We start from the raw sequence: 271,075 nt of genomic DNA, 5'->3' as shown, positions 1-271,075 counted from the left end.
CTAAGTTAGAGAGCCTAAGAGATATAAGTGGCCTAGGAGATTTACATTTTTATTCAGTATAATTGTGGCCCTCTTTTCCCAGTGGGTGGTCCACAAGAACCTGAAAAGTGGTCCCTGAGGACTCACCCCCTTCCCCCAAAAAGCACTTAATTTTTGTAAGTGCTTCCATGACCTTTCCCTCCTGTGTCTTTCTAGCCTTCTTCCTGCTGTATGGGGGAAAACCTTGGGTACTTTGGAGGAAGAGGTGGAACCTATAGGAGAGGCTCAGAGGAGAGAGAGAGTTCTGCAAGAGGAAGGTGGACCTGAGATGGGTATATCAGCCAATGAGGGGGCAAGGACATGCAATGGCTGAAGAGTGAGGGAGACATGTCTGCAGAGCAGTAGTGACAAAGTGAGTTGGGGGATGGGTGAGCCAGGGCAAGAACCTAACCCTCCTAGATGTGGGGGGGGGGGCAGGAAAGAATGAAAGGGAGAGCAGTGAATGGGACTAGGAGCCAGGTGTGACCTGGCGCTGAGGGGGGGGTAGAATGATGGGCTTGTCCACTTCAGACTGTAGGGGGGCAGTCATATGTTGAATGCACTGCTGTTCAAGGAAACCTCACTATGTAGTAAGTGACCCCTCAGACTGAAATGGAAGAGGCCAGGATTCCATCCCCTGAGCTGATTACCTCCTATGTGATATATTGGGGGGGGGAGAATCCAAGAATGAGGAGTGAGGGGAAAAGTGAATGAAATTGCAGGGAGGGGAAGAAGATGGGGAGGTAGAGGAAATTGGGAAGGTGGATGACGTGAGGGGAGAGAAATAAAGATGAGGTGAGGGAGGGAATGAAGGGAGGAGAGAATGTTGGTGGGGAAAATGAAGGGGGAAGCAGGAATTGAGGGATGGAGAAATGTGAGTACAGGATCTAATAATTAGAAACTTACTACAAACTTAATTGTATACTTTGTCTGCAAGGGTTGGATGTGGTCTACAACTATTCCAATTTTTGCCTCTGGTCTGCAGCCTCCTAAAGATTGGGAACCACTGCTTTAGCAGCTGTGAGCAGGGGCGGAACCTGAAGGGCATGTGTCCAAGGCAATATACCAAAGGGGATCGGAGGACTGCCCCTCAGGCTCTGCCCTAGTTATGGAGGAGGTGCTGTTGCCTGTACCCCCCTTTCTCCTTTAGCCTCCATAGGGGAAGGATCGGGTGCAAAGCCACTTCAGCAAGCGATTCCTCCCCTGGGGAGAATATCGCAACAGGAACATAACCCCTGTGGATATAGAGGGACACCTGTACAATTTACTGATAAAATTGGCTGTTGGCAACCATAATGATACATTCCTGGACCTCCCTGTAGATACCGATATCCATGGACAGGGCCTGAAAGACTTCCTAGATAAAGGCCTGGGAAGATCTGTTTTCCCTAGGGCAGTGGTTCTCAAAGGACTCTCCCTTAAGGGATGGGGGAAGTCAGCAATGTGTGTCACTAAGGGGGGGCGCAGGGGCTGGCATACACTTACCAGTCTCTACAGCAGTCTCCCAGGGGCGTGAGGAGCCCTATGCGACTACACAGGGCTCCCCAACCTTCACAAGACAAAAGTGAAGTGATTGCACCCCCCAGCCTGTTTGCAATTCCCCCTGGCCCCAGTTCTCAAGCTCTCTGAGTTTTGAGAACTGCTGCTCTGAGGTATATCCTAGAATTGTGTCTGTGGTGCTCTTGTTTGGTGTTATGTGGAAAACAGCCACAACTGTGGAGGGGGAGGACACTAAGCTGCTTTTACTTCAGAGAAAACTTTCTAGCTACTCCAAGTACATCAGCTTTCAGCAAAGTCTCTTACAGCCCAATCCTATGTAACTTTCCTGAGCCAATGCAGGTCGTCTCCCCCCCCACACAAAATATGCAGAGTGTAGTGCATGTCCTGTTGGAATTGTTGCTTCAGTGTTTGAAAACTACATAGGATTGGACCCTTTGACTGGGCTTACACATACAGCAGACTCTGATCTGACTGAGCAGGAAGAGTAGATTGTAGTAATATAAGATGATTTTAAGTGCTCTTCCATGTGAAAAATGTACTGCAAAGTAAAACTACATATAATACTGCAGAAAAAGCTGTTGATGACCATTTGTCTTCTGAGCTAGCTTTCTGTTCACATGGAAGCCTTTAATGTGATTTTTCCTCCCCCCTTCCCCACAGTTTAAATAGATGCAGTTAAATTCTACCACCTCATTCTTCTGTGGGTGCAGACCAGGCCCTTGTTAAGAAAAGTAGCTTGTGATTGTTTCCAATGGCATAAAATAAGGGGATTGCAAATACTTCACTGTGGTGCCTTTCCTAAATTTAGCTCAATACAACATTTATTTGGGAAAAATCTATCTTGGGTATTTGAGAGGATTTTTTCTGCACATCATGGAATCTGAACTGCGTAGATTATAAAACCCTGAGCTGTGAGCGCAAGAATAGTTGTCCAAACATACCCCCAAAGCTGTTCTTTGTCCCTCTCTGCTAGCCAAGGCTATATTTAGCACAACAGTAACCTATGAGAATGGAAACTTCCCTGGCTAACACTGTCCTCTTTCCAAAGGGCTTGATAAAACTGGAAACAGTAGGTAGTGTTGACTAGGTTTGATTTGACTACTGTGATCAGGGACAACTTCTTGTTCTTCCTAACTTGTTGCATATATGCAACGTTTTTCTCTGCACCCTTTTATTGGCTATTTCACATTACAGGACAAAGATCCACCTGATGTGTTTATATTTCTTGGATTTTACTCTATTTTTGAATGTTTCTATACTAATTCTGACAATTGGGAAGAGAAGGTAGAGATGCCTCTCACAAGAGTTGTTGCATGTGCGTAACTGTTGCTTAAGTGGACCAAAATGTACAAAAGAAATCACAGCCAATGTAGATTTTACATTCTACCAAGATGCTTTGGTGAAAGGCAGGCAATGGACCTGTCCAAAGAAAATGGAGCATTAAAATTATTACACTGGGGATCAAAGCATTAATAGTCTCAAACATCTTGGACATGTTGGACAAACTGATTTAGTATTAGAGTACAGTTGTCTTAATATGCACAATATAGAATATAGGATTCTAGGAACAAACAAATTATGCAATTTCATATCCTATTTTACGTACACTTTAGTGTTCGTAGCTAACTTAAAGTGGCAAAAACGATCTCACTCCTCTGATTTTTTTCTTGACTCCTTGGCAAGCAAGGGTGAGTCCAGCATGGTGGTGTTTCAGGTGCTCTAGCCTTGTGTTCAGTATCTCAGCAGCATCCACTTTGTCCTCAAAGTCCCTCAATAATAGCCTATTTCCAAGTAAGCCACATCTCTGCTGAAGCTTCTCATTGTCCATTCGCAACCTGTCCCGAGCCTGTTTTGTTCTGGTTAGAAGATCTCTCCTTTGGGCTACTAGAGCTTCCACTGCCAGTAGCTGAGCCTTTTGGCTTTGATTCTTTGCTTCTACAAACTGCAATTTTTCTTTTACTTGAGTCAAAACTTGCACAGTGTTGGTGATCTTCCTTCGGAGCTTCTGAAGCTCCTCATTGCGCTCTTCAATCTTCTCATTATATGTTTGGTTCTCTATCTTCAGCTGCTCAAAGTCTATTAAGTGTAGACCTTCTGCTAGCTCCTCCTGGGCTTTTAAGCTTGCTTCAAGCCTTTGGATCCTGTGTTTCAACTTTATATTTTCCAGACGAACCTAGGATGATAAAAACTTAGCTATTGGTATAGTTAGGAGCAAAGAATTTGCTGAAGCAGTACAGACAAACTGAAGGAACTCAGTCACAGTAAGTAAATAGTATGTGGAACAATTTGTAGGGACGTTATTCCAGGTAAACAGTGGTTCCATGGAATGCAAAAGGAGGGGGTGGGAGAGGGAACAGGGAGGTAGATGGGATATCCATTGGTTAAAAGTGCCTTTGAATTGAAAGCTAGGTACTGAAGCTAGAGCATTTGCAAGAAGTCATGGGAGACTGTTTTATGATCAAGATGCATATTAGTCCAAATCTGCATGTATTTCCCTTGCTATCTAAATTTCTGTGCGCATTGAGGAAACTGGCAAGATCCAACCCAGAAGCATATCTTTGCTGTCATCTTCCTCCACTGTAGTTCACCTCTTCCTGCTGACTAACAGATTCAATTCACATCATAATGGACACAGGGATGGTGAGAGAAGAACCTGTGGTGATCTGGTGGAGTTGACTGCGTGGATGGGAAAAGAAGCAAGGCACAAAGTCTGTGTACCTAACCTGTCCATGCACCTCTGCAGTGACGAACACACACCCTAGCAGAGCAATCCTAGAAAGGAGTATAGTTGCTGCCATCAGAAAGGGAACACCAAAAAAGGGGATGTGCATGCCATTTCTCCCAGCTTGAATAAGCCCAATTACCTGAGTTCCTTCAGCATGGAAGCCAATGGCTAAAGCAACAGCTGGACAGCTAACTGAGCTGGTCAATCTCAGCTCCTCTGCACTTATACACACATACAACACCGTGTAGCATTGCCATGAGCAATCTATAAAAGATCTAGCAACAACAGCACCCTGCTTTGGTTTGACTTGAAACAGGATGGTGAGTTTTCAAGAACAGATATCGTTTAGTAAAAGGAAAATGGAAACAGACAAGATTCAAATAGTCAAAAGCAGGCATCTGCCAGACAAAATTAGGTTTTGAAATCTACAGTCAAAAGGAAATAAAATACAAAGACTGAGTACGAGCTGGACTAGATTAGCCCTTGGTCTCTCTCTACACAACATTTTGTAAATGTGTATACCCTTAAACTACACAGTGCTTTAGAAAGAATACCTTACAGGTACCCCAATTCAAATATGGAGAACATTAATCACTACTGCAGGAGTCTAGGCTGCAGGAGGTTTCTAGGGGGGATTGGGATTAATGGATTCCAAGAAACAGATTAAACTGGCTCTGATTTTTCAAGGTAAACTGGCAGAATATGGATTATGGTGCTGTCTTAACACATTGTTTGCAAGCATTCTGGCACCAACCATGTAACCTCATGCATTTTCCCTAAACTCATGGAATTTCTTCCCTTCTCTTTACTGCCACTGGCCATTAAAAATAAGTCTGGTGATAGATTGAGGAATCACAATGGAATTAATACTACCCAAGTCTTCAAAAGGTGTGTCACAGTTAGTTCTATGCTTGTCTACTGAAATGTCTCACTGCCTTAAAAAGTGAAGGTTCCCCCATCCTGGTGTTAAGCCTAGTCATGTCCAACTCTAGGGGTGGCGCTCATCTCCCTTTCTAAGCAGAAGAGCTGACATTTGGCTGTAGACAGTTTCTATGGTCATGTGACTGGCATGACTAGATGCCTAAGCACATGGAATTCACCTTCCCACCAAAGTGGTCCCTATTTATCTACTCCCATCTTTACATGTTTTCCAACTGCTAGGTTGGCAGGAGCTGGGACAAGCAACTGTCTTAAAGGGGGCTTATTCTTGGATAAGTGGGCATAGGATTGCAGCCTAGGTAGGCAGTTAAAAGTAGAAAAGTAGCTGGCCTGCAATGATTTCACAAATAACCCACCATTTTGCACATTGATAGTTGTGTGTGTGGGTTGAATTTTGTGTGTACCTGTGTGTGTGATATGTGTGTGCCCAGTAACTGAAGGACACTGCTGCCCTCCAGATAAGACTCACCTCTGTCACCTCTCTTTCCTTGCTCAGCTCCTTCTTCTGGATCTGCTCTACCTGCTTGACAGCGGCCTGCTTGCCCCCCAGCCGCCTCCCCATGGTGAACACGGCCACTTCTTTCTTGATGGCCTGGTGGGCCTTCCACTGGCCGTCGACCTTGGCCAGCTTCTCATCGCAAGACTTGCGGAGGGTGGTGATCTGCTGCTGGTACCAGGCCATCTCCTGCTCCTGCTGGCCCCGTAGGTCCTGCAGCATGGCCAGGTAGCGGCTGTAGCGCTGCTCTTTGTCCGAGATGTGCTGCTCCAGCTCGGCCCGGGCGCGCTCCTTGCCCTTGGCCTTATTCAGCAGCTCGGCCAGCTTGCACTGCAGCTTCGAGTTGTAGCGGCGGAGGCGGCCCCGCTCCGACACCAGCTGCCGGTACTGCTCCACCAGCTCGGCCCGCTGCCGCTGCTCCTCGGCCCGGCGCGCCTCGATCTCCTCCTCGGTCTCTTCCTCCAAGGACTCCGCGCTCTCGGGGCTGAGGCCGGGCGACAGCGACAACCTACTGTGGCGCTCCAGCTCCAGCTCCCGCAGGCTCTGGCTGATCCTGCGGCCCAGCGGCACGCCCACCTGCAGCGGCGGCGGCTCCTCCGGCTCCCCCACGGAGAAGGTCCGGCTGGTGGGCATCTGCAGCTCGGGCAGGCTCGAGGAAGCCTCCGCCTCGGGAGCAGCCTCTGCCGCGGGAGCGGCGTCGGCTTCGCCCTCGGGGAAAGCTCCATCCTCCGCCGCCGGAGCCTCCTCGCCGCCGCCCTCCTCTTCCTCCGCCGCCTCCTCTTCCAGCGGCGGCTCCTCGCTCGCGGCTGCTCCCTCCTCAGGTGGCGGTGACGGCGGCGGCTGCTCCTCCGCCGGCCGCTCACCCGCTTCCTCCCCTGCCGGGGACTCTCCGGCGACCTCTCCTCCGCTCACCGCCGCCTCTTCCTTCGTCTCCTCCGCTTCCCCCTCGGCCGTCGGCTGCGGCTCCTCAGCAGCGGCCTCGGAAGAGGAGGCCGGAAGGATCTCCCCGGCCCCCGTCCCCGGCCCGTCCTCGGCCGCCTCCATGTCCGAGCCGTGCCGCAGGCCTCCCGTTTGGCCCCGTCGCTATGGCAACAGGACTCCACTCGCCGGACCAATAAAGAGCACAGAGAGGGGCGGTTGGAGGTTGCGAGGGGAAACGCTTCCCGCCGCTCGAAGCGGATTGGCCGCCGCTGCGCGGGCCACGCCCCCGAGGCCCGGAGACGGCCAATCAGGACCCGGGCCGCCCCCGTCGCAGCCGCAGGTGTCAGCGCGGCGCCGGCCCTCTGCGGAGGGAGAGGCAAGATGGCGGAGCTGGGGAAAAAGTACTGCGTGTACTGCCTGGCCGAGGTGAGCTCGCTGCGTTTCCGCTGCACCGACTGCGCCGACATCGAGCTCTGCCCCGAGTGCTTCTCGGCGGGCGCCGAGATCGGCCCGCACAGGCGCTGGCACGGCTACCAGCTGGTGGACGGCGGCCGCTTCACGCTCTGGGGCGCCGAGGCCGAGGGCGGCTGGAGCAGCCGCGAGGAGCAGCTCCTGCTGGACGCCATCGAGCAGTTCGGCTTCGGCAACTGGGTGAGCAGCGCGCCGGGCAGCCTCCCGGGCGGGTCGTCCTTCAAGCCCGAGCCTGCAGTGATGTCCACGCCGGCCCAGGAGGAAGCCCCGTTGGCGAGAGCGGGACTGACTTCTGAGCAGACAGGCAGAGGAAGGGCTCTGAGGCTGCAGTCCTGTCCACGCTTAGCTGGGAGGAAGCCCTACTGACTCTAATGGGACTGACTTCTGAGGAGGCATGCATAGGATTGAGCTCTCAGGCTGCACTCCTATCCACACTTACCTGGGAGTAAGCCCCATTGGCTAGAGTGGGTCTGACTTCTGAGGAGGCATGCCTAGGCTTGGGCTTGAGGCTCCAATTCTATCCACACTTTCCTGGGAGTAAGCCCCAGGGACTTTTATGGAACTTACTTCTGAGTAGGCTTCGGCTCTTAGTTGGCAGTTCTTGTTCAGGGCAGTGGGCTTTTGTTCATTGAAGTGGAACAAGTGAATGTTCCCTTTGGGGGATCACAGATATTGAACAGCAACTTCTTTCTCTGTCTCTTTCCTCTCCCCTTAAATGTATCTACCAAAATGTAGATATTATTGGAAAAAGCTGATGAGAACTATCGAAAAATATTTGCCAATTGCTGAGGCGAACTTTGCTGTTGCCTCAGCTACTTGCTTTCTGGATATGTGGGAGTTTAATTCTGGGAAAACTTTAGTCCAGTCACAATTTTCTTGAAGTTGAATAGCCAACTCATAGCCCAAGCCTATGTATAGTCAGAAGTAAGTCCCATTAAAGTCAATGGGGGCTTACTCCCAAGTAAGCGTGGATAGGATTGCAGCTTCCATCCCACAATCTCAACTGTTGTCTTGTCTCTTCATCAAGATGATTGTGAATAGCTGAAATAGAAATGGGCTTCTATTGGGATTCTGCTTGTGTTCATGCCTAGAAATCTTTTGTAGACTTCAGTTGTATTTTGTAGGTTTTAGATGAGCTTGCTTCCGTGCAAATTAATGCAGACCTTAATATAACTGTATTTTTAAAACATGCCAAAGAACATGAAATTTACCAAAACCTAATACATCACTGTGAAACTAGAACATCTTATAAAACTTATTTTACTGGCTGATGACTATATACTAAAAGTTTAAATATGCAGATGAGTGAAGAAGTGAAACAGAGGTTCTTACCAGATTAAAGGCAACTTGGGAACAATTCACCAAAAAAATGTATAATAATTCTATTGGCTTGTAAACTAGCTTTCCTGAAAAAGCAAAAATCTAACTGTTCTGAAAAGAGTCTAAAATTACCCTAGAGTAGTCAGACTGATATGGATAAGTTTTTCAAGGTTAGAAGCTAATAAAAAACTTTTCAGCTTCAAGTCAATTGTACAAACGTTTTGTTTTCTTAAATAAATTGTTTCATATTTCTATGTTAAAACAAATATTATTTATTATTATTTACTATATTTATATCCTGCCTTTGTCTCTGAAGGCAGGGTCTTCCCAAGGGAGTCCCTTTGCAAAGGGAGTATTTGTGGTAAGAAGAATCAATACAACTGTCTTGAGTTCGGGACATAGTCTTTGTGTAATAGTAAACTAGACTTCCTACTCTGGGCTGGTTCCCTGGAATGTACAAGCTTTGGCAATTTGAAGTCTGCATTAATCAACTATAAAAATATATTGTGCTCCAACTTTGAGGAAATGTTTGATAATTTTAAACGTAAGTACATATATGTAATGTTCTTGTAAATAATTGAGACTTCATATATTATGAATTTTCTTTATTCTAGGAAGATATGGCTGCTCATGTTGGAGCATCACGAACTCCTCAAGAAGTGATGGAACACTATGTAAGCATGTATATACATGGCAACCTTGGGAAAGCCTGTATTCCTGACATTATCCCGAACAGAGTGACCGATCACACCTGCCCAAGTGGTGGTCCGCTTTCTCCTAGTCTAACCATGCCTCTGCCACCTCTAGACATATCAGTGGCTGAACAGCAGCAGCTGGGATACATGCCACTTCGTGATGATTATGAAATTGAGTATGACCAAGATGCTGAGACTCTAATCAGTGGCCTGTCGGTGAACTATGATGATGATGATGTGGAAATAGAATTAAAAAGAGCTCATGTGGACATGTATGTAAGAAAACTGAAAGAGAGGCAGCGACGAAAAAACATTGCCCGTGACTACAACTTGGTTCCTGCTTTTTTAGGGAAGGATAAGAGGGACAAAGAGAAACCTTCCAAACGCAAGATCACAAAAGAAGAAAAAGAGCTGAGGTTAAAACTGCGGTCTCTCTATCAGTTTATGTCATGCAAAGAGTTTGATGATTTTTTTGAAAATCTGCACAAGGAGAAGGTACTTCGAACCAAGATTAGGGAACTACAGAGGTATCGACGGAATGGAATAACAAAAATGGAGGAGTCTGCAGAATATGAAGCAGCTAGACACAAACGAGAAAAAAGAAAAGAGAATAAAAATATTACTACTTCTAAGAGGGGAAAGGAAGATGGTAAAGATGGTGAGTTTGCTGCAATTGAAAATCTGCCTGGCTTTGAACTGTTATCTGACCGAGAGAAAGTACTTTGTAGCTCTATTAATCTGAGTCCTGCACGATATGTGACTGTTAAAACTATTATCATTAAAGATCATCTTCAAAAAAGGCAAGGCATTCCATCAAAAAGTCGTCTTCCTAGTTACTTGGATAAGGTACTAAAGAAAAGAATTTTGAATTTCTTAACCGAAAGTGGTTGGATATCCAGGGATGCTTCTTGAAACTTGTCTAACTGCTTTGAAACATCATCAGTATGAACAAAGGGTCCATCATTGGCCAAAGTAGTCTGTTACTTTTGTCCCTTTTTTAAAATCTAAGATTTCTCTTGAAAAAGCTTAAGATCCTCAATTTTCTGTAATCATGCAAATATTAGATTTGTCCTTTGTGAGGAAGGACATGTGAGGACACGTGAAGGACATGTGAGGAAGCTGCCATAATACCCATTGTGGATGAGGTGGTTTGCTAATCTGTTGACTAATATATCAAAGGTGAGATGTGGAACCTTCACACTAGTTGGTACAAGTTGTTTGTGAAGGGAAAAGACCTTCAGCTTGCATTTTGGACACTGCTGGCTGGAGCTGGAGTCTTCTGCACACTTACTTGAGAGTAAATCCCATTAGCCTCAATGAACCTTACCCAGTGAACCTAGGAGTGGGCTGAATGTGTCTTTTTCTAAATCCTGAATATTGAAAGTCAGGCACTGTGAAACTAGGATTATGGGGTTAATATCCTTTGTAAGGTGCCTGCTTTATTCATTGGCACATACATGTACTTTGCTAAACTGGTAGTACAGACTACAAGGCAAGAAGGCGTAAAAAGGTGGTCAATGTATCTGCTTGAATGTGCAATAAACTGTCAGTGTTTAGGGCAAACAGGCTGTACCAGCTAGCTGAGAGCAGGCCTTTTGGCAAATGGTTATCAGGAAGCTCTGGTGCACGTATTTATGTAGCTCCATTCTTTCTGTGACTAGAGTAATGTAGTGAGGAGTTTGGGTAAGCACAGTATGTTTCACTTAAAGCAGAAACCTTTAGCATAGGAATAGTTTGAATTTCACCTGTTTGTGGAAGTTATGCCTATGGATTTCAGGTGAATGCGGTGTGACTTACTGTAATGTGCTGAAGACAAACTTGTACAACTGGTGATCAAACAAGCCAAATACAGCCCATCAGCCCCCTTGGTGTTTATCTCAGCCTGGCAGCAAAAATGGGAGGGTTTTTGAGCTCCTGGAGAGCTGCTTGGCTCAGTGGGTTTTTGTTCTAAATCAAGCCTGCACACTCAAAGTGCCTCATATGTGCTGTAACAGGCAGCAAGAGTGGTTGGCACAAATCAAAAGATGGGGGCCATGCCAAATCTTCATTGCCTTTTGTCTGCAATTGGAACCAACAATGGATTGTGGCTACCTCACTGCAGCCACAATCCAGGTATCTGGACCTATTGTCCATTGTCACAAGAAAAGCTGTTCCTGTGCCATGCTACAAGCTGCTCTCTCAATTTCAGAGGCTCTAAAAGCAGCTTTGCTGTGATAAAGACAGTGGAAAGCACCCTGGGTGCAGAATTGTGATGGTTAAACTTGGTGCTAGAGAGATGCTTTTGTTCTACTTGCTTCACTGGAGACTGAGCCTTACTTGTTGTTGAGCTAATTGTCTACAAATAAACAGTCTCGCTGGGCCTTCAACCCGTTTTCATGTACCATCTTCAGTACAGCCATAAGTATGCTTACACAGTCTCATTGATTAATGGGACTTACATCCTAGTAAATGTGTTTTAAAATGACAGCCTTAAAGTTTTCTATGTTCTCAAACTCTTTATTTGTCCAGAGTTGGTCCACCCCTTATGTAGAATTCTAGATTCTCCTACTTCAGATTTCTGGTGCTGGATTGTTTTTGAAACCTCATGTAATGGACTGGTACACTAGATGGTTATGCATACAGTAGTCTCCTCTTTGATGTGAATTTGGGAGGCTTTTGTGGAGGGCAGGGAATAATTAAAAAATGACCTGAGCAAGCCCCTCTACTGCATATATAGCTCCAGCCTTTAATTCACCAGGGAATATCTGTTTGCATACATCTATAATCATGTTGGTAACCATACAACTAATGGGTAGTAAGACCTTTTAGTTCCTGCTGTTTTGAACTACACAGTGATGATGACAATGGCAATTCTACTTCCTCTCCAGCAACTAAAAAACTAGGAAATCGTTGGTTTTTTTCTCACATACCTGTGCATTATTTTAAAATGAGACTGAAGCACAGCACAAGTCAACGCACACTCTGCAATGGAACTATTAACCTATTTTCCCTGGAAACCCTGAGAAGCTGGATAAGAAATGCCATTATTTTCTTAAGCTTTAAACTAGTGGCACAGCACTCATTAAAATTACTTTGTTCTATATCCCTAAATTAACTGCTTAGTCTCCTTTACTGGCATATACTGCTGATGAAATATATTGCAAAAAAATCTTACCAGTAGGTGAGACTGTGTGTCTCATTCTGCTAGTCCTTTGCTGCTTGAAAAGTAACTTTGGTGCTAAATATGAGCTGAACAAAATGTCTTTTACAGTGAGCACTTTCACACGAAAGCAGGTATTTTGGCAAAGCCCAGAAAAAGCATAAAATGTAACTTAGTGTACATGATACAGTAATTCACACTACAGTTTAACTTGAAAGCTCTTTGAGCTACCCGGGGTATATGACAAATGCACTAGAGGCAAATAACTTTTCAAGCAAGCTGCACAAATGCTGTTACTGTTCTGTTACACCTTTCTCAGCTCCACTGAAGTTGTGTTTTGACTATTCTATTTTACTTTCAGGGGATAAAGGATGTGAAGAGCACCCATAAAAGTTTGATAAAATCCTGTTTAGTAGGGTAGTAAAAATGACCTGCAGAATTGCAGCTCTGTAAATACTATAAGCCATTGTTTCCCAAACCTTTTAGCACTGGGACCCACTTCTTCAGGCAACAAGCTGGTGTGACCCACTAGACAAAAAAGGGCTCTAGAAAGAATTTTATTAATAATTATCAGGGTCCTGTGCTCCCAAGGCAGCTTGAGTCCCTAGAGTATATATGTAGACATTTGCTATTCTCCCTAGAAATAGAGTTCAAGGACTGTTTTCCCAAACGTTTACAGTCATTCAAGGGTACCCAGAAGGCTGAACTGGAGAGCAAAGATGTGCAGTTTGGGACTTCCATGCCAGAGAAAAGGCTGAAAGTGGGTTCACATGAGATCTACGGCATGCCAATTACTACGCAGAATGTGTCACTTTTCATTTGGGGTATGAAGATCATACCACAGGTTAGCGTTCCATGTAATAATTTTCTTTTGCAAACCAGACAAGGGTGCTTGCAAAGTTCTTTTTAATGCTTCAAAAACTTTTCACGACCCACCAAAAATTGGCTTGCGACTCACTGGTGGGTCCTGTTCCACAGTTTGGTAAACACTCCTGTAGGCTATATGACTATTTAGAGTCATGGGCCCTTTTCCACTCTAATTGTAGACAATTAGTTGCATCTAAGTGGGTGCTGACAGCAAAACAATCCAGTAAATTTGGCTAATTATATATAGCTGGCTACAGCCTGCAAAAGGCTGTTTACATATACCTATCTCTTATAGGATTGCAGTATACTTCTAAAATTGATGCAAAACACAACAGTGGCTTGGAGAACTACAGGATATACAGGTCCAGCCTTGTAATACAAAGATTTGACTCAACAGGATTAGCCCTGTTGAGAAGGAATGAGAAGGAATGTGCTGATCCTTGGAGAAGGGAAAAAATGTTCCTCTTTAAAATCACCGTTTAAAAAACCCTCTTCAGTCCTAAAGAAAGTCAAGTGAGAGAATACTACTTTAGCTATACTTTGGAACATTTCTGCATGAGTTTATACTTCAAAGAAGCTACAGAAGGAAAAAACCAGGGCTACATTTGAATTGCTAGCATCCCTCCTATGCTTTGATCTTGACCACAAAAAAATTTTCTTCCAACTCAGAAGACTTCTTCCAGGAAAATACTAGCATAGCAATACAGAGATGCTACAAGCGCATCATGGGATATACTGAGCCTCAAAAGTGATTACTTGTACTGCAAGTCGAAGATCCTATAACCACTAATCTCCTTATTTAGGCACCTTTAATTAATTCCTTGTCAACACAGTGTAGGTTACCTATGAAAGTATTCACTTTGGATCTGTCTCAAAAAGACTTCTCAGCCATTTTGGATATTTCCACCTTGTTTGATACCTGATAATACAGTGGCCTGTAATTCAGCTAGGGAGGCAGAATGGGCTATTCCATCTACATCAGTGCTTCCTCAAGCACCAAATTAGAGGTTGGTTGTCACATATTTAGTGGAATATCTAACTTGGCCTTTAAAATGCACCAACATGAAAGTTTCTGCTAAAACACAAAACAGCAAGTGAATTTAACAAACCATTTAACAAAAATAAGCCACTATTACCTGGTACTCATGCTTCTCAGTTTGCCAGTGTCTAAACTACATCACTAAATTAGATAATAAAAGCACATTGCACACCCACATTCAATAAAACAGCCCTAGAGTGTTCTGGTACAAAATGTGCTGCCCATTTTAGGTGTAGTTTTGTAAATATTCTCAAGTTAGCAATATAATACTTGCTGCTACAAATGAGTTAATGTTTTTACTCACTAGCTAGTTTTGGAAAAAAAAAATCACTGTCACTAGGATAGTAGAATGTAAAGTATGTACTATGGTAACCTAGCCATACTATAATTCTAGTGGCTAATATTGCAAATCAAACTGAAATAGCAAGTTCAGTGGCATTCCTGGCCACTGTGCTGTCTAGTGGCACTCCTCCAGGTGCTGCCCCCCTCCCCACGGTCGTCAGAAGGCCTTACAAGGTACGCATCTGGGGGGAGGCCCTCAGGGGGTGGTTCTCAGATTGGTACATCAATACTATTTGCTGAGTGCCCCAGGGGAAGGCGCTGCTGGGGGAAGTGGATAGTGGTGCAGCCTAGTGGCATTTGCCCCCCCCCTTGGTATACCTCTAAGTAAACGTCTTTTCATTGGTAGATTTAACATTAGCTGCACTAACTGAAGTTTCCCAATTGCCAAAGCTGTCTGGAAGCCCCAGATGCTATACTGTTATTCAAAACAAGCAGCTATGGACCCAAACAAGGCCTATATAGAAGAACACTAGGAGTAGGATTTTGACTTTAAAATGTGTAGGCCTGCATTTTGTGTTGGCATATAAAGAATAGCCCCTGCTAATATTACTGGGTCAAATTTCAGGCCTGGTTCAGACATCACAGCAAACCATTGCAGCTTGTTTAAGCCATTTCCGCCCAACGTTGCATATACACAACAGGGATCAAATGTGTACACCTGTGGGCTGGGCAGAAATGAGTTGAGATGCTCAGTGTATATAAGCTTCTCTAACCAGTGTGAATGAGAAGGCACAGTGTCCTGTTCTTATGTACAACCCTCTCCCTCCACTTGTGTAATAAAACTTTCATTTCCTATGTATAACAGATTGCAGTTTCCCATCCTGTTCAAATATGGGAATTTGTGGTTTGATTGAACTGGGGTCAAACCTGGATCTGATCAGGTCCCACACAAAACAGTTGTAACACACAAAGGAAACCTTCCAGTGCAAGGCTCACATCACAACCAACAGCTGACTCAATGTTTAACGTTACAGCATGATCCTAACCTTTGATTTCATTCCAGTTTAAATCAATAGATGAAGGAATTTTACAAGAAACAGTTAAATGGAAGTATTCTAAATTCCATTTTACTTACCTGCTGCTTACAGACAACACATGTCAACATTCCACAAATGTGGTTCATTAGAAGTAACTGGGAAACTCCCTGACAACTCCATTGATGGACAAACAGAGAAGAGTGGCAAGATCTCTCCCCAAGTATCGCAGATAACAAAAGCATGATTTTTCTTTATGTCAGGAAGGGTCTGCCCCTTCTTCACTATGCATCTGATGGCTTTGGTAGTGGGGGGGAAGAGGACATATGCTGGCATCTGTCAAGGCTAGCCAAAGCTTGTGGACTTCTTTTAACTGCAGATACCTGCTAGCAGTTGACTAGATCATATAGACGTTCAATACATTGCCTTACTTTGCTGCATTAACTTGGTAGAACAATTCACAGTTGTATAGTGTTACTCAATACTAAACTAAATCTGAAAAATGTTGACAGTAGATATACCATGTACTTGTGTTATTGGATGCTTTCCATGAGAAGTAAAGACCACAAAGCAAAGCAAAACAATTTTGTTACCAGAGAGGTATAAAAACAAACATGACACTGGAAGATAAAAGACTTTCATTCTGAATAATCTACAGAGCATTATTGAATTGCTAATTACAATGCAGAACACCTTCTAGTAATCATACCATTATATACAGATGACTTGCATTTGTAATTCATACTTCTCACTTTGGTGGCCCTCCACATTATCTATATTTCATTTGGAAACAAATTTTTAATGTTGCTTCATTTCCATTGTGCCCCACCCACTATTTAGTTTGAGCTCCCACTTCTTCTGTTGAATTATGATGTTATCCAGGTATCTAACAGATGTAGCACTGTCTTAATTCTTCTGGATCACATTGCTAAGGTTCTTTCACAACACCTACTAAGGCAGGCCTCAATGTACGGCCATGCAACTTATAGCCAACCTTAGATACTAAAGCAACAGTCCCAGGTTCTTTCCCTTCCATGGGAACATGGAACAATGCTTCATGTTCATAAGGATCAAACTTGGCTCCAAGTGGATTTAGTTTCACCAGGCCATGTTTTCCAAACACTTTTTGTATCTGAACTTCTGTCATGGCAAGGCCTTCAAAGAGGTTCTTCAGATGAGGGTTTTCATCTTTAAGTTCTTCTTTGGGAACACTCTCAGTTGCTTTTTCCAGGACATCAGCAACTTCTAATAAGTCCTTGCAGAAGCTTTGAACTCCTAAAACAGAAAATGAAAACCACAGTAAGAATTGAGTCAATCCTTTTAGTGTGTTATCACATTAAATAATCAGAAAACTATCATTTTAGATTTGCTTGCAGAATTCAAAATTCAGGGAGGTTATCACATAGTTGGTGTCAACTACATTTGGAATTCTCCCTGCAAAAAACTGAAGCTAATGGGAATGTATGCAGATGGGTACAGAGAAGGAGGCATAAAACTGATAGCTGGAACATTACCAGCTGCCTTCAGTCTCTTCAGATTCAGGATCTACCCTTAAGTCATTTCTGCCCAACACTGCAGATATGCAACAGGGATCAAATGTGTATACCTGTATGCTGGGCAGAAATGGGTCAAGCCAGTGGTTCTCACACATTTAGCACGGGACCCACATTTTAGAATAAGAATCTGTCAAGACCCACCAGAAGTGATGTCATGACCAGAAGTGACACCATCAAGCAGGAAAATTTTCAACAATCCTAGGCTGCAATCGTACCCACACTTACCCAGGAGTAAGTCCCATTGACTATCATTGTTAAAAGAATATACATAGTAGCTTGTTAAAGTACAGGTCACATACCATGGTAACATCAAGTTTAATATATTAAAAATAAAATATTGAAATGAATGGGGACCCACCTGAAATTGGCTCGCAGCCCACCTAGTGGTTCCTGACCCACGGTTTGAGAAACGCTGGGTTAAGCAACTTGCAATATGAAACCCACTTAATATTTTACCATACACATGTTTCTTTTTCCTTCTCTCTGTAGGAAGGCAAAAGGGGAATAGCAGGGCTTCTCTACATTTATACAGGAGGGGGACATTAAGGCAAGTATATGTTTTCATGAAGGAACAAGAACATTAGCACCTGCTAAAATTCCTTCTTCTAGTTATGAGAAGATAAAGGAACACAGTTCTCCTTTGCATCTTTTTCTTTTCACCTCAACATTTCTCCTGGACTCAAAAAAACCTAAACAAAAGAAAGTTATGGCTTTGTTCACAGATTGAGTCCACCTACAAGTAAACCAACACCTACCATATAATTTTGCTTCTTCTACTAGTTTTTGAGTCCTTTGCCGCAGATTTTCAGCATCTGCCAGGGCACGTTTATACTTATCCTGAAAAACAAAACAATTTACTTCAGAAATTTGCTGGCTCTGTTAAGTCACTCAAGTGTGGTAAGTAGTTGAACAACCTGCTTTACTCAAGTCTTTCAACAGCTTGGAGCTTTCTTCCATATTTTCTGGTCCGCCCTCTTAGGTCATCTGAGAGGGCTTTCCTGTGAGGGAAAGGTAGGGAGATCTCCAAGGTAGGGAGATGGCGTCACAGGGGCGAGCCTTCTCAGTAGTGGCACCACAATTATGGAAGTCCCTACCGAGGGAATTAAGATCTACCCCCTCCCTCATGGTGTTTCAGCAGGGGCTCAAATCTTTTGTTTCATTTGGCATTTGTGTTGTCTGCCTCCTGTGCCTCTACAGTAGTTCCTTGAATGTTAATAATTTTGCCCTTCTCCAATTGTTTTTTATAAGCCACCCAGTTTTCATTGCGAAACTAGAATTGGCCCTTTTAAAGCATTTTACAGCTGTTTGGAGGCATGGGGAAGTCTGCAGAAGGACTCATAGGCTTCCTGGACCCTCCAGAGAGCCATAACAACTGCCAGGTAAGTTTTAAAAAACTCTTTCCTCCCCAGTGGCAGGTCGATTGTGGTGATTGTGTCACTGCTGTTGCCCCACCCCTTAAGGAGGCAGCAACAGAGCTTCCCTGGCTGGGGCACTGCAACACCCCAATTTGGGAACCTCTGGTTTAATTGGTTACACAATGAAAACATATCTCCCTTGTAGACAAAAGAGAAATCTGGCTTCACTTCAGGGGAAGAGGGAAGATTGAGCGCCCAAGGTCTCAAATCATTTAAGTTGATTTATACAATACATCATTTTACATTCCCTTTCAAACACTAGCATTTTCAACTTCCAGTTTCTGAATCAATTACTGAAAGTTATTTGGATGTCATATTTGCCCCCTATATTGTCAGAGGGATATAAAAATAAAAAGCAAGGATCCTTACAGTAATTTCTTTCAGTTGCTCTTCCAGTTTGGTCTTTTCCTCTGTTAATATTTTCCTTGCAAGGTCAGAATCAGGTTTGTGCTCACTGTGGTTTTGATTAGGATCCTCTTCCAAGGTTGGCCCAGTGCTTTTCTCCTGCGTCACTGTATAAAGCAGCTGAGAAGTCCTGGGGGGAAAAAGATCATGTTCAGTAAAACTCAAGTCACTATAAGTGAAGGACAGACCAACAGACAACCACCATCTTTAGTTAGGCATCATTCAACACACTGCTTCTTAAGCATTTGCTCTAGAAGTGCAGCTGATGCTGTATACACACACAGCTAGTTCCTGACTGCAAGACAAACTTTGGAAAGAACTCATTGGCAGGAAATTTATTTGTATACCAATGATCAAGGATTAAGTTCTGATAGCACCAATAACTAGAAATTGCATGCAGGAGGTGCTCTGATGGCCTCCACAGATTTGAATATCCACAGAATTCAGTATCTGTGGGCAGTGGGGGGGAGGTCCTAAAATGGATCGCCTGTGGATACCAAGGGCCCACTATACATATATTTTGAAAATCACATAAGAAAAAACAACATTCCTGCACCAGGTATAAGGAGTAGCTCAATTTTTTTTTTTAAAGAGGCTCCACTTCTTCTTTAACAATAAGATATTCTTTAAGTTCACTAAATAGAATACATTTTCTTACAATTGTTAATGGTTGGTCAGCTATCTGACTGTTTGTTCCCTCCAACTCTTATTGTGCAACCTTTCAGAAAAGACCCAAAACATAACTTATTTAAATTGGAAGTTTAAGCCAAGTTTCCTTCCCATCAATGTGAATTACAAATAACTGATTATTACAGTATTTGTGCACAACTGGGCCACACACATCCAGAAGTCTGATTTGTTGTCAGCGTCTCTGAAGAACACCTTTGGGCTCATTAACATTAACCATGACAGATCAAATCTATACATAGGACTTTCAAATCACTTCATGTGATTTTTTTCAGCAGGGTCAGTTAACAGATTCAGCAGCAAGGCCCAATGTTTACGCACATAACTTGCACATTTGAACCAGCCACAAAAGTATCTGAGAGATTGGCAGTTCCTGCAGAAAAGTGCCATGCAGATTGATGGTGCTATACACTGTACTGTGACTGCCTCCCCATCACAGGATGTAGCGCATGACCCCTTGGCACAGCTGCACCGGCGCTGGAAAATTGGATAGGCTTGAACCCTAAGGCTGCAAACCTACACATGACAAGTGGTCAACTTTTCACCTTTAGGGGTCCTGGACTTTAACATTTGTGTAGATGAGAGAATTTCAGCAGAGGATGCTTGTCAGCAAAGGTTGGCCACCCCTGCTATACACACTTACCTGGGAGTAAGTCCCATTGGACTCAATGGAGTCCTAAACCACTCCTGCTCTGGAAGCAGAATTTTGTCATTTTCACTGCCAAAGTATCAATGCTGTGCATTTTGAAGGTCCCCTCTCCATAGAAGTTGGCATTTTCTTCCCTGCTGGAAACCTCAAGCTATCTATTTTGCAAGGCTATTCCCAAGGTCAGGAGGTCCTTTGCTCTGGGAGCCACACTCACCCTTGGAGAAGATTCCTTCTTTGCTCAAATAGAGCACCTCTTTGCTGTCTTTTCTTTTCCCTTCCCTGAAACCTGATGTCAGGCGGCCCAGTCCCAATGGACAACATATGTTCACCCAGTAGATTAGAACTGGTAATCGATTCTCCCCCTTACCTTTGATCCTCATAACAACCCTCTCTCCTTTCTAAAAGCCTGTAGTAGGACTGTGCTGGTAGCACTATAGCAAGCATTTTACAGTTGTAACCTACTGGGTCACATCCAGTACAACTGTCCTAAAGGTATTTTGGACACCACCACCATCACCACTGGAAAAAGGAGGGCTAGAAAGTTCTCTGCTAAGGACTAAGAGCCCAACCCTCTGCCTGCCTACTCAGAAGTCAGTCCCATTCTAGTCAATGGGGCTTATTCCCAAGTAAGTGCGGACAGGACTGCAGGCTCCAACAGTGATGGCGGGGGGGCACCCCTCCTTTCCAACTCCGAAGGTTCCAGCCTGGGAGGCGCCACACCGCGGTGCAGCCCGCGAAACCAGCGTCAGCGGCGGGGCACATGGGCCGCGTTCCCGTGCCCCGGACGCTGAGGCGGAGCGTTCACGCGAGCAGCTCGCTGGCCCGGGCTGGGGGAGGGGTTCGCCCTGCCGCTCGGCTCGGCCACGCCCGCCCCACGCGACGCGTGGGCCGCTTCTCCTCGGCTGCCTTACCGCCGCGGGAGCCGGGGGTGGAGGAGGAGGGCGGCTCGCCCCGCCGCCCCCACCAACTGCCGCACGCCCCGGACGGCCGCCGCCATGCCTCCGCCACCGAAGACCGTCGCCTCCAACGAAAACCGCCTCGGACCAATTGGCGAGTAGGTCTAGGTGACGCGAGCGCCGCCGATCCAATCAGCAAAGCCTTCTTGGGCCACGTGCTCCCGAGGAGGCTGGATCTGGAGCAGGCTTGGCCGAGAGAGGCAGTTGGGCTCGCTTTCGCATCGCCGGAAGCAGCTGCCTGCAGAGCGCCCTTCCTAGAGCGCTCAAGTGGAAGTGCTTCCGGTAGGGGGAGAGCCGCTCTGGCTGCCCTTCGTTTGAATGGGGAGCCCGACCTGATGCCCCCCCCCAGTGATAGCCCCAAGTTTGCACCCCCGGAGAGGAGAGCTGGTGGTGGTGCCCCTGCAGCTGGAGCAGGGCTTCCTCTGTTGGCAAGCCTCAGCCAAGGCTGCTGCCTCCCCGCCTCTCCAGAGCTCTGCACAGAGACTGCCATGACAGCCCAATCCCATCCCCCCTTGCCTGGGAGGAAGGCCCATTGACGCTAATGGGACTTACTTCTGAGTAGACATGCATAGGATTGGGCTGTTAGTCTAATCTATCTCACAGGGCTATTTATTATGGGGGAAAAAAGAGCCATGAAAACCACCCCTGAGTTGTGTGGAGAGTGGACTAAAAATATAATAAATTAACTTGAACGTTTATGTTCTCTGACATTTATTAATGTATTTGAGACATACAGACTTATGTAGGAGATGGACAGAGTGGATAGAGAGGTGCTCTTTTCCCTCTCACACAGCACCAGAACCAGGGGGCACCCACTAAAATTGAATGTTGGGGGAGTTAGGACAGAAAAAAAGAAAATACTTCTTTATCCAGCTTGTAGTTAGTCTGTGGAACTCCTTGCCACAGGATGTGGGGATGGCATCTGGCCTAGATGCCCTTAAAAGGGATTGGACAGATTTCTGGAGGAAAACTCCATCACAGGTTACAAGCCATGATTGGTATGTACAGTCTAAGCTGGTCATTCATTATGAGGGTCAGGTAGAAATTTTTCTCTGTCATCCAAATTGGCCATGGATGGCAGTTTTTTCACCTACCCCAGACTGGCGAGGGAGGGAAGGTATATTCAGTAGGTTTCATGCATTAAAAATTGGTCACTGTGTTTAATAAAGTAGCACAAGTTAAACTCAATTGCAATCTAGTGTCTTTGCTGAGGGGTGTGAGCGTAAATAGAATGCTAGATGCAGGGAGGTGGCAGCAAGATGCAAATATCTTGTGGTTTTGTGTGTGCTTCCTGAGGCATCTGGTGGGCCACTGTGAGATACAGGAAACTAGACTAGATAGGCCCTGGGCCTAATCTAGCAGGGCTCTACTTACGTTTTTATGTTCTTATGTGTTGAGAGCATTTTTAAGAGACAGATTATTTGCATACATGATGGAATAAAATTGCACTTAATTCTAAGGAATGTGTAACACTGTCACTCCTGACATGATGTGGGAACAAACAATACAAGGCATCCTAGAAAATCATTAGGGATGTAATTGAACAAACAAGACAGTTCCAGTTTGTTTCTCAATGGGAACTTGGTCAGGATGAGGTATAGGCTATTGTTAACACATTTGAAGAGGCCACAGTTCTGAAAAGTGCTACATGACACACATCAGATAGCTGGAAATGCAAATCAAGGATTGAATGCACATGAAAGGCTGCAATCTTAAACACACTTATAAGGAAGTAACCCTATTGAACACAACGGGACTTTTCTGAGTAAACTTGTTTAGGATGGTGCTGTTAGTTGAGCTACATGAACATCTTGTACAAAGAAGGAATCCTTACACTGCATGCTGGTGTAACAGAGCTACACAATTTCATCATAAACAACATGGCCATTCCAAGGCAGCTTTGAGAATATTGCACTCCAAGAAAAATGGTACTGCAGGTTACACTGAATTCTGAAATGACAGGCTGGTCAACAGAACAAAAGCCCTCAATGACGATAAATGAAAATCAAGAAAGCAAAGTTGCCCACTCTCACTTCTTACATTTCATTAGTCAGTAAGCTTGCTCAGAAAATTTCAGCCAAAATGGATATGAAAATTCACAAGTTCTCAGAAAATAATATTGTAACTGGATGTGAACTACTAAATTGAAACTTAATCCAGGCAAGACAGATGTGCTATTAGTAAAAGAGCTAATTTGGGGTGGATTTAAATCCATTTCCCAGTCCACAGGTGTGCACATTTGGCCCTTGTTGTGTATATGCAAGCTTGGGCAGAAATGGGTTAAAGCCTATTCTGGATATAGTTGCACTTCCCATGAAAGAGCAGTTTCATAGTTTGGTGGTGCTCTTGGATACTGACTTGATCCTGGTACCTGTGGCCAGGAACATTTGCCCAGCTTCTGCCCTTTCTAGAAAGCTGAAAAGTAGATCTGGCTACAACAATCTATGCCAAAATCACTTCCCCAACTACTGTAATACACTCTGCTTGGAGCTACCTTTGAAGACTATCTGAAAACTTCAATTGATACAGAATGCAAAGGCCAGGGCACTTTCTGTTGATTTGAATACATTACAGTGGTTCTCTACGACCTGCAGTGCTTCCAGACGGTTCTCAGGTGATTGTGACCTTTATGTCTCTGGATCAGGAGACCTCAAGGACCTGTCTCTCACTGCATGAACCTGTCCAAACCCTGCATTAGTCATCAGGGATTCTGCTTTATGTTCCATTATCTAAGGAGGCATGGCTGGTGGAGATGCATGACTGGTTGCCTTGATTACCCCTGCCCAGTGCTCACCACTGCCACCAACATATCTCCTCCAGCAGTGGCTGGGCACTCCAATGACATGTGTACACAGTCTCAGTCATTCATACTGGCTGTTGCTTTGTGCATGTCGACACGGCATCTACAGCACTGACAGATAGGTTTTTCCACTGACAGAACTCTAGTTCCAACAGCGGAAGGAGCCCATAGGATTGGGACCAAAGTCAGGTCAGATTTTCTGTTTTTCATCTGCTTGCATTGTAAGAACTAGGCCTAGGCTCTTCATTGCCTAACCACCCAATCTTAACCAACTTTCCAGCTCCAAGGCAGCCATGTCAATAGGGTATATACTGTGGGGGGAGCAGTCATGGAGGGCTCCTCATGGGAACATTTGTTCTCTTGGGGCTGCGTTGCAGTTGTATTGGCACAGGAAAGTTGGTTAAGATTGGGATGTAATTCTTTTTGCATACACTTACAACTTTCCATTCACTGCCTTATCCCTTCTACTCTTGTTTTAATAAACTATCCTCATATGTGGATTTTTAACTTGCCTGATCTGATCTGTTTGATTCAGTGGAACGTGTATGTAGTCTTGTCCCCATTACCATTAGCCCGAAGCTACTCTTGTCTGTTTCTGGAAGCCCTCTGAGCATCTGAGGCTGGGAGGGTGAAATTCAAAGGTTTTAGCCTTGGCAGTGACAACTACCTTTTAATTCCAGAATAAGGGTAGGTTGGATGATGGAAGGGGGGTTCCCCTCCCAACAACCATCACAATTTGCAGTTTCTAGAAGAATATAGTCATTCAGTCTCCACTGACACAAGTTTCCTTTGATCCTTTTTAATTGACTTGCAGTGCAATTCTATGCACACCCGCTGAATAGGAAGTCCTACCAAATTCAATTGAACTTTTCCCCATGATTTTCTGCGCACAATATTGCAGCCTCAAGCACTTATAGTCTGCATATATTGCTAGTTCAGTTATAGATTGTACGTTTCTTACGCTAACAGAAAACATCGATTCTCGTATATGTGTTATATGGAAGGGAACAGAAAGTAATTTTTGTTCTTGCATTTAGGTGACTCCAAATCTCACTTAGCATCAAGACCTTCAAATTTCTATAGGTTTAGCCCTAGGTACCCACAGCCCTAGCTAAGATAGTTTCCTCTTTCTTTTTTTTTCTGGGAACTAACCATTATTGCTTCAATTTTCACAATAAACGAGGGGTGAATTGGGCCTGGGAGGGGGTAGGATTGGCAGAGGCCTCCTCCACCATATCCTAACCCCCTTCCCGGGCCAGGCAGCCCTACATGGGGCTGCCTGGATTTGTGCCAGCAACATAGCTGGTGCTGATCCAATAACCCCCATTGAGATGGCTGGGGCATTATTGAGGGTACATATCTCCTTACCTAAGGAAGCCTCCAGCCACCTCCTAACCTGTGCTGGATGTATTGCAGGCCATGTGTCCTGGCTGCACATGTTAGGACTGGGCTGTTAGTAGCCTCCAGGTAGCACATATGTATATAGTATATGGTGCTTACCTCCATGCCACAACAATTTCACCTGCGAAACTGGTGTCAGACTCCCTTCCAAGGCATAGGATCAGGGCTATTGCAAAAGGTGGCAGCCCTAATGGACACACAAATCAATTGAATCATGCCAGAGTGAGGTGTAACACACAGTGGCTAATTTCTTCAGTTCTTTTAGGAAGAAGAGAAGCTGACACATGCCAGATGCTGTTGAGAAATCTGCAATGACGTATTTATAGAGCCTAAAAAAGAATTAAAAATAGATGTTTGCGAGAGAAAGACCTGCCCCCATGCCCTAAATTTTGATGTGATATTACTTGCCGAGGGAGTTCAGATCTAAATGGAAGAAAATTAACAGTCCAATAATAACCCCTGTGCCGCTGCCAGGCACGGTGGCACAAAAACCGCTATTGTTGCATCCAGCAGCCTCATGGAGGCTGCCAGAGGTCTCCTTGGGGGAAGGGAGAGTAAGGGTCCCCTCCTTCCCCAGCCCCTCCCCCATTCCAAACTTCCCTGTCCACTTCCCTGTCCCCGGAACACCTCCCCCCATCCCAAAAAACCAAACTGCTGCCCAGCAGTTTTCCTTACTCCTACAGCTGCGTTTCATTCTCCTGCTGGCACCAAGCCCCAGTGCTGGAACTCCCTCCTCCCATGGTGCCATAAACGTGCTTTACAGCACATTTACAATACCTAGCACAGGCATGCAGCGACAGCACTACAGGCTCATAAGATTGGGCTCTAAGATGCTTCTTCAATATCATGTTAGGTGTACTGGAAAGCACAGCAGTAGAATTTTGCTTGAGATTTGATACTACTGTATTTGATTCTTTGGACATCTACCACAAGGTGGCACTGCAGGAAAGTAGTTCAGAAGTAATTTCCCATTGATGAGCTTATGAAGCTTATATGGCTGCAATATATTGTTTATAGTACCAGTCTTCCAGCAGTTTGGATCTGTTTTTATGATGATATGCCTTCTCTGTTTTGTACAAACAGGCTGATCACTTGTCTTCAGTGATTTCTTGAATGGAGACAAAAAAAATTATGTTAAGTCCCAGGAAAAGATACAAAACAGATGTGGTTAGTAGCCCCACAGGACCAACAGCTTTCCACTTGTTGGGCATATCTTGAGACTGGGCAAAAACATTGACTGCATTGGTAATGTGCATTAACATTTCAACTGAGTAGTTCACTGGAAAAATAGACTTGCCTTTGTTGACAATCCAAACCTCCCTTTTGTTATTTACTGGGCAGGAGAGACATGTTGCTGAATCCAGAAGCTACAAAGAGACCTTAACCTTCTGTGTTTATAGATGAGCCATGGGGGAAACTAAAGTTAATACAGCTCAGAGCTACAGTAATTCCCTGGCTTCAACCATTTCATTTACTGTAAGCACTGTAACCCCTTTTCAGGAGCATGAAGTACAAAATGTCAGCCCTCTGTCAGGCTTTCTCTAACTCTTCTTCTGCTTCATCTCTCTCAACAACTGGCATCTGCCAATACCTGCCCATACAGAGCTGGGTTGGGTGTTTCTATCTCTTTGCCATTGTCAATGAGCAGTATATGCCATTTCCTGGGTCTAACACCGTTCCCTAAGCCGTTTGCAAAAACCCAGAGCAAGCCTCACTTTTGCATCCAATTTTGCATCCTCCTGTAAGAGAGCCAAATTCTTAAAACAGGAGAAGTTTCATTGCCCCTTTCTCTTCTAGTCTTTTTTCTACATTATGTCTTCGGAGGGACTTCTTAGGGCAAATGTGGAAGATTTTCTGAATTTTTTTTGAGAAATTTACCTAGACCAGGGGCAGCCAAAGGGTGCAATCCTAACCAACTTTCCAGCACTGGCATAGCTGTGCCAGTGGGGCATGTGCTGCATCCTGCAGTTGGGGGAAAGTCATGGAGGCCTCCCCAAGATAGGGCAATGTTGGTTCCCTTACCTCGGAGTTGCATTGCCCTGATGTCAGTGCTGGAAAGTTGGTTAGGATTGCAGCCCAACTTGCTTAACATAAGAGCAACATATGATAAAATTCAGATGTTGAGAGCCATAGGAGAGATATTTGAGAGCTGCAATTTCTAAGAAGCATTTAAATTCTTAAATATAGGGTGCAATCCTAACCCACTTTCCAGCACCGACATAAGGGCAATGCAGCTCCTAGGTAAGGAAACAAACATTCCCTTACTTTAAGGAGGCCTCTGTGAGTGCCTCCAAACTGCAGGATGCAGCACAAGTTCCATTGGCACAGCTACGCCAGTGCTGGAAAGTGGGTTAGGATTTGGGTCATATTTACTCACCATGAGCATTAAGCCCTTTCTGTCCAACATTGCATATACCCAACAGGGACCAAATGTGTACATCTGTGGGCCAGGCAAAAATAGGTTAAACTGGTATTTTAATCCAGTGGACTCTCAGTTTACACCAAGTAGATAATTATAAAGTTTGAACATTTCTTATTTACCTTTTATATTAATTGCAAAAGGGAGTTCAGCCAACATATTTCCAAAAACTGCACATTATATGTCAAAGAGACGAATGTGGCTTATGAGTCACAATTTGACCACCCCTGACTAAGACTACGGCCAGGGCTGGCCCATCCATGAGGCCAACTGAAGTGGTCACCTCAGGCAGCAGATTGGTCGGAGGCACCTATCCCTCTGTCCACTCATTGCCTCATCTGCTCCTCCTGCGACTTCCACTCCTTGGTTTGGAAAAGGAAGAGGTTGCCAGACAGAAAGATGATATGTGGAAGGGAGGGGAGTGCTGAGTTAGAACACTGGAGAGTGAAGGCCGAATCCTATCCAACTTTCCAGCACAGGTGCAGCTGCAATGCAACCCGAGGTAAGAGAACAAATGTTCCCTTATCTTGAGGAGCCTTCTGTGACTGCCTCCCCACCACAGGATGCAGTCATGTCTCCTATGGTTGCACTGGAAAACTGGGTAGGATTGGGCCCTGAGGCAGCAGAGTATGGCACTTCATAGGGTAAAGGGAAGCAGTATTTGGTATGCAGCCTCAGGCATTAGGAGATCTTGGGCAGGCCATTTGCTGCTCCACATTTCCTTTAATTAAGTGTGTTGACACCGAATCTCTTTGACTCAGCCAAGTCAAAAATATTCTTAGTAAGTCATGATCATTACTGTAATAAGAAAATGAGAATTTAATTGCAGAACATGAGGTGAGTTCCCAGACTCATCACAGTTGACAATGAGCATGAATAATGCCAGGAAAGGCTGTAATGGAAAACAAAAGTATCCTGAGAGATCCGGGGAATAGATTTGTTCTGGTTCCTGGGATGTGCCTAGGCACAGGGAGGCAAATATGCCACAATCTTCCTGAATTTGCCCACAATCTTCCTGAATTTGTATTTTGGGGAGATTTTGGAGTTGCCTGTTCAAAATGTTGTTGGTGTAAGTTGCTGCACTAAAAGAGACACGCCACAGAAGAGACTGCCCTCCTCTTTACGATTTGCTGCTCTGCCTCCATCCTATCAGCCTTTGCCAGGGTCAGCCCATCCAGGAAGCAAACTTAGGGCACAGTTATAACCGCTGACATAAGCACTGACATAAGGGCAATGCAGCTCTGAGGTAAGGGAACAAACTTTCCCTTACTTTGATAAGGCCTCTGTGAGTGACACCCAACTGCAGGATGCAGCACATTGGTACTGCTATGCCAGTGCTGGAAAGCACTGACATAAGGGGTTAGGATTGCGCCCTTAAGTGGTCACCTCAGGCAGCAGGTTAGTGGATCTGTCTGTTTGCTCCACCTCCTATCCTCTGGTTTGGAAGAGGGGGACAAAGAGGAAGAGGAAATATGGAGGTGAGTGCTGAGCTAGAACATTGGAGAATGGGAGAGGCAGAGACTGGCACTTCATAGGGTAAGGGGGTATGCAGCATCAGTTATCAGGAGGTCTTGGGCTGGCCCTGGCCTTTGCTAAGTGTATGTGGTTCTGCTGTATCAAACATGTTGTTTGAGTTGTCTGAGTGACATGTTGTTTGAGTACATACTCTCACTGGCGCCCCTGAGAGGGGAGGGGCAAAACGCTATGTTTTTTCAGGCACAGGGATACCTGTGTAAAATGCCCCTCCACCTTGCCTTCAGAACCAGTCATGGCTGTGAAAGCAAAGGCAACAGGTACCCCTGTGCCTGAAAAAACAGCATTTTGCCCCCCCTTCAGGAACACCACTGCATACTCCTGAGGCAGGCATGCAACATAATTGCCCACCCTCATTAGAAGCTGTCCGTTGCATCTCTGTAAGAGTCATACAGTATGACTCCTTGTTCTGGGCAGGGACGAAAGGTGAGGCAGCGATGCTCCACTGGGGTTCTTCGAAAAGCGGTACCACCACTGCTGAAGTTTTGAATGGCAAACACGACTCTGGGAGTGCCTGGGTTGTGTTTGTGTGATCACAGCTGCCATGGCAGTGGTGGCAGTGCTTGTCAAAGAACCCCAGCAGGGTGTCACTGCCTCACCTTTTGCCCCCCACACAGCTCATCCCTGGTTCTGGGCTTGCTTGCCTTCCTCAGGCCTAGACATGCATGCCAAAACAGAGGTAGGCTTCTTCCTCAGCCAAGTCCTGCATCTTGGTTAAGGGAGACTCCTCCATTATGAATGTGAAACTGTGGACAAGTTTTAAAAAATGCAATTAAGCAGCCTTGTATTAGAAGTTACTGCATTAACAAAAGTGTCCATCCCCCATCCACCACCCACCCCACCTCCCATTTCTGTGCTGTCTCTCAGGCGACAGGGAAGGAGGGAGAAGGGATTAAACTGTATGGTCATTCTACTAACCCAGCCATTTTCAACCACTGTGCCATGGCACATTGGTGTGCTGCGAGTGGTCCACAGGTGTGCCACAAGAATTTGGGGGAAGGTCATTTATTAGTAGGGCCAAAGAAGGATGTGAGCCCCCCACTAGCAGCATGGTATGCCTTGTCAGTTGTAAAAAACCGGATCATGTGCTTTGACAATTTCAGTTGTTAGTGTGCCTTGAGAAAAAAAGGTTGAAAATAGCTGTACTAACCAATTGTGGTGTTTTCATTGCTGCCCGTCTCAGGCTTGAGCAAGGAAAGGTGATGGGAGGAAGGGAATCTTCAGAGAGACTCATGGGACAAGACTTCTTACCTCCTCTAGGCAGTTTCACCCTTCTGCAAGTCCTATTCTCTTCAAGTTCCAGGCTCTGAAAGGTTCACCCAATAGCTCATCACATTCATTGAGCAGTGTCAATGAATACTGGGGCTGAGAGAGAATAAAACTCAGTGCCCAAACCTATCTAATTTTTCAGTGCTGGTTCCGCTGTGCCAGTGGGGTGTGCACTGCATCCTGTATTGGAGGGATAGTCATTGGGGCCTTCTCAAGGTATGGGAACATGTGTTCCCTTACCATAGGGCTGCATTGTGGCTACACCAGAGATGGTAAGTTAGATAGGATTGGGCCCTCACTCACCAATGTGCTTTGCTATGCCTCACCTCCCAGTGTGTCAGTTGTGTTAAATTTCAAAAAGAAAAAGGGTGGGGTTGAACACGCTTTGCTATGCAAAAGGGTCTTGACAAAACAAAACCTGCTTGCTAGTAGCCTCTGGATATTTTGTCCCTGTTCTCAGACAACTGTCTTTAGATGACTTTTCTGTTTGAAGGATCTGGAATTATGAAAGTTTGTTCTTTATAATTATATAATGTTTCTAGTAATAGTATGTAATAGCATATTAATAGATCCAATAATTTAGAACTTAAGTACAATTGAGTATTGTACTGTTTAATCATTGTGTTCTCCAGTTATTGATTGATGCCTTATTATGGAAACAGTTTTGGAGAGGTGCCTTGACACAATAATGTATAGACATGTTTTAAATAAACACGTGACCTTTTTTGATTAGTCTGCAAGGACTTTTTCTACTGTTGCCTTAAGACTGAAACATGCTGAAGATGGTGAACAGCTATGAGCACCTGTTTCCCTCTTTTTTAACTGTATCCAGTATGAGAAAAGAGTTCTATGTAACTTGAATACATACAGTGCAAGCATAGGCATGTTGTCTACTCAGAAGTAAGCCCTATTGTGTTCAATGATATTTACTCCCAGGTGAGGATGGGATTGTATAGAACTGAGCTTTGGCTAATGGTGACTTTTCATCTTGAGAAAATGGTTGGTTTCCCATCCTTGTTCTTTAAGCAGGAACTCTCATGTGCTCCCTTTTGATGCTGGCTGTCTGTATTTGCCACATAATCCTATTCAACTGATAGCTGGGCTCTATTGAATGTTCCAAGAGTGGGTTATTATTACTCATTCAGAACAGCAGCTATTATTCTGTTGGTATGATTGCCAAAGTGCTGCGCCAGACCGAGTTAGAGCTCAAGCCTTTGCATATCTACTCAGGACTAAGTCTCATTATAGTCAATGGAGCTTACTCCCAGATATATGCCTTGAAGCCCAATCCTATGCATGTCAGCTCAGAATAAGTCCCATTATAGTCAATGGGGCTTACTCGCAGGTAAGGATTGTGGCCTTAGAACCCATGCCTATGCATATCTACTCAAACGTAAATCCCATTATAGTCAATGGGGCTTACTCCCAGGCAAGTGTGAATAGGACTGTGGCCTTAGACCCCAATCCTATGCATGTCTACTCAAAAGTCAATCCCATTATAGCCAATGGGGCTTAGTCCCAGGTAAATGCGGCTACCCGTACTTTCCTGGGAGTAAGCCCCCTTGGCACTAATGGGACTTGCTTCTGAGTAGACACGCATAGGACTGGGCTGTTATTCAGTAGGGCAGGCAAATGCAGCCTGGCCGGACCTGGTGCAAGGCATTTTCCTGCTTGCAAAGCCTCCGCCGGGTCCGCAGTTGCCACTGCTGGGCAGCCCCGAGGAGTTTGTGAGGCTGCTGGAGTGGAGCCGGGGTGGTGACAGCAGGGAGCGTCTGCGGGGCGGGGACTTCTGCCTGTCGCCTGCACAAGGCGAGCAGCGCCTAGATCCGGCCGCGTCTCGAAAGCTCCGCGAGGCACCCGCCGCCGCCGCCTCCCCCCCTCCCCCGAGAAGGGAAGGTCTCCGGTTCGCAGCCGGCAGAGGGTGGCGCTGCTCCTCTGCTGGGCGTGGAAGTCCGCGCACGTTGGTTCCCACGCAGCGCTACAACGCGACGCGCCCCCACCGCGGACTCAGCCTGTCTCCCTCCTCCTCCTCCTCCTGCCAGACCCGCATCCCTGCCTCGGCTGTCGGCGGGCGGACCGGAGCGGCACCAGCAGAGGCCGAGCATGGCGCCGGCGGCTGCCGGGAGGGCGAGCAGGGGCTTCAGCCCCGTCGCCTCGCTGCTGCTGCTGCTGGGGCTGGCGGCGGGGGTCTGCTGCGCGGCGCGCCCCCAAGACTGGGTGAGCCGCCGGAGAAGGAGCAGCCCGCGGGAGGAGGAGGCGGCGGGCCTGCGGGAGCGCGCCGCGGGAGCTCCGGCAGCGGCGGCCTCGCTGCTCAGCACTTCCTTCGTGCTCAAGGGGGACGCGGCGCACAACCAGGCGATGGTGCACTGGACGGGCGAGAACAGCAGCGTAAGTGCCCCGCAGCTCAGCCTCCCCCCCCCGTGGCGTGGGCTTCCGCAGAACCCGATCCTAGGCATGTCTACTCGGAAGTAAGGCCCGTTATAGTCAATGGAGCTTACTCCCAGGAATGTGTGGCTAGGATTGCAGCCTTGGAGCCACCCCCATGCATGTCTACTCAGAAGTAAGTCCCATTATAGTCAAGGGGGCTTACTACTGGGAAAGTGTGGCTAGGAGTGCAGCCTTAGAGCCCAATCCTATGCCTGTCTACTCAGAAGTAAGTCCCATTATAGTCAAGGGGGCTTACTCCTGGGAAAGTGTGGCTAGGAGTGCAGCCTTAGAGCCCAATCCTATGCCTGTCTACTCAGAAGTAAGTCCCATTCTAGTTTAGAATCTAGTCTCACTGATTCTAGTCAGTGAGACTTACTCCCAGAAAAGTGTGGACAGGATTGCAGCTGTAATGTGGGTTGGGGGAAGGGGCGACCCTCTCAAAAGGATGACTTGGGAATGCCCTGATTCTCTCTGAACGGCCTTGGAAGACAGGAGTTAACACTGAGCACTGCTTGCTCTAGTGCTGCTCTTCTAGAGGGATCCCTTCCAGTTACTAGAGGTGTGTGTTTCCGGTGAGTAGGGTAGGAGTGCAGCCTAAGCCTTACCAAACACAATGGGCTTACTCCTGAGTAAGGTGAATGACACCAGTTTCAAAACACCTATCCATAGGCCCTGGTGATGTGTTGGTAGCAGACTCCTCCGCTTGTCTAGCGAGGTGGCACAACAAATGAGTCAGTCCTGAAGGTGCCCACGGATTCTGAGGATGGTGTCAAGCCAGAGGAATGAATGCCTTTTATTGGAATAAATTGGGTTCTGGCCCATTGCTCCCATAAGAAAACATCATGAGCCCCACAGTTGGTTATGGGACTCAAATGGAAGACTCTCTTCTCTTCTCCCTTCTCCCCATCCACATTGGGATGCTTTAGGACAGTGTTTCTCAACCAGTGGTATGGGCACCACCAGTGGTACAGAGTTGGTGTCTGGTGATACTTGATGGACCCCTGCTGCCTGGCAGAGAGACCAGGAATGTGACACAACAAACAGTGGTAGGAGGCTCCAAAGCATGCTTTTCCATGTTTTCGAAAAAGGCTTCTCATCCACCCTGAGCCTACCTGGTGTTTGTTGTGTTGCATCTGGCCTCCCAACCCAGAAGTAACTAGCAATTATCTCATCACCAGTTACTTCTGGTTTTAGTTCAAAGAGGTGGACCATGTGAAGTGGTATAGTAGAGGACAGATGTTGAGAGACACTGCTTTAGGGCTTGCAGCTGTAGAAATACATTGGTTCCCTCTGTCAGTGGTTGAAATGCTTGCCACACTGCCTTACAAATGCCTTCTTCCTAGCTCACTTTGAGAAGTATTCTGCTTTTTAGGTAGGAGGCATGAGGTCACTTTGCGAGCTCCCACAGGCTAAAGAAATGCCTTGCTGGTTTGTTGGCATCCTTCAGTCTTGGAAGACTATGGTGTCACGCTCTGAATGGTGGTTCTGGAACAGAGTGTCCTCTCCAGTGCGCGAAGCCTGGGTAAAGTAGGTATGGAGGATAGGCTGTTACCCATGCAGCAAATCCCCTCTCTCCATGTCACTGAAATGGTCCAGTGGAAAGGCAGAGGCCAATACGGTTGGTTCCAGCGGCGTCGCAGGAGTTGCCAGAATGTGACTGTGTTCAGCCATGAACTGCCTCAGGGACTCCAGCTCCGGATTTTGCCTCGAGGTTGACTCCTGAAGCCTTTTCCATCACTGGATGTAGCCACAAGGCAGTAGAGGTTTGGGATCAGAGTTTTCCTTCTCTCAGATGAGCTGCCTTCCCAGGCTGACAAGTCCCATCTACCTGGTGGCTGTTTAGTAGCCACCTCTTAGAACAAGTACAGCCAAACTGAGGGCCTATTCTTATCCCCAGCCCCCAGGGGCTGGTTTCTTTGCTGGTTAGAAATTCACATTTTAGAGAAATAAATGGCAATGCTTGAGGGACTGGGATGGGGGAGAGAAGGATCTGGTGTTTCCTGTAGTTTGGACGAGCAGCTTGCTTCTGTAGGCAGGCACCAAAGCATCTGCGAGATGTTTGGACAATGAGAGACATCAAATCCGACTTTAAGGAAGGATCCCACCCTGCTCCAATGCATTGTTCTTATTGTTGGATGTGGACTTGAACACCTAGCTGAAGCTGCTCTGAACTCTCTGAGAAAGCACAGAGTAGATGTAATTTAACCAAGAGGTCTCCTTTTGGAAGAATTGGTGCATTTACATGGAAATCAACTGTGTTTAAACACTGATGCATATTCATTATCTTTGGGGGACTCCCACTGGGTCATATTACTTGAATGAATGAATGAATGAATGAATGAATTTGAATGTATGCCACTGTTTCTGGGGGGCATTGGGAAGATGGTGCTCTTAGTGAGTTGGCTCTCTAAGCTTGTCTGAAGAGGGCCTGATGTTGCCCTTGTTATCCGACTAGCTTTTTAGCATGTATGTGAAATTACTGGGTGAAATCATCTGGAGTTTTGGTCTGTGGGTGTCATTAGTATGCTGAGAATATCCAACTCTCGCTTTCGTTTCTGTCTTCTTATCTTGGGGAGGCTAAGAAATTACTGAACTGCTGTTTGGGGGCAGTTTTGGAATATATGTGGGAGCAAGCTTCATACAATGTAGAAACGGTGTTGGTTTGGGGATCTGATGACATTAGAGGAGGCACACTGTGTGTTCTCAATGCAGTCCCCCTGAAACAGCAGGTTGGCACTTGAAGGGTACTTGAAGGATGATGTGAATCAAAGTGCTGATTTTATCTTGGTCCCAAGGCCTTCAGGTCTTTGAAAGTAATCTCAGGAACTGTGTTCTCCTGTAAAAACTTGTCCATGAGCTTTGCTTCTCTATGGAGCTTCTCTTTCTTCAATTCCCCTACCATCTGTGGTGTGTGGGAGGTGTCCCATGAGGGACAGGACCTTCTCTGATGTGGTGCTCAAGCTATTGAGTGGCCTCCCTAGAGAAATATGCCTGTTCCCTCTGCTGCCTCTATTCTGAAGAACAGTTAAGACTACAGTGGGCCCCCCCCCCCATTTTATAGTGAGTTCACTTTCCAATCAAAACATGTTACAGTGGTATTTTGGGAGCAAAATAAGGGTCATTATACAATAAGTGATTCACTTTCCGATGGGCTGACCATTGCTGCCAACAGGACCTCATGAGTGATAGATAAGCCAATCAGCTATGTAAATACAAGTGTTTGGTAGCGTTTCAGCCAACTGCAGTGTTTTTAACATCTTGGCTGTGCATGTGGAAGGACACTGCAAATGCTGATGCAAATGCCGGACTTCTAGGTAGTGTCTCAGCCAACAGCAGCATTTTTTAAAGTTGTGGTTGTGTGTATTGAGGAAAGGATAGAACCTTGTAATTTGTGTTGTATAATTGGAACATTGTGTAAACAGATAGCCACAGCCCCTAAAGATAGTAGTAGACACCCTTTTAAAATCTCCTTTTAGAAAGGGAAATAGCTTGTTCTGTGGCAGAAACTTCAACTTATGAGGGAATGAATGGCCAAAATACAGTGCGTTATTGGGTTCACATTACAATATTTTCTTAATACAGTGGTGTCTCTGGAATGGATTGGCATCATAAGGCAGGGTGTACCATATATTGTTTAGTGAGCTTTTAGATTCTTAAGATGGTCTGTCTGGAGCTTGTTTTATTCTGCAGTGTGTGTGTCTGTTGCTGTCCGTTCATCTTAATTATCGTCTGCTTTGGATGTATGCTGCCTCAAGTGTGCTTTGGGGCAAAGGTGATGTATAAATTAACAAACTAAGAGCCCAATCCTATGCCTGTCTACTCAGAAGTAAATCCCATTAGGCAATGGGGCTTACTCCCAGGTAAGTGTGAATTGAATTGCCTAAACCAAATTGTGGGCCACTGGTTCTGGAACTCTGGATATGTTTGCAGTATTGGTACACACTGTTTGTTTGTTGTTCATTTTTTTAGTATAATTTGCCATTCTTTGTTTCTCTTCGGTTCAGGTAGATTGATTTTTTTTTTTAAAGTGAGGCAGCTAAATCACTGACAGCCCAATCCTATGCATGTCTACTCAGAAGTCTCATTATAACCAGTAGGGATACTGCCAGGTAAATGTAGATAGAATTGCAATCTTAGAAATAAAATTCAGGCTGTGATCCTAAATGGACTTATCAGGGAGTAAGATCCCTTGAATTCAGTTGAACTTACTTCCGAGTAAACCTGCCTTTGAGTCATTGCAGATAATTGATTCAAATGCAGTTCTCTGTTTTGTGAACCATGTATTACCCTGGAGACAGACCAGGGACAGACTGCACTTGCTCCCGGTGTGGAAGGGATTGTCACTCCCGGATTGGCCTTTTCAGCCACACTAGACGCTGTGCCAGAACCACCTTTCAGAGCGCGATACCATAGTCTTTCGAGACTGAAGGTTGCCAATACAATACTATTACCTGAACAAATTTGAATCTAAAACGAAACGTGAATATCAATTCAAGTATATTGGTTTGCAGCTAATTACAGCCTGTTATACCATGTGGGGGAGCAGTCCAACATTTCTGTACACCCAGGGACAAAGAGAATCAAATGCTATGTGCCTGCTGCTGCAGATTTGTGCTTTGTCAAATGCAAATCTAATCAAATAGCTGGTATGGTGGGGTACAATTTAAAGCATGAAAGGGGTAAAAGCAAGAGATGCTGAACCAAGTCTCTTCACCCCATTCCTGGACTGTGATACCAGAAGGAGCCCAGCTGGAAAAAAAGCAGCCCGAGGTGAGGTGGCTGTGGAGCAGAGCCTTAGGTGGGAAGAGTTCAGCACTCCTACATGCGTGGCATCTCCTGCATTCAAATCATACCCTCAACTTGCTTGGTGTCTCCATCAGGGTCAGGGAACCCTCCAGAGTAGGATTCTGTGGGACTCTGTATCAAAAATAAAATCCAAGAATTGCATGCTGGGACTTATAAGTATATCTCTTCCCAGACAGGCATGCCAGACAGCTATTCCAAGCAGCCTACGCTGGAGTAGATCTGCTTGTGAGTAACCACTGTATTCGTCTGAATTCCTCTTTAATGAAAGACTGCCTACCCAGAGGAAAACTTGAAAGTGGTGTCCTAATCTGTGACTCTTTACCTGGAATAGACATGGAAGATATGGCTCTTTCCATATATTCATGGATATATTTTGGAAAAACAGCTGATGTAGTCTCAAGGGGCAAGTTTCAATACTGGGTTGTTCTTGCCAGCCTTTTCTTGAATAACAAGTGGTGGTAGTTGTTTTAAGGCTAATTTGTCTAATTGTCCTGTTGTGTGATCTCTGCCTGTGCCGTTAGCTTCCTAAAATGCTTGAGAAGAATCCTTTGGTGGTGTCTAGTCTTGCATAACCTTTGCTCCTAAAATTAAGTTCTATACCAGCCCTTGGTTCACCTCTAAATGTTGATTGAAAGGCCTTTCAGAAGTGTTGCAATAAAACCTTTATCTAATACACATAGGTTAATTAACCTTTTCACCCCTATAATTGTTATCTGATAACATGCGTGTGTTTAAGGGATAGACACTCTGATTCCAAACCCCACACTTAGGACTTCCTTTTCTCGCTTCTCACTTGCACTGAAAGCAAAGAGAAAAAGTCATTTAAATTATAGTACCTGTACAATAATTAAAATGTTGAAGGGTAAGGATCAGAAAGAAACATCTGAATGTTGTGATTCTTGGAAGATAGAACCTTCTTTCAATTGTAAAAATCCCTACAGGGATTTAAATAACCTGCCTATGTAAACCGCCTTGAATAAAGTCTTGAATAAAGACCAAGAAAGGCGGTATATAAATACCTGTATTATTATTATTATTATTATTATTATTATTATTATTATTAAAAATGTTGAAGGAAGACGGGCATAAATATTTATACCTTTAACTTATTAATTGTATTAGACCAGTGATTCCCAATCTTTAGAAGCCTGTGGACTACTGAACCAAAAATTGGAATTGTTGTGAACCACATGCAACCCCACCCTGTACAATAGAATTAAATTTGTAATTAGCAAAGATTTTATTAGATATTTATTATTTATAGAGAATATTTCTGGGTTGCTGCTTTTGCTGCTGGCTGTGGATGGTCCATTCTCCACTCTTTGGTAGTCTGTGGGGGAGCGGTCACTTAGTGATAGGCTGGAAGTGTTTGAAGGTGATGTTTTTTTTTTTTTCTGAGACCTTTTGAACCACTTCTCAAAGTCTCCCAGACCAAGGGTTGGGAACCACTGTGTTAGACCAAGGAAAAACCGTGTACTGTTTTAGCATTTGACTTGTAGCAAAGTGCACTCACTCATGATGCTGCATAGTTTTTTGAAATATAATACCTAAGGAGACATTGCCTTGGTTTGAACTTCATGAAGCGTTACGGATTTTTCAGTAAAAGCTTCTAAAGTTGGTGTTGTGGTTCTCCTTGGTATCTTTTCTCTGGGATGATCCTTGTGTTCTTTTGTGTTGGAATTGTGAAGGCGGAGGGCAGCAGCATAGTTCTTGAGTGGGCTGGCAGCCTCAGTATGAAATCAGCGTAGTCATGTAGCTCTACCAGCTTGTTGGCTTCTCAGACAACAGCCTTGAAAGAACTCTGGGCATGATCCAGATTTCACCCACCCACATCTAAGCGGAAGGCAGGAAGCCAGAAATTGAAGGTACAGCTGAGAATAGAGGGAGACTGCTGGAAAGGAAAAGAGGTTGGTCAGTGCAATAATCCCCCCATATCAACGTAGTCATGTCATGTTTCTTCATAGTCATGTAGATCAGATGCACAGGGGAGCTGAATTTGGGGGTGAATGAGTGATATGAAGGTGGCGGAAGGATTTTTCTGTGCTGGGAGCTTTTCCCCCCTAGTCTTCCCACAATACCAGCAAGACCTCTTCTAGCTTCTTGTCCCCCAGGTGAGTTGACTCCATGTTCTGTCCTTCTCTGTGGGGAGGTGATCAAAATTGTGACTTGTTTAATATCTTGTATTTAAATAAATCAGAGTTGCATAGTTTCCTACACTGTGTTCTATAAACATGTAATTGAATTTAAAATGCATATTTTTGTTTTGAAGTTGAATTAAGTTTCTCTGGTTGTTGGCTTGTATGGTAATGAAAATCACACAAGGTATCTAAAGGACTTAGTTTGCGCTAATGCTCTTCTTTTACTACAGCAGTATGAAGTTGATTTGTTCAGATAGGGAGCATATGCTCCTTATTGTTGCTAATTATCACAGACATCCTGTACTTCACATTTTTATAAAGTTTTGATACAGCGCCAGTTCCATATTTTTCAAACACTATCAACCTCCATCTATCTTCATGTGAGTTCTCCTTTGTGATTATCATGGAACTGCCTTTTTATAGAAGCAGCCTCTAAATTCATCACCTCTCAAGATATTTGTCCCACTTACACCAAGAGGTGACTGGTACTTTGGGACAAGGCTTCCAGAGTTAAATTTGGAAGTGGAGGTATCCTGACAAGGAGGAGGAGGGGTTCTGGTGATGTTCCTTGGGGTGAGTGTTGGGGAAGGGGGAAGAAACCAAATGATGATCTCTTAGCCATAGTCCCACAGAAAAAAATGTGCAGATGATATTAAAAAGGATTAGACTTTTTTTTCATTGGCTATTAGCCATGTCAGTTAAATAGAATTCCAGACATAATATACCATATATATCTGAAATCGGATATATATGGTAGGGCAGACAGGGTAAGGCTTCTGTCTTCATGCCCTACTTGTTGTAAGTTTCTGAAAGGCATCTAGCTGAATATCATTGGAAACAGAATACTGTGCAAGGTAGATCCTTGGTATGCTCAGGTGAGTTCCTTCTGTTCTTTGACCTGCAGCTGGCCCTTGAGGATTGACTGTTGTGGGCAGATTGAGTAGCTTATTTTTCTTCCTTTGAACCTCCCTGTCACTCACCCAGGGCTTATATGCTGGTGTGGTGGTTCTTTTTCACCTTAATCACAGAGCTGGTCCTGACTGAATCAAATGGGAGTGGAGGGAATAAAACTTAAAACCTGCTCCCTTCTTTTTTTAAACATCTCTTTCTCACCTCTACCAGCCCCCCCCCCAAAGGAATTGCAAAAGAGATTATGAGCCTAGTTGGAAAACAGGAAGATGTGACTTAAGTAACCTGTGAACTGTTCCTAGGTTTTGAACATCCAGATCCAGACACCTGTTTTCTTGGGGATATTGTCAAAGTTGTTCTCAGCGAGGCTTAGAAATGAACTTGTGAGGCATGTTAAACCCCCTGCCCAGAGAAGAAGTGAACTTTACTAGCCTCTGAATTCTCCTCTGACTTGGCTTAAAATCCATCTTCCCTAACCCCCTTTAGTGTGTAATGATACAGAACAGTTGAGCTCCGTTATGCAGTACTTACACAGGGACCCGATTCATATGTTTTGAGAACAAACGCTGACAGTGTAGCAGGTGGGATGGGCAGACAGGCACACCACTGGCCCTCCAAGAGGATTTGGTTGCCCCTGCCCTATTTTGACTTAAAAAAAAAAAAAAGATCTGTGATGTCTTTTTTGTGAGATCTCCAGACTCTTTGGAATTTAGTGTTTTGTTTTCTTGGGGCATATTTAAAAATCATTAGTGAAACATTGAGTTTAGATTTTGACAGAAAGGTTGCACTGGATGTTGCTGACATGCTGTGTGCTTACTGTTTAATAAAGCTCTGTCTGCATTAGCTGTTCACAGGGTTTGTATCTGAACGTATTTCCAATAGCTTTTGCAGTCCACCCCACGTCCTGTCCTGATTAGCACCCCCCCTCACCGTCAGATCAGTACCTCACTAAACAGATATTACCTTCCTCTGTTGCAAGTCAGCTTTGATTAGCCAGACCTTCTGAACTGTTCATCATACCTTGTTCCCCACTGCTTCTCTTCGACAAGAACCGTTTGGAAGAAATGCTGCAGAGTACTTTCATCTTTTACAGAACAGATATCCCATTTCTTTTGTGGTTTTTTTCCCCCCCTGATGTTGCAGAAGCACAGCTACTGATAGATCTCGGGAGAAGGAAGCCACTCGAGTCTAGTAATTGGCATCTGCGTGCATCTTTAAAGGTACACGGACAAATTCAGAAGAATCCAGCAGCAGGGTGGGGGCTATCCAGTGTTTTGCATCGAGTGCCATGTGTATGACTATATGCCTCTGGGGCATAAGTCATGGGTGTGTCCTCGCTGCAAGGAGCTCCAGGGACTCGGGGAACATGTCCGCTCCCTTGAAGCCTTGGTGGCCTACCTGGAGAAGCAGAGGCAGGCAGAGAAGGACCGTGGGGAGACTTTGGGGACGATCAGGCTTTGTCCCAACCTCAGGCGTGCAGCTCCTCAGCTGCCCAGGTGGGAAGTCTCAGGGCTGGAGGACATCATCCTGGAGAGGAGGGAAACAATCCCCTAGGGGGGACCCCTTCTCCAGGGGATTGGCCCGTATCCGAACGCACTCAGGATACTCCTCGGCAGGAGGAGGGTTGGGGGCTTCTTGTAGTGGGGGATTCGATTATTAGAAACATAGAGAGGTGGGTTTGCGACGGATGTGAGGACCGCATGGCGACTTGCCTGCCTGGTGCGAAGGTTGCAGACATCACTTCTCGTCTAGACAGGCTGGTAGACAGTGCTGGGAAGGAGGTAGTGGTTGTGGTGCACGTTGGCACCAATGATTTGGCCAAGTGTAGCCGGGAGGTCCTGGAGGCCAAATTTAGGCTATTAGGTAGGAAGCTGAAAGCCAGGACCTCAAAGGTAGCGTTCTCTGAAGTGCTACCTGTTCCACGCGCAGGGCCAGCTAGGCAGGCGGAGATCAGGGGTCTCAATGCGTGGATGAGATGGTGGTGTAGGGAGGAGGGGTTTAGATTCGTTAGGCACTGGGAAACGTTTTGGGACAAGTGGGGCCTGTATAAGAGGGACAGGCTTCACTTGAACCAGAATGGAACCAGACTGCTGGCGCATAACATTAAAAAGGTGGCAGAGCAGCTTTGAAACTGATCCCTGGGGGAAAGCCGACAGGAGCCGAGGGGCATCCAGTTCGGTACTCCTCATCCCTATTGGACGAGGATGGGGAGGTTAGAGAACAACAAGGTAAAGGCAGAGTAGGTGAAGAAATTGGGAATGGTAGCATGATGGGATGTGATAGACGGTTTGGCACAATGAGAGGATGCGGGGACAAAGGAGCTAATAAGCAGCCCATCCTGGGGCATTCCATGCTTTTATGCAAATGCCTGAAGTCTCCGAGCAAAGATGGGAGAACTGGAATGTCTGGTGAATAGGGAAAACATTGACATAGTGGGCATAATGGAACCCTGGTGGAATGCGGAAAATCAGTGGGATACCGCAATCCTGAGCTATAAACTTTACAGGAGGGACAGGGAGGGGCGTGTTCAAGGTGGGGTGGCTGTTTATGTTAAGGAAGGGATAGAATCCAGCAAAGTAGAGATTGAAGGTGGGTCCGACTCCACCATAGAATCTCTGTGGGTTAAATTACCAGGCCAAGTCAGATAGAGGTTGAAAGAGAAGATGTTTCAGACCTCATTGATAAATTAAAGATCAATAAGTCACCGGGCCTGGATGGCATCCACCCAAGAGTTATTAAGGAATTAAAGAATGAAGTTGCTGATCTCTTGACTAAAATATGCAACTTGTCCCTCAAAACGGCCAAGGTGCCAGAAGATTGGAGGATAGCAAATGTCATACCAATCTTTAAAAAGGGAAAGAGGGGGGACCCGGGAAACTATAGGCCGGTCAGCCTAACATCTATACCAGGTAAGATGGTGGAATGTCTCATCAAAGATAGAATCTCAAAACACATAGACGAACAAGCCTTGCTGAGGGAGAATCAGCATGGCTTCTGTAAGGGTAAGTCTTGCCTCACAAAACTTTTAGAATTCTTTGTAAAGGTCAACAGGCATGTGGATGCAGGAGAACCCGTGGACATTATATATCTGTACTTTCAGAAGGCGTTCAACACGGTCCCTCACCAAAGGCTACTGAAAAATCTCCACAGTCAGGGAATTAGAGGGCAGGTCCTCTCCTGGACTGAGATCTGGCTGAAGACTAGGAAACAGAGAGTGGGTGTCAATGGGCAATTTTCACAATGGAGAGAGGTGAAAAGCAGTGTGCCCCAAGGATCTGTCCTGGGACCGGTGCTTTTCAACCTCTTCATAAATGACCTCGAGACAGTGGTGAGCAGTGAGGTGGCAAAGTTTGCAGACAACACCAAACTTTTCCGAGTTTGGTAAAGACCAAATGTGATTGTGAGGAGCTCTAGAAGGATCTCTCCAAACCGGCAGAATGGGCAGCAAAATGGCAGATGTGTTTCAATGTAAGTAAGTGTAAAGTCATGCACATTGGGGCAAAAAATCAAAACTTCACATATAGGCTAATGGGTTCTGAGCTGAGACAGATCAGGAGAGATATCTTGGAGTGGTGGTGGACAGGTCGATGAAAGTGTCAACCCAATGTGCAGCGGCAGTAAAGAAGGCCAATTCTATGCTTGGGATCATTAGGAAGGGTATTGAGAACAAAACGGCTGATATTATAATGCCGTTGTACAAATCAATGGTAAGGCCACACCTGGAGTATTGTGTCCAGTTCTGGTCTCCACATCTCAAAAAGGACATAGTGGAAATGGAAAAGGTGCAAAAGATAGCGATTAAGGTGATTACTGGGCTTGTGCACCTTCCTTATGAGGAAAGGCTATGGCATTTGGGCCTCTTCAGCCTAGAAAAGAGGCACCTGAGGGGGGAAATGATTGAGACATACAAAATTATGCATGAGAAGGATAAAGTGGATAGAGATGCTCTTTACACTCTCGCATAACTCCAGAACCAGGGGACATCCTCTCAAATTGAGTGTTGGGAGGTTTAGGACAGACAAAAGAAAATATTTATTTACTCAGTGCGTGGTCAGTCTGTGGAACTCCTTGCTGCAGGATGTGGTGATGGCATCTGGCCTGGATGCCTTTAAAAGGAGATTGGACAAGTTTCTGGAGGAAAAATCCATTATCGGTTCCAAGCCATGATATGTATGTGCAACCTCCTGATTTTAGAAATGGGCTATTCAGAATGCCAGATGCAAGGGAGGGCACCAGGATGCAGGTCTCTGGTGTGCTCCCTGGGGCATTTGGTGGGCCGCTGTGAGATATAGGAAGTTGGACTAGATGGGCCTATGGCCTGATCTGTCAGGTCTGTGTTCTGGGTAAGACAGAAACACAGCCAACAAGGTGGTTCAGGAACAGGTGCAGGTTGCTGGAGTCAGCAGGATCAGCAAACACCTGTGACTGCCACACCCTGGGTGTGGCATAGCCTACACTGATTGGCCACTCCAACTACTTAATGTTTGGTCTGTTGAGCCTCCAGTGCAGCAGTAGGAGACTATGGAACTGCTGCCAGTAACGTGGGAGGCTGGATGTGAGTATGTACATGTTACTGACCATGGAATGAACTTTGACTGTGTATCTTGGAAAGCTGATTTGGATTTGTTGTTTATGGACTGACTGCTCATCATGCTGACTAGGAACGTTTACTGATTATTCTACTTGTGATAACCCTTGCTCTGAAATATAACCACTGCATTCAAATAACTCTGCTGGTGTATGCAGTTTTGTGTGCCTGCTCATCCAAGGTTCCATACATCTCTTTACCAGCTAAAGGGTATCAGCTCTATCATGATCCAGTGGGGCTGTTCCTATGTTCTTATTCTGTTGAGGGTTTGTAACTGTAAATCACATCATCATTTATTTTTTTACCACCAGTCAGACTTTGAGACTCTTGAGTCTGTTGTGTCCTTATCCTTCTGCAGGAGAAAAAATCTGGAAGCTGGACTGTATCCTCAATTGCCAGAATATTGTAAAATATTGTATATTTTAGGGTCTCTCTGCTGATCTCTTGCAATTGAGGATACAGTTAAGTTTCCAACCTTTTCCCTCTTGCATGGAAAAGTTTGGAACATACAATGGCTTTGGGAACATACAATGACTTTTAAACATATAGTGCCTTTTAATTGGGAGCCACTTTTGGCTGAACAGCAATAAATAAATGAGAAACACTTATTTTGAATAGGGAATGGGTAACTTTAAAACATGCTTTTGGCAATCTGTTACTGTAATAGATGTACAGTATATATTTTTGTTGTGTATCCATTTAGATTGTCCAGTTGCTGAAGAGAGAGAATGAAAAATGCATAGGTTTATTTGCTGATTTGGGCAACATCCATCTGGCAAGTTAGCTCTCTGGCTCTGACTTCTGTGAATCCTCAGAGGAGGTTCCAGAGATGAAAAGTGGTCCATGCTGCAGCATGCTTATCTGTCTCTCCTGAAAATATAAGAGATGCAGACGTGTCTTTGGGTTACTGCTTAAGCAAAATAGTCAAAATAAGAGCTACATCAATAAGTGGCTTAAAGAATTGGACTTTCGTGCTGCATTTGAAGATCAGTATTGAGGTTTCTCTGCAACTTCTTAGATCAGCTTAGTTTGAAGTACTTTGAGACTTTTGGGTTAATTATTAAGTTACAATGTACTGTACAACAAAATGGCAAATGAAATTTAGTACAAGCAACTCAAGTAATGCTTGCTGGGGCAGAATTCTCTTCACGTACAGATTGATGGGGTATGAATTGGTGGTGCCTAACCAGGTAATATGTTTTATGCTCTTGGTGGATAGCTTCCAACGAGCACCAACTCCAGTGTATAGCAGCAGTGAAAGAGAAATGCCACGTGAAGAATTATTAAGAAACAGGCTAAAAAGAAAATGACTAGCTTTGGAGGCAAATAACAGTTTAAGAGAATCCATTTCAGATGTCACCGGATGGGGCTTTTTGCTTTTTCTTCTCCCGAAGATGGACTTGGACTTCGAATAGTATCTTCAGTATGTACACTCTTAGTCTCAGTCTTCAAAAAAGAAACCCCAGAACCATAAGAAAAGCCCTACTGGATAAAACCAAAGGCCACTGTAGTTCAGTTTTCTGCTGCCTACAGTGGCCATCCAGATGCCCTTAAGAAACCCACAAGCAGGGGCTGAAAACATACCCCTTTCCACTGTTATTCTCCAGCAAATGGTATTGACTTTCATACTGCCTCTGAATCTGGAGGTAGCAAGCATTTGTCATGATTAGTAGCTGCTGATGGACTTGTGCTCTATGTTTATTCCCATTTTAAAGCTGTCTAAGCTAGTGGCTATCACTACATCTTGTAGCCGATGGTGTAGTGAATGCTGTGAAGTACTTTGTGAAGTACTTCAAGGGAAGCCCAAATAGATTCCAGTGATAAGGTGAGACCTGCTGCTTGAAGCCTTTCTCTATATTAGAGGTGGCCAACAACCTTTCAATTTTAGGGCTCATAGACTAACAATTGTGGGGAGGAGGGGCAGCTGCAGCTGCTGAAATTCCCTCTTCAACACAATTGCTAAAGGTCCAGGAGCCCTAAAGTTGAAAGGTTGGCCACTCCTGGGCTAGTCACTGGTGGAAATGGGATGCCTAAATAGATGGACCTTTGGTCTAATTCATCAGAACTCTTTGCTAAGCCTTCTGATGATTATTATATTAATGCTTTATTAAAATAGAAGGAATCAAAAAGAGCTGTTGCTGCTTTTGGGATGAATTACTGATTTCATTATCTTTTCAAATTTTAATCTGGCTTTTTCTACTACTTAGATGATGGGCGAAGTTAAAAAAAATAGGCACCAATCTTGTCACTGTACATTCAGACGCCTTCCTCTGTAGGGGCCTTTCAATTCCCTTTTGTTTTTTTCCTGGCAAGGTTATCGAGATTTCTCTGGTTCATCCGTGTGGCAAAATAGCACACACGCATGCTTTTTACTTCAAAGAAAAAGGATTAATGGGTCAGGTGGTGAAAAATAGTACATACTGAGTAAAAAAATTCCCACTAGAAAACTAGTAATTGGTTCAAGGAAAGTAGCTTGGAGCTAAAACAGTACAGTACAGTACTGTGGCACTCTCAATTTACTTATGGATCACTGTTGTTGGAAGTATCATAGCAGCTTCTGTATCGAGTTTTGTAGTCAGTTTTTGTATATTTTGCAGGCTGTATATGAATCCTCTGAAAAATTAATAATGCAATCTATCTTTGAAGGGTTATCACCTATTTTTTAAGTCTCCATTCCCATGCTGATAAGATTGTAGTCAAAACAGGACCATCCACAGAAGATATAGGTTTCTGCCTACTTCCTGAAATCCAGATGTTTGAATCATTCCAAAGAAAAGCAACCAAAGAGTGCAAAAATACTGGAAAAGCTTTGCTTTCTAGGGACTCTAAAGGTTCAAAGGAAAGAATATATAGATGTGTCCCCGTATCTGCAGGGGGTTCCATTCCAACAATCCCCATGGTTAACTGAAATCGCAGATATGGACAAATGCCTCCCAGTGCCTTATAAGGCATTATAAACTTCCAGTTTTCCTGAAAAACGGGAAGACGTGTTTTTTGCTCTGAGGCTCTGTCTGAGCTTGGCAGAGGCTGCAGACAGACGTCTGTGGCCTCTGCTGGGCTCAGATGACCCTCTGGAGGCAAGGAGAGCAGAGGTTCCCTTGGCTCCGGGCATGCGGGGGTGGGAGCCATGAACCCAATCCACAGATGAGGGATCCATGGATATGGGGACCCCCCCCCATAAAGACAATTCCTAGGGTGGTGTTTCTCTTCCTGCTGCAGGTGGGTGCTGGGAAAGAACTTTCAGTTATTTGGAAGAACTGCAGTTTGAAAGATAGGAGGGCAGATGTAAAGCTGGGGTGGGATTGGGGAGCAACCAGAAGGTAAGGGTGACTGTTCCATGTAGAAGACTTCCACTCATCCCAGCAGCCTATCAGCCTGATCCAAGGCACGCACACTCTGAAGTAAACCCCATTTAGTCCAGTGGGACTTACTCAGAGGAAGGTCTGCTTACACCAACATTTTGTTTTGGGACTCATAATGTTAGTAATATTAATATTTTCATCCTGTACTTCTGCCAAAGATCTCACAACAACCTCATGGGTTAGGTTAGAGTGAGATGGAGAGCTATTGGTTCAAGATCACCCATGGTGAATCGGGTTTTGAACTGGATCTCCCCACTTCGAGTCCAGCACTAACTGCTCTAGCACACTGACTCTCAAGGCTGGCCCATCCATGAGGCCAACTGTTGCTCGGGTAGCAAATTGGTGTGTGTGTGTGGGGTGCCCATCTCTGTCTGCCTGCTTGCTTTCTCTGCTTCTCCTCCCTGGCTGGAAAAGGAATAACAGGACAGAGAGGAAGAGAAAATGTGGAGAGGAGGAGAGTGCTGAGCTAGAACATTGGAGAATGGGAGGAGCAGAGACTGGCACATCATCAAGTAAGGGGAAGCAGCATTTGGCATAGTGCCTCAAGCACCAGGTGGTCTTGGGTCAGTGTTGGTGCTGCTGATGGATTGAACACTGTGTTTCAGGAGTATGATAAAGAGTAAATGTTAAGAGTATGTTAAAATACTACTCTTGAAAGTGAAGAAGGGTGAAAAGTGAAAGCATTCACTGAAGCCCTGGAGCCAGCCTCATTGAGTTGTTAATTAACCCATTTTGGACCACTGTGTCCATGTTGAGTTTTCTACACAGCAAGTATGTGCCTGTATTGGAAAAAGTGCAAAGGCTGGGGATTGATGCTCTGGCATTGCGTGTAATTACTTACACATGAGTTTGATTTTTTTCCCTACACAGAACTGCTTTTCTGTAGACTCTGAGCTAAGTTTCAGAATCAGGGAAGAGAAAATGTTCCACTGGAAGGAGAATGGTAGCCAGAAGTCTGGCATGAAGGTAGCAGTTGATCAGGGGAATCGTTTTAGTTCCTTGTTTTCCCTAAATGATCCCTTAGTGGAGCAACAAAGACTCCCCTACCTGGGCAGTGGTTCAAATACTTGCAGCCCAGATTCTAAACAGGAAGAGATACTTTCACAATAGGGACAATTTAAACTTTGTTTTGCTGGAAGGAATCTGAATTTAAGTGAGCAAACACTGCTGTCAGCTAACTAAGCAATCTAACATATGCATAGCACAAATGTAGTTCAGTCGTCCAAAAACAACAGACATGAGAAATCTAAACCCGTCTAACATGGAAGGGGGGGGGGAGAGACAGAAAGTGAGTGCCAGCTCCAAAGCAGTTGGCACCAAGGAGCTGGCCTCCCCCAGGGCACAGCTGCTGTAAAGTAAGGGGCGCGGAGGGAAAGTGGCTACAATGGTAGCTGTCAAGACTTTGAAACAGCTGTGTGTAGGGGGATGATGAGAAACTTTAAAGGGATTGGGGAAACAGTGGGATTATAAATTATCTCAGGCAGAGCCTTCTCCTCAAATTCCAGACAGTCTTCTAGGCAAGTTGACTGCGAAGAGTTCAAAAATGTTACTTCTTAACCATGTGTTATAGTAAGACACATGTCATGAAGTTCCAAGGACCATTTTTCACAGAGACTTCAGGACTGGGAGCTTTGAAGGGGAAACAAATGTGGGGGAAGAGTGCATTAACCCTTCCTTTGATGGCTGGCAGCTGATTTTTTTCTCCCCTTGAAACTCCCCCCTCCTCTCACACTACTTGTCTGCCAATTGGGAGTTTTGGACTGTCTCACAAAAACAGATATGTAGTCTTGTGGAGCAGGAAAAGTAACTTTTGGGGAGTTCTGGGGTTAATGGTGGAAGCACTCTATTTTGCCTCTGGCCTTAACATTCATGATGAGAATTATGCCAGAGTATGTAATATTTCAAGAATCCCCCAGAAGTTTCTGTGCTCATTCAACAGCTTAAAGCTGCCAGGACATGCTCCTGCAGCATCTCGGTTCTTTGTTTGAAAGTGCCATTTTCAGTTAACCAGTGTGTTGATGGGGATTTAGTCCTCTTTGTTGTGTGACATAGTCAAGCCTCCTACAGCCTACCAATTAAATGACCAAACCAGTCTGTCTAGGCAAAGAGGTGAGATAGAATGGCAGGTGGGTTCTGTCCACTGTGAACTGTGACATCAAGCCTAGGATACTTAAATCAGGGATGCCTGTGTGTATTTCTGCCATGAAATCTAGTGCTGGTTTGCACAAAGCATGCCCATTTACTCTCCAGTAAGGGCAGGAATTGGAATTCCTGGGACAACGTACGTAGTTAGCAATAGGTACTGTGTTTCTAGCTAGATCTGTTTAGGGAATTAGCTGTGTTTTGTTTACTCTTCATTCCAAGCCATTGGGTATTTTAGCAACCCATTGGGGACTTTGTATGGTTTCTCTTGAGTAACATCCCAGTTTCCTCTGCTGGGCATTTGTAGTTGCTGCAGTTTGATTTTAAATCTGAGCCATGGGGCTCTGTGCTCTCGTGGGAGGGTTGGTTTTTCCCAGACGGCCCCTCTACCTGGTCCCCTTAGCTTGAAATGGTGGTAGATCATAGATAGATCTTTTAGTTCTTCCCCTGCCAGTCAGCTGCTAGCAAGTATCATGGGAAAGCAAAGAACAGAACAGCATGCTTGAACAGCTGTCATCACAGTGATGGGAAAGAGGCCCCCATCTCCGCCAGTAGAGAGTTTGAGTTAATCTACCTTGTTATCACCATCAAACTTCTGTTGGTGGTAGAATGTGGAGGAGGCACCCTCCAGAAGACCTCATGAAATGGTCTGTTTCATGTCAGAAGAGATAATTCTTTAGATCGGGGGTGTCAAACTCGTTTCATACTGAGGGCTGAATGGCATTCTTGATGCTTGCTGAGGGCTGGAAGTGATGTCGTTAGGCAGGAAGTGATGTCATTAAACAACTCATAACCAAAAATTAGCACTTTTCTTCACTTAGGAATTCATTAACTTCAAGTGAGAGAAGAGAAAACACGTAAATAATAATAATAATAATAATAATAATAATAACAACAACTTTATTTTTACCCCGCCTTTCTCCCCGAAGGGACTCAAGGTGGCTTACAACATATTAAAAACATAATTTAAAAAACAAGAAAAACATATTAACACATCATAAAAAAACAGCAGTCAGAGTAAAAATAGGTAAAAAGATCATAGAACAGCAGCAAGTCATAAAAGAATCAGGCCTGTAAAAAATATTAAAAGATGTTAAAAGGCCGAGAACTCAGAAGGCTTGTTTAAACAGAAGGGTCTTCAGGCCTCACCGAAAGGTCTCAAGAGAGGGAGCCATTCTTAAGTCAAGGGGAAGGGAGTTCCATAGCGTTGGTGCCACTACTGAGAAGGCCCTATTTCTTGCAGCCGCCCCACGTACCTCCCTAGGCGGTGGCACTTGTAAAAAGGGCTGACCTAAGAGGACGAGCCGGATTGTATGGGAGTAGGCGATCTCTAAGATACCCTGGCCCAGAGCAGTATAGGGCTTTAAAGGTCAATACCAGCACCTTGAATTGGGCCCGGAAACGAATGGGCAGCCAGTGCAGTCGCTGGAGAAGCGGACTGACAGAGTCGAACCGCCTACCTCCAGTAACCACACGGGCCGCCGCATTCTGCACTAGTTGCAGTTTCCGAACCGCCTTCAAGGGCAGCCCCACATAGAGCGCGTTACAGTAATCTAATCTCGATGTCACCGAGGCATGGATCACCGTGGCCAGGTCAGCACGATCCAAGTACGGTCGCAGCTGGCGCACCAGCCGAAACTGAGCGAAGGCCCCCCAGCCACAGCCACCACCTGGGAATCCAGGAGCAGCTGCGAGTCCAGGTGGACCCCCAAGCTGCGGACCTGCTCCTTCAGAGGGAGTGCAACCCCATTCAGCGCAAGCCGATAGTCCAGCACCTGCATCGAGGATTTCCGAACCAGGAGAGCCTCTGTCTTATCTGGATTTAATTTCAGCTTGTTAGCCCCCATCCAGATCCTCACTGCCTCCAGACAGCACTCCAGGCCCTCAACCGCCACCCTGGAGTCTGGAGAAAAGGAGAGATAGAGCTGGGTGTCATCGGCATATTGATGGCACCCCACTCCAAAGCCCCGGATGACCTCTCCCAGCAGTTTCATGTAGATGTTAAATAGCATGGGGGACGGAATTGAGCCCTGTGGCACCCAGCACCTCAAGGGCCAGGGTGTTGAACAGGAATCCCCCAGCACCACCATCTGGGACCGACCCTCCAAGTAGGAGCGGAACCACTGCAAAACAGTGCCTCCAGCTCCCAACTCGGCCAATCGGCCCAGAAGGATACCATGGTCGATGGTATCGAAAGCCACTGAGAGGTCCAGCAGGACCAACAGGGACGCACTCCCCCTGTCCAGTCCCCGGCGTAGGTCATCCACCAAGGCGACCAAGGCGGTTTCCGTCCCAAAGCCCGGCCTGAAGCCAGATTGAAAAGGATCCAGATAATCCGCTTCATCCAAGACCCTCTGGAGTTGGGACGCCACCACCCGCTCAATTACCTTGCCCAGAAACGGGATGTTGGAGACTGGCCGGTAGTTATCCAACACAGTGGAATCCAGGGAGGGCTTCTTCAGGAGGGGGCGAACCACTGCCCATTTCAAAGCAAGTGGTAACGTCCCCTCCATCAAGGAAGAGTTGACCACCCTCCCTGTCCACTCAGCCAGCCCACCCCGGGCAGCTCTTATCAACCAAGCTGGGCAAGGGTTGAGCAGGCAGGCAGATGGCCTCACACTCCAAAGGAGTCTGTCCACATCCTCAGGCTGTACAAGCTGAAAAGAATCCCACAACACAGGACAAGCAGTTGCCAAGGGAACATCGTCAGACACTGTCAATGTGGCATCCAAGTTGTGACGAATACGATCGATTTTATCTGCAAAATGTTGCGCAAACACGTCACAGCGGCTGACCGTGTATTCCTCCTGGTCTACTGGGGGGACCTGAAGGAGGAGGCCCCGCACCACACGGAACAGCTCTGCCGGACGGTTGTCAGCAGACGCAATGGTAGCAGAGAAGAACGATCTCTTCGCTGCTACCACCGCCACGGAATAGGCTCTGTAATGGGCTCTACTCCGTGTCCGATCCAATTCATCCCGAGTTTTCTGCCACCGTCGCTCTAGACGCCTGCCCTGCCGCTTCATCATTTGCAGCTCCTCAGTGAACCAGGGAGCCGCTCCGAGTCTGCGACGTGGCAGAGGTCGCTCTGGAGCAATCTCATCCACTGCCCTGGTCATTTCCCCATTCCAGAGGTCAACCAGGGCCTCAGATGAGACGCCAGTCTTGGCAGTCGGGAAATCCCCCAGAGCCCTCAGGAAACCTTCATCTTGATCATATTTCAAGGTATTTCAAGTAAATCTTGATCATATTTCAAGGTATGGAAGACCCCAATTTTCGTGGGGGCTGCCCTTTTAGTAGTAACACCTCAGCACTACTCAGCAGCTGAGAGCCTGAGGGCCGGATAAAAAGTTTCTGCAGGCTGCATGTTTGACACCCCTGCTTTAGATACTCCCCTGGTGCTAAGCCAGGGTTTAAAGGTAATGACCAGGATCTTAAATTGTAACTAGAAATTGACCAAAAGCAAGTGTGATTGATGTACTAGCAGGGTAACATTTTCCTGCCACCTGGTGCAAGTCAAGAATAGTGCAGTGGTTTTCTGCACCAATGGTGGTTTGTGAATGTTCTTCAAGGGCAGCTCCATATAGAACATGTTACATACAAACAATGCATAGGAAGCCATAGTCAGGTGTGACTGAGACAGGAAAGGATGCAGTTTGCAAAGTTCTGTTCAGCAGTGTACTTTGTATAAGAACCATCTTTGGAAAAAAAAATCTGCTTGGTGGCTGATAAGGAAGGAATTGGCATATGGGATGTTATATTGCTACTTCTGTGTTAATATATTTTTAATGGTCCTTTATACTGTGTTTTATTACTAACTTATCTGTGCTGTTTCTCTATAATGTTGACACTAAACCAGATAATGATATTTTCCTATGAAAACACATTCAGGCACCATCATTTAAAAATTATTCAAAATACTTAACCATTTGCTTACCATCTACTTTACATGAAGTTAAAAAAAAGATATACACATGTTGGCAAGGAAGTATCTTTGCCAACAACAGGTGTCTCTGGAAAAAAATAACTTTACAGAGAACTTTTTGCCCAAAGACAGTAGGGCTATTGCTACCTAAATTCAAAGAGAAAAGAGTTGTTCCTAGATATTGGAACAAAAATCACTTTCTGGGCTTGTTTTTCCCATTTACTGAAATGAATATAACTTGTAAGGTTCTTTGTGGAGTAACAATATTAAATTGAATTGGTTGACATTTCAGAAGCAGATATGCAGGATGGGACTTTTGTATAAGGAGCGGCAAAAATCTTGACAATGGAAACTAGAACATGTCTGTCTGTGTTTTACAGAAGTTAAAACAGATGTCAAGAGTATATATTGAAGACCTTCACTTTTGGTGCACAGCACTATCCACAAGGAAGCTTTCCTGCACAAGTTCCACAGAATAGTCCTAAAATGGTTCCTCTTCATTGAGAGCTATTGTAACATAGAGACTAAGACAGCAATTTTCAATCTTTTTCACACTGACAGGGCACTAAAATTGTCAAGGTACACAGTCAGGCTTTTAACAATTGACAAGGTACACCATGCTGCCAGTGGGGGACTCACATCCCCCATTGGCCTTACTGATAAATGACCTTCCCCCAAATTCTTGTGGCACACCTGTGGGCCACTTGCGGAACACCAGTGTACCATGGCACACTGGTTGAAAATGGCTGCACTAAGAGAATGGGACTTCCTGGTTTGAATCTTGCCTTTGTCATGACATCACTAGATGGTTGGAGGCAAACTGCCCCTCGTAGCCAACTTCATCAACAGCAATATTGGAATTATAATACTTATTTTCTTTACAGGGTTGATGTAAGGATTACATTAAGCTAATACATGTGAAGCACTATACAAATCTTTAGAATTATAAAAAGATCAAAGATCTATCAAGGCCAGTTTCCTACAGTGGCCAACCAGATGCTTCCAGGAGCTCCTAAGATGAGCATAAATGCCATAATCCTCCCTGCTATTTTCCCCCCACAACTGGTGTTCATAGGTTCCACAACAGAATAGAAGTTCCACATTGCCATTAGTTCCAATTGCCATTGGAGGTGTGGACAGAAACGCTCCTCCCCCCATGGAACTTTGGGCAGAATACTTGACGAAGCTCTGGATGCTCCCAAAGTTGTCTCTGTGCAGGCACAGAACTTCATTGCGTGTGATTGTACAGAGAACTAAGGACAAACATAATGTAGGTTTTTAATTATGCACAATGTGGAATAAGAGAATTTTTTCTCCCTTTCTTATTACAAAAATTTAGGAATTATCTAGTGAAAGTCGGTTGAGGGTCAGAATAAAGTGTCCAAGTAGTTTCCAGTTTTTTTTTAGCTAAGTAGTTCTGTGACATCTTCAAAGGTTTCAGGACGCACACAAAAATCACTTCTTTGCATAACATGCAATTTATGTTACTTTCTTCCACATGTTGTGGTGGCCGCATGTCTAGATGGCTTTAAATTGAGTCAGCATTTTCATTGAGCTCTCTGTCATGACCCAAATAACTCTTTCTTGCTTAGGTATCACCAGTTCAGCCCCCGTTAGTGCATTATGTGGAATGGAATGCACATTCTTGCCCCAATGTGCCTCACATTTACACTTGTTTATTCTGAACTGCATTTGATATTTTGTTGCCTGTTCACTTGGATTGGAGGGACCCCTTTGGAATTCTTTACAATCTGCTGGGGTTTTTGATCATCCTAAATAATTTGCTGTTAGCAGCAGATATGGCCACCTTAATCCTAGCTCCAGTCATTTGTGAACAACTTAAAAGCATTTGTACTAATACACACCCTTGGGGAACCTCACCTCTTACTTCCTTCCATTGTGAGGATTGTCCATGTATTCCTACTCTTTGCTTCCTGTGCCTTTGTTTCAGTATGGCTTGTGCTGAAGAACTTCTGGTAAGCTTTATTCTTTGGCTGCAGACCTATACATTTGTAACTGGGAGGAAACCCCATTCCATATAGTGTGGCTTACTTCTGAGTAAACATCTATAGGATTGCACTGTAAATCACTTATGAGGTGTTTTCCTCCAACCTGTCTATTTCATAGAGTTTAGATAGACAAGCCTGGTTTTTAGTTGTTTCTCTTAAGGATCACAACCCACTTTTAAAAATACATTCATCGATAATTCTATATATTCTCACAGAATAAGGCCTGCTGGATTGGGCCCAAGGCCCGTCAGTTCAGAACCCTGTTTCTCATAGTAGCTTATCAGATGTCGGCAGCAGGTCTGGTCTAGAGGGTAGAGCTGCTGTTATGCCCAAAGATAACACCTGAAGGTCACCAGTTCAAGATCACCTGAAGCTTCTATGAGCAGCAAGACCTTGAGAAAACTGACAAGAGAAGCTGACTCTGGGGTGAGGGGCAAGAAGTTGGCTGCAGCTGTTTGTCAGTGTGGGAGGTGATGCTGCCAGGATGATTTCCAGACTGAAAAGATCCATGTGGAATGTAGTTGAGCACTGGAGGCAACCTGCACTGCAGGTGGACCCCCCCAAGCCCCCGAGCCAACCAAGAGACTGTTCAGCTCAGGGGCGCCTGGGGGGACACGCCACCTGCCCTAAGCAGTGAGGAGGTGGGCTGTATACCACTTGAACAACTCTGCACCTCCACATGCTGTCAGAAGGACTGACATACTCCACCCTCCTACTTTATTCTCTTTCCTTTTGCCTCTAATTAAGTGGTTCTCACCCTTTTCAGCCCAGGACCCACTTCTGAGAATGACAATCTGTCTGGGACCCATGGAAGTGATGTCATGGCAGGAAGTGATGTCATGGCAGGAAGTGAAATCACTATGATATCAGAGCCGGAGGTGATTTCATCAGACAGGAAGTGACATCACTCTTCTTATCTAGGAACTCAAACTGTAAATGACAAGAGAAAATATTCCAGCTCAGAAACTTCTTCCAATTCTCCCCCCCCCCCACTACCATTGTACCATACCAGAAGTAAGCCCTGCTTACTGCCCATTGTGTTAAGTTGGGAACATAATTTAATGTAGCTTTGTGATATTCTCCAAAAGGAAAGGTTCTTAAAACTTATTACTCACTCCCTGGAACTAACCTGGGTCATGGTGCTTTGGAGACAAGGATGCCAGCAGGTGAAACAGTGTTTGGGCGGGCATAGGGCAATGTGGAAGTCAGGGCTCCTGAGTTCGCAAAATTAATGACATGATTCTGTGCTCTGAAAAGGTCTGGTGTTTATATTTAAAAAGCAATTATCCATTTCTACTGAATATCTTAATGCCTCCAGGAATAAATATGAAAGTTTAACAACCTGCATCCGTAAAACCACCACCAAGAAGTAGGAAGTTTTAAACATATGCCAGAACTGTCAGCTGGCAACAATAAAGCAAAATTGGTGAAAGACCATGGCAGAGCTGTCATTCTCTGAAGATTGAACCAGAGATACAAGCAAGGAGTGAGCCTTGTGGGCTTTGAAATCACTCAGCTGCCAGGATAGCCACCACCATTCCCATCATCAGTAATGCACCCCATTTCACAAATTACCCTGAAGATTCCAAATGCTTCTCTGCCACATACACTGACTTTACTTTCACTTAATTTCACATACAAACCTAAAAATAACCAAAATCATGGAACTGGAAGGGACATAAGAGGTCATCTAGTCCATCCCCCCGTCTGTAGCTTCTCAGACATATGCTCAGTGCTTACCTTCAGCCCATTTCAAACACAACCCTGAAGATCACCAAAATCATGGAATGACCTAAAAAGTCATCTAGTCCAACCCCCGTCTCTAGCTTCTCAGACATATGTTCAGTGCAGAAGAGATAACCAAGGCACTTGGAGAGATGTATCATATTTGTTTGACTACTTTTAATGGTGTGCATCAGAGAAGTGTGGGACGGGGCCATGGAGCATCCCCCTCACAGCTGGAAAGATAGGGATGCCCTACTGTTTTCCTTCCAGCTGCTAAAAGGAACCAAACAGTGGGGTTGCTATATTGGGAGCACTCACTTGTCCTGGCACCTCCACACTCCCTCTCGTCTGGCTCAGTGCATGGCAGCAGAGTGTGGGCGCTGAAGCCTCCGACGCCGGCACCCGTGGTCCTCACTCCAGGGTGCTTTTCCACTCTCCCTCTCGCCTGCTTAAGGTTAAAGGGAGTCAAACAAAGGGGTCCTGCATGCCCCCAAGAATGAGGGAGCACTCACCTGAAAATCTCCAAGCAAGCTCTCCTCTCCTCTCCTTCGAATGGGGCTGGGCAGCAGCACACTCAGAGGAAAAGCGGCACGCTGTCTGCCCTGCAGGTGTGCAAGCCGCTCTTTCTGTTTGTTTACTCTGTGCCTGGAAGCCTAAAATCACTCCCCAAGGGTCTGTTTGCCCTTTCTCAAAATGGCACCACCTGGGTCTACTTGCCCTTTCTCAAAATGGCGCCGCCTGGGTCTATTTGCCATTTTTCAAAATGGCGCCGCCCAGGTCTGCCCTTTTTCAAAATGGTGCCGCCAACTTCATTTTGCCCTTTTCAAAATGGCAGCCACCATCTTATTGCTACCCACCAAGTGGGTCGCGACCCACAGTTTGAGAACCCCTGCTCTAATTAATTACTTACTACTTTGTACGTCACCTTATGCGGATTTGTGCCTGTCATGGATATGTGTACATGTTAGGCCTTGGTTAGCATGTAAAGCCTGAACCAAACTAAGTCAGTAACGGAGAAGTGGCTAGCAGTTCCTAGCTGCAAGAATGTGAGTAAGCAAACAAAAAGATTATTGTCTCTTCTTTGCTGGCCAGAAAGGACAGACAACAAGAATTACAACCCATTGGAATTTTTAACACCTCAGTAGACTGAGGGGCGCCAGAATGGAATGCAGCTATGGATCTCCAGTTGGGAGGGGTAAGAACTAGGAGGGCTAGCAACCAGACCCACTCCGAGAAGGTTCTGTCCTCAAAAGTTTCTGATTAGACAGTCTAAATAAGTATGAAGTCACCTCAGTACTATTAGCATAAGAAGTATAATAATGAGTGCCCCATGGGGTGTGTCCGTTACTTCTTGAGCAGAGTTTTGGGGTGCAACATCTTGCACGCGGTGAGCTCCATTGTCCACCATGGGCATCTGGCCTCACAGGTAGCCTGGAGCTAAAAGATCTACAAGAGAAGCTGACCCAGGTGAGAGTTAGGTATTAATAAAGATAGCCAGCTAGCTTTATTATTTTACTGCTGATATGTTTCCTAGATGTTTATGCCTCTACCATTTGCTGCCTTATGTAACCTTAGGTACTTAATAAACTAAAATATCTTTTACTAAGTTGTTTCATTGTCTGTTGGAGACAAAGGTTCAGAATCCTGCCTAGCCGTTCAGCAAGCTACCAAGTGCTCATTGAGGTCTAGTGACTTGAGGACTGAAGCTTTAATTGGAGAAAGAGCTCAGGACCTGCAAGGGATAGAGTTAAGCCTAGAGGGTCTCAGTGTCCCTGGACTGAGGCACTGGCACATACATGGTGGTGGCAGTACTACTGGATGGGGGGGACGCCTGAGGGTTTTAGGGTTCAAGAACCAAGAACTCTGAGCACCTCAAACCCCCTAAGTTTGCGACAGTGCCCCACTACTGTAATGTATGAACAAACTCATTCAGATGCCAGATATGCCGGTGACAACCGCGGAGACCACCCGCGGAGGACCCCCAGGACCCATGACCGGAGCCTGGCCCGGCACAGCTGGCCACGTGCAAGGCGAGAGTGAGCATGTCTCGCTCTCTAGCCTTGAACCTAATAACCTATAACCTACCACCTGTAACCCCCTGGAACGGACTTGCATACCAGATTCGAATGCTCTGTGCTTGTAATTGACAATACTCTTTCAATGTATGTAACCATGTTTCAGGATCTTGTATTCTCTACCCAGTCATTTTTCTGCTTGTAAAATTGAAACATTCTCTAATAAAAGTTAATCTGTTCTTGAAAGATGGAATTTGTTTGTTTATTGTAAGAACCCCCTTGAGGGTTTAGAGAAAGCTTGCCTATGTGAACCATCTTGGATTAAAGTCAAAGGAGCAATTCCAATGACCAAGAAAGGTGGTATATAAATACCAATGATGATTATGATGATGATGTGTCTGGGAAGCTGACAAATACTATATAAATGGAATATTTTATGTGTTTTTCCCATTCATGTTTCAAACAGGTAGGACAGGGCCTTTTTTAAATACATGAAATAGGTTGTATGTGTGAGGGGAGCAAAAACCACCCCATCTCCTGCTGAGCTCCATTTCCACAACCAGTTTTCTTCCCAGCCCAAGTCAAGATCAAACTTCACAGTACTTTGAAATCATAAATATGCCCCCAAAATCACTGTGTGTGTGGAGGGGTGCTCAATTTGGTGTGGTAAGATGAGCTCATTAAGGGGGTTACTATTTACCCCTCTTGTCATCTCACTGAAAATCCCCTCTAAAGTGGATATTTACATAATTAGGTGCATTGATTGCAAATTGTGGAGGGGTGGGGATGGGCAGAATTTTGAACACAAAAATGGCAGAGGGAGATGTGTCAACTTCCATCACATTGAGCCATGCTCCTGTGCTGAATTAGACTGCTTCACAATTAATTTGGGCTTGGAAGCATCACTTCCACTCAATTTCCTATTTTAAGCCCATCTGTTCCTGGACAAGTGAGGTAAAACAGGGAATGAAGTGTTGAGGACAAAAAGGTAAACTTGGGGCAAAGTGGTGTACTTGACAGGGAGGGGGCACCAGGAAGTTGATCAGTCTTCCTCAGTTCCAACCCCTGTTGCAGGATCTTTTCCTTTCTCAGGCAGAGACAACTCTAGCCAGTGAAATCCAATTTTAAGAAATGTTATTGGCTATAGCAAGGCACGCTAACATCATGAAATGGCAACGCTCCCTGATACACCCAGGCATCCAAACTCGCTCAGACCTCACCAGAAAATTATATATTTCAGCACTGAGATGATCATGCCTAGGCTGAAAGAATATTTGATGGCAGAGTTCTTCCTTATCTGGCCAAAAATCCATTGGCAGTTGTCACCCAGTCCTGGTCCTGACTGGGGAGAAGAATGGTAGTGGGTGTTTTGGCTCAGTCTACTTGATTTCATATCTTTATCACCTTGGGTTGATTCTTCTTGAACTGGCTGTATACATCAGTCACTCTTTGTCCCTTAGCCTGGAAAATTCTTCTTCTGAATTGGAACACCCTCGGGAAAGAATGCACAGGCTGCTTCTCTGTATGCTTGCTGCTTTTCTTTGCTTTGGTGTCCTTCGGCCTTGGCAAAGCCATAAACCTAAAATCTGGTTTCAGGAAGCCCCACTGTTAATTGTATGTAAGCTGACCTGATTCCTTCTTTATCTCTCTTCCATCAGTCCTTCATTAACTTCTTGTCAGAAGTTGACACAGCCCAAGCCTAGGCATGTATACTCTGAAGTAAATCTCATTATGTTCGATGAGGCTTTCTCCCAGGAAAGTTTGAATAGGATTGTTAAAGGAAAACCGAAGAAGCAATTAAATAGCCAGAAAGGCAGTCTATAAATACCAGTATTATTATTATCATTATTGATTGCAGCCTTAGACACTAGATCAGCTATTTTCTACCAGTGTGCCATGAATGACCCTCGGGTGTACTGTGGGAGTTTGGGGGAGGGTTATTTATTAGTAGGACCATTGGGAGATGTGAGCCCGCCAGCAACATGGTATGCCTTGTCAATTGTCAAAAAACTGATAGTGTGCATTGAAAATTTTAGCAACTTATCAGTGTGCCATGAGATGAAAAAGGTTGAAAATCACTGCACTGGACACTAGCTTTAGACATTAAGAAACTAGACACTCATCCATACACTTTACACATTCTTTTGCTTTTGCTAACATATTATTAAGAATATTTATATACCGCTTTTAAACAGAGTAGTTCACAAAGTGGTTTACATAGAAATAAATCAGTAAATGGTTCCCTGTCACCAAAAGGCTCATACTCTTAAAAAAAATATAGAAGAGACTCCAGCAACAATCACTGGAAAAGACACTATGCTGGGGTGAAGAGGGACTGCTGTTCTTCTTAGCTACTATACAAGGAAAACACTTTAAAGGTGCCTCTTTGCCCAATTAGCAGGGGTATCTCTTTGCCTGAAGAGCAGTGTCCTCTCAAAACCAGGTACAACCAGATTCGCCATGGCCACCAAAGACAAACAGCAAGAATGCAGTTATCTAGCATTCTAGGGAGGTAGAATGTAGGAACAGGGGAAAGGGGCAACAAGGAATTATTTTCCAACAATCGGTAATCAATATGTATTGATCTCAGCATGATCAAAATTTATGTCATCATAACAACCTTGTATTCCTTCCTGACATTGTACCATGTTGGCAAAAGTACTTTAATGAACTGCCAGGCTTGGAAGTGGCAGATTTTAAGAATGGAGCCTAAATGCTGCTTTTCAAAATGGCATTGGCCTGGTTCCAACAGACTTATGATCTTGCTCCCATCAACCTCAAGCTCCATTACATGTTAATCACCCTTTTTCCTGCTTTATATGTGAATGGAGTAGACCAGTGTCTCTCAAACTGTGGGTTGGGACCCACTAGGTGGGTCCCCATTCATTTCAATATTTTTAATATAGTAGACTTGATGCTACCATGGCACGTGACTACATTGGAAAAATGTTATAGATCTGTACTTTTAACAGGCTACTTTGTATATGCTTGTAACAATGATCATAAATGGGACTTGCTCCTTGTTAAGTGTGGGTAGGATTGCAGCCTAGGATTGTTATAACTCTTCCTGCTTGATGACATCACTTCCGGTGGGTCCTGACAGATCCTCATTCTAAAAAGTAGATCTCAGTGCTAAAAGTCTGAGAACTACTGAAGTAGACACGTGAACAAACTATGCTTCCTGTCTAGGTTGATTTTCTGATTGCAGAGTTGTGAAAATGTAGGGATATGGAAGATCCTGCATTTCTCTCTTCTATATCCATACGCTTGTCACTGGTGGAACATACGTTTTGTACTTTATTGTACATAGCACTATTGTTCTTCAGACAGTGGAGAATGAACTGAGACTTCAAATAGCTTGTGGTAGCTGTGCAGAATCAATATCTGAGTTTTGATTTAGGGAGGCTTGAGTACACTGTAGTGGTTTGTCCTTTGCTGTTAGCAAAGCAATCATATGTTCACTTTTTAAACTAAGCTGAAGTCCAAATGTCAAAGAAAATTATATTGAATAGCATATGGTGGTAGAAGAGAGGTATTCCAGTTGTGAACCGTTTATGAATATAAATTGGTAGACTTTTTGTAGATTGTGGCTGTTTTAATGTACCTTGTTACAATATAGTCACAAGCAAAGTTTGCCTGTCTCCTTGGAAAGTGATGTTTTATGGAAGTCAGTGTATTGCAGTGCAATTGTATACATGCTTGCTTCAAAGTAAGTCTCACTATGCTCAATGAGATCTACTCCCAAGTGAAAGTGTATAGAATTGCAGCTTTAGTTAGACATTGGATCAGCAAATGTTCAGGATATCTTTCTTTCTTTGGCCATTTCCCAGACATATCACTTTCACATCAAGGAGAATTGTTGCTTTGGGGATTGTATGGGCCTTGGAAGTGTGGTAGAAGCATTGTGAATTTGACTGTTTTGTGCATTTGTTTGCCTGCACAAACATGTGGCAGCCGACTTTTTCTAACTACTGGTGGGAAATGTGGCAAGGAACAGGAGCATGGGGAGGATAAATGTGTTGAGTTATGGAGTACACATGTTAAGACCAGCTTATCCTAACTCATGTGGGACTTGACCCTATCCATTTGTAAAAATGGGCTTGTGTTGGGGGAACTCTATCACCTGTCACCAACCTGGTCTGTGCCTGGTCCAGAGATTTATATATGACGTCCTTCTGCCAAATTCTGAAGTGGTAGAAGGCCCGCATATCCATTCCATTGGTTGACTTCTTGGTGAGAGAAAGTGGTAGAGATCGACGAGCATTTCTCCACTTGTGGATCTTTAGTCTAGACCAGTGTTTCTCAATGTTTGTTCCCCTGCTGTACCACTTCGCATGGTCTAGCAATTGGAAGTGCCACCGGAAGTAACTGGTAATGATGTCATTGTCAGTTACTTATGGACTGGAAAACCAGATGCAATGCAACAAACACTGGTAAGAGGCTCAGAGCAGACGGGGAGGACTTTATTGAGCACATGAAAAGTGCACCCTGGAGCTCTGCCCGCTGAGCCTCCAACTGCTGCTTGTCACGTTGCATTGCTGTCTTGCTACCAGGCAGTGGGAGTCTGGGACCCCCGTTACTACCAGACACCACCTCATGTACCACTGGTGGTATGAATACCACTGGTTGGGGATCACTGGTCTAGACTGATAACTGTTTCTTAAACAATTTGATGACAGTCTTAGGGCGCAATCCTAACCCCTTAGTGCTTTCCAGCGCTGACATAAGGGCAATACATCTCTGAGGTAAGAGAACAAACGTTCCCTTACTTTGAGGAGGCCTCCGTGAGTGACACCCAACTGCAGGATGCAGCACATGTTCCATTGGCACTGCTATGCCAGTGCTAGAAAGTACTGACATAACGGGTTAGGATTGCACCCTTAGTATTGTAACAGTGACTTGCATTTCCTAAAAAAGAATGCATGCAGCCTTGTAAATGACCACCCAGCTGCTAGCAGTCTAGGGAGGAAGATGGAATGAAAGGGGATGGGAATAACCACACAGTACTAATGAAAATCAGGGAGTTGGAAGCAGCCTCTGTTTAATTGTATCATGTTGTTTTCTGTAAGCTTCCTTGGGGATCCTCCTGCATTGAAAAGCAAGGTAGAAATCACATAAATCAATGCTAAAATGTACAGATGATAGCTTCTGTAATGGACAATTCCTTTCATTGCAGCAATAACAAATGAAATGTATATGCAAATAACATGAAATATAAAACAAATATTTCTCTAGAGTCCTGAGTATCTTGCATATTACAACAAACAGAATTTCTTATTAGAAAATGCAATAAAATCAGCATGGAAAGACAGAAAAAGCAACATGCAGAACAAGAGGATAGAGTAAAGAATGTGCAAAATTCAGGAGTTTTTTGGGGGGGAATACTTCTTTTTTTCGCTTGGTTGGTTATTTTAATGAATTTATGACTGGACTTTAGGGGCAAATTGCCATAACCCTTTCCCCACCCTGATGGGATTGTTATAGCTTTACTTAGGCGGAAAAAATTACGTCACTTTGTGAGAAATCTGTGTAGTGATGAATTAAGTCAGGGGTGTCCAAACATTTTGGCAGGAGGGCCACATCATCTCTCTGACACTGTGTTGGGGGCTGGGGAAAAAATTAATTAATTTACATTTAAAATTTGAATATATTTACATAAAGAATTTATTAGAGATGGAACTTATATGAATGAATGAAGGTCTTGCAATAGCTCATGGCTTATAAAAGGCCTTGCACAAAGAAAGACTAGCCTTTCCTTCACTGCCACTGCTGCATGACAGACGTGAAACATAAAGTAGTGGAGGGAGCCCTTGTCCCACAGCTCAGGTGAGAGATCGAACAGTCGTCCTCATGCTGAGAGCAATTGCATTGGGCCAGCAAGGGCTCCAGCGAGTCTCCAGAGGGCCAGAGGCTCATTGGAGACTGGGTGTTCCCCGAGGGCTAGATTGGACAACCCTGAGGGCCGCAAGTGGTCCCTGGGCTGGGGTTTGGGCACCCCTGAATTAAGTGAAGGATCCAATTGGCTTATGGCTACCTGTGTGAACCTGTCAACTTTGAAATGACAAGGAGCCTAAGCTTCACAATGGCTTTTTCAGACTATTCAGTGTTTGGATGGGAGTCTGTTTGGGATCCCCTTACAAGGTGCTTTGAGGGTTCTGAAGGTAGATTGAGATAGAAGTGCAAAACTAATAAAAATAGGGCTTGCTGTAAATTGTTCTGCAGCTGCTTCAATGAAAAGCTTCATACAGAAGTTTTCAGCATCAGCAAAAGATAATATCCCGTTGCTTTTATTTAAACAATTAGCTGTCAGTAGTATTGATTATTCTGAGGATGTTATCACCAAATTAATGGTTGGGATGGGAAAATATCACACATCCACACTGATCTTGGTGGACAAATTTACTGATAAATTGATAGTCTGTTTGCCAGAATGAATTGCAGAGCTTTAAAATTACAGTGTGTGAGCCATGACTTGCGCATTGGCAGCCTGAGCAGGAGCCATGACGCACTGATGAAAATCCTCTGCCGTGATAGTTGGTGATGCTGCTGCTGCTGAATGCTAGCCAGTTCAATAGGAGGGGCAATAACAAAGAAGCCAGTAAGTCTCCAGCTGCCAGCGCTTTACCCATTGTGGGTTAGAAGTCAATAAAAGGCGTGCAGATTAGATGGCAGAGTGGAACAAGGGAGCTGGATGTTGGGGGAAGACTGAGAAGGATGTGGAGGAAAGGAAGAGCATGGACATGAGAGAGAAGGAGACCAGGAGAGAGGTAGTGAAGAAGATGGAGAGGAGGGAAAGGAGGTGGAATGGGATATGGAATGAAGGGGGCCAGGCTTAGGAGGACAAAAGAGGAAATGTGAAGATAAGTGGTCCATGGGAAATGCTGAGAATGGTGCTGCAGGGGAGAAGGAGGAAGAGGGGAGATCCTCCAGGGATCCTTCCCCTGGTTGTAGTCCCCTCGGAGGGTTGAGACAAAGCAGGGCTGCCCCTTTTAGGGTCAGAGGCAAACTGTCCAGGTGACTCCAGCCAGGTGGATCCTGCCCACAGTGATCCCTCCCTGCAGTGATCCCTCCCTCCCTTCAGTACTCCCACAGACTCCTGTCCCACTGGGGACACAGAGCCTCTGTAGGCCGTGGACACCAGTGAAAGAAGGGGAATCAGCAAAAGTGAAGGAACCTATCAGTTTTTCCACCCCGTTTCTACCCCCACCATTCTTCATTATAAATAAAGTGTAAAGAAATCACCCCCTCTGTCTTCAGAATGGTCAGTACAACCTGGGGCACCTGCCATGTCACAGCACAAGCCCTTTGAGGCAGAACTGGCCCCTTGGGGGAATGCGGAGGAGACACCCATGGATATATAGTGTACTGATTATTTATTTACTCATTGAAAAGGCTTGTGTCCCACTCTTCTTTCCTGATAATGGGGTTCCCAGCGTGGCTTATAATTTTCATTAACATGCAATCAAGCAAAGGTAAAAAAGAGCAGCTAGTATACAACTAAAAATAATACAGAAAATGCATTATACAGTGTCGCATAATGCATTATACATTATGCATTATACAGTGAAGTAACTACTTATTAAGTGTTAAGAAACTGATTTCTTTAGGTGTTATAAATTCTTACCTCATTTAAAAATGTAAAATTCTGTAGTCTTGCAGTCTTTCATGTTTCAATAGGACCACATCTTAGTATAGAAATAATTCATTTATAAGATCGTATTCGGAAGGAAATCCATCTGAACTTGTATGTATTTGTTTAAACTGTTCTAGTTTCCTCGTCCTCTTTTGGCTTAGAAAATGGTGGTGGTTATTCTTTTGGGTTCCATACGTACCAATTTGGCTCCATAATGAGGGAGGCATTCATGAAAATACTGATCACAAAAGCAAAACACAAAAATAATAGCAGGAATTCAAAAGTCCCAAAAGTGTATTTCTTTTATTGTATGCCTTGAATATGTAGCTTAGTTCTCTTTTTTCATTTTCTTCTTTAGGTGATTCTCATCCTTACCAAGTATTACCACACTGATACGGGCAAAGTATTGGAAAGTTCTTTGTGGAGGTATGTTTCCAGCTGCTATTCTGTGCTCCTGTATTCAAACTGGGACGGTCTCATCCTTGTTTTGAGGCTTTCCAGGGGATAAATTGTAGGCCATGCACCAAATATGAGGTTGGCTACATTCAGTCTGCTGTGGCTTTCTTTTTTTAAATGAACAGCTGTTGAGTGCAGGAAACTTGAAAAGGCATTTAACAGTTTGTTCACTGGAAATAGCATCGGTGGAAAAGGCACCATTCTGAAATCACAATTTTAATTATGAAATTGGCCGATGAATGCTTTGTATGTTTCTGAGAAGTAGAACTTATTTGCAAACTCTCAAGACCATAATTAGAACATTAGTCAAGCCTCTCTTATATGTAGTTTTTCTTATTCTCTTTCAAGCCCCCTTATTTCAGTGGTTCTCGCCCTTTGCAACCCAGGACCCACTTTTGAGAATGACAATCTGTCTGGAACCCACCAGAAGTGGTGTCATCAACCTGGAAGTGATGTCATGGCCGGGCGTGACATCATCAAACAGGAAGTGACATCACTGTGATGCCAGAGCCGGAAGTGATGTCATCAAGCAGGGAGTGACATCACTGTTCTTACCTTGGAACTCAAACTATAAATGACAAGAAAAAATATTCCAGCTCAAAAGCTTCCAATTCTTCCCCCCTGCTACCATTGCTATTAAACAAAAAGAATAAAAATAAAACATCTGTAAAAGTATATCTGTAAAACCACCACCAAGAAGTAGGAAGTTTTAAACATTTGCCAGAACTGTCAGCTGGTAACAGTAAAGCAAAATTACTGGTAAGACAACAGTCCATCACGCACAGATTTCCCATTCAGATATTTTGATTCCTTTTCTGTGCATTTGCCCTGCTGACAAGCTACAGTACAAAACAACCAGCTTTGGCTGGTTTGGGTGTGCTTTCTTTTGTATGTCATTTTACACATGAATGGAAATACAGTATTTGTTTTACATCTTTCCCTGACAAAAGTATAGCAGAAAATTTTTTGAATTAAATACCTATGAAGCTGCTTTATACCCAGGGAGACTTGGGATTGGAAAACTGGAGATATGGCAATAGTGGGAAAGGAAAGGAACTGGAGGAAAGAGAGAAAGAAGTGGAAGAAATACAAAGGTTCAGCCATAGTGCAAGACCATGGCAGAGCTGTAGTTCTCTGAAGATTGATACAAGCAAGGAGTGTGGGCTTTGAAATCACTCAGCTGCCAGGACAACCACCACCATTCCCATCATCAGTAACGCTTCCCATTTCACAAATTACCCTAAAGATTCCAAATGCTTCTCTGCTACATACTCTGACTTTACTTTCAGTCAATTTCACATACAACCCAAAATCACCAAAATCATGGAATCACCTAAAAGGTCATCTAGTCCAACCCCATCTGTAGCTTCTCAGACATATGCTCAGTGCAGAAGCATATGCAGAAGAGATGGCCAAGGCACTTGGAGACCTGTATCATATCTATTTGACTTAATGGTGTGCATCAGAGAAGAGTGGGGGGGGGGCGTGGAGCATCCCCCTCACAGCTGAAGAAGGAAGATAGGGATGCCCTACTGTTCTCATCCCAGCTGCTTAAAGGAGCCAAACAGTGGGGTAGCTACATTGGAAGGGAGCACTTGCTTGTTGTGGCTTGGAGAGGTGGTGAGGCACAACAATTGAGGGGGTCTCCATGATTGCCTGGCCGGCAAAATGCAAGCACACAGAGGACCCGGCTCCATGCTCGGGAGAGGGAGGAGGGGCAGTGGCGTCCCTAGGATTCGCGTCACCTGGTGCGGGAGGCCTGTGCATCACCCCATGCAGTGGGCGGGGCAACGCCCCAGGTGGGCATGGTGATGTACCATCGCCCCACCCCCACCAGTTTTTTGGCTGTACCTTTTGTTAGAACACAGATATTTCAGTGTAGATTGTTTCATTGCATTCTGCATTAAATTATGCATTGATTGATATATAACATGATGGTATTCCTCCAAATTCTGATTTTAGTGATATTGAAAACTTGTAGAGTCTCTCTCACACACACACACCCCGTGTCAACTTACTAACAACTTATTGCAGCAGTTTTCAAACTTTTAGCACTGGGACCCACTTTTTAGAATGACAATCTGTCCAGGACCCATTGGAAGTGATGTCATGGCCAGAAGTGACATCATCAAGCAATTAAAATAAATAATTAAAATAAAGTAAAATAAGGGGGAGCCAGTCCTGTTCCACCAAGTGAATCTACTCTGAAGTAAGTTCTATTGTGATCAATGGGGCTTACTCTCAGGAAAGTGTGGATAGGATTGCAGCCTGTGAGCCCAATCCTATGCATGTCTAATCAGAAGTAAGTCCCATAGTGGTCAATGGGGCTTACTCTCAGGAAAGTGTGGATAGGATTGCAGCCTGTGAGCCCAATCCTATGCATGTCTACTCTGAAGTAAGTCCCATAGTGGTCAATGGGGCTTACTCTGTAGTCTGCCTGCAATAACAACCCCCCAAAAAGAATCAGTGAGATTTCCAGCCCTCCTCTGTGCCCAGTTTAAAGTTCTTCTATTTCAGGCATATCAACATGAGGATCCACCTGGCTTTGCAGTTGCAAAATAGAAAACTTTCCCCTTACCATTCAAGCCTCTTTTTTTGTCCTTTTTAGTGTGTGTGGGGGGGCTGCCTTCTGGAGCATTTGTTGCACTCCAGCTCCATCGGATTGGGACCATTCTGGTGTCCTCACATTCCCCTTTGCCTGGCCTGACCACCAGCCAAGGCACGTCTGCCTACTTGCGAGTAAACGCGACTGTGAGGCTGCTTTGTTTTCCATAGGGCTCCATAGACTGGGAGAGAGGCAACTGGGAGGGAGGAACCTCCTTCTCCGGTTTTTTGGGGGGCTGCACATTGAATGAGGACCATTCTGACGTCCTTGGAGCCTCTCAGCCTGCCTTGACTTAGGCTAGTCCACCTACTTGTGAGTAAATGCGGCCACGTGTCTTCGTTTTGGGCTCAGACTCGCAGCTGGGAGGGGAGTGCTTCTCAGGTGTTTTTTTTGGGCTGCATTCATTGGATCAGGACCATTCTGGTGTCGTTGGGTCCCTCTCAGCATGCCCTTTCCTACAGACTATGGCAAGTACTCCTACTCGCGAGTAAACGTGCGATATGGCTCAGTTTCACTTTCCATAGGGCTCCATGCTTTTTTTCCTTCCAGTTTTTTGGCCATAACGTTTGAACGAAAGGAGCTATTTCAATTCTGTTTTTTGCACTGAACTCCGCTGGCCATACCGCATCCAACGGTGTATGGCGTGACACGGTAGTTCCTAACCCTGTGATGTTAGCGCGTTCTCCCCCCAGGGCTCATCACCCCCCCCGGCGTGTCACCTGGTGCGGCCCGCAGCCCACACCCCCCCCCCGTGCGAGCCTCTCTTTCTATTTACTCTGTGTGCCTGGAAGCCTAAAATGGCGCTCCCAGGGTCTGTTTGCCCTTTTTCAAAATGGCGCCGCCCAGGTCTGTTTGCCCTTTTTTCAAAATGGCACCTCCCACTTCATTTTGCCCATTTTCAAGATGGCGGCCGCCAGCTTCTTGCAACCCACCAGAAATTGACTCGCGACCCACAGTTTGAGAACCTCTGCCTTATTTATTTTAGCTGTGTAAGGGCACAGTCCTGTCCTGTGCTGGAACAGGGAAGCCAAGAGGCTTGCGCTGTATCCAGCACAGGATAGGGGCCAGAATTAGCTCAGCCAGAGGCAAGGGAAAACTTTTCCCCTTACCCCTGGGCAAGGCCCATATGGGTCTCCTCAGACTCGTGCCATCTCTGGAGGTGGCGCAAGTTCGAGGAGAGCTGAGTGGCTTAAAGCGTTTGGTGTTTGGTATACCAAAAAATAAAAAGCAATCAATTTCACCATCTATTGCAATACATTTTTTCTTAGAAGTAAGTAATTTGAAATCAGTTTGACTTCTAGGTAGGGATGCATAACACTGCAGCTTTATTATGGTTAATCTGTAAGCTTGATCCAGTTCATACATATCTCCTCCCCCCTTTTTTTGAGGCTCTTGTTGTTCTGAATTCCCAAATATGTTTGTGTAGTCCCATTAGTCTAAATTTATTTTTCATCGCCTTTCCTCTCCATATGGAGAGCCCAAGGCTGCTTACAATCAGCATCGATAAAACATAATCAAATCAGTGAAACAAATAAGATAATTAAGCTGTAAAACAATAGGAAATAGCACTACAGCAAAATCACAGCTAGGAGCAAAACCACAACACCCATATTCAGAGCCAAATACACCAGAAAGCTAAATCAGCTAAAACTTACTGGAACAAAAATGCTTTAACATTCCTGCAGAAAATGGAACTTAAAAGTCATCCACAGTTAATCTTAAAAACCGCTGATTTAGAAAAGAATAAGTCTTGGCTGCAATTTTGCACAGCTAGGCTGCTTAAGCTTCCATTTACTTCAATGAGGTTTATGCTGCCTAATTGTGTTCAAGATTACAGTCCATATGTTTTTGGATATGTTACTTTGCTCAGGTATTGTGGTGGGTTTCCTATAGGAACTGTGGTTAAATATCCTCTTGAAATTCTGAATGAACATGTATGTGTTGGTGCATCAGAGGAGGAAGATGAGCAAAATACAAGGATATCTGTACCTTGCGTTTAGCATGTGATTTGATTTCTGTTATGGAATTGCCTGCGACTTCTTGCACAACTGGATTGGAAAGACTGCTGCTGAGAACTCCAGATGAGCTGGGTTTGAAGGCCAAGCTACATATTTTGTTTAAAGGATCATTATCCTTGACAAACTTATTTTTTCTTTACTGAATAGCAGCTGTACTGCTCCCCCACCCCCACCCCTGATGGATTGGGAGCATGTTGGGGCTAGAGGGACCATCACGCTCCTTACCTTTGCACACTTTGGGGGCCTGATGCAGCTGCTAGAGAAAGCTCCCAATGGTCCCCTTTCCATGTGTAGTTCTGCCTTCTGCAGCTCTGAATATGTGGTGGCCTGAAAACAAAAGCAATATTATTTCTTTGTTGTATTTTTATTGTACATTCAGAGCACATTCAAAAAGATGTTCAAATACAGCCTGCCTGCTGCATACTGAGTTTAGTCAGAGACTTGATAACCCCTCTGTCTTTTGCAGTCCTAGGCAGATAGCAAAAATGAGAGGTTTCTGGAGCCCTGCAGCTGATGGGCTGAGTTTGAAATTGATGGGTCACAAGTTGGGCAAGGCTACTTTAAAGGAAGCATGTGAGATAATAAAAAGAATGTTTGAATGCTGTGAAAAAGATGGAAAAATTAAGCCAATCTTCCTTAAGCAATGCTTTAGGGAGCCTAATTATTATTAGAGTATTGGGGGTGAACAGTACTCTAGTGATACACTATGGCTTGTACATATCCTGTGAAGGTGCATATTTGAAGTTATTTGCAGCATCTGTCCCAATTTTGCAGCTGTATCCATAGATATGACACCTAGAGATATTTGGATCATGGTTGTTTCAAAAATATTTTCACAGAAATGATACAGATATTAGCAAAATGCCTGCCATTTTGATGGGTGGTGGTAGAGCACCAGGGTGGTCCTCTACCAGCGCGGTAGAGATGGATAGGTGGTGGAGGTGAAGAGCAGTGCTTTTCAGCTAGAAAGTGTGGCAGGTGGTACTTGTTGCCATGATTCGCCATGTGTGCACAGCACTGCTTTTGCCATGGAGACATGCAGCACTACTTTGCCTAGTTCAGCCCCACCAAAAGTGGAAATAGAATTCTACTGTATAGCTGTGCAAATCTTGCCTTTGAGCAGTGGTGTAGATTGGAGAAAGAGGATGTAGAGTTCTGCAAAGGCTACAAGGCAATGGTAATGGAAGAACTCTCGGTTGTGTGAAAAAAATGATTATGTGGTAATCACAGCAGGAGACAGTGGCCCTTAACCCCCCCCCCCCCAAAAAAAAACACCTCGTGGCACAGTCTGTGTTCTGTAGTGAGAAATTTAGTTCATCCCTATGTGACTCCTTTCAGTGCTTGAATTTTGGGGACCATTAGTTAAGTCCCCATTAGTTAAGTCCCACCTGCTGAATATATACATTTTAATCAAATAATTCCCTCCCTCCCCTCCCGCTAGCCTTCTAACACCAATAGCTAGAAGGGCCATGACAAAAGTAAGAGGGAAAGGCTCCCAGCGATTCTCTGTAATTCAAGCACTGTCCTTGGCATAGCACATGTCTAGCACTGGGACTGATTTCATGCCCCACTACCAACTACACGTGGTTGGCATTCACCTATAAGGGAGAAAATAAAGGGGGCTGCACTTCAGGACACCAGTGCTCAAAAATATCAGAACTGTTCCTCCACCCCAACAATGCCATTGAAATCCATGTTTTGCTTTCTATCTCAAGAATGAAATAGTTTCATTCACTTCTATGGCAGAAAGTTACAGAATGGGTTGGGGGAGCCTGAGTTGGGAGAGTCCTTATATTCCAACTCAGTTGTTCCTTTGACCACCATTGTGCAGGGAAGGCCCAGTTTTGCTTGTCCTGCTGTTTTGCCTCTTCTCTTCTTTCCTTTGTCACAGTGTCAGATCTTGGACGGAGAATGCTTTTTAGCGTTGGGAACAAGGCAAGCTGGGAAAAGTCAGCCTAGCTAGGGGAAGCCTTGTAACTTTCCTGCCCAAGACCAGAGCATGACAGTCAGAGCTATAGGACCTTGGACAATTCCAAAGGAGCAAGTTGATCTGACAAACCTAGCCCCAGATGAGTTCTTTTATGTCTCCTGGTGCAGACTTCTTTTCTCCAGACGCCATCCCACTGCTGTGAAGTGAGGATTTTTAAAAGAGTGGCCTCCAGGCCTAGAGCCAGGCACTTCATTACCTCATGGTCATCTTTTGCTTGACAGGTTTCTTGTGTCAGAGGATGGATCCTGAAGGGTAATAGCTCCCAGAGGTTCCAACCCCTCGGGTGAGTTCAGCTCAGAGGGATCAACTCTGGAGTTCATGCTCAGGTTCTGGTGGTCCTCACTGTCCGGGCGCAATTACACTCCAACTAAAGGTGCTGGTGTTGAAGCTCTGACTGAATGGGTTTCACTAGAGGTTGGGATCATGACACCAAACAAACGTTTTTATAAGTCTCCCTTCTTTTTCCATTACTTTAAGGAGTGGTACGGCAACAGAAGATGGTTCTTCCACCCCCCCCCCATCTATTCTTAGATAGAGGTTTCTGGCTTGTACCCACAGGCTTTGTTACACCAGCCATCTAGCATATGGGAAGAATGAGCTTAAGCAGAATGAAGTAGACTTAGGGCGCAATCCTGACTGTGCCTTGGACTGGTGCAAGTCCCTTGCACTGGCCCAGGAGGATCGCAAATGTGCCACAAAGCACGTTTGCATCTTCTCGAGAGTTGGCGGGGCCAGGGCAGGGATGAGCACCGGCCCATGGAGACTACATCCAGCCTCCGTGCTGACTTAGGGAGGGAGGGTGGATTGCGTTGGCTGAGTTCGGCCGTTGCAGAGGTCTGGGGTGGGTGGGGAGGAGGCGGGAGGGAGGCGTTCTGGGGTAGGAGGAGGGCAGGCGGAGGGCAGTCCCGGGGGCAGGCAGGGAGTGAATGATGGGACTGGGACCCAGCTGTTAATGCCAGATCTCAACCCTGTTCCCCTAGCAGTGTGCTGTCCTCAGACTTAGGCCACCTACAAGGTGGTGCAAATCTGAGCAGACCCATTGGGGCTGTGGTGGCTTTCCTGGGGGTAAGGGGAAAAGCCACTTCAAGCCCCAATCTTGCGCTGGATACAGCGCAGGCCTCCTGGCCTGCCTGTTCTAGCGCAAGATTGGATTGCCCTGCAAAGTAGATAATGTTTAAACAGCTTCAGTGACTCTCACAAGGTGAGGATACAGAAAAAACGTGTTTTGGTTTTTACCTTAAGCAAAAAAAAAAAAATGCCTCGCTAACCTAACTTAATAATAATAATAATAATAATAATAATAATAATAATAATAATAATAATAACTTTATTTTTACCCCGCCTTTCTCCCCGAAGGGACTCAAGGCGGCTTACAACATATTAAAAACAATTTAAAAAACAAATAAAAACATATTAACACATCATAAAAAACAGCAGTCAGAGTAAAAAAATAGGTAAAAAGAGCATAGAGCAGCAGCAAGTCATAAAAGAATCAGGCCTGTAAAAAATATTAAAAGATGTTAAAAAGATGTTAAAAGGCCGAGAACTCAGAAGGCCTGTTTAAACAGAAGGGTCTTCAGGCCTTGCCGAAAGGTCTCAAGAGAGGGAGCCATTCTTAAGTCAAGGGGAAGGGAGTTCCATAGCGTTGGTGCCACTACTGAGAAGGCCCTATTTCTTGCAGCCGCCCCACGTACCTCCCTAGGCGGCGGCACTTGTAAAAAGGCCTTCTCTGATGACCTGAGAGGGCGAGCCGGATTGTACGGGAGCAGGCGATCTCTAAGATACCCTGGTCCAGAGCAGTATAGGGCTTACTTCCCATATCTGTTGAGTGAGGCTGAAAACCCAGTTGGTTGGGAGGACAAACCTCTGGACCAGTGAAAAAACGGATTTCCCACCCAGGAATGAGGCAAGCATTTTGAAGCTGGTGAAACTGGCACTGTTTGTGAGAAACATCTTCTCACTTCCTTGCCTCAGCCATGGCAATAGACAGAGCGGTGTCTGCTGCTGAAGGAAGGAGGTTGGTTGCGGCATTTCTGAAGCAGGCCTGGAGAACCTGCTGCTCTTGTTCGTTTGCATAGTGTTCTGCTTTCAGTCTTTCAGATGCCCAAGGAAGAAAAATATGTTGTTCTCTAAACAGACAATATTGTAAGACATGTGGTGAGTTGGGAAGCTTTTTTGGCCCCTAGAAAAGCAGCAGATACTCTTTGTTTTATTTAGGGCAAAAAGAGAAGCCTTTAAATGTCCGTTTTTCAATGCTGCTCCTGAACTTTAAGGGTGCATGGATTATACAACAATTTCCATGGTTCCTAAAGTGCCAATGTGGTTTTTTTCTTTCTTTCTTAGTGTTCCCAGGCTCTCAGTAGATGGCAGAATTAATGTTAGGCCTATTCAAGGTGGTGCCATGGTGACAAACTGGTGTTGGAAGCTGAGAGACCCAGAGAAAACAACATATCAGTGTTCTGCTGAGTCTCCTTGGGTTTAGCCGGCTGCAACCAAATGTTGTGGTACTAGGCAGATTGAAAATGCTTTGTCTGTATAAGGACCAAATGCTAGACTAAGTTGTTAAGGATATGGCTCTTTATTATTTATCTAATAAATTAAGCTCCCTTTGACTCCAGTAACAGCTTTGTGTGTTTAAATAGTGCGTGCTATTGTGCTAATATGTGGATTGGGACCATGGTGGGGGATAGAGTTAAAGCGGTCTTTCCCCTGTCATGATCCTAATATGGATCAAGCCCCTCAGGTATTCTGCAGGATGTCGCAAGAAAATTTATACGCCATTAGTAGTGTCAAATTCATTATGCTGTAATTCGCACATGGAGTGCACATGGTGTACATACACAGAAGCAATTGCTTGACCCAGTTAATTTATTAATGTTTTAGACCAAGTGCTCAAAATGTTCCCTGCTGGCATCTAGACACTGCTTACATTGTTGATGGGTAGCCCAATCCTGAGCTGCCTGTAGCACGGGGCTGCCACTGTGCCAAAATGGCTGCCACGGCATCCAATGTGCCCTGGGCAACCGCTGCCGCCACCTCCTTGGGAGAGAGGGATTTTCGTCCCCTTCCCCCGAATAAAGGAAGTAGCTCTGCAGTGGGACTACTCAATTTTATGGTGGCTCTGGAGTCAGTGCAGAATCGATTAGTCCCATGTTGCACCGTGTGGCCCGACACGGGGCTCAGCATCTGGTGGAGTGCCCTCTTCCCATCCCATTTCCTCTCCCGCCCTCCTCCCACTCCGGAACACCTCCCCCCCACACTCACCTCTCCAGTGCCAGGGCAGTCCAGGTGACCGCCAGGTGGCAGAATGCGGGTCCAGCACTGGAGCCAGCCCACTGAGCCCAGTGAGCCAGCCCAGTCATGCTGAGCTTGCTCTGGTGCTAGGCCCATGGTAAGGGCTCGCAAACGTGTCTTATGGCATGTTTGTGACAGTGCACGTCAGCGGTGAGCCAGCATGCACTGTTCAGGATTGGGCCCTAAGGAATCTGCAGATCTTTCACCAAAGTGCACACTGGGACGGTTCCACACATCTCTTCAATTACTTCCCTTAGATCAGTGGTTCTCACACATTTAGCACCCAGACCCACTTTTTAGAATGAGAATCTGTCAGGACCCACTGGAAGTGATGTTATGGCCGGAAGTGACATCATCAAGCAGGAAAATGTTTAACAATCCTAGGCTGCAATCCTACCCACATTTACACAGGAGTAAGTCCCATTTACTTATTATTAGAAGAATATACATAGTAGCTTGTTAAAAGTACAGATCTGTAGCATTTCCCCAAACGCAGTCACATACCATGGTAGCATCTAGTCTAATATATTAGAAATAAAATATTGAAATGAATGGGGACCCACCTGAAATTGGCTTGCGACCCACCTAGTGGGTCCCTACCCACAGTTTGAGAAGCACTGCCTCAGATGTTTGCATTCTGCAGGTTTCATTCAAATTAGAGCTCATAAAAATGTGTGTCCATGTTTTTCTGAGACACCCTGGTGTCTCATGATTGAAGTTTTTCATAATTCAAGTTTATTTCTCTAATTAGAATCATTAGAAAGATCCATTTATTTGAAGTGTAAACTTTGTGCTTCATATGCTTCAGAAAGTGGAAGGTTTTCATGAATTCCTCTTCTCAACTCTTTCATATGTCCTTCATAGTGTTTATGTGTATTTTCAGACACCCTTCAGTTTATTTCACCTTCTGCAGAACCTGGAGAAATCTGAGGCAAATGAGAAGCAACTTTTGAAAGTACTCTCCCAACATCAAGTCTGAAGAAAGTGGCTTGCTTGTCACTTGTTCCACCTGTCCCTTTTTTTATCTGTGGGGGATGTCTTGTTAAAATGTTGTTAGTATGAATTGCTAGAGTTGTCAGTCTTCATGATTTACCTCCTTCGCAGGATTTCTAGAGGTTAACATGAGCAGGGAGTGAAAGGCTACGGCATTTGGGCCTCTTCAGCCTAGAAAAGAGACGCCGGAGGGGGGACATGATTGAGACATACAAAATTATGCTTGGGAAGGATAAAGTGGATAGAGAGATGCTCTTTACACTCTCACATAACACCAGAACCAGGGGACATCCACTAAAATTGAGTGTTGGGAGGGTTAGGACAGACCAGAGAAAATATTTATTTACTCAGCGTGTGGTCAGTCTGTGGAACTCCTTGCCGTAGGGTGTGGTGATGGCATCTGGCCTGGATGCCTTTGAAAGGGGATTGGACAAGTTACTGGAGGAAAAATCCATTATGGGTTACAAGCCATGATGTGTATGTGCAACCTCCTGATTTTAGAAATGGACTATGTCAGAATGCCAATGCAAGGGAGGGCACCAGGATGAGGTCTCTTGTTATCTGGTGTGCTCCCTGAGGCATTTGGTGGGCCGCTGTGAGATACAGGAAGCTGGACTAGATGGGCCTATGGACTGATCCAGCGGGCCTGTTCTTATGTTTCTTATGAATCTGCCTATGGTGGCACATGTCTTGGTGTCATGGGAGATTGGAGATTTAACTGACTCTGTGTAGATTTGCCCTTAAAAAGTGTTTGGAAACTTCGCCTTCTGCAAAATGGTACTTCTAGATCAGGGGTGCTCACACTTTTTTGGCTCGAGAGCTACTTTGAAACCCAGCAAGGCCTGGAGATCTACCAGAGTTTTTTTTACAATGTTCGCGCCATCATAACATATAACATTTATGTGTACAATGTATGTTGGTGTACCCTGAGCCCCACTGAGTATAACAGGACTTACTCCTGAGTAGACATGCCTAGGATTAGGCTGTGAGGCTGCAATCCTAGCCACACTTACCTGGGAGTAAGCCCCATTGAGTACAATGGGCCTTACTCCCGGCGTTTCCTCCCAGAGGCACCTGAAGGGGGGGTCTGGACTCCGCGATCTACTCATTTTGCCTCGCGATCTACCGGTAGATCGCGATCCACCTATTGAGCGCCCTGTTCTAGATGGTTGATCAGGGTTGGTGTTTTGGATCATGTCATACCTCTTTTGTTCAAGGTTCAGTGATGGTCACTTCACAGGTTGCCTCTTTGGTTTTATTTCATATTGCTTGAAGTATTTTTGTTTAAGTAACAATTAACTTTTCACCTGTTTTTGTTTTTATTTTTGATGAGCCACCTTGAACATTTGCTCCGGCATAGGAAAGGCAGGATAGAAATCATGTAAATAAAAAATAAATTGTATATCTGTATGTGTTGTGTTTTGGGCTGGCTTTGTGCTTATGATTTAATTGGCTGTAAATTGGTTCTCTGATGTTATACTTTGCTGTCTCTTATGCTGCTCCTCAGTTAGTTGCATCTTATTTTATTTTTTAGTTTTGTATTTTGTTTTTAATCATTGTAAGCTACCTTGAGCGTTATTTATAATGGAAAGGAATGAGATAGACATAATAAATAGTAATGAAATATAAACTTTCAAAAGAGATAGTGGATGCATCTTGTGTGTACATCTTGTTTGTACACGTACGTGTGTACGACGAATGTGTGTACATTAAAACTGTGCCTGCCCTTTCACATGCTGGTGAATCCCCTCACTGCTGGAGTTCCTCTGCAACTTTTTAGATTGTGAGCCCTTTTGTGACAGGGAGCCATTTAATTATTTGATTTTCGCTGTAAACTGCTTTGTGAACTTTTTTCTTGAAAAGTGGTATAAATGCTACTGCTAGTACTATTAATGACTAGTACTATTACATTATATTATAATATTATAATATATATATAATATATAACATAATATAATAATAATATATATTATAATATATTATTATAATATATATTATTATATTATATTTTTATTATTATAGTAATGACTATTAATGACTAGTACTAGTACTATTAATATTATTAAGAGTCATGGACTCTTAGCTCATAACAGGAGAGGAAACTGAACGCTTTCCACATGCGCTGCCTCTGACGCATCCTCGGTATTACCTTGCAGGACAAAGTTCCAAACAACACAGTCCTGGAATGAGCTGGAATCCCTAGCATGTATGCACTGCTGAAACAGAGACGTCTGTGTTGGCTTGGTCATGTCGTGAGAATGGGCGATGGCCGGATCCCAAAGGATCTCCTCTATGGAGAACTTGTGCAGGGAAAGTGCCCTACAGGTAAACCACAGCTGCGATACAAGGATATCTGCAAGAGGGATCTGAAGGCCTTAGGAATGGACCTCAACAGGTGGAAAAACTTGGCCTCTGCACGGCCCGCTTGGAGGCAGGCTGTGCAGCATGGCCTCTCCCAGTTTGAAGAGACACTTGGCCAACAGACTGAGGTAAAGAGGCAAAGAAGGAAGGCCCGTAGCCAGGGAGACACACCAGGGACAGACTACATTTGCGCCCAGTGTGGAAGGGATTGTCACTCCCGAATTGGACTTTTCAGCCACACTAAACGCTGTTCCAGAACCACTTTTCAGAGTGCAATACCATAGTCTTCCAAGACTGAAGGATGCCAATTATGATGAGTACTATTAATATTATTATTGTTATCATTGATGATGATGATGATGATGACAATATTGCAGGACTGTTACATTTTTCAAGAATATCTTTAGCCAAAAGAGCAAACTGTTCAATTTTAAACCACTGTAGGAAAGCTATAGCACTATAAACAAATCCTAGGCAATCTTAGAACAATCCTTGGCTCTCAGTATAACCTACTTGTGATGATAAAGGGAAGAGCTTGTGTGCTGCCCTGAGCTCCTTTGAAAGATGGGATAAAAATGAAATAGACTCAATTTCAGATCTTTTTAGGAACTAGCTATACCCCTGGTGTGTAGCAGCCCCTTCTCTTCTTCATCAATGACACACATCAGTCCACCTTTCCCATCTGGCTGTGAATGGCTTTCTGCGCAACCTGAGAGAATGGGAAGGAGAAAAGGAACAAAAAGCTACATCATCTCACTTTGATGGTTGGGAATGAATAGATGAGAAAGAACTGGGAATTTTGCTATGTAAACCACTTTGTGAACTTTTTAATTTCTAAGCAGCATATATAATCATTTTAATAAGACTACCTGGAGAGTGAGAGTATATTCTTTAGTTTAATATTTTAGATTAGGCAAGCAAGTGGCAGCCAATGATTGAGATTTTTCAAGGAATTAGTGTCATCACCAATTAGTATTGCAAATTCAACAACATTGGCACACTCAATTCTAATTTATTTCATTGATCATAGAAAAGCTTGAACAATTTTGGCTCTATATGTGAAGGTGCCAAAACAGATTTTGTAGCAGTTTGTGAAACCCAAGTTGATAATTCTGCTGTTAATATTTACTGTAGTTCATTCCCATCCTATTTCCGGCAAAGGCAGGGAGCCTTATGTTGCAGGGAGCCATTCTTTGAGTAGGGCAGCTGGGGCAGCCACCCTAGACCTTGTGCTTTTATGGCCATAATAGGGCCCCTCACACTGGTTGAGTTGCTTGGGCCCACACTGTGCCTGCACTCTTCTAGCGACCGTTCTGCTTATATAGTCCTTCCTCCATTTCTTCTCACAATAGCTCTGTTTGCTGGCACATTGAGTTCTGATTTTATTTTGCTGATTATGGACAGGTGAAAATTGATGTTTCTCATAGGTTTTTAATAAGGCCAAGCCTCAGCAAGTACCTTGCTGCTTTGCCACACAGTCCCAAGGTCAATACTTGGACTGTTGTGTTAGAAGATGTATTCATGCCCTATAATAAAGGGAATGCATTGAGCACAGTTTCTATGGGTCCTTATTCCTGGGAAGTTCTATCCTGGCTCCATGAAAAAGGAATGCACTGGGCACCATTTGTACCACTCTTTATTTATTGGAAGATTTTTGGGGCATGTTGCTCCACCCTAATCCCTAATCCCACCCACATCACATTCGTCCATATTAGAGTACCAGAACATGCATGTGTGCCTTGCATTTGTGCGCAGTTTGTCCATAAACAAGAACTCCAGTTGTAATTCTTGGGCCTCTCCAAGAGGAGACTTCTGGATTACAGGCCAGCCTATCTTACATATTTTTGGAAGAGCTATATAAACGTAGAGAATAAAATGATAGCCTCTACCATGTGGGAAAAGTCTATAATATAAATTGAATGGAGTTATTTTCTGTGAAGATTTCAGACACTTGGAAGTATTGGGGGTAACATAATACATGTTGGCTGGTTGTTCACATTCCCTGTTTCTCCATTTCAAGTTGGTAACTTGAAGCTTTTACAAATCCATTTTCATACTCTTGGGATAATTCTCTGGTAGTTTCTTGTCAAATGCGCCTCTTGTTTGGTATTGACATCTGTGACCTGACCGTCCTCTGAACTTTGTATAAATGCTGTTCTAATTTTCTGTTTCATTCAATATACATGACAGTTGATTTATCATAGTACAGTTTTTGACAGTGACCAGTTCAGACGTCACAACAAACCATGGTTTGTTGTGGCAAGAATGAACCATGGTAGAGCATTACATCTGCCCATTTCTAGTTTTGTCTGAGTGCTGCCTTGTCCCGTGTCATATTTTTTGTACTGAAATCTGGGTTTGGAAGTCATTGATTTATTAAACCGCACCCAAATACTCTTTAATCTTCTTTTCTATATTTTGAATACATTTACTCCATTTAATCATTGTGTCTTCTTATTATATGCAGCCACAAAAGCTTTGTATCTTGCCTTAATTTGTGCAGAGTTAAATTTAAAAGTTATTTAGTACATCTGATTTAGCTACGACATTCTCTGGTCTTTTCTTATTTAATTTGAACCTCCTTGCTATGTCTTTTAGGTCTTCATCTTTTCTTTCAACAGGCTTACCATTCCTCCTTTGGTCAGTTTATAACACCAGTGCAAAGCCTATACTGTCCAGATTACTAATTTCATTTACAGGTCCCTCTCTTCTACACGTACAAAGTGAAGCCTCCTGTAAGTGAACACTCTAAAGCAGTCTTACCTGAAAGTAAGCTGTATTGAACTCAATGGGATGTACTTCTGAGCAGATGTATATTGATCAGTGCTGGAAAGTTGGATTGGTCCCCAAGTAATATTCTTATATTAATCGGAGCCCAATTTCCAGCACTGATGCAGCCATGCCAACGGGATATATATTGCACTGTGCAATGGGAGGGCCTCTTCAAGTAAGGGAATGTTGTTCCCTTTACCTTGGGGCTGCATTGCAGCTGCATCAGCGCTGGAAGGTTGGATAAGATTGGGCTGTCAGTCAGTATAGTGTAAAAACATGTATTTAGGTGTTTGGGTTCCAGAACAGGCAGATAAACTTCATGTGGACTCTTTCTGTTTTGGGAAGATATCAGAGTATACAGACTTTGAGGGCAGTTCTGCTCACCTGGAGATAGAAAGGTAAAATGGTTCAATCCATCCTTGATCTTTTCTTTCATGTTTTTAGGAAGCTTAGGACAGATTATCATGCCTGGTTTGATGAGCATGTTTTGATTCCAAAAAAAGCTGTTCAAGAGATTGGAGGAGAACCAAGATGTTCTGTTACAATCTACCTTCTGATAATTCTGACTGGCAGTACATTATTGGTAATATGTGTACATGACTAAATAAAATCAATGCAATTCACTCCATGTACATTTGATCTGTTGTTTGAGGTATATGAGCACTGAATGGGTAAATGACCACTTATTCCCAGCCAGACCTAGGAACTGTCTGCAGTCTCATATATTATTCATTCGTGCAAGATTTTGGTACATCTTTGCAGATGCTGGAGTAACCTATGGGAGTTATCCAGTAATTTTTCAGGGTAATATGAGATGCAGTGCTTTAATATTTCTAAGCCTAAAAGGACTACATTTTTCATGCTTCCCCTTGCTCAGTAGTGGACAGTTCAGGGCAGCATACTTCAGGCATTGACAACTGTACTTTTGAATGTCAAATTAAGACCAAGGAGACTTGAATTCAAATTTCTACTTGGTCATGAAGCTCACAAGGCAATCTTGGACCAGTTGCTCTCTCTCAGGCTTGCCTGTCTCACAGTGTAACTCCAGAGACAAATGGCAGTACCATGTAGCACTTGTAAAGTACACTTTTGAATAGTATCTGTTTTTGGTATCCTTTTACCCTGAATTGTGTATGTGTGTGAAGGAGACTTATCTGTCAACACCACTGTTGTCCTAATTAGGTTGAACAGTTTCTGTGTGTACCAGTGAATCTGAGCCCCTTGTTCTGCATCTGGGAAAAAACATCCATGGAATGTTCTCAGGGGTCTTTAAACTTTTCGGCCAAAGGGCCACATCAAATATCTGGCACAGTGTTGAGAGCCGGGAAAAAAGAATTAAATATAAAATTTAAATAAATACATTAGAGATGGAACTTGAATGAATGAACTCAAATGTCCAGGATTTCTCCAAGCACCAACATAGCCCAAGAAACAAAGCATACACTTAAATGGACCCCAATTCCCCCACCCCACAAGCACAACTCTGGTTGTGTTCGGTCAACTGGGCCAGAGGCTCTCAGGGGATCAGAGGCTGACCACGGGCCAGATAGAGGCTCTCCGCAGGCCGCATCTGGCTCCCAGGCTGGGGTTTGGAGACCCCTGTTCTAGAGCAGTGGTTCCCAAAGTATGGGTTGTGACCCACCGTCGGAAACGAAAACATGGGTCCCCAACAGCACTGCAGCGATCATGGTGCTGTGGGGACCCAGGGACATCCCCACATACCTAGGGGTGAGCTGCAGCCTCCCAGGGGGTTCTGGAGGCTTGCAGCCACCTCCACAACCAAACTCCATTCTGCTCTTGGACCTCATGTGTGGTTTGCAATTGTGCAAACCAATAGTGAGCTCAGGGAGCAGAATGGAACTCGTTGTGGAAGTGGCTGCAAATCTCCATGACCCCCCACCCCGGGAAGCTACAGGAAATCGCTAGGTACATGGGGATGTCCCAGCGGCCCCACAGCATCACAAATGCTGCAGCGCTGTTGGGGCCACTCCCCCTGCTCCCACCCTGCCCCTGCAACAACTCACATCGGTCCCCACGTCTGAGTAGGACTTTGGGAACTGCTGTTCTAGAGGGTCATCTCCTGGTTCTACGCCTTTACCTTTTAACCTTGCTACTGACCAACAGAAACATATTCCATAGCCAAAGAGATGGTTCAGTATATCAGTTGTCTTTAGAGATGTCAATCAGAAGAGTTTTTGTTGTTTTTAAGAGCTGTGTGTAGGTGTCATTTTTGCAATGAAAGAACGTTAGTAATCACAGTGTCTGCCGTTTGAAGTGTGTTCAGAACCTGCAGTGGATTCAGAATATAGCAGCAAGGTTAACTGGAACTGGCTGCAAGAGAATGTGGAGCACCTATTCTTAGGAAATTCTGGTTTTGTTTTCCAAGTCCAGTGCTGAGCTTTTGGTTTTGACCTTTGAAGGCCTAAGAAAGTTGTCTCTTGTATTGCAGTCAAGCTTTTTGAAGTGCTTCCCTGTTTTCTGTTTCCAAGAATAAAGCACAAGGGTGCCCAACAGGAAGGGCAAAGGAGGAAGACTTGATGCAACTCAAACTGTGCAGGAAGAAATTAAAGCTCAACTGCTTTGAAAGATGGATGCCTCTCAGCAGGAACTAAAGGAAGAATTGCATGTAAGAATAGAAAATTGAGATGGGTTGCTAGGAAACAGATAAATGAAGTGGAAGATAGGTTGAGAGGAAAAATGGAACAGCAGACGGAACCTGTCTTTAGTGTCACTCAGACTGACAGTCATTGCCATGTAACTGGAAGAGTGTGAAATATCACAGCCAAGCAGTACGATAGTAGATTACTTCCTCTTACAATGTGCTGTGTCCTGCTCCTGTCCAATGATAGTTTGTTGCTACTCTTGCTGTAATAAAGAGAACAATTTAAGTAAACAGAAAATGAAGGTCTTGTCCTTCCAGAGTGATGCCTACTGATTTAGGATGGTCAATTATTCTTATAAGAATGGTGCTTGTGGCTGGAAATGAAAGTCTATTTAAGCCGTCAGCAGTCTTTTTAAGTCAGTGGGACTACTTCGAAGTGTATTGGTTACAGATTATGACTTCTGCTGTTACGCTGTCTGTTTGTGACAGTGTCCTGTGATATCAATGACTTTGAACAAATCTGAGAGTCAATGCAAGTAAATAGAGAATACAGAGAAATAGGCTGTTCCTGGTGAATGGCTCCCATGGAAAGTGGATTTAAATATGCCTGTATTTTCATAAAGCCCTTATCATGCACTTGATATTTGGCCTGTTCCATATCTTGAATACATGATCAAGACTTGTATATTTTCTCTTCTGTCATTTGCAACCATTGCATTCCCATGTGAGAATAAAGTGCCTTTCTGGTCATCACCTGCTTAATGACATCACTTTTAGCCATCCGCCGGTGCCATAAATGCTATTCAGCCTGTGTATGAAATAAATATGACACCCTGGATTTAGCTTATTGTCAGGAGGCCTAGACACCCTTGTCAACCCTTGATCCCCTTTTTAGAAAAGAACCCTACTATTATATGGAGAGCAAAATGCTAGTCGCATGTAGACAGTGCAAGCATGGGCAGGTGGAATATGAAAGATTCAAGGTAAAGGATTCTAATTAAAAAGTAACTTCGAATGTATTTTTGAAAATGTTTAAAAGGTGCCACATAAAATATTTATTTATTTAATAAAATAAAATTATTTAATTTGCAATTTTATATCCTGCTTTATCTCCCTAGTGGGCATTCAGAGTGGCATTCAAATAATATTAACTTTATTATTATTATTTTTAAAAAAGTTTATGTGTCATGATAAAAAAAATCTTACTCTAATGTTCAAATATATTTTATTTTCCAAACACAATTTCCCAGAATTTAGGGAAATGTTTCATGACCCCAATTAAAATAATGGTGCGAACTTCCTAAGTTAAGCAATTATTAAATAAGAATACGTTCCCTATAATTTGTTAGACCTTGAGTTATGCCTTTGCCAAGGTATGTATTGTATTTCCTTCTGCACTCATTTATATACTACTAAAGCAATTCATCCAGAATATATAAAGGGGGAACACTTGATAGCTGAAACTCCCTTAGCTGAAAATCTTTCAGTGAAAAGGGATTCTTACTTTGAGCAGAGAGCTTAGAGAAATGACTTTCTGGAAAGTTCTTTTTGTTGTTATGAACGTTCCAGATTATTACATTTGATACCTCTTTTTTACACCAGATACCAGAGTGGATGTCATGGTCCTGGAGCACTGCCTGGAGGTAGTTGGACTATGGATAAGGGCTAACAAACAAACAAACAGCCCAATCCTTTACTGCCCAGTGCCAGTGCAAAAGTGACTCAGAAAAAAGTCTCATTCAGTACAATCTTACGTCTGAGCAACCATACACAGGATTGTGGTGTTAGCTAGTACAGCCCACCATTATATCCTGCATGTCTACAATAAAGACTTGCCCTTTATAGCCTAGCACTTGACTAGTACTGAAGCCTAGCACTCGACTCTGTTAGCAAAAAGGACCAGACAGAAAACAGCAACAACACACTAGAACAGTGGTTCTCGGGCGTTTTAGACAGGGACCCACTTTTCATGATGACAATCTGTCCGGGACCCACTGGAAGTGATGTCATTAACCTGGAAGTGATGTCATGCCAGGAAGTGACATCATCAGACAGGAAGTGACATCACTGTGATGCCAATGCCGGAAGTATGTCATTAAGCAGGAAGGGACATCACTTCCAGGTTCTCACCTAGGAACTCATAAACTTCAAATGACAAGAGAAAACATTCCAGCACAGAAGCTTTTCCAATTTTCTTTCCCATATTACCATTGCTACCAATTCCACCTGCATTCCACCTGTAAAATTCAGTATACGTCTTGTAACGAGGTGTGTGTGAAGGGTGTGCTTGCTTCCGGCTAGTGTTGAGCATGGCATTGATATATTTTGAATATGCCCATCAGTGTTCATGGCACCTTACAAACTAACTAACCTGAAGCCTCCTACAGAGCAAAACTAGACTTTTCTGCACACCTATAAGATGGGAGTCTTCCATCTCATCGAGCCCTACAGATCACCCACATGCTCAGTCCACTCACCCCAGTTCCCCACCCCTCCCTCTCCTGGGTGTCTCAGTGCTTTAGTTTCTGTATAGGAAGAAATGCACTTTCTGCATTTTGCTGCACATCAAAACTTTCACCAAGTGAATCCTTCATTATGGGAGGAAGACCCTTTTCTGAACCCTGAATCCTCCCTCTCAAACTTTGTGCAAGAAGCTTTTCAAAGAAGTCCGTCTGAGGCAAGGGGGGGAAGGGGCAGCTTCGACTCCCACCTGAAATTCAAGAGACAGGCTCTGCTCTGCCAGCACAGCTATGATCACTGGAGAAATGAAACAGGTGCTGCCTTGCTACTTTGTGCCTGTGCATGCCACTCTTTTAGACCCTGATGGAGAAAAGCTTCTCCCATACATGACTGATGCAGGCTTGGAAAATGGCGGCGCCCACTGCCAGAAACCAAGATGGCGCCACCCAGCTCATTTTACCAGAATACAAAATGGTGTCACCCAACTTTTTGCGACCCACCCAAAATTGGGTCACGACCCACAGTTTGAGAACCTCTGCACTAGAGTCTTCTAACACCTGTCCATTGGTCTAGTCTGCCCATGGCTGAGGGGAGATACAGGGGACTCAGTTAGTGTTACCTGCTGTTGGAGTAGCTAGTGGGAAAGGCTAGATCTTGTTCTCCCTGAACCCTTAAATGGAGAGGTCTGGATGGAGACAACATATGTTTTGTTCCAGCACTTGCAATATTACCTGTATGTTGCTGTCACACTCTTTTAGACCCTGAAGATGAACAAAGGAATTGAACAAAATACATACTTCTAACTAAGGAAGACATCTAAGTAGCTTGTGTTATAATTTTATTTCACTTGCCTCTGTTTTCAAGATATGATTTTGCTAATTTCAGGTGTCAGCTTTGAATATTTGAATTCTTTTTCCTTTTTAAATAAGCAGTGTTTAATTTTATCTGCTAAGACCAGACCAGAGAGGTGTTTCCCCTCACTCTCTGACAAATCATTTGTGGCTTATTTTACAAATGTGTGTTTTTAGGAGCACAGGAAGGGGTATTAGACAGATCAGTGGACTCTCTAGCTCAACCATTTTCAACCATTGTGCCGTGGCACACTGGTGTGCCACAAATGGTCTTCAGGTATGCCGCAGGAGTGTGGGGGAGGATCATATATATTAGTTGGGCCATTAGGGGATGTGAGCCCTCACTAACAACACAATGTGCATTGTCAAAAGATTGATAGTGTGCCTTGACAATTTTAGTCCCTTGTCAGTGTGCTGCAAGATGAAAAAGGTTGAAAATAACTGCTCTAGCTTCTGGTTTAGCAACCAGCTTCTGTGCTAAGGGAACCCTAGTAATTGAGCTCTCTCCAAATGGGTGGTAGGCAGCCTATCCTGCAAGCCTTGCAGCTCTTATCTAAGCCCCATTCATCTAAGCTCTCTGCACTCTAGATCTTGACGACAACATCATTGGCGAGTGCTACGCAGCTGCCTTGCGCAAACACTGTAGGGCTCTGTGCGCTCAAGGGGAAAATTAGAGGGAACACTGGCAGTAGGGTGCCTCTTTTTTATTTTCATTTCCTGGTGGCAGTAGCTATCCTTTCTGAGACTGTTTTTGTCAGGGTGCTGTGTCTGTCACAGTTACCCAAAAGGACTTCAGAAGTGCACGGAAGGTCATATGTATGGGCTGTGTGCTTTGTTGCTCCCACCTATCCCTGTGTGGTGGGCCACAATGGCTCCACTGGATCCCCACAAATTATAAACATAGTAAATACCATTTGGGGTACACTTTAGAGATATTTAGAACCATGGAGAACTTTTATTCGTAAAGCAGAAAAAAAGGTTAGTGTCTTACTTTACTTTAAAAGGAGATACAAATTAAACAAATAAAATATCTTTTACAGAATTGAGGCAAACTAAAAATGGCACCTGAAACTCCATGGAGAACACAAAAACAAAGTGCAACTGTAGAAAATCAGACAGAAAAGAAAGGTAAGAGTAGAGATTAAGCTAATCTAAATAAATTAAGTATCCAAATACAATTTAAAAAAATTAGAAAAGTTTTATAGTATCCTTTTAATAAATATAGATCAAGGTGAGGGAAGTAAGAGGAGAGGAAAAACATGGAATGTTAACCCTGTGGTCTCATTTCTGCTCCTTCCTCCACCAGGTGAGCCAACATAGGGTCCTGAACAATTACTCCTCCCTGACTTGGCTACAAAAATACAGTGTTAAAGATGTGGCCTGATCCTACATTTGTGATAGGCAACGAGTGACTGGAACCTTAACAGGCTTTTACTAGAGGGCCGGAACCTAGTTAATAAATTAAAAAATTTATTGATGAGACTGAATGAGTAGAATTTCTTCTACTGGGTGTAAATGCGTTCTTTGCAAGAGATACTGTATAGTATGTTCCTTCATCCTTGAAAGCAAGCCTTGTAGTTATTTGTGGTACATGGGTCTGAAAAAAGGTTATAATGCAGTAAAGCAAAGTCTAGGTTTTTTTGAGGAGTTTGCTCCTCGAAGAGTGCATCTGAGCACTACACCAGGAGTTGCCCATGGCATTATCTGCTTCCTCAGACCTTGAGGGCACTGTTTTGTGCTTGGAGCACAATATCCCCCTCCCAATTATGTTCCATTGGCTTATAGCCAGTGCTAGGTGTCTCTTTAAAATGCCAAAGCAGGTCCATGCACAGGTTCATATAGTCACATTGTCCAACTCCTAGATCTGGCTTCTTCTTGTAGTACTCCAGTGAGTCTTGGATACTATGTTTAACCTCTAGTATGTGGAAAGTAACATTTCAGCTGGTGGGTATTTCTTGAAACATTTGAAGGCAAGTTCAAACTGGTGTGCAGCTAGAATAGATCCCATAAGTGTAATGCTTTTGGAGAGCACCTGAAGCGGCCACACACCATTCCTACCATTGTGTGAACTATTCATTTTTGCACCAACTGTTCTCAGGGTAGATTTACTGCTAGGTTTATGCAATGTGCTGTGCATAGCACATGTTGGAGGGCCAGATCCCTAATTTCCTTAACATTTGTGCAGCTGTCAGAAGGAATGTGTGGTGACAGCCATTTGCTAGTGAGTTCATCAAATGGCTGCAGTATGTTCCACTGTGTGAATCCTGAGGAAAAGGTGGCAGAGTAACTTCCTTGCAAACTTGAGATCTTGGTTGGTGGTCCACTATACTGTTGCTGACAATATAACTCACTATTTGCAACCTGGTTTGTGTGGAAAGCTGTGATGTGTACCTCATTGCAAATGATGGTCTTTGGGTTACTTGAGGTCATAATGTGTAACTCATCTGACACCCCCAAAGCAGCTCTGGCATACTTTTCTGGAAGTGTAGTATCGGTAGGGTACCTTCCAGTGAGACACTGCTCTTTTGGCAAAGATCAGGGATATGGTATAAGCGTGTGGACAAATGTACAATTTTGACAGCCTGTGTTTATCTTGTCAGAAGCATCTGTATTCCTGTATGCTAACTGTAGCAATAGGATACCCACTGAAGAGGAAGGAGGCCGAGAAGCAAGAGTGGTGAAAAGGACTAATTCCAAGGAATTATTTTAAGAACATAAGAACATAAGAACAGCCCCACTGGATCAGGCCATAGGCCCATCTAGTCCAGCTTCCTGTATCTCACAGCGGCCCACCAAATGCCCCAGGGAGCACACCAGATAACAAGAGACCTCATCCTGGTGCTCTCCCCTACATCTGGCATTCTGACTTAACCCATTCCTAAAATCAGGAGGTTGCGCATACACATCATGGCTTGTACCCCATAATGGATTTTTCCTCCAGAAACTCGTCCAATCCCCTTTTAAAGGCGTCTAGGCTAGATGCCAGCACCACATCCTGTGGCAAGGAGTTCCACAGACCGACCACGCGCTGAGTAAAGAAATATTTTCTTTTGTCTGTCCTAACCCGCCCAACACTCAATTTTAGTGGATGTCCCCTGGTTCTGGTATTATGTGAGAGTGTAAAGAGCATCTCCCTATCCACTCTGTCCATCCCCTGCATAATTTTGTATGTCTCAATCATGTCCCCCCTCAAGCGTCTCTTTTCTAGGCTGAAGAGGCCCAAACGCCGTAGCCTTTCCTCATAAGGAAGGTGCCCCAGCCCCGTAATCATCTTAGTCGCTCTCTTTTGCACCTTTTCCATTTCCACTATGTCTTTTTTGAGATGCGGCGACCAGAACTGGACACAATACTCCAGGTGTGGCCTTACCATCGATTTCTTTGGCAGCAGCTGGGGTTGGTGGGATTGCTAGTATAAGAAGTCCAATGCATGTTTTCCCACTTGGCTTTCCTACCTTTACTATGATCTAATTAACGTTGTATGAGACCGAAACCTAATCCTTTGAGTAGAGCGTGAGGTGAGCTAAAACATGAGGTGCTCTTGCTTATTGACCACGAGTCCAAGTTGGGACATCCAGGTGATACACTGGGTAATACAGAGAATTCTGCCCTAGCGTAACAGAATAGGCTACAAGACAATCTGTGTCCGTTCTGACAACATAATGCCTTATTTGGATACATTGTTCCATAGTGGGATTGATCTAAATATTTCTCTCAGTTGGTATTTGACTGAAAAAGTGGGGTTTTGTTACTGTGAAATGTTTGTGTGAAACTGCTCCCCACCCATGTTTTGGAAATTGGGAAACGTTTTCATTTTGCATCTGAACGAATAAATCATTCATGCACTTAATGTGCTTACTCCACCACCCATTGCTAGGCCGTATGTGAAGGATTTTAGTTTTTTGGGATCAGGTAGTTAGGTCAGCTTCCCTGTCATACTGCCTTGCCAGCTTAAAACCAAATAAATTAGTTGCCCTGTAAAAGTTGAAGGGTAGGTTTACTTCCATTTCTTTTCTCTCAACCCCCGCAGTGTCTGAAAAAGGGGGAAAAAGCAGCCCCTTTGGCTCTTACTAGTTACTTTGTTTTCAGTGACTGAACAGTGTAAGTGGACAGCCTCAGCTTCTGAATTGTAAGCCAGAGGAAACCACCCCTGACTTTTCCTCTCTTGCTCCACTTAGCTAGCCTGGAGTGGGTAAGAATGAGAATTCTCCCTCTACCTCCAGCTCAATTAACAAGGATCAATGTGAAAATATCTCCAAAACAAGATGTGAGAACATGACCCAAACCCCACCCTCTCATTTGTGAAATATAAACATGAACACGGGAACTGACACTGCAGGAGCCTTTTTGGCTCAGCCCTCAACTTCATCTCAGGGACCTGTATGTACTGGCAGATTAGCACTCACTGCTGAATGTATTCTATGGACGTTGTGCATGTTAATGGTCTGATATTTTTCCTGTTAGGCTGCTCTAAAGAGACCTAAAAAAGAGAAATGTGCAGGCGGACAAGTGAACAGACTAATTATACCAATTAGAATGCCCTTTGGTTTCTTTCAGTTACACGTGACTGAGCAAACAACAATCAATGTCACTTTGAATTAGATTTGGGAATATATAAGGAATCTGTAGGTGTTCTGATAAGCTATTGTAATTTAGGCTTTGTAAGCATTTCTGTCCAATTTTTCTTTAAAAGTTCTGATTCCTATGCAGATAAAAATTTCTAAAAATTCGGTAAGCCATAAAATGTCAGAAGGGAAGTTATGTAAATGTACTTTCTTGCATGCAGACCACTAAAATTACATATTTCAGGGAAGCTAAGTAAGAACCTTTTAAAGAAGGAAAGCTTAATTTTTCTCTGGCTATCCAATGCCATGAAGTGCACACCCAGATAATGTAAAACCTCAAATCTTCACAATCACAGTTATCTTAACAATGGCGGAATTATTTTGTGGTATTGTTGTTTTCTGTGGTGACTTTTTACCATCTTTTATATTTATACACTATTTAAAGTAGTGTTCTTCAACCTTGGGATCAGGACCCCAGTGGTGTTGCAAAGCCCCAGTTGCACAATTTACCCCAGTTGCTGCAGTTGGGGTTGCAGCAATTTACGGGAATGAAAATGATTGACTGGATTAGAGCAGCACCAAGTAAAACTCTCCCTGAGGCATGCTGTACCCCTTCAGGTACCAGGAGATTCTGTCCCAGTCCTGCTCAGGTTCATAGTGATTGAGCTTTCACTAGATAGCTTTCACTAGTGTCAGGCTTCATGGTAGCTTTTTCTGTTCTCAAATATAAGTATATTTGGTTATAGTAAACAAAGCTGGGAGGGCATTATGGGGGTGGAGAATGGGTGATGACAGGGTGGGGTGGGAGGATAGGGTTCTGGGATCAACACTAGGGTCCCCAATCTCATATTTTATGTATTTATATGTTGGGGTTGTGGCACATAACTTCTTTAAAGCTTTCCACAGGCCAGTGTGTGAGAGCTATTCTCACCCTTCTTTCTTCGAATGCCTCTATATCAGAGTAAAAATCAAAATAAACTAAAACAATGATTAGATCTTTAAAAACCACCTTGTAAAACATTGTGATGCTAAGTATGGTAATATGGTGGTTTAATGTGATTAATTAAAAATAAACCTGAGCTGTAAATTTATACAAACATAGCTTCTCTCTATCTGTTCAACAGCCTTGCAGTGGAAATGACGAAAGCCAGTAGAGCAGTTGTTCCCAGACTCCCCAGGGACATGATGCCGCCGCAACCTCTTCTTCCTGGCTCAGCTGGGTGCTGCCATCTCAGATCTCATGAAGTCTCAGAGGATCCAAGATGATAACACCCAAATAAGATCCAAATGTGGATGCCACCATTTTGTGAGATTTTGTGAGATCCAAGATGGTGGTGCTCAGGGGAACAGCAGGAAGGGCCACCAGGGACATCCCGCAGTGCCTCATTAGTGTGCTAAGGCAGTGGTTCACAAACTGGAACATTGTAACGCCCCAGCCAGAGAGCCCTGGCCTCTGCCCCCTTAAGAGGCGGGGAGGAGGAAGTAGCAATCCACTGGATCACGCCGCTTTGGAGGGACGCAGGGACTTACTGCCACTTACCAGAGCCTGCAGCAGCCTCCCAAGGGTGCGGGAAGCCCCCACGCTAGCCTCTGCAGGGCTCCCCACACTGCGGAGACCCTGAAAATCATGATCACGACCACTTCCAGTTTTGCATTCATGAAACTAGAAGTGGTTGCGATTGTGATTTTTACTGACTCTGCAGTGTGAGGAACACTGCGGAAACTGGCCTGGGGGTTTCCTGCACCCCAGGAGGCTGCTGCAGGCTCTGGTAAGTGGCTGTAAGTCCCTGCATCCCTCCAAAGTGTCACGATTCAGCAAATAGCGTCACTGCCCTCCCCATGCTCCCTCGCACACTTACTGAGGCTCAAACTCTCCCTGAGAGTTTGAGAACCACTGCCCTGAGGTATTGTGACACACACTTGGGGAACTCCTGTGCTAGAGGAATGATTTTTCTCCAGTTCTTCCAAAGGAGTTTCTCACATACTTCATCCGCTAACCCAGAAGTAGCTCTGAGGAGAATAACACAAATGTGCATGTGGATGAGTCTTTATGTATATTTTGAGGTGCAGAGGTATAATTGATGTACTTCCATTGTAATGAATTTGCACATCTGGATGTATGTTCACATCTGTATGGTACTAATCAATGTCAGTCTAGTTCTTACTCTTAGAAAGGACATGGATATAAATTTCTGTGCTTAGCCTTACCTTTTCAGTTCCTCCCTTTCCTCTGCTGTTTCTCCACTGTCGGAGGTGTATTGTTGAGTCCAAAAGCTGATGTGAGCAAACACAAACTAAAGACTAATGAATTTCTGTGTTTCACACCATGAAGATGAGCTGTATCGGGGAAATGCTTCCATTTGTACTTACTGTAACTTTTACAGAATTGGTTACTGAGATTCATTTATTACAAGCAAAGACGAGATGTAGACTGGACTGGATTTTGAAATAGTAAACTGTTCTTCCCACCTTTTGTTTCCCGGAAACTTGACAACATTGTGAAACCCAACATTGTGACCCAAAGAACAATCATTCAGACACGCAACTAGCCCCTGCGGTGATCAACTGTGATTAGGAAAACAGGAACCAGGCATTTATTTCTATGTTTACCCATGGTTTCAAGACAGCAATTAATTTTATTAACCCGCTTGGAAGACACTTGGGCACACACGCCACAACTATGATTAAATCACTAACCATGGAGTGAATGCAAATGGCGTCTGATTTTCTGCAGATTTTGGAAATGCTGAAATGCAAATTTTTCTGGAATGTAAGAAGCAACATTATACTGAATCGGCTTATTGGTCCATCTAGGTCAGTATTGTCTACACTGACTGCAGGGGATCTCTTTTCAAGCCCTCCCCCGGAGAATTCCAGGGATTAAACTTGGAACCTTCAGCATTCAAAGCATGTTTTTTACCCCTGCTCCCCTAGAGCTCTTCCTCTTCTGAATTTATTTCTACTTGGCTTATGTACTAGTTCATTTTCTGTACACTTTCTAATTTACGTAATTTAAAATACATATATCCTACCGTTCTCTATTAAATCTAGGACGTTTTATTACTTCACTTTTTGTTCTTCAAATATGGCTGAAGCCTTAGTAGATCTTATCAAAACAGTACGAACTTGTACCGATAGCCTGCTTGAGCAAATTTGGTGGTTGTTTTACCACCAAAATATTGGTGATAATATTGGCATATTGGTAAGCTTTATTTGTGACAGTTGTCAAATACAGAATATGTGAAATGTATACCAGCTCCGTTATCTTTTTGGTTTGACATAGAGGTTAATAATTAGAAAGCACTTCTCTGCTAATAATAATTAATAATCAGAAAGTTTTTTCTTTCCCCCAGGTCTTCAGATTTTGGGACATTGTATACCAAGTTGAATCTACAGCCTGGGATAGCTACAGTCATTGAAAATTTTTACATCTGTCCCACTAATAAAAAAAAGGTATGAGGTTACTTTTCACAGCCAACTGAGAAAATAACTGTAGTTGTTATTGCAAAACTGAGATCTGAGGAAAGCTTTGTTGTCTGTTATGTTTAGCTCATGGTTTGGGGCCCAGGGTATCTTGAGAACCACTTACTCCCATACAGTTCTATTAGCCGATTGGCAACCCAATCCTATCCATACTTTCCTAGAAGTAAGCCCCATTGAATCTAATGGGACTTACTTCTGAGTAGATGTGCATAGGATTGGGCTGTAAGTTGTGACAGAATGTCCCAATAGCTGATAGTTTTATGGTGTACTAATTGTATGTATTGTGTATCAGTAAAATTGATGTACAATTTTGTATCAATGGTTGGACTAGATGACCTGTTAGGTCCCTTCCAACTCTATGATTCTATGAAAATACAGTTATTAGAGGAAAGAAACCACAGATCTGAGAAAAGGAAGCTTAGGGATGCAGGGGGAATACATAATTCACCATTCTTTTTAGCTGATTATAAATCAGAACTCATTTAGGATTGATGGTGTTTAGTAAGGACTGTGATTGTTTCATAGAAGTGGTGAGGGATGAGATTGGTTGAAAGTGAGAGGAATCAGAGGTGAACAGATGGTCAGCAACAGTTCAAGGATAATTGAACAGTTAACAATGACAAGGAGAAGAGAGCGAGAGATCTATGAGTAATTAAACTAAAAAAAAAAAAGCCTGAATAAAGAGCTGGTAGAAGTGGATACATCAGGTTAGAAGTTGCATTTTGTTGCTATGTGAGGGGAGCCGTATCTGCAGAGCTGTTGTCTGCAGATCGGGACCGTGGCCCTCCCATACGTTTCCAGAGGTGAGACAAGCAGGGCATTCACCCATATCCACCATTTCAGGAAACCATGGGAGGTTCCAGATACAGGAGGCAGGCCTGTGCTTTTGCTTTAAATAACCTACTTGGTTTAATTATACTGCTGTTGTTACAAATCAAGTTCAAGCATTGCTTTACTAGTGTGGCTTGGACAATCAGAGAGAGAGTCTCAAGTGATGTCAGTGGGTCAAAGGTTCCAGCAATATGGCATCTCCTCTTCTAGGAAGGTGCCACATAAAAATCTTCTGAAGAGTCTGTGCTCCACATGCCAAAGGTCATCTGAACTTGGATGGGCAAAGACATGAGCCAAGACTTTTTCCACAGCTGAGTCCAGGCTATGGAACTCCTTCCCTTGGGAAATATGGTCTGCCTCATCTCGCTTGTCCTTTAAATGGGTGGTTAAAATAAGTTTGTTCCATTGTGCATTTAGTGTAGGGTGGAGTTAAAGGGTGGCATGGCACCTTGAATGGTTTGCTTCTTTGCTGCTGTACTTTGTTGTGATTTTTATTTATATTGTGTTGTATTATTTTTTTTTATATGTAATATTCTGTTTGAGTATTCATCAGACACAGAACTGCAAGTGCCTTTTGTTTCTGCTTCTCTGTTTCTTTCGTAACTCTGAAGGCAAGACATGTAATTCTTACCACAGAAATCTCGGAGCTCCAAATGTCTTTAAAGTGTGTGAGATGGAGTCCCTCTTCATGTGTTATAATGAAACAGGAGTGCTGGTGATTCATACCACTGCAATCTCTCCTGCCTGTGATACACAAATAAAGATACTTTGCATCAATGCTATAAATAAATAAAACCGATTCGCGGAGTCTTTCTACTCTTGCCCAAAGCGTGACCCGAGGTGGAATATGCAGGCAGTGGGATTATGCAAATAGGTGCTGGATCAGTTTGTCAGTTGATTCCACTGAGTTATGCAAGAGGAAGTCAATGAATTGATGTTATTTGATGTTATAATTATTATTTATTATTAACAGTATTTATATACCGTTTTTCAACAAAAAGTTCACAAAGCAGTGTACAGAGAAAAATCAAATAACTAATGGCTATTGAGTAACTAATGTTACTTGAGTATTGTTATGTATGCATAAAGAAGTAGCCTTTTCTATTAATGTTTCTATCAAGCAGATGCAACACATGTCCTTGTTGTTGGAAGTAGAAGATAATTGTTAACTTTTCTTGCTATTTAAATATAAGTGTTTTAAGAGAAATATATTGACTACATCTGAGATGGAAAAGAAAATTGAACTCTCACTCTAGACCAATGGTGGCCAACCTTTCAACTTCAGGGCTCCTGGACCTTTTAACAATTTCGTGGAGGAGGGAACAAGCGCACCTGCTGAAATTCCCTCTGCTATACAATAATTAAAGGTTCAGGACCCCTAAAGTCAAAAGGTTGGCTACCGTTGCTTTAGAGACACATGGATTATATGGGTGCAGGTGTTAGGTTGAGTTCCTTTGCAAGTGTGTCCCCAAGAAGTATTTCATATAGAGAGGCCTAATTGATATATGTATGTTAGTAAACAAGCAGTCAAGAGGTGCTGTGGAAAGGTATTACTTGTGCAAAAGTGTCTCCCAAAGCAGGAAACAACACAAAGGAAACGACAGAAGGAAAGGAAACAACACAAGAAGGTATTACAAGAAACTGCAGAGACAGAAATTTGGCATAAACTTAATATTATAATATAGTATCAGTGACAGAAATAATTTCAAATGACTTTTTAACAGTGAAAGCTCTGGATTGTCAACCCCATTTGTGTACACCTGCAGTGCTGTGGGAGCCACTTCTCTATAGCATTAGGGCATGTGTGTGAACGAAGCAACTATATGACTGGGGCCAATTGTGTGGGGTTTTCCCACTCAATCATTCCCCTCCATCCTTCCTGGTCCGAGGATGATAAACTGGGAAAGGTCAATGCACTTGGCCTCACGCACTTCTCTTTCACACACACATACTCATGTGTGCTCACAGCTTCAGATAATTGTTCTTTGGGGAAGCAGCTCCCGCCACATGGTGGATGCATGGGATGGGGGTCTCAGTCTCTTAAAGTTCACACTTTGTATGCTGGCGTCTTCTAGTAAGGCTGCTGGATTTATGCCATTTTATGGCATTTTCTATTTTCATTGTTTGAAAAACTACTTACCAGTTTTTTTTTCCCCAACCTTGCTTTGTTGGGAGACATGAGTGGTTTTTCCTATAGTGAACTGTAAAAGCACTAAATTCTATCATTTTTGTTTGCTTTGAAGCTGACAAAACCTCTGAAATCTTCACTCCCAGCTCTGAACTTTTTTTAAAAAAGTCCAATTCCCATTTCCTCCTCTCAGTACACTGGTTTCTTTGTTAGGGTGTAACTGGACATTTCTAAGATTGCAGCACTTCCTGGCTTTTTGTGTGTGTCACCCTTGTTTTAGTGCCCAAGACAGACATGAATTGAAGTTTTGTTAGGATGGAACCATCAGGCATGCTTGAAGGAATGGGATGAATTACAGGCTGATGTCAAACAAGGTGACCCAAACTGGAAGCATATTGATAATGCCTGGTAATTTGGTTTATTTATCAATCAGTTCCTTCAAAATGACATTTGAAAGCTTGGTCTCTGCTGTAGTAGAGCCAAAGATGTCTGAAGCTTAGGTTTGGGAGGTAATGATTGCTGCTTAGTTCTCATGACAAAAGTCATTAATTACAGGTTGTTTTGGGACAAAAGAATTGTAAGCATATATGTGATTTGTTAACTGGTAAAATGGTGCTGTGCTACAGGTAAAATGCACATATCACAGTATTGAAAACAAGAAATTATAAGGGTTTGGGTTAAGATCTTGACCATATCAGTTGTTGGAAGTGTTAGGGCAGTGCTGCTGTTGCAATTGCTTTGGGAAATACTGATGTTACACTTGTGTTTTTGGCCACTATCATATTGTATGGAAGTAAAATATGTACATACATCTTGAAACACTTGTGTATGCATGTGTGGGAAATCTGAACCCATTTGGTTTTCCCAGATGCATATACATGGGTTTTTAAAGACATGTGTCCACACATTTTATTTTCACAATTGGCACATTTGCATTAGTGTACCCGACAGCAGTTGTAATGTGTAGTGCCATGATCAGAATATTAACAAGACTGAGGACTTGGTGAATAACCTAATTTGATGGAGGAGAAAAGACAAGAATAAATGATGTGACTGCAACTCTGAGGAGAAGGAGAAGAATAAACTACAAAATCAGTGATGGTGAGAGAGAGAGAGAGAGAGAGAGAGGAAGAAAAAGACAGAGGAAATCTGGGAGGGGATATAAGGACCTGTTTTTAGCCATATTATTTTCAAGGTGAAACAGCCAGGATGTAGTGGCAGTGAAAGGGAGTCAGATATAAGAAGTGGGAAGAGAGCGAGAATGTTAAGATAAACTTGAATCCCATCAGTGCAAAAATAATTCAGGTTAAAGTAACCGGTTATGTCGTAGAGGGGAAGAATGTAAACAGAAGATGGCTCAAAGAGAGTCTCTTGAGGGGATCCCAGCAGATACTGAAAAAGAAGCCTGTAGGTAAACAGACACACAAAAATAATGATCAAAAAGAAAGAGGGTGGCAGTGACCAAAGGGGCAAAACCACACATGATGTTGAAGTTCCATGATTGGATCTCCAGACATTCCTTGTACACTTAAAAGCCATCGTGAGTAGAGGACAGAATTGGTCTGAAGCACCAGTACTGGGGAAGGGAGTGTTCGCCCCTTCCTCTGTGCTGTTTTCCTAATCAAAATTCCACCCTCACACCCAGTTGCTGATATCCTCATTAGGAGAAAAAAAGACAGGCACAGTACAGGTATCTATAATTTCAACCAGCTTTGCTCATGGCAGTGACATCGAATGCTTTCAATTGGGGAAAATGGCATAAAGGATAAAAGGCAAACTCTCTCCCAGAACTGACTTGGCTCTCCCTCCTACCTACCTTTGACTGCTTTTAAACTTTTAAAAAGAAGACCTTGGAAGACCTGATCTCAAATCTCCTGCCTTACCTGTACTTAGAATCCAAGGAGGAAGCGTAGGAAGTAAACAAGGCCAGGAAAGAATTCCAGAAGATGCATGTGGGTGACAGTGGTAGAGGCAATGAGAGAGCAGGAAACATAAGGAAGACATAACATCTTGACCTTTAATTACCAAAATATCATTTGAAATATCATTTGAAGTGAGTGAGTAGAGTGGTGTGGATGGAAAGCAGTTTTCAACAGTTCAAGAGGGGGGGAAAAAAGAATCAAGACTGCAAGAATAGATTATAGTACATTTATTACATTTAGTTTTAGCCCTTTGGAAGGAAAAGTAAGTAAAGGGAACATTTTTTTTGAGAAGAGGAAAAATAATAGCCGCCTTCAAAGATACTTATCATGATGGGGAGCGTGGGAAAATGACAGCGAGCCAGGGTTGTTGTGAAACAGGAGAAACAGAGTCAGCTGGGAGAAGCCAAGTCTTGGAAAGAGCCAGCATGTGGAGATGTTCCAGCAAAAAGATTTGCAGACAATTACAAATTTGTTAAACCCCAAGCAGCAATTAACAATGCCAACGAAAAAGAGAAGAACTAGGAAATTGGTCCTAATCAGGCAATTAGATTTGAAGAAAGCAGTCATAGGGTGTTAAACACTGAAAAGCAGGACAGTAAATGCCTAAAGAAAGGTAGGTGGAAGCAAATAGCAAGTTTGAGCTATGATTTGTGGCCCGTTCAGATGTGACATTGTCGGTGTGGATGCTTCTTTTTGTGCTTTAGTAATGTGTATAAACATTTGTCTTGTGGACACGTGGGATGGCAAGTTTGTTTGATCAGGCAGCACTGATGTGAAAGGCACCTGCACCATTCTACTTGCATGTGGTCCAGCCTCACCCTGTTTTATACTGGTTCTGAACCATATGGACACAGTTGCCACTCTGCCCTGGTATCTTCTGAAGTAGCACAATCCCTGGGAGAATGGCAACTTGTTCCTTCTGTGGAATTGTACAAAGAGAAAAGTTTGTACAAAGAGAAGAGTTGTAAAGCATTTCAGAGAGTTATTTGATGACTCTTGACTTTTGATGAAAATCTTAGAAAAATAATTCCCTGGCTTCTTTCACACTTCCTCCAAAACGTGCCTCTAAAAATGGTTATTGCAGTTTGGAAGTGCCCTTTTAAGTGCACTTCCGACTGCATTGTTGTTTAAAAGCAGTGGCGTTCGGTGATTTTTGGAAGTGATGAAGCTGCAGTTTTTAAACCCCACCAGGATATGAAGAGCTCTCGGAAAGGAAAGTGCCTTGTCTTCCCACTGAGAAATACTAGCTGTTGTCTGTACATCCATAAATGAGTATAAGAAGACCTAACACCTAAGAATGAAGCCTGTAAATTCATTTCTTAATTACAGTTTTCCTATTTAAAGTCCTGGGACCAGAAGGGCAGTTAGCAATGTACAGGTGACATTTGCAGGTGCTGGAACAAAATAGGCATAAAGGATAAAAGCCTCTCAATTTAGTCCTCCCCTTTAATAGGGCTTAGGGCAGTGTTTCTCAAAGTGTGTCCCCTACTGTACCACATTACATGGTTCACCTATTGGAAGTACCACCAAAGTAACTGGTGATGTCATCACCAGCTACTTCCCAATTGGGTGGTCAGATGCAATGTGGCAAACACAGGTAAGAGGCTGAGAGCGGGTGGGTGGGCTTTTTCGAGCATGTGAGAAACGCACACCGGAGCTCTGCCTCCTGAACTCCCAACTGCTGCTTGTTGCATTGCACTGCTGGTCTTGCTTCCAGGCAGCAGGGGTCTCAGGTTCCTGCGTGCACCACTGGACACCACCTCAAGTACCATCAGTGGTATGAGTACCACTGGTTGAGGAATGCTGGCTTCTTACTGTTTCTCAAAATCTTACTGTTCTGTTTGGATACTCAGTGGCAGAAAATTATAATTTTAACCTCTCTTACTTTCCCTTGACCATGATCAGTGGGCATGCTTGACCAATGAATAGGGCATAGCGGCACTCAGCAGGGGAGGGGGCAGGCAGTGTTTTCCTCCTGGCCCTCTGTTCAATGTGGGAGAGATGCCAGCCACTCTAGTACTTCACCACACTCCCTTGGTTTAGAAGTCACTCTTTGGGGATTGTTGGAAGTGATGCAAGCAGACTCCATCTCTGCTTTTTAACTCACTTTCATGGTAAGTTATCCACAATGTGTGCAATTGTCCCCAGGGATGCTGTAGTCCAGGGGTGTCAAACTCATTTCATATCGAGGGCCGAATACCATTCATGGTGCCTGCTGAGGGCCGAAAGTGATGTCATTAGGCAGGAAGTGATGTCATTAAACAGGTCATAACCGAAAATAAGCACTTTTTCTCATTTAGGAGCTCATTCACTGCAAATGACAGAAGAGAAAATACACAAATCTTGATCATATTTCAAGATAGCCCAATTTTGTCAGCACTGCTCAGCAGCTGAGAGTCAGAGGGCCGGATAAAAAGCTTCCGTGGGCCGCATTTGGCCCCCGGGCCTTATGTTTGACACCCCTGCTGTAGTCTGATAAGCTTTTAATTTGTATTTTGATGCTGGTCATTCATTCATTCATTTATTAACAGTATTTATATATAACTTTTCAACAAAAAGTTCACAAAGCGGTTAACAGACAAGTCAAATGACTAAATGGCTCCCTGTCCCAAAAGGGCTCATCATCTGAAAAGATGCAGAAGAACACCAGCAAACAGCCACTAGAAAAGATACTGTGCTGTGCTCTCTTGCTTTGTCGCCACAGTCATAAGTATGTGGGAAATGAGACTGGAAGCTTAGCCCTGTATGAGATCAGCTAATGGGGGCACTATTGACTATTGGATCTTTCGTGTGTGTGCCATGCATTTATGGATTATGGAGCTATCCTTTGATCTTATATAAATTTTGAATTTTATTCACATATTGTTTTGATGTATATGTATATGCCAATAAAGGTTACATCAACACTGTGCTGGGGTGAAGAGGGACAGTTACTCTCCCCCTGCTAAATATTAGAGGAACCCCACTTGAAAACGTGTCTCTTGCCCAGTTATCATGTGTACATGGCTCTCGAAGTAATCATGACCCAGACTAATCTTATGATATTTGAACTGGAGTGATGGCAAGAGGCCTTAGGTCCCACAGGTCTCAAGGAACGCTACAACTTTGGTCTGTCAGAGAAATCAACCTGCTCCACTCTAGCTGTGAATGATAGTTTAGAATGCTTATTCGGTGTGATAAATTATTTACTTTACCAGAAGAGTAGCTGTCCAGCTAGCATTCTAGCAGATAAGAGTTGGTCAGCCAGCATTCTGTATTTAAGAAATCAGTCCATCTGCTGATATTCTTCATCACAAACCCATTACCTTGTTTCATAACCACTTCTAATCTGTGAAGTGTGTCATCCATGGTTACAGATGGCAGTGGTACAACTATGGCAACTGAAAAAAACATTGCAGCTATCCTGGAAATTGCAGCTGGCTTGCTGTGGCTGTGGATGGGCTATTTCACACAGTATCCTCTCTGTGATGATGAGCTTGGGTGAGGTCATAGATAGCTTTGGACATAATACGTGAATCCTAATTCAGACATATGCACAAGTCGCAAGACAGGTATGAACAGAAAACCCTTTGTGGCTTTGGAACGGAAAAAGCTCTGTAGCTGAGCAAAGATTTAAACCTTGGCGTTCTCAAGGACAGATACTGAAAGCAGAGCATATGTTAAGTGACTGATATACAGTGAACCCTCAATTTAACTGGCTAATGGGAGGGGAAGGAGTGTCTGTTAATGCTGAAAATCTGAATGTATGTTTGAAAATTTACACATGCATGCACAAAATATATGGGATTAGTTTTTAAAGAATCAGCCGTCTATTATTTCCAAAGTGTTACATCAAGGTCCATTAAATCAAGGGTTAACTGTGTACTGCCAGGAAAAATGCCAAGAAATCATAAGGTGAGTAAGGACAGTCTCCACTAGTTTTCAGCTGTGGCTATCTACTGAGCTTGGGTTTTTGAACCCAACTATTTGCCAAGTAAGATTTGCCTGATATTTCAGGTAGATCAGTCATAGAGGACCATACCATAGTTAAGTTTCTCCACATTTCAGTTATTGGAGCTTTGGAAATAAATTTTCCTTCAGCTCAAAACATTGAAGCAGTCATTGACGACTTAGAGGACAGCGATCAGAGTAGTAACTTAACACATTCCTTTCCCCCTTGTCAGAGGTTTGATTATCTGTCTTCTTTAATTAAAAAAAACAAAAACAACCCTGATACAAGGTTTCTGGCCAGGAGGACTACAGCAAATGTACTGTTCCTGTGGGCCAGCCTGTGGTCATTCTCCTCCAAACACATTTTCTGACCATTAAAAATGTATAAAGTGCTGAAGCCTGTGTTTCCTTTTTTTTTTAAACACCTAAAAGATTTTCTTCCCCAGAGTACTGAAAAATTTAACACATGTTACTGACAGGGTGTGCCAAGATGAGATCTGCTTTCATGGCAAAGATCACTTAGTGAGTTCGTATTAGTTTCCTGCTAGCATTTTCAGAGATGTGCTGTGAATATAAAAAGTAGGAAAGTTTTTGGGAGAAAGTTACTGATTAGGATGCTTATTATGCGTGGCCTTTCTCAAAGCAGCACAACTTTAATGGCTGTGGTTGACGCAGAGGAGTGGGAAGTGATTCACCTTAATGGGCTGTTGGCTGCAAGGAGATTTCAAATCTGATGTCTCTTGTTGAGAATAGGAATAAATTTGGAAACATGTCTTGTACTTTGCTCATCTTGTCTTGCCCACACTGCCCTTCTCCCTGTTCACCTTATCTCCTATTATCTCCAGTTATTCTTTCTTTCATTTCTCTTACTACTGTCATGTCAGCTTCTCTAAGAGCCCATTGGCAGGGACGTTTGAAAATGGCATTCAGAAATTGGATGAAGAAGGCATTTACAAATCATTTGTTCCTACTAGCAACATTTCTTCTCTTCCTGTTATGCAATGCCCACTATTTCGTTAGTGGCATTAAAAAGATTCCTGCTCATACAGCCTCAAACCGGGGTGTCAAACTCTTTTCATACCGAGGACCAAAGTTAGCATTCAAGGAAGTGACATCATTAAGTAGAAAGTGACTTCATTAAGTAGATGATGGCCAAAAGGGAAAAAAGCACTTTGTTGTCATATAGAAATTCATTGGCTGCATATGACAGAAGAGAAAATGCACAAATCTTGTTCATATTATCAAGATATGTGAGAGCCCAATTATCAAACTGGGAGAGTCCAGATATAATGAGGGCTAGATAAATTGCTTCCAGGGGCTGCATTCGGCTGCATGTTTGACACCCCTGACCTAGAACATGCACTCTGGGTTGTGCTTGTAATCCAACCTGCAGTAAATCTCATCACTTTGTTGACGAACATGTTCTTGCATTCGTCCCAGGTCTTTATGAAGATAATGCTAACTGAAAGGTGAGAGGTCATGTTATATTTGAATGCCCACAATGTCACTTTATTATTACTATTACGATTAATATTATAGTATTTATATCACTATGCTGTCACATGTTGCTGTCTATGAAAACAATGCCATCAGCAACAGGATCCACATACAACAACGATTCTTTACATAGACATGTTCAATGAATATCCCTGATTTGGTGGGTCCTCCACCATAAAGTGGGAAATTATGCAAATTTAATGATGACTAGTCCCATTCACGTCAGTTAGTCATACTTATTCTGTCTGGGTCATGTAAAAGAGGGTCTCCTAGGTAACGTGCAAGCTTCCATTTGCAGAAATCTTCCTGAAATGTTCATATGGTTGCAGTTCTGGTCACCACATCTCAAAAAAGACATAGTGGAAATGGAAAAGGTGCAAAAGAGAGCGACTAAGATGATTATTGGGCCGGGGCACCTTCCTTATGAGGAACGGCTATAGCGTTTGGGCCTCTTCAGCCTAGAAAAGAGACGCCTGAGGGGGGACATGATTGAGACATACAAAATTATGCAGGGGTTGGACAGAGTGGATAGAGAGATGCTCTTTACACTCTCACATAATACCAGAACCAGGGGACATCCACTAAAATTGAGTGTTGGGAGAGTTAAAACAGACAAAAGAAAATATTTCTTTACTCAGCATGTGGTTGGTCTGTGGAACTCCTTGCCACAGGATGTGGTGCTGGCATCTGGCCTGGACACCTTTTAAAAGGGGATTGGGCAAGTTTTTGGAGGAAAAATCCATTACGGGTTTACAAGCCATGATGTACATGTACAACCTCCTGATTTTAGAAACAGGCTATGTCAGAATGCCAGATGCAAGGGAGGGCACCAGGATGAGGTCTCTTGTTATCTGGTGTGCTCCCTGGAGCATTTGGTGGGCCGCTGTGAGATACAGGAAGCTGGACTAGATGGGCCTATGGCCTGATCCAGTGGGGTTGTTCTTATGTTCTTATGCTGGAAGTGAAATATTTTGGCCCTCCTTAGTGCTGAGCTCCTGCACTATTGACCTAGATTTAAGTCCAACCTGCACATGACATGAATAATGTGTTTTGCTTTGAAGAGCTTAATATTTATTCTCTAATTCCAGCTGTGGGGGGTGGTGATTGTAGTGGTGCCTGATCTTCATTAGGACAGCAGCTTCGGGAAATGGGCTTTAATCCTTTGCCTCCACCATGGTCCTCATTTGCTGTTCACATTTGCACAAACTGGGGTTTGGATGTGATTCAGTGGTAATAAAGACCAATCCCATGAAGACAGGTGGAAGAAGTAGGGAATGTAGACATCGGTGACATCCAGAGGGTGCATGGAGGAGCAAGCACCCCCTCCCCAACAAGTAGCACATTTCCATTGCTGAATCATAAGCTATAAATTAAAATAAACCTGCTATCTCAAGTATACTTACTTGATGGGCAATTCCATCAGCAACAATAGAACTTACTTCAAAGAAAATATGTTCGAGAAGGGAGCATTTATGTGAAGTGCTGTTTTTTCAGGAAGGGCAAAATCTCAACCCCCTGAAATGCACTTTGCTTTTGTGTTCATTTCCCCAGTATTCCTAATGCTGCCACTGAGCATGGCTTTAAGATAAGAAGGATGTACTGTGATGTAAGTCATACAGAAAGAAGAGAGAAATTGTTAGTAAAAACAGAAAGTTGTTTTAAACTTAAGAAAAATATTGTAGATGTAGGTTAAATATGTGAAAGACCTTTCTTGGTGTAATCTAAGAGTTCGTCATTAGAAAAAGTGCCAAGAGTGGTGAGTCTTCTTTTTGGAGGTCAAGGTCTTATATTTACAAATTGTAAACATCAGACTTTCCTAGTCTCTCCATAGCTGTAACAGAACAGAGCCTAAGCCTAGGCTGTTTGCTGTGGTTCTGCCTGTTTCTGCTTCTGGTATTCCCCCCCCCCCCCATCTGCATCTTGACTGTACAACTCCAGGGTGTGATACATAAGAATGCTTGGGCAGAGCATTGCATTTAAGATTGCATGTGGGGGAGCTACGCTGAGGCTGGAGAGGTTTCGGGTAATGTGTTTTACATTATCGCTGGGATTTTTGCCCAATATGACACTAAAAAAGGCTGCAGTCCTATACACATTTTATTGGGAGTAAGCACCATTGAACAGAAGAGGGCTTACTTTTGAGTAACCTTGTATAGGATTGTGCCATAAGAGACATAAATGTGTTAAAGATGTGTTAAATGGAAATTCCTAAGCTTTGAAATAATTACATTCTTTTGAACTCTCCATTGAGGGCTGTGCACAGATTTATAATTAGCTGAGATTCTCTGCATAATATCGTGGAATAAATTTGATCCAGGAATGAGTTTAAATGGTTCTCTGCTGGAATCGCAGGCAGAGAGGCAATGAAACTCTCAACAAAACCCAGAATTTTAATAGTCATAGTGGGAATCTTTCTATATGCTAGTACTGTCATTTGTTATGAGATGTGTACAGATAAATTCCTCATTTATATGCTGAGCATACAGTGTGTTCTTGGTAATAAATTAGAACAGAAACTCTTTTTAGAATTAGAAGATAGTAAGATCTGGGAGAATTTCAAATTTTATTTTCAGGTTCTTTATGCTCTAGTTGGAGATATATTTATTCAGTGCCATTATTAGCTATCATCGGCATCCTTCAGTCTCAGAAGACTATGGTATCGTGCTCTGAATAGTGGCTCTGGAACAGTGTCCTCTCCAGTGCGCGAAGCCTGGGTAAAGTAGATATGGAGGATAGACTGTTACCCATGCAGCAAATTCCCCCTCTCCACGTTGCTGAAATGGCCCAATGGAGAGGCAGAAGCCAGTACGGTTGGTTCCCGTGGCGTCGCAGGAGTTGCCAGAATGTGACTGTTCAGCCATGAACTGCCTCAGGGACTCCGGCTCCGGATTTTGCCTCGAGGTTGGCTCCTGAAGCCTTTTCCATAACTGGATGTAGCCCCAAGGCAGTGGAGGTTTGGGATCAGAGTTTTCCTTCTCTCAGATGAGCTACCTTCCCAGGCTTACGAGTCCCATCTACCTGGTGGCTGTTTAGTTGCCTCTTACGACAAGTACAGCCAAACTAAGGGCCTATTCTTATCCCCCAGCCCCCAAGGGTTTTATTGGCTAAGAATTGTATAAAAACCCGCACCTATATTTGTGGTACTTTGGGAAGATATGGAGAATTTGATCCGCCAAATGCACACACTGCTTGATTAGCCAATTTCTGCCTAGCCCATAGGTATACATATTTGATCCTTGTTGCGTATATGCAGCATTGGGGAGAAATGACTTAAGTGAACTACTGATGGGAAATGACTTTTGGTAGGCAGTATGGGAAGTGACCCAAGTAGAAATGATCAGCCACCTGAGGTCAGTTGGCAGTGGGAAGTTAGGAGCATTATAAATATTCTAAAAGTTAGATACAATTGCACTAAAGAAAAAAGAAATCCAGTCCTAGAAGTACTCCAGACAAAGGCTTTTCTGTTGAAAGTGTTAGGGTACAATTAAATATTATTATTATTATTATTAGAAAAATTTATATCCTGCCTTTGCCATGCCAAAGCAAATGCCCAAGGCAGCTTACAGTGTTCCACAATTAATGTACAATGTATAACAACCTGGTCCCAAACAGTGAAGGGCTTTAAAGGTTAGCGCCATTACCTTGAATTGGGCCCAGAAATGAATGGGCAGCCAGTGTAGTTGCCAAAGCAGTGGTCCAACAGAATCAAATCGCCTAGCTCTAGTAACCGCTGGGCCAGAAATCACCCAGAAATGAGTCTTGGGGGTAGGGGTAGAGGGTTGATTTAGTTTGAGAAAATGCTCCCCCCCCCAGTGGTTCAATCTACTCCCAGTGCTTTTAACATGAGAAAAAAGTTATAGGAAGATCCTTACCACCATCTCCTGTGTCACATTTAGCTTGGATTAGTTAGGTATGGAAAGCTTTCCATTAGACCACTGTAGGTCATAATAAAAAGATCCCTTCTACAGCAGCCTAGTGATGGAAGGAGTGGGCCTGATCTTGCCAAAGCCACCTCTCTTCAGAGAGACAAATACAAAATGAACCTCTGTATGGCTTTTGTTGTGGGAAACCCAGATCTAGACAACATCAGGATAGACAAGGCAAGGGCACAGAGGAGGGAAGCTCTATTAGTTTTTAATGGTGGTTTCCTGCATTTTTGTATTCTCAGTTAAATGCTGAGTCTTTGCATATGATCTTTGAACTCACTGACCTACATTTTGCCTCATGGCAAATTTACAATATCCCTTTCTTTCCTCCATTTTATGAAAGGGAGAGAGAGAGACATTAAAATTTAATGTCTGGCTACATGTAGAGATATTATAGAATAAGAGAGGATGGTTTTGTAGAGCGAAGATCACAGTAAATTGGATTTTGTTGCCTGATAGGGAGCTGGACTGACAAATGGGAATCTGTTCAGCAAAGGTGTTAATCAGATCATTGTACAGTATGTTCAAATGTGATTCATATAATTCCCCAAAGGCAATTTTGGCTTAAGTAAGATTTGTTCTGCCAGCCTAGTAGCAATAGAAAGAGTCTCATCCACTGCAGCTAATGGGAACGCTGATACTCCAGTTAGGATTTCAGAATGACTAGCCCAGAAAGGAGGAACATTTAAATCTGGATATGGCCAAAACTGTATCCTGACATATAGCTGGCAACCTTGACATGTTTCAATAGGAATAGTCCACAGAACATTGAACTCAATTCTGTGATATTGATCTTGAAGACATGAGGTTTATGGCCCAGTCCTGTACTATGCCACCAGTGCTGATAGAGCTGCATGAAAAGGCATGTGCTGCATGCAGTAGGGGAGGGGTAACATGAAGGCAAATGGGAGGTAAGTAACAATCATTATTATCTCCACATAAGCCCTGTGGCCACTTATGGGTCTCCTCAAATGTATGCCACCTATGTTGGTGGCTTATATCTGAGGAGGGAAAAGGGGTGGGAAGGTCTTCAAAAGAAGGGATAAGTTCTAGCATGTGCCATTGTTGCTGGATCCATGCCATCCCGCTTCCTTTCTGCCCAGAAATGCCCCCATTCCTCCCACTCCCGCCCACCCCCTTTCCTGGCGCAGATGGATGGTGTCTTCACTGCCAGCGAGTGTGCACGGCCACCAGCAATGGTGGTGGCAGCCTCTGTGTGTTTTCTGGCAGTGTCAGCATGCGCGATGAATCCAGGCACTTTTGCCTGGATCCTGACACTTCTGCCAGTGGATCGTGCTTTCCACCAGCAGACCGCTATAGTTAGGATTGGGCCATTAAAGTTATTAATAAACAAACAAACAAAAAAACCCTAAACCATTTTGAACTTTTACTGCAGAGATTTACATTAACTCTTTTCACTTTTTAGATTTACACTAAACTCTTTTCAAGCTCCCGCAATTGTGTTGCCATATGCTCATGCAAAAAGTGTCAATGGCCATAGGTAGGTTCAGTAGAATCTATAAAGGCTATCTCTTTCCAAGCAATCTTGAGGTGACTACTTACCCAAAGCATTTTTAATACTAATACTGAAAGTCAGACGAGTGCTCCTGAAGCTGCAGGGTAACAGCCAGCATGTTTTCCCAGAGAAGGAAGGTTTTAGACAGTGAGATAAATAGCAGGGGAGTTCATTCTTCAGAATGTTGCATATTTACACACAGGGAGATTGATAATCCAATCAGAGTAAGTTTATTGGCTGTTTTAGAACTGCAAAATAGAAAAATCCACGCACGTTGTATTATATAGTAAGCTGATAAATACATACAATTACACAATTTTCTTATAACATTGGGACAATAGTGGAGCCATTCTGGCAGCACACTAGGGACATCATTTGATTTAGTGAGTGCTTGCCTTTGCTGCCCAGAATAGCTCCAACAGTGAGTGGGCGGGGCCGCTTATACAGCGCAAAAATGGCACCTGCAGTACCTAATGTTTTGCCCTCCCTCAAGACATGCTACAGCTCCTGGTATTTCCTAAAAAAATAAAAAAGCCACCTGAAAATGGATTGCAGGTCCAGTGCTGAAAGAGGGTTTTTTTATTTTATTCTCCATACCTTTTAAAAATATCTGAATCAATAAGATCATATGCTTCCTTCTGCTGAGCTAGTGATGGTTTTGGGGGACTGCAATGTAAATTAGAGAGAGAATGTGGAGGAGGAGGTTACCCTTCTGTACCACTGCCCCAGTTTTCAGAGCAGCCACATATTGCTACTAATTACAATAAGAATTTGAGAGAAATCCTCATTGTCAGTACTTCATATTGGGTTTTGTTTGGACCCAAGTTGCTTCTCTGTTCAAAGCTACTGTCTCCCAAAGCGACTTTCTTACCAAAAAGCAGCTTAAGACATCATTGGATGTGTTTATGTCCTAACTTTGGATGGAGAAGCTGTGGGGAATGAACTAATTTCCATACTCATACCTTTGGATTTTGTGATCCAAATTACTCCCCTGCTTCCTGTCAAATTCCAGGTGCATGTCTGATCAACAAACATCTGGAACCCTATGGGGGAGAAAAGCTTCGGAAGAATTTAGAGTTGGAGAAATAGTGGGTTGGAAAATGCTTAAGTATTCCTTTCCCCCCTCTACTGAGCAGGGAATTCTCCTCTGCTCAGAATTACAACATCCCAAAACTGCTTTTCCCAAAATTTATTTTGGGACTTGGTGTGTATTGTACTAGCAGCATAGGGCCAAACACCGCATCAGACCTTTCCTGATCTCAGTTGACCACACATTAGTGATGTCCAAGCAATGAATTTTGTCCCCTTGTTTTAAATTTAGATAGGGCCAACAGTGTGGCAAAGCTTTAAAAAGTGATTATATTATAGCTCATAGGCAAAGCTTCATTTACTCCCAGTTGAACTCCCTCATCAAGCTTTCTTCTAAAATGTCAGGTCGGCAGCATTTCAGGTGAAAATTGATTTCTTTTGTTTGTGTTTTTGAACAGGAAAAGACTGCTTCTCAGTTTGAACTATTTATCTGAAAGACACTTAGAGATAAAAACAAGAATGTCACATTTATCTCACAGTTACAGCAACACATGGTTATTGCTACAACCAGTTCCCTTGGCTCCTTCGCCTGTGTGTGAAAACCTGTGTGTGAAAACACAACTAAGCAAATTGAGAATTGGTGGGGAGAGGGAAAGAGACAGCATGCTTTTCTTTTGACAGAGGTATAACCCAATCCTATCCCCACCAGTCCATACCATGCACTGCTGCCAACGGTGCGCTGTATGCTATGGTGGGAACTAACCAGATGGTGTTGGAGAGATAAGTAAAAAAAAATTTACATACCTCCTAGTAGGCTGCCTGGTTGTCAATGGTTTTCCATGGACCTTGCCAGACATTTTGCTGGCTTTTGTTCAAGGAGAGGCAGAGGGTGTGTCAGACCAGGAAAATGGATAGAATCCCAGCATGTGCTGCCACTGCCAAGATCTACCCACTATCCCAGTGATGGCGAACCTTTTAGAGACCGAGTGCCCAAACTGCAACCCAAAACCCACTTATTTATTGCAAAGTGCCAATTCCAGCAATTTAACCTGAATACTGAGGTTTTAACTTAGAAAAAACAACTCATACATTAACATCTTTTACCTACTATTACTTGTAACCCGTAATGAACTTTTCCTCTAGAACAGGGGTGCCGAAACCTTGCCCTGGGGCCACTTGTGGCCCTCAAGGACTCCCAGTCTGGTCCGCAGGGGGCCCCAATCTTCAATAAGCCGCTGGCCCTCCGGGGACGTGCTGGAGCCCACGCTGGCCTGACACAACTGCTCTCAGCATGACGGCCAACTGTTCAACCTCTTGTGTGAGCTATGGGACGAGGGCTCCCTCCTCTGCTTGCTGTTTATGTCTGATGCACCAGCAGCAGAGAAGGAAAGGCCAGTCTTGCTTTGTGCAAGGCCTTTTATAGGCCTTGAGTTATTGCAAGACCTTCATTCATTCATAAAAGTTTCATCTCTAATATATTCATTTATGTTAATTTATTCAAATTTGAAATGTAAATTAATTCTTTTTCCCCTGGCCCCTGACACAGTGTCAGAGAGATGATGTGACCCTCCTGCCAAAAAGTTTGGACACCCCTGCTCTATAAATTTGTCCAATCCCCTCTTAAAGGCATCTAGGCAAGTTGTCATCACTGCTTCCTGTGGCAAAGAGTTCCACAGACGAATTACATGCTGGGTAAAGAAATACTGGCAGGGAGGGGGTGGCTGCAAGACCTTGCCATTGCTCATTTTCTCAAACAAAAAAATATTTTTTTTTATAATGCCTCACCCACAGAAGTGGGCTCTAAGGCTGCAATCCCAGCCACTCTTTCCTAGGAGTAAGCCTCATTGACTCTGATGGGGCTTACTTCTTAGTAGACATGCACAGGAGCAGGCTCCAATGCTGCAATCCCAGCCACTCTTTCCTGGGAGTAAGTCTCATTGAGTCTACTGGGGCTTACTTCTGAGTAGACATGCACAGGAGCAGGCTCCAATCCCAGGCGGGCTCCAAGGCAGCAATCCCAGCCACTCTTTCCTGGGAGTAAGTCTCATTGAGTCTACTGGGGCTTACTTCTGAGTAGACACACAGGACTTGTCTCAGCCTCTGTGTGGAGGAAAGCCTCTCCCGGCGCTCAATGGGGAGCTGTTCTCAGAAAAGGCAGGCTGCAAAGGCTCTGAGGTTTTTTCTTGCAATGGTTGAGGAGGTGAGGCTGCAGGAGGGCACTCACGATTGGCTGGCAGTCAACCAGTGAACTGCCCTGAGCCATTCGGGAGAAAAACACGGACCTTAGCCAAGCAGAGTGAGCAAAATTTAAAAGGAAAAGAAAACGTGGAGCTGGTGGGATGGCAACGGAGCGAGGAGGAGAGGAGGGCAGTGAGCTCAGGAGGCAGAGGGAAGCAGCCCGCCTTCCCCAACACACGGAGGCTCGGAAAAAGCCTCTGTTTATTTAAAGTGTCACATGTGGGGGAGGGGGAACCACAGCCTCAGTTCCCCTCTCCAGGCTGCCTGGCTCAGCACCGCGTGCCCACAGAGAGGTCTCTGAGTGCCCCTCTGGCATGCATGCCATAGGTTCGCCACCACTGCCCTATCTGCTCTACTACTCCTCCTCCCACCCTTGAAATGCACCTGTTGTCACCTTACCTGCACTGGAACCGTGTCTAGCAGCTATTGACATGCAGGGCCTCCAGCCATTTGTTTTGGCAGCCCCTAAGTACATGGCAGTGGTGCACATTTTAAAATACTTACAGCCGCACTGACAGTGGTGGGCTGGGAGTTGTAAGTAAGTGGCCCATAGGATTGGGCTGTTATTGAAGGAAACCTCCAAAAACAGTATTATTTATTGCCTTTTCTCTGCCTAAAATGAAAACATTATGTTCACTCATAATGATTAGTTACCTAAGCATTTAACATAGATTCACACACTTGTAACACCATGATAATAGGTGACAGCAGATGGCCTTGAAGAGGCTCCATATGTTAATCATAGATGCATGATATGATGATGATGATATGTAGTTTCCACAAGCCCTGTTTCCCAGTGCTTTTGGGAGGGTGGTGGTTTCTGGACTCTAGAGCAGTGTTTCTCAAACTGTGGGTCAGAACCCTCTAGGTGGGTCGCAAGCCAATTTCAGGTGGGTCCCCATTCATTTCAATATTTTATTTTTAAAATATTAGACTTGATGCTACCATGGTATGTGACTGCATTTGGGAAAATGTTACAGACCTGTACTTTTAACAGGCAACTATGTGTATTCTTTTAACAATGATAGTAAATGGAACTTACTCCTTGGTAAGTGTGGGTAGGATTGCAGCCTAGGATCGGTAAAAATGTTCCTGCTTGATGATGTCACTTCTGGTGGATCCTGACAGATTCTCATTCTAAAAAGTGGGTCCTGGTGCTAAATGTGTGAGAACCACTGCTCTAGAGAGATTCCTCTTGGTTAAGCCAGTGCTCAAGAATTACTTATCTAGGCCTGGTAATGCAGCCCTGCACCCCAAGTTCTTGTTTATGGTATTCTTTAGCTTTTTTAGGTTCCTTTGTATAGGCTCTTTATATTTCTGGTTGCTTGGTTTTCACATGCATGAGCATGGATAAGTAAAGGATGCCCTCTACACATTGTGCCCAGCCTCTAGGATCTAGTCAGTTTTATGTATTCTGGGCATGCAAAACCTATTTACTCCAATAGATTCTGTGCCCTAAAAATCAAACTAGTAGCACTAGCTTCCCTTGCCCCTGGGATATCGGTGTTTTGTCTTTCTCTCCTTGTTGTAGTTCCTGAGAACTACAATCTGCAGGAAGTGCACTGTGTAAGCTCTTTCTGTCTCTCTCTCCTAAAGGAGAGCCTGGGCTTGTGATTCACTTTCAAAAGGTCACATATTAGCTTGTTGAGTTTAGAAAATTTCATAGAATCTGAACACCCCACGTAGATGTAGGCAATGTCTGCATAAGCATTCTCAGGCATAACCTACACTTTAGCCTCTATTTTTTTTTAGTGTACAGCCTAGACTGAGCACATCTGGCCATCTGTGCCCTAGTAAAGTGTCTCCTCTCCACTGTGTTTGATTTGGTCCTTGGTTAGAGCTACTATGTGAACATTTTCAGGTAATGGCCATGCAATAAGTGGTAAGTAGGTATCCTGCTACGATGCTGCAAAACAGCAGCTGCTATGCTGTCTCACGCAATTGAGAAATGCTTCATGCTGCAGGCATCAATCCTCCAGAGTGTCTGGCAGGATTTATCCCAAGGGGAACTTTCTTCCCAATTCCAAATGTGTTAATTAGCTAGGCACTGTGCACAAGCAAACCGCGTATGTTTAAGTTAAAATTATTGGGTGCAACCCTATCCTGCTCAAAAACCTGAAGCCCCTGATGCCCCAGGGATACTGGAATATAATCAAGTTCCCCCTGGGAGGAGAGAGAAAATACACCCTTAAATCTTCAGGTGTTTGTTTGTGTAACACTTTTCCTGTAACATTTAACACTGTAAAAGTGACAGGTATAAATCAACAATATACAAATCAGCTACTATTGTTCAAAAAGGTTAAAAGCAGTCCAAAACTATCACCAGCATATCCAAGTACCTCTGTTGGAGATATAACAAATACGAGGTATGTCTATTAAATAACGAGGCTGATTAAATAACTCACCTTTATTTATTGGTATTACAAATGTAATGTTTGTCCCGTTCAATATACTCCCCATTTGTACTAATACATCGCTGTAGTCTTGTTTGCCACTGGTCGACGGCATGGAGCAAATCAGTTTCTGTCAGTTGTTTCAACATATCTGCCATTTTCTTCTTTACAGCATCAACTGACTCAAAACGTGTTCCTTTAAGCACTGATTTAACTTTTGGGAAAAGATTAAAGTCGCAAGGTGCTAAATCGGGCGAATATGGAGGATGTTCAAGTGTAGTAATGTGATTGTCGGTCAAAAACTGCTTCACAGAAAGTGCTGTGTGAGCAGGCGCATAGTCCTGGTGAAGAATGAAACCATTTTTCCACAGTTGCAGCCGTTTCTTTCTGACTCTTTCAGCTTTTTCAGAACTTCCTTATAATAATGCTGGTTAATTGTTGTGCCTTCTGAAACCCATTCTTCCAAAATTACACCCTTGATATCGAACAATCTGACTGATTTTTTCTACATTTTCTTTGGTTCTTGAAGTGCAAGGTTGTCCAGGGCATTCATCCTCTTCGACATTCTCACGTCCCTTGCTGAATCTTTTGTGCCACTCAAACACACGCGCACGAGACAGGCAGTCATTCCCATAGGCCGTAGTAAGCATTTGAAAACATTCTGTTGGTGTTTTGTGCAATTTTACTAAAAATTTCAAATTGACACGTTCAACTTTTAAATTTAGCATTTTTTCGGCACTCTACAGAAAACACAACCAAACTAAATGGCGACTCACAATCAACTGAACGTCATAGAGTGTTGCTGCTTGTCATGCAGGTTCAGACATGTTCAAGGTTACTAACATATGCAGTTATAACCGGTTCTGACTGCTTTGTTTACTAGGTGGAATCACAGTCTCGTTATTTAATAGAAATACCTCGTATATGGGTGGAAATTTAGATTATTAAAATATAAAGCTAAAAGTAATTAGAACATTTGATTTTGCCCTAGCTACATATTGCAAGTACTCTTTGTATTTTTAACATATATATATTTTAAAATATTTTTAGGTATCTTTAATGTCTGTTTGTTCTCTTTTACTGTGTTTTTCTTTTCTTTTTCCTTTATTATTATAAAGAAATGAAATTATTTTTTTAAAAAGCAGTCCAAAAATTAAAAAACCACAGTTTTCCCAACTAGGAACTGTAAAAGCTCTGAGCCAACACCCATTTCAGCATCATCATCTATTTAACAGCCCAATCCTATACTGGTTTGCTCAGAAGATTTACTTCCAAATAGGTGTGCATAGGATTGTAACCTAAGTGGGACTGAGGGCCCAATCCTATCCAAATTTCTAGTGATGATGCAACCATGCCATTGGGGCTTGTGCTGCATCCTGTGGGGGGGGGGCAGTCATGGAGGACTTCTCAAGGACTTCTCAATTTGTTCCCTTACCTCAGGGCTGCACTGCAGCTGCATCAACTCTGGAAATTTGGATAGAATTAGGCCCCTTAGTATTCAGTGGGACTCACTCCCAGGAAAATATGCATAGGATTGCAGCCTTCATCTGTCAACTGAAAACAAAAGTAGAGGAGTGGAATCTTTTCAGGCAAGAATTTTCAAAGCCAGTGCACCAACCCTGAGAAGGCTTCTCCTGTATACCAACCTATCACACCTCAGTGGTGCTGAGTTGCTGTCCTGAGAGACTCTGTTCCACTGAAATTGGTGGGTAGCTCGTGTAGGAGTAGAAGGTCCTTTTGATATTCTGGTCCCCAAACTGTTTAGACGAACTTTGAAGGTTCCAGCCAGTTTGATTTGGGCCCAGAGAGGAACCCTAGAAGTTCATTCAATCTAGGTGTAATCTGATAGGTGAGAATAATCATTTTGGTACTATATTTTGCAGTAGCTGAAGTTTCTGGACATTGTACAAAAGCAACACAGCACACCCCCCACAACAATAGCCTCTGGGCACAGTTGGATCTTTGCAGGATGTTAATAAAGAATAGAACAGATAAGGAGCAACCTTCCCATTATACATATTTTCTGAGAACAAAAGAAACTGATCTTTTGTTTGCACATGTGAGATGTAAACATGTGATATGAATTCAACCCGAGTTCTCACAGCATTCTTTTATTAAGCTTATATATTATCTCCTTTTGTTCTTTTTTGTTAAAAAAAAATCTTGCTGTTTGAATGTTTATTAGATATAAATGTTTTTCAGTCATCCATCTCCATTTGTGATGTACAAAAAGGAACATATTAACTCTGAAAATAGCCTAGGTTCCTTTTCTTACCGTCTGAAATGTTACGTTCTTATTTTCAGTGACTGCTTCTTTCCTGTGAACAAATGAAAGAACAATTGATTTGAATCACCCTGACGTGATGTGGCTCTCTGGGGCCTTGAGCACTTTCATTGGTTGTACTTCTGTAGACCAGTCACGACCTCCCTATCCGATTGTCATCTTATTTTCTTCACAGAAATGATGTTGGCTGCTGCTGTGACACGTGCACCTTGGGCTATTACTTTTGAGGCTGCCATAGGCATCATTAATTACAATCAGTGCTAATAAAGTGTTTTGGGCATGATTCCATCAAAGCACAGCACTCTTAAATCCCTCTGATTTCTGTTCAAAAGATAAGCGTGTACATAACTTCCATCTAAAGCAATGAAGCTGAGCAGCACTGAACTTTGGGTCATGTTGTTTTTTCTACAAAAATAAAACCAAGAAGCAGTCAACCAAATCTATCTGCAGTCTAGTGAAGGAAGGCTGATAGTTCAGTTAATCCAGCCAGTATAGAACTACTGTACCTTTTTCTAAATATCAGGACCGTATTAATGGGATTCCAGATATTGTGCAGTGGTGTCTAATACAGGCACATCTCATTTTACATGGGTTTTATTTGCACATTTCTGAAATAATGTGTTTGTTCAATTAATACCAGAACTTAATTTATGGAAACACATTTTTGAAATAAATGCAGTCAACTTTCTTGTGCACTCCCACAGCATAGTTGTGTGCCACGTGTATGATGGCGTTCACAGAACCTCGGTTTATCGCTTTCTCAACGTCTTTGCATCTTTTCATCTTTACTCTGCATCTTTACTCTGTGTCTTTCTCTGCCATCGACCTCTATAGCCTTCCTCTCCCGCTCTCAGTAGCCTCCTTCCTCAATTCTCCCCCTATGCCACCTTGGGCAAGCAGAAGTTACCAGTTGTCAATGTCTTATGACTTTTCCCCTAACCTGTACAATTTACATATGTTCCTGTGGTAAAAATATTTTTAATTTACGTTTTTTTTTTAGATACACGCTGATTGAGAACAACCCACATAACACATAATACCAGAACCAGGGGACATCCACTAAAATTGAGGGGATGGACAGAGTGGAAAGGGAGATGCTCTTTACACTCTCACATAACACCAGAACCAGGGGACATCCACTAAAATTGAGTGTTGGGAGAGTTAGAACAGACAAAAGAAAATATTTCTTTACTCAGCATGTGGTCGGTCTGTGGAACTCCTTGCCACAGGATGTGGTGACAGCATCTGGCCTGGATGCCTTTAAAAGGGAATTGGACAAGTTTCTGGAGGAAAAATCCATTATGGGTTACAAGCCATGACATGTATGTGCAACCTCCTGATTTTAGAAATGGGCTATGTCAGAATGCCAGTGCAAGGGAGGGCACCAGGATGCAGGTCTCTTGTTATCTGGTGTGCTCCCTGGGGCATTTGGTGGGCTGCTGTGAGATACAGGAAGTGGACTAGATGGGCCTATGGCTTGATCCAGTGGGGCTGTTCTTATGTTCTTAACCCCCCCCCCCCATAAAATAAGACATGCCTGTACTTTATAGAGGAACTACTGAGAGGGGATAGATGTGAGCACTTGTTCTTCCTTGCTTAACTATTTGGGTTTTAATCTTTGGCACAAAACCAAATACTTAATCTTAGCTAGACTTGGCTTAGCAGCTTTGTTCCAGACAGCTGTGTGTTGCTGCATGGAAAGTTTAGGTTCTTTCTCGGTTTCATTAAGGTTTTCTGTAAATTTTCTTATTACAAGAGTTTAAAACAGTGGCACTTAAAATCGCAACTACTGTCCACCAAGAATGCAGTCTCCCTTCAGACCGCAGCTTTTCATTCTGCCTCTGCATGGCTCCTCTGCTGAGTAGATCTGGGCCCCGGGACACTCTGGGCGGTCCCATCTGTTGCCTGGCTTCCCAGAAGGATGCAGAACTGGACATCTGGGCAGATGTGACAGTCCAGAGCATCCAGGTGCCCGGATCTACCCAGCAGATGAACTGCGCGAAGGTGGAATGAAAAGGTCCGTTCACCAGGTGGATGGATCAATCTGAACCCCAGATCTGGTTTGAGCAACCCTGCTCTAGAACAGGGGTGCCCAAACCCTGGCCCTGGGGCCACTTGCGGCCCTTGAGGTCACTCAATGCGGCCCTCAGGGAGCCCCCAGTCTCCAATGAGCCTCTGGCCCTCCGGAGATTTGTTGGAGCCCACACTGGCCCGGGGCAACTGTTTGACCTCTCGTTTGAGCTGGGTTCCCTCCACTAGTTGTTGTTTCATGTCTGTGATGCAGTAGTGGCAGAAAAGGAAAGGCCAGCCTTGCTTTGTGCAAGGACTTTTATAGGCCTTGAGCTATTGCAAGACCTTCATTCATTCATATAAGTTCATCTTTAATATATTCATTTAGTATTGGTTGGTTGAACAGTTTACTCTTTGTGGATAGATTTTTCCTTGATGTGTGTCGCTTGTGCTGCATGCTTTTTGGTGTCATTGTTTTGTAGAATTTGTTACAGATGTATTTATGCCATTAAAGGTTTACTACTACTACTACTACTACTACTACTACTACTACTACTACTACTACTACTATTCATTTATGTAAATTTATTCAAATTTTAAATGTAAATCAATTCTTTTTTTTCTCCCTGGCCCCTGAGTGTCAGTGTCAGAGATGATGTGGCCCTCCTGCCAAAAACTTTGGACACCCCTGCTCTAGAACATGCTATGATAATGGTAGCCTGGTTGTATTTTGGCTGTTGAGTGTAATGGAAAATTGGATGCTGTGTGCTTGCGAATTTGAAATATTTAAGTGCTGTATGATGTTTGAAAGCAGATAAAGAATAACTGGATTTTAAAACAGAGAAAAAGAAAGTTTTCCTAATCAACAAATTAATTACCATCTGGCTATATAAAAGTCACCTTAAAGGATTGTTAGCAAATGTTATGATAGTACATATACTAGTAGTACAAGATACAAGGCACCAGGATAGTACAAGATACTATACATCTTTTTTTTTATTTGCGTTGTATAAGTTCTATAATTGTTTTTGAAAGCATTGTAAATATGTTCAGTGGGAACAAATTCATTGAGTTGTGATTATGTTAACAAATCAGGGATGATACTTTTGAAAGATGATTTGTGACAGGATGCATTCAGATGTTAACATTAGTCTCCACTTTGTTCTAGCTATGGAAGTGATTTTAATGAAATGTGGCCCTTTAAGGCAGATGTGGAAACTTGGAGTTGTAAAGTTTGCATTCCCACACTTTTAGAAAAAGATATACAACAACTGCCCAAAATATATCCTGTTTGTGTTCCAGAGGGTTGTCTAGAACAGGGCTGTTCATACAAAGGACCAAAGTTAGCATTCAGGGCTCCAGCTGAGGGCTGGAAGTGATGTCATTAAGCAGAAGTTGACATCATTAAGCAGCTAATGGCCAGAAATCAGACCCTGTTCTCATATAGAAACTGAATAACTGCAAATGACAGAAGAGAAAGTTTGCAGATCTTGATCATATTTCAAGACATATGGTGGGCATGCAACACCTCAGCAGCGGAGAGCCTGAGGGCCAGATAAAAAGCTTCCTAGGGCCGCATCCAGCTTTTGGGCCTTATGTTTCATACCCCTGGTCTAGAAATTGGAACATATGTAGGTTGAAACAGCCTGCACCAAAGCACCACAACAGACGGACAGTGCCTGCATGAAAGTGCTGATGCACTGTCCATAAATTGGACGCCTATAACTCAGGGACCCAAGGTATTTAGTTCTTAAATAGTATTTTATGCAAAGAGGGGCCCAATCCCAGTTGTTGAAGGGACAGTAGATGGATGTGACTCCGGTGGGTTTACCTTATTCACCTTGGCCCCTAACTGGCTCATCAGGCAGCTGGCTTCCACTTTCTTGCAGTGCTGCAGATTCTAGAATACAGAAATACTACTTGTATTAAAATAGGATCATGTTTGTTGGAAGGGAGAGGTGAAGCAGCACAATCAGCGAAAGTACTCCCTACCAATGGCAAGATATCCTACCTGGGTAGTTGCTATCAATAAATCATATACAGGAGCAAGCGGAGGGTTGGTTAAGGCTTCACAAGAAATACTTTACTCATAGTTCATAGTTCTATACATGCATCTTCTGTCTGTGATCAGAGGCTCTACTGTTTTAGAACAGAGAACCCTAGGGCTGTTGCCTTTGTGCGGAAGTCTGATGAGGATGGGCCTGGTGGGCCTGGAGCCCTAGCAGAGCACATCCTGCTTCTCCAGTGGTGTGGAAAGAAGAGAGAATGTAAGAAGGAGGGGAGGAAAGAAATAGTGTTAAGAACCACAGAGGGACAAGTAGATTGTCTCAGGTGATAGTCACCTGAGATGCCCTCCAGAGTCCTGCAGGCAGTGTTATAAGGTCCTAGTTACAAGGTGCAGGGTGTCATCTGAGGGGATATTCACAATGAATATACATTCATTTTAAAGATTGGATGGTGGAAGTTCTAAGGTACTGTATATTGTAAATAAGCTAATTACTCTATACTTTCTTCCAAGACAAAAACGAACTTCAGTTGTGCAATACCTATCATATCCTAACTGACAATTATAGCATTAAGAATATGAATTACACATTAAGACAATTACACATTAAGAATATGAATTTACATACAATACTCTGGGATAAATACCAGAAGTATACAAAAGGAAATTGAATGCTGCCATCTTTAGGTAGCTCTTAAAACAGCATAAGTTAAATAGAAGATAACTTACATGGATTGCCATTTTTTTAAATGAGCTGTAGAACAGAATTTTATTAGGTGAACTCTTTTAGGACCAGTTCAATCTATCGGATTGCTTTATATAAGTGTGTATTTGGTATACCACTTTGTAAAAAAAGGCTAATGTGAATTGACTGTATGTTTAGGGAGCTGGCAGTCACCTCTGTGATTGTAGCGACTGGAAAGTATGAAGCAGAGATGGGCTGCTTCCTACATGTGAGAACAGATCACATTCATCTTTCTCCAGGCAGATATGTACCCATGTTATTCAGTGAAGGAATTTGAAAGACTAAACCGATCTGCCTGAAGAGCTGAAATTCAGCCTGTTCTGCTCAACTTTCTGTTTGCAAAGGGTGATACTTCAGAATGTGTGCAGTCTAGGACTCTGGACTTGTTATGCAGATGCTATTACGATTTAATACATATGGGTGAATAGACTAATAATGGCACTCCTTAAAAGGAACAGGAGCATATCACTAGAAACCTCTGATCTCAGAAGTTAATTTTTTCTTAAGTCTGTTGGCTAAAATCATACACTATAAGAATAAGTCTATTGGTTCACCTTATTTTTCTTCAGGTGGTGCTCCTTATAACATTTTATTACAAATTAAATTTATAGTTCACAGAATAGCTGTGGCTTGTAGTGTGATATACTGTGCAGAAAAGACACAGCTAGGTGAAAATTCTGAATTTTGTGCATTTATTTCTTCAGCTTGTGTGGATATGCTACATTTTCATTATGGAAAGTTCTTTTTTTTTTGGCATTTCATTAGAGAGAGATGCAAAGCATCAAAGAACTTCTCTGGCTTCCCCTCCGTGTGACATTTTGACCATGGTCTTCCTTATGTTAAATATTTAATTGTGATTGTTCATACCAAAAACAGTGCCTGCAAATCGTTATTATTCCAGAACAGATGGAAGCTATTTGCCAAGTCACCTTCTGTATATAGCCTGTAAATGCAACATGTCTACTTTTTTGAGGGATGCTGTTCCCTCAAAAACTTTTGAAGTGAAGTGCTGGAACCCAGATAGTCTGAATATTGTCAGGGAGTGCCAAAAATCTTCTTGGTATGAGGCATGTTCAGCAGCCAATGGCAAGAAGAGTTAGGGTATAATTTAATTTCAAAATGATTTGCATATTAATTGAATATTCTGTTTTAATTGTATTTCCCCTCTTAACTGTTGGGAATGACTGGGATAGAAAACGAACTCACTGAATAAGTAAATGTCTTATAGATTGGTCCCAGCTTCCTCTATTCTTTGCGGCTGCCTGAAATCTTCCTTCCTGCAGATTTAAGTGTGTCAGGCATGGATCCCCACAGTGCTGAAGATAAACCTAGCTAAGACATCAAAACTGTACTATTGTGGTTGGTCATTTTTAATTCCAGATCACTTTACAGCCTTTCTGTTACTGCTCCTTGCTGTGTTATTTTGAGAGAACTAAAGAGCTGAGTGACTTGCTGAGTGACTTGCTTAAATGGTGACCCCCAGTTAATTGAGATTTCTTTTGCCAAGTGGCCATCTTGATACTGTAAGGCAGAGTAAAACCAATTTCAATCCCTTCTTTAAAAAGGGTCTACACTGATTTACAACATGTACAAGCTCAAGAGAAATATTGAAGATGAGCAATTAGATATATTCAGGGGGTCAGCCATTATAGTTATGCAGATACACGCATAGCTGAATAGGGATAGCACTAACTTGATTTTCTTGTAACTGCAGCACAAAGGAAATAAGTTCTTTAGTGTGCTATTATGCTCCTGTGCTGTAGCCTTTTACATTCATAACACAGTAATCACAATACAGCAATTGCATCATACCGGAGAATCAAGCGCAAGGGTTAAGCTACCCCAGTCATTTCCAGTTTATTTACCAGTCAAGAAATATCTAGTTTGTTCCTCTGATGGGGAATGGAATGGTATGGGTAGACCCTCACATGGGAATATTGCTGTGCACCTATCTGTGTTGTGCAGAGGAATTAAGTTTGGGCATTTTCTGAAGCCTTAATCAAGTGCTAGCAGACTTCCTTAGGGTTAGAGTTGCAAACAATTACCCTTATTAAGCATAAGGTTACCCCATATGGCATAAGGTTACTCCATATGGCATAAGGTTATAGTCTTGATGGGACATGAGAGTGATATGCTCTTCAACAGAAAATTTTGATATGCACAAAAAACTAACATATCTCAAAACTTGACATTTTTACATTTCTCCATCAAAACGGAGCTGCAGAGTACCTACTGGTTCTCCAACATATGTAGTGGGTCTGTTCCCTAAGTCTGTCTGGAAATCAGAATGTATGTACCTTGAAACAACTGGCTTATGCTGGCCAACACTGTCATGAATATACTGTACCTGCACAAAAGTGCTGATGCAGCTATCTGTAACTCAGACAGTCATGCGTCAAGGAGTCAGTTTACTCCCAGATAATTAAAGCATGGAAGTGTCTTGGCATACAGATGATCTAAGATACTCTGATTACTAGAACAAATTGAAGGGAAAATATGTATACAGCAATACTGTACCTTGACTTTCATTGCTTTCCTCTTTTGTCTTTGCCGAGCACCTGGAAGCAGCCTGCACAGAGCCTGGCTTGGGAGGCAAAGCCTCCTGCCCAAGTCACAACCAGCAGGGTGGCTCTGCCATTCCCCTTCCTGTGTGTGGCAAACTGGCCCGGAGGCTTCACCTCCCAAGCTGAGTTCCACATGGGTAACTTCCAGGTACACAGCAACATCAAAGTCTCGCCTCTTTAAACAAAAAGGCCAACATTTGTCCATTTTTAACTTTTGTCATTGGTCTGGTCCCTTACTAGATGAAAGTGCAAGGTATACCTGTATTTCTGCCCCAGAATAGGGGCTTCAGAGTATATCTCCAGTATCCAAGATGCTGCACTATAAATAGTTTTTGTACAATTTCTTATACTCCAGGAAGCTGTCGTGTGATCGCATTGCAGAGGTAAGATTGTGTACCATCCTGTCCCATTTTATTGCACCCATTTTATTGAGTCCTTTGTTGGTTGTGGTACAATAACTGTTGGAGGGGACAGAGCGTAAGGCTGCAATGCTATACACATTTTTGTGGGCGTAAAGCCCATTGAACACAATGGGTCTTCAGGATTCACTTACATCGGATTTTTTGGTAGAGATTGTTTTGTACCTACAAATTTAAACTAGTTAACAGATTGTTTTATCTCCCCAGAGAGGCCTAGAAATGGAAGTTGCATGAAAGAGGGGCCTTAGAGATATACAACAAAAAAATTATCTGCATACTAGCTGTGCTAAAAGTGCAAAAAGCCAATAGTTGGTTTAAAGTAGTATAAAAGTTATTAAAATAGTATGAAATTCAATAGTTGAAGTTGTAGATAAAGAGTTAGTACAAATGTGGTGCTCTCTCCTTTCATCTCTCAACTGATGCATCATGTTAGCCTCTGTGTTACTTGGTACTGCTCAGAGCATGCATACCACCTTTTACATTTCTTTGCATTATCACAATAAGACAAACCAGATATCTGCAAATAATACTGAAGCTTGACCATTCTATTGTTCTTTTGTTTTATAGATAATTCTTGTCAGCTCTTCCCATCATGACAGGGATCAGAGTCTGTTTATTAGCATAGATGAAGGAGCTACCTTTCAAAAGCAGCCCATTACCTTCTATGTGGAAACCCTGATTTTTCATCCAAAGCAAGAGGATAAAGTGCTTGCCTATACTAAGGAGGGACAGGTAAAAAATTGCAAAGGGCTGTGTGGTATTCCTGTTGATTTTTCTGAAATGTTACATCAGAATATGTTCTATCTTCTTTATAGGAATACTGTTAAGTAACTCTGCTGTTATTTAGCTATAGTAACATATGAACTGTTTTTGGACGAGGTTGAATCATACATGCATACATTTTCTGGAGGGGTGGATGTATTACTCTGTTGCAGCAAAAATGTCCAAGATGCATGTAAATCACCTAATTACACTCAGTACCCTTCAACTGTTGAAAAGCATTGTGTTTGAGGTGACATCAGCTAATATTATAATGGTGTTAGATTTTTAATGGTTACTTCATGCCAGGAAGTAATGTGTTGATATGACATTCATCCAGTGATAAATGTACATGTGTGAATCAGTCCTATGTTCTACAATCTTTTATGGGGTCATAAATGTTGCTGTTAGTCATAGTTTGTTGATAATGTGTATGCTATGAGCCTGCAGCCTATAATTTGGTTTGCTGGATCCTTTGGGTCTCTGTCTTCCATTATTCTCAGCCTCCAAGCCACTTTTGCTTGTTTTTTTTTTTTGTGCAATGCAAAATGGGTTGCATAAGAACTTTAGTAAATATGTTTTGTTCTTATTTAAGCTCTATGCATCTCTTGACTTGGGAATAAAATGGACTCTCCTGCAGGACCGTGTGTCAAAAGACCATATTTTTTGGTAAGAGATACATTGTAGCTCCTCTGAAATACATGAAAAAAGATTAACTGAGAAAAATGACACAAATTGATTGTTGAAGATTTTCTGAGATAGTAGCGTTGCATGGTTAGCATATTAATTTCTATGCATCTGCTGCTTATATTCCCCATCTCAAATATTTGTACAATTGAGACATTTTAAAAGGCAGCTGCTCCTAGGTAGGTTTCGTATTTTCCAATTTTAATTTCAGTTTTCCAATTTCTGTCTTTGAGCCAGTCCTGGCTGATGAGGGAAGATAGAGTGGGTGGAGAAGAAGAGCTACGGAGGAAGAGATAAGGGATTTCAGGGTATCTTAAGGCGCAATCCTAACCCCTTATGTCTGTGCTTTCCAGCACTGACATAAAGGAAATGCAGCTCTGAGGTAAGGGAACAAACATTCCCTTACTTTGAGGTGGCCTCCGTGAGTGACACCCAACTGCAGCACTGGAAAGCACTGACATAAGGGGTTAGGATTCCGCCCTTAGTGGCAGTGGGGAAGACTCTTTGAGTGAAGGATATCTGTATTATAGTGGAACGTGGCAGGGATGGGAACATATCTGGAGTGCAGCAAGTCATTGTAAATATGAAACTTTGTCATATCAGCCCGCACAAACATGATTCCTGAATCCTTATAACACAGACTTACCCTCGTGAGGTCAGGGGGAAAGAGGCACTGAAGATACGACAGAAGTACTGAAGGAACAGTTGAAATATCTATCTAGGATAGTAGATAGAAATATCTTATGCAAGTCTGCTTGTTGCACACACACATTCATAGCATACTCTGTTGTGAAGACCAGCTTATTTTCTGTCTCTCCAAGTAATTCGAAAGTGCCAGAAGACATTAGCCTTTCATGCTAATTAGAGCAGACTGTTTATGCAGTACATTTAAAAAGAATCCCCATAGAACAGGATGTAGCAACAACATGTTTTGAGCTAGTTGTTTCATTGTAATTTTGAATAATGGTGTTTGCTTGGATGATTGAGCAATGGTTTACTCCTGCACTAACACTGTGAATGACTGAAAATTGGATCAGCCCCAGATCCTGGCTACAATAGCATATTGGGGTAAGCTTAAAATTTACAGATTTGCCAGGTATAATGTAAGGGGATAAATGGAAGAAAATTTGTTAGGACTTTCTGTTATATGACTGAGGATCTTTTGGTGGATATATCAAGGAAAATACTTGTGAGACCTGTCTTGATCAGTAACATAAAAGTTCACATTCTAGGGGATCAAATGAGAAAATATTGCTCACACAGAGATAAGAGATTTAACCTAGTTTGAAGGTACATAAGATGATATTTTTAAATGCTGTTGTTTTAGTTATAATAGTAACTGATCTTCCATGGTGGTGTACAAAGGTAAAAAAAAGTTTAAAAATTTAGAAAGAGACTGCATAAAAATATGAAATGTGCAAATATTGTCAACAGTAGAAGACGTAATCATAAGTAAAATCAAAGAAGCATGGCAGCCAAATTACAATTTTTACAAGTGTAGATGACATAAATACCTTATTGTGACATCCCACATGACTGAATTATGCAGAGTGGCAGTCTTTTCTAAGAAATCTGTTCCATAATTACAGCTATACATTGAACATCCATCAATCTAAGTTGAGAAAGAGAGCAAAGACTTGCCAGCTGATCTGCCAAAACCTACACTGAGCCAAAGCCAGTTGGAAAGAATCCGCAACTTGTACTTGAATTAATAGCACAGGTGCTTTTTTTTTTTTGCTGTGATCCTGGTTTGAGAACAAGCTGCAATTTGCAAAACTACAATTTTTTTATGGCCTCTGCACACTTACACACAGTGGAGTTTTGTCAAGTGATCCTCCCTTGTCCTTGAGTGGGAGAAGTCTTGTGCGCACTGCGTACCTCAGTCAGGAAGAACGCCCATTCCCTCAGTACCTTTACAAGTGCTGCCACGCAAATGTTGCTAGGAATACTTTCTTTTTGTCTCTGTTTCCTTCAGTCAGCAAAAAATGAGAAACCAAAGGACCTTTACCTCAGCTGATAGTTTTATTTTCATCTTAGTTTTAGTAGTTAATGTTAGCTCATTAAAACAAAACTGTGTGATTGGTATTGCTCCGGTTCACCTTCTGGCAAACAGGGTCACTTTCATTAGCTTTTCCAAATCTGCTTCTGGTGTTTTTGTTTTGTTTTGGCACTATTTAGATATGCCACTTATAAATCATGAACAGGAAGAAATAATGCGTAGTTTCTTTGATGGTGGGAACATTTAAATCCACATATTTCCTTGTATCCACCCAGTGACTGTAGCTGTCTTATGATAACTTTGATTTTATTATGGTCCTAGGGCTGTTGATGGAGTTGATGGGGATTCTAATTTGGTTCATATGGAAATCCAGGATTCCAGTGGAGGTAGGCGCTGGTGTATGATGGCTAGTTTCTGTTTTGTTTTTGAACTATTTTGTTTGACAAGAAATTGCAAATTAACTTTTCATATACCATATTGATAATGTGTTTTATTTATGTTACAATAACTGGCCATTCCTTTGGTAAATTACTGATTAATTGCCTGGGATGGTTGGATGATCAGGCAGGAAGTATGGTCTAGAGCAGGGGTCTCCAAACTTTTTGGCCAGAGGGCCACATCAATATCTGGTGTGATGTTGAGGGCCAGAAAAAAATTTAAATATAAAATTTAAATAAATAAATTAAAGATGGAACTGAAATGAGTGAATAAATGAATGATTGGGCTCATTCATTCAACATCTCTGGTCCTCAGAACACCCTCCAGACGCAATCAGAGCACAGTTCTGGTCATGTTCAGTTGAGTGGGCCAGAGGCTTTCAGGGGACAAGAGGTTGGCCGCGGGCTGTATAGAGGCTTGCCGTGGGCTGCATCTGGCCCCTAGGCTGGGATTTGGAGACCCCTGGTCTAGAGGAGGAGGAAGAGGAACAATCTCTGCTGTTCTTTTCCACATCAGTCTCCTCAGAAGCTGTATTTACCCTCTTGACTAGTAATTTTTGTTCACTTCAGCAGGTACAAATGAGGAACCTGCCCTTTAAGATGAGAAAATAAGCTGCTGAGGAAGGCAAATGAGTGTCAGGCAGGAGTAGTGGTGGTGGTCCATGCTCTCTCTTTGCCTTTTTTTCCCTTTAGGAGAATGTGGGACAAGATCATAGCAAGACAGTCCACAAACCTTCTCCTTTCCTGGTCAACGTTTCTAAATTTTTGTAAAATTCCCTTTTCTGGAAACGTAAACTTCTGGAGGAGGACTCTTAGTTTTTCTTAACTTATGACTAGTTCAAAACTCATTCACATGTTCCTTACTGCTGCATATTATGTTGATCATAACCTTTATGGCATGCCCATTACTATTGTCTTAAACTGGTGCAGAAGCAGAAAAATGCTATTTTTGAAACAGCATGTCATGTATTTGTCATATCCATAACTAAAAGTGTCCTGCCTCTGTTTAGGTTTCCACTACATGGTTTGTGACTTTCAGAATTGTTCTGATAAAACTCTGACAGACCCATTCATTGGCAGCATTGACGAGAACTCCCTGACAGTACAGGATGACTACATATTCCTTCAGGTAATTCCTTCATATTCCTTCACTAATGAAAGGTAAATGTTAAAACTTTGGGATGTGACATGAGTACCTTAAGAACCCAAATGGAAACTTGTTACAAGAGAGACTGCTTACAAGTGGCTACATAACTCAGAATGCTGTTTCTTAGCAGGCCCATTAAAATGAAATTGCTGATGCATTAAAAACCAGCTTTGTTGGCCTCTTTTGGATGGTAACATTCCCTCTGAAGCAATTTCAGTCAAGGTACAGATTGAGCTACATGGTCCACAACATCGCCGGCAACTAAATTGGTCCGCGCTGATTTTAGGGCCTTTTTTGCAATCCTGGATAACCAAGTGAAAGTACGATGTAGGATGCGAGTACCTTGCATGAACTATGTAACCTATGTTTCACTATCCCATCTTCTTGTTTCTACCTCTGATGCATGTAAGGCACAGAGTTGAAAGAAATAAAGTTGTGACCAGTCACCTGTAGATGGAGAGAGTAATTTTCTGTCCTTGGAGACCATTTCAGGAAATCATTCCTGCTTCATTTGTTCTAAATGATGCTGCAATATGTCTGACTGTGTGCTGTATACAGTGTAGGCATGATAGAATAACATAAGCTGCAATCCTAACCAACTTTCCAGCACTGACATAAGGGCAATGCAACTCCGAGGTAAGGGAACCAACATTGCCTTACCTTGAGGAGGCCTCTGTGACTACCCCCCAACTGCAGGATGCAGCACATGCCCCACTGATACAGCTATGCCAGTGCTGGAAAATTGGTTAGGATTGCACCCATAATAAAATACATTGCATCATACAAGGAAAATGATTATTTTGTTAACTAGTAGCCAGGAAGTGCTTATCTATAGAGTATGTCATAGTCATATATGTCATGTATTTCATCTATCGAGGTTTATTCATTGCCTGGGGTAAAGGACTACTGTGATGTGCCATAAGGCACAATGCGAGCTTCCCTGGAAGTGTCCAGTGATGATGTAATTGCCACATGTCTCCACAAAGCAACTGACTGACCGCTCACTGGCTGTCTATCAGATGACATTTATAGCATCTGGGGTCTGTTACAAGCCCTGAGAGGACTGCCAGATAACAGGTGGGGAGGGCACAGGCAGAATAGACAGAAGAAAGAGAGAGCCACCCAAATGGATGGAGCTAGCTTGGAGGGAATATGGAACCAAAAAGGGAGAGAGAAGGCAGAGAAAACAGATAAGAAAAGGAGCTGGGGAAAAGAAGAGAATGATAGGCAGAAAGGAGATGGTGAAGGAGAGCTAAAGTGGAAGCAAGAGAAGTGGCCTGGGGGAGAGAAAGGGACTACTATCTTGTGAGTTCAAGACAGAAGTAAATTTTAACTAGGCACTGCCTGATTTGTAGCTCAGCCACTACATTATAGCAGCTCCACTTGTTTTACAATGACATGGAGTTCTTTATTTTTGATACATACACTTATTTCTCGTGCAATTTACAGTCTATTGAAATAATCTATTAAAAAACAAATTACCCTTTTTTTTCCACAGACGTCATCAGCAAATCAAACAAAGTATTATGTGTCTTACCGTCGGAATGAATTTGTACAGATGAAACTGCCAAAGTATGCATTACCCAAGGTAACACAATATTTTATCATGAATAAACGCCATTATTCTTTTTCCTTCTTCCTTGTCCTGTTGAGGTTTGTTCTGTGCTTCAGTTAAGTATTTGTATTAGCATTTAGTGGTTCATTCTACAAAAGGTTTATAACATCCCTATCTATTTTCTGAAATAATTTTCTTGCTTCAAAACACTTGTGGTTCTTATGTTCTTAACCTTCTGCCCAACACTGTAATGTCTGTATATGGTCTTCTGGAAAATGTATTTCCATAGATAGTGTATCAGTTGTACAGAAGTAATCGCTTGACAACTGGTGCCTTCAAAAAATGGTGTTCCTCAGATTTCCACCCACCCAATTGACTTCCAGCCACACATAATCTCTCCCCCTCAACACTTTTGTATTGCCAGCAAGTGCCATCTGTTTTTCCTATGTAAAGTCTAGCTCATATTTAAGGCAGCTCCTAAACAAATACCTCCAAAGCATGCAAGGTTGCTGCCAGGATTAAATTGAGGTAGCACTTGGGAGCACTGTGAAAATTTTCACCTTTACATAGGACTATACATATGATCAATGCACCTATGATGTAGCTGCCTTGAAAAGTTTGCATGTTAAAGCCCTGATTAAGGTAAGAATCCTAGTTATCATGTAGTTAGTATCAGTGTAGATGTGATGTTAAACCATGGATTAAGGCAGGGCTTCTCAAACTGGGGCATCACGACACCCCAGCCAGAGGGCCTTGGCCTCTACCCCCTTAAGGGGTGGAGGCAGGGGGGCACAGGGACTGGCATTTACTTACCAGTAAAGTGAAAGTGCAGCAATCGTACTCCACTTCTGGTTTGCCGGAGGTGGAGTGCGATCGCCGCGCTTTCACTTTTAGAAGGCTGGGGAGCCCTGCAGACAGTCGCACAAGGCTCCCCGCACCCCAGGAGGCTGCTGCAGGGACTGTTGAGTACATGCCAGTCCCTGTAGCCCCCTTAGCGATGCAATCCTGGGGATCGCGTCACTGCCTCTCTCCGACCCCGCAAGAATTTACTCTCCTAGAGAGTTTGAGAACCGCTGGATTAAGGCTTAAACTGATAAGAGGAAGCAGAAGTCAGCAGAAGGATTAGGAGGAAGCAGGTGTTCCTCACAGTGATGCCTGTTTTGCAGACAATGGTTTTCAGGAAGCCCACATTACTCCTGAACCAAATTCAATCCCATCATCATCAACAGTTGCAGTGTGGTTTAGTATGGCCAGCATAATCGCTTTTCTCAGTCTCCAGGGTTAGATTGATTAACCATAACTACAAAAACAAAACAAAAAAACTTGGTGCAATACCCAGGTTGAAAACTTTTAACCAGTAAACTAACTGCACCTGAAGGTCTATGGCAAGCACTCTTTCTGCTACGTCAATCCCCAAAGGTGAAGTTGGAGGCTGGGCAGTAGTTGGCCAGAGATTAAGCTGCAAGTGCTGGTTTCTTAGGGCCGAATCCTATCCAGTTTTCCAGTTCTGGTGCAGCTGTGCCAATGGGTTGTGCACTGTGTCCTGTGTTGGGGAGGCAGTCACAGAGGCATCCTCAAGGTATGGGAACATTTGTTCCCTTACCTTGGGACTGCATTGCAGCTTCTCCAGTGCTGGAATGTTGGATAGTATTGGACCCTTAATCTGCTACTAGATTACTAGGCATCAAATGGACTTTATCCCACCTCCCAGAGAAATGCTACCAATGTCAGCTTGCAAGGGTCCAGTTTCTCTTGCCTAACCTTGATCAACTTGGATTGCCAAGGGGACGAGTCATTAGTGATCTCTTAAATCTTCCCAAGCACTTGTTGTTTGACAGTATCTGAAAATGAACCATGCAAGCCACATCCATCCCATTCAGTATTCCATGTGAGTCAGTCAGTGTAATTAACAACAAAAAAAAAAAATTAAATCCCCTTTGCAGATGCTATTGCTTCTTTCTTCCCTAGATTGTTTATATTCTTCAGATGTGCAGTGTCCTGTTTCATTCATGTCAAATTCATTGGATCCTTATTTGTCCAGTATTAGCATATTGTCCAGTATACTAAATGTTTTTTAATCTTCAGCTTTTCTGCTCCAAATACACTGGGTGTCTGAAGTTACTGACATCCGAGTTATGGATCCTTGCCACAGGGTGCAGCGCATGCCTCATTGGCATAGTTGCACTAGTACTGGAAAATTGGATAGGATTGGGCCCTGTTTCTGCACTTTCATGCAGGCATACCACATCCTTTGTGGTGCTTTCACACAGGCAGGATAGCACTGGGCCTATGTATATTTCAAACATGAATAGGCTGCAAATTCTGTACTCTCTGGTACACTGTATTTTACATCAATCGTTTTCTCTTCAGGATCTACAAATTATCAGCACTGATGAGAGCCAAGTGTTTGTGGCTCTCCAGGAGTGGTATCAGACTGAAACATACAACCTCTACCAGTCTGATCCACAGGGCATCTCCTACTCCATTGTGTTAGAGAACGTGAGGAGTACCAAGCAGCCTGAGGAGAACGTGCTAATAGATATTCTGGAGGTAAGATGTCACTTACAGCTCTTATAAAGGTTTTGAATTGAAAGCATTGTTTTTCCTTTATGCATATCACTGTAAATACACTTGACACCTTTTTTTTGTAGGATTTATTTGTAGGATTTATTTAATTCTAAGTTTTATTTGAATAATTAGTTAAGTCTCCACAAATTAGCATGTAAATGTAAATAAAACACAAGAGGAAAGCATGTGTATTTAAATGGTTCATACAAATGGTTGCAGAAAGCAACACTGAAGAAGAGGCATTCCCTTCTGTGAGAGAGATAGGGCAGAGGAAATATGTCTTTTAAGAGGCAGCTTCTACTTGCAATTGCACATACTGTTGCCCAGTTAGTTAGAAATGCCTTGTTTTAGTCAGCCAAAATAGTTTTTATTAATTAAGCAATGTTGAGGAGCAGAGGTGAACCAGTACTTGGTGGACCAGGGAACCTCACAAGAAGAGTGGGTGGCGGCAATCAGATCTGTGCTTCTGATTTGATTGCCACTGCCTTGTTCTTCTGATTCACAATATGTCCACCACCATCTTCCTTCTCTCTTCTCTTCGGAGCCTGTAGAGGAGGAGGAAGATGGTGACAGGCACTTTGCGAAGCTCCTGTGTGTTTTCTCCTGATGAGGAAGAAGCCATTTGGCCCAGTTCTGAGGGGCCGCTTCTTCATGCATCCCCTTCTGGCCCCCTTGAGGAACTGGACCAAGTGGCTTCCTCACAAAGTGTCAGTGGCCGTTTTGGCTGGGTCGCCCCAAGACACCCCCCCACATGATGTTCCGGTGTGGGACCTGGGGCTTCCAGTGCCTCCTGCTAGGTACACTACTGTTGAAGAGACTATATAAGTTCTGAAGCATTATAGCAGAATCTTTTGCACACTTGCCCCAATGAGCATAGTGGAACCTACTTCAGAGTAAACGCGTAGGATTGAGCTGCAAGTGTTGCAGTTCTTTTATAGTCTCTTCAGCTGGACCTCCCTTCTCCCAACTTATGTGATAGGATTTGTTGCTAAATTTGGTAGAGGGAATATTTGCAGCAAAAGCAAGACATGTCTGAAAATGGGACAAGCTCATGTTTTAGGTTGCATTGCCCATAGACTTTAATAGTCCTAGAACTGGAGGAAGTGGAATTTCAGTTGATAGCTAATACATCTACATGGTATATATGTCGATAGTAATATATATGCAGAGCATCTATGCATCCATCTCTCCCAATTTGTATTTGCTAGTATTTTAAATTTGACAGGTAGTACTTTCAGGCTGTGTGGTGTAACTCTGGACATCTCTGCTGAAGCCTCAGCTCCTGTAGGGAGTAGCCCCAACTGTGTGTACTGGGCCTTTCTACTTCTCTCTGGGAGGGCCAAGAAAAAAAAGGAAATAGGAGCAGGAAACAGTAGGGTGGTGGCCATGCTAGCTATCTTTCTTCTTTTTTTCTGGTACATGTCTTTTCACTTCTTTCAAAAAGCAATGTGACAGGAGTAGTTGGCCAGAGAGACAAGAAGTAGGAGTGCACCATTGAGGGAAGTAGGGAACATGGTGGGAAGTGGTGGGGGAAACCAGGGAAATCTGAGAGGGGTGCAAAAAAAATGGGGAGGTCCAGTGCTGAAAGGGCTTGGAGCAGGCCTATGTAAAACGATATATCAAAAGGTTAGGATTCTTGCACCTCATGTACCAAACTGAAATTAAGTATGCATATAACCTTAGAAAGCCATCTTCAGGCTTAGCCATGTGCATACAATTGATCTAGCCATGTGCATATGATTGATCAATCAACCCTTCCTTTATTCCTGTGTTTGTTGTTGTTCAGTTGTTAAGTCATGTCTGACTCTTCGTGAACCTATGGACCACAGCAAGCCAGGCCTCCCTGTCTACCATTAACTTCTGGAGTTTGTCCCAATTCCTGTGTTTAGTGGTATCATTTTTTGGGTTTAGACATATTTGTTCTGTGTGCTCAAGGCTGATCAGGATGATCCCTAGATTGGATGGTTTAATTTAGAAAAATGAAGATGGGTTACTCTAGAGAAATTGTAACACAGTCAGAGTAAATGATTTCAAGACTGTAGCTGATAACGCTATGTCACACTCACTTTCTCTTATGCAATACAAAGGAAGCATACATTGCAGTACTATGCATGTTTACTTGGAAGGATGGAAGTAGTGTTGTGTTCATAGGATTATAATTTCAATTAAATCTGTATGTAATAGTTGCATTCATGCTGCATATTAACTTTCCTTCATTTTGTACTTATAATCTAGGTTAGGGGCGTTAAAGGAGTCTTTTTGGCCAATCAAAAAATAGAAGGAAAAGTTACAACTCTTATAACTTTCAACAAAGGCCGTGACTGGGACTATCTCACACCTCCAGCTGTTGATATGAATGGTAAACCAACCAACTGCAAGCCAGTAAGCATTTTATTTGTTTCCTTTAGAGGATACGTTTTCAAAAATGTTTTTATAAATATAATTATAGTATATTTATAACTGCTTTAAGATTTTTTTCACCATATAGAATATAGAACCATATTCATGAGCCAATGTAAACGTGCAGCAGAATCAAATAATTCAATTTTTTCTGGCAGTACCTTAACTGGGGGGGAGGGGGAAAATGCATGTGTTGCAGGCACTGCAATGTGCCGTGTATGCAGCCCCTCCCACTCACTGTTAGAGCCATTCTAGGCAGCGATGGCAAAGTGCAGGCACTCGCTGAACCAAACAGCATCTCCTGCATATTGGTCTCACTGCCTGGAATGGCTCCAATGGTGAGTGGGAGGTTGTGCTTACAGGGCACATTGCGGCACCTGCTGTACTTGCTGTTTCCCCCTCCATCTAGCTATGCTACTGTTTTCTAGTACCATTTCAACTTCAGGTGTAGGGGTTTCACATTTCAGTGTTCCCTTGTGAAAAATCCCTACACTTTGAAAACTAGCATATCCATGAGAAGTCTAGCCTAGAACTCTTCTTGGCACACTAGTTTTCTGTGCACAGTGTGTTTTGCTCTTGAGAAAGCATTCAGTATGCAGTCCCTAACCTGCAGTTGGAGGTGGTACAGTTCTGCAATAACGTTGCATGCAGATTGTGTTCAGATTTCTCTGTGTATGCAGATTGGCACTCATACTATTGAACTGATTCCTTTCTGGGGCTCCATTTTCTTTGATTTGCAAACCAGGTTTTCATGGAACCGTAAATACTGGAGTTGGACGGAGGTCATCTAGTTCAACCTCCTCAGCAACTACAGCATCCCTGCTGATGACTATCCTGCCTCTGCTTGAAAACCTCCTATCGTGGCAGACTGTTCCAATACTGGACAACTGTTACAGTTAGGAAATTTTTCTAGTGACTAGATTGGAATTTTAAACAAGTGTAGTGTGCATCCTCTTCAGGCAGGAGAACAAACATGGCACATACTTTGCAGGTCACTACCATGGTTCTCTCATTCTCCATGTTGTCTATCTTGCTTGGGAGTGTAGACGTACCAGCAATGTCTGCACTCCCTGGCTAAACTACCACATGAAAGTCCCTTGTAACCTGTTAGTTTGCCCTGTTCATGAGCTCACAGCTATGGCTGTTTTGCAGACAGCCGGCATTGCATCTGTACTGGACTCAAACCCTCATCATGATCAACAGTGTTAAAAGTTGTAGGAAGGCCTGTTGTGACCATGTGAGATACAATTGCCCTTTCCAGTCTTCAGGTTTAGATTCCCACCATGTCTATAAGTTGCAACTGGTCAGGGTGATTTGAGCAGCTTAAATGTATGGACGGCCAGAGAAATGGAGGATATTAGGAATATAACTTTTTCATGATAGAAAAAAGAGTCATGAGAGGAGGGGACCTCAAGGGGCTAGGAAATAGTCTATGGTTAAATGCTTCAGCCTGACATGGTTCATGTAAAAGTACTTCTTTAGGGACAATGGTGAAGATACCCATGTAGATAATGATTCAGTAAAAAGGACTGTCAAAAATATGTTTCATAAAAGGACTCTATGCAAATAGAAGCCGATGTAAGCATGTTATGATACGCGTTTGTTAAGGTCCTTTCCTTCTAGCCATCAGTGCTGCCCTTCATTTTTTTTCTTCGAGTCATAATGGAAATCTAAGCTCATACTTATAGTTAGAGACAGGACATGTTCTGGACATGGAAACAAGTTTTGATTGATTAAACTCACAGATTTGGTTGGAATAAGAGTAAGAAAATCATTTTGTTAAGGTAAAATTACTTGTTTTATAACTTGTCTGAGGAGAATATTTAGATGCAACAGTTAAGCATCTTCTGTAACCTCAACTTTACACAAGTTTTTCTTAAGTTTTCTAAGTTCTCTTTTGTATAAATATTTGAAAATAAAGAATAAGAGAATAATGGGCACCAGAATATAAACAAATTGAAAGATATACGTTGGAGAAAAATGTAGCAAAAGTTGTAATCAACAGTCATTTATTAGAATTGCCCAAGAGTCATGGACATTTTCATATAATAAGAATGACAAAGGATGTGAAAAGATTATGATAACTGAGAATTCAGAAAAATTCAGCATCTCTAAGTTAGAAATCTAATTTGCATAGCCATGCAAAAATGGGTACAAGTCATTGTATTAATTAGGGTTTCAACTACCTTGCAATATATGTGTGGACATCTGTGCACGGAGTGGCTTCTTAAAGAACATTTCTCCTTTAAATATAATGAATATCGTGTTGTAAGGCTCCCCACTCTCTGCCTTAACCCACCCACCATGTTGCCATTGTAAGAAATGAACCAGAAAATGCTTGGGAAGTGCTTCAGACACATACAAGTGTTATAAGAATGCTAAGTCATATCAAGGATCATCCCTTTTTTCTAGCTTTCTTCTTTGTCCTATGTGCCATATAAGAGTTATCATCTTTACATGTATCTCTCTATTCTCCTCACTGCTACTTCCACTATGGTGTACTTTTCCTTGCTGTCTTGCATTAAATGGTGGAGGATATCTTACATGGCCTTTTCCTGAGATTCTACAACTTCCTGAATTCCTTGTGTGTCTGAATTCATTACATGGATCATAGTCATGCTGTTTCTCTATATTATAATGGCTGAAGTGATTTTGGTTTTTTGTCAGAAGTAGTGGTGCTAAAGCTACTGGAATATGTAGGTTCAGCTGAAGCAACAACAGTGTGCGTAAAAGTTGTACAATCAGTTCTCATTATTTGCTGGGGTTAGGTTCCTGGAAAACTTAATGGATACTAAATTAGCGGATACTGAGTCATTGAGCCTATGGGAAAAACAGGGTTAGGTTCCAGGTCACCCTCTTCACCATGCACTCTATGAACTTTATTATCATCAACCTCGCATCATAGCCAGGGTTGTGAAAGTTCAGCTGGAGTCCCTGAGATGGTACCCAAGATTGTGGGGCAAGTCTGGAAACACACACATTTGTCCGATGATTCTCCATGGGCCAATTCCAGTGCCTGTTTGAGGTGGAAAATTGACCCAAACCGGACCACTTTCTGAAAAACGAGGACTATAATTGGCTGGACACAATTACTGCAACCTCTCCTCCATCCGCCGTATACCGTATAGGTGTCACTTCCTCTCCCCCTCCCTGCATGGCGCCAGCACTGCTTTCTGCTTGTGAGGCCATTGTCTCATCCTTCACCTGCAACTTCTCTCGCCCCACCTGCCTGCTCATAGCTTCTCTGAGCCTATTCCCCCAGTGCACAGTATTTGTGGATAACAAGAACAGACTCACAGATAATGAGAGGTTGATGGCAATTTTGTTACTGTTATAAATACTGTTAATAATAATAATAATTAATAATAATAATAATTTTGCTCCTCACAGATAACGGAATTCGCAGATAGTGAATTCACATATATAGACTTGACTGTATCTCTTGAGTCAACAATAGAATGTTCACATCAGTAGCTCTTGAAATGCCAAAGACTTGCATGGCTAAGAAAAATGCTTACGCTGACCATAAGGATAGGTGCAGTTCTGTGGGCAAAATAGGAAGACATAGAGCAAGAAAACTTGGTGAAAATTGAGGAAGGGAAAGAGGTAAGGAACTGAGATGCAGGGTGGTTGGAGGAAAGAGACCAAGCAGGTAGTGGGCTAAAAATAAAAACCTGAAGGAAAGGCAGGAAGAGAAAACAGAGACCCAGTGTGGCTCCACAGTGTGGCTCCACAGAGTACATGCCAGAGGTCCATGCTCACCTAAGGCTTGCACTCATTCCTGGCCAACTCCTGAAGCAATGTGCTGCTCTCAAGCATCACCTGGTAAGCTTGAGATCATGGGAATGCTTACTGGATAACAGTGAGGGAACAGGAGCTGTAACCGACCATCTTCTTCAACTGAAGGTAGTTGACAAGGTGAAAAGTGGCACAGGTCTGTCTCAGACCCCACCTTTCCTCTTCAGCGACATAGTGCATAAATGGGCTGAGATTGTGGGATTAGGCTTTTAAATCTGTATTCTATTATTTTATTCCACCAGCGGTTTCCTAGTTAATGGGTTAGAGATGTTCGTTTCTGGTGAGTAAAATAGGATTACAGCCTTATTGAACACAATTGGATTACTTCTGAGTAAAAGAAATAACACTTTTCAAACACATCTATTAATGGGTTATCACTATAGCATGGTTGCCCTCATAGCTTGATCTAAACCACTGATACTGCTGTGAGGACTACCCATGTAGTATCCCTGCTTGACATCATTATAACTTTCAGATAATACTGTTCTTTGGGATCAAGTCACAGAGAAGTGGCAACCATGTCATTCCCATAATGTATGAAAGAGGGCAGTTGTCCAAGCATATTATATCCCATGTCCCATAAATGCATCAGTCCTGTGTCACTTGCTGATTGAGTAACAATGAAAGGGAATCCATTCTGAATTGTTCTTGCAAATAGCTTGTGGCATTTTAGAAGGCAGCATTGTCACTCTTTATTTGCTTCCAATACTGAGAAAGTGATAATGGTAGAGGTGCCATAATGTATCACTCTGTCTACCACCTCTGCCTATAATGGTTCAGCCACAAACAAAAATCAGATGTGATCTAACATGAACAAAGGCTTGATGCTTTAAGGCATCTGCAGAGCCAAATGACTCCAGCAAGTTGGTCACAACAGAGGAAGGGTGTAAAATAAAACAGCACACTAGGATTACCACCCAGTATTACCTGGGAAACACTTTTTTTTCTCCCCAGAAAACAGGAAAAGTAGTTAGACCTGAATTGTAATGCAAAACCGTTAGTAGGTTCCTCTACGGATATTAATGGGTTTGAAGTCCTTCCCATCCAACATCTTCCTTCTGTTTTGACAGATGTAGGAATAAGCTTTTCAGACTCTACTGTGCTTTCAATGAGAGTTGAACTACGTGTGTCATGGGAGATCAGATCTCTTGACTTCTTATTTAAAGGTTAGAAGCATCTGTGGGGGACTGGAGCAAGATTGGATAGGGCACCAGTACTGGGAGTACAGAAGGGAAAGATTAAAAGGGATAGTTATCTTTTTTTCCCCAGAGGGGCTAATGGTAACTTGAGGTGTGTGATTCTGATAGGGAAAGCAGCACAGGGGTAAAGAAAGCCATCTCCAGCACTGCTGTCCTCAACCAGTTGCAGGCAGGGAGAGAGACAGCAGTTTCAAGGTTTAAAAAAGACATTGAGAGATGTGCTCATGAATCTTCCGTATCAGATATAATTAAGTCCTGTCACTCCAGAACAAATGTATGTACAATAGCTCAGCCTTCACACATAGGCAAGCTTGAAAGAGTTCCCAACGACACTCAGCTCATTTTCTTAAATAAGCCCTGAATTATTTTGCCAGTGTTACTGCATTCTTTTGTTGAGCATTAAGATCTAAGAACATAAGAACAGCCAGGCAATCTGGGCCAGGCATATGTTTTGAGGGATCAAAAAGAGGCTGTGGCCCTGAGTGGGTGCTGCTGATGTGGTTGCCTGAATTTAATATGTTGGTGAATTCTCAAGTCTAGCTTGGAAGTACTAGCTGGAACAATAATTCCTTTGATGTTTGAGAACTAATGCTGTCAAATCAGCAAAAGTATTCTTCAGTCAGATCCTCTGATCACTCCCAGTGGATTAAAGGTATCTTAATAATTTTTCTGTGGAATATTCAGTGCAGCTGTTTTATTTGACATTATCTCTATGTTCTGTAGATGCAGGGAAAAAGTATATGCAGGTTGGCCCACATTATTGGGGAGTTTGGTACCGGTGGATTTCATCATCTGTGGGTTCCAAACCCCTAGGGTGGCCTGACCTGGACTCTCCAAATATGATGGAAGCTATGCTCTGGTTGCATCTGGAGGGTGTTCCAAGGGCTGAAAAGGCTGCGTGTGGCCTCTCCAACCCTCAGAATGCCCATTTCAGGCCAAAAAAGTGGGTTCCCAGGCCTCAGAATGCCTTATGAGAGCATAAAAATGTCACTTCTGGTTTCCCCCAAGAAACCAGAAATGTCCGTCCCCCGTCCCCCTATAATGAGCATTTTGAGAACGGATTTTTCAGGCCCTAATCTGCAGATTTCATTATCTGTTGATTTTGGCATCCTTGGGTGTTCCGGGAACAGAACCCCCGTGGATACAGAGGGCCACCTGTATTGAAGTTCTCAGTAAAAGGAAAAACACCCCGACTGTAAAATATATTCCCCATAGAGATTGGAAGAGTTGGTCACTTTGTGAAAAGACCCCTACGACAGCAGATTTTTGCTGGGGTTTAGCTTGTTGGAAGATCTGTTGTTTTTTGCAATTTCAAGGACGTCCCCCCATCACTATGTGACAGTACACACATGGTACGATTTCACAGCAACGCAGCAAAAACTGGTTGACATTTTCAAAGACCACCAAAACATAATAGTGCTGGTACTCTTATATATGCATTATTATAACATTCCAGCATCTACTGCACTGCTGGCATTAATACGTATTGCGTTGTTGCAGCAACAATGGCAGTGGTAAAATATGCCTACCTTCATGAAGTTGTTATCCTTTTCACTCCACACAGAGGTGTCGTTGGATACCACTGACCCCTAGTGTGGCTGTTTCAAAAATTAGAGGCGTTTCTGCCATTCAGTTAAAAACAAAGACTTTTCTTTGTTATCTTTATAGCCTGATTGCCACCTTCACCTCCATCTCCGCTGGCCAGACAATCCATATGTGTCAGGAATGGTTCATACCAAGGATACCGCACCAGGACTCATAATGGGGGCAGGTAAAAAAAGAGAGTACATTTTGTTTTTGGTGTTCATTGATCAAAAAGTTACATAATAATGCTGTATTAATAAAATTTCCTTATACTGATTCTGCCCTGCATACTGTATATCTTATTTATGTGAGTGAGGGCGCAATCCTAACCCCTTATGTCGGTGCTTTCCAGCACTGACATAAGGGCAATGCAGCTCTGAGGTAAGGGAACAAACATTCCCTGACTTTGAGGAGGCCTCCGTGAGTGACACCCAACTGCAGGATGCAGCGCATGTCCCATTGGCACTGCTATGCCAGTGCTGGAAAGCACTGACATAAGCGGTTAGGACTGAGCCCTTAGTTGATTCATGTCCATCGTGTTGTGTTATTTCTATCATGGCCAGCAGACAAAGTGTCAAGGGAACGAGCCACCTGTCTTTGGAGTAGTGAGGAAGGCAGAACTGAATGTGTTGTGGTGGCATCCCTCCTATGTTCTCCTGTACTTCCCTCACTAAACAGAAAAAGCAGCATTCCTCATTTCCTCTAATATGCTGGTTTACAGAGGTTTGCTTTGTGTGTGTTTGTGTGTGTGTGTGTGTGTGTGTGTGTGTGTGTGACTCTTGAGTGCCTGTTCAGACATTACTTCCATCTAACCTCTACAGACAGTGATATTGGGCACAGGCCTTTGACTTGCACCTTCTCCTCCCATCTTTACGTCCCCTTCCTTTCTCTCCTCAAGGTAATGTAAAAGTGAATGCTTGAACTGGTAGATTTGCCTCTATTTGTACTTTGGATCTTCCTTTATGCTGCATATTGAACTTGCTTTCAATGCCCTTGTCCTGCTCCTAATCTTTCTTCACTTAAATATGTGTATGAGTTAACATCTGAACAACTCTTTCACTTTGTTTTCTTGCACAGTTTTTGTTTTGAAATTAAACACTGGTTCATCGTGCCTGTCAGTATGCAATCTTTGGGAAGCGTAATATGAAGATGCAAGCCCAGGAACAGCCTCCAAAAACTAGCAACTTTTCTCTGAATTTGTAGCATGGTATACAGTTCAGCATAAGAACCTTATTGATGTTCCATATTCTTTATACCAATTGAAGGAGCTTGGCAAATGAATAAGGAAACTGAGAAGTCCAAAGCAAAGTAACCAAAATCTTGTTCTTATTATTGAGACAAGATATGCAGTCTCTTATGAGTGGAAAGTCAACCTGAGAGTTACTATAGTGTATTTTAAAGAGGGGCAAAAGAAAACATTCAGAATCATGGGGATGACCATTTCTGTCATTGTGCCTTGATGAATATAGAAAGCTGCCTTGGTCAACCCTTGGTCAATCTAGCTCTGTTTTTCTACATGCAAAAGAGCTCATTTACAAACATCTAGATTAAAATGGAGAATTACTCATTGTCAGTTTTTCTCAACCTGCCAGACCAACGTAAAATCCAGTGCGTGACATGTTTACTCAGAATTATGTCCCTCTTCATTCCATGGGGCTTACTTCCAAGTATGTGTGCATGGCATTGCAACACACATTTCTTGCACAAAGTGACAAGATAATGGTAAAGACAACCTCATTGTTACAATATACTTGGATTTCAGGAAGAGTTTTAAAATGAGTCACACATAACATGAATGTGGGCTAGAAAAGGCTACTGTAAGTAATTGGTAAGTAATTGGATGAAAACGTACGTGCAGATTTCCTTGTTCCATTGTTTTAAAGAACACCCAACTCTACCAAGCTAATGTTGTCATCTCTCTTCTTTAAAAAAAAAATCTAGAGCACCAAAATCATATGTTGTTAAAAAGCTTTCTTGCAGCTTTTCAGCATCAGCTGGTCCCATAATAAGTATTGCTTCAATTCTTTAGCAATGATAAAAAAATCCCCTAAAGTATTCTTTAGGGGCACTCAGGCAAGTATTGGTCTGTATTTCTGCAGATTTGGATATAGAAGTGGACAGGGTTGATGCGAAATATGGGATGTTAGGAGGATGTTGCAGTCCCAGGAAAAGTCCCCGGGACTGTTCATGGAACTTACAGGTAGTTTTGATTCTTGCATCCCTTTCTTCATGCTGAGCCTTAGCACTGGACCTGTAGTGTCACTGGAAGCCCACTGAGTTAGTTGGATGTAACATTGAAAGGGCTGAACTTCAATTGGAGAGACCTGGGTTTGATACCCATCTCTCAGCTAATAATAACGTTGTCAGTATGATAAAGTAGAAAATCTTCATGTAGTCTGCCCTGAGCTCTTGCAGAGGGTGGGATACCACTATGAAAAATGAATAAATTTATTGTTTTTACATAAAAACTAATGCTGGTACACGATCCCTTCTTGCAATACCTGACTGTCACCATTGCCACTGAAGAGAGGGCAATATGCAGGGTTGTGGGAGAGTCCTGGGTAGTTCCTCAGTGATGACAACACCCATCAGTGCAACCATCCTGTCATTGGACTGAAAGCCTGCAGGGCACTTAGCAAGGCTTCAGGCATTCTGTTGTTTGCTTCCTGGTGCTGGAGCTGCCTGGCTATAGGTAGCTTGTATCAGATGACAGGTTAATGTCATGGATTAGGGTAAGGTGACATTCTGCAGGACCTGGAAAATCCCATTGAGAAGTCCTAGGCAAGACAGGCATTTCTTCCACAGCAGATCTCACCTGAGTTCCTAATAATGTAGGCCTACAATGTTAGCTTGGAACTCTGCCTTTCAGGTACAAGCTTGTGCATTACTAAAGTGCAGAACCCTGGCTTGAGCCTTGCATTCCAGTATTGCTGTCTAAGTCATGTGCATTTTTAGTAAGGCACTTACAGAAGACTGAGGTAACACTGAGTGTTACCTGAGAGGTAACATAGCAGTGGAAGCAAGTTCTTTTCCCTGGGGGCACAAGCAAATATCAAGTTCCTTTCTTGTGGGTGGGCTGTAGATCATGGCCTCTGGAACTGGGCTTCATAAAGTCTTGCAAAATGTGGGGTTGCTGAAGTAGACTCCTGCTGATTCACCCCTCTGCATCAGTCACTGGCTGAGGACAACAGCACTTTGAGGGAATTGCTAGATGTGAAGACATCTGAGGTCTAGGTTCTTTTGTGCATGTGCAGTTCAACTGCTCCTGCTAATCAGGGAGAAGGAAAGGCAGCGGCAGCTCCTGAACCTGAGCAATTCAGTTACTTCTCTGGTTGCAATCCAAACTTCAGTAAGGCCTAATTGGGTCGGTAGAGGGAGGGAATTCTGCAAACATCTAATGTCACAATGAATATTTCTACTGACGTCATCATAGGGTTTTTGCAGAGGTGATGGTATTCTCAAATATGGATACCATACACAGGACCTGGTTAGCTACAAAAAGTGTTAAGGTGGCATATTCTGATATTTGAGAGACTCTCATATTGAAGTGGGAGTTTGTTCATCTTATCACCAAGAATATGTTCAGAAGAAATGACTCTAAAATACAGAAGGGTAGATTTCGGACAAATTTTAAGAACAGTGAACTTAAAGAGCAGCTCTGCCCACAAAGCAGGCCCCTGGCAGAGCTGATAAGATGCCCCGCCTTTAGGCCAGACCACTTAAGACCAATGAAATCCCACATTCATGTAGATGGTTAACCCATTTTTGCCTGGCCCACAGGTGTACACATTTGGTCCCTGTTGCATATAATTATAGTTGGCATCCTTCAGTCTCAGAAGACTATGGTATCGCGCTCTGAATGGTGGTTCTGGAACAGAGCGTCCTCTCCAGTGCGCGAAGCCTGGGTAAAGTAGATATGGAGGATAGACTGTTACCCATGCAGCAAATCCCCCCTCTCCATGTCGCTGAAGTGGTCCAATGGAAAGGCAGAGGCCAATACGGTTCGTTCCAGTGGCGTTGCAGGAGTTGCCAGAACGTGACTGTGTTCAGCCATGAACTGCCTAAGGGACTCCAGCTCCGGATTTTGCCTCGAGGTTGACTCCTGAAGCCTTTTCCATAACTGGATGTAGCCACAAGGCAGTGGAGGTTTGGGATTAGAGTTTTCCTTCTCTCAGTTGAGCTGCCTTCCCAGGCTAACGAGTCCCGTCTACCAGGTGGCTGTTCAGTCGCCTCTTACAAGTACTGCCAAACTGAGGGCCTATTCTTATCCCCAGCCCCCAGGGGAGGTTGTGTATAATAAATAAATAACTAGGTATTTATATACCGCCTTTCTGATCATCGGATTACTCCTCTGACTTTATTCAAGGCGGTTTACATAGGCAGGCATTTCACAAATTCCTCAAGGGGATTTTCACAATCATAAAGGTTCTCTCTTTCAAGAACCAACAACATTTCAGAATGGATCTTCCTGGTTTAGTCTCACTTCTGGCCTCCAGTTTTCCCACGCAGGCTGACAAGTAGCTCCATCTCTCACATGGAGGGCAGCCAAAATGCTTCTTGCTTACACCAAGAGCAGGTGGAATCACTCAGCTCGGCTTCAAGATCTCGCCATTCTCAGCCGTTCAGGGAGCTGCCAGTGTCCTCGAACTGGCGACCTTCTGATGTTATCTTCGGGCTGACGGAGGCTCTACCCTCTAGACCAGACCTCCTGCCTAACGTATATGCAACGTTGGGCAGAAATGGCTTAAGTTAAAATTCTTCACATGGGATCATTTACAATTGCTTGATCTATTGCTGGGATGACGTAATTGCTGCAGAGGATCAGCTTGTAGGCATCTCTGTCTGTGACAAACTGCTGTCATGAAGCAGCACCTGAGCCAGTTCTCGCCACAACAGGCAAGTGTGTGGTTTGGGTAAGAGGTTTGCAGACCTAAATACAAACAGCCAATTACATATGCCTTGTAACATCTGCCTGTTTTCCTTCACGTTTCAGGAAATCTGGGTTCCCAGCTTGTTGAGTATAAAGAAGAAATGTACATAACATCAGACTGTGGCAAAACCTGGAGACAGGTAGGGAAATGGAGAGTATTTTGTATTTGAGCCCAATGTAATATGGAGCCTCACTCTGGAGTCTCACAAGCCTGTTAACAAGAGCCTATAAGGAGTTCCTCTGGGTGAGAGGCAGAGGGCAAGAGTTAGTGGAAGTAGATTGCAAGGAGTGGAAAATGGGTTTGGGCAAGACTTGTAATGTGCTGTATTTTTTATCTGTCTAATGCTGTGTTTGGTTGTGGAGTTTGAATGTCTTGTACTTTGCTTTGTATTTTCTCAAAGCCTTGGCAAATGTGCCGGCTAAAAATGCACCTAAATAAGTGCTTTACGTAAATCAGAGTGTTGAATAGTCAGGATTTAAAAGGAGCCATTTCTCATTTATTTGACCTGTTTCTCCCCCATCCTGATCTTCGTGAATAGAATATAGTCACTTCAAGGAAATATTTAACAATTTCAGTGTTTTAAGAGCTAGTCAATATGTTTCATTATGAGTCTTTAATTAAGTAACATGGGATACAGTCAAGCTAATTGTCAGAGTCATCCATTTTCCCTGAAAGCATTGTTATTTTATTGACATTTTTCTAGGTATTTGAAGAGGAGCATCACATCTTGTATCTGGATCATGGTGGAGTGATTGTGGCCATCAAAGACACTTCTATTCCACTGAAAATATTAAAGTAAATGCTACAGTAAACTTTCATATGGCTGTCACATATTCAAGACCAAGCATGTTCCATCATTTTAAATGAGTTGTGTTATGTAAGACACTTACAGAGAGCCTCCTTAATACTCTAACATTTGCTCAGCAAAAATCAAGATGGTAGTATCGTACCCCTGCCCGGAAGGGCAGAGCCAATTGGTCTGACAGGGGTGGATTCTGTCCAGTGCTGCTGAGAACGAATAAGCAAGACACTAGAAGGTGGAAGGTTAGGAAGGTGTTTACTGGTTAGCAAGGGATACCTGGGAGCCCTGAGAGCTCGGCTCGCTCAAATTCAGAAGGCCCGGGGTCCAGTGGGGTGTGACACCCTTTTATACATTTCAGTTGTTATTCAAACAAAGCGTCCCCCCGAAAAGGGGAAGTTCCCTTTGGTAACTTTCCTAAATGTCCTTCTTCATGCACCTGCCCTCTTCACTCTTTCTTTTGCACTTGCACATGCCCTCTCAAAGGGAGTCTTGTTTCTGACCGTTTCACGATGCTTGCTGTTCTATTTCCATCCGTCTGTGTCTGGCCTGTGGTTAGGTTAGTAAGGCACTTTATTAGCTTGTCAGTGATTAGCTGTTAGTGATAAGATTTGGCCAGCTGTAAGATCTAACTTCCTCTAAATCATGCCTTTTCCTGTCTCTGTTACCTGCTCGCCCTCCCTCTTTGTGTTACTCTGTATTGATGGCTGTCACAAGTTTTGCTTTGGAAAGAGGGGGGTGGGTGGGTTTGAGACTGATTTGCAGGTGACAGTAGCTTGGTTGTGTTGATACATTAATAAGCACCAGACCTCTCTGAAAGATATACAATTCAGTATTCACAAATAAAGTAAGGAGAATAGGCCTTTTCTTTGTGCCCACTTTTTCTGGGGTGTCAATATTTGCCACAAAAGAGACAGGATGCTGGTAGTGGGACTTTCACTACAGTCAGATCTGCTTTTGAGGATTCCAGCACAGTCAAACAAGCAGTACAGAGCAGTGCTTCTCAGCATTCGTCCTCCACTGTACCTCTTCACATGGTTCACCTGTTCACATGGTACCACCAGAAGTAACTGGCAATAACATTATTGCTTTTTCGAGTGCAGGAAAGCATGCTTTGGAGCCTCCTACTGTTGCTTGTTGTGTTGTGTTCCTGCTCTCACTGCCTGGCAGCAGGTGTTCAGGGGTCCCATGAGTACCACCAGATACCAAGTACCACTGGTGATACCCGTACCACTGGTTGAGAAACACTGGTATAAGCAGCGAATGCATGTTCCTGCCTCAAGCAGCTTTATAGACTTTGGCAATCGGGAAAATGACTGAGTGAAGCAAGAGTAGCATGCAGGATGAACATGAGTAAATGCACACTCAGTTATGCACACTTATGTTTCATTTCAGCTGAAGATGACTAATAATAAACTGAAGTCTTCAATGAAAACTAGATTCTGAGAAGGGCTTTGAGAGGAAAGAAAAATGGGATCCCATTTCTGTTCAGGGAGGGAGTTCCAGGGGGGAGTTCCAGGCATTGAGGCAACAAGGCAGATTCATTTAAAAGAAGCTGGAGGATGGTTGAGCTATAGAAGCAAAGGGCACAGTAAAGAGTATGTTGAGAAGTGAAAGAACGTTGCAGATGTGAACGCTAACCAGAACATCATCAGAAAACAATAATCTTGATTTTTGGTGAGCAGTTGTTAGATTGAAATGACTCTGTATCACCTATTGCCTTGAATGGGGGAGAAGCACATTTCAAATGATGGAATATGGACCACGGGAAGATATTTCAGTCACATCAAATAGTCAGTAATCCAAATCAGTGTCATGTGTATAAGGGGATGTACAAACAGTTGTAATGACACAGAATTCCATCTAGGGTGCCACTTTCAGTTTCTGCACATGTTGTCTTAAAAGTGTTGAACAAGGACCAAATGGTCTCCAGAGTGTGGGGGCGGGCTGCAATCCAGAGTATATGAAACTACCTTTGCTGCCACTGCTAGTGGCAGAAAATTGCTTTAAAAGTGAAAAAGTTTAAAAGAGCTGTCCGTTCACTGTGACTGGTCCACCAATGAGCCTATTGAAAAGTTCACTGCTCCACCTCCAACTTCTACCCACTTTCAGTCTAAATTGAGGGGTGGGGGAGAAAGTTTACTTTTGGCTCAGTTCTAAAAGGATTGCAATTTTGGAGAAAAGAGTTGTGAGGCTAGTCCGCCAGAAGAGGACGCCAAAGTGGATGTCACCACCCTGAGATAAATATTTACCCATGAATGGCTAAGCACTTTGCTGTTTTATGTGTTAATGTTGCTTTTATAGTTTTTACTCTGTAATTAATCTGCTTGTATGATATAGTTGTTAGTTGGCTTAAAGGTCCTCTATTAATATTGTATTTTCTTTTATATGATTTTTGGTATTTTAATTGAATTATTATGCTGTATGCTGCTTTGAGTCATGGAAAAGCTGCATTAAAATATTTTTAAATAATAAAAATTTAAAAATACCACTCATAATGATGATTATGTGGATGATCGGTTATAATTTTTATCTTAATTTGGGATGGGAGGTTGTAGGTTATACATACTTTTAATAAATACTTGAAGCCCATTCTGCATGGTTCAGATATATAATAAACTTGGCTGAAAATATTGCTTCCTATGCAGGTTCAGCATAGATGAAGGCCAAACATGGAGCACTCATAACTTCACTGGTACTTCTGTTTTTGTGGATGGTCTGCTCAGTGAACCTGGTGATGAGTCATTAGTCATGACGTACGTATTTGTGCACTGCATGTGAGCTTATGTGGAAAATAGTTGAAAGGCTGTTGAGTAGTTAATTATACATCTAGAAAATATTCCAAGAACACATACAACTGAAATCATATAAGTTGACCCCAAAACATAGGCATTGTTCGTAGTCTAATGGGTGAACAGAGATGGCAAGATGTTTTCATAATTGTGTGAAGGTTTATGGACTCAGTTGGCGAACTACATGAATGCCTGTGGTGGATTTGCTTAGACACAGAACAGTGTGTAAAAGCATGAAGCTTAAAGCTTACCCAGGATCTTTGATCCTGTTCTAGTATAGGGACTAGATGAATAGGCTGAGGCAGTAGTCAAAGAGCATGTTTTTTTAATCTGTTTTGGCTGGCTTGCCAACTTCATGATTTCCTGGAAAAGAGGAATCTGAACAGTGTGATGCACCTCCTGGTAACCTCCCAACTGGGCTACTATAATGCACTCTACGGTGGGTCTCCTTCAAAGGTCATTTCAGAACTGCATCTGATTCAGAAGCAACAGTCAGACCGCGGTGTTATTCACAGGGAGTATGCAACACATCTTCTAAATGAATACTGTTGGTTATCAGTTTGTTTCTGTGGTAAATTCAAATTGCTAATTTTAAGGCCCCTTTCTTTTACCTGGAGGAGCACCTTCCTGTTCTGTAAGATCTGGCACTAAGAATTTTTTGGTGGTACCACCATTAGACCGATGGTTATTGCTGATCACACTTTTTACAGCTAATTTTGGGTGGATGGCTGTTTGGTTTTAGTTTACCCCCTTCAATGCTATATCTTGTTTTGCGGTTTTATTTTTTGTAATCTGCTTTGAGAATTGCAACTGAAAAGCAGGTTCTAACTGCCTTAATAAATAGATCGATTATTATCTGTTTAGGCTGGCATCTGCAGTTTTCATGGGCTGTTAACCTCATGGAGCAAAGGTGTATCTGGCTAGTTAATGAGTTTGCCATGTGGTACCTGTACTACACATGGAAGTGATTCTCTGCATGTAACTGTGCAGTGAAGTTCAACATTAACAATAGTATGAGCATAGCCTGAAAGAGATATCAATACACTAACAGTGCACAGAACCCAACTTTGAACAGGATGCTGATTTGAGACTTTGATCTTTCTCTTTAGAGTCTTTGGCCACATTAGTTACCGCTCAGACTGGGAGCTTGTGAAAGTAGATTTCCGGCCATCTTTTCCCCGTGAATGCACCGATGAAGATTATGAGTCATGGGATCTGACAAATCTTCAGGTACGAGATCATAGAAAGTAATCATTCCCATGCCTGAGGACAATTTGGTAGGCTATTTTATATAGGAGACAAAAAAGTAAAGCATAGGTCAGACGCATGTCACAATAGTATGTGACATTATAAATCATCTTTAGTCATACATTCTGTGCGAGGCATGGATTAACTTGTGCACTATTTAATTAGTAAAGACTGTTTACATCATCTATTGTAGTCTTGTAAATTTTAGGTCTAAGCAGATGTATTATTTGAAGTAGTTTCAATGCAATTAATTGGAAGAGATTATGGAAGTTTAATTAAAGAATTATAGACCACTGGTCTGAGTATTGCTGTTGCTTCTGACATGTTAAGGGAGAGGACTGGGAGTTAAAGCACTAAGAGCCCGCGCTGGCTTACTGCAGGCGTGCACCATTGCAAATGTGCCATAAAGCATGTTTGTGAGGGTTAGTGGGGGAGGCAGGGAGGAGGTGTGGAAAGGGCAGGGGAGGAGGCATGTCAGGGGGAGGGAGTGGGGCAGGAGGGGAGCGGGATCGGCAGAGTTCAGTCTCACCAGATCCTGAGCCTCACGGCCCAACACAGAACTCCTTGATTCTGTGCCGGCTCAAGAGCTGCCACAGAATTGAGTAACCCCATTGCGGAACTAATTCCCTTACTCAGGGGAGGGGGACAAAAGTCCTCTTCTGACAAGGAACTGGCAGCAGCTGCCCAGGGCACAGGGGATACTGCAGCAGCCATTTTTGGCTCTGCACTCCGTGCAGTTCAGCGCTCTGTGCAGCCCTGCGCTCCGTGCAGTTCAGGACTGGGCTGCCCAGTAAACTGTGCGTGTATGCTGATGAAATTGATGTGTCAACAATATGTATGATTACCATGTATCTGTTGTGCTTTCATAGCACATAATTTAAGTCATGCGTTAAGATACAGTTTCTGTCCAATTTGAGGCACACATAAATTTGTAACACCTTTAAGTGTTACCTTAAACCAAAGACTTTTAAGGTTAGACTCCATCTGTAATCAAAGGCTGCCACAGCCTTATCTATCACAAATTTTTTTATCACCAATGATAGGAAATATATTTAAGGTTAGTCAGTATACTCACAGTTTTCTTCAGTGTTTCTTTACAAAGCCAAGCCTAGGCTTCGCTACAATGTTTATACCTATATTTAAAAAGTGCTTTATTTGATGGCTGCTATGCTGTGTTAAGAAAGATTAGTTCAAATAAGTTGCATGTGAAATGCTTTGTGTGCACCAGATTGAAAGTGTCTACTGAATTCTCCAAACTGAGCAAAAAAAAAAAAAAAATTGCAGTTCAACCTGGAGCTAACTTAGGACACAATGCTAACCAACTTTCCAGAACTGACCTAGCCGCAATGCAGCCCCAAGGTAAGGGAACAAACATGCCTTTACCTTGAGGAGGCCCCCTTGACTGCTTTCCCACTGCAGGATGCAGTGCCCCCACGTTGGCACAGCTATGTCAGTGCTGGAAAGTTGGTTAGGACTGTGCCCTTAATCCCTTAAATGGCAAATGTAAAGAGTACAGTTCAGTCCAGCACGCACATCTGGTAGTTGTGACAGTTAACATTTTGATGTTCAGGGTGATCGCTGCATCATGGGTCAGCAGAGAAGTTTTCGGAAGAGGAAAAGTTCATCGTGGTGTATTAAAGGAAGAAGCTTTATGTCGGCACTCACTTCCAAAGTTTGTGAGTGTAGCCATTCTGATTTCTTATGGTGAGCCTTTCTGTAGAATGTGGTGGTGGTTTCAAGTAAATATTCTTTATGAGCTGGTCATATATAAACCTTCTGTATCCTGGCAAAAGAGGCAGTTTTGAATGATGAAATTATTTCTAACCTACTTTGGAGGTTTTGGTGGTCAGAATAATTAATCAGCACTTCATTGTATGTGGTGTTCAGCTTGCTACACACATTTTTTTCTCTTACACTTTGTTAGCCATAAAGCAAAGCAATGTAATTAAGCACATCCTCTTCCTCTCCTTCTCGAATGTGATATTTTATTAACATTGCAGTTAATGAAACTGAATGAGGATGGCAGGTACTCACAAGAACATGTCACTTAAGTTAGAAAGTATTTCATTCTGCACAACTATCAGTTATGGGAATGGGTCTTCAAAGGCTTTAGAACCCACCTTTTCTCTAATTTTCTAGTGCAGTAGTTCTCAAACTTTTAGCACCAGGACCCACTTTTTAGAATGAGAATTAGTCACAACCCTACTAGAACTGATGTAATGACCAAGCATGAAAATTTTTAACAATCCTAGGCTACAATCCTACCCATACTTACCCATGAGTAAGTCCCATTTACTATCATTGTTAAAAGAATTATATATAGTAGCCTGTTAAAAGTACAGATCTGTTACATTTCCCCAAATACAGTCACATGCCATGGTAGCACCAAGTCTAATATATTAAAATAAAATATTGAAATGAATGGGGACCTGCCTGAAATTGGCTCGTGACCCACCTAGTGGGTTCCGATGCACAGTTTGAGAAACACTGTTCTAGTGTATTAAACTTTAGGCTGTGTTACATTTTCTTTAATGTGTTCTAGGTTCAAGTCACCTAGAACACATTGGAGTGTTGGAACAGACTGCAGGGACGTGAACCAGGGTAGGCAGTAGATGTGAACCGACTCCTGAATGCAGAAGCCTCTACAGGCACAAAAAATAGCAGGCACACAATGCTATCAGCACTCACACTTCGTCCACAGGAAGCTATGAAGTCCTCACCACAACTGTGCCAGGATTGTAATAGAACAGACCATGGCAATGATAGCCCCTCCTTCATGAAGAGAATCCTGTCACCCAGTCATGGACCTAGCCTCCCAAATGTTACTCTGGGGTGAAGTACTGAAGGGCCATGCTGTGGTTGAGGAAACAATGTCCTTTAGCACTGCCCATAGATTTTCTATCTGCCAGATAGCATTTGTGGGGCTCAGAAGGGGCTTGTAGGAGTCAGGCAAGTTGACTGCGCTGAAGACTTATGGGTTTTGTAACTGCATACTAGTTGCAGGACTGAGAACGTACCTTCCCTAGTAAGAACAAAAGTCCCGGGTAGGGGTGTGTAACTCACCCATCCCCTCCAAATGAGATACAAAGAAGATGACAGCTGTGTGCCTATGTTCCCCAGACCTCATGCAGTGTAAGTGGATTGTATCCAGTATAAACAACAGGGTTTTTACACACAGCTTCTAACACACCACCAGCAAAGATGTCTGTTGAAATATCCATTTTGTTGTTGTTCTATAGTGATTATGGGTTTGAGCGTTCAGCTCTTCTAAAATCTGAGACTAGCAGATGCTTTGCTGACTTCTGGTTTAATCCAAAAACTCCTCCTGAAGACTGTATCTTAGGACAGTCCTACAGAAGCAGCACTGGGTAAGTAGTTGGCTGGTATTTTGCTGGGAAAACAGTTACATCCTTCTTTTCTAAATAGCTACTCAAGGGCTGAGAATATTGACTCATCTAGCTGAATAAAGCATATTGATCTTTGAATTTTTTTAATGTGAAAAATGTCTTGCTGTTCATATCACCCCAAGGGGTGATGTTCTATTCTTATTTTGCATGTATGTTAAACTGTGGGAGAAGAACTTTGCTTATCCCTACCAAGATCATTCATAGTTAAGAAAGGGACTGAAGAAACCTTGTCATCCAAAGCAATTGGACAAATTGGCTGTCTAGTTGTTGAGCCTTTTTAAACATTGTGTCTGGCATGTAGCACAGTTTGACCTCCTCTTTGGTATCTGCATAAGATGCACATAATGAGGTCTAGAGAATAGCATCACTCCCTGCGTGCAATCTTGAACCCCAAAGAAGACATACATTTTGTACTAATTGTACTGATCTTAAACTCATCTATAGATTTCTTCTTCCTATCAGCAACTTTATCTGTGAGATTATTATTAGTTACATTTTTACCCTACCCTTCCAGCTTGGTGCTCAGGTTCTTACCCCACCATTTTATTCTCACAACAGCCCTGTGATGTGGTTAGCCTGAGAGACAGTGTATGTGCTTCATATTTTTACCCTACCCTTCCAGCTTGGTGCTCAGGTTCTTACCCCACCATTTTATTCTCACAACAGCCCTGTGATGTGGTTAGCCTGAGAGAGAGTGTATGTGCTCTCACTCTCTTCACTCACTTTGATGAGAGAGGCATCAAACCTGGGTCTCCCCAATGCTCATCCAATGCTTTAAGTACTCCACCCTCAGGCAATGAAGATCCCACACTGACTACCATGCTTTGTTCTGCTAGATCAGTGATTTTCTACCAGTCTGCTGCTAATTGATCTCAGGTGGGAGTTTGGGGGAGGGTCATTTGTTAGTAGGGCCATTGGGGGATGTGAGGCCCCCAACAGCAGCATGCTGTGCCTTGTCAATCGTCAAAAAGGGATAGTGGCCGCAATCCTATCCAGTTTTCCAGTGCTGGACAATCCTCTCCTCCCTCTGCTTTCTCTATCCACCACAACCCAGCCCTCCCCCTCACTCTTCCATATCCCACAATTCGCTGCTCCTTCTGCAATCCTCTCCTTCCACAACCCCATTTTGGCTGTACTTGTCGTAAGAGGCGACTAAACAGCCACCGGGTAGATGAGGCTCGTCAGCCTGGGAAGGCAGCTCATCTGAGAGAAGGAAGCTCTGACCTCAAACCTCCACTGCCTTGTGGCTGTATCCAGTTGTGGAAAAGGCTTCAGGAGTCAACCTCGAGGCAAAATCAGGAGCCGGAGTCCCTGAGGCAGTTCATGGCTGAACACAGTCACGCTCTGACAACTCCTGCAACGCCGCTAGAACAGACCATATTGGCTTCTACCTTTCCATCGGACCATTCCAGCGATGTGGAGAGGGGGGATTTGCTGCATGGGAAACAGTCTATCCTCCATACCCACTTTACCCAGGCTTTGCGCACTGGAGAGGACACTCCAACTTCTCCATATGGCGTCGGCACAACATGGGGGTGCAGCTGTGCCAATGGGGTGTGCATTGCATCCTGTGGTGGGCAGGCAGTCACAGAGGCCTCCTCAAGTTATGGGGACATTTGTTCCCTTACTTTGGGGCTGCATTGCGGTTGCACCGGTGCTGAAAAGTTAGATAGGATTGGGCCTGGTGTTACTTGACAGTTTTAGCACCTTGTCAATGTGCCATGAAATGAAAAAGGTTGAAAATTGCTATGCTGTCTACTTTGCTCTCCTTGGCTGACTAAGAATATCAGTTGAGCCCTGCTTCATCATCCAATGGTTCACCTAGTCCAGCATCACCTAGTCCAGCATCCTCTTTCTGATAGCAGTCAGCTTGATTCTTCTGGGAAGTTCACAAACAAAGCATTGAAGGCTCTCCCACTATTGCCTTCCAGCAATGGGTATTCACAGACATACTACTACCTTTGGACTATAGAGGCTTCATTCAGCTGTTGTGGCTGATAGCCATGAGTTTGTCTAATTCTCTTTGAAAGCCATCACCACATCTTGTGACAATAATTTTGATTGTGTGTCAGGCTGCAATCCTATACAGTTATCTAGGAGTAAGGCCCACTTAGCAGACATGCACAGGATTAGGCTGTCATACATCTTGTCACATCAGCACTAGCCCTCCCTCCTGTTATTTCTGCTTTGTCTGCTCAAGACCTTGCATTGGCTTTGCTTTTTAAGTACCAGCATTCTCATCTGTGAATGAATCACTTTGGCCCCTCTCTTCCCCCTGGGGAGAACGCATCCAGGCAGGACTGTTTACTTAGGCACCTGATGGGTAGAGAGCCTGATTCCACAGGGAGCCATAAAAACATCTGAATTGCAACCCACACTATCTTTTGATGATGCTCTTAGATGTGTTCTCCACTAATTTTTTTATAGGTATCGCAAGGTTATATCAAATGTATGTGAAGGTGGTGTAGATTTGCAGCAAAATGTATCTCAGCACCGCTGTCCATTGACTGCTCCCAAAGGACTGCAAATAACCATCAAAGGGGAGAGTCTGGCTGTTAAGCCTGGAGAAGATGTCATCTTCATTGTTAAACAAGAACAGGTAACTGAAATTTCCAGATATCATAATTTAGACTGTCAGTTCTCCATAATTATTTCTCTCTTAATGGCGAATGAATAGGAATTATTATGACATTGGAAAAATGTGCTCTATCCTGTTAATCTCTTGACCACATAACAAATGGCATTTTAATCCATTCCAGACACTGCCAGTGGCATTATTAGGACATTCAACAGTTTATGACAATGTACTGTACCCACAAAACTAGATAATTCTGAGAAAGAGAACCCAGATATCATCTTGCCACACAGGAAGGCCTACAAAGGCCATCAAAGCCATGTCCCTTCTAGTAGTTGTTCCAGTTGTAAGCTTTGGAGAAGGGGTTGTAGTTTAACCTTCAGCCTCATCTGCTAGCTCTTCAGGCAGACATTTATCAAGCTTCAGGCACCCAGAATCAAGGGCTGTGCATCCAAATGTGCGCTGTATCCATGTGAGCTGCTGATTTCCATGTGTGTTTTTGCACATTTGTTCTGGGCCCAGTGCTTCTGCCTCTTCTGGAAACTGGTTTCTGCATTGTTTGTAGTGGTCTCGAATTCTGCCTTATCCCTAACTCAAAGTCAAAGCCAGAACTCTGAATTATGCATTCAAGCAAGCAGATAACCAATGGAGTTGACTGGATCCAGGTTAACTATACTCAGCTCTCTTCTGCCTGAGATGAATATTTCATCCAGAAGTGCTGGCATTCTGCATTAGTTTAGTATCAGTGCTCTCTCCTTCCAGTCTTTGTCCTGGGCAGGAGGTCTGGTCTAGAGGGTAGAGCCTCTGTTAGCCTGAAGATAACATCAGAAGGTCGCCAGTTCAAGGACACCAGCAGCTCCCTGAATGGCGAGACCTTGAAGCAGCTGACAAGCCCAGCTGAGTGATTCCACCTGCTCTTGGTGTGAGCAAGAAGCGTCTTGGCTGCCCTCCATGTGAGAGATGGAGCTGCTTGTCAGCCTGTGTGGGAGAACTGGAGGCCAGAAGTGAGACCAAACCAGGAAGATCCATTCTGAAATGTTGTTGGTTCTTGAAAGAGAGAACCTCTATGATTGTAAAAATCCCCTTGAGGGATTTAGAAATGCCTGCCTATGTAAATAAAGCCTTGAATAAAGTCAGAGGAGTAATCTGATATCTGGAAAGGCGGTATATAAATACCGACCTTCTTCTTCTTCTTCTTCTTCTTCTTCTTCTTCTTCTTCTTCTTCTAATAATAATAATAATAATAATAATAATAATAATAATAATAATAATAATAATAATAATAATAATAATTATTATTATTATTATTATTATTATTATTATTATTATTATTATTATATAATATTATATATAATATTATATATTATAATATAATATTATATAATAATAATAATAATATAGGTTCAAATACATGATTGCCAGGACTAGCCGGATTTGCTCCTCAAAAACAAATTAAAAGAGGCTTGTTCATCCAATAGGTATTATCCTCATTTTGGATTTGAACTATAGTTCAAATCCTTGATCAACCTGTAACAACTGGGGAAAAGGGGGCATTGCATACACAGGGTCCCAGATTCAGTTCCTAACAGGTTCAGTCCCTAACATCTTCACTTTAAAAGAATTACAGTGTTCTTACTTCTCTCCTTGGAAAACAAGTGGACCTTGAGCTGTCATTTGAGCTTCAGATAAAGAACTTTGCCCTAAACATGTGTAACACATATTCCAATATTTCACTTTTCAAAGAAGATGTTTTTACAAATAGACACACTTAAAAACAGGTAGAATGCTGATCAGGCAAAGACTGGGTTTATTTAAAATCATTTTTACTTTTCCTTTGAGAAAGAACCTGGGAAGGAAAGCTCAAGGAGGTTTACATCATCAGTAAAATGAACAAGCAAATAAAGCATCTAACAAGAAAGCTTAATAAAAAAGGAAGAAAAAAGCAAAGGTTATGCACTGCCTTCTTTATTCTCAAAACTTTCTCTCACATTTGAGTAGCTCTTGTAAAAAAAATGCACCAGTTGGCTGTATATTATAAGAGATAAAGATTTTCATCTTCAAAGTAGAATTGGCAGTAATCATATATCTCATCTTGTTTCCCATTGTCAGATTTTGTGATGGCGCTACCGTAAATATGTGATTTTTCCCTTCCCAATTTTGGATGTTGTTTTTTTTCCTAGGGAGATGTTTTCAACACCAAGTACCAAGTGGACCTTGGCGATGGCGTGAAGGCGATGTATATGAACCTTACATTGACAGATGAGCCCATCCAGCACCGCTATGAATACCCTGGGGTTTATCGTGTTTCAGTGATAGCTGAGAATGCTGCTGGCCAAGATGAAGCAGTTGTGTTTGTTCAAGTTCATTGTAAGTCTTTTTTTAAAATTATTTTCCAAAATAAAACAAAACAACGAATATAAACAAACACATAAACACAAACTCAATATACAACACAAAAAACACTGTTGGAGGGTGCAGGCAGTCATATATCAATATATCTATCAATACATATCTTCTACTCTTGTTCCTCTTCTAGTTTAGCCTCTTAATATCATTTGTCTATCATATCATATATAATATATCATGTATACAATATATTCATCTAAATGCCCTATCTTGTACATCTACAACTTCATTTTCAACCAAGCATAGAATGGTCTCCATTGCTCAATCTGTGTCAGTTTGCGCTGTTGATCCAAAATCTCTGTAAGTCTATCCATTTCTGCCACATTCATTATTTTCTCTATTCATCTTTTGTTGGAATTTTAATGTCCTTCCTGTATCTAGCATATAAAATCCTCGTAGCAGTTAATATCATAATAACTAAATACACATCATTTTCTTTATCTATAATATCTAAGGTAATATTAAGCAAGAATAACTCTGGTTTCAGCAGTATCGTAAATCCAACAATCTCTGGTATTAGATTCCTTATCATTTTCCAATATACTTGCATTTTTTTACATGTCCACCACATATGATAAAATGTCCCTTCTTCACATTTACACTTCCAACAATTTTTTGATATATTCTGATTCATTTTTACCAGTTTTACTGATGTCATGTACCATCTGTAAAACATTTTATATACATTTTCTTTAAAATTTGTTGCTCTAGTAAATTTTATATTATATTTCCAAATCTGTTCCCATTGTTCTAATGTAATATTATGGCCTATATTTTGCGCCCATTTTATCATACATTCTTTAATTTTTTCTTCTTGCATCTCAAAATCCAATAGGAACATATACATTCTTTTGATATATTTTTCTTTTGTTTCTAAGAGTATTCTATCAAATGGCATCTGTTCTGAATAGAATTCTTCTTGTTTATCTTTCCCAAATTTTGAATCAAGTTGCAAGCGAGTCCACCAGTCCATCTCCACACCCTGTCTTAACAGTTCTTTTGTCTTTAATTGCCCATCTTTCGTCAATAAACTTTCATATCTAAGCATTTTTATTGTCTCTAATAAATTCGGCCAGGTACATACTTCTAGCTGCGCCACCCATCGGGGGATTTTGGTATACATCTGTCTTTGTATTTAGGCCAGATCCATAATAGAGATTTCCTTAATATATGGTTATTGAATCGCTTATATTCGTTTACTTTTCTGTACCAGACAAATGCATGCCATCCCCATTCAAGATCATGTCCCTCCAGTTTAAGTATTCTTTGATCTTCTAGTATAATCCACTCTTTAATCCATAGTAGGGCCGCAACCTTATAGTATAAAAACCAATCAGGAAGCCCCATGCCTCCTCTTAATTTCACATCTTACAAGGCCTTCATTTTAATTCTTGGTTTCTTTTCCTACCAGATATATTTTGAGATAATTTGATTAATTTCTTTAAATATATCTTGCTTCAAAATTACAGGGATTGTTTGGAAAATAAAGTTTATTTTAGGCAAAACATTCATTTTCACTGCAGCAACTCTTCCCATCAACAAAAGTTGCAATTCTTTCCATTTTGTTAAGTCTTTTTTTATTTCTTCAATCAGTTTCAAATAATTGTCATTCACTAATGTACTTGTTTTCTTCATTAATTGAATCCCTAAATGTTTAATTTTTTCTTCTTTGAAGTTTGTTAATTCCACTAATTCCTGTATTTTCTTTATTTGCATATTCTTTGTTAAGATTTTTGTTTTCTTAACATTTATTTTCAGTCCTGTCACTTCAGTATATTCTTGGAGCACATCTAATGAATTTTTGGCAGATTCTAATGGTTCTATAATCGCCATAAGGTCATCCACAAATGCCTGGATTTTAAATTCTTCACCTCTTATTTTTAATCCTTTAATCTCTTCTAAAAGTTCATTGTAAGTCTTGACTTTCCCCCCTTCATTTTCTATAATTTGTCAATATTAACAATTGGCAGTAGTATTTCTGTCCTGTTTATTTTAACCTTTTAGTAGTCAGTGGTGTCATATCGGAGGGAACAGGACTCTGACTTGAATTGATCAGTCAATACTCTTATGGTGATCAGATTCACAAAGATCTGGGAATAGCATATCAACTTCTGTTATGCTGTCAGAGGACAACTTGGCAGATAGGGCAATCCGGGCAGTGATATGTAAGGCAAGTTCACATAGTGTTTTCTGTTGGTGCTTGGTATATTTATGCAGCACATTGGATCCTTGCAAGGTGCATCCAGGTACAGCTCCTCTGGAAGCCCCCCCCCCCCAAGCTGTCAGCGTAACAGGTGCAGGAAAGCATGAACTGTAAACAGGACATGTCCTTTTCACCATGTAGTGACTCTTGCACAACATGTTCAGTGAAAAGGCATAAAACAGGTGCTATGGTAAGTCTTTTATACCAATAATTTCTGAGGCCATCAGAACCTCCTACCACTAAACTCTGTGTTGCTGCCTTAACATAAAACTGGTGCCAGTGGAAGATTTTTTTCTATTGTCAGTAGCAGCTTCAGGGGAGCCCAATCTGATTAGGCTTATGGCAGGAGGTAGGCCTGCCTCCCTATACTCCACCACAGTCCTGATTGGCAACTGTGCATGCATACATTGATAGATACCTAAATCTTCCTAAACGATAATGACGGAAAGCAAGGAAAAGGGAATATTGAAATATATGGCACACATTTCAGTAATATTGTATAAATCTTGCTCAGTGATGTCAAATGGGAATCATTCATGCTTTTAGTACATGTACTTGAAATATAAAGAAGGAAATAAAATGCTTTATGTTCGGAGTGTCAAACTAGTTTCATACAGTGGGCCGAAATTAGCATCCATAGTGCTTGCTGAGGGCTGGAAGTGACATTATTAAGCAGGAAGAGACATCATTAAGCAGGTGGTGATGAGAAATAAGCACGTTGTTCTCACTTAGGAACTCATTAGCTGCGTAAGAGAAAATATGCAAATCTTGATCTTATTTTCAGGATATGGGAGAGCCTAATATCATACAGGATGCCCTTTCAGCAGGGCTCCTTCTGCTGAGCAGTTTTCCCTCTTTTTCCCTACCATGAGGAGCAGTTAACAGTAATTTCTTCTCAGCTGCATTGAATATATCATGTTATGGGATGAAAGGCCAGATATACATTTTGATATTAGTTTATTAAGGATATTTATATACTACTTTTCAACAAAAAGGTTCATGAAGTGGTTTGCAGAGAAAATCATCTAAATGGTTCCCTGTCCCAGAAGAGCTCACCATCTAAAAAGATGCAGAAAGAACACCAGCAAAAAGCTGCTAAGTCACTTCCTTAGTCCTTTTTTTGTATGCTCTGTTGTGATTTACTGCTTGACTTTGGCTGTTTACTTCATCAGCCTCTTTCTAAAAAATGGCAGTTTGGTTTCTGGGCCTTACCTTAAATCAGGGGTCTCTAAACTTTTTGGCCAGAGGGCCACATAAAGTATCTGGCATGGTGTCAAGGGCCAGAAAAATAAATAAATTTTAAATATAAAATTTAAATAAATACATCAGAAAGCTTCAGAAAGCCTAAGGCCTTCAGATGGTCCAAAAACATCAATTCTGGTTTTTCAGGAAAACCAGGAAGTGATGTTTTTAGGCCTTTAGAAGGCATTCTGAGGGGAGGTGCATGGCCTTCCTGGCCCTCAGAACACCCTCCAGACACAACTGGAGCACAGCTGTGGTCATTTTCAGTTGAGTGGCCCAGAGGCTTACAGAGGACCAGAGACTTGCCATGGGCCAGATACAGGCTTGTCAGGGGCCGCATCTGGCCCTTGGGCTGGGGTTTGGAGACCCCTGCCTTGAATGTTTTGTTAGTTCCCAGTGGCGTGTCAGTATCTTAGAAATGAGCTTGCTGCTGAGGAGCTGGACAAGATAAGAAACAGAAGTGGTCGATAAGGTGTCTTAATTAACAAGACTGTTGGGATTGTCTCCAGCTCCTCTGCAGGCCTTGCATCTTGATGTCGTTCCCGTCATTGGCAGAAACCAGCAGGTGAACCTGACAGCCATCATCCTGCCAAGGAACCCCAATTTTACACTCTTTTACTGGTGGATTGGAAACAATCTTCAGGTATTAAATAAAAATTACTTCTTTTCCAGAATTTAAAACTAGATAGATGGAAGCACAAAACTAATTGTTTTAATTGTATAGTTTTACTTATGCAGTCTACCTTGAGCTTTTCTTTTTGGAATTGGAGAAGCAAGATAAAAATTCTCAAAAAAAAAGGTCATTTCAAGTTTTTCCAAAACCTCAAACATTACACTGTATAACACAAAAATTGTACATGTTGAACTTTAAATGTTTCTGATACAATTCTCAGGTGCTGATTCCAATGGTAATCTTAGTTTTTTTGTACCATCAATACTTTTTTAGTTATTTTAAATTTTTTGTTCTTATCTATCCTGTTACCTAATATGCCTAGAGGTGTTTGTTTCCAGTGAGTAAGGTAGGATTACAGCCTTTTACTGAACACAATAGGCTTACTTCTGAGTAAGGTAAATAACACCATTTCAAACAACTCTACCAATGCATTGTAATCCGCGTTGTATTATACATCTGCGTAGTGTAAATTGTGGCGCAACTATTGATGCTATGCCAAAAAAAGCAGCACTTTTGAAATCTTGGCACCAATTTTAATAAAGAAATATCAGAATATTCAGATAAACATGAAATTGTTCAAATTTTGTTACACAGTGTTATTATTTAAAGTAATACTATTCCATTAAACTTTTGTGCATACTCCCAGTGTGCCTCATCTGCACTACAGTTTGTTCCTTTCTGTGAAATCCCATTTGCATCATAGTTTATCACCTTCCAAGGAACAGATGTTATGGCTTATAGCAATATTAAAGATAGATACTTCTTGTATTTATTGTGAATAATAAATCACAGTGATTCATATTTATGTTAAGAATTTTATGTGTGACATGGTGAGAAGCTGGGCTGTTCAGGCAAGCCATAGTTTGTTGTGATCTTGTATATGACTTCTGAGCCTGTGCACTCCCTGCTCCCCTTCCAGCATGGAACTCTGACATAGACATTGTTGTTTGTTAAACCACAGCTACTCAGCTCCTCTGCACCAGAGCTGAACCTCTATTTCACATCTTGGTTTAATTATGGTTTATAAACCACAATTAAACAACAGTTCTTAGTTTAAACAAGCGGTGGAGCTGTGGTTTAAGAAGTCGGCGTCCTTCCTGGTGTGCAACTTGAGGATATAAGGTGGGGAATTGAGAATGTGGGTAAGAAACTGCATTCACAACCAAGGTTTGTTTGATCTTCTGAAGTGGCCAACTGTTTTAATGGCTACGACTAAAATTGGTTGGATTTCTAAGGTTTAGCCACCTACCCAGTTCCATATTTTCTAAAGCCCCGTACCGCCCTCTTGATCTTGGGACGGGTCAGTATAGGAGGGTATGTTCCACTTATGGTGTAGAAATTCTGTCTTTACACAAAGGAGAATCACTGCCATGTAGATAAGCAAAAAAGTACACATAGTCACCCTTCATCTGCATGAGGTTTGAATATAATTTGTCTACTCTTCTGTGATTGGCTAGTTTTTCCACATCTTTTTCCTCATTGACTAAAGATTCCTGGCTGCCTGTTCTGATGGAATATGTTTTTTAAAAAACAAGTAAAGATGTGGAGGATTTAAATAGGAGTCTCTTGGCAGATCCAGAAAGTTTATTCCAGTTGGAAGTGATTCTTCTGGCAATGATGTAAGGTTTCTCTTGCTTTTTTATCCTTGGACTTCTTGTGTTTGGGAGCCATGGCAGTCAGCCATCTTTGTCCCCAACATTGGTTGAAACCAAAAAGACTTTTGCACCAATAGGTTTGGGACCCTGCCCAGGCAGGACACCATGCCAGACAATTGGGGGGGGGGGAGGGTTGTTTAAGCAGTTATGTTTAGTTTTTTGCTGCCTCTTATATTTTGAATTAAATTCTTCCTTTTACTTTAAAATCAGTGGAAGCGTACATTCTGATGTCCTTTTATGATAAATTCAGTGTTTCATTTTTGCTTACAATTATGTACCTTGGCTCTGTCACACTCTACCTACTTAGGCCTGCCCTGGATAACATCTACCAGATAATACCCAGATAATGGTGTTCTTTTTATAAAAGGATTTTAATCGGCAAAGCTTGTATCCAACGAGAGTTTCTCCTTGTGTTCTGAAAACTGGGCGTCTAGCATTCTAGCTCACAGTGATAAATTTTCCCCAAGTACAGTGTTCCTAAGCATACTATTGTGTACCAGGGGAAGGACTCCAGGAGCATATCAAGGGTGGGGCTTGCCACTCCTTTGTCCCTCCTGCTTCTCTATACCCGAGTTGCTTTTCTTTCTCAAAAACTGTCAAGTCTTTGTTACCACTTGTATGTAACAGGTACTTTGGCTCTTAGGCTTAATGCTTAAAGTCTCAAAAAACAAACAAAAGCATGACAGTGATGTGGGTCTAAAGCTTGTCAGATTCCAGACCTGAGAACCCTTCTTTGTAATCTTGGATATGTGGGAACAGTCTGTAGTTACTCAGTGCTTAGGGAAATGCTCCCTGCCCAGGCTGTTCGCACAAGCATGCCTTCATTAATGAAGTCCTGCTAAATCTGAATGAAATATATAACTTGTATCCAGTCAAAATATTTCAGTACCTTCCTTTTCACAACTACAGCATTGTCAGCATTCTTCCATATTTTTCTTCAGCCATCATTCAGTTTTTCTCCTCTTGGTTCTGTGTGTGTGTGTTTGTTTTTTAGCCATGGCTTTCACTGGAGAATTTTTTGGTGACTACTTTTGCAGAGACGGGCAAAGTCAGAGTTACTGTTCAGGCGTCTTGTGGAAACTCCATGCTCCAGGATTCCAAGGTTATCCAGGTTTTGGGTGAGTTGCTTTCCTTTTCCATGTGTTTTTTGTAACATGCCACATTCATGCTACTGCAGATGGAGTGCATGTGGGTTCGAGCTTGTGGCCCTCTGATTGTCCACAGCTCTGTCGGGGCTTCATCTGTCAAAATGGCAAGTCTTGACACATTCTGTATTTCGGGGAATTAATTCTAAACCTCCATGTCTTCATGACATGTGAGGGCAAATAATTATTTATATATTTATTTATACAGGTATTTATATACTACCTTTCTTTGGTTGTCAGATTTCTCCTCGGACTTTAATCCAAGGTGGTTTACATAGGCAGGTTGTTCTAAACCCCCCGTAGGGATTTTTACAATTGAATAGTTCTAGTCTTTCATAGAACTCCTCGTTCCATTTGGATTCCTTCCTGGTCTGGCCTCTCTCTGGCTCTTTGCCTCCCATGCTCCATTTGACGGCAACTCCTCTCTGCCACTTAGGGTCAGCTCATCAGTATATCAGAGTGTCGTCAGTTCTCGGGTACTTCCGGTTGTTTCCAGCTGGCAGCCTCAGATCTTCAGGCATACAAGGTGGCAGCTCTACCAACTGAGCTAGACCTCCTGCCCTGTAATTATGTTACGTATCTCAATTCAGGATTCATTCTGTAAACTGAATCCATTCCCTGAACTGAACATTTGGGAGTCTTCCCCACCAGGTGCCTTTTAAAGTACAATGAGAGGGCACCTGTGAAAAATTCATGGGTGTTAGGGCCTTCTTTGGTAGTGAAGGGGGACTCCTGGGGGGAGAAATAGCTCAGTGGTAGAGCACATGCTTTGCATACAAAAGATTCCAGGTTCAATTCCCAGTGGACGCTGGTCTTAAATCTTGGAGAACTGTTGCCAGTCAGTGTAGTAGACAATACTGATCCAAGTGGACTTAGTATAAGGTAGTTTTCAGTGTTTCCTGCATCTGATGAAGTGGGTTGTAGTCCATACACCTTATGCTACCATAAAGTGTTAGTCTTTAGCCACAAGACCATGTGTTGCTTTTTCCTGCTAAATTAACTGGTGGGGTTTTATTACCCTATTCAGATGCAAAGTGGGTTTTTCTGAGAAGAGGGAGAAGTGGTGATATTAAAATAATTATTTTGCTGTTTTTACAATACATATGTTGTTTTCTGTTTGTGTTTTCAGATCATTTTCAGGTTCTCCCTCTAAAATTTTCTGAACATCTGGACTTGTACAACCCAAACGTACCTGCCTGGCGGGAAGATATTGGCCTTGTAGTAACAGAGCAGATTGCAAAGGTGCTCTTCCTGGTTATCAATATTTTCCTTTCAATTCTCATGACACTTGAAGGCTAAATTAATGCCGCTCTGTTTAAATGTGGAAGTATAAAATGCATCTTGAGGGGGTGTTTGTTTATTTAGAGTAAAAATTGCAATGTGTTTGAAGCAGATTGACTGACACTGACAAAGAACACAGCTTGTCTGGAATTGGCTCATCAAAATTCCCACTCTGTCTGCATAATTTTCACTTGAAGATTACCCTGGGGAATAAACCAAGACAGACTGTGTGCATACACACTCACTCTCTCTCTCTCTCTCTCTCTCTCTTACTCTCTCTCTCTCTCTCTCTGCATCAAGCTTTCTCACTCATTATTCTGTACCTTGCAGGGAGACTGAGACAGAATAGATCCTCTGCCACAGCATACTCCTGTGGTAGATGTTACTACCAGGGAGGATGAAAAAAAAGAGAAATGGGATATTTTCTTCCTATGCCTTCCCTCAGCCTGGGATCAGACACTCATTTAGGCAAGCACTTACCTCAGAGCCCTTGGGTAACATTGGCTCAGAGCACTCTATTGGAGGTCGGGAGGCACAACTCTGAGCTCTTTGTGTAAGGAAACAAGCAGGCGTTTCCTTAAAAATAGTCAAATGCATTATTAAAATAAAAAGAAAAATAGACAAAGTACAAATAAAGCAACCCAAGTTTAGAGGCAAAACAAAGTCAAAATCAAGGATACTCCTGAAAATGGGAGGGGCGAAACAACTTCCCAGTTAGTTCCATAACTGCTAGAATATTATGTGTGCTGAGCTCAGACAACTGCCCTTCTTTATGTCAGTTTGAAGGATCAAGATGCTATCCTTCCAATAGCAGGAAACCCTAGTCCAGTCCTTCAGACCTCTCCTAGCCCATGCTCAGCTTGATTGACTTTGACCAATGAACATGTGCTAGTAAAATCCAGTGGGATGCTGTTGAATCTTCCTTGGCCCATTGTTTCACCTGGGACATGTACTAGTCATACCGGTGCTGTTGATAGACATCCCAGGTTAAGCAAATTATAAAAGTCATAGTGGCAGAGCTGTGTGTGCTGCCTGAACCAGGCACTTACACACGTGCGTGCATGCACACACAGAAAGAGAGTCCATTTACCACATGCATTTTAAATAAAATTGACTATAATCCCACATGGAATATGTTGCGAAGGAGTAGTGGAGAATGGTGCCCTCCTACTGCTTAAAATATAGGTTTTATAGAGAAATCAGAAAAGAACTGTTTGGGCCCCTGTTGGGAATATTGGGGCAATTCTCAGAGAAAGAAAAAATGCATCTTCTTATTGGAGAAAGGAATGTAAGCTGCAAAATTGGTGCCTTTGCTATCACTTCTGTGAAGGCAACAGCATTGGTGCAAAAAATTCTTAAAGATGTACACTGAATTTACAATTGATGAAATCCATTGTTGTTGTTCAGTCGTTAAGTCGTGTCCGACTCTTCATGACCCCATGGGCCACAGCACGCCAGGTCCCCCAGTCTACCACTAACTTCCGGAGTTTATCCAAATTCATGTTCATTGCCTCCGTGACACTATCTTACCTAATCTCATCCTCTGACGTCCCCTTCTCCTTTTGCCTTCAGTTTTTTCCAGCATCAGGGTCTTTTCTATAGAGTCCTCCCTTCTCATGAGATGACCAAAGTATTTAAGCTGCAGCTTCAGTATCTGTCCTTCCAGTGAACAGTCAGGGTCGATCTCCTGTAAGATTGACTGATTTGATTTCCTTGCAGTCCAGGGGGCTCTCAAAAGTCTTCTCTAACACCATAATTTGAAAGCTCAGCCCTCCTTATGGTCCAGCTCTCACAGCCATGCGTTACAGCTGGGAAAACCATAGCATTGACTATACGAACCTTTGTAGACATGGTGATGTCTCGGCTTTTCATTAAGTTGTCTAGGCTTACCATAGCTTTCTTCCCAAGAAAAAAGTGTCTTTTAAGTTCATAGCTGCAGTCTCCGTCTGCAGTGATCATGGAGCCCAAGAAGATAAACTTTCATGGCTTCCATTTCTTCCCCTTCTATTTGCCATGAGTTAATGGGACCGGATGCCATGAGCTTAGTTTTTTTAATGTTAATTTTCAAGCCACAGTTTGCACTTTCCTCTTTCACCCTCATCAAGAGGTTCTTTAGATCATCCTCACATTCTTCCATTAGAGTGGTATCATCTGCGTATCTGAGGTTATTGATATTTCTCCCAGCAATCTTAATCCGTCACCATAGTTTATTTAGTTAAACCAGTGTCTCTTTTGATGTCTGAACGTGAGTCTGCCAACAATCAGGATCTGAAACCACAATTAAAACTGGTTTGCTTACCTCATTTCATGATAATTGAGTTTTATAACTGAATTCACAGCCATTGCCACCCATGGTTAAGGCCATTACAAGGCATGAAGTGAACTTTGCACTAGGGAAATGGGAGTGAATTGATAAAGCTGAGTCCTCAGTAGATATGAGAAAAAAACTAATAAGCATCCTTGAACCATGGTTTTCCTGTTGTATGTCTGGAAGCTCAAAACATGGTGTGGGTTCTTAACCATGGTTAGCACAAACCATGATTCTTCTTTGTGCATCACATGTAGTTTTTTTTATTGTATTGGCAACCTTCAGTCTCGAAAGACTATGGTATCGCGCTCTGAAAGGTGGTTCTGACACAGCGTCTAGTGTGGCTGAAAAGGCCAATCCGGGAGTGACAATCCCTTCCACACTGGGAGCAAGTGCAGTCTGTCCCTGGTCTGTCTCCCTGGCTATGGGCCTTCCTTCTTTGCCTCTTAGCCTCAGACTGTTGGCAAAGTGTCTCTTCAAACTGGGAAAGGCCATGCTGCACAGCCTGCCTCCAAGCGGGCCGCTCAGAGGCCAGGGTTTTCCACTTGTTGAGGTCCATCCCTAAGGCCTTCAGATCCCTCTTGCAGATGTCCTTGTATCGCAGCTGTGGTCTACCTGTAGGGCGCTTTCCTTGCACGAGTTCTCCATAGAGGAGATTCTTTGGGATCCGGCTATCATCCATTCTCACAACATGACCAAGCCAACGCAGGCGTCTCTGTTTCAGCAGTGAATACATGCTAGGGATTCCAGCACGTTCCAGGACTGTGTTGTTTGGAACTTTGCATCCTCGGCATCACCTGGCAGGACAAAGTTCCACATGTAGTAGTGCTCCATGTTTGTGCAGAGCCACACTTGGAAGCTTCCACAACTTTGTATTGTGTATTGTATTGTGTATTGAGAAGTATTCTGCCTCTGTACTTGAATGGGGGACCATTTCTACCCAAGAAGCTTGAGATCTGCTTCATTTGCATAGCCCTATCTGATTGGGGCAAGTGGGAGAAGCAATCTGTCCAAGGGTGTCATTATTTTACTGCAAGGAAAGGACTTCTGTTAAGTTCAATGTTCCCTTCAAAACAAGATTTTGCCTACCAGTGCTAGATCTGAACGTACAATGGATTTGAAATTGTAACAGGTGAATTAGTACTCAGGTGACAAAGGCAGGGTATACACTAAAAATAATGCTGAACTATCCATCATTGAGAACCTATAATGAGCAGAAATTATTTGAAGAGAATATAATTGAGAATAGCACTAACTAATTATCAGAGAAGTAATTTCCCTAAAATATTACTTACTTCTGTGCTTATGTTAGAAACTAACATGTTAGAAACTAGGACTATGATGTATGCACTCTTACCTGGGAATAAACTCCATTGAATGAAGTGGAATTTATTTCTTGGTAAACATCCATAGGATCAGGCTACATACTGATTAAATAAAATTGGGAAAACACCTTTCTTATATAGCACACAGCACAAAAACTGCCACTGCCAGCACTCATCATTCTGGTGAAATTAAAAGACTTCATATGTAATAAGAACATAAGAACAGCCCCACTGGATCAGGCCATAGGCCCATCTAGTCCAGCTTCCTGTATCTCACAGCAGCCCACCAAATGCCCCAGGGAGCACACCAGATAACAAGAGACCTGCATCCTGGTGCCCTCCCTTACATTGTCATTCTGACATAGCCCATTTCTAAAATCAGGAGGTTGCACATACGCATCATGGCTTGTAACCCATAATAGATTTTTCCTCCAGAAACTTGTCCAATCTCCTTTTAAAGGCATCCAGGCCAGATGCCGTCACCACATCCTGCGGCAAGGAGTTCCACAGACTGACCACACGCTGAGTAAAGAAATATTTTCTTTTGTCTGTCCTAACCCTCCCAACACTCAATTTGAGTGGATGTTCCCTGGTTCTGGTGTTATGTGAGAGTGTAAAGAGCATCTCTCTATCCACTTTATTCTTCCCCTGCATAATTTTGTATGTCTCAATCATGTCCCCCCTCAGGCATCTCTTTTCTAGGCTGAAGAGGCCCAAATGCCGTAGCCTTTCCTCATAAGGAAGGTGCCCCAGCCCAGTAATCATCTTAGTTGCTCTCTTTTGCACCTTTTCCATTTCCACTATGTCCTTTTTGAGATGTGGCGACCAGAACTGGACACAATACTCCAGGTGTGGCCTTACCATCGATTTGTACAATGGCATTATAATATTAGCCGTTTTGTTCTCGATACCTTTTCTAATGATCCCAAGCATAGAATAATAGCTATTTGCTCCTCTTTTGCAAACAGTTTTTCAAATCTCAATTGATCAAGGCTATGTGCATTTTCTGTGCTTAGAGGTGAAAAGGGATCAGTGTCAAGAGATGTGTTAAAGAAGCTACAATGGATCTATACAATGGTATCCCTGCAGATAAATTTCTGAATGGTTTTTCTCTCTTCAGGAAACAAACATATCTGAAGAAAGTCTTGTGACTGTAGTAAATCCTGGGTTGCCCACAACTGCAGTCTTGCATGTGCTTCTATCCACAAACCACCCAAAAAGGAAGAGAACTGTATCTAGTAATAAGGTAAGGAGACAAACTAGTATTAATTCAGAAAGCAATCCTTAGTCTATAGTAACTCTCTCATTGATTTAATCCAGCTCTTAATCAGTTGAAGATCAGTGCCCTTATTTTGCATTATGGCTACCAAAATTGAGAATTTCTCCCTAATGTATCCTGAAGGTACTTTGAGAGCCCCATGCACTGTCTCTCTGACAACAAATTCATAGTTACCATTGCAGCATGTGAACTCTTTCTGCGTGATTAAATCCCATCATGCGTTGCTCATGTTTTCATATTGATCATCCCTGGGAGCCAGCAATGAAATGGGAAGTAACCATTTCATCCTTCCACCCCATGAGGTTCCTGTGTTATTGGTATGGTATGACATCCAGTTAGGCTGCGGTGGTCAGGTATGAAAACCTGCCACAGCTCCGCATTCTAGCTGGCCTATTTTTAATCTCTCCAGCTCAGTGTTTCTCAACCAGTGCTATGGGTGCCATCAGTGGTACTTGAAGCGGTTTCTGGTGGTCCTCATGGGAACCCCTGGACACCTGCTGCCCACAGCTTATTATGCATGCTCGAAAAAGCCCTCCTGTCCACCTGAGCCTCTTTCTGGTGTTTGTTGCATTGCATCTGGCCTCCCAACACAGAAGTAACTGGGAATGATGTAATCGTCAGTTACTTCCGGTGGTACTTTAAATTTGTGGACCATGTGAAGTGATAGAGCAGAGGACAAATGCTGAGAAGCACTGCTCTAGCTGCCTCTTGGAGCAAGGTGGCAATATGGAAAAGTTGTAGCCCTGTGTCTATATATCATGGGTGGCCAAACTGCAGCTCATGAGCCACATGTGGCTCTTCGATATATAGTGACCAGCTCATGGACGTACGTTGGCTGAGTTCCTCTTTGCATCATAATTAATATAAAAGGTAAATTAGAAATTTGCAAGCTTTATGATTATGTACTTTGTATAAATTGAGAGTCTACTAGTTATAACGTAAGTTTGTAATCTAAGTATATTTACTCATGGTGAGTAAATATATCTAAGAGTTTGAATCTGCAGTTTTCAAACTCCCAGGGAGTTTGAAAGCCGCAGTAAGTTCTTGTGGGGGCGGGGGTAGGGGGAGGCAGTGGGGGGAAGGCAGCGGCCTGATCCCCAGGATCATGCTGCTCAGACGGGCTGCAGGGGCTTGGGTACACTTACCAGAGCCTCCTGCAGCCTCCGGGAGGTGCGGGGAGCCCTGTGTGCAGGGCTCCCCAATGCTTCAAAAGTGGAAGTGGAGCAATCACGCTCCACTTCCAGTTTAGCCCCTGCAGCCTGCCTGAGTGGTGCGATCCTGGGGATCCTGCCTCCTCCCTTCCCCTGCCCTTTAAGGGGAAACAGGCCGGGGAGTCTCAAAAGCCCTGGTTTAAATGCTTCTTAAATATTACAGCTCTCAAACGTCTGAAGTTTATTGCATGTGGTTCTTATGTTGTCTTCCATTGTAGACAAGGTCAGGCAGGCTTTGCAGCAGAGTGTGGATGGGCATGCAGCAGATCATTCAACTTTGACCAGTTCCATTGTTCTTCACCGCTGTTCAAGCTGAAGCATGGTGGAAAGTCATTGCGACTGCCACTGCATAAAATCCAAATTTTGAAAATAGCAGGGCCCTCCATAGAGTATTAAAATCAGTATCCTTTGTAATCGCTGGGACATTCTGTCCCAGCAGTTCTTTCAGATTCTGCAGTATCTCTTCTGAGTTTACGTATCCTTTGTATCATAATATCTTTAATAAAGAATTACTTTATATGAGTTTTCAATTCCAGGGACAGTAGGTACTGAGAGCTTTCTATGCACCACATTAGAAAGTGCTATTTTTCACCTATTCTTATTCCAGAAGTAAAGGGAGCAGTCATGTTAAGATATTTCATCTTTGTCATTCCTTAGAAACAAGGGAGACCAGCCAATTCTGATGGATTTCTGACCTCAATTGTGGATTTTGCTAATTCTTCCTTTCTACTCTGGGATACAAAATTGCTTTCTTTCAGATTTTTTGGTGGTTCTAATCTGTTCAGCAGGCAAAGTCACCTGACACTTCAGGAAGTTGTCTAATATTATCTCTCTTATTTTTGCAGAGAATAGCTGCTATTAAGCAGTCTTTAAAGGCCCACAACATCAGTTTCTTCATGAGAGGAGGGCATTGGGTCTTTGTGACTTTAGATAGCTCTGATTCAGGTAAATTACATGTCCTTTTTTGACCATTGGTGAAGTCTTCTTTGCAGTAAATGTTATCCTACTGTTTAAGTTAAGATAATATTAATCTTGAATATCCATTCAGTATTCTTCAGTGGCAGGAGAAGTGCCTGAAGACCTTGAAATTGTTGGTCATTTGCTATGAATCTACTGCAAAGTTCAATTTTGAAACCAGTCCAAATATAATTAAAATTAAGGTGAATGCTTTGACCAAGATTTAACCCTTGTTAAATCATGTTACCTGGAAGAACATTCCATTGAAATGAAAGGGAACTTCTTTTAGGAATGTGTTTAAGATTGGAGTTTCAGTCCCACTGCCATCACTGGAGTGTGGGCTCTTCTGATATTACTCATCCTGGTTGGAGAGGAAGGGGGAAGAAGGTACAAGATGAAACATCTCTGTTCTGTATGCTCCATCACCTAGGTTGAGCTTTGAGGTGCTGGAAGAAATGACTTTGAATAACCAGAGCTAGAGATAGGACTGGATCTGCCCCATGCAGCTGCAAAATGATTGCAGTAATGCAAGTGCTCTTTGGCAGTATGGAACTAGGATATGCCTTGGACATCTTATTTTTTTAAGAGAATAAGGGTTCGTGTGTGTAAAATATGTCATCAAAGCCTTTTGAGATCCTTTCAGCAATCAACCAAATAACTTTTTAAAGCACTTGTTACTATGTAAACAAGTTATAGTTTGAGCCAATGTTTTGGAACATGATTTAAGTATTGGTACTAATGTGGAACCAATAAGATTATGGTGCTCAAGATAATATTTATTTATCAATATGTGTGTGTGTTTGATTTCAGATTCTCAGAGTATTGGAGGCAGCGGAGGATATTGGGTGATAGTGGCCCTTTTTGTCATGTGTCTGGTGGCTTTAGGAGCTATCATCCTCTACAAGTTTAAAAGGCAAGCAATCTTTAATGTAACATGCTGCACAGAATGTATTTATAAGATGTCATTTGGAAATCTTAGCTTTCCTAGGCAATTTGAAGACTATGTGTCATTGACTCATTTCTAAGAGTCTTGGACCTTGAACTTCAGTAGAGATGAGGTGGAGTTCCAACAAGAATTCACATAGATGCTGTGGTTTTCAGGAGAATGATTCAGGAGACTCTCTGCTTTCCAGAGAGTTTTGAACTTCCTCTAAAAATAAAGGAAGGCTTCCAGGGCAGGAAGATGAGAAGTATGTTTGCCTCCCGCTCCCTGCTACAGATTCCTCAGAGTATGATAACACAGGCCTACAAAATTGAGGGTTAGAAAAGTTTTTCCCAAACTTTATGGTGGTTTGATATGAATTTGGGGTGCCGATTCAAAAAATGGCATCCGTTTTGCCCTATCACATCTAGTTTTGGAGATATAGTACAGGTTCAGCCTGTTTATACGTGGATTTTTTATACACAGATTTGACTCAACACGAATGGCCCCTGCAAATGAGAAGGAATGTGCTGATCCCTGGAGAAGGGGAAAAAATGCACCCCTTTAAAATCAGTTTAAAAAACTGAACAGTCTTTTAACAATAGCCTCCTTAATAAGAAAGAGAGAGGGCAGCTGGCTGACAATCCATCAGTCCTTCTCTCCCCATTGGACCCCTCCCTTCCCCCTGAGCATGTGAAAGAAAGGTGGTCCCTTTGCATTGGTGAAGGGAGGGGCTGAGTGTAAGCTCTCAGCTCTTTGTAAGCTCTTGGAGGAGGACTGATTGATGGATTGTCTTGTTAATGACTCTTGTCTTACATCACAAAGGTCAGCAAGGCAGTTTTTAAATCAAGGGAGCAAAGAAACTTTGTTTTTTAAATTGATTTGCTATAGTTCTTTTTTTTTTTTTTTTTGCTATCCAGTGCGTGGAACAAGTGCTTGGAACTGAACCCACTCGAATAATTAGTCTCAACCTGTATAACTTCATTAGTGAATGGTTCAAGCGGCTTCCTCATGAGGAAACTGCTTGAACCATTCACTAAAGAGTATGCTGTGTCTCCAAAACTAGAGTGATAGGGCCAAACGGATACCACTTTTGGAATCAGCACCCCAAATATACCTAGGAATTGGTGTAACTTTAAAGAAGCAAAAGGTTTGTTGACCTGTGTAATGAAAACACAGTGAGTGAGATAGGGTCCAGTGCATCCTCTGGAGTAATTTGACTTTTGACCAACACTCAGCAGAGTGGAACCCAGCACTTCCACCTATCCTTAGGGTATTCCCTGATGCTCTGCTTTTTAAGAATTGCCAGGAAAGTAAGAGTTAGGGTGACCATGTTTAGTTGATCTTAATGTATAGTAACAACATACTAATTTGATTTACTAAAGATTTGTTTGTGATAATGAGGAAACCATGCCAATTCCAGGGCCTAAACGTTAGTGTGGACACTATGTGAAGTCTCCCTTGCATGAAAGGAAATACAGTGGTGCCTCGCAAGACGAAATTAATTCGTTCCGTGAGTCGTTTCGTGAAATTTTCGTCTTGTGAAGTACGATTTAAAACAAACCAAAAAAAAGGAAAAAAATTTGTCTTGCGAAGCACAGCCATAGAAAAATTCGCCTTGCGAGTCACCAAAAAAATGGCAAAACGCTTTCGTCTTGCGAGTTTTTCGTTGCGCGAGGCATTCGTCTTGCGAGGCACCACTGTAATAAGTAAGAATGAACTGGAAATCCAAAGTCAATGGGAAATATGCTTTGGGGCTAGAAATATGTATTTTATTCATGAGTTTATGCTACAGACATTGAGCTATCAAGCTGTACTGGAATATCAAGTACTGGAATAATTTCACTTCCCATTTGGTATTTATGACTTTTCTCACAAGTCTCAAAGGTTCCTGAGGGAGAATACACTCAAGATTTCCTTGCAGTTCCCATCTACTACAAAAGCTGAAGCCTTCATGCAAAAACGGTTGCTGTTTGGCTCAGTGCAGTTTATTTTTGGATTATTCTCATAGCATGCAATTTGTCCTCTCTCTGTGCCTAGCAGCAGTTGTTGAACAGAATTTGTTAGCTGAAACACCGATGAACATTATGAATATTATGGATTTGTGTTTCATCCTTCAATATAAATATTTTCTGTATCAAAATAATAAGCAAATAGCATCTAAAACAGAACAAACACAAGATTAAAGCAGCAGAGAATAGTGCTGAAGCAGTTTTTCAGAGCTTCAAAGGCCTTTCCTATTACAAAAAGGACATTGGCTTCCCTGGCTGTTGAGCCTCCCTGGTGTTATATAGATGGGGTGTCACAACTGAGTAGATTCTCTCCCCAGTCACCACCTCCACACTTGAGGAGGTAGGGGCAGCTGGAGGAAAGCCTCTGAAAATGACTATGTTGTATGGACAGGCTCATATTGGAGCAGGTGACCCCAACAGGTACATTGAAGCACCAGTCATATGTTCCCATAAACTAGTCTCGGTTAGCAGCATGGTGGCTGTATTTTTAACAAACTGCAGTATCTGACCAGTCTTCAGAGGCATCTCCTCATGCAACAAATTAAACCATTTCTGCCCAACATTGCATATATGCAACAGGGATCAAATGTGTACACCTGTGGGTTGGGCAGAAATGGGTTAATCTAATTTGGAGATTACCAGAGCATGGGACAACTGTGGCCAAGGTATCCCTGACCAGGAGGGTTTGAACTGGCACACCAGCCATAGCTGGTGAAAGGTACTTGGTGGAACTCCAGGGACAATTTTCTTTCTGTCCACATTTCCAAGCTGCAGACATGATTGTTTAAAGAATTGCAAACATAGAGTTGCCCCTCTAATGAGCCCCAGTGTGACCATGGGTCCCTGACAGGGAAGCAACCTGGTCACCTGGTGGTGGCAGCGGTGTGATGATGAAGGAGCTGGAGCAAATAGCCCTCCAGCTCCTCCCTGCCCTGCAATTTCAAAAGATAAGGGAGTGCAGGGGCGGGATGAAGTGAAAAGAGGAGCCACTCTTCTCTCCTCATTTCTTCCCTGTCCTCTCTGTCTTTTGAAATATTAATAGGCAGGAACAAGGAGAGGGGGGAGGAGGAGGGAAATAAGTGAGTTGCAGTGGTAATGGGCTGTGTGTGTGCGGGGTGGGGGTTTGATCTGCAATAGTGGGTCTGGTGTGAGAAGGTGCATAGTGGCAGGCAAAAAAAAATGCATGTCACATTTTGCATGCTGTGGTAAGGGGGAGCACACTTGATCTTGATCTCGGGGGCTTCAGCCAGGTCCATGCAACCCTATGAAGAACAGATTGATTGTCACCTTTCTGGATAGACAAACCAACCAACAAAGATACCACCATCTTATCCAGCCAGAGCTTCAGTTGATAGAACCTCATCCAGTCTATTTCTGGCACCACACACCATTTTGAAATTCATTCATTTTTGTATCCTGCTTTCTCTCCCTGAGGGGATCCAAAGTGACTTAGTTGACATAAGTGACATAAGAAATCATTCAGAAACTCGTGCTATAATGACTCATACCTTCCTTTGATTATTTCATTTCACTTCATTTGCCGTTATATTTTGTGTACTTTTTGTAACTGAGGTTATTAAATTATCAGGATAAGCTTTGGTTTTCATAAACTGAAGTTTAATGAACAAAGAGTGTAAGTGAAAAGAGGTTTGTTCTCAACAATAACCTCTGCCAAGTTATTTGCAACAAAATTATTCTGGGATGTTCAGTGCTGGGTGGAACCAGACTACCTAAATTCATCTACAGTTTCTTCACTGGAGTGCCATGCAAATTTTCCCATATTTTTAATTAAAGACTGGACCTGGAGCCTTTTTGTAGGGAAAGCAGTGGAGTGCCAAGCGACTGTGGTCTGTGCTCTGATTTGGCCTACGAGAACTGTCTGTTCCAACCTACGTTGGTTTCAAGTTTCAAAAGGTTTTGTCAGACTCTGTTGGGTTTTTTTAAAGCAGTGGGTCCCCTTCTGCTTCACACACTTGTATTAACTTAATTTTATAAACTAACTAAATTTTATAAAACTTAATAGTGGCCCAAAAAATCTGTAGTGTGCTTCATATGATCCATGGATTTGCTGCTAGCTTATTTGTATCTTTTAAACATTCCACTGGGAAGTTGAATTATTTAGGTTCCAACATGCATCCCTATCAATTTTGAAAAATGTTTCCTGTCAATCCAGAAGTGTCTGAATGAGTATTGAAATTCAACTTTTGTGTTCTTTAGGAAATTACCAGGCAGAAATGTCTATGCCCAGATGCAAAATGAAAAGGAACAAGAGATGACCAGTCCTGTAAATCACCGAGAGGACACCCAAAATATCATCCAGGGGGAGGAATTCATTGATGATGACCTTGATTGTCAAACACTAGGAAATGCAAGAGGTAAGTGCATATTGACGTTCTTTTCTAGAAAATTTCTGTTCAGTTCTTAGAGCGATCGAGTAAGAAAACAATATAAACTGCAGCATCCATAAGGTGCATTACACCAATATCAGTTCATCCAAGGATCTAAGTGCAAGGTGAAGGGAATAAGGAAAATTGTGACAATGGTGATGAATACTGGTCATAGCTGTTCACTGGAGAAGTATTTTATGTCCAGGACAGGGGGAGGGATTAATTTTTTAATTAACATTGCGTTAACATAACATTTAATTAACATTGTGAAAGCATTATTATTTAAGTCATTATTATTAAACAGTTTTGTAACTATTTACAAATACAAGACCAATGTAAGTTAAGTAAAAGGCTGCTTCCTTCATTGTGTTGTGTTCATTTCAAACCTACAACTATATTGTTTTGAATCTAAATCCTGACTTGCCAGTATTGAATGGACATTCTGAATTTCTTTGGATTACGTATTATCCTAGCTCATGGAAATAGACTCACTTTAAAAGAATACACTAAAACAATATCTGTTAAACTTCCATCTCTTTGTTCTTGTAAAAAGCAGCAGCTGAATTTGTTTGAAGGGGTAATTCATCTTTGTGCTACTCAGTGAATGAAGAAAGACAGACTGGTAAGCCAGAGGGAGTGGGAAGGTCATGGAAAGAACTCTTAAGGCCAAAAACATTCCTGCCTACATGAGCCAGGATGTTGGATTCCCATTCTGCTGTAGCTGAGTCTTTAACTCTTTTAAAAAGTTAATTCAGGTAGGTTATGGGGCTATGATTTTGGTAGTCTTGTCAGTTACCCAAGGAGAACCCATGTGTAATTTAACCAAAAGGTATTTAATATAAAAAGAGAAAAGGACCAAAGATAGTGTTAAACAGTCCAGCTGAAGCAGGGCTGGCCCGCCCATGATGCGAATGAGCATAAACTGTGGCAAAAGAAATGTAAGAAGGTGATATGGGAGGCCAAGAGAGACTATGAGGAACGCATGGTCAGCAACATTAAGGGGAATAATAAAAGCTTCTTCAAATATGTTAGAAGCAGGAAACCCGCCAGAGAAGCGGTTGGCCCTCTGGATGGTGAGAGAGGGAAAGGGGAAATAAAAGGAGACTTAGAGATGGCAGAAAAATTGAATGAGTTCTTTGCATCTGTCTTCACGGCAGAAGACCTCGGGCAGATACCGCTGCCTGAACGGCCCCTCCTGACCAAGGAATTAAGTCAGATAGAGGTTAAAAGAGAAGATGTTTCAGACCTCATTAATAAATTAAGGATCAATAAGTCACCAGGCCCTGATGGCATCCACCCAAGAGTTATTAAGGAATTGAAGAATGAAGTTGCTGAGCTCTTGACTAAAATATGCAGCTTGTCCCTCAAAAGGGCCACGGTGCCAGAAGATTGGAGGATAGCAAATGTCACGACGATCTTTAAAAAGGGAAAGAGGGGGGACCCAGGAAACTATAGGCCGGTCAGCCTAACATCTATACCGGGTAAGATGGTGGAATGTCTCATCAAAGACATTGCTGAGGGAGAATCAGCATGGCTTCTGTAAGGGTAAGTCTTGCCTCACGAACCTTATAGAATTCTATGAAAAGGTCAACAGGCACGTGGATGCAGGAGAACCCGTAGACATTATATAACTGGACTTTCAGAAGGTGTTCGACATGGTCCCTCACCAAAGGCTACTAAAAAAACTCCACAGTCAGGGAATTCTCTCATGGACAGGTTCTCTCATGGATTGAGAACTGGTTGAAGACCAGGAAACAGAGAGTGGGTGTCAATGGGCAGTTTTCACAATGGAGAGAAGTGAAAGGCAGTGTGCCCCAAGGATCTGTCCTGGGACCGGTGCTCTTCAACCTCTTCATAAACGACCTGGAGAAAGGGTTGAGCAGTGAGGTGGCTAAGTTTGCAGACGACGCCAAACTTTTCCGAGTGGTCAAGACCAGAAGTGATTGTGAGGAGCTCCAGAAGGATCTCTCCAGACTGGCAGAATGAGCAACAAAATGACAGATGCGCTTCAATGTCAGTAAGTGTAAAGTCATGCACATTGGGGCAAAAAATCAAAACTTCACATATAGGCTGATGGGTTCTGAGCTGTCTGTGACAGATCAGGAGATCTTGGGGTGGTGGTGGACAGGTCAATGAAAGTTTCAACCCAATGTGTGGCAGCAGTGAAGAAGGCCAGTTCTATGCTTGGGATCATTAGAAAAGGTATTGAGAACAAAACGGCTAATATAATGCCATTGTACAAATCTATGGTAAGGCCACACCTGGAGTATTGTGTCCAGTTCTGGTCACCACATCTCAAAATAGACATAGTGGAAATGGAAAAGGTGCAAAAGATAGCGACTAAGATGATTACTGGGCTGGGGCACCTTCCTTATGAGGAAAGGCTATGGCGTTTGGGCCTCTTCAGCCTAGAAAAGAGGCACCTGAGGGGGAAAATGATTGAGACATACAAAATTACGCAGGGGATGGACATAGTGGATAGAAAGATGCTCTTTACACTATCACATAACACCAGAACCAGGGGACATCCACTAAAATTGAGTGTTGGGAGAGTTAGGACAGACAAAAGAAAATATTTCTTTACTCAGTGTGTGGTTGGTCTATGGAACTCCTTGCCACAGGATGTGGTGATGGCGTCTGGCCTGGATGCCTTTAAAAGGGGATTGGACATGTTTCTGGAGGAAAAATCCATTATGGGTTACAAGCCATGATGTGTATGTGCAACCTCCAAATGCCAGATGCCAGGGAGGGCACCAGGATGAGGTCTCTTGTTATCTGGTGTGCTCCCTGGGGCATTTGGTGGGCCGCTGTGAGATACAGGAAGCTGGACTAGATGGCCCTATGGCCTGATCCAGTGGAGCTGTTCTTATGTTCTTATGAGCCTGTTTATATCCAGTGGCAGATTGGGACCCAACTGAATGGTGGTAAACGGACACCCACCACTTCCCCCTACTCCGCCATTGCAGACATAGTCTTCAGGCTCACTGGCCCCTCCCTCCATGCAGTTCTTTAAGCAAATCTGACTGTGTGGGACATGCTCCTAGCTTGCCCTGTTTTGCCTGCTCTGTGCAAGAAGCCCATGTGAACGAAGGAGTGAGATTGATGCACTCTAATCCTTGGAGTGCAGCAATCTGGCACCCTCACTTTCCTCCTCTGGATGCTTTGTAAGAGCCTTGCGGGGCAAGATAGCTCTTTTCTCTGCTTGGACTTTTAAAGAGGTGGAATGAAGAGCATGATGGGAGCAATCCTGGCATGCTTCACCTTTCCTGCTTTGATTCAGAGGAAGGAGCCAGGTGAGGGAGGGGTGGTGGGTGGCGGGGTTATGTGTTATCTCAGGCAGCCCAAAAGCTTCAGCCAACCCTGAAATGAAGCCTCCAAACAAGCTTCAAAGACAGCCCCCAATACAATGCTTTGTAACTACCCCCAGAGGAATTTCAGTAGTCTTATTGCAACATTTTTTCATCCTCCAAATCCCCTTTGATATATCACAAGAGCAAACACCTCCAAATTCATCTTAACATTTTGCCTTAGGCAACGTTTTGGAGCAATGAAGGGATGTGTTGAAACCCCTTGTTTGACTCTTTTTGCTTTCTTCAAAATTCCTTTGATATTTGGTCCAAGAAGTATTCCCCAAATGTGTTTTGACATGTCGCTGTAGGTAAAATTTGGTAGCGGTTGTTGGGGAATCAACCACTGTAGAAGCAAGCAAGGATAGTAACTGGATCCAAAAGTGAATGAACTGCTGCTAGCTCACTTTACAACTTGGTTAAAAACGGCCTGAGTTAAACACATAATCTGATCATAAGAGACACTGCATCAATTCATGCAGAAAATCTCCAAGACTGTGATTCTTAATTAGGCAAGAAAGATAAAACCTCCTTAAATGAGACAACAGGACACATGGAATCCTACGCAAGGAACTGCTTTTCATTTGCCCAGCAGTTAGGTTAGTTTATGTAAATTGACTTTCAGCAAGTGCCAAAAATGTTATTGTTAGTAAATGTTACTGCTAACAAATATGTCAATAGTTAATTGCCTTCTATGCTCTTGGCTTTGAATGGATCTGTTTGTCACCACAGTGGATGGATGGGTTGAAAATTTTAGTAGCCGTAAATTGAAGTAGGAGGAAACCCAGGAAGCGAAATGTGTCTGTGCTCCTGCCCACTATCTTGGTTTATCTGGAATTTCAGGAAAGGGGGTCAGTCTATCACCTTGTTCTTAATTAAACTATTGACCTTTCTTGATGAAGCATGTGGGCTGTGAACATGATTAAATGATCTCTGATTGGTATTCTACACAGCAGCAATTAAGGGCTGGGATGTAAAAGTGGAATGAGACAGAGGATATTGGGTCCTTTGCTGCTGTTGTAAAGACAGCATAGTTAACAGAAGATGATGAGTGCTCAAGCCATCTGAAATTGAGTATATAGTCTTGTGGTAGATCTTTGTGTGTGTCCTTATCCCTCAAGGTTGCCAAACTGTTCACGGAGGAAGTACTGAGATACTGAGACCATCCAGAGATAGTCTTCTGTGGGATTTCCGGTTGCACGCTGAGGCTGGCTCTTCATGACAAGCTTGAAACTTTGGGTCCTCCAGAACCCACTATAAGGGGCAAATCTCATACTGTAATTTCACACTGGCTTAGAAATAAGTGGGGGCATCGAGAGAGGAAGGTAGCAAACTTATGAACAAGAGAGAGGAGGAGTCATGCCTGTCTTTAATTTCTTTGCTTCTCCATTAACATAATTACATAGTGCACAATGCCACGCGTACATTTTCTTGCTTTGTCCTCACATCAGCTCTTTCTTTTCTCATGAATTGTTTAAAATATTTTTCTTGCATTAGTCCATCCTTATTTCCTGGCTTTAATCAAATCAAATTAATTTCTGCTCCCCTGATCTCCCTCGTGTTTCTGAGCAGTGTACTTTATTTGTATAGTTTCCAAATTGTTATCATGTACTCCGAAACACCCTCTATTGCAACAGTATTGTATCCTGTACTGTACTGTACCCTGTTAAATAAAACCAGAAGTCTCATACTTCTAGGTTTAAGAAGAACATGCACAGATGCTTTTTTTCCTCTCTAGAGCAGTGTTACAGAGGTGGCAGCAATTGTGGTGGGCAGCGTGCCAGGTTGTGCTGCTCCTGAATAGGAGGCTCTTGATTTGCAGTTACTGACTTGCTTCTTCAGGGTCTGTGCTGTGACTGATAGATGCAGATAAATCCTTCTCAAAAAGGTTGTGGGAAAAGAACATTCCGCATTAGTGCTTGCTTTTACGGCAGCATCAGGTGCAACTCAAGAGGGCTGCCCTCACCAAGTGTAGAGGAGAAAGTTGGCCAGAAATCTTGTCACAGATGGTTTACTGGAGCAAGAGTATTTAAAGATCTCAGAGATTGTCCACCAGCAGTGAGTGACCTTTGAAGTAATTCAAGATAGACTCAAAGAATATTTCTCTTGCGGCATGCATTAGGACAGGGATGTCAAATGTAAGGCCTGCAGGCCGAATGCAGCCCCCAAAAGCAGTTGATCCAGCCCCCAGTATAATTGGATTCTCCCGGAATGATAATTGGGCTTTCTCATATCTTGAAAATATGGACATGATTTGCGCACTTCTTTTTTGACATTTACAGCTAATGAGTTTGTGTGTGAGAACAAAGTGCTTATTTCTGGTCATCTGCTTAATGACATCATTTCCTGCTTAATGATGTCACTTCTGGTCCTCAGCAGGTAGCATGAATGCTAACTTTGGCCCTCTGTATGAAGTGAGTTTGACACCTCTGCATTAGGTCTTCATACTTGATTTTTCAGATGGATTTGTTATTTACTTGGTTCTTGGTTAGAGCGTCTGAAATAGTTAAAGCCGCTTTCTTCACATTTAGATAGCTTGCTAGATTAGCTATAGCTAATTAGCTAGGCTTTGGCTATTGCACAAGTAAATGGTGAAATAGTGAATTGTCACGAACGGCTTTGCAACTTTATGTTTTTGTTAACAGAATGGGTATGAACCCACTTTGCCCAGTGGGGGCCATGAACTTCCTGGGCCAGCATTCCTCTTCAGATGATGATGCAGCATTTCTTTTGCCAGAGTTTGGGAAATCCTTCTGTTTTTGGAAAGAAGACTTTTTGCCTTCTATAGCTTTCATGACCTGACATGCAAGCCATGCTAGCAACCTCCTGGTGGTATACTAGAACATATACCACCAGGCGGACGCTAGCATGGCTTGTATACCAAGCTTCTGTTGAGATTCTATTTTGGTCTCAAATAATCTTCCTGCACTCTGAAGAGATTTGGCACTCCTGACTTCTCTGTGACTTCCTTTTGGAAGATATTCTAGGTCACCATTCTCCTCTCCTTCACACTTCCTCTTCCACACCTCTTCCTTTTTAACTCCAGTAGAAGTAGAGAAGGAGGAAGAGGACATGGGAGCTGTGTTAGCAATTGATACTTGCACTGTTGGATAAAGAGGGCAATATTTGGCACCTCACCCCATCAGCAGATCTCAGACTGGCCATGCCTTTCAAGAAATGGAGGGGGGTGTCATGCAGTATTGGCCACCACATGAGCCTTTTCCACACGTTATGTATATATGGATAATGAAAACACATAGCTGAGCCTGCTCATCTGTACATTTGTTATGTTTGGATATTGAACATCTTAACTGTGGTTTATTTGCATCATCCAATATGTTGTACAAGTGGGGCCTCAGTATCCACAGGGGATCCATTCTTAGACACCCTCCCACCCCCCATGGATACTGAAAACCGAAGATAATGAAATAATAGCTCCGATCGTCTTCGGAGGACTCAGGTTGGGCCAAGTCTGGCTCAATACAGGTCCGGGGGACCCACGCTGAGCTAGATCCACAAATCCATGGATATGGAGGCCCCACCTGTATGATGAAGGAGAGGGAGTTGTTTCTGCTCTTCCACATTATGAAGAGGATTGTGGTTAAGTATATTAACTGAGCCTACAAGTGCACAGAGTTAAAAGGGACAGTGAGATAGTCCTTTTAATCATGGAAATACTTAATAGTCACTTAACACTTTGAAAATAGGATGTTTGAAAAAAAGGAAGGTGAAGAACTTGTTATATTGATTTATTTCTTTTTCTGTCCTGCATCCTCCCAAGGACCCAAGGCAAACAGCAGCAATTTAAGGAGGAAAGAATATTAACATGCGATAAGAAAATACAGTGACCAGATGCCTGAGTGCTGGTCCAAAATAGTGCTTTCAAAAGGTATAGAGGAACAGTACTAGATTCAAGGGCTTGGAACAGAGCTATATCAGGACTTCTAGGTTTGTAGGAACTGAGCAAGGAAATGAAACAATTAACATCCCATGCAGCTTACCCATGTGGAGAGTTGAATGCATTATTGAGTGCAGCCATGATATGGTGACAACCATGTCACTATGGGTAAACAGGACCTGCGTCTGGATCAGAGCCACGTATTGTTCTAGCCATTGTTCTTGAAAACTATTTAAATGGCATAGAAGTGATTCGGCTAGGCCACCAGTAAAACTTTTAGCAGCAGGTGCAGGGAGGGAAGTTTGGACCTTGGAAGAGGAGAAGAGGATGGAGTTGACTCTTTTATTCTCAAGTAATAAATTCTCTAATTAATTAATTAATTAATTAATTAATTAATTAATTAAGCCAACCATCTTGCCAAGGTTGAGAATCAGGGATGAGAATTATTACTCATTTTAATTGATTGATTGATTGATTGATTGATTGATTGATTGATTGATAAAAATGAGTAATAATTCTCATCCCTGATTCTCAACCTTGGCAAGATGGTTGGCTTTATTGCTGTTGATCTGACACTGGTTAGGCACATCATTCTGGCTGCAAAGCATGAGTATAGTTAGGTCTGGGCTAATGGTATAATAAATGTCTGAGGCAGAGTTACTCCATCCATTGTTTTTGTTGAAGCCTTTTCCAAGCTTAACTGTTTCTCTGATTAGATCTGAAATACTTTCAACAAATTTTCAGCATAATACTATGCATGTCTACTCAGTGATAAGCCCTATTGAATTCAATGAGTCTTACTCCTAGGTGAGTGTGTAGGATTGCAGCCTCCATTACTCTGAGAAGCCTCTTGTGCAGTGGAAATTCTCATAAATGCTGGCCCCTTCTCACTGATGAAGTTGTTAAAAGAGGCTGTTCTCAGTTCACAGCACCATACGACAAAACATGTTCTCTTTTCTCATAATTTTGAAAAATTTACAGTGGCATATTTCCAGACTCACCCATCCACTTTTTTTGTTTTTATATATTTTATGTTCCCTACTTTATCGCCACCCCCACCTTGGGACTCCTCCACACCATTACCTTGCAGTGACTCCTTCTGGGAGAGGTGGAAACTTGAACAGCTACAGAGTTCCCTTACTGCTGATGGCAGTCAGTGTCCAGTCCCAGGTCAGTGTCATCTTGAAAGGAAGCTTGTGGTTCCATTCTCCTCCCTCGCCTGCTCCCCTCAAACCACTTTGTCATATCACTTGGCTCACAAATCTAGGAATTCACCCCAGTTCATCAGAAGCCAACATTTCCAGCACTGCAGAAAGCACTGAACTGCTGCACCACTTCCTCCTGATGTGATTTGACAAGATCTCCATCTTGTTTGGTGGAACTAGTCCTGGAATACAAGGGTGGGAGGGATGTTTAATGTCACAATTCTGTCATTTGCTAATCTTGCTGCTTTGTTTTTCTGTTCCTTAGGCAATCTCTCAGGCGTGGTTCTGAGCATAAATTCCAGGGAGATGCACAGTTACCTGGTTAGCTGATATTCACGACTGAATACATAAACAAGACTCTTCTATTCTTGGGTCCTTCCTTCTCCCCTCTGAAGATGTAACTACTGGTGGGAAGGAGATTTTTAATTTGTCTTGAAGATAGACACAGCCGTGTGTTGCTCAAAGAGAAAGATAATATTCTTTGTTTCATGGCTTTTGACTTTTTTTTACACCACAAACTAAGATAGCAGATCTGTAGCCCTAAGCACACTTGCTACCACTTTTCCTGACTCCTGTGTCCCTTTAGTTTTCTGTGTTCATTTAATTGAATGCATACAGCGCTTAGTTCACCATGGTGGTATCAAGTAGAAGGCTGTAATTCTTGAGCCATGAAGACAGGTTTTAAAAGCTTAGTTGAAAAAGAAATCTGGTGGAATGTTGGGAATTGTTTCCTGTTAAAAGGAAGTGACTGCTGGGTCTGGCAAGGCACAACTGAAGAAATGACAGCTGTTGTAGTCAAGAGACATGCTTATTACTCATTAGCTTTCTTCTCCAGGCCTAGTTCAAGCCCAGGTTACAGCATCTGCTCCAGAACAACAGATAAGGTGATGCGGAAGTGGGAAATTGTCTAAAGTGTTTTGTACTTTACAAACAAATTGTGTCGCCACCAAGAAGCTCTCAGCTTTATTTTGCTCCCTGACCAGGTTCCTTCCTACCCAGACGCCACCCATCCTTCTGTAAGAAGGTACCACTAAACTGACTGATAGTTTGCAACCCACATAATTATATAGTATACAGCTTGGGCTGCCTTACCTTCTTTTGGTCTCCAAAATAGCAAGTGTAATTACTTTTTTATTTCTGTAACCTTTTTTTTATACCTTTTTAAACTTTCTATTTTTATAGCTATACAAGCATTCCTGCCTCAGGATAGAGCTGTCAAAGCAGCATATTGGGAACTCGCTATTTTATTCTTTTCCTATTTCTACTGTGGGGCTGAACAACCTGAAAATATCACTGCCTTGGATGTGTTTGACAATCTGGTGAATTAAAGTAGAGGATTAATTCCATGTAAACGGTTGCACTTTCTCAATCTTACCCCTAGATGTCACATCTCATTGCTCAGACTGGAGTTGAGCTGGACCCTTTTTCTGTAGGCAGGATAATTCTCTCCTGATGTTGTTGTTTTTGGAAGATGTGCAAGTTTAATTTTGTGTTTGCTTGTTCTACCCCTAATAGTGTTATGGAGGAAGTACTGTAAGAATGCAGTCAAATTTGCACCTGGTGCTGTTTGCTTGAAGAGTCTTGTATAGTAGATGAACCACAAAGATGCTTGGAATTAGTACACTGAACACCTTTCTAAGTGTCCCCCCTTTTACAAAGCACTAATAGAATGACCCTAATACTTTTTAGAGACAGTTTTGGAATACTAGTGGATAGCTGAGCATTAAATAAGAAACAATTCTGCCACACTATTGTTGTATGTATTAGACTCTGTCTCCAAAGAGTCATTGTATTCTTTCTGAAAGCACATTCAATTGTGTTGTGTTAGATTTTGTCGTCTTATGAGCACTAAAGTGAAATCCTGCAGAACTATGTCAAGCACAATGCTTTCAGGAACTGTCTAATAATACTGCTGGGAATGAATGGCAAGTCTAGTTTGCCACCTGCTCAGGATCTCTGTCTGTCTCTGTCCATACAGCAGCCTATTAAGCCCTGTGCATTTGCATATAAAGCGCAACACCTTCCTGCTGCCTTAACAGTGGTTGAGAAAAAATAGGCACTAAGTGTCCCAAGGACTTAAAGGGAAGAAGGGATTCCTCCATAAAGCATTCTGTGCTTTGGAATCGGTGCAATTGCTGCACTGATTGAGTCTTCATTTTACTGTCTGTCATAGAACTGACACTGAACACAACAATAGCTTTCACAGGGTATGCAGTAGGAGGACAGTTGTTCACTAACCTGGAGAACAACTTTGTGGAAAGCCCAAGATCACCCAGGCCCTAGGTCCCACACAGCCACAGATTTATAAAGAATTAATACATAGTGTGCGTTGATCGATTGTATTAATTCTTTATAGTGCATAGAATTAATTAATACATAGTGTGCATTGATCTATTGTACAATTCTAGTGGAACAAAGCCTTATTGTGCTTAGTAGTTATTCTGAATGCTATCCGGGGAAAAATGAATTATTAGGGAAACTAATCAGTCAGCTGATTTTTTTGGTGTTATTCTTGCAGAGCACCCTTGCCGCTGGAAGAAAACTGAACTTTTAGTCTTGTCTAAAGTGCAAGTCTTGTCTCAGATTTTAGGGATGGAAAATCCCCATCCTGATCCTGTAGAGAGGAAATTCAGCTCAGCTCCTTCTTATAAGATAATATGGAGAAGCTAAATGAAAAATTGTTGTTGCTTATTTAACACTATTTAACAATAGCATGTACCTAGCCAGAACTCACACTTGCTTTCTGTTTCTACTTCTCTTTACTTTTGTAAGTTATAAGTTTTGTAAGTTGTAAGAGAATGGATGATGGCTGGATCCCAAAGGATCTCCTCTATGGAGAACTCGTGCAAGGAAAGCGCCCTACAGGTAGACCACAGCTGCGATACAAGGACATCTGCAAGAGGGATCTGAAGGCCTTAGGAGTGGACCTCAACAGGTGGGAAACCCTGGCCTCTGAGCGGCCCGCTTGGAGGCAGGCTGTGCAGCATGGCCTTTCCCAGTTTGAAGAGACACTTTGCCAGCAGTCTGAGGCAAAGAGGCAAAGAAGGAAGGCCCATAGCCAGGGAGACAGACCAGGGACAGACTGCACTTGCTTCCAGTGTGGAAGGGATTGTCACTCCCGAATTGGCCTTTTCAGCCACACTAGACGCTGTTCCAGAACCACCATCCAGAGTGCAATACCATAGTCTTCCGAGACTGAAGGTTGCCAACAACCAATCCATGGAGGGAGGAGGATAGTTTTCAACATTACAGTGCATTTCTTATCACTGTCACCGGAGAGCTGCTGGTGCATTCAGATGGAGCTCTTGCTTCCTGCTCTTTCTGGTAGCAGATTGCACGTGCAGAGACATGTATGCGTAGTCCCGTCTCCTTTGCTGAAGTGCCTGAGCAGTGACTTCCCCATCCTTCTGTATCCTCCACCTGGGCTGGTAAAGTTCAATGCAACATTATGCTCTTATAATTTACCTATAGGTATTGCTTCTCTCTCTCTCTCTCTCTCTCTCTCTCTCTCTCTCTCTCTCTTTCTGGAGAATGTATTTTTTTTAATGCATAGTGAAGGAATTGGGCTCTGGTGGTGCAAGAAAGTTCTGACTATTTGAAAAGTAATATTGCTTGTGTTCTGCTTTGCTTTGCAAAATGGGTTTTACTGCATTGTTTTGAAAGCAAAGTGCTTTCTACATTGCTAGAAGAGTTTCTGGAAATGGTATGCTAGTTTCTGGTTTAATTTCAAGGTTAAAAGCCAGCAAACAAATCCTGCCATTATCTCCTTCCCTGTATGAGAATGGGTGACAACAATATGATTGCAAGGCAATTGGTTGTTGAGTAAAGAGGTTGGATTCTTTTAGTAGTTTCCACTCCTTAGAGTCATCTTTTCTAAATTAGGCTGTGTGCATGCTGCAGAGAAATGCATATAGTATTGGCAACCTTCAGTCTCGAAAGACTATGGTATCGCGCTCTGAAAGGTGGTTCTGGCACAGCGTCTAGTGTGGCTGAAAAGGCCAATCCGGGAGTGACAATCCCTTCCACACCGGGAGCAAGTGCAGTCTGTCCCTGGTCTGTCTCCCTGGCTATGGGCCTTCCTTCTTTGCCTCTTAGCCTCAGACTGTTGGCAAAGTGTCTCTTCAAACTGGGAAAGGCCATTCTGCACAGCCTGCCTCCAAGCGGGCCGCTCAGAGGCCAGGGTTTCCCACTTGTTGAGGTCCATCCCTAAGGCCTTCAGATCCCTCTTGCAGATGTCCTTATATCGCAGCTGTGGTCTACCTGTAGGGCGCTTTCCTTGCACGAGTTCTCCATAGAGGAGATCCTTTGGGATCCGGCCATCATCCATTCTCACGACATGACCAAGCCAACGCAGGCGTCTCTGTTTCAGCAGTGAATACATGCTAGGGATTCCAGCACGTTCCAGGACTGTGTTGTTTGGAACTTTGTCCTGCCAGGTGATGCCGAGGATGCGTCGGAGGCAGCGCATGTGGAAAGCGCTCAGTTTCCTCTCCTGTTGTGGGCGAAGAGTCCATGACTCGCTGCAGTACAGAAGTGTACTCAGGACGCAAGCTCTGTAGACCTGGATCTTGGTATGTTCCGTCAGCTTCTTGTTGGACCAGACTCTCTTTGTGAGTCTGGAAAACGTGGTAGCTGCTTTACCGATGCGCCTGTTTAGCTCGGCATCGAGAGAATGAGTGTCGGAGATCGTTGCATATAACTGAGCCCCAATATAGTCAAAATGAAAAATAGAGTCTATTGGAATACTCAGACGAAGCAGCAACACAGTAGGGCAATTGCCAATTGCCTTCAAACAATTCAGCAACTCCTTCAAGATGCTATGGTGTCACAGGAGCCTCTGAGGTGACAGAAAGGTCCAAAGCAGATAGAAAAATAGATTAAAAGGAGGTGAAAATGTTTTTATCAGGGAGTTTCACCCCAGAAGGCGTTACAAACATGGTGAGGGGCATCTTGGTATTGCCCCTACAGCTCCATCTGGCTTCTTACCTTACTCTGCCTCTGACTAGCTTTCCCTTTCCCAGAAGACCATCATCATGGTCCATGCTCAATTCCTCTCTCAGTTCTATCACTGAAACTTGGCTCCCATTGACATTGTCACTTTCCTTTGGCAAGCTCTCCATGGCCTGTACACCTCACCCTGAAAGTTGCAGCAGTGACTTTGGTCGCCTTTATTACAGGCCCTGCCATCTCCCAGGCTAGTTCATCTCAACATTTGAGATTCATTCTGTACAACTTTGCTTGCCCCCACATCTCTGTGGTTGAGGTTCTGTAGCCTTCTGTCTTGTTTTCTGGCCGCTCTCAGGCTTTTAATATCGGCTCACTTGGACAAGCTTGCTGCCTTGTGATTTCAACATTCATCTCATTAATCTCACTTGTCTGTTTGCCTCCCACAACTTCTTCCTATACTCCTTCTTTGAATTCTCTATTTTGGCTGACTCTCCTGACCCACTGCATTGTGCAATGTCTTGATTTTATCTTCACCAAAAATTGCTCTGTCTCTGACCTCTCTGCTATAGAGACGCCTCTGCCTGGCCATCGAAATACTGCGTAAAGCACACTTTTGCCATGCTGCTGACCTGTGATTCACTGATTTAGTGGCTTTCTTGGAAGAATTGTTCTCTCTTTTGTTTGCTTCTTAGACACACACACACACACACTCCCCAATGTACACAGATTTCATGTGAAAGCACTTGCCAAGCTCTGACTTGCTAAATTTGAATTGACAGACTTATAGGAACATTGTCAAGCCCTTTGCATTACAAAATAGAAACAGACCTGCCCCAATCCATGACAAAAGTGAAGCTTGATTGCTCCCAGTGTCCAGTTTCTTCCGCAACATCTCCCTTTTCCCTGTTTGTTTTTGGAAGTGGCGTCCATCATGTGCTTGCTCCTCAGAAAAAAGGGAGACAAAGCAGGCTACTCTGCATGGCCATTGCCTGTCTTGTGCTTGCCAGGATCAACTAAGAGCGCACCAATGTCTCTAGCCAATCCCCTTATCTTTAATTGAAACTGTGGTGTGATAAAGAGCTTTGGGGGAGCTGGTGCTATTTGTGCCTGTGTTAGCAATTATATACTTTTTAAAAAAGTCTTGAATCAGATAAATTGGTGTTTCTTCTGATTTGAACAGATGGACAAGATTTGTTTGGGTCTGGGAGAGGGCAGATTAATTTTATTTATTTTTTTTGTACACAACTTTGATGAAATTGGGGAAGTAAATCTGTCCCAAACAACTGATTAAAGACCTGGTGGTAAAGGACAAAAAACAGATAATTTGAAAATCACTCTGTTGACCACTTTCATGTCCATCTGATTTAACTGGAAGCTTTAAGAATCTGCTTAAGTGAAAACTTTTTATTTATTTATTATTTATTAGTAGAAATTATATCCCGCCTTTCCACTCCAGAAAGGAGCACTCAAGGCGAGCACTTTTTGCCTCATTGCTTTGCCCCCTTTGTTGATATGTATGTCATGGTTATCTTATTGATCAGAGAAAAGGGGTGATCAAGGATGTACCATGCCTTAAACCTTTCTCAAACCACCAATATAACACAGAAATATTTAAAGTTGTGGTATCAATTCTGCACCCTTTGTCATTTCCATGAATGTTGGCAGGTCTTCATTGATATACAGGCATGTGCTGCATAACAACTGTTCACTTAATGATGGACCACATATATGACGGTGGTCAAAGCACAATAAAGATGCTCTTAATGAGGCAATCTTGTCTCCTATAGCTTGTAGCGGAGAGTCTGTTACATCTCTCTGTTATGTAAACAGAGAGGCTGTTAATGCAAAGAAAAGGCAATCCATCTTTAGCAGACTGTGCAGCCAGCTAGTGTCTGGCAGGGAGTTTCTGTTTACGCAACAAAGGCAGTAGATTGGACTGAATGTTCTCTTAATGACCTAATCGCATAACAACAGGGATTGGAGAACGTATTCCCATCGTGCACATATGTACGTCAAAATATAATAGGAATTTTAGGTCATCCAGTTAGATAATGTGTTTCCTGGTGGTTTTAATCTGGGTGTGGGTGTTTCTGGTGCCAATGATGGCACTTAAAAAATTAATACAGATCAAAACCAATCCATGACCATCTTTTTGAAAAATACTAGGCCACAGTAGTGGCATCAACAACCAAACCAACCATTCTTTGCTGTTGCAAAAGTGTCTCCAAATTGCATCTGCTGTGTGTGACAATTGCTGCTTACTTTGCAGGCAAATCTCCTGCCAGATTTACCCATTCATTTGGCAGCAGAGCTGGAACTTGCCATTGACTTGTTGGCAGGGGAATGTGCATTTCTGTTTTGCTGGCTCAGTTTCAGATATCCAGTATGCAGGAGGTGCTTGGAGAGCACAGGTAAATCTGCTACAAGCTATAGATTCTCACATCCGTTCTGGCTGTTGTAAGATGGAAATGATTAAATCCTTCGTTCTGGAAAGCCAAATACCAGGCAGGTTTTAATTGTCATTTTTCCCTGGCTCTTACTTGCTAACCGGTTTATAAGCCAACCGTTTTTGAACAGCTTGGAATCAGTTGCCTGCATTTCGGGGTTGGCAGACCTATAATCATCCTTTCTAGGATACTGTGCCTTTCCTACTGACGTCTATTGGTGATTGATCCAGTGCATTATGGTAATCTAGAGGGTTTTTTTCCACTTCAGAATAGTTATTTGATGCAATAACCTGTGAGGTGATGACTGTGCTATCACTAGGGTTAGTGTTTTTCAGTGCTACTATGGTCTCTGCCATTGACCTCCTTCTGTACTAGTCACTGTTCTCTCATCATTCAACCACCTCTTCTCACCATCCTCCTATTGGCAATTTCCACACAGCCTGTTTTGACCCTGGCCTTGTCCCCACTGTGTGCAGGTGCCCATCAAGGTGAGGAAGGGCCACTCCTCTGTAATGAGCCTTGTAGGACTTGGGGTGCAGTAAGCCCTTCACCCTTCCACTATTCTTGGCCTTCATGATGCTTCTTTCATGTTCTTGGGTGGGTGAGAAGCAGTGACTTGGTCGAACCCTGAAACACTGCACAAAAATTTAATACAGACTGTCTTTTTGATGTCACACGCACACACCCTGATGGTGCAGTCCGCAGACCCAGTAATACCACTTGTGCTGGTGGACCTGGAAGGCGTGCCATCTAAGGTTGTTGCTGTTGATTCCCAGTACAGAAGTGTCAAGTGGGTTTTTGGCTGCAGGGGCAGGAGATGCATCATTTTCCTCAATATACGGATGCCAGTCAACACTTACGATGCCCTCTAGATTTGTTTAGAAAAATCCTCCCCTTTGCTGCTGTGTCATTGCTGTCCTGAAGATCATCTGAGTAGCCAGTTTCTCATTCCATGCATGCACCAGACTGGAATGTAAAAGCAGATCAGAGGTGCACTGGTAACTACTTCACGGCACTGGAATTATTTTCCCCGGAGGTTTCCAAAAACGTACCGGGTGTGGCTATGTATTGGGGCTTAAGCATCTTGCTGTGCATTTTCATTCCATTGATTTCAGTGGGACTTGGGCACACCCAGTTTTTTTGGATTGCATCCACTATGCATGTATATTTGGACATTGGCAAGCATTAGGGGTGAAAAGGGTGTGTATTAATGTGAACTGCTTTGTTTTGTCAATTCTTGCTTCCCACCCTGAGCCTTCAGAGCAAAACTATCTGATGAAAATTAAAAATGTAAGCCTCCAAAACTTTGTACAAAAGGACAGAGAATGAGAACAGCCTGGTCCTAGCCAATGTTTGCCTGCCCCAGTTCTTTCAAAAACCATATTGCCAGCTAACCCCTGAACTGCTTGGAAATAGGTCATGACAGGGCTTGCTCTCAACCCAGTGTGAAAAGTTCTCTCTCATTATGTACCTCATGTAAATCTGCTAATAATGACGGGTCTACAGATGTCACAGGAAATTCATAAAAGCTACTTTGCTAATGAGTCACAAAGAAGTGCCTCAGATTCACGCAAGGGGTAAGGAAACAGTGCCTGGGTTTTGATCAGGGGTGCCCAAACCCCAGGCCTGGGGCCACTTGTGGCCCTCAAGGACACCCAATCCGGCGGGGAGCCCCCAGTCTCCAGTGAGACTCTGGCCCTCTTGAGACTTACTGGAGCTGGCCTGACGCAACTGCTCTCAGTGTGGCGGCCAACTGTTCAAACTCTTGCGTGACCTGTGGGACGAGGGCTCCCTCCTCTGCTTGCTGTTTCACTTCTGTGCTGCAGCAGCAAAGGAAAGGCTGGCCTCGCTTTGCGCAAGGCTTTTTATAGGCCTTGAGCTATTGCAAGACCTTCATTCATTCATATAAGTTCCATCTCTAACATAAATTCTTTTTTTCCCCGGCTCTCGACACAGTGTCAGATGTTTGGACACCCCTGGTTTAGATGATGCTCAGATGTGATGAAATGAGTGTGGCAACTTTCATTTTAGTCTTTGCACGTCCTGCTGCTTCTGAGTTGGCTTGGGCAGGAGCTCCATAACTGGAAGGAAGGGGTAGCTACTGACAGTACCTTTCTCTGCTAGTTGTACATGAAGCTTAAGAGGACACTCTGCATTGATCTGTAAGATTACTGTGGGAGGAGAAGGTTTCAAAACTATGTTGAGCATGTACTGTTTAAAACCAGCCCCTTGCATCTTTGTCCATAAGATGATACTGTACAGAGGCAATATAGATACTGGTACATGCTGTAAATGTGCTTCTGTGGACCTCTCTCTTTGGCATGTAGACCACTGTGTTGTGTATGCTTTTGTGTCTCCTTGAAGGCAGACCAATGTAAACCACATTGTGATAATCTGGACGTGAGTTGATAAAGGATGGTTGGTCCTCCTTCTGATAAACTAAGATGTTGGCAGGTGAAGGTTGAAAGAAGTGCAGCTATGAGACTAGAAACTCTGTATGCTCAGGAAGCTATAATTCTAGACTTTTATTATATCTGTTGGGTCATGATTCTTGGCTCCCTTGGCTTTTATTATATCTGTTGGGTATTCCCAACAGATATCATCCAGCATTCCTTGGCTTTCCTCCATCAAATCCCAGGCAGTGCCTAAGAATCATTTCTCTCAAGTCCAGTACAACCTTGTAGCATGCCTATCCCCCTTGAAGGCCTTGTCTGGCTGTAAGAATTGGAAGGTTGACTAGTGTCCCTTTAATACCCATTTTTGCCCAGTCCACAGGGGTACACATTTAGCCCTTGTTGTATATATATAACATTGGGGCAGAAATGGCTTAAACTCCTTCCATTCTCAGCTGTATGGATTTGTTTTTATAGTGCAATGAGAATGGCAGGAATTCATTCTATAGCAGATTGCCGTCACAAAATAGTCCAACAGTAACAAGAGTATTAACCTACAAACACACCCACCCTGTGGGAAACTGACCAGCAGAAAATGTTATTCCATAATAGATCCTGATGTGTGAAACTCATTATTGCACAGATCCATGGGGGCTATAGAGGCAAAACCAAAACAAACTGAAAAGTATCAGTCTTTGCGTGTGTATTGATATTCCCATAATAATAAACTAGGTAACATAGGCCCAAATCCTAACCAACTTTTCAGCACCGGCATGGCTGTTGCAGTGGGGCATGTGCTGCATCCTGCAGTTGGGTGTCACTCACGGAGGCCTCCTCAAAGTAAGGGAATGTTTGTTCCCTTGCCTCGGAGTTGCATTGCCCTTAGGTCAGTGCTGGAAAGTTGGTTAGGATTGCGCCCATAGTCTCTTATAATGTTACCAGTTACCAAGTTACCTGCTGTGTAACAAGGGGACATGCCTCTCCAAGGATATTGGTTCCATGTGAAGACAGTTTGTAATGATTCCACCTGTAAGGGAAGTTGTATTTACAATTGCGGCCTTCATGAGTCTTTGGCTTCCTATTGCACTATTCCTAGACCGACAGAGTGCTCAGCTGAACCAATCTAGGAAAACATTGGCTCAAATGCATTATCAAGCCACAGCTGTTATGCAGACGTAGATGGGCAGTGGCCTCATCCCAAGTCAGTCTGTGGCCAAAGCATCTTTTGTTGCCCAGGGTTTCATTAATCAATTCAGTACCACTGAGAGATGAAGGGCTCAGCTGGCTGCAGCCTCCAGGCATCTGTCCCTTTCTGTCACAGTACCTCTTGCCCATCGCATTTTTAATGGATCACCTTTCCTAATCCTTCTGGTCCATTTTTCCTCTCCAGCTGCTTATGCTGATTATTTAAGCCTCTGGGCTCACATTATGTATAAAGACATTGTGTGAAGACCCAGGGAACTGTATGATTGGAATAGAAGGGAGGGGGGATACAAGTCTGGCACCACTGAATACCATGTGCAATTTGCACTGTGAAGTTTTTATTGGCTCCTCCTAACAATGGCATGTCGGTCAGTATTGCCCCATGTCAATTTGCTGTTTCCTCTGGGTGCTTAGGAGGAGGGAGGGGCAAGGTGTGAAAGGAACCTTTGCTTGGGGACAATTTAAGGCAGCAGTTTTGGAGTACTGCTTGCTTAGAAATATTTCTGAAAAGTCCACTACATGAGGAAGCCTATTGCTCATATTTGGGGGGGGGGCATTAACCAACCAGAGCGTGCGTGTGCGCTCTCTCTCTCTCTCTCTATATATATATATCCAAGCAGTGCCCTCCTTGCACAACATATCCCTGCTTTGTAAATAATTAGGTTCTGGGTCCAGATGGAGCTTGCTTATCCCTATGTGACTGGAGCAGGATCTGAAAACTACACAGCCAACAAAACACACCTGGCAGTGTTAACAGAACATGCCCCATCTCCTCTGCTTCTCTCACCTTTACTAACTGGCCATTTGGCATGCTTAGGGGTCCTCCTGATCATATGGCATTGCTTTCTAGCCCTGAGGTGACAGCAGTTGCTACCAGCTAAGCGGCCCATACTTTATCCTTGCTGCAATAAAAGCTTGCTTTTCCTTCCATTTGCAGAAAGGGCTGTACAAGGCTTACACAAATAATACTCTAATGATTCTTCACTACTGCAGTTGGTCTTAGGACTCCCCACTTTGTGAAAGGAGGTGCTACAGTTGATCTACACCTTCATTATTCCCCACACAAGTGCTGCACTTCTGTCAGTGTTGACAACACAGAGCTCAGCATGTGTTGACACATGAGGTTATTGCCAAGTGTCTGGGGATGGTGGTGCAATGCCATTGTGACACTGTATGCCAGAATTAGGTCCCTGTACCAGTGCAGATCCCTTAGAAGGGAATATAGTTTCTACGGTTCTACTATAAATGCCTTTTGCCTGATGCAGGCAAAAAAACAAAACCCTGACTTGGTCTGCTGTAGTTCTGCATTATGTGGTACGGATGGTGTAGTTGTGTATGCTTGACACTTTTAGGAGCAGATTAACATAGCACTTGTTTCTTATGCATTGGTGTTTACTGAATACTATGAAGAGTACAGGAATGGTGCAAGCCTGTAAACATGCACCGGCCAGCATCACCATGCCGTAATGATTACAGCTCCCATTCCTACCACATGTTCCTGAGTGTTTGGAGGCACATATCTTCGTGTCACTTTTCACCTATTCTCCACAGCAACTCCTGCTGTACAGTAGCAACCAGGCCTGCCACACTGAGTGTGAACCAGCCCTTGTCACTATAAAAAACGCTAGCGCCTCTGTAACATTGCAGTACTGTACAGTTTAAGGCTTTCAGCTACTGCATACAGGTATGAGCCAATGAAACTAGTTATAGTTATTTATATAGACCATGAAGCTATAACTCCCCTTCCAAACACTTATTTGTACTACAATTCTAAAAACGTGCAGCTTGCTTAAACACTTTTAGTAGCCCTCACAACTTTTCCATCATTTCCTTTTTTTCACCTGGCTTTGACATGAGAATATCTGACACATTTTCCTAGTCCTATTTTAGATAACTTTATTCAAGTCTCTTTGTATACAATGGGGGGGGGGTGCAAAATGGATTTATAATTGTTAATGGGTCAGGTAGGTGGGTGGGTGGGTGGGGTGGAGGAGTCTGTATATTTTTGTATATATGTAACAGATGAAATGGAAATTTTGTAGTGATGTGTTCTGGTTTTGAGAAAAAGCAAATCAGTTTGAAGACGCTTTGTGTTAACATTTAGCTCTGGTTCAAATGAATAATCAATAGCTCAATTTACATAGTCAAGATGTCTTGAATTAGACCCTGTCACAGATTTGGTAATCAAATATTTGTAACCTGCACAATGCAGCCTAACTCTTCTGCTTCAAAAATGTGTAGAAGGTGAACTACTGTATCCAAAGGAATGCATTTGTTCTGAGAAACTGTACCACAAAATTTCCTTCATTAAAAATTGTTTGACACTCTACATATTGATTTGCTCCTTCTTTTACAATCAGGGCTGAAAGTGGGGCAGGACCATAAAAGACAAGCTCATGGGAGACAGTTAAAAGCAGGTCTGTGCAGAATACAGTCTGTAAGCCAGTTGTGGTTCATCTATTTGCATTGCCCCAAAGGAGAATTTCAAATACCCATTATCAGGGTCTTCTCTCTCACCTCTTTGCAGAGACATCTGCTGTCCTCATAAGCCTAGTAATGATGGGGGCTGGGAATTTTCCCTCCCCAGATTCAAATGCATTCAGACTTAGCTACAGCACTCATTTTTTTCTCAGTCAGTTGTAGACAGTCACACTGCATGGCAAACACCTGCATCAGAGACTTTATCAAATGCTAGGAAAGCTTAAAAAAAAAAGTGTGCTGCTGTGGCCAAACTCAAGAAAGATAAGTAGGGGATGACAAAAACAAAAAGAATGAAGGAAGAAATGGGGGTGGAGAGAACCAAGAGGTCAGATACAGAGAGACATAAGAATGGTAAAACAGAATGAAGGGGTCATAAGTGGCAGTGGTGCAGAAGGAGAAGACAACATTGCTATGGGGCGTGAAGAGAGAAGAGAAAGTATGGTATGAAGTAGTGAGAATAAAAACAGGGTTCAGAGAGATCTATGGTGTTTCAGAAAGACCATGCAATGGGGTGCTCTGAAGACAAGAGGTTAACAGAATGGGTTGAAAAAATGCTGAGTTACAATTGCAGTAAAAAGGTGTCCCTACGATTAACATACCAATGCACTTGTCTTAAACTGACAAATGTAGAAGCAGCCCTCAAAGTGATTTGAGTGTTTCACTCCTTCCTAAAAATGATCCAATCTCAGCCATAGGTGCCATCATCAAATTCAGGTTGATCTTTGGCCATTTTCATTCTGCTCTCTTAAAATGTCAGCCCATGGGATGTGCTGCAACACCGAAAGTGGGCTTTTGACCTTGCAAGATACACCAGGTTTAGTACTGTGAGTGCCTATATTTCATATTGTGGCATCTCTTATTACTTAGGAACAGTATTATGGTGTTACTATTTCAGATAAAATATAGAAGATTATATGTTAAAGCTGCCCTGTCTCTAATCAAAGTCACTACGACTCCAGGCTGAAGCATATGTTACGTTCGCCTTGGCTTCCCTATAACAAAACACCACATTCTGGTTATAACAGCAGAATTGCTTACCATAACATTGCTGTATCATGCCCATCTGCAGCCACAAGGAGCATGAGGGTGGTGGTGGTGGTGGGTCCATTTATAAGTCTTTTCATGCCCATGTCTTTTCATTGTTACTATAAAACATGCATTGTAACTCAGTGCCTGTTACAGCATCATCTGCTCAAGCAACAAAACTGGTGATCTTTACCTTGTGAATCATATCTGGGCTCCCATCAACTTTCCCATTGCCCACCCTGCCAACTCCATGAGCCATCTCTCTTAAAACCATCCAATAACTGGTCCTCAAAAAGGTTTTCTTTGGGCAAGAAAGCACAGCAGGGAAACAGTGCCTTTTAATCTTTTCTTCCATTCCAAGTAGTAGCATCCACTAGAAGCTTTGCAGATCAAACCAAACGGATAAAGGAGGAAGCTGTGAGGAAGTGATATGTTAAAGAGAGGGGCAAAAATACATTATTTTTGAATCTATTCCATTAGCCCACTTCAAATTTGCAATGTAGACTGGCTATATAAAAACTACCTGGCAAAGGAGCAGTTTAACAGAATGTCAAGAAGCTGTTGTGCAGTTCAGGACTGCAAATAAACACTGAGATAGAAATGCTGAGTTTTCACAGGGTATCTTTATTAATAATGCTAATTCATAGGTTACACCCATTAGGTGCCTGTCATAGTACTTTCTGGGTAGAAAGATGAAAAGTTAATCAAAGCGAATAAGGCAGTGGTTCCCAAACTGTGGCTCAGGACCCAATTTTTGGCAGGTCCTATACCAGCGAGCAGAGCCTCCAATGAAAACATGGATGGAGAGATCAGAATAACTGATTAAAGCCCTGAGGCTGTTCAAAAATCATGTAACTGCTAATTGCCCGGCAAAGAGCTCAGCTCCTTGCAAACTGAGCTGCAGTTTGCAAGCATGTGTAAATATAGGGAGATAAATGTTTCAGCATCTTTTGGGGGGTTATTGTAAATAAAAAAAGATCTAGAAAGAAATCATTCATTTGTTTAAGTCTATTAAACCTAGGTGGGTCCCAATAATGTGCCATTTTAAAAAGGGTCCCAGTGCTAAAAAGTTTGGGAACCACCTTAATAAGATCCAGGTTTCATATGGGCCATTTTTTTTTCTTCATTGGGCTTTTTAAGAACCATGAATTTCTATCTAAGAACATGAATTGCCTTGCTGGCCAAACCTATGTAGTCCAGCACTCTGTTAAACAGCAGCCAAATAGTGAGAAGTACAAGACAAATGGAATGTTAAATAAAATACAGGAGATACAAACAGAAGATCACCAACAAAATATGTTTTTTTGCCTCTGCGTTCCTTCTTCCTGGAGAATTTTAAGTATGAACTTGCATTTAGAAAATACAATATGGAAATAACTACAGTGTGAATAAGAGAGTACTGTATTACTTTATGTCAGACAACTGGGATTCGTTGGTTGGTGTAGTAATAATAGAAGACTGATACAAAATTTGTAATACATTGCAGATATTTTTTTCCAAAAAACACTTAATTCCCCATATATTTAAAAAGTACTGTATACCCATACCCCATGACACCAAGTACAACCTTAGGAAGAAAAATCTTAAAAGAGTTCCTGATTTAGATTTTGTTTTGGAAACCTAGATCTGTAAAATATTCTCACTGCCATGTTTATAAAAAAATTTAAAGTAGTACCTGGGAGCACTATGGCCAAAGCAGTCGGAAAAATTATTCTATAAAAAGTTTTGCTGTGAAATATGTGACAAAAACAGGAGATAAACTTATAGGGCATTGCCAGCCTTTCTTCAGCCCCACTCAATTGCATGCTCCTTATCCATGCACTCCTGGGGGAAGAAGCTATCCTGACCTTCCCTAAACTGATGGTTCATGGGGTGGTGAGGGGGGAAAAATTCCATTCCTGCTTTGGATTAGGAGGAGAGAAGGCCAAGACCTGCCCTTTTAAACTCCTCCGAACTTCAGGCCCTGAGTGGGACAACCATAAGGAGCACCTTACCCCGATGTCCTCCCACATCACATTGCACTGCATCTTCAACTCCAGAACTGCTTTCAGGAGGCAAAGGAAGGATTTTGCTTCTCTCTCTGTGCTGTGCATTAGCCCTAGATTAACTTTTGCCCCCAATCATCCCCAAGGGCAATGCCTGACATTTCCCCTCAAGAATGGATGGCAGCAAATATGGGAGAAAGTGAGGTGTTCACTCAGGAACAGTAGTTAAGTGTGACCCAACTTACTGCTCCTACTCACTGGGAGAGAAGCCTTCTCCTACTTGCATAGCTTCCTCCTAGGTTCTGTCTCTTGACAGAAGAGAGTGACAGAATGCAGTTTTTTAAAAAAAAATTGTAGAGAGGTTTGTGGAAAATATCCATGATTATGCAACTCTTCCACACAGGCTTAAGTCAATAAAGCCACTCACAAGGAGGCACCTAAACAAAGCACTATATATTGCTTCCCACCATCCCCAACAAGGGAATGGAGAGTATTTCACAGCATTTAATGTGGTCTATTAAGACATTATTTCGGGGGTAATCATTTTTTATCTGAATGGACACACAATATTCTAGTCAGCATCTAGCACCGGCCTGACAGCAAAAATGGCTTGGGAGAACCAAGTCACAGAAGTAGCACCAGAACAGAAGAGACATAAAGTGTCTGTCTGTGTATTCTAGCAACTATTTTGCAATATTGTGCTTATTTTTGGAAAGTCCTTGATTAACCCTCATAGAGATAAAGTTTAATAATACAGTGACAAAAACACTTGCTGTAGGATCTGAGTGCCAGACAAGTTCCCATCCCTATCAGAAAGGTAAGAAATGCACACAGCCCATAATACCGTAGACAGAAGTCTTGCCAAAGACAGACATACCTCCCTTAAGGACCCCTCTTTCTCTGCTGCATCTTCCCTTTGCTGCTCTACTGACACAGGTATCCGCTATGACACCTACATGGCAAGCAACTCCTACGCTGGGCATGTTTTGTGTTTAAAACAGCCCTTATCCTCATCTGACGTGTTTAACCGCCTAAATGTTTATTTAGCACTTTTTCTAAAAATAAGCTAATCAATTTGGTTAAAAAAATGTCACAGGGAGGAGATTTTTATGATTGCTGCAAGGGCAGCCAATTAGCACTCTGAAAAGCCACATGGGGGAGATTAGCTGGTTCTGAAGACAATCACAAAGTCAATCTGCACTCTGTCCAGCTGGCTTTCCCTGGATACCAGTTCCTTTTGGCTTGGTTTACTTTTGAAAAGCATATGAATGCCCTCAAACAGGTGACTGTGAATCCAAAGTGGGAATATTCACTTGCCAAGGTAGGTATGTCTGTCTGAGTCCTGACTTTAGTGGAATTTGCCAGCCTAGAATGATGATGATGCAGGAACTAAAATGTTAAAATGCACCCTCTGTTCAAAATAGTTTTCATGAAGGAAAAATGAAATTGCACTTATATTCTAGTTAACTAGTCTGTTACATGGTGTGTGATCTGTTTAAAAAAATGGCAGCAACTGAAATCACTTCTTCAATAAAACGGGTTGATTAGAGGTCTAGCAGACATCATAAATATGTACATATATAAATTAAACATTTAATGAAATATACAAATAAATTAGTTTAAAATAATTTGCCTAAACAAAATAACTTTTGTATAAACTTCCTTGCAGTGACAATTGGTGGGAATATGTGATATTTCTGCACATCTATTTGTCAGCCCTGCCAAATTGCCATATAATTCAAATGGAAGAAAAATGAAATCCTGACTGAAATGAGAAAAGAAAACGTTATCCCAATGCATTATACCCTTATGTGCCTCAGAAAACCTTAACCACCTTCATTGAACATTTATCATCCTTAGTCTTTCTGAAATGTGGGTGATACTGGAACAGCCTATGTGCATGTGGTCATGGTTTGGTTTTGCTCTGGTCTGAGGCCATGGATTCTCCATACTGACAACTGGAGACAATAACTATATCACTGCAGATAAGCTTCTTGGGAGGTGCAGAATAATAATATAGGTCATGAAATATAGGACATTTCAAGCATTCAAAGCGCTTCACATACATTATCTCAGTAATCCTTACAACAACCCTGTAAGGTAGGTCAGTATTATTATCGCCATATTGCAGATTGGGTGCCGAGGCTGAGAGACTGTGGCTTGCCTAAAAGGCAACCTAGTGTAGTAATTTTATGGCCAAGGAGAGATTTGAATTGGGGACTTCCTGGCTCACAGCTCACACTCTTAGCCATTATACTACAGCAGAAAAAAGAAACATTATAAAAAATTATAAAAATAAACATTACAGTGTTCCCTTAAAAAAAACAACCCAGGAACATGTATATCTTATGGCAGAGATCACTGAAGATAACAGATGCTTAAGGAATAATAATAATAGTAGTAGTAAAAAATGTTCAGTTTATTTCAGACAGCCAGAGATGGTTGAAAGAACTTTGTCTTTTAACAATAAAAGAAAAAGTGGTGTTTGCAAAAATGGAGGAGGTTAAGATTATTTTAGTATTAGTTTTGGGGCCCAATACTATTCAATGATGCAGCGGTGCCAACAGGGCCTGCACTGCATCCCGGGGGGGGGGGGGCAGATACGGAAGCCTCCTCGAGTTAAGGGAATGTTTCTTCCCTTACCTCAAGGATGCATTGGTGCTGGAAAGTTGGATAGGGGTGGGCCCTTGGTCTTTTCTTATTAGAATGTTTTGGAATGCAGTGATGCTATGTTGTTCCTCCACAGTTTCTTTCCACATGTTCCCCTAAACGTCTACTATTATGACGGGGATTTTTAGTGTATAGTTGCTTGTTAATTATTTTTTATTTGTTGGTGGGGGTGTGAGTGTATGTTTTTAAAAAAAAAAATCAATTAACAACATTTGGAAAAAAAATAAATAAAAACAATGTCTTAAAAATAACAGCTCCTTTTAGTTGCAACCAGAAAGAGTCTTTTTCCCCACTATAAAGGACATTTCCCACACTTGTGTTGTCCTTCTCTGATCTCTAATCACTATGGAAAACAGCAGGTTTACGACTTCAGTTTTTCAATCTTCTACCATAAAAATAAGGACTGAATGAATGCCATAAACTTGTGAATCCTCACACTTATCCAGTACCTTCTATAGGAACTCAACATTTGATATAATACCAAATGATTAAAGCTATCTAAAACTATTTCCATGAGTATTGAAACATGCCAGTCTCCATTTCCATCCAACACAATTGCTACTTTAACCTGATCCCACTACGTAATCATTTAAATGGTTCCTTTTATGTTAGTAGTATTCCATCCAGATGAACTGTCATAGCAATCTGAATAACACACTCCAGATGACCATTTCCTTGACTGTACTGATTATTAACTGAATGGGATTGACAAACCCTTTACACCATTGCGTAGATAAATCATCCTCAGTCCTTCTTGAACCACATCACAGAGAGACTCGAAACAGAGTGCTAGGACGAACTCAATCTTTATGTTCCATTTTTCATCTCCCATTCCTAAAAGGGGAAAAAAAATAAATTCAAGTCTCCATAGATTAACTGCTTTTTAACACAAGGGATTCATCGGAGTACTTATTCCAGACTGCCAAAATCCAATAGGAAAAAAATGGGCTAAATTACAATTTCTCGAAGTTCTAAAAATTAGAACTAAAGTCTGGAGACCTTATAATGCATCCTGTCAATTTTCATTTTCTGGAGCAGTACAGCCAGACACCAATCAGACTCCTCTACTTCCCATGAAGGAGTGCAGAAGACAAACAAGACAAGCTATAAAATAATGACCATTGGACACTGATGGGGATCTCACCTTTGCCTTCTGAAGCACATGGCCTCTGCAGGGAGAAGTGCTGGAGGAGGAGTGTCTCTTCAGGACCACAGCACTGTTCACAGGCACTGAACATTCCGTATCACTTGTATCACAACTAGAGATGGGAGAGTTCTCCAATGTTTGATGCTTAAGAACTGGAGACTGTGCAATAATACAGAACAAGTTAAAATCACTTTCACAGCTGTGAAAAGAGGGGGAGGTGAAAGAAACCCTTTTATCATTTACAGAATATAAAACTTTGCATAAATAGTATAACTAATTTAGACAAATTAAGCTGGGGTTGTTCAACTGTATAACACAGTTCCCACAATACAGGCAGGCAAGACTGAGTATTCCTTTACTTATAGTGAATTTTATTCCAGCTCTCTTATGGTGGGCTGCCCAAAGTGGGACAAGTGGCCGTAATCTTATGGAAAATCAGTGGCACAAGAACTCATGCTTCCGTTCCCCACTCTCACCCAGAACTCATGCCCTGTTCTTTAGGGAGCCATCAAGACTGGGACAGCAGAATATTTTCCATATTTAGCAGGATGGGCAGAATGCTGCGTAACCTATCAAAATCAGGGGCTTTTTGTGTGTGTGCAAAAAAGGGAAACACTAATAGTAACAGATGATTGTTTGAAAGCAGACTAGCAGATACCAACAGCCTAGTATGGCTCAGGTTGATGACTCATTTCATAATTCTTCCACTATGCAGAGAAAAAACTCAAACACTGACTATCAGACTGGACTGTCAAGGCCAGTCAAAACCCAAAAGTTTTGAGATCATTGATCTTATCCAAGAAGTAACAGATAACTGCTTTTTAGGGTCCAAGAAGTGCTACAGTCCCTTTTCCTACAATGCATTACAAGAGTTCCTCCAAAAATATTATATATTAAAAAAAAACACAATTATAGTAACAGAAAGTTGTACAGCTGAAGAGAGGAAGGGAACAGTGAAGGATGGTAGACAGCCTCTTCCCTTCCAAATGTAAAGAGGATGAAACTCCCCCCCCCCCCACAGTAATAATGAGAGTGGGTCAGCAGTTTTTTACAAATGAATATCAAGTACAGAACTTGGGGTTTGGGTCACAGAGCCTCATTGTTACTAGCAGTATTAATTTTTTTTTTTTTTTTAAATACACTTTGGGCTCGATCCAAACCAGCCCAATGCTGTCATGAAAGTGCCATAAAGCACTTCCGCAACAACCTAAGTGGGGTTAGGCCGGCGCACGGAAACGTGTTGGCCTTCCCATGCCAACACAGGCTCTGGGAAGCAGATAGATTGCATTGGCCGAGCTTGGCCAACGCAGGGGTCTGGGAAGGCGTGGGGAGGGTGGGCAGGAGGTGTTCTGGGGGAGAGTGGGCAATGGCTGTTCCCGGGGGAGGGTGGGCGGGGTCTGGGGAGCAGGAGGCAAGGCCAGGATCCGGCAGTTATGCCAGATTCTAACCCCTTTCCCAGGCGTCCCAGAGCAGTCCCGGGCTGCTCAGATTTGTCTACCTCTTGAGGTGGCACTGACCTGAGTAGTCCTATTGGGGCTGCTGTGGCTTTACTCAGGGTATGGGGAAGCGATTCCCCTTGCCCTGGGCTGAGCCACTTGCAGCCCAAATCCTGCCTTGCATGCAAAACGGGCCTGCTGGCCTGCCTGCTCCAGGACAGGTTAGGATTGCACCCTAAGTGGTAGAATTTTTGCTTCTTCATACAACAAATGAAAGTAACCAATGTGATTTGCAGTCTTGAATAAAGCATTTGTAGTTACTACTAGCCAGTACTTGTAATTCCTATACATGGTGTCTCAATTCACTGTCTGAAGAGTAGAATGGAAGTAGAAACAATGCAAAAAAAAAAAGTGTATTAGCCATGAGACTTGACGACATGACTGAACTAAGCGAGTGTATGTACTTAATTGCCTTTATTTGGTAACCAGACTACCTGTGCACTTGAAGTTCCTGATTTTGGCTCAATTGCCAGTCCCAATGTGATGCCACCAGCCAAGGCTTTCTTCAAGTTTTCTTTCACTTCTGTCAACTCTAGTTCCAGAGTAACACGTTCAGATTCTTTCAGTTTACACTCTTCTTCCAGCTTCTTTAGTTTGTCTTCAAGGATAATTAGGGTTTTCCTGCCTGAAATATGTGATGCAGGCAAAGAAAACAGTTATACATCTGCTTGGTCACTGGGGCCCTGATCATTACAATCAACACTTCTCAGCCTCTATTCCACTGGCTGCCGTTCGTGAGAGCGAGGACGCGCACGACACAATGACACAACATCAGGACAAAAGGTAACTTGAATTACACTTTACAAAGGCATGGAGACGTCTGACACAAAGCTGCTGTTCTTTACAATATGTGGGTCCCCACCCTTAGCGGCATCACAACGTTTCACATGCAAGGAGACCTGCTTAAAATCTAGCCATATTGCACTATCATCGACTGCTGCTGGAACTTCTCTGAACATGGAACAATATAACAAAGTTAAATGCCTGACTTACCAGAGTTCACCTCAAGGGCTGCTCGAAGATCTTTCCTTTCCTTTCGGAGTTGAGCCAGTCGATTCCGCAGAGTTTCTTTTCTCCTTAACAGCTCCTCTTCTTTGGATTGTAACCTCTTTGCATCTGCTTCAACACGGTTCTTGCCATATTTGTATTGATCCGCATCTGCACATAAAGGTTCATTATTAGATCTTTGAGACAAAAGTACAAATGCTTATTAAAACACATATGGCAAATACAATTCACATTAAAAAGACAATTAAAAATGCATTTTTTCACTTCAAAAAACCTGGAGTTTCAAAGAAGATAAAGTAGATTATACATTTTAAGCATAAATAGTTGTATCCTCCCCCTGCTCTCCCCCCACTTAAAACAGGAATAGCTCTCTGCACTGGCCTCTTTGATGGACAGCAAACCTGTACACATTTTTGTAAATCACAACCATTTTATCAATTTAATTGCCAAACTGGAAATGGTGTTCAAATGAGGTTGGTCTATTCATGCAGCATAATACTGTCTGCAAGTTATATGTCTGTTTCAAACAATTTACAAACAAACAATCAGTGCTGATTAGAGTAAACAATCAAGGAGAGCTGCATTGAGATCAACAGAAATAATCTCCACGACCAGAAGTTACTGACTTTGGACATCTGCTCTGCTCAACGTACTGTAGCTTATACATGTGCTGACGTCTGTCTACTATTCTGAGCTAGGGAAAGAATTCACAGGTGGGGGGCAGAAATTATTAACAGTACTTATATACCACTTTTCAACAAAAAGTTCACAAAGCAGTTTACAAATAGCTAAATGGCTCCCTGTCCCAAAAGGGCTCCCAATCTAAAAAGAACACCAGCAGACAGCCACTAGAAAAGACTCTGCTGGGGAAGGCGGGCCAGTTACTCTCCCCCTGCTAAATAAAAGAGGAGCACTCACCTGAAAAAGTGTCTCTTAGTTAGCAGGGATAACAGAGAGCAGGAAAATATGGCTAAATTTGGATACTGGCAGAGCACTCCAAGTCAACCAAAGTCACACTTCAACCCTAGTACTTATAAAGCTTGGTGTTATCAATGCATATATTCTACTGAATGCAGAACATTTACAGTCAGCTTTGTATGTGTGCCCCCACCCATTTTGTAGATTCCAACACCTCAGCCAATGTCAAAGCCTACACTTGCTGGGATACCTGTATGGGCACTATAGAGAGCTGGATCAGGCATGAGGGTTTTTTAAGACAGTATAGTCAAAGTTATGGTTTTCCCAGTAGTAATGTATGGCTGTGAGAGCTGGACCATAAGGAGGGCTGAGCACCAAAGAATAGATGCTTTCAAATTATGGTGTTGGAGAAGACTTTTGAGAGCCCCCTGGACATCAAATCAGTCAATCTTACAGGAGATCAACCCTGACTGTTCATTGGAAGGACAGATGCTGAAGTTGAAGCCAAAGCTAAATACTTTGGTCATCACATGAGAAAGGAGAGCTCTTTAGAAAAGACCCTGATGCGGGGGAAAATTGAAGGCAAAAGGAGAAGGGGACAGCAGAGGATGAGATGGTGAGATAGTGTCACCGAGGCAATGAATGTAAATTTGGACAAACTCCAGAAGTTAGTGGTAGACAGGGGGGGCTGGCATGCTGTGGTCCATAGGGTCATGAAGAGTTGGACAGGACTAAACAACTGAACAGTTGCTTGCAAGCATAAATATCTTCCACAAGCACCTGACTTAAGTTCAATGGCTCATGTTTACAGACTGATTCTAGTGAAGCCAATATTACAGCTTCTTCAAAAGGAGAATGGAAAAAGTGTTATCTTAACAGAAATGAGCCATTGGAAATGAAGCGTTTTCATTACCAGAGTCATCAATATATCAAAATATAAATACAAAATATAAATATCAAAATATAAATACAAAATATCAATACATCAAAATATATATGTTTGTTCAAACTTCTTGCTAATCCCAGGTGGACAAGAGATTACTTTTACACTAATTTGTTTCTGTATTTATTTTTAGAACTAGTTCCCAATGATAAGACTTTCCATAAATGGGTAACACTCACTAGAGGTGCTACGTTTCACATTTGAAGCAAATTCTGATTTCTTCGGTGGATTGCTTAAAGTTCTTCCTTTCCCCATAATTCCATTTGCAGTTGTGGAAGTTTTCTTTCCTTTAAACTGTTGGGAAAAACAAATGCTTATTTAGTAATGACTGGATAGTAGTGTTCATTTTTTTCCTAGACAAAAGTTTCAAAACATCTAATGCTGTCCAGATGAAAGCAGGTTATTTACCAGTTTAAAACTGGAAAGGGACCTCTTCCTAAGCAACACAGATGAAACAAAATGCATTTCCAATTGCTTATAAGAAAGAGACCACACATTTCTTGAGCTGTAGGCTGCAGGTGAGTATTCAAATTTCCAAGCAAGGCTTCAAAATGTGCTACATATTATTGCAAAGGAGAGTCATCAAGCAATCATGGGTAGATGCCCAGAGACTTCAGGAAGCTGGGACTGGCCCCTTAAAGGCAGGCAATGGCCCCCTCACACCATATAAAGGCTTATTAGTGTGGGGGGAAACATCCCATTATTAGTGTAGGAAAATAGAGAATAAAGTTCACATTTCAAAAACTGTAAGAAAATAAATTTATAATTTTGCATGCTGAAAGCAAAATTTCAGCTCTAACATCAGATTATGCTGGCCGATTTCTACCTCAAAACTGTTTCAAAGGATTGAGAAGTTATGCTTTCATGGTTCAGATTTGACAATTTCAAATGTAAGTATAATTCATCTAATATGTATTTGTTTCAGTTCAGTGCAACATACACAATATGTTAGGCAGAAAGGATTTATCAGCTGCTGTAGTGACTCAAGAAGTTCTGTGTTCAAATCATACATGCCAACAGGTACATATTTTAATTCCCACACAATTCCATTATAAAATGTTACACAGTCGCCTTTTAGAGAAATCAATAGTGGTTATTTTATAACTCCTACCAAACAGGTTGTTCATGAAGGGTCCTGAAAAGCAATTCTAACAGCTTGTTTAATGGCTACTACTAGTTCTGTGGATTCTCACTGAGAAAGTCTCAGTGCTTGACCCCAGGACAACTCTTTTTGGCAGCTTCAGATGAACATCTGAGTAGATGACGCCATCACTGGGTGGTTTTGTAATGAGGTGCTCAGTCACATCACAGCTGAGTGGTGACATCTTCCAGGAGATGTTTCAGAGCAGTCAAAGAAAGGGCAACCTTTCCAAAAAAAACAACCTCCAACCACATTATTTACAGTGGCTTCACCAATTCATTCGTTCATTTGAAACCCCGCCATGCATGATGCTCACAAATCATTTTGAGCTCTGAAAGATTAGCATCCCAAAAAGGATTTGAAAAGAGTACAGGACACAAAGTGGAACACATGCCGATTCAAAGGTAGATGCCATACTTAATTAGATACTTCCTTGTAGAACTGAAGAATGCATCCTGAACAACACAGATTAAAGGGGTTCAGAGCATTTACTCACAGTTACTGCACTCTCATTATCTGTTACTAAAGAACTGCAAATGTTGCATGCACCTGCTCTATTCTGAAATGGGCAGGTTGATCACAGCTATTGAAGTGGTCATACTCTCGGCTCCAAAGATCTAGCGTTCTCACGAATGTGATCCTACCCAAATTAAGATAACCCACTGAAAAAACACCCTTCCCAGCAATGCTTTTTTGGGGTGAACTGGATGAACTGACTGAGAGACTCAAATTCACTAAATAAAATTTCACTGCATTGATAAACTATTTCTGGGATTTTATTACCTGGTATTGAACATTTCTTTGAGAGAATTAACTACCCAAGTGACAGTGCAGAGTCTAGCCTTATTTAACTCAAATATTTTAGTGGTCAGTGAATACACACCAAAGCAAGCAAAGAAAGATGGATTAACAGAATTAAGCACTGCAGTACCTGTGACACAGATCCCCTCCCCACAGCAGAGGTATTAGTGACAGACTGAGCAGAAGATAGATTGGATGAAATAGGGTATTTATAATGGTTAGAAGACAGTTTGTCAGTAGATAACCTATTGGTTTTTCGGTCTGCTGGTGGATAGCGTGCAAAGATTTTCGGAGACGGCAAGTTATCGTACAGGCCCATGTTATCATAAAGCCCATCTTCTCCTGCGTTTCTGCTACAAGAAGTAGGAAAGCCATCTTCTGGTTCCCACTGCAACACACATACTTAGCAAATTAGCACAAACGTCATGCACTGGAAAAAAAAATGAAATCATTAGAAAGTTAACACCAAGTCATTAAGATCCCTCTCAGCATGCATCGTCTCCATTATTGACTCATTATACTCTAAAAAAATCAGAATGAAAATCTGGTTTTATTTTGCAGATTTATTTTATTCTGATTAGGATTATCTAAATTCTTAAGGTACTTTTGGAGATCTCCATGAGATCCCCTAAATAATTTATTGAAAGGGGCAATATCATGGTGCCCATCATGGATTTTTCTTCACTTTCATAATATTTCAAGATGCAGCATATACGTTGTCCAACTCTGCTATGCCCACACAAGTCCCAATGAACTAAGGCAAGAATTTGGCTGGCGAGTTAAAAACACAACAGAAGCAAGCTCGATAATTTTGGTGTATGCCATATTAGGAATACAATTCTTGCATTTTAAGAATGCAGATGCTCAGCACATAATCCTGTCCCAAGAAATACATGATCAAGGCTGTAAGCCTCCAACCATTTTCTCTGGAGGAAGGAGAGGAGGAACTAAGGGGGTTCAATCACAACACCCACAGTTCAATAAAGAACAATGTTAACAGAATGACATGTTGCAGCTGGTAGCGAGAATTAGATTTCTGCAATTTTTCACTATAATTTTCACATTACTTCAGGATTGGAGACTTCCTTATTTTAGACCCATTTTTTTCACCCTCTCATACTAGGTGGGTGGATAAAGAGGAAGTTCTATTTTTAGGAACTCAGTACTTGTAGCAAAGCGCTCAGCCACTAAAATCAGTGGATGGCCTAAGCAAATCATCATAACCTAACCTACCCAAGGAGCTGCTGTGAGTGTAAAATGAGATAACTCCTTGCATGCTCCTTAAGTCCTTGGAGGAAGGGCATGATGAAAAGGCAGTACATAGATAAACAAACAAAGCACTGTAATCAGATAGGAACGTCCTTCCTTTCATTTTCACAAAAAAATGTCAGCACAAACACTTTTCAAATCCCCAATGATTCACAGACTCATTGAATAAATAAAAGTTGTTTTCAGTCTATTTATAGACATCCATGTATATTATGAATTAATTGTGCATAGATGTCCAAAGATTCCTTTCCTAACTGTACACTGAAAAAGTTTTAGGTGTGAAACAGAGAGAGAATAAGAGGATCTTGAGCCCTTGCAATGCACTCCTAAGCATAGTTACTAAGAAGTAGGCCCCAGTGACTTCAATGGGATTTACTCTCTAGCAAGTGAAACTAGAATTACATCTTTAGCCAACGTGATCTTTTTGGATGTTTGTGAAGAGTGAGGAATACAAGAGAAAAAGTATATGAAGACCGGCAACTAAAGAACATTAGCATTATCTTTCAGTTTCACTCTTCTATATTTTGTGTGAGCTCAGATTTAATCAAATCCATGCTTTGACCTTTCCTCAGAGTTGCATTAATGCCTTGGCTGAAACTAATCAAGGAGCATTAGACTGTATAAATGTATGATTGCTGACATGTGCATGCAGTACTGAAACAAATACCCCACATCCAAGGAGTCTGCAGATAAGGCAAAGTAATATTTTGGGATCATGCCCATTGACACTCAGTTAAGTGGCTTCATACCCTTCTGGGGGTTGAACACACATAAGGGATTTGACCTACACAAAAATCAATTCTTACTGATCCATTTATGCAAGGAACATCATCATAATGAAGTGCCATTCCACTGGGGCACGCGTAGCCATTGGCAGCATTTCCTCTATATGGATTAGCAGAGATAACCCGTCTGTTCATAAAACTAGAAGACAAAAAGCCAGGGACACATTAGTTTTATATTTTAAGCACATCAAGGTAGTTATCCCCTTTCTTTCCTTCTCTAAATTCTTCCTTGCATTTCCCTTTGCCTTCTAAGAGGTTTTATATCACAGAAACACAACACAGTTTTGTAAGCTGTAGTTTAAATAAACAAGCTGTTATTTAGCAAAGCACAATGCGCCAGGAAAAAAAAATGCAGCAGAAATTTGAGCTCCAAATAAATTCATCTCACTTCTCATGGTACTGCAAGGAAGATTTCTGAAGGGGGAAAAAATCAAAAGAAAACTGGAACACTCTAGGAAAAAACTTGAGGATGTAAGAACTCAATAATATTCTCTTGAATTTCCCCAGCAGAAGGCTAATTCATGGGAAAGATCAAGTATTTTCAGGAAGTTAATGCATGCTGTTGCAGGTAGAATCAGCCAACAGGCTTTCCTTTTTCCTATCAAAGCTAGTAGTTAAAAAAAGGGGGGGAAGAGGAGATGGATATAACCTTACTGGTTTTTTTATATAGATATACACATACACTCAATGTCGCCCTTTTCCAAGATCTTGGGTGTAGCCTGGGTCTGCAACTAGTTAGGAGCCTTGCACTCACCCAGGGCCCAAATAGATACCTTATACGGATCCAAAGGATTGGGTAGGGTGGGGTCCAGTCTGCACTGCCAGTTCATTACCATAAGGGGGAAAAACTAAATTGTAGGGTGAATTAATTATGCGTGGGCTCACTATCTTAAAAAAAATACAAGGAAGACAGAGGAGCTAAATATTTGATCATTAACCCCTGCTAATTGGGTAAGAGGCACTTTTTCAGGTGAGTGCTCCTCTTTTATTTAGCAGGGGGAGAGTAACTGGCCCACCTCACCCCAGCAGTGTCTTTTCTAGTGGCTGTCTGCTGGTATTCTTTTGCATCTTTTTAGATTGTGAGCCCTTTTGGGACAGGGAGCCATTTAGTTATTTGATTTTTCTCTGTAAACCGCTTTGTGAACGTTCAGTTGAAAAGCGGTATATAAATACTGTTAATTAAATGTTAATTAAATTTTATGTACATATGCTTAGTTATAGCATAGTATGGGGATGAGAGGCGGGGAAGACAATGTTTTCACCGGTTAGTTTTAAGGAAGGATTTAAAGTAAATTAGAGTCATAAGAAGAGCAGAGCAGTTTGAGAAAACAGAGTGCCAGATCTTGAGTGATTTTCTGAAGCCAGTCAGAAGCCATGTTAGAACAAGCAATATTTTGAACAGTCAATGGTCCTCTAGATCAATGGTCTAGATCAGGGGTATCCAAAGTTTTTGGCAAGAGGGCCACATCGTCTCTCTAACATTGTGACAGGGGTGGTGGAGGAATTAATTTACATTTAAAATTTGAATAAATTTACATAAGTTTACATAAATGAATATATTAAAGAAAAACTTATATGAATGAATGAAGGTCTTGCAATAGCTCAAGGCCTATAAAAGGCCTTGCACAAAGCAAGGCTGGCCTTTCCTTTGCTGCTGCTACTGCATCACCAACGTGAAACAACAAGCAGTGGAGGGAGCTCTCATCCCACAGCTCACGCGAGAGGTCAAACAGTCGCCCTCACACAGATCAGTTGCATCCAGCCAGTGTGGGCTCCAACAAATGGAGGGCCAAAGACTCATTGGAGACTGGGGGCTCCCTGAGGGCCACATTGAGAGGCCTCGAGGGCCATCAGTGGCCCCAGGGCTGGGGCCGGGGCTTGGGCACCCCTGGTCTAGAGAATGTTCTTTCATTCTCTGGAAAAGAAAAAGCATGGGAAATCATATTTAAAAACTGTAGGATGTGTGGTTCAGAAGCAAACCTCCCTATGCACAGTGTCTCAGGAATTACAAGTCCCAGAGTGTAATTCCTCCTGCATTTCATAGCCAAACAGGATGAGACACAAACAGATCATGACAGTGAATAGGCAACAGGAGAGAGGCATGTGCACCATAATAACTAGGCCAGTGGTTCTCACACATTTAGTACCCGGACCCACTTTTTTAGAATGAGAATCTGTCAGGACCCACCAGAAGTGATGTCACGACCAGAAGTGACATCCTAGGCTGCAATCCTACCCACAGTTACCCAGGAGTAAGTCCCATTTACTATAATTGTTAAAAGAATATACATAATAGTTTGTTAAAAGTACAGGTCTGTAACATTTCCCCAATGCAATCACACACCATGGCAGCATCAAGTCTAATATATTAAAAATAAAATATTGAAATGAATGGGGACCCACCTGAAATTGGCTCGTGACCCACCTAGTGGGTCCCAACCCAGTTTGAGAAACACTGAACCAATGCCAAGGATCAGTGAGAACCAATGCCAAGGATCTCATTTATAAGCCACACAACATATCAGAGGCTACACTCCTACACACTCTAACCAAGAGCAGACCCCACTGAATTCAATGAACTTATTTCTGAGTAAACATGTACAGGATAGCAGTATGAGTAAACAAGATAGGCCTCGGGGCTCCAGAGTACATAAAAGAATTCACACTTGATCCTAGGGAGGAGAGTATAAAGGGTGCTTGCCACTCTTAATATGCATAGAGGCCATACTGCTGGCTGCAAATATAACCAAACAGCCTAGCATGCAAGGAGCATAAACAAAAGCAATGAAAAAAATAGAAGAACTCTAAACAATCCTCCAGTGTTTTAAAACAGACAAGTTTTCACCTACTTAGAGGAAGCAAAACTGACAGGCTTTAAGGACAAGCCTAACAGACTGACAGACTTTGGTGTAAGGAAAGAGAAAATGCAGTTTGATTGTGGCAGAAGAAAGGCGAGACTGAGGTTCCTAAGGAATAGAAAGCAATTGAGGCAGCTGTAAGGGTGTTAGGTTGCTGGGCAGGGGGCCTGTTATTTTTGGAAAGAACTAAGAAAACCTTAATCTAGCACACTCTTCTTTTGGGGGGCTACCCTCCTCTCAGTATCTATATTTCAAATTCTCATCGAATGCTGCTTTCAGCAAGTGGTGGTGATGGGTGCTTTTGGTGAACAGAGCTGAAAAAAATTAGGAACTTGCTTACAGAAGCTTGGATGCTGTGACTACTCTTGCATCGACTGCAAATAACTTTGGACACCAAACCTGGTTAATACCAGCTGAGAATTGCTAATAAAAATACGTCATTTAAGAACAAAAGTAAGCCGGGACGATATATTTTTGGAGGCACACTTCCAAAAACTTTGCTCTAGCATTGAGAACCAAATCAAATAATTTATGTGACTTGGGCCTAAAATAAAGGAAGGGTGCGTGTTTCCATATATTTTTCTTTCATGTGTTTGTCAGCAGTACAGATTTCCAGAGCTTGGTCTATCTTTGCAGATTGAGTTGAAAGTTGATAAATAATTTGCTATAGTACTTTTTTTGCCATCCACTTGAGTTTGTGAATAATAACCACCTGTATAACCCAATTATTCACAGATTTTTCACCAGGAGGCTGGTGAAACCTCATCTCAAAGTGATGAGAAGGGACCTTTAAAGGAAAAAAGTAACAATAGCCTCTTTAATGCAAGAGGGGGCAGCTGGCTGATAATACATCCATTGCGCTCTCTCTCCAGGCACTTAGGAACAGCTCCACTACAAGCGACCCCCCCCATTCCTACTGAGCATGTGAAAGAGAGATAATCACTTTGCATTCTTTCCCAGCGCTGCACTGGGTGAGGGGGGGGGGGTTTGCTGGCTCAGAGTGAAGCCTTTCTAAGCACCTGGAGAGAGACTGATTGATGGATTGTCTGCCTAATGACTCTGTCTTACATCACAAAGGTAAGCAAGGCTATTTTTAGATCCCCTAGCAAAGGGACATTGTTTTTTAAATGGATTTGCTTTCATGCTGTTTTTGCCATCCACGTGAGTTCTGGGAATGGAACCCTCACAAACAAGGAGACTCAGCCTGTATATCTCCTTTCGTATTTTAGGCTTTAAGGAGGCTATGAGTTGACAAGCTATTTTTTGTAAAGCATTTTGAGTGAATATAAGTGTTTAGCAATCAACAGCATGATCCTGGGAATATTAGTAAGGTCCACTGGCTTCAATGGGATTTATTCATCATCTGTTCTCAGAACTGCAGCCTAAACTGCTTTGTGAAGTACTGAGAATGCAATCCTGAGTGCTCTCTGAACCAACACAAGTTCCTTGTGCCAGCTCAGTAGTGTTGCAAACATGCTGCAAGGCACATCTGTGAAAACCTGTTAGTTGGCTAGGCCAGTGCAAGGACACATGCCAGCCCGTGGAGGCCAATAGAAAGAGGTGAGTTTGCGCCAGCCTCCCTAGGTTGGTGTGGGGGTTTGAGGAGGGTGGGTGGAGGGCGGGACGTCCTGGGGTAGGGGAGGGAGGGCAGTGGGAAGCCCAGTGGATGGACCGGCCCTGGGAATGGGCAGTACCATGATCCAACACTTAGGCCAGATTCTAACTGCGGCCCCCCCCTCCAAGCAGCCCAGCCTTACATCAGGCTGCTTGGATCTGTTCTACCAATTTCAGTGGTGCAGATCCCCAAGTAGCCCCACCAGAGAGGCTGCCACATAACATGGGGTAAGGGGAATTAATTCCCCTTACTCTGAGTTGCATGGGAGCCAGCCCCAGCTCTGTACAGGACACAGGGCAGGTCAGATAGCCTGTCTGTTCCAGCACGAGTCTTGCCTCCATTCACAACTTTAAACAATACAAACAAACCTGGGGCACATGACAGCTGCTACTGAACAGCTTTAAGCATACCTATCATGTCACATCTCAAGGTGTCACAGGTTTTTGGAGTAACATCTAATAAAGGAAGGATGACAGATAAGATCTTATGGTGCCCAAATTTAAAACAAGGAAACCTAGAGTTCCTAAAAATGCTCTTAGCTGATTTAGCTTCTCCTACCAGAATGTTTGTTTTGCAGCTTGTATGACATTTGCAGTCACGTCCACATCTATGTAGTCATAGTGCAAAGTGCCAGGATCCGTAGAAGAGCCACTCTCAGCCAGCAAAATTCCAATCCACCTACCCATGTCTTCTGAAGATGATGCCTACATGAAGATAAGAAAATCCTGTGTAAACCCTTCATCTCTCAATGAAATGATCAGTTATAAAGTCAAGCATAACTATGTTTCAGGCAGCATTATCTTTATTTGAAAATTTAAACCCTGCCTCTTCTAAAAAGAATTTCGAGATGGCCAGATTCCTAAAATTAGTATGCAAGAAACATAAAACTGATACTTACTTGTAAAAATGAGGTTTATTAAGTGTTTGGCATACAAAAGACGTAGTGAACATCCTGAATACTTTATAGTCAACAAGGGAATAAAGAACCAAGCTTGCAACCCTATGTTATTACAAATTTTAACAGAAATCCCATAACAAACTATGAATATTAAGGTGCCAAGCTGTACTCTAAGCTGAGAAAAGTTGAAACTTTTATTTAGCCAGGATAGAACTAGAGCTCCTGACAGAGGTATGAAGAGAAGCAAATAAACACCTCTTTTCAGAACAGAATTGGATTGTTTCTCCTTAGGTATGGAATATATGATTTAGAGCGGAAGTGGTACTCCACCTGTGTCAATTTCTGCACGCTAACATACCTCTAGTACCGCAACTTCCTGTGCATTTCGAAGCAGACGGAATGTCAGAGGATGCTTAGAATCCAATCCAGGAATAACTTCACAACCACGCAGAGGAATTGAGACAATATGGGTCTTCAGATCTGTCCGATCCTTGTGAAAAATGAGCTTATTATCTTTCACTCTGCACCAGCGCTCACGCCAGCGGTTATTTGAGAGTACATTTAGATATCCTGCCAAAAACAAAAACAAGCACTTTCATTTATTTAAACCAACCAAATGTTCTTTCAAGTAAACTTGAGTGCTTATCAAAATCAGGCGTTTGCAACTGAAGATTAAAACTAGGAAGGAGCCAGAATTGGGGTGTTTTATGCCAAACTGTCTCAAACTACAAAAAGGGCTCCCCTTCTGGTATCACTGGGGTGGGGGGGGGTGCTCAAAAGGAAGCAGAAGTGCTTTCTATACAGTTGTGCAACCTTCCCTACAACAGATACTCTAGTGTATGCTCACCAGGAGCTTGGGTATTTGGCAGTGGAAAGTGCGAACAGGCCTGATTGACTTTTGTTGGAGTACCATCTTTTTTCCAAACTGGGTCTTCTTCATTATAGGAATTAGAGATGGTCATAGTGCTAAATGGATTTGGCTACATAATGAAATTTCTGAAGCACCTCATTCTGAAGTAGCTTTGTTGGCCCATGCAGCTGAACTACACATCACTTATAATAATACCAGTATTAATACCAGCTTTCTTGTCATTGGATTTCTTCTCTGACTTTAATGGTTTACATAGGTGGTTTACATAGGCATGTAAATCCCCTTGCAGGGATTTTTACAAATACAAGTTAATCTTTCATAAAACACCTTCATTCCAGATGGAATCCTTCACAGTCTGGTGTCTTTCTGTCTGCATTTAAAGATGTAGTTTGGCTGTGTCTGCCAGTGAAAAGTTAAACAGCAGCCAGCAGCAGGGGAGAAGTCAGGATTATGGCACATGGGGAGAGGTTATTGAACTGGAAGCACAAGTACTTGGGGTACTGCCCCAGCTGTGGGCTTGGAGGTTTTAGGGAGATGCCAAAGAAATACTGTGAACAGTGGGTGACCTGATTTGGACTGGGGCCAAGATGCAAGAGGCAGTGGGATCTAATCATTTTCCCATGAGCGAATTCCACAATTTAAACTGCACCCTTCCCCCCACTGAAAAGGCAATTAATTACAGAGGAAGAAACTTATGGGAAGGGATGGCCTTAGGGCCCGATGTAGCACCAACTTCTGCAGGGAGGCCTCCCTCGCAAGCGCTCCTACTGAACAAGTGGCAAGCACACCCAGGGTTGATAGTGCCTGCCATGAAACACTGCACTACCCAGACGTAGGTGGCCGTGATGTGATGATGTCACTGCCAATGCTTCCGGGAGGCCCATTTCAGGCCAAACTGACACTGGGGCGGGCAGGCAGGCAGGCAGGTCCACAAGTGCAGACACTCCACTCACCGTGCCGGCCTCCTGACTAGTGAGGGATCTGCTTGCCACCCCAGCATGGGGGTTCCTGAGGCGCGGGGCCCAATTTGGCTATATTGGGGAAGTCAGTTTAAAGCTGGCCCCACTTATGAGCACAAAAAAACTGGAAGTCTCAAAATGTGGTACAGGGAGTCAAGAAAGGACAGTTAGAAATAGGAATGCCACAAATGTATTTGCAACTTGTCACATAAATTGAGAAGTGCAGAAAGAGGGCATTGATCATCTCCATGAATGATAAACAAGAAAGCTGGAAGTGGCCTTCAAACCCATCTAGGCTAGCCCCTTGTTAGAAGCAGGAAAATCATTTTTAGAGCATTTCCAAGAAGTGCTTGTTAAGCCTCTGCTTGAAGACCTCAGGCAAGGGAGAACACACCCATTCCCACTGTACGGCTTCTATTGTTGCACTGCTCTTAGCATTAAGAAAGTCTTCAACTAGAATCTCCCCTCCTGCAGCTAAAGCCCATTAGATCTGGTTTTGCTCAATGGGGCAGCAAAGAACAAGTTCTCCCTCTTCCTATCAGGGATGGGGTAGAAGAAAGATCAGGGATGTGAGCTGTGGGGGCAGCAGGTGAGGTAGAACTGCCCCACTGGAGTCCTTCACAAAGTGCCACCTCAGCAGCTGTGAACACGCAAGCACTCACAATCCACATGCTCTGAACAATGGCAGGAGCACATGGTTTGTGAAAACTTGCGCTCCTTGTATCCATGGGAGAGATGGCCGATCAACAACTTACAATGACCCATTGATGTGAATGGACACTCCAAGGTAGCAGTAAAACCCATCTCCACAGCTTATTGCAGCAGTTCTTAAACTGGGGCGTGGCGATGCCCCAGCCTGAGAGCTCTGGCCCCTGCTCCCTTAAGGGGAGGGGGGGAGATAGTGACGAGAGCTGCTTGATCACACCACTTCGGAGGGGCACAGGGGCTTGCTGCCACTTACCAGAGCCTGCAGCAGCCTCCTGGGGGTGCGGAGAGCCTCCTCCGCCTGCCTCCACAGGGCTCCTCAACATGCAGAGACCCTCAAAGTCGCCATCGTAACAACTTCCGGTTTTGCAAACGCAAAGTGGTCGCAAACACAATTTTGATATTCTCCACAGCGTGGAAGCTCTGAAGAGGCTGGCATGGGGTGCTCCCCGCAACCCTGAGAGGCTGCTGCAGGCTCTGGTAAGTGGCAGCAAGCCCCTGTGCCCCTCCAAAGTGGAGAGATCCAGCAGGTCATGTCACTGCCTTCCCTGCCCCCACACACACTTATTGCGACTAAATCTCTTCCTGAGAGTTTGAGAACTGCTGGTTTATTCAATGCAGACCAGTAAAAAAGATTCCAGGTGCCTGTACAGAATTCATGGGTGGTATACAGATGAAGGCGAGGGACTAGAGTGTTTAAAGTGCTATTTAATAGCACTTTAAGTGCTATTAGCTTAAATATCTTAAAGTGCTATTAGTTCACTGAATCCCAATTTGAGAGATAGAAGCTCTTCACAGAACAAAGAAGTGAGTCTGAGAAATTGGAACACAACAGAATACAAGCCTGGTGGAACTGTTTCTGGCATGTGCATGCTCTAGTTTAAAGTGACAATATGATAAGAAGCCACTCACCACATGTAGGAATATCTTCTTCGGCAGATGAGGTTTGCTCATCTGTGGAGGGCTTTTTCTTTCCCAAACCAATGATCTTTGTTATCTTCTTCCCTGTCACCTTCGTCACAGTGCCTTTCGAGTCTGTCTTTGAGCTCTTTTTCCTTTTTACTATCAAAAAAAAACATGCACATGTAAGTCTTATAGGATTTCAAAAGATCCAGTTATGAAAGAGAAGTAGTTGTGCCATGAATTTATTTGTTAACTTGAGCAACTGATGCAAGCCAAGAAAAGCCTTTATTTCATCCCATGTCCCAGAAAATGGTTGAGTGACTTGAGTCAGTTACAGCTGGGAATGGATGTGACAAAGTAAAATAAGATTATAGCCTGTTCGTGTGCTGCCAGACAGGGAGGGAGACAAAGTGAACCTGGTGCTATAGCCTACCATTCTAGTTTTTCCTCTCTCTTCAGTGGATCTGATGGTTAGCTCAAACTCCTTTATGAAATACAACTCTCCTTCTTGCTGACTGTTGGGCTGCAATGCCTCTTCAGCTTTTCCATGTTCAGACCCTGAGAAGTCCTCTAAAAATTGCATAGAAGGGTAAATGGCTTTTCTTGGCATAGTGCTGCTGGGACTTAGAAAAGCAACACTATCCTGCTACAGATCTCGTAAAGGTCCTGCAAACATATGCCTGTTTGGATCTCCATCCCATGGTCCTCTGGCTCTAAAAAGCTAAGTTCCCTTGCCTACAAGGTTGTCAACATTTTTTTGTACCCTGTCCACATGCCTTTAAACTGCCAGACACAAACAAGTTAAGCAGATTAATACTTTATCTTATCTCCATGTTGTGAAAAACTTCCCTGGCTTTATTTCTTTGTATCAGGCAGCACAGAAGCAGAGTTTTGTTTTTTTTAATGCTCCTTCATTCATAGTCAACAATGTTTCAAGAACCTAATAGAACCTTGTAGAACTCTTACACCTTTAAAAATGGCACCATAAGCAGGAATGTAACTTTTTCAGCTTTTCCCACAGAGGCAGCAATAGGGAAAGCTGATTCAGACAGTTTAAAGGCCTTTTAAGTAAGTAAGTAAGTAAGTAAGTAATGAAAAACGAGCCCTGTTGGACCAGGCCAAAAGCCTATCTAGCCCAGCATACAGTGGCCCACCAGTTACTCCAGGGAAGTCCACATTCCTCTCCAACTTACAAGGACTCCACCAGTTTTCCAAGACCTGGGAAGTTGGCAATATTCATTTTCTATGAAGCTTGTCCTGGCCCTCATTTTCCTTGGTCCACTCTTCAAGTCCTGCTTGCTTCAGACAGCTTGGCTCCTGGTCAGCATCAGCTGCTACTCAGTGTTAATCTTTCTCAACTCTCATTCCTGAGGTCTTGCATAAACTTTTTCCAAACCCCACCCTTCCCTGTTTATCTCAGGGCTCGGTTTCTTCTACTTTACCTTCCCTCAGTCTGTTTTTAACTCTAGGTCCTTCTTCTGGCCACCTTGCCTGAATTTTCCCAGATTATTTGCAAACATTTCATAGTCTGACTCACAATCAGCAGAATCTCACCTTGTTCTTTTCCATTACAGATGGCAGATATTCCATTTTCTGCCACACCCTCTCCATCAGAACTTGGTCTTTCGGAGGACAGTTTCTGCATGAACAAAACAAGCTGGTGGTTATTAATGTGGTCATGCCACCAGGTGACATGTCATGAACCAAACACTCATCCACTGATGGAACAAATGCGGGACAGCAAGAACTAAGTTCAGGAGTTGACCTCACCATACATACTTCTTGTCCTAATTGCAGAATGAGTCTTCCACCATGGGATTTCCTGCAAAACATTTTTTCCCCTGAAGTTTATCAAAGTGATTTTGCTCGTTGGATATGATGCACAATCCAGCCCTTTAATGCTTTAATAGCACTTTCAGGACTGCACAGCCCAGGTTACATTCTCCATGTAATCATTTCCCGATTGGAGTACCGGGTATCCTGAGTCTCACAGTGTTAAATATTATACTTGAACATCAGGTAGTACTACTGTATACCAAGGAGAATGTAAAAACTAGGCCCTTATGCCTACTCTCTTTTCATCTGGAAATTTATGTGGCGCCACCCCTTCCTTGCTTCATTCAAATCCCTACTCAAAACTCACCTATTTCAGAATGTGTTTGGTCTAATTTTGTAATCTTCATCCCCAGTTGAAATGAATACCTAAGGGCGCAATCCTAACCCACTTTCCAGCACTGACATAAGGACAATGCAACTCTAAGGTAAGGGAACAAGCATTCCCTGACTTTGAGGAGGCCTCTGTGAGAGACACCCAACTGCAGGATGCAGCACACGTCCCATTGGCACCGCTATGCCACTGTTGGAAAGCACTGACATAAGGGGTTAGGAATGTGCCCTAAGTATGCCTATTTGAGCATCAGTATAGTGGTTAGAATATAGGATTCGTAGTAGGCAGGTGGGACTGTAGGCAGGCAGTAGGCAGGTTGGATAGTTCAACTCAGCCAGGAAGCTCACTAGGAGGACAGTCACTATCTCTCAGCCTATCTCACATGGTGGTTGTGAGGACAAAATGAGAAAGGAGAACTTTGTACGCTGTCCTGTGCTTGGAGGAAGGATGGAATAGAAACATTGTTTTCTTTCCTATGAACGAATGTAATCTAATTGGTCGATGGCCTTCCTTATGAAACTCCACCCACTCTATGCCTTGACAGTGCTATATAATGAAGAGAAAGAAGCAGTTATCCACATGTAAACCTGAAAGGGACTTTATACTTTTCTTCAGAACACAAATTGGTCTGGGCTGGTTTGGACAATACTATCACGCAAGGTGAATGTGACTGCATGTCCCTTCCTCCACGTGCCATTCCACTCCCTCAGCATCATGTGTAGTGGCACCCAAAACATGCAATTAAGACCTCTCAGGTGTTCTGCCACCCATGTGATTATATACGAGTGGAACAGTAGATGGGAGGGGGGTGGGGGTAGAGGTAAGATACGCGCACAACATGTTCCTAATGCAATGGGTGGGCCAACTTGATGGTGACATCCAAACCGATCCTCTCCATTTCACTCCATAGGAATCTATGTTTCTGTTCATTGTTACTCATACACATCTCTAGTCCTTGATCTCTCTATGCAGCAACGTTTAAGTGCTCCTTCATTGTGCTGATATTCCTGAAAATGTTTAACTAATGGAGTTGGAATCCTGCCTATTCTTATAATTCTTGTGCTCACAAACAGAGCTCCTCTTGGCAAACACGGAGCCAGAAATAACATTCACAGCAGTAGCTGAAGATGCCTTTTATGCCTATCAGTAAGAGCTTGGCTTGCTGGAGTCTTCCCTGAGAAAAATGTTTTCTTTTTTCAAGAATCAAAGAATAAAATTAATTTTCTAATTAGCCAGCCTGAGTGAGTGAGTGAACATCTCTCTGGTTATAAATACATAACGGGAGGAAGCTATACAGTACAGATTCAGTTTTAATTTATCTTCATTGAGATAAATATAACTTTTTATAATAACTTTTTATAAAAATAACAGTTTTAATATAACTTCATTATACTGTTTTTATTTAAACAGAGATAGAATACAAGCCAACTAAACAGACACATAAAGGAAAGGGTAAGAAAAGCAATGGAGGAAGAGGCATACTAGATCAAAATATTGCAAAAACAGTACGTGGAAATAAATGTCTTGGGGTACTTCTTAATGGTTAAACTATATATTATGCAGAACGTGTAACATGGATAATCTTTTTTCAGAACAGCATGTGAGGAATGCACAAAGCTGTGCAGAAACACAATTAGGTGGCAGGAGTCTTCAGCATTTTATCACTACCATGAAGCTATTTTAAATGGGGGAAGGGAGAAGCACAAATTACTTTCAATGGAAGCTTTTCAAAAAATTAAAACTGAGGGATTGGGACTGAAACCACCGTAGGGGCAAAATTATGAAGCCCTCCTACCCACTGCTGCAGTTTTGTCCCAATTGTGCCTTCCTTGTGTTAACTGGGGGGGAGGGGAACAAACACTGGGCCATGTTATACATTCAAACTAACCTCTACGCATTCAACCTAACCTCTAGTCTGGCCATAAGGGTGGGAGGGAGTGGACCATATCAATGCCTGGGGCAAAGAGTTCCAAATATAAGGTACTACCAAAGAAACCCAACAGAAAAATGGGAAAACAGAAACCCAACAGAGACAAGAAAAATGAACTTGGGTTTACCTAAAAAGTTGGATCAGAGTACACAGAGTCAAGAAGTAGCAGGGGTAGCATCATGGGTCAGTTAGGAATTATTAGAGTTATTAAGGAATTGAAGAATGAAGTTGCCAATCTCTTGACTAAAATAGGCAACTTGTCCCTCAAAACGGCCATGGTGCCAGAAGATTGGAGGATAGCAAATGTCACACCGATCTTTAAAAAGGGAAAGAGGGGGGACCCGGGAAACTATAGGCCGGTGAGCCTAACATCTATACCAAATAAGATGGCGGAATGCCTCATCAAAGATAGAATCTCAAAATATATAGACAAACAGGCCTTGCTGAGAGAGAATCAGCATGGCTTCTGTAAGGGTAAGTCTTGCCTCACAAACCTTTTAGAATTCTTTGAAAAGGTCAACAGGCATGTGAATGCAGGAGATCCCATAGACATTATATATCTGGACTTTCAGAAGGCGTTCGACACAGTCCCTCACCAAAGGCTACTAAAAGAACTCCACAGTCAGGGAATTAGAGGACAGGTCCTCTCATGGATTGAGATCTGGTTGAAGGCCAGTAAACAGAAAGTGGGTGTCAATGGGCAATTTTCACAATGGAGAGAGGTGAAAAGTGGTGTGCCCCAAGGATCTGTCCTGGGACCGGTGCTTTTCAACCTCTTCATAAATGACCTGGAGACAGGGGTGAGCAGTGAGGTGGCTGAGTTTGTGGACGACATCAAACTCTACCGAGAGGTGAAAACCAGAAGTGATTGTGAGGAGCTCCAGAAGGATCTCTCCAGACTGGCAGAACGGGCAGCAAAATGGCAGGTGCGTTTCAATATAAGTAAGTGTAAGGTCATGCACATTGGGGCAAAAAATCAAAACCTCACATGTAAGCTGATGGGCTCTGAGCTGTCTGTGACAGATCAGGAGAGAGATCTTGGGATGGTGGTGGACAGGTCGATGAAAGTGTCGACCCAACGTGTGGCAGCAGTGAAGAAGGCCAACTCTATGCTTGGGATCATTAGAAAAGGTATTGAGAACAAAACGGCTAATATTATAATGCCATTGTACAAATCGATGGTAAGGCCACACCTGGAGTATTGTGTCCAGTTCTGGTCGCCGCATCTCAAAAAAGACATAGTGGAAATGGAAAAGGGGCAAAAAAGAGTGACTAAGATGATTACTGAGCTGGGGCACCTTCCTTATGAGGAAAGGCTATGGCGTTTGGGCCTCTTTAGCCTAGAAAAGAGGCGCCTGAGGGGGGACATGATTGAGATATACAAAATTATGCAGGGGATGGACAGAGTGGATCGGGAGATGCTCTTTACACTCCCGCATAACACCAGAACCAGGGGGCATCCACTAAAATTGAGTGTTGGGAGAGTTAGAACAGACAAAAGAAAATATTTCTTTACTCAGCGTGTGGTTAGTCTGTGGAACTCCTTGCCACAGGATGTGGTGATGGCATCTGGCCTGGATGCCTTTAAAAAGGGATTGGACAAGTTTCTGGAGGAAAAATCCATTATGGGGTACAAGCCATGATGTGTATGCGCAACCTCCTGATTTTAGAAATGGGTTATGTGAGAATGCCAGATGCAAGGGAGGGCACCAGGATGAGGTCTCTTGTTATCTGGTGTGCTCCCTGGGGCATTTGGTGGGCCACTGTGAGATACAGGAAGCTGGACTAGATGGGCCTATGGCCTGATCCAGTGGGGCTGTTCTTATGTTCACTGACTGAAGGCTTACCTGGTCAGGTAACACCTGATCCCTCAATGTCAGTGGCATTGGTAGTACCCTTGCTCCATCTGGAACAGACAGGGTACCATGAGGGGAGTTCAATGAAGGGCTTTGCTTCAAGGATGCCAGCCAACTAGTGTTATTACTGAGAAGGAATATGGACAGTTTATAGAATAGTCTGGTGCAACAGAGTGTAAACATTAAGTAGTAAGATTTTAAATGAATTTAATAAGAGAAAGGAAGCCAGAAGAAAAAATAAAAGGGGAGAAATTGTCATATTTGAGTTTTGCTGCAGAGTAAAGAATAGAATTACCAATTATCTTCCTGAGATAAAGACCAACAGAGGGTAATTCAGAAATCATACCTTGACAAAAATATTTAACAGAATTTTAGAGCCATCTTCAAAGATTTATTCAATCTTTGGAAACCCCCTCTCAAACAAAAACAAATAAGTTTGGCAGCTGCTGTAGTTAAGAGCTTTGGTGACCTTCTCCAGAGTGGGAAAGTGAACAACTAGTGACTACAGTGTTTCAAACCCCTCCTTCCACCCAGTCATTACATTGATCAACCATGTCAATTTCAAAATCAACCCATGCTCCAAAACCCTCCCTCTACTCTTTCACTTCTGGCTCCTCTTCTTCCTTCATCTTATCTGTTCAGAGTTTATTGGAAATTCATAGCCCGCTCTTTTTCTCCTAAGATCAGTGTACACCATATAATTTTTCTACTAGTATATAGGATATGAGGAAATGCTGGAAAATTTATCCATGATCACAAAGATGGTTGTTGAAAAGACTCATAGTCCAATCCCGAGCTGCCCAGTGCCAAAATGGTGACCGCTGCATCCTATGGGCTTTGGGCAGCCGTGCCGACATCTCCTGGGGGGGAAGTGAACATTTGTACCCTTCCCCTGGGGAAAGGCCTAAGCCCTGCAATGGGGTTGCCCAAGTCTGTGCCAGCTTTTTGAGGCCCTGTGTTGGGGCAGGAGTTCTGTCCTGCTCTGCTCCCTCCCTCCACCCCACCTTCCCCTGCCTCGGAACACCTTCCTCTGCCGCAGCACGACTAACCTCTCCAATGCCCAGAGTTCATCCCTTGCTCCCAGTGGCATGTGACAGGTCTCCAGCTGGCGTGTCTTATGGCATGTTTGCAACATTCAGCATGATGGAGGGCCAGGGCAGTGAGCTCAGAGAATTGGACTCTCAGTTCACTAGCCTGTTTGTGGTCTAGCAGCACCTCAAATCACCTGTTACTGACTAGAATGAATGCGCTGATCAATCTTAGTCAAGTATACCAGAGAAACTGTATCAGTGCATCTCCACCCTTAACATTCAAAGGGAGTTATGAGATGTCATGAATACATGATAGAGCTATAGAAGTTGTATAATATAGTAATGAACTGACCAGGACAGGAATCAAGATAAAAAACATACAAAAGAAAGCAAGACTCATTTTTGAATTGTTTCCGGCTCCAATTGTTTTATTATTTCATTTATTATTTTATATAATGTAAGTTTATTATTTTGATGGAAATCTGTAGGTCACTTTGGGTGTTTGCTTCAGCATGGGAAAGGTAGGATATAAATTTTTTTAAACAAATAAAATTTCCAACAGCCATTTCAAAATGCTACCTCCCTTCAGAAATTAGCAAAAATGCAATTACCTAAAAATGCAAATAATGAGTTTCAGTGAGATAAACAGAAACTCACAACCAAATTCAGTCTTTTATTTAATTACAAAGGACAGAAAATGTAACTACCTTAGCCTCACAGTGGGGGGAAAAAATCATACATGTCATTTTTCAGTAGTCTTTCACCATATAATTACCTTTTCTAGTTCAGCCTTGTGTACAGGAGAATTAGATGTAGGACCATCTGAATCTGTAGTTCCAATAAAGTTACTGCAAACATCCTTTATTACCTTCAAAGAAATACAAAAATAAAAGAGATCCTGTTTATATAAAATTAAAAACCAAATTGGGGAAAAGAATGATTAGGAAATTAAGTTTATGTATAGTCACTATCTTGAAAAACAAAGATCCTATTTCAGATAATTCTCATAGAGATGACATTTCATGTTTCACATTTAGGTCAATATCTTCATCCACAATGTCAAGAGGTGAAATGGATCGACTTCTTGAATAGGTACTGAACCTGAAACCTGTGCGCCTCTCATTTAGAGCAGAGAAATGCTTATACAACTGGGCAACAGTCTGTCTCTCTCCATCAGTTAGCCATGCAGACCTAACATTCCTGATCTCCTAACCAGGGCTGGCTCCAGACCTGCTGGTGCCTGAAGCAACATGTAACATGCTGCCCCTTCTTACCTGGCAATGTTCCATTCTCTCCTCCTCCCATTCCCTGGATCTGAAAAGGAAGGAGGAGAGAAGAGTGATGGGCTAGAGTGTCATAGATGTTCTAGCCCAGGGGTGTCAAGTCTGTTTCATACAGTGGGCCAAACAGCATTCGTGGCACCTGCTAAGGGCCAAAAGCGATGTCGTTAAGCAGGAAGTGATGTGCAGCTGATGACTAGAAGAGACACTTTTTTCTCAACTAGGAACTCATTAGTTGCAAACGACAGAAGAGATAATACGCAAATCTTGGCCTTATGTTTGACACCCCTGTTCTAGCCCATCCCTCTCCTCTCATCCACATTTCCACTTCATTGCCCTCTTCCTTTTCAAATCCAGAGAACGGGAAGAGGAGCAGGAGCCATATAGGTGCAGATGAGAGTGCCAATCTCACCTCATGCCAATCTGCCTCTTCAGTTGATGGCCAGTCCTGCTCCTAATCTTATAGGTTCTCTCACTTCTTCCTGCCCTTGTTATATGCCTTCCTGCTCTTTCAGTGCAATGCTACAGCAGCACAAAAACACAAACACTAAGCAGTTTGCTCAATCCAGAATTTGCAAGTCAACGGCTATCTAAAAAGGAAATTATTAGTATGTCACATTTGCAAGTCTTTGATCCTTTGCAATTCCTTATCTGAATGAATCTCTCTGCTTCTGATTTATTGTTAACAATCCATAATTATTATAAAAATTAGCAATGAACTAGTTTTTTTTCCCCAGTCAAAGTTAAAGGGGGAAATGAAAAAATTCAAACTGCCCCACATCTTGCTTTGCTCTTCTCCTTTCAATCCTCCACTCCCACACCAGCCACACTTTTTCACTTGAATTTTTAATGTTAAATTAAAAGACAATTTTAGTGCATTTCCCAACAGATGCATCAGGGGCGGCTAGCATTATCTGGTAATAAGGGAATTCTGCATATGTTCAAATGCTAACACACAATTCTTAAGAACAAAACGGCTAATATTATAATGCCGTTGTACAAATCGATAGTAAGGCCACACCTGGAGTATTGTGTCCAGTTCTGGTCGACACATCTCAAAAAGGACATAGTGGAAATGGAAAAGGTGCAAAAGAGAGCGACTAAGATGATTACTGGGCTGGGGCACCTTCCTTATGAGGAAAAGTTACGGTGTTTGGGCCTCTTCAGCCTAGAAAAGAGGCGCCTGAGGGGGGACATGATTGAGACATACAAAATTATGCATGGGAAGAATAAAGTGGATAGAGAGATGCTCTTTACACTCTCACATAACACCAGAACCAGGGGACATCCACTCAAATTGAGTGTTGGAAGGGTTAGGACAGACAAAAGAAAATATTTCTTTACCCAGCATGTGGTTGGTCTGTGGAACTCCTTGCCGCAGGATGTGGTGATGGCATCTGGCCTGCATGCCTTTAAAAGGGGATTGGACAAGTTTCTGGAGGAAAAATCCATTACGGGGTACAAGCCATGATGTGTATGCGCAACCTCCTGATTTTAGAAACGGGCTATGTCAGAATGCCAGATGCCAGGGAGGGCACCAGGATGAGGTCTCTTGTTATCTGGTGTGCTCCCTGGGGCATTTGGTGGGCCGCTGTGAGATACAGGAAGCTGGACTAGATGGGCCTATGGCCTGATCCAGTGTTCTTATGAGGAGCTATAGCTCTATCCTGCCTGCCTGAAAGCTAAGCAATTTACCCTGAAAAGTCAGTTTAATTTAATCTTAAACATGTGGAGACAGATGCCCCTTTAGACATTAGAACAGTATATGGAAATTGCTTTCCCTTGGTTCATTCCACCACACTGCAGCACATCACCACACATGCAGGACCAATGGTGTTCAGATCTTCCCATGCAATAACCACCCAGCAGGACATGTGTGGTTGGTCCCATAGTGATGGCTCTTGTAAATATTCGAGTAGCACACAAAGTGAACGTCTAGAAGAATGGCTTCCATGCCACTGTTGTAATGTCCAAAGGTGACCACAGCTTTATACTAATGTATTTAGAGACAGAAGAATGGTTCTTGGCATATACTCAGATATACTTCTCTTGATTTATTATTTCATAGTCCCATCACTGAAGACAGATCCTAGACTGAAGTCTGGCACAAATTAAGCCTTCTCAGAGGCAACTTGTGACTTTAAGGCAGCAACCCGATTCACAAGGGGGAGTAACAGCCCAATCCTATGCTTCCTGGTGCCCAATGGAACAGCTGTGCCAAAGGATTGGTGCTACTGCTGAATCCAGTGGGCACCAAGAAGCCGCTGGGAGTCTCCTTGAGGGAAGCCCTGGCAACTGGTCTCCTCGTGTCTGCAGCAGCTATTTTGCCAGCACAGATGTGAAGAGCCTCTGTGTTGGGCCTTTATGTCTGACTCAGAGTTCAGGATCCAGAGTAGCAGGGCTGCAAGGTCATAGTTACATGGCCACTAAATAGTTAAGCAATTTCTGCCCAACGTTGCAGGATGTGTGTGTGTCTGTGTGTGTGTGTCTGTGTGCACGCACGCAACAGGAACCAAAAGCATACACCTCTGGGTCAGACACAAATGGTTAAACCTTAAAACTTTTACAATGGAGCTAGACTCCACTCTAAAAATTTCCTTTGTTCCGTTCAGTTGACAGTTTACTTTTGTTATGCTCTAGTCTACAATAAAGAATTATGCTTGTTTGCTTGCAAACAACAGAGAGTAAGAGTGCAATCCTAAGGTCCTGTTCAGCAGGCACAGTGGCCACTGTGCTGGCCCAGAGTGCTGCAAACATGCCATAAGATTATTCAGCAGGACTGGTATACAATATTTAATTTTCTCCTTTCAGCCTCCTCCCCTCTCAAATACATTCCATCAAATTCATTAATTATTATTTCAGGGTGTACTCTTTTTTTAAGAGTTCGAGGAAAAGAAGGAAAAAAGCAGTCAGTCCTCTTTAAATGTTGTGTGTTCTAAATTTGTAGGGATTTCTACCAATTCAAATTGCTCTGCTTCAGCTTACTGAGAACCTATTGTACTTGCATTGCAATTTCTGCATTTCTACTCCTGACTCTTTTATGACCCTGACAGTTTTTGCTCATATTTTGAGCATCTGTTCATACTGGTAATTAGTTTTGGCCAGGCAAAATAGTAATGAAAGTCAAAGAGAGGACACAATGAACAATTTGGCAGTGATCAGGGAGTTATAGCCATGAAGTCATGCACACTTTCAATAGAACAATTTCAGTATTATAGCAGGAGGGGATCCAGGTTCCTCACCATCATCAAGGCTGGTTGCTGCACCCCTCTCTGACACAACTTCATTTGTGGCATTTGACACTTTAGGAGGTACATGCTGGGTCTGTAAGCCACTGCAGGATCAAATGACCTTATAAGCATAATTCAAAATTCTAGTTTTAATCTCTAATGGCCTAAAGATTTGGGCCTTGCAGAATTTTGAGTCCTATGCTGCATCGCAATAAGGGCTATATGCAAACTTTGTAGACCTGTGTTTCTCAACCAGTGGTACAACTACCACCAGTAGTACTTGAGGTGGTGTCCAGTGATACTTGCAGAACCCCTGGACACCTGCCACCTTGCAGCGAGACCAGGAACTTGATGCAATGAACAGCTGTAGGAGGCTCGGCTTGGTGGAGAAGGGCTCCAAAGCATGCTTTCCTACGCTTGAAAAAAACAAAACAAAACCCTCCTGTCCACCCTAAAAACTCTTACCAGTGTTTATTGCACTGCATCTGGTCTGCCAACCCAGAAGTAACTGGCAATGATGTCATTGTCAGTTACTTCTGGTGGTAATCCAAATAGGTGGACCATGTGAAGTGGTACGGCAGAGGACAAACCTTAAGAAACAATGTTGTAAACCAAAGATACAAACAAGGGCATTCCCTATGTTTGCTTCACAGCTGCAGAACTTCTTTCTTTGCCCTGGGGACTCCCTAAAGTGGAAGTCTGAATATTTTCTAGTCAAGCTATAAGAGTTTAATTTGGATTGTTTTTAACAACTGAAAATAAAACAGGTGTGGAGTAATTTTAAGCTGGATATTGCATTTTTTTTTTGGTATTTCACTATATAGCAATCTCCTGTCCCAACCCCTTGATATAGGAGAGACCAGAAATTCAAGTAAATCAAATAAAATAAGATGCAAGGTTATTTTTTTTAGTCTCTATCTGGGCATGATTAAAGCTGTGTTGACAGTCACTCCTCCCTTCAAAGAGAACCTTTGGACTTAAATCTATGCTCAGAAAGGTACAGTGAGCATTTCCCTGCTAATTTCCATTGTTACCACTGCAGGACGTCATGATTGTCCATGCATGATCCTACTGCAAACAAGGTGAGCAGGACATGCATTTGTGCAGGAGACCATTTGAAGACATGCCATTATGGGCAAGTCCAATGTGCTTTTGTTCTCTGCCAAGACTATGCTGTTCCACACAGGGGAGGTCAGCCTAAAGGCAAGAGTAGTTGCTCTTTGAGAGGAGAACTTATTCAAATGCTGTCTTTCTACTGCTTCTCAGGAGACACAGTAAGTGAAAGTAAATGACATCTCCATAGAGGAAAAAGGTAGACAAAAATACCATACCTCTTTTTCTCTCTAGGACTAATTGTCAGGGTGGAATGGTTAGATCAGGAAACAGTACAGGAGAGTTACATCCCATCCCACTGTGCTAATGCTCGAATCCAACCTAGAGGCTCCTGCTTCCCACTCCTTTAAACACCACAAACACACACAGGAAGACCCAGTCATGAATGTCCAGCATCACATCAGCTTCAGCACTGACACAACCTTAGTGCAAAAGCTGGTGTGAGGCACACTATGTACGTATTTAGGCACAGGAGGGGATCTCAAAGGAGAGTTCCAGACAAAACAAGATGATATAAGGTATGACAGACGTAAGACAAAGAACAAACAGCTGCACCAACCAGGTGTGGGGGCAGTTAATGGGAGATCTGTTCATTGCTAGGAATACATCAAAGCTTTAGAGAAGCCAGACTGTACATCCTGGACCAGAAAAGGGACAAGACTGCATTTACAACTTGACAGCAGCAGTCTGGTTACAAAAGTGTAGTGCTTTCAAATGCACTTAAGAAGAGATCTCATACTGGGAAGTTTCTGGTACTAAAAACCTCTCACAATGAAAGCATGGATTTGGGTTGATGGAAGGAGAAAAACCTGCATACACAAAACACTTTTGCTGTCGCTGGCTATCTTTTCTCTGCCAGAGGAACAGGCAATATGTGAATAGCTCTTTTGTCCTTAAACTACAGCTACCTCATTGTGCAAACTGGCATGAATCAATATGTTAGTTTGCAAATAAAAGGGGGCACAAAAGCAAAAGGGAAAGAATTCTTCATGAGCTGCCTCAGTAAGCTTCAATGAGCCGCTGGAAATAAGTTACTCTGCCAGGGGGAGGACTAGGCATCAACTTCTGAAAGGAAGTAAGTGCAGTGGCATCGCTAGGGGGATGCAGAAGGGGTGTGTGGGCTGCACCAGGTGACAAGCGGGGAGGGTGTCACCACTAGCGACCAAAATCGCAGTTTGTAAGAATAATACCATCAAGTTACATATCATTTGATGCAGAATTTACAGCAGAATGCAATAAAAAAACTGCATTGAAATATCTATGTTCTATCAAAATGTATAACCAAAAAACTAGCGGGGGTGGGGCAATGGTACATCACCACACCCACCGCCCAGGTCGTTGCCCCACCCACTGCATGGAAAGAGGTCCATCATGGAGGTGACACGCTGGCCTCTTGCAGTGTCACCTCTTGATGCAAACCCTAGTGACGCCTCTGAGTAAAAGTGCAGCTCTACCAATTTCATATCATTACTCACTAAGATGTGAAAGGACCTTCGTCAGACCAGTAGCACTGATTTCTTCCTTCAACAGATGTCAAGAGAGACTCATGCCTGCATACAGTGTTCTGACCCAGGACAATGAATTAAAAAACAGGGGTCAGTGCACACTATACTGGAGCAACTAAAGTGGGTACTACTGGATCTAAATATCCAAATGGAATACTTTTTGTCTTTTTTCCTAACATGTTATTGTTCTTACCCCCGGATAATCACACTATAACATTTTGAAGCATATTAGCTGCAATTAGGTGTGTCGAACCAATGAAAGAAATTAGCTGTAGTTACCTCAAGTCCCACTGCCTTTCAGTGAGACTGAATCACAGCCACTTTGTGACACCGTGATTACAGTTCAATCCTTGCAGATCATTTCAGTGAAATTTGAATGATTATATCTTTTACTTCAGAACAATTTTTTTAAATTATGATGAATAGAAGAAATAACAAAAAACAAAAATAAGGTGAAAAGGTAGGTGGAAAACAGGAATGATTACTGCCCAAGCCACTTGCTAACCGATTCCTCTGAGAACAACAGGCTTAGTGACTATGCATTCAGAATTTTTCCCACTGTACCTCTAGTGACAGAAGGGTAACAGCACAGGGTAAGAGCAACACAGCTCCAAGTTAAGGGAACAAACATTCTCTTACCTTGAGGAGGCCTCTGTGACTATCACCCAACTGCAGGATGCAGCACATAGCCCATTGGCACAGCTGTGTTAGTGCTGGAAAGTTGGTTAGGATTTGGGCCCAAATCAATTTTGATAAATGAGACAGATTACATACCTTCAGCCATTGATCTGCCTGCTCCTTGCTCTGTACAGCAAGAACGAGAGCATCTTGCCCTTGGTGTGTTATTTTTAGCTCGTGCTTTTTCTTTTTACTGTCCTTGGGAATATAGGCGATACTGCAGCCAGTCAACAACAATTCCATCTGTGGCTGCTGGTCCTTGGAACTCTTATAGCACTAAAGACAAAAATAAATAAATCTATGAGGACAAAGTTTCTTCATGAGCAACAATCAGAAGATTGCATTTACAAACACAAACCTCACTTGTATGCTATCTTCCACAGGTCCAAAATCATGGGTGTCAACTTGGTACAACTTTGCTGACATGAAAATATGCTTTAAAAAGGAATATCGACACCACAAACGAAATTGAGATTGTAATCTCTCTCAGAAGCTTTTGAATTAATCTCTCAGAATTAATGAAACAAGAAGCTAACTGATCCATGTACTTCCCCTGGTAAGATACACAGACTACATACTCTGAAACATAAAAATTTGTCATCTCTCTAGTCACAATATCAATCACACACACACACACACACAACCTGGTCAGTGCAAATGATGAGCTGTCCTCTTCCAGTTATCATGCACTGACTGTAGGGAAGGAGTACTCTAACCTCCAGAAGTTATTTTTGGCATATAATTACTTTCTAAAAGATTCTGATTTAGGTTCCACATAATGTATGGGGTATCTTTCTAACCATTCTTATGGCCCAATCCTAATTAGGCATTTATGATAGCGGAACACAAAAAACAGTGGTGGTGTAGGAGGCTTGTTGCTGGACCCAACTATCTCTTGAATGAGGTAAGCCAGCTGCAGGCACAGAGGGTATGTGAAATGGGGTGGAGATTGGGACTTCCAAGGGGCATGGCGGGAGAGCAGATATCAGCAGTTATAGCTCTGCTGATATTCTTCACTCCCACCTGATTACATCCCCCTTGGCTCAACTCAGACTTGCACCAGCCAAAGAGTTGATGCAGATCCAAGCAGACCCTTGGAGACCATGGCACAGCAGAGTAAGGCAGACAAAAAATTTTATTTTACTTACCTCTCTGCCTCAAATATGGTCCTTGCCTGCCCCCAGGATGCAGTGGAGCCTGTAACAGCACTACTCACCCTGCAGACAGGCACTAGTTAGGATTGAGCTACTAGTGCAACTTGTGCTAGATCAAGTCTCTCAAGGCAGATACAAGGAGAGCTCCCTCTAAGTAAATCTGCTTCTCAGAAGTAGCTAGGACTAGATGTGAAGGCTGAAACAGTTATCCCAAATCTAGCATAGCTCCACCCACCAAGGTAGCCCATTGCATCAAGTCTAACCATAACTGCCTGCCAACAGTCAGATTCCGACATTATCTGTTTAGCTGCCACTGTACCTTCCCAGTAACTACACAACACCCAGTGTTCTGCCTACCTTCCCCAAACTGCTTAGGCCTCCTGAAAATTCTGTTGCTGCAGTCCCTTCTGAACTTCACTCCCATTTAGATACTCTGGTAGAGGGCTTAGACCCTCAAAGGGAGTTTTCAGCATGGTAACATTATGATTGGCATTATCTCACACACACGCACACAGGCACCAGAATTACTTACCAGTAGTTTGTTGTCTTTGATCACACACAATAGTTTAGTCCATTGTCCAAATCGCTTCTTTCTTAGAAGGAAGGCACAGATTTTAGCATCCTTAACAAGGTCCATTGACGCTTCCTCAGAAGGCCATTGATGCCTCATTTTTTTCCCTTTTCCATCCTCATCCTCTTCATCATAAGACTCATAAGAACTGCTCATGGCATCAGAATCATAATCTTAAAACAAAGCCAAACAAAGGTCCATTAATACTGGAAAAAGTCAAAAGCACGCTCCAATAAAACACTGGGGGGGGGGGGGAAGGAAATGGTCAAGGGATCTTGCATCTACTGAAACCAAAATACATTTTCCTAACTAATGGTGGAGATCAATCAATAAATAGATTCAACTCTGGAATAAATTCTTATTGAAATCTCACCTTTTGTTTTGGGTCTTTTTGCCTGCCCTTCATTTTAATCCTTAACACTGAAAGTGTTCTTAGACATAAAAGTGATTATCTTTTACTTACTAGATGTAATATATTCAGGAGCCTTTCCTGGACTGAGTGGCACTGCCTCCTCATAGTAACCTTCAGGAAGGGATGAGGAAGGTAATGGCGGAGGCCCATTATCTGGTGGCTAAATGCGGAGAAAAAGAATTAAGCAGATCCAACAGCAAAAATAGCATCAATGAGAAAAAAAAGTTTACTCTGTGTTCAGATAATTCCTTTAAAAAAGGAATCCCTAACGGAACCATAACTTTTCAGCTACTGTACAACCCTAACAGGTCCTGTTAAAATTCCTATTCCACGGTAGTAGTAGCTTACTTTAAAAGGTAACAGAACAAGATCCTACACAATCCTATGTGTAAGGATAGTAAGTAAGTAAGCCCCACTGAGTTTAATGAAACTTAGGGCACAATCCTAACCAGGTCTACCCAGAAGTATGTCCTATTTTGTTGAATGGGGCTTACTCTGAGGAAAGTGTGGTTAGGATTGCAGCCTTACTCTCAGGTAAGTATGTATAGGACTGCAGTCCAAATGCCCTACCAAGCTACACAGCAGCACAGAATTGTACCCACAAGTCTTTCATGACAAAGAATGCATTTAAGATATTAAATCTACAAATGCTATGAATTCAGTGCAAAGTCAACTAGTTTAAACAAATCTAAGAAATTTTCTAGTTAAAACATAAGCCAAGCAAAATCAGAATTCTGGAATATTATCAAAACTTCAATACAAACAGCTACTAAGGAGATGTGTAATTCCAAACTAAAAAGATATGTTAGATATTTAAGAATAAAATTACCTAAGAATTTCCTCAATTTATTAGAGGATAGAATTGATCAGTTTATAACTAACGGCCCAATCCAATCCTAGGCCAACACCATTCTTCCTCACACTGCTAAGGAGATGTCCTTCAAAGAAGTGCCATAAGGCACTTTGTGGTGGCCAGAAGGAGGGAGGGCTGGTGCAGAGGCCAGCAGGGGAAAGTGCTGGGGTTTCTCACTGGGTGGAGGTCCCCAGGAACCAACGATAGTAAGAATGCCACGAAGTGGTTTTCCAAGGCAGAGGAAGGGCAGGGAGAGGGCAGAGAGGATGGTATTTCAGGCTGGGGGGGGGGGGTTGAGGATGGCAGCAGAGGCTGCCACTGGATCCAATTTCCCCCTCCCAAGCCTGACCTGGATCTACACCGGCGACTGAGCCAGTCCAGATCCAAGTAGACCCAGAGAGACTGTCACGGCTTGACAAGAGATAAGGGAACATGAGGTTTCGACACCAGTATACCGCAGCACAGACAGCCCCATTAGGATTGGGCTGTAAGGTTGTAATCCTGATATGTTCTGAGAGTAAATCCCATTGAACACAACAGGACTTACTTCAGAGTAAATCCACATAGGATTGCACTCTAAGATGCCACAGGAATTTCAGAGATGGCCTACAGCAAAATTTTCCTGGGAGGGTCTGTTAGTTACAATAAAAATGAAGTTTTTGCCAAAATGTTTAATTTTACCAATACAGGCAGGCCTCCATACCAGCAGATCCAGTAACTGCCGATTCAATTATCCGTGAATCCAGGGAGCATCCATGCCCCCCCCATAAGCCCATTAAAGCAGTTTAGATCCTTACCAGGCCAAAAATGTTCCTCCTTATATATGTCACTATAAGAATTCAAGCTTATAGCAATGTGCAGACAGGCTGCTGGCAGCCTGAAAGCTTGAGAAGACTTGACTGAATTTAACAGGAAGCAGTTCTCAGATCCAGTTAATTATGAAAAGCTGCATTTGAAATAAAAATCCCAGAAAGAGAGTTTGAACTCTAGGGAGCATAGCTGGCCAACTCTGACTACTTTTAACACGCTGCATGTTTATTGGAACTGCCTGTGAATGATGCAATGGTATGATCTGTTTGAGTAAGGATGAATCCAAGGTCAATCCATGGTTACAACATGCAATTTTGTCCTTCAGGAAGGCAGGCAGGCAGGGTAAATTGGTGAAAAAGGTCAATTATAGATATACAAGTTTAATTTTTTCCAAATGTTCTAAAATTTCTACAACTGAACCTCTTGAAACCCTGCAGTCTGTGACAGTAATTTGCATATCAGTTATCAAACACAGCAGACTACAAGCTATCAAATATCACATAGTATCAAAAAAAATTAAGAAAACATTTGTTTCAATTCTAATTAAGCATGAATGTTGGAAAATGCAGGTAGGCAATTGTGTGTAATCTGCTACCTGAAACAGAACTTTCACATATATATGAATAAATTTCAAAACTGTGCTTGGAAGAAAATGGGAAACAGAATCCCTTCAGTACTGTAAATAGTTGGGAAATACTCACCAGCCATTGCTGAGGGATCTCTGGTAAAGGCATCTGAGGAGGAGCAGGTAAATTACTGGTCATCTCTTGTTTCTGTACATTTTCTTTTATCTCAAGATCTAAATAGGTAAAAAACCAGATTTAAAGGAGTAATCATTCAAAGGATAACTTTCCATGGTAACAGTCCATAACCACACATTTGTTAATCTTTTTCAGAATTTTGAAAACACAAATACTACTCTGCAGATCTCTCTGACCACCATTCTCTCCTGCCTGTTGTGGGGCAAAACTAGAGCCTGCTTGCTCTAGGAAAGACAGATGGACAAACAGACCAAGGACCAAGCAGCTCTAAATGACAAATGAAGGAAGAACAGTTGCTTGACTGTAACTGATATTCTTTGAGTGACCATCTGTGCTGTTATACTGGACAGACATCGTATCTGTACTGGACAACCTCAGAAAATTTCCATTAAAGATCTGGAACTCAACACTCTTCCATCTGTTTGAGAAAAGATCTGTAGCTACCTGTAATTTCCACAAACCGTTCTCTTAAAGCATACACAAGTGGCCTCAAATCTTCCCACAAGGGGCTAGAGCACTTACAGCACAATCCTAGGCAAGCCTACTCAGAAGTAAGTTCCATTTAGTTTAATGGGGCTTATTCCCAAGTAAGTGCATATAGGATGCAGCCCACATGCGAGTTCCCTAACTAGAGCTCTAGAAAGTATTGAAACTAATGTACAGATACAGAACCAATATGTATTACTACAGAAAAGACCACAAAGAAGTAGTAAAATGTTGTTGTTGTTTTTTGTGTCACGTTAAATACTTTACACTCAGACTAAATGCAAAGAATATCAATCTGACACTGACCTTTTGATGATTGTATCCTCAGAAGAATGTTATTTAAAACAGCTTTTTTCTCCCTGACTGTGGATGTTAAGTACTCGTGGTCAAGAAGCTGAAGAAACAGCTGAAGTTCAACTATTAATTCTTCCATGGCTGAAACAAAACAAAACAAAAGCCATTTGAATTAAGTTTAAAAATGAATTTCCTAACAGAAAGCCTTGCTGCTGCCAAGTACATCAACTGCATTAGCCAATTATAATAACTATATAAAAGGAAGTCTCCCGCTTGTTAAAATGATACTTAGCACTGCCAAGTTTATTGCCATTTGGATCTCTGTGGACTATGGCTTCCCCTTAGATCAGGGATCTCCAAACCCCGGCCCAGGGGCCAGATGCGGCCCACGGCCAGCCTCTGATCCCATGAGAGCTTCTGGCCCAGTTGACCAAATACAACCGGAGTTGTGCTCGTGGGGTGGGGGAATGGAGGTCCATTTAAGTGTGTTTTATTTCTTGGGTTGTGTTGGTGCTTGGAGAAATCCTGGAATATTTGAGCCCATTCATTCATCTAAGCTCTCTCTAATGTGTTTATGTAATTTTTTTTTCTGGCCCTCCACATTGTGTCAGATATCTGATGCAGCCCTTCGGCCAAAAAGTTTAGAGACACTTAGATGGAAGTGGTACTCATGGACAAGGTAATCAAGGGAAATGCAACTGTGAGATAAGCATTCCTGTATCTCTATAGATGGGGCTACAATGGCCAACTAGTGGATTCAGCACCCAATGCAATTTAATCTGGTTGCTATTGGTCCTGTCAGAGTTGAGGTGAGATGAGGTTAAAAAAAATTCAAGTTTTTTTTTTGGGGGGGGGGAGCAGGTTTACATATTATACAGAAGAGAGACAATTCACACCTCACAGTTGCACCCTTCTTTGTAAGCCTGAGTGCATGTGCTCCATAATGATGCTCCCCTAGTAGAATGAGAATAGGCAAAAGGTTTATTAGGATCTTCTGGCAGATCTCTGGGTGATTTGCAATAGACAGACGACGGTTTTTGACACCCCGTATTTTAGCAATACTGGGTAGAGAGGAGCCCCAGGACCCTGAACCATTACATATACTGGCAGTCTCTGCTGAGCCAGACTCAGCTGAGGGGTTGGACTGTGTATGTCAGGAACCCCTGGCCCTTCACTGCCCATGCCAGGAATGCTTCATGCAAGGAGCTGCAAGGTGCTTTGTTCCAGGCCCAGAGGCTGCCCCTTTAACAACCCTCCCTTTGCACAAAGAGATATTGTGTGTGTGTCTGTCCGTCTTTAGAAGTCAGGGCCAGGAGACAGGGCTGTCAGTTGGAGTTCGAACTTGAAGGCATAAATTTCCCCCTCAGAGCTCTCCGATTTCTATAGCTCAACTGCCTTGCCTTAAACCTCCTTGTGCATCCCTGCACAAGGACAGTACAGTCCACTCTTGTTATCAAATGACGCCACCTTTATATTTTGATACTTATCTGAAATACCCAACGTAGGGCCCACCTTTGTAGTGTTAGATTTGCCCATGACAGGGACTTTTTACTTGGCACAATATAGTACTTCCAGCCCTTGGATTATTGTCAGTAGAACAGTGTGATTCTTGAGCATTCAAAGTCTGCCAGGGACAGGTGGTAATCTTTTGCATGACATACCCAGTTCATATACTACCCAGGAGAGCTTAACCAAACCTCTTATCCTAAAACAATCAGATTATTTCCAAAAAGGTACAGGAAGAGCAAGGCTTAATTAGATACAGAGGATGAAGATGTTACAATGTCACTTAGGTTAGGTGCAATGTCACCTAGGCACAAGCAACAGGACTGATCACATAAGGAAGAGAGATTCAATTACCACTTCCATATCAACAAACAAATTCCAGTGCCCTTTCCTATGAAGCAAACCAATTAGTTCAGCCACTGATCTCCTTTCTCTCTCCTCCATAGTCCCAAGATGTCATCTCTGACGTATCATAGAAAGACAGTGGAGGTTTGACAGGTGCAGTATGTTTCTTCAATACCTTAATGCCATTGTAGGGCTGTAACACAGTATTGCACCCTTCATCCTATAACTGGTTTCCCTTTAACCAGTTTCCTTTTGAAAATGACTGAGTTCTTTCTACAGAAAGAAAAATGGGACTAGTAGCAAATAACCTTTCTGAGCTCTGAACTGCTACTATCAACATGTTTTTCCAGCACTTGATGAGGAAGATGGAAAGATTGTTGCTGCCTACAACATACATTCAGGAGGAATTCACAGGCGTTGAACACTCAGCCACAAAGCTTTTAACAGCAAACAAGAAAAAACCTATTAATGAACAGCAGGTTGCACATTGGTGAGGGCAGTTCAGATTCACAAAACCACTTGTGAGTATTAATGAGTAATATCCTGGCTTAACTTCCAATATTCTGGTGTAATATCCTGGCTTCTTAACTTCCCATATTCTGAAGCAAAGGAACAGAGCATTCATTACAAATCAGCAGGAAAAAGGTGGGTGGTGGTGGGTGGGGGGAGAAGCAGAAGGAGTAGGGAGCACAATATTATGCCTCTGGGCTCCCCAAGCCTGTAAAAATATGTTGGTAGGCCAGTGTGGTCTGCAAGCTGTAGTTAGGAGGCGACTGCTCCACACCATACTTTCAAATGATATATTTTGGTATATACGTTCATATATTATTTATTTAACAACACACAGCCGACCTTCCTTAAAAGTTATCTGAAAGAAAAGATAGGAAAAGGACACTGAGTTTATTTAATGGGCAGCTGAATCCTAACTTGTGCCGGCACAGCATGGCCTCTGCTATATCCAGTGCAGCTTAGGAACAGGCTGGAGATCTACTTGAGGTAAGGGGATTTCCCCCCCCCCCTTATCCCAAGTAACATCCCAGCCTGCCCAATGGGGCTACTTGGATCGGCGCCAGCTATTTAGTTGGTGCAAGTCTGAGCAGCCTGAGCAGCCATTCAGCCACTGTGCAAGTCTGAGCAGTCATTCAGACCCGGAATGGAGGGTAGGATATGGTTGAGGCCTGCTCTGCTGATCTGCCCCCTTCTGGGTCTGATTCACCCCCCATTCCAGCCTCCCCACACCTAGAAACGTTCCGCTCCCCGCCTCAGTTCCACCTTCCCGCCACCCACCACTTTCCTTACTTTCGTTGATCTTTTGGATGCAGCACTGGCGGGGTCTCACCACCGACAGGCCTCCTCACCAACTCCGTTTACTCTCCAGGTGTTGCAACATGCTTTATGGCACATTTGCGGTGACACCCTTGGCTGGTGCAGGAACTGCTGCACCAGCATGCCGTCAGTTTTGGATTATGCTCTGAATTACTTAAAAACAGCAGGAAGAAATTACCATCACAGAGTGTGGCTGCTGCTTCTTATCAGTTACAGACCATTTTCATCCTCTTGGTCAGTTGCCAGCAGAGAAGGGCATCAAGCTCATGGCCCCAAAGCATTTGTTAATGCTGCCCATACTAGTGTAGCATCAGGAAATCCAGGTTTCAATCAAGAAAGCTCAAATGCCAACAATTTATTTAGCCATTAAGATGCCAGTAATTTTTTTCTATTTGCTGTTACAAGATAACGCATATCTTTTACTTTAGTCAGAACCACACAACATGGGTGAAAATTGAGATGCCAGTGAAAACTACTAACCCCTTACAGTGCTCCTTCTCCCCCTGTAACATTTAGGAATATAGACACATACCATGACATCATCACTTTGTGCACTGACAGCATCCAGTGACATAGATTGGGAACAGGGAAATGTATGTAAGCGACACAGGTCAGGTGTTCCTAAACATTGGAGGGGAGAACTTAGCATGGGTATCATGCTATTTTCAGCAAGTATGTTCACATTACCAGCAATGTGTAATTCTATCCTTAAGTCAGTGCATTCCTTGACACTGTGCTGCACAGGTGCACACCTCCTGGGGTGCTGTTCCCTCCTGGAGGTGCTGACCCCATGTCCGCTACCTCCCCCAGGAGATGTTCTAAGGGCAAGGGAGGCCATGTGCGGCTGCCCAGCCCTCCAAAGGCCTTCTAAGGCCTTCAGAAGGCCTAAAATCATCACATCTCTGGGGGGGAGGCAGGGGGTATAGGGGGTAGTGAATGCCACCGCTAGACATCTGCCAGCCTGGACCATGTAGCCCCCTGGACACCCTGCCAGATATGCCACTGCCTTAAGTCACTTAAAAAACACAGAAACTAGATCCAATCACAAGGGTTAAACACTCTATTAAGTGATCAGTTACACCATGACCATTAATCTGTTTTTAGACTAAAAGAACTAGTTCTTCTAAAGGGAAAGGCACTCTGCACATACTTGTAGTACAATACTGTAATTCAGTGTTTCTCAGCTGTGGGTCGGGACCCAGTAAGTTGGTTGCAAGCCAATTTCAGTTGGGTCCCCATTCATTTCAATATTTTATTTTTAAAATATTAGACTTGATGCTACCTTGGCATGTGACTGCACTTGAGGAAATGCTACAGATCTGTACTTTTAACAAGCTACTACGTATAATCTTTTAACAATGACAGTAAATGGGACTTATTCCTGGGTAAGTGTGGGTAGTATTGCAGTCCACAATTATTAAAAATTTTCCTGCTTGATGATGTCACTTCCAGTCATGACATCACTTCCAGTGGGTCCTGACACATTCTCATCCTAAAAAGTGGTTCCCAGTGCTAAATGGGTGAGAACCACTGCTGTAATTTTTTTAATCAAAAGTTGACAAATCTACCACAGAACCATTATGCACTCACAGAACTCAAAAATCAAAGACAAAAGAACTTGGGTGCTCATGAGTTCTTCACTAGCTACTGGTTTGACTTCAAATAACTGCCACCCATGGGGACACATTATTGGATAAAATATCCTAGGGAATGTTCTTCAAATGAAAACAGAGGATTTATTAGCACATGCTAGACTGCTCTTTCCTATCTGTGTCTGGACAATGTGATTTTGCCTGAACAGGTATTAGACATAAGCAGACATCCCAACTAAAAAGTGGGCATTTTTATTGACTTAAGTACAGCCTATATACTCCATCTATTCTCTGGTTATCTGTTCCCTAATAAGTAAATCACTGTCCCTATTTTGTTCTTGGCAGGTGCCTTTTTAAAAGATCGGGTTAGTTGACAAATTTCCTTTCCATCTTATCCCATCCCATGCCTATCCCTTAGTCATCTATTTCTATCCAATTAGTAAATAATGCTGAATGTGTTTGAGTTGCTTTCATTCTACAATAAGTACAGATGGCTCCACTGTGAGATTAAATATTCTGAAGCTTTGGAAAAGAAAGGCCAAACTACATGTGATTTTTAAAGCAACATTAGCTCTCATGGGCATAGGGAATGTTTTAGTCAATAGCAACCATGGGTGAGGGGGCAATCCAGATCAGGAACATGGCTGGGAGGAAGTGGTTACCCCCTCCATGGTCTTCAACCTGATTTCCCAAGTTCTCACAGACTCTATGTTTGTGCAAGGTCTGGAGAGAGAGGCAGGATTTTCTCCCCTTTCCAGTAAACTTTGGACATCAGGAAAAATGCTTCCCCCCCCCCCCCCAGTTTTCTAAAGCTCCCTGTAAGTCCGGAAAAGACTCTGCCTCTCCCTAACAAGAACAGAAGGCCTGGAACAAAAATGGGGATTTTTCTCATTTCTGCTGATACACGTTTTAATAAGGAATGGCAAGCATTTCGACTGCTGTTTCTTATCTTATCCACATATCTGTGTAAGTGAGACAAGACTTTGTCTCTCTCCCAAGCTTGCTGTGATTTGCCAGAGAACACATTCTGACTTCATGCCTTCCATCTTGTAGACACATATTACTTGGAAAGGGAAAAAAACTGCCTCCCCCCACTCCCCAAAAAGCAGCCATCACAAATAGCCAGTAACCTCTTTTCATGCTGGTCTTCCAAGTTTGTCATAGCTTCTACTCAAAATAAATTATGCAATTACCCCTACACCTCTCTTACTTGTGGTCCAGAATCAAGACCAAGGTTTTACGTTCATATGCCTCCCTTGCTCTCTAAAGAGACCTTGTAGAATTTATTTGGGAGGAAAAAAATATAAATTGGATCCAATTACAATATACTGGCTGATTTTTATGTCATTGCCTGACACAAAATGCTATACAGTATATGTACATTTGAATGAATGTGCACAAATATTTACTAATCATGGCCACAAGTTCAGATGGCTTTAAAAAGACTTAGATGACATGGAGGACAGGCCCATCTACTAATCATGTTAGCCAAATGGTCATGTTCAAAGGCAGTATACCACTTAAACACCAGATGCTAGGGACAAGTAACCGGAGAAGGCCATCACCTTCAGGTCACCTAGTGAGCTTCCAGAGGAAATCTAAATGGCCATTGATGTAAATAGAGTGCTTGACTAGATAGATCTTTGACCTCACCCAGCCAGGCAGTTATCATTTTAAGAAAAGATGGAGCATGCGCCTAAAGCAATAACACACTGCCAACAGTTTTGCAAATTACCCACAAGTTTAAGCATAGATTAGATAAATTGTTTCTTTCCCTCAAGTGCATTCTGAAAGATAAACAGAGCTTGCCAGTGTTCCAAGACACTCTTTAGTTTACCATCAAGACTGCATCCAGCTGAGTCCTCTGGTTCAGGCAACAGTAATCAGTAACTGCACTACACAAAGATAAAAGCTGTCATTGGCAAAAAAAAAATGGAATGCTTTCTCCATCTTGCCAGCTGCTTCTGTTGCTCACTTGAAAATTAATAAGGCTCATATCAGAATTAAGAAGCTACCGCTGCCATCTGCCTTCCTTTAAAAAATAAAACCATGTGATCATTCCAATTTCTAAGGAAGCTAAATGATCTCTAAACCAACAGAATCCTTCATACGTAAATGAGTTTATTTACTATATAAGTTCATCAATATCCACCAGACTGTTTGATCAAGTACTGGACACTTGACTTCCTCTAAAATACTTTAGATTTTTACTGGTGCTTTTACATTTGTACATAACAAAGCTGAAACTTGCGACTAGAGGTATCATCAAAAGGTTGTCCATTCCATTCTTAGCTGGTGTTCTATAATTAAGTATGGGGGAAGGGGAGTGAGAAAAAGAATCCCTCATTAATTCTCCCGTTTTCCACCAACATTATCAAGGTTTCATCACCATGTGATTGGAAATGGTCACAGTGGGATTTGATATAGTCTGTTTGGGGGCACAGCTGCCAAGGGTCTGCAAAAAACAAAACAAAAAAAGCTATGGGACACAAATGTAACAAGAAAAAGCAAATGTGCAAGATGTCCTTGTTTTAAATATCACATTATAATGTATTTTGCAATTCTCTCTCCTTCTCCACAAGCAGTTACTGGGATCAACCTGAAGAGTTAGCTTCCTAGGAAGAATAAAGTCATAAACATACATAGTAACAGTGCAATCCTGTGCATGTTTACTCAGAAATAAGTCCCACAGACTTCAATTGGACTTATCACGCAGGCGTGCAAAGGACAGCAGCCAAAATGTTCAGGACTAAGTTTCACTTGGATATCTCAACGCTCAAAGGCAATACTGTACAATTATACATCTTTTCTTTTGCCCCTGAAAAGTGGGGCAGGGGAGTCAAGTAATTAACAGAACTTCAAATGGAGAATTGTGCATCCTAGACATGTATACAAGTTTCATTCTGGTATCAAAATGTTCAAAGGTATTTTCCCACACACTTGTCCCTGTAGCAAGGAAAAGCCCTCTGCTTAATGAAGCTTCCCGATATCTCCTCTGTTCTACTTGCCTAACCTGTGCCTCTTTTGAAGGCCAGACTGCTGCACAGCCACATATGTGCTACCAGTCCACCACCATCCCACTGCTGGCTGAGCCAGGTCGGGCACAGTAGTGTCTGGCAATTCCAATGGCAGTGGGGCCCAATAGCACCAGTTATATAACGAAGTATCACCAGTACCGCTGACTGAAAAATGCTGTTTTACATTGATAATTAAATATCTTTTAATAGGAATCTGTTGAGAGTTTACGCACTGTTCTTTTTCGTAGATGCAACTGTTCTTTTTCATGCATTTTTGACAACAGGATTTGAAGCCCAAATTTTGTTGCTAATGTTCATTTTAATGTATTATTGGACATAAATGGTTGGCAACCTTCAGTCTCGAAAGACTACAGCACACGGAATTCCCAAGCGGTCTCCCATCCAAGTACTAACCAGGCCTGACCCTGCTTATCTTCCAAGATCAGATGAGATCAGGTATGTGCAGGGTAATATTTGATGCATTTGGTAAGTACTATTCTATGTATCAATTATTTATGCCAAAATTACATGAAAAGACTTTGGCACAACATTCATGACACAAAGTTCATGGCCCACAAACACAAGAAATCCTAAAATGAAAAAATACACAAAATATCCTAATTGCATTTTAATGCAAGCACAAAGGCACATCAACTTCCTGATTGCAAAATGAAAAGCCATATAGTATTAGATGCACTATATTCCTCCCTCTCACTCCCACCAAACCAATTCACAGGCAATGTTTAAATGAGAGAAGTAGAAAATGCTTCAGAAATGACATTCAGCACTTGCAATCTCTGGTTGACCAGACGAGTTGTATGGAAGCACTTTAAATTGTCTTCCAAGCTATAAATGAGTGAGATCGTGCACAAAACTTAGCAAGAGAGTTTTCTGAGAGCCAGACTACAAGTTACACAGCAGTCACATGTAACAGTGACTGTTGCTCCCTTCTGTGTTGCAAAGTGGTCCTGGAAGGGAACACTTTGAAGGGAAGAAGCAGAGGGGGAGTGCGTCACTTGTCCCGTCAGCCACTGAAACTCCCAGTTGGTTTCCACCCACCCACCAAAAAGTCCCAGACCCATACTGCATAGTAAGCATGGGTCTAGAACACCATTAAGGGTAACAGGAGCTGCAGGAATGGTGGGGGCGGGGGTAGGTTACATAAAAAGAGCCTTGCTGGACCAGGCCAAGGGCCCATCTATTCTAGCTTCTGGCATCTCACAGTGGCTCACAAGAAGCCTCTGAGAGCACACAGTCAAAAAGATTCCTGTTGCCACCTCCTTGCACTTGGCATTTAAGATAGAGGTACCTTTAAAACCCAGAACTTGCACACAGACATCATGACTTGTAACCTATGATGGACTTTTCTTCAAAAATATCTGGTGTGCTCCCTGGGGCATTTGGTGGGCTGCTGTGAGATACAGGAAGCTGGACTAGATGGGCCTATAGCCTGATTCAGTGGGGCTATTCTTATGTAAAAATCTGTCTAATCCCCCTTTAAAGACATCTAAGTCAGGCTCCATCACAATGTCATGTGGCAAGGAGTCCTGCATATTAATTATGCACTAGGAGAATTACATACCATGGTCAGGAGAAAGCATCTGGCACCTCCTCCTAAGGCCACTTTATGACAGAGAAGAGACCATTCAGTTAAAGTTACATGCAACTGCAGTATAATATATAATAATACATAATTTCTGGTGAGTCCTACAGAGTCTCCAATGAAAACACCGGTGATGGAAAAACCAGATAACTAGTTGCCTTAAGCCCTGAGGCTATTCAAAAATCAGATGGCTGCTAACTGCCCTGCAAAGAGCTCAGCTTCTGCAGTTTGTAGGACACTGTAGCTGCTAATTACCCTGTAAACAGCTGAACTCCTGCAGTTCGCAAGCTTGTGTGAATCTAGTGGATAAATGTTTCAGCATCTTTTTTTTTTCTGGCGTGTTCTTCCCCCCCCCAGTTCATCAATGGCAGGTATACATTCTTTGTCCAAAACAGTAAGGAACATGCCACTCCTCAGAACTCAAGAAGTGCTAGCACTCCGGTTCATATCAGAAGCAGATACTGAACAACACTTAGAGTGAAACAGACACTCGACATGCTACTTTATTTTGTACATAGGAAGCTCTCCTTAGAGGCCTTTCATGATAGCAGGAGTACAAATTGTAGTATAATATATACTACAACTGACAAAATGAAGCATTCTACAAGCAAAGTCACTCAATACAACAAGAAATAAGTAAGTTTTACAGGTCTGCAAAATGTTCAAAATGGCAGGTGCTGTTATTTTCACCTCACTCTTTTCTGCCCTGAAAGCTGTAATGCTTCCCAACAAAAGAAAGAAGTCAGATGCTAAGTGTTTCTTTGGCTCAGAACTCCAAACATGAAGACCACACCTAACTGAATAAAACTGAGCAGTTGCCTGCGTGCCAAATCCAGAGGGGTGTTGCTTAGAGAGACTATAAGTCTCAGTAGAACATTACATCAGTCATCAGCTTGCCAGAAGTGATCAAACTGAGCCACCCACCACCCCAACACATACACACACTTCTCAACCACAAAAATATCTAGAACACTGCATCCCTCACTTTGCATGTCTATTTAGTTAATTTTGTTAACAAGGCTTTTGTGGGTGGGTGGGGGGGGAACCTGAAGACATTTGGACCTATTTTAATTGTTATTTTTCACACTGTCCTGCTGTCACAGACCTCACACTTAACATTACTACATTTTTGTTTAGGCCACATGCGGTTGCAAGATCATAGAGTCCAAACACCTGCCAATGCAAGCTGTCCATAACTATTATATCCCTGATAGATAGTTATCCAGCTTTGCTTAAAGACCTCTAATGATGGAAGGTCTATCACCTTCCAAGACAGGCTATTCCACTGCCAAACAGTTTATACCAGGGGTGCCCAAACCCCGGCCCGGGGGCCACTTGTGGCCCTTGAGGCCTCTCAATGCGGCCCTCAGGGAACCCCCAGTCTCCAATGAGCCTCTGGCCCTCCGGAGATTTGTTGAAGCCCACACTGGTCCGACGCAACTGCTCTCAGCGTGAGGGCAACTGTTTGACCTCTCGTGTGAACTGTGGGATGAGAGCTCCCTCCACTGCTTGCTCTTTCACATCTGTGATGCAGCAGTGGCAGCAAAGGAAAGGCCAGCCTTGCTTTGTGCAAGGCCTTTTATAGGCATTGAGCTATTGCAAGACCCTCATTCATTCATATAGGTTCATCTTTAATATATTCATTTATGTAAAGTTATGTAAATTTATTCAAATTTTAAATGTAAATTAATTCTTCTCCCCCCCCCCGGCCCCCGACACAGTGTCAGAGAACTGATGTGGCCCTCCTGCCAAAAACTTTGGACACCCCTGGTTTATACCATCAGAAAGTTCTTCTCAATGCTTTACTGGAGCCTGCCTTGTTGTAATTTAAACCCATTTATCCTGATTCTACCCTTTAGAACAACCATGAACAACTCTGCTCCATTTTCCACGTGAAATCTCAGATATTTATATGGGTGTCTGGAGGATACATAACACGGGATACTGTATCTGCAGGTAACACATAACACAGATACGCAAAAGCACAGACAGTAGCAAATGCTAGTCAAATTCCCCCATTGCACTCATTACTTCTTTTGGTTTACAAAAGGCAGCTTTTTCTTCCTTTTGGTTTTGAAAAGGAAGTAGACGGTAATAACCTAGACTCATAGCTGTTAGAGGAAGTAATAATGAAAATTCTAACAGGAAGCAGATAGTAGAGGAAGCAGACAGACAGTAAGAACACTTGATTCCACTCCTTGTTAATGGTCTCAGACCTGGGGGGGGGGGAATCAGCAGCGCCAGCACACCTCATGCCCTATCCCCCTTGACAGGCCTGATCCACCTGCGCAGGTTAACATAGACTTGTGCTAGTGATACTGCCTACTGTGACTTACCCCTAGGCAAGGAGACAAATGTCCCTTACCCTGAGACTAGTACCACTGCATCAGCATGCGGAAATTTAGGTAGGATTGGGCTGTCCATCATTACATTTATTAAAGGAGAAAAACTGGACTTTTTAAGACCAGAGGTACAGCAGCACAATGATGGCACGTGTGGACTGTTTTTAGTGCTAGTGTTCCATCTTTTTGAGGCACATGCCCAGATTCAACAGACTATAATACAGGAAGGATAAAAGGGAAAGGTTCAGTCTACCTGTTCTCAAAACAAATTATATCTACTCTGCATGGAAGGAATATTGCAATTCCACATGTCACTGAAACCATAAACGCAATGACTGGTTGCTGCTACAAAAAGTCTAGAACTATGTTCTAACCTTGTCCGAAGCCATCAGGATCCACAGAACCACAATGGGCACAGCCCCGTAAACAACAGACACAACTAAGGCTGAAATCCAATACATACAGTACATGGAAGTCAGCATCATTGGGAATCAAGCCCATGCAATCCTGTACAGAAATGGACCGAAAGTTGCCCTGAAAGCCAGGGAGCTTTGGTGCAGGGGCAGCAGGTAAGGCAGAACTGTTGTCCATGAAAAAGCACTACAGCATCCCTGCCTGCTTACTCCAGAGAAAGCAGGTGTAAGGAGAGCCTCCTTGAGTATAAGAAGATCCTCCTCAGGTGTAAGCAAGTGTAAAACTGCAGTGTTTTATTATGGACAAGGATGGGATGGTTCTGCCTCACCTGCCGCCCCCATACCACACATTCCTGCTGAAAGCCCAATCCTATCCAATTTTCCAATGCTGATGCAGCCATGTTCCACATCCTGTGATGGGACAGTGGCCAGAGTGCTCCTCAAGATAAAGAAACATTTATTCCCTTATCCCAGGGCTGAATTTTGAAGGATGCCTGATAGGTCCCAGCTCTAGCTGCAGGGATGGCAAATAGGTGCACACAGGACCCAACAAGGACCCAGGATAGGGACAGGATTGGGCCCTGAGTTGATTTTAAGTCATAACACACATGGAACTTGTAAGATGACAGATTCCCAACCAGCATAGCAGGAACCTACTATGTAGGTGCAACAATCCCAGAACCAAAAAAGTGGTGAGTTTATGTATCATAATGAACCAGTTTATGCATCATCTTGACTTATCCATGAATCTGGGGTCTGGGAATCTGGGGAAGAGGGACAAAAGCACACACAAGCAAAGTTCAGGCACTCCACCCACACACACACAGCCCCATCCTCTTCACACTTTCCTGGGAGTAAGCCCCATTGACTCTAATGGGGCTTACTTCTGAGTAGACATGCCCCGGATGGGGCTCAAAGCCCTGTATAGGCTTTCAAACTTGGTTTCGCGCCTGACGGGACTTCCCTCTTGCCTGGGGTGCTGCGCGCGCCCAAGGGTCATCCCTGCAGCTGGAGTTCGCCCGTCAGGGTCCCCGGTGCGCCTTGCACCCTGCCCACTGCCACACAAGCCCATCCAGGCTGCGGCTGCGAGAGGTGCGAGGGGGCGGGTGGGCAGGCAGCCCAGGGCCTGGAGAGAGCGGAGTGCCTCCCTCGCCCGTAGGGGACTCCTACATGATGCAATCGCTCCCGGGGCGCCCAGCGGCAGCGCTGGAGAGCCCCAGGCGCGCAGGGCTGTCGCCGCGTTGCGCGAGCCCTGGGCCCGGCCAGAGAGAGGCAGGGAGGGACCAGGCAGGGCCGCCTTTTGTCTCCACGCTGAGGGAGGGAGGCAGGGCGGGAGCACCCGCCCGTTCAGCCCAGGTCCTCTCCTCTCCCTCGGTCACCACCAGGGAAGACCAGCGGGCGTCCCGGGGTGCAGGGAGCAGCAAGAAGAGCGCGACGAGGAGCCCTTACCTGCCTCGTGCCACCGCTCCAGCCCGGGGTAAGCGAGAGGAAGGAGACACCCGCCCCTCCAGCGCTCACTCGCTCTCTGTCGGGGAGCAGGGCCAAAACTGCCCCCCTAGCCCGAGTGGCGGCTCCGGGAGCCAATGGGCAGGCAAGCAGCGGCGGGGAGGGCGGGGCTCGGAGAACAAAGGAGGGAGGGGGCAGCCCCTGAGAAAGGGGGGTCGGCCAGCACCCTTGCCCGGCAGTGGGGATGCCCCGGGCGCCCACAGAGCTCTGGAGGTGCAGCTGCCTCGGAGCAGCCAGGCCAAACCGTGGGATTGGAAAGCCACTCCTCCTCCCAGCGTGCCTACTCAGTCCCATTAGAGTCAGTGGAGCTTACTCCCAGGAAAGTGGATACGATTGCAGCCTTAGAGCCCAATCCTAGGCAGGCCTACCCAGAAGTAAGTCTCATTAGTCAGTGGGTCTACTCGCAGGAAAGCGTGGATAGGATTCCAGCCTTAGAGCCCAATCCTAGGCATGTCTACTCAGAAGTAAGTCCCATTAGAGTCAATGGGGCTTACTCCCAGGAAAGTGTGGCTAGGATCGGGCCGCACAGCGCGGAGCAGGCGGGAGACATCTGCTTGCGCGCCCCAAAGAAGGTGAGGCTTCGGCATCATCCGGAGGGTCAGCGCTCGCGCGAAGCGCCTGGGGCCCGCTTCAGCCTTTCTGGTGCCGGAGCGAGCTGGCGGAAGCGGGGGCGCCGGAGTGCGGTGGGTCAGCCTCGGAGCTTCTCCGTAGCCAAGGAGGCTGCTCTGCTCAGAGCGCGGACTGTGACTGCATCTCCGGCAAGCCTCCGGACTAGCAGCGCAATACTAGGCATGCCTACTCAGAAATAAGTCCCATTGATCTCAGTGGGGATTACTCCCAGGAAAGCATGCATAGGATGCAACCTTTACCAGGGAGTAAGCCCCATTGGCTAGAATGAAACTTCCAAGTAGACATGCTTAGGACTGGGCTCTGGAGCAGGCGTTGAGGCGGGACATGCAGCTCACCCTTCCGTTCCGCCTGCAATTCCCCTAAGCCTATCCTGTTCCTAAATCAAATGCTAGCTGACTTGGGGTAAATCCTTAAGAACTTGGGGGTGGCGCGTTGTTGATCCTGCTTCTTCAGCTGCCTCTTGGCAGCTAAGAGCAATCATGCTTCCTCTGAGAGGGGGTATTACCGTAGATAGTCGCCTATAGTACGTGAAATATTTGCCAAGTAATCAAGCTCCAATTATCACTTCCTCTGATCTCCGGGTCAATCAGAGGGCAAAGCCTTTCAACTCTGAAAAGTTTCCTTTCTCAAGGGCAGACAGGCAGGCGCCAAGTTTCTCAAGCAGCAGGCAGGCACAGCTCCTTAGAAGCAATTTGTTAACCTTTTATTCTCCTTCCTTCTACTGCAGCCTGGTTCTGCTTGGCAAATGCTTGCAAAGCAGGTCTGTTTTTGGAAACACCAAGATGGGAATCCTCCTTTCCATCTGAAGCAGGCTACAATTCAGTGCACCCTTACTTAAGAATAATACCCATGGAAAGCAGTGGGTCTACTTCTGAGTAAAAAGGGTTGCAAAGATATGCAGCTGCATCTCTCTGCTGTGAACTGAATTGCACACTCCCAGTTATGTGTTATGGGTTGTATGTTGTATGTAGAGCTTCTGGCTTAACACACCAGACACCTTAAAGGTGGATTTGATTCCTGGTTCTCCTGCAGTGGTTCCCAACCTTTTTCACTTGCATATCCCTGGGCAGCCCATTTCCATAAATTGTACCCTTCATATTAGCAAAATGTTTGTAATTAATAATACAAGCCCTCATCTCCTCTATATGAAAGCCCAGACTTCATGTACTTATCACAGTGTTTTCTCTTTTTATCTGTTTGAGGAACAGAAGACTCTGCCTTTGCACTGTTTTGCACCAGAAGTGTGCTGAGAAATTCTGGGTGATTGATCACTTTCCATATTATGTTTCAGCTTTTTTACTGTGTTGGTTTTCAATCACTGGTTCATACATGAATTGATGACCAAAAACTAGCTATTGGTGGGGCTTTCACAGCCAACTAGCTACCTCCCTTCCTGCCTTGCTGGTCCTTGCAAGGCATTCCTGTCTTGCAAGGCATTCTGGAGCATGACCTGCCTTTTTCTGCCATTATTCCATTCTTTTTCAAGTACCCCTAAAGGTCCTGTTGAGTGTCCCTGGGAGTACATGAATACCAGGTTGGGAACCACTGTTTTACTGGTATGTTGTTTACAGTGCACTTACTCTGATAGTGCTTACAAAAAGGTGATGAAGACCAGAATTTAAAAAGAATAAAAATGTATCTTATGATCTTTTACTATGTTTTTAATAAATTAGAGACTACTGTTCTTAGATAACAATTAGTGGTGGGTTATTTTTCAGGATCTGACCTCGAGTAAAATCAGACAAAACTATAGTCAAACACCCCCCTAAGTTTAACCCCCAACTTATCTGAGGGTCATAGAAAATTCCATGATTGGCTCAAAACCTGCCCTCAGCTTATCTATGGGCTCGACTTATATGCGAGTGTCTGTGGTATTTTTTGGTTCTTCCATAGCTCTCCTGGGAGGTTGAGAAAACAAAACAAAAAAGTGCTTTTTTTCCTAGGCTGATGCTGTTTCCTCCAGAGATGTCTTCTCCTAAGTAGTTAACACTGGATATGGACCCCCAATGCCCCTCAGCATCTTCAGAGCAACTGAAATACTGTATACTATATATTATAAAGTGGTTCCCAAACTGTGGGTCAGGACCCACCAGTGGATCTCAACCTGATTTTTGGTGGATTGCGGAATTGACAAGTTGATAGCTGACAAGGAATATATATTGAGCCTTATGGACACCGAAATGAAGCAGCACATGCACATTTACTTGTGAGTAGGTGAATGTGCTTCTTTGGTCCACTTCAAAGGGCAGGCTGAGGGGAACACAATCCCAACAGAATGGTCCTGATCCTATGAGTATGGAGCTCACCAGAAGGCATTCCCCTCCCCCCCCCACCATCATAGTAAAACAGAGGCTTAAGCAGCTGGTACACTGAAACATTTTTTCAGTCTCATTTTGAAAAGTGGGTCCTGGTGCTAAAAGGTTTGGGAACCATTGCTGTATAGTGAAGTGTTGACATGAGTGTTTAGGATCCTTGGCAGAATGTGAAAATTCCCTTGGTGGGTAGGGGATTCCCTGTCATCCACAGAATAGCAGCACTCATCTCTTGGCCCCTACAACAGCCATTCAAGGTCTGTCAATGAAGCATGAATCTTAATCCCTGCTGGAGGGTCAAGCAGAAAGTCTTGGTCACCCTCTCCTCCAACACAGTGTTTTTGCCACAACCATAATCAAGAAAAATACATGTTTGTTACTTCAGCTAGGATGGGTTTATTCAGGAAGTTCTTTTGAAAAATTCAGGATAGAACCCCTTGAAAATTAAAGTACCGCATCAGCTCCTTATGAGGAAGACTGGCAAACCTGAGAACTTGGGACCGCCTCTATACAGTTTGCCTCTTTACACTAAAAAGGATAGATCTAGAAACATGAACTTATTCCCAGGGTGAAAGCACTGTTAAGTGCCAAAAAACTGTAGTGCCTGTCTGGTCCTGCCCACCTCTAGAGGAGCATGGGGTGGGAGACAACTCAGGACTAGAAAAAGAAAATCCACAGAGAGGAGGAGGGGGAGAGTGCTAGATTGATCCTCCTTAACCAGAATGAACCAGAACGGAAAATGAGATTCTCTGCAACCACAAGAACCCTTTTAACAAGGTCCCTCTCCCAAGAGAGAACTGTATCTGTGCTGACTAGCTAAGGGGTCTCCACCTGCTTTTGCAGACACTGGGACTTTTTGGAATTATCAGCTGATATGAAGTATTGCCCAAAAGTAGCAGGGGATCCCCAACTCTTTCCTACTATTAAACTTAGTGTCCCAAGATAATTTGGGTTTAAACTCAACCTACCAAAGACTCTGCAAGGACAAACCTGCTGGTCTTCAGAGGCAGCAAATTCTTGGGATGAGATTGCTTGGTATTAGTACTTTAAATGGCGAGAGGTGGGGAGGATGTCCAATCTTCTTGGCACAATTGGTGAAAATAGCTGGACAGACTAAACAAAATCTATTTTTACTGGAGTGGTTCACTTCATAGTACCAAATCTGCTATTTTGGGTTGTCACAGTTCCATATACCCACAGCGAATGAGGTATCTCTCAAATGGATGCACTAACAAGAAGGGACACATGACTAGAATTTGATGCAGGGTAATCCACTGAACATATTTTGTAAATTTACCCAGTTCTGTCTCCAAACCAGTGAGGAATAGCTATGTTCCTCCAATACCTTTAATACAGTATCTTACTTCATGCAGAGAATGGTACAGTTATAGTGCAAGCCAACACTTCACTAATGTTTATGTCTGCAAATGGTCCCAGTTTAAA

General features: G+C 42.9%; 5 protein-coding genes and 1 pseudogene across 10 annotated transcripts; 2 read left to right on the top strand and 4 right to left on the bottom strand.

Moving 5' to 3' along the window:
• Positions 1-2,761: 2,761 nt before the first annotated feature.
• CFAP184 (cilia and flagella associated protein 184) lies at positions 2,762-6,778 on the bottom strand. The gene is made up of 2 exons (XM_066625654.1): positions 5,652-6,778; positions 2,762-3,691 (listed from the first exon to the last, which is right to left on the bottom strand). Exons 1-2 carry the CDS (start codon positions 6,720-6,722, stop codon positions 3,146-3,148), a joined length of 1,617 nt encoding a protein of 538 aa, XP_066481751.1. The 5' UTR covers positions 6,723-6,778; the 3' UTR covers positions 2,762-3,145.
• Positions 6,779-6,968: 190 nt separating this feature from the next.
• On the top strand, positions 6,969-12,342 carry TADA2B (transcriptional adaptor 2B). 2 transcript variants are annotated; one of them, XM_066625226.1, is made up of 2 exons: positions 6,969-7,250; positions 9,005-12,342. In XM_066625226.1, exons 1-2 carry the CDS (start codon positions 6,981-6,983, stop codon positions 9,995-9,997), a joined length of 1,263 nt encoding a protein of 420 aa, XP_066481323.1. In that variant the 5' UTR covers positions 6,969-6,980; the 3' UTR covers positions 9,998-12,342. The 2 variants fall into 2 exon arrangements, with proteins under 2 accessions (XP_066481323.1, XP_066481324.1); XM_066625227.1 differs by having other exon boundaries at positions 6,978-7,025.
• Positions 12,343-16,067: 3,725 nt separating this feature from the next.
• GRPEL1 (GrpE like 1, mitochondrial) lies at positions 16,068-21,189 on the bottom strand. The gene is made up of 4 exons (XM_066625423.1): positions 21,070-21,189; positions 18,787-18,952; positions 17,758-17,839; positions 16,068-16,721 (listed from the first exon to the last, which is right to left on the bottom strand). Exons 1-4 carry the CDS (start codon positions 21,153-21,155, stop codon positions 16,375-16,377), a joined length of 681 nt encoding a protein of 226 aa, XP_066481520.1. The 5' UTR covers positions 21,156-21,189; the 3' UTR covers positions 16,068-16,374.
• An 11,303-nt stretch (positions 21,190-32,492) lies between these two features.
• Positions 32,493-198,338, top strand: SORCS2 (sortilin related VPS10 domain containing receptor 2). Of its 3 annotated transcripts, XM_066623900.1 has the most exons (28): positions 32,493-32,924; positions 68,574-68,641; positions 98,533-98,632; positions 130,667-130,831; positions 131,454-131,527; positions 133,866-133,930; positions 134,992-135,110; positions 136,627-136,716; positions 139,054-139,233; positions 141,487-141,633; positions 148,317-148,419; positions 153,226-153,302; positions 153,867-153,958; positions 156,611-156,718; positions 157,864-157,984; positions 159,573-159,706; positions 161,242-161,370; positions 163,837-164,008; positions 166,165-166,351; positions 170,345-170,478; positions 173,158-173,281; positions 174,438-174,550; positions 179,343-179,468; positions 181,558-181,657; positions 182,480-182,582; positions 186,821-186,978; positions 195,326-195,405; positions 195,706-198,338. In XM_066623900.1, exons 1-28 carry the CDS (start codon positions 32,640-32,642, stop codon positions 195,727-195,729), a joined length of 3,378 nt encoding a protein of 1,125 aa, XP_066479997.1. In that variant the 5' UTR covers positions 32,493-32,639; the 3' UTR covers positions 195,730-198,338. The 3 variants fall into 3 exon arrangements, with proteins under 3 accessions (XP_066479997.1, XP_066479998.1, XP_066479999.1); XM_066623901.1 differs by lacking the exon at positions 195,326-195,405; XM_066623902.1 differs by lacking the exons at positions 32,493-32,924; positions 68,574-68,641; positions 98,533-98,632 and adding an exon at positions 101,919-101,995.
• Positions 198,339-214,783: 16,445 nt separating this feature from the next.
• On the bottom strand, positions 214,784-266,656 carry AFAP1 (actin filament associated protein 1). 3 transcript variants are annotated; one of them, XM_066623826.1, is made up of 18 exons: positions 266,634-266,656; positions 253,053-253,181; positions 252,201-252,298; positions 249,888-249,996; positions 249,386-249,597; positions 247,796-247,975; positions 240,669-240,761; positions 234,464-234,548; positions 232,919-233,068; positions 229,830-230,041; positions 229,132-229,277; positions 224,104-224,239; positions 222,177-222,434; positions 220,284-220,398; positions 218,229-218,393; positions 217,670-217,860; positions 215,737-215,898; positions 214,784-215,426 (listed from the first exon to the last, which is right to left on the bottom strand). In XM_066623826.1, exons 2-18 carry the CDS (start codon positions 253,177-253,179, stop codon positions 215,400-215,402), a joined length of 2,466 nt encoding a protein of 821 aa, XP_066479923.1. In that variant the 5' UTR covers positions 253,180-253,181; positions 266,634-266,656; the 3' UTR covers positions 214,784-215,399. The 3 variants fall into 3 exon arrangements, with proteins under 3 accessions (XP_066479923.1, XP_066479921.1, XP_066479922.1); XM_066623824.1 differs by lacking the exon at positions 222,177-222,434; XM_066623825.1 differs by lacking the exon at positions 222,177-222,434 and having other exon boundaries at positions 224,122-224,239.
• Positions 261,192-261,311, bottom strand: LOC136650003 (5S ribosomal RNA; annotated as a pseudogene).
• Positions 266,657-271,075: the final 4,419 nt, after the last annotated feature.

Source organism: Tiliqua scincoides, chromosome 4 (assembly GCF_035046505.1).
Source record: "Tiliqua scincoides isolate rTilSci1 chromosome 4, rTilSci1.hap2, whole genome shotgun sequence".
Lineage (NCBI taxonomy): Eukaryota > Metazoa > Chordata > Lepidosauria > Squamata > Scincidae > Tiliqua > Tiliqua scincoides.
This window is presented reverse-complemented; position numbering and strand designations above follow the sequence as displayed.

Coding starts and splice junctions, on each gene's coding strand:
- TADA2B (XM_066625226.1), top strand. CDS start 6,981: ATGGCGGAGCTGGGGAAAAAGTACTGCGTGTACTGCCTGGCCGAGGTG. Junction 7,251..9,004: donor AGTTCGGCTTCGGCAACTGG/GTGAGCAGCGCG, acceptor TCTTTATTCTAG/GAAGATATGGCTGCTCATGT.
- GRPEL1 (XM_066625423.1), bottom strand. CDS start 21,155: ATGGCGGCGGCCGTCCGGGGCGTGCGGCAGTTGGTGGGGGCGGCGGGG. Junction 17,840..18,786: donor AGCAACTGAAAGAAATTACT/GTAAGGATCCTT, acceptor TTTGTTTTTCAG/GATAAGTATAAACGTGCCCT. Junction 16,722..17,757: donor AGAAGAAGCAAAATTATATG/GTAGGTGTTGGT, acceptor TTTCTGTTTTAG/GAGTTCAAAGCTTCTGCAAG.
- AFAP1 (XM_066623826.1), bottom strand. CDS start 253,179: ATGGAAGAATTAATAGTTGAACTTCAGCTGTTTCTTCAGCTTCTTGAC. Junction 247,976..249,385: donor TCAAAGACAACAAACTACTG/GTAAGTAATTCT, acceptor TTTTGTCTTTAG/TGCTATAAGAGTTCCAAGGA. Junction 215,899..217,669: donor CAGGAACTTCAAGTGCACAG/GTAGTCTGGTTA, acceptor ATTATTGCACAG/TCTCCAGTTCTTAAGCATCA.
- CFAP184 (XM_066625654.1), bottom strand. CDS start 6,722: ATGGAGGCGGCCGAGGACGGGCCGGGGACGGGGGCCGGGGAGATCCTT. Junction 3,692..5,651: donor AGGAAAGAGAGGTGACAGAG/GTGAGTCTTATC, acceptor TTATCATCCTAG/GTTCGTCTGGAAAATATAAA.
- SORCS2 (XM_066623900.1), top strand. CDS start 32,640: ATGGCGCCGGCGGCTGCCGGGAGGGCGAGCAGGGGCTTCAGCCCCGTC. Junction 161,371..163,836: donor TCCTACAGAAGCAGCACTGG/GTAAGTAGTTGG, acceptor ATTTTTTTATAG/GTATCGCAAGGTTATATCAA. Junction 186,979..195,325: donor AACACTAGGAAATGCAAGAG/GTAAGTGCATAT, acceptor ATTACCTTGCAG/TGACTCCTTCTGGGAGAGGT.